This window comes from Delphinus delphis, chromosome 19 (assembly GCF_949987515.2).
Source record: "Delphinus delphis chromosome 19, mDelDel1.2, whole genome shotgun sequence".
Taxonomy (NCBI): Eukaryota; Metazoa; Chordata; class Mammalia; order Artiodactyla; family Delphinidae; genus Delphinus; species Delphinus delphis.
Genome location: NC_082701.1, coordinates 7642458 through 7881427, shown reverse-complemented (window position 1 = coordinate 7881427; position 238970 = coordinate 7642458). Strand labels below are relative to the sequence as shown.

Sequence of the window (238970 nt, the reverse complement as noted above, 5' to 3'; positions counted from 1 at the left end):
GGGTTTAAGGAGGGATAAAAGAGGATGAGAGAGACCATGCATGTTTCCAGGGAGATGGAGATGATCCCACCCACCCCGGACTGTTGGAAGGAGGACCCAGAAATAGCAGGGAAGGGCCCAGACCCACTAGAGCCCCTCCTAGCCCCTCCCTGAGCTCCCTCCTGCAGAAGGGTCCCTCCAGGCGTGGCTCCTCCCTGCTTCGAAGGTGATGCCTGTGTCTTTCTGGCTTTCTGGGATCACGGAGGGGAAATGGACAGCAGGGGCGTTGTGTAAACACTCCTACAGCAGGAATCACTCAGAACAGGCCTTGCAGCTGTGCCAGGGGATATTGAACACCACAGAGCGGGGAGGTCTGGACTGGGAGCCACTGGGTGGGGCTCATCTCCGTAGCAACCAGAAACAGCCCCAGACAAGCCCTGGCTGGGCTTACTGATGGAGGAGCAAGGAACTTGTGTTACTGAAATACCCGTGGCCAAAACGACACGCCCTGAAATAGCTCACTTTCCCATCACCAGCGCCCCATGTGGCATCTCCCACTCTGTCTTCGAAGCCCAAACAAACAACAGCAGATGGCACAAAGTTGAGGGTTACCAAGAGTTTTCTTTCTCTTGCTGGCTTATTGGAAGATGATGACTGGCTGAGTGATAAAAAAAAAAATACGGTGTATCAAGCATGAACTGGGTCCATACACTCAGGTACAAAAATCAAATTTGGTATTTTTCCTAAATCATAAAATTTGATTATGAGCTGCCCTTTGCCAAGAGGGAAAGGAATTCAACCTCAGGCATGTTTTGGGGGGTTGGGGTCTTCTGTCCACTGGGGCAGCTGCTGAGATTGCCCGGTGTCTTGAGCTCAAGTGGTCCTTGTATGGAGAGCTTCCTCTCCCCTGAGCCAAGCAAGGTTTAGAGATTGTGACCAGCTGTTGTCTTTCTGCTCCAGCCCCTTTGTGTTAGTCTGCTAGGGCTCTCGTAACAAAGTATCACAAACTAGGTGGTCTAAACAACAAAAATGCATTGTCTTCCAGCGCTAGGGAGGCCAGAGTCAGAGATCAAGGTGTTGGCAGGGTTGGTCCCTCTGAGGCTTCGAGGCAGGATCTGTTCCAGGCCCCTCCCCTAGCTTCTGGTGATTTGCTGACAATATCTGGCAAAATCCTTCTAGCACTCTGCCGTTGTCTTCACGTGGCGTTCTCCCTGTGTATCTGTATCCGAATTTCCCCTTTTTAAAAGGACACCAATCATATTGGATTAGGGCGCGCACTAATGACCTCATCTTTAATTATATCTGCCACAGCCCTGCTTCCAAATAAGGTCACAATTTGAGGAACTAGGGGTTAGGATTTTGACACATGAATTTAAACGGGGGACAAAATTCAACCCATAATATCCAGCCCTCTAAGCTGGGCTCCGTGATACAGGGGCTGGGACTCTGCATTTCTCCACTACCTGCTTCTCCCTGCCTGTCTCTGCCATCAGGGGGCGCTAGAGGACTTGCAGGGCTGAAGGAGAAGGGGCTGGCGGCTTCCCAGCTGCTGGCGGTTCCATCATCACTGGAAGGCTTCTTCACTGGGGCAGCTGCAGTTCCTTAGCGGCAACTAAATGCACTTTGTAGTTTTTCCGACCCTTGCAGAACCAGCTGCCTGGAGCCCCCTTCAGAGACACCAGCACCAGCAAGAATGTGCCCCCTTCGGAGAGTTGGGTTTTAGTTCCCAGGAGCTTTCCCTTCAAGCGTCTGTGTTTTAATTATTCCGACTTTGCCTTTTGGTCCCCCAGTCCTAGGTTCAGGCACCTCTGCGGCACCTTAGAATTATTTTTTTTCACCTTTTCAGTTACCTAGCGACCTAAGCGACATGGCTAGCTTTATACCTGTGTTAATTCTTTTTTGCCTCTCCCGTTGCGGAGCACAGGCTCCGGACGCGCAGACTCAGCGGTCATGGCTCACGGGCACAGCCGCTCCGCAGCATGTGGGATCTTCCCAGACCGGGGCACGAACCCGTGTCCCCTGCGTCGGCAGGCGGACTCTCAACCACTGCGCCACCAGGGAAGCCCGGCAGGCGATTCTTAACCACTGTGCCACCAGGGAAGTCCCTAGTTAATTTATAATGTTGTGTTAGTTTCAAGTGTACAGCAAAGTGATTCAGTTACACCTACATATATATATATATTTTTTTCTTTTTCAGATTCTTTTCCATTATAGGTTATTACAAAATATTGAGTATAGTTCCCTGTGCTATACAGTAGGTCCTTGTTGTCTACCTATTTTATATATAGTAGTATATATAGTATATGTTAATCCCAAACTCCTAATTTATCTCCCTCCCCCACATTAAGCAATTTTTAGATAAATTTTAATGGCATTAAGATTTATTCTGGGGGACTTCCCTGGTGGTCCAGTGGTAAAGAATCCACCTTGCAATGCAGGGGACGCGGGCTCGATCCCTGGTCAGGGAACTAAGATCCCACATGCCGTGGGGCAACTAAGCCCACATGCCACAACTACTGAGCTTGAGCGCCTCAACTAGAGCCCACATGCAGCAAACTACAGAGCCCACGTGCTCTGGAACCCGCGCGCCACAACTACAGAGTCCACGCGCCCTGGAGCCTGCATGCCACAACTAGAGAAGAGAAAACCCACACGCCACAACTAGAGAGCAGCCCGTGCACCACAATGAAGATCCCACATGCCACAACTAAGACCCAACGCATCCAAAAGTAAAATAAATAAATCTTAAAAAAAAAAAAGAATTTGATCTGGGAACTTAGTTACCTCTCCCACCTACCTGGTTGTCTTCAATCAGAAACCCAGTGACCTCTGGCCAAGCAGTGGCTCTCTGACCATACTCCTATAAATTGTCCCTTCTAAGAGGGAACCTCTGAATTGACCCTCAAGGGAGCTTTTCCTTTGCGTGCAATGTTGCAATAAGATTTTTTCTATGCAGTCATAACTAACTCATAACTAACAGTGTTCTTCAGCAACATGTAGTAGGGTAGATATCGTTTCAGGAAAGTTGTTTCGGTAAAGCCTCCGCAGCCAGCCACCAGGGGGCACAGCCTCCAGGGTTGCCCCAAGATGCCCAGCCACCCATGAGCGGGAAGAGGGAAGCTCTTTAGAAGATAAAACTCAGGTTTGTCTTCTAAAAGATTCTGAGGAGAGTCTATGGGAAGCAGGGACCAGTTCTGGAGTGGGTGCTGTTTCTGAGTCGGGATTAGAAGCACTGGGGATTAACTAGGGACTGGGGGCCATCACGAGGTGAATGGTTTAGTATTGAGGCACCCCCGCCAATAGTTGGGAATTGCAAAGCTTGTCTAGGGGTATCACTGGTAGGAAAGCAGCAGTTGCTGAGAGAGAGGGGTGTCGTTCCCTCTTATGACTGCTGCTGACTCTGGGAGAAATCAGGTTTCCTGCTGGCTCTGCTGCAGGCTTTGTCCGTGTCTCTGTGAGTCTGTTTCTGTTTTGTAGGTAAGTTCATTTGTGTTGTATTTTAGATTCCACATATGAGTGATATCATACAGTATTTGTCTTTGTCTTTCTGACTTACTTCGCTTAGGTATGTCAATCTCTAGGTCCATCCATGTTGCTGCAAATGGCATTATTTCATTCTTTTTTATGGCTGTGTAGTACTCCATTGTATATATATACCACATCTTCTTTATCCATTCAGCTGTCGATGGACATTTAGGTTGTTTCCACGTCTCGGCTATTGTGAATAGTGCTGCTATAAACATATAGGTGCATGTATCCTTTTGAATTACAGTTTTCTCCAGATATATGCCCAGGAGTGGGATTGCTGGATCAGACGGTAACTCTATTTTTACTTTTTTGAGGAACCTCCATACTGATTTCAATAGTGGGTGCACCAACTTACATTCCCACCAACAGTGTAGGAGGATTCCCTATTCTCCACACCCTTTCCAGCATTTGTCATTTGTAGCCTTTTAATCATGGCCATTCTGACTGGTGTGAGGTGGTACCTCATTGTAGTTTTGATTTGCATTTCTCTAATAATTAGTGATGTTGAGCATATTTTCATGTGCCTGTTGGCCATCTGTATGTCTTCTTTGGAGAAATGTCTATTTAGGTCTTCTGCCCATTTTTCAATTGGGTTGTTTGATTTTTTTTTTTTTTTTTTTTTTTGCTGTATGTGGGCCTCTCACTGTTGTGGCCTCTCCCGTTGCGGAGCACAGGCTCTGGACCTGCAGGCTCAGCGGCCATGGCTCACAGGCCCAGCCGCTCCGCGGTATGTGGGATCTTCCCAGACCGGGGCACGAACCCGTGTCCCCTGCATCGGCAGGCAGACTCTCAACCACTGCGCCACCAGGGAAGCCCGGGTTGTTTGATTTTTTGATGTTGTATGAGCTGTTTGTATATTTCCAAAATTAAGCCCTTGTCAGCCACATCATTTGCAAATATTTTCTCCGAGTCTGTAGGTTGTCTTTTCGTTTTGTTTATGGTTTCCTTTGCTGTACAGAAGCTTGTAAGTTGACTAGGTCCCACCATTTGTTTATTTTTGCTTTTATTTCTATTGCCTTGGGAGACTGACCCAAGAAAATATTGGTACGATTTATGTCAGAGAATGTTTTGTATATGTTCTCTACTAGGAGTTTTATGGTGTCATGTCTTATAGTTAAGTCTTTAAGCCATGTTATTTTTGTATATGGTGTGAGGGTGTGTTCTAACTTCATTGATTTACATATATGGCCATACAGCTTTCCCAACACCACTTGCTGAAGAGACTGTCTTTTTTCCATTGTATATTCTTGCCTTCTTTGTCAAAGATTAAGTGACTGTAGGTGTGTGGGTTTATTTCTGGGCTTATTGGGTCTTTTTTTTTTTTTTTTTTTTTGAGTCACCGTGCGGCTTTCAGGATCTTAGTTCCCCAACCAGGGATTGAACCCGTGCCCTCGGCAGTGAAAGCGCAGGGTCCTGCCCACTGGACTGCCAGGGAATTCCCTTATTGGGTCTTGATAGAAAATGTACTTCTTACTGTGGGTCAACATTAAAAAAAAAAAAGGAGAGCCACCATCTGATAAACTGCTCCCTAGTCTTTTCAACATCAGGACACACATAGAAAATTATTATTTGTTTAGCACAAATGATACTTGTCCAACTCACTGGGGCAAATAAATGAAGCTTCTTGGAGCTTAAGAGGTGACCGGAACAGGATCACCCTGGACCCTGCCTGGCTGTTCTGTGGTGATGGGCACAATATCCCAGGCAAGCCCAAAGCACTCAAGGAGCTCCAGTCTGCAGAACAGGAGCAATTACAGCTCAGCAAAAAGCGATCATTTCTGGGAACAGCCAGAGCCTGTGTGCACTAGAAGGCAGGAGTGATCTGAGTTCTGAGACCTGGGCCCAAACAGGGCCTTTTGCCACCGACTTGGTTCAGCAACGAACTGCCCTTGAGCCCCTCAGTGTGGGTCCTGGAAAGCACCTGACCTCTCCACCACCTGGGAGCGGTCCTCACAAGGCATTCACATGATCACATGGTTTTATAAAATTTGCAAAATTTGGACACTTAAGCCAGAATCGGTTAAGACTGCTATCTCGCTCCACTCAGACTTCCTCTTCATCACGTTTCCCCTCCTGCTAGGAGGCCTCAGTGTGGCCACAGCACTGTGTGTTCATAATCGTGTATCTTAGTTCTAAAACAGGGCCTCCAACGTTGGAGAGGCTTCAGGCCCCACAAAACCCGCCTCTGCCTCTGCCACCAACCGGGGTCGCAAAGGGGTCAGGGCAGGACCGCGCTGTTGTCCCACCTTCCCTCTTAGGGTCCTTGTAGCAGCCATTCTTGCACACCCATTACTGGGTGGGTTTTCTTTTTCTTTTTGAAATGTATTATTAATATTTAAAATGCACACAGTAAACAAACAGTACAAAAGAGCATGCAATGCACAGTAAGTCACCTGCCAACCCCAGTTCCCAGAGCTGAGCTTCAAAGGGATAATGCCCAAAACAGTGTCTGGTGGATCGTTCAAGAAAATATCTAGATCTAGATCCTATCCTATTTTTTATACAAACAGAAGTATATTTATACACCAGTTGTACAGACAAACCTTAGCAATCTTTCCACAACAGCACATAGAATATGACTTCATTCTTTTCAACCGCTACATAGACTGTATGTGTGGAATTTACCCTAACCCATTAGGGCCGACTTCATCATGTCCATGACGCACTACTTCACTGCACTTGTCCTGCAACTTCCAGGTGGTTTTGCGCAAGACCTCACAGAAGGCTGTTACCTGTTTCATAATATTTTCTAGTTTTTGATCCTTCACCTAGGAAATCTCACTCAAAAGTCAAGTCAAGCAGGTGGATCCCAAAGTTGGCCACCACGTGTCAGGAAATCAGCTGTTTGCTTAAAAATCAAACTCCGATCCCTTAAGATTAATGTTGCACCTGCGCCGCCCCGTGGGGAGTAAGACCCGTCCCCCTCACCCCCACAATTGCGGGTAAAGCTCCACCTCGGAGGTGCGGGAGTTTACGTAACTACCGCGGCCGAGTGGAGGCCGCCCAAGTGCTGGGTCACAATGAGTCATCCCCATTCTGCAAGCTCCGGGTGTCACAATTGTGCCCAGTTCCATTCAGCTCCTCCGCGTCCGGTTTAAATCTTCCAGCCTGTTAAACGCTGGGAGGGCGGGACTGCAGAGCCAGAGCGTTCTAGAGCGAGCAGCGCCACCGCGAGGCCAGCTGTGGTGGAGGCGGCGGTCACGTGCCGGCGCTGGGCAAAGGTTCTCCTCCCCGCACGGAGATTCTCACCGCCCACTTCGGAGGGTGTGGGTTTGATTTCAAGGGAGGGATGGCAGTTTTTCTTGACTCTTCTCTCCCAGAACAGAGATTGATTCTTGGACTCATCTCTCTAGCTCAGTGACTACCCAAGTGTGTGGCGGGGAAGTAAAGTCATATAGGAAATGCTCCCCATACGTTTGCGGACTGAATGAAGATGCCCCAGGCCCCAGTAAGTGTACAACGCTCTCACAGCAGGTGTAGGTTATAGTCCCCATTCCGTGCGTATGAACTTTTGCGTCCAGGGCCTTTACGACGAACTTCCCTGTGACGCGCCCAACTATTTACGCCGGTCCCTCGGAGGACCGGGTGGAGGAGGGTCAGGATTAGTTACGCAACAAGCGGAGTCAATCCGGGCCTATGGTCTTGGAGACTACAAGTTCCAGAATGCAGCCTTCCGTTAGCGTAGTGAGAGGTCGAGGTTGAGGGAGCATTGCCTTCTGGGAACTACAGTCTTGAGTTTGTTTGTGATGCGAGCGAAACTAGGGGGGAGGGGGAGAGGGAGTAAACTATTAGCACGTGACACCAGGGATCAGGTGGTAGGGCCAGCCTCCGCGCAAGAGCTGATTGGCTGACTCTAATACGAACGACGCCACTAGGGGGTGGGCCGAGGAAGGGCGCAAGCGCACTGCGTTCCGAGTCTCGGGACCCTTTTCCGAGAGACTATGGCGCTCAACAAGAATCACTCGGAGGGCGGCGGAGTGATCGTCAACAATACCGAGAGGTGAAAACACTACGGAAGGATCCTGGAGAACTGAAGGGCGGGCGTCGAGGGTGTGGGTAGTGGGTGGTGGGTGAGTGGGCGGTGGAGAATAAACCCGTGAAGAGGGGAAACTGATGCGGGGGGTGGGGGGTGGGGTAACGGCTGGGGGCGGGGCTGAAGGAAGGTGGGTGAGGCGTGAGGGAAGGGCCGGGATGTTGCAGCTGTGGGATGGGGGTGGGGCGGCTGGCTAGGGTAGGGGTTTGGAGAGACGGGTGGGGGTTTGGAGAGACAGGCGGAACCTGTGGGTAGTTCTTGAGCCCCTGTCCCAGAGTAGGTGACTTTAAGAATTGGGAAGCGCTTTAGACAGAAATAATTGCCGTTTATTGGGCGTTTACTATGTGTCAGGGACTACACCTCTTTTGCTTTTCTCAATATGTAAATCCTGTGCGGCAGATACTATTACTATCCACATTTTACACGTAGGGAAACTGAGGCACAGAGCTTAAGTAACTTGCATGAGATCACAGAGCTGTAATAGGAAAGGAGTCCGGATTCCAAAGTCAGTAGCGTTAATTCCCAGTATGTAGCCTTCCAGTATATTCCGGAACTGCTGTTTCCAGATGAAAAACTGAGGCCCAGAGGTGAAATTACATAGCTAACGTTTGTCACATGTTTGACACGTTTTCTGTAAAGGTCTGTCTTTGCCTCTTTCCCTTGAATTCCTGTTGGCTTGGGTCACTTCCCAGAGCAGAGGTCCCCCAGCTTCAAGGTTCTTCCTACCCACCCCCCCGACAATTCTCTCCTCCACCTCTGGGCTCCTTGGATGACTTGTCTTCTCTTGCTCCTTGGGCGCTGAGAATCAGACCAGCCAGCCCTGGTTGAGCTATGCTGACCTGAAAGCACTTTTTGAAGGAGCATAGGAGGAATCTGAGTCCCCACAGGAGACTTGGTGGGATCAAAGTCTGGTAGCTGATTAAGGCCAGCACCCAGCCCAGGGCTGTCATCCGGGAATGCTTGATGAGTCAGAGGAGAGCACCCAGGGAGCCCAGACCTCAGAATATTGACTCTTCCTCCATCTTACCTGCTCAGCGACTGGCCGTCCCAGCCTGTTCCTGGTAATGACCTCTTTTCTCTGAGCTGTATTTTTCTTTTCTGGTACTGGTTCTCTTTCCCACTTACCCCTCCCCGGTGAAGGAAGTTGTGATATCTGGGAGGCGAAAGGAGACAAATGGAACCATGTGAGCTTGGACCTTGTTGTCTTGTAATCAGAGAAACTTCACATTGCCCTTAGTGTGTAGCTGCTCTGTGTGCAAGCCAGTCCTGGACCCGGACAGACCCTTTTGATGCCATTTGGTAACATCTCCTGGGACTATTTCTTTCTCTCTCAGTGAGACTTTTCTGGGCCAAGAATGTATCTATCCTGCTGGGCCTCCTACCCGGTTTAGGACTCATTGCTGCTAAATAATGATGTGCCTTGTTTCAGAAACTGCTTCAGCCTCATTTCTGAAAAAATTATGTAAACAGTAATTGAAGTCCACATTCAGCACTTAAAACTTGATATGTAAAATAGTGAACCTTACTCTTCAAATCATGAATCCCTTTGAGAGTGATGAAAACTGTGGTCTCTCCCAGGAAAAAGCACGTACGTGATAAAAAAAGCACGTACGTGATCATCTCAAGGGCTAGTGGACTGATACCCCTGCAGACCCAGCTTCAGAACCCCAGGTTTAAAGGAACCCTGAAGTGAGCCCTTTGGTAATGTGTAGAGTCATGTATTAAAATGTTTGTATATCAGACTTAAAAAAGTAAGCCAACAAAAACAGAGCACCTGTCATAAGGACCTAGAAGAGAATCGAAGAGCTAACCCCGATAATCTAACCTCATTTGAGGGATTATGACGTCTCCAGAGCCCTGTGGCTCTTCTATGGCACTGGTCACTTTTTTTTTTTTTTTTTGGCTGTGCCTCTTGGCTTGTGGGATTTTTGTTCCCTGACCAGGGATTGAACTCTGGCCCTCAGCAGTGAGAGCGTGGAGTCCTAACCACTGGACTGCCAGGGAAGTCCCTGCACTGGTCACTTAGGGGCTGTGTGTGTGGGGTTTGGGGGAAATTCTATGGACCCCCAGCTTGCTTATCTCTTCCATGGCTGTGTTAGTAGTTTTCTCACATCAGTGTTGAAGCGGATGACTTGCTGGCAGCTACTAATAAGCAACTGCTACCCAGGAGGGTCCAGTCCCTGGGGGTGACAGATTGTGACTCCAACTGTCTCATCAGGGCATTTCCTCTTTTCTCATCACAGCATCCTGATGTCCTATGACCATGTAGAACTTACGTTCAGTGACATGAGGAATGTGCCAGAGGCCTTCAAAGGGACCAAGAAAGGCACTGTCTACCTTACCCCGTACCGGGTACGTTGTACAGCGAGACGGTTGGTTTGGCGAGTCAGTTGTTTTGGAGACTCATGGCTCCTGGAGGCTGATGGAGTCTTCGGTCAGCCTCAGCCTCGTGAGTCTAGTGGTCGCTGAACCCTGGTGAATGTTAGCGTGTTTCTGTCACATGCTCCTGGTTCTAGAACCACCAGCCTCTCTTCGCACAGCAGAACCGATGGCAGTGAATCCGTGTAAGTTCCAGAGCTGCTGCTGCAAAATCTCTCTGTAGTTGGATGCAGCTGCTGGGATGACCTGGGCCTGGAGGGGATACAGTAGCCTGGCCGCAGCCTCGGGAGTGGGCAGAGAGACCGGCCAAACCCTGCAAAGCGAGAAATGCCAGACTGCAGAATGGGCCTTGCCTGAGAGTTCCCCAAGCAGACTCTGAGAGACTTCCAGAGAAACACAGATGGATATTCTTGGGAGAGGATCGCTGCCTGCAGCTATCCCAGAGTTAGACTTAAGGATCGTTAGAGGAAGAGGAGCACAGGCTTTAGTGGAGACCGGGGTGGGGGGGTGTCTCAAAGCCCTATCTCTGGGGGTTCAAGCTGGCATCTTTAGTCACAGATTGAAGTCATGGGGGTAAAGCAGAATGTTCCCCACGTGCAGGGTGGGAGACGCTGGCTGTTGGGCAGAGTCTGCAGAAAGGTTAGGATCATCCCTTCTCCTGGGATCTGCCACCCGCTGCCATTCCCTCTTCTCAGTTCTGTGAAGCTCAGGCTGAGCTCTCCCTTCAGGAGCCCTTCCCTGCTTCGGCCCTCCCTCTCTGCGCTGGCCTCGCAGGCCCCCCACTTAGGCCCCACGCCCGCCGCCTCCTCACCACCGCGTCTCGGGCAGAGCCGTCTGTCCTGCTCACACGTGCTGTTTGAGCCACGCATTTTCCTTGTGAAGTCACATGTCTGGCCTCTCCAGCCCGGCTGCATCTGAGGCCTTTTACTCTACAAAGCGCTCTCCGGGGCTGGCTGGTGCAGAGAGCGCCCTGGGGCTGCCGGGTGCTGGCTCGGGCCACCCGCCCCGGCCCTGGGAGGTGATGGCCTCCTGCACATAGGAGGCGATGGCCGGGCAGGCCATGGTTCGGGTGGGGATGGCCCTTGTTCTCTCTCCCTGCAGGTCATCTTTCTGTCCAAGGGGAAGGATGCCATGCAGTCCTTCATGATGCCGTTTTATCTGATGAAGGACTGTGAGATCAAGCAGCCTGTGTTTGGAGCAAACTACATCAAGGGAACAGTGAAGGCTGAAGCGGGAGGTAGGTGACAAGGGAGCTTGGGGACACCGACGGGGCTTCCAGAGAGGTGCTCTGGGGCATCTCTGACTGCTGCCCTGGAGGTGTCCTCTTTGGACCCTATCACTCTAGCCGTGTCTTCTTCCTGGCTCTGGATCAGCTTCCAAGACCAGCACTTGGGCTGCCAGCTGTTCAGCAGGGGGAAGTTGCCAAGAGCTGGAAAGTGCTAACGTTAAAGATGACGGCTCAGGTCACCTTTTCAGAGAGGGAAGTCAGTAGGATGACTGTAAACCAAGTGAAAATGCTTACTGTGAGCTGGGGAGTGTGTTCAGATGTTAGGTGTGGGAGGGAGCTGTATCAGGTTCTTGGGAAGGGTCTTTCCCCTAGAGCCAGGCAGAACCCGCTGCCCCTCTGTAACGCCCGGAGAGGCCCTGCTTGGTGTCAGGCTCTTTGCAGACCCCAGAGACCCCTGCGTCGAACTCGCCTTCCCGCTCACGTTCAGCCTGGCCCGAGCCTTGCTGTTGAGCTCACAGTTCCCCGTTGGACAGAAGCCAGGCTGGAGGGGCCCAGGGTTCGTCCTCAGGCCCCCGCGGGATGAGAGACCTGTTCTGAACTTGAACGTCAGTTGTTGCTGGGCGTGCTTGTTGCTGAGAAGCTGCCTTACTGGGGGTGGGAGGCCTGAGTGCAGACGTGCTTACAGGGCTGCGCAGTAAGCGGGCAGGAGGTGGCCGGTCTGCAGCACTGGCGTGCGACGTGGGTGGTGAGCCTCCTGGCCATTGGATGGGGCCTGAAGACGACGAAGAGCCATCTCTTCAGACGTAACCTAAGTTCTTTTCCGGAGCTGTTGATGCCCTGTTCCCTTCTCAGGTGGCTGGGAAGGCTCTGCGTCGTACAAGTTGACCTTTGTGGCAGGGGGCGCCATTGAATTTGGGCAGCGGATGCTACAGGTGGCATCTCAAGGTATCAAGGCTCTAAAAACCAGGGGCCAAGGCCGCATTGAATGTGTGTGCTGTTTGCTCATTTGGGTTTGTTTACTTTTTGTTTTGTTTTTTAAGCAGTCAGGAGATGAGCTTCTGGGCCCCAGGCTGCCCAGGGCTGGGAGTTGGGAAGGAAGCCTGTAATGAAATCACCCTCCTGTACCTCAGAGGCTGGGTTTCCCCTGCCTGGAGCAGCTATAGGACATTTTAGCAAAGCTGTTTGGACTCAAGGACATTTTACTGTGGCCTCATAGAAACAAACAGAAACTCAACCATTAAGCTACCATCAGGCAACCATTTTAAGTCCCCAAGGGCTGTGTTCAGCAGACCTCCTCACCGCGTCCCCAGCCTCACCCAGCTCCATTCTCTACCCCACCTCTAGCCTCCTTCTTCCCTCCATCCATCCCTCCACCCCTGTCCTGGACCTCCTCCACCCCAGCTCTGACCTCTCTCCCCATCCAGACCCCTCGCCTCATTCCTGACCAAGGCGGACTCCAGTGGGGAGGGGTGAGGCGTGTCTGCTGTGCGCATTCCTGGGACCCTGCAGCTCCCCTCGGCAGGCGGTGGGAGCACCCTCTCCCCAGTACCCAAGGCCCGCGACACTCATTTCTCTCTCCCCTTGTGCTATAGCCTCCCGAGGTGAAGCCCCCAACGGAGCCTATGGTTACTCTTACATGCCCAGCGGGGCCTATGTCTTCCCCCCACCAGTCGCCAATGGAATGTACCCCTGCCCTCCTGGCTACCCCTGTCCACTGCCCCCAGCTGGTGAGTGTGTCCTTTGCTACCCACGCCTCCCCCCCCCCACTGACCACCCTCACCCAGGCCAGGGGATTGTAGAGGGGAGACTTGTTCTTTGGCTTCAGGACTGACAGAGCAGCTGGAGGGGCCTGGGAGGGTACCAGCTACAGGAGCCGGGGCTGGGCTGCTCACTGGGTCCCCGTCACTCTCTTGCCGAGCAGAGTTCTATCCGGGACCTCCCATGATGGACGGGGCCATGGGGTACATGCAGCCCCCGCCGCCGCCCTACCCTGGGCCCATGGAGCCTCCGGTCAGCGGCCCCGATGTCCCCTCCACTCCTGCAGGTGAGGGCCCTGGCTGCTCCCCGTGGTTGCATGGAAGCCCCAGATAACGAATGACCACTGGCCTAGGGACGATCCCAGGGGACCGGCAGCGCGGTGGCCTGGTGGCGAAGGGGTAGATTCCAGCCCCCACTCTGTCCTTTAGCTGGCCACGTGCCCTGGGCCCAGGAAGGTCCCCCTCTGCACCGGAGTCTTCTCATCCACAAAACGTGCCAACGGCCCCACCTGTGGGGCTTGTGGTGAAGATGGGGGGTGGGGGGCAGGAGGTGTAGAGGGACCAGATGGGACGGTGTGGCACGCGGTAAGTGCTCAGGAAGGGTTCTCCGCTGCTTTAGTGATGGAACTGCGTCCTCAGCACCTGCTGCCCCGAGCACCAGGGGGCCAGGGCCGTGGGGGCAGCGGAGGAGGCGGGGAGGGCTTGTCCCCGGGGCTCTTCCCCAGTTTGTGTGTTCTCACAGCTGAAGCCAAGGCCGCCGAAGCAGCCGCCAGCGCCTATTACAACCCAGGCAACCCACACAATGTCTACATGCCCACGGTGAGCGGGCTGGTGAGCGGGGGGGGGGGCGGGGGGGGGCACTGGCGGGACCTCCGCAGCCCCAGTTTGCTGGGATTTAGGGGCAGGAGAGACCTCGGCTTATTCCGACCCTTCTAACGTGATCTTTCCTTTCTTCCTCAGAGCCAGCCTCCGCCGCCTCCTTACTACCCCCCAGAAGATAAGAAGACCCAGTAGACCGCTCACACCCACCTCCTCCCGCCTCTCTTTGCTCTCTCCTCCCCTCCCCTTGGGGCTGAGTCTGGGGTGGGGGGCGGGCCTCGTCCTTTCTCCAGGTCTGATTATAAAGCAGTCGCCAGGAACTAGCCTGGCAGGGGGAGGGCCCCTTGACTTGGATGAATATAAAGCAGTCGCCAGGACCTAGCCTTGAGGGGTGCGGGGAGCGGTGCCTCCCAGCTTCCCACGTGAGCCCAGAGCCCACAGCGCTTCCCTCTCAGCATCCCCGGGGGGCGTCTGCCTCGTTCCTGTCCTGCTCTCATAGCTTCTACCCACGGAGGGACTCTCTGGCCACCTCCTCCGCCGCAGTCCAGCTCTCTCGTTTTGTAGCCACTTTATCCTCACGAGCTTTGCCCTCCCCAGGGACCCCTGCCAGGCCCTACTCACATTCCATCCACCTGGCTGTGGAAGGCCAGCTGTCTGCCGGACTGTCAGCCTACGTTCCATTCCCAGCCAGCCTCAGCCCCCGTCACGCTCGCCTTCCCTTCCCTGTCCTTGGTCATCCTGTTGCCACTGCTTTTGACTTTTGGAGCTTTCCCACGAGCCACCAGGGGGTGGGTGGCGTGAGGGCCAGGCTGCTGCAGCTGGGGAGGGAGCCCCTCTGCTTCCCTGCTAGTTTTTCTGAAATTTGTTTCCCTTTGCCTTCTCTCTTTTCCCTCTAGAAGGGGCTTCTTGGACTGGAACTGCAGAATGCATGTCCACTTGGGGGCTGTCGGGAGGGCTGGGAACAGACCCCTGGGGCCTGGCCTGGCCGCTGACCATGACCTCTCGCCAGCCCCTTAGCCTGCCCTCTTCCCTTTAAGCTTCTTGCCTGGTTGGTGATACGCCCCCTGGATGCACTAAAATTTGCTCCCGTTTGCTCCTGGCCTGGCTGTGGAGAGAGGAGATGGTTATTTAAAGAGAATTCCCTATTTATTTGACAAAAAAATTCAGTTAATATATTAATGTGAAATAAACCCTGTTTGCACCTTGATTTGTCTGCTGAAAATGTGAACTTGTAAAAGTGAGTGACTGGACCCTGCCCGGCTCTGCGTGTGGTGACGAGGCTCTTGGGAAGGAGAGCCATCTGGCTGCTTGGGGCCGGGGGAGGCAGTGTTCCCTCCCGTGTGAGAGTCCCTTGTTCTCTTGGCCTATTTGGGCCCAGGATGCTAAGGCCTCTCCTGTGTCCATTCTGTGGCAGTTGCTCAGCAACTGTGCCCACCCGCTGAGTCCCCTGGGGCCTGGCACAGCCCAGCAGCTGCTCTGGGTGGGAGGCGTTGGCAGGAGGGGCCGGGCTGGACCGGAGTTCCTGCGTCCCTGGCTGCTGTGCTCACCACCTTGCCTCGTGGGGGTTAGAGGGCACGTCAGTGAAGGCCAGCCCTTCAAGACTGGCCCCTGCAGCGCGGGCTCTGGTGCCACCCTCCTTGTGAACCCTGGGGCCGGGGCGGGTGGGAAACGGCCACCGTCCATGCCCAGGCCTGCACCCCCTGGACCCTGGCCTGGAGGGCGGCCCTGGGACCCTGTGGTGGAGCTCAGCCCAGCACCGAAGCATCCATTTTCCTGTCCCTTCTGGGCCAAGTCGCCCTGTCAGGAGAGGCTAGGCAGTAGCCTCGCCAGCCTGTTCCTTCTGCAGCCCCGCCCAGCAGCTCCTCGGGTTGGCTGAGGCCCGTACAAGGGCGTTTGAAGGGAGCAGCCGCCCGACCATCCTTATGGGGGCCAGGGCCGTGGGGCTATCCCTGCCCCGCGCAGCCTGGCCCTGTCACCTCGGTGGAATGTCACCTGGGGAGCAGAGCAGGCTGAGCGGTTGGCTGACGGCTGGGGAGGTGCCTCTCCGGAGCCTCCACCCTGTGCCCTGCCCACCCCTACTCCAGGTCTGCGGCCGGTTCAGGGAGACCTGAGGTTGAGAACCCCACCGGCCAGGGGAGCGTCCCCCGTCACCTGGATGCAGCAGGCCCGCTGCCCCCTGCCCTCATGCCCGCTGCCCACGGCGCTGGACCCTCCCCAGGGCCCCTGTGGGAAGGTGGGGTGGGGCGGACCCGCCCACCTGCTCTACCTCTGCCTCCAGCCCAGCTGAGTTCCTCCCAGGAACCCAGCCAGTGGGAGGGAGGAAGGAAGGTGCAGGGGCCTGGGAGCCGTGGCCCCCCAACCCCAAGGTGGTGAAACCCCGACCTGACCCTCCCGTGACCTGCCCTTCCTTCCCTTTCCCCTGGCACCGGGTGGCAGCCCTGGGCTCTTTGCATAACCCTGTGGCTTCCCTATCTTCACCCGAGGCAGCGGCACCACAGGCGGAGGGGAAGGGCAGGGCTGGCCACCATGGCGACGCTCTTCTCGCAGACCCAGCGGCGCCCTCCCCTTTTGCGCCAGGCCATCAAGATAAGACGCCGCCGTAGAGTCAGAGATCTGCAGGAGGCCCTGCCCCACAGGGCTCAGGAGGTAGGAGGGACCTCAGTGGGGAGAAGAGCAGGCCTGGGTGGGGCTCTGCCCCCTCTGGGTGCGGGGTCCCCCCTCTTGTGGGCTGCGGCTGAGGATGTGTGCCCCTCTCCTGCCCACCCCAGCCTCTGGCAGAGCCTTTGGGGTCTGCAGAAGAGGGTCTGCCATGTGTTCTCTGGGCCAGCCTGGGCCTCAGGTCTGGGATCTGAGCCTTTCGGTGGCCCCTCCCTCTCGCGCCCCAACCCCAGCCATCCGCTGCTCCTCCAGTCCCAAAGACACCCGCTCCACTAGGCAGGGAGTGTCCGCTAGGGGCTGGGCCTTCGGGGGCCAGCTGAGCAGCCCCCAGGCCTGCTTGGCATGAGCCCCCAGTCTCCCACCTCTGCTGCTGGGCCTCACTTCCGCCGCCGGGGTGCGGAGCGGAGCCGCCCGATAAGCAGCGCTGTTTCCTCTGGGGAAGGAAGGGAGGTTGGGGGAGGTTGAGGCCACGGATGCCTGCTGGCGCAGCTGAGCTGGCACGGCTGAGCGCCAATGGACCCGAGCCACGGCGGGCCAGGGGATGAGGAAGGTGGCCCGGGTGCCGGACCCCCGGGAGCCCTGCTGTGGGAACAGGTGTGCGGCACTGGTGGGGCTGGAGGCCAGGTGCTGGGGCCCCCTCAGCCCTCGGGCTGGGCCTGCTCTGTGAGGAGCCGTTCCCGCGTCCGAGCCCTGGTCCAGGCCTCTGGGACACCTTGTCTTTCCACCTCGCTCCCCAGATCGAGCCAACATCCCACCACTTGTCCCCTGAGGAGGTAAGAATCGGAGTGTTTCCGGGGCGCAGAGGGGTGCTGGGAAGCAGCCCTGCATCCTCCCAGACACCCCCCTAGGCTGCTGGCCGAGGCTGGGTCTCAACCCCCTCCCCTCCGCTGCGCGTGTGGACACCTGGTCCCCACCTTGGGCATGTGCCGTGAGTGCCAGGGGTGGCTGGTGGGGCTCAGACCTTGTGGTGGGTGGACGGGGGTTCCCAAGGTGACCCTGCTGTGTCTCAGCGGGCCCTGCTCTACGAGGAAGCTCTCTACACGGTCCTGTACCGCCTGGGTCAGCCCGAGCCCACCCATGTCGGGGAGTCCTCTGAGCTGCTGCGATACCTGCAGGAGGTGAGGCCAGCCCCCACTCCACCTGCCTCCCTGCAGCCTGGCCGTGTCCCCCCACTCCCACCCCGTGCCCCAAGCTTCCCACACTCCTACACCACCAGGCCTTCCGTATGGAGCCCCAGGAGCACGAGGAGATGCTGCGGCAGGTCCAGGAGCTCGAGGTAAGCCTGCCAGGGCTGTCCTGAGCAAACACGGGGGCTGGGAAGCCCAGCTCCCTCTGGGACTCAGGCCCCACCACTTGTCGCTCCAGAAACCAATATTCTGTCTGAAGGCCACGGTGAAACAAGCCAAGGGCATTCTGGGCAAGGATGTCAGTGGTGAGTAGGCCATGGGGGGCCCTGAGGGCCTTCTTCCTGGCTCCTTCCTCTCCCCATCACAGCCTGTCCCAGAGCTTGTGATGCAAGTTCCCATCTCCCAAACATCCCCTGGGGCTCACTTTGGTGCTGCTGGCCCCTTGTCCTTGGAGCCTGGGATGGAGAGGGGTAGGGGGGCGTTAAGGACTCTCCCTGGGAGCCTAGCCAACACCCCTCCCCTTCCTCCCCAGGGTTCAGTGACCCCTACTGCCTGCTGGGCATCGAGCAGGGGGTGGGTGTGCCGGGGGACAGCCCTGGACTCCAGTGGCGGCAGAAGGCCGTGGTGAGGCACACCATCCCGGACGAGCAGATCCACCGCACCCAGGTCATCACCCAGACACTCAACCCCGCCTGGGACGAGACCTTCATCCTGTACGTGGCCCTGCCCCCGTTCCTACCCGCTCTGGGCCAGCAGCACTTCCTGGCTCGGGGGAGGAGCTTGGTTTGACTGGAGGAGGAGCCTGCTCCCGAGGCAGCAAGACTGACAGGAGGCCAAGCAGGACACAGCAGTGGCTTAAATGCCACGTGCTGGTGGGCGGCGGAGGGTCAGGCACATCTGGGTTGATCTGGGGCGTAGCCTGAAGCCTTACTTTAAAGGAGAGAGAGATGCCGTTGGGAGGGGAGGAGGGTTTGCAGGGAGGGACTAAGACTTGGCAGTGGGTGATACTGGGTGGCAGTTTTGGGGGGCAGGCTCGGGGCTGAGGGAGCCTGTGGCCTGGCCAGGGGTCTATCCCTCCAAGACCCTCAGCCATGCTCTTTTCTCACTACAGGGAGTTTGAGGACATAAGCAATGCCAGCTTTCGTCTGGACATGTGGTGAGGAGCATGTCCCCCCCCCCCGCCATGTAGGGGTTGGGAAGAGAAGGGGGCCTGGAGGTGAGGGTGGCAGAAAGGGGTTGGGGGCTCCCAGGACACCCTCTCCGCCTCCTGCTCAGACCTCTGCCCCACCAGGGACATGGACACCGTGGAGTCCGTCAGACAGAAGCTCGGGGAGCTCACAGATCTGCACGGGCTGCGAAGGTGAGGGCCGTGGGTTTCCCGGGGAAGGAGTCGGGGCTCCTGCTGCCCTGCCTCCACATGCATACTGGTTGTTGGGTGGCTGCAGGTAGGGAGCAGATTCCAGCCTGACCCGGTCAGGCTCCTGGTCCCTCTCCCTCACGGCACCCTGCCTGGAACAGGATCTTTAAGGAGGTCCGGAAGGACAAAGGCCAGGATGACTTTCTGGGGAACGTGGTTCTGAGACTACAGGTGAGTGGAGTGGGGAAAGGTTCCCGGGAGAGAGGCAGAGAGGGGGTGACGAGGGGATCAAGGGAGGGGTTCCAGGTCTGCGCCAAGCGGAGCCTGGGGTCTGCCTCCCATCACCTCCCCTGACCCCGACCGGGTGAGGCTCCTGCGGCTCACAGGTGTGGGCATCCCCTGCCCGCCCGGCCTGCCAGGATCTGCGCTGCCGGGAGGATCAGTGGTACCCTCTAGAGCCTTGCACGGAGACCTACCCGGACCGTGGTCAGTGTCACCTCCAGTTCCAGTTCATTCACAAGCGGGTAGGTGGCCCGGCTGGGTGGGGAGGAGGGGTGCACTGGGCGTGGGGTCCTCTGCTCACGGCCGCGCCGGCCCCCCTGCAGAGAGCCACCATGGCCAGCCGCTCACAGCCCAGCTACAGAGTGCATCTCCACTTGCTGCAGCAGCTCGTGTCCCACGAGGTCACCCAGCACCAGGTACTGCCCTCCCAGGGGTGGGCAGGGCCAGGGTCTGCGTGTCAGGTCCTGACACCCTCCACCTGTCCCCTCAGGCGGGCAGCACCTCCTGGAATGGGTTGCTGAGCCCCCAGGCTGCCACCGTCCTCTTCCTCCACTCCACGCAGAAGGACCTGTCCGACTTCCACCAGTCCATGGCGTGAGTGCCCTTCCGAGCCCGAGTGCCCGAGGGCCGTCTGCGCCACACCACCCTCTCCCTCCCTGCGTGCCCTCCTGCAGGCTGACAGCCCGAAGTCTAACCCTCAGGAGATTTCTGTTTGGGGCCCAAATTGTATTTTAAGTTTTGAGTCAGTTGCTGACTTTTAAAACTCTGGAGGTTTGCTGTGCAGATTCACATCACCAGTTTCCCGTGAAAGCTTCGTGCTGGAATTGCAGGGCTGTCGCTTTGCTGGGCTGCAGGTGGTCAGAGCAGAGTAGCGTGCCCTCCCCCATCCATCACAGTTGCCATCTGGGCGCTTCGTCCCCTGACACCACCTGAGTCCTTCTGGGCAGTTGAGTTTGCCACCCCGGGCCCAGACCCCAGGGCCATTGAACAGATCTGTGCGCTGATGCTCCTGGATCCGTGTTGAGGGCCTGTCACCTCCCCTGAGCCTTTTTAGATTACGGGAATGCCAGGAAGGACACACAGGAGTTTGTAGATTTTTCCATGCACGAGAGGAGTAGGGGCACAGCCCGGGTGCTGCCAGGAGGAGGACTGAGAGTGGGAGCTGACACTGGCATTCAGTAGGGGGTCAGAAGGAGGCTGGCGGAGAAGGGCAGCTTCTAGGACCAGGGGCAGGTGTGTATTCCTGGATGGCTGTGGGGAATGCAGGTGAGGCTGGAGACTGGAGCAGGCACGGAGGGTGAGGGCCTCACTTGCCTGCAGGGCCTCAGCAGGGAGTGCGGCGCTGTATCCCCGCCTGGCGGAGGCCTGTCCCTGGCTTGCTCTTCTGCCCCAGCCTCCTTCGCCCTCCCTCTTGTCTCAGTTCGGTCACCTCTGTGAAGTCTCCCCTCGACTCTCTGAAGGGATGCTCTAGATGAAGTTTTACATGTACTTGAAGGCTCGAGTCTCCAAATCTGATTTCTCAAAAGAAGCAAGAAGTCCTGAATTTTAAAATCACAAATATTCTAATTTAAGAGATGGACAATTCATTTACATGTTTGAAAAGCACTAATGGGAACAAAAGCAATTCTGTGGGTTACCTTCAGCCACAGGTTTTCAGCCTCTGCGGGTCGATGGGGATCCCCAGGAGGCTTTGGGGTGGGGGTGGGGTGGGGATAACGCCGCGCCACCTGCCCCTACCCCACCCCCACCCCCTCCAGGCCAGGCCAGGTGAGCTGTGGGAAGGAACGTGCCCCACTTGGCCAGGCTGAGGGCTTCCTGTCTGCCGCAGGCAGTGGCTGGCCTACAGCCGTCTCTACCAGAGCCTGGAGTTCCCCAGCAGCTGCCTCCTGTACCCCATCACCAGCATCGAGTACCAGTGGATCCAGGGCCGGCTCAAGGCAGAGCAGGTGGGCTGGGGCAGGGCGAGGGGTGTTGGGCAGGCAGGGCTCAGGGAGCGGCTCCCCGGGCCCCATAAAGCAGCCCCCGCCTCACAGCACCGTCCTGGCCCTGCAGCTGGAGGAGCTGGCCGCCTCATTCAGCTCCCTGCTGGCCTATGGCCTCTCCCTCATCCGGAGGTTCCGCTCTGTCTTCCCCCTCTCCGTCTCCGACTCCCCAGCCCGGCTGCAGTCTCTCCTCAGGTCAGTGGTTACCCCCCCCGCTTCAGTGGAGTCGGGGACGGGGAACAGCTGGGGCACCTCTGGGGTGGGGAAGCCTGCCGGCGGAATGAGTGGGGGCTACGGGGCAACGGGCATCTTGCACACGGCTCTCTCTCCCCACAGGGTCCTGGTACAGATGTGCAAGATGAAAGCCTTTGGAGAACTGTGCCCCGAAAGAGGCCCCCTGCCCCGCCTGGTGACCGAGGCACTGCAGGTATGGTGCCCACCCTGTAGGTGCGGTGCCTGGGCCCAGCAGCCCTCCCTGCTCACTGTCTCTCTGCCCACAGACTGGCACCACTGAATGGTTCCACCTGAAGCAGCAGCACCATCAGCCCATGGTGCAGGTGAGGGGGCTCGGGTGAGGAGGTGGGTGGTGGGACAGGATGCTTGCCCCTCAGAGCCCTGCCTGGCTCACCTCTGCCCCTGCCAGGGCATGCTGGAGGAGGGCAAGGCCTTACTGAACCTGGTACAAGACATCATTGGTGACCTGCACCAGTGCCAGCGCACCTGGAGCAAGATCTTCCATAAGTGAGCAGGCGGCCGGGCCGGGAGGCAGTGCAGCAGGGGCTCAGAATGGGGACCAGAGGGACCCCGCTGTGTGCCGCCAGGTCACACCTGCTGCCTTTCCTCCAGTGTCCTCAAGATCGACCTCTTCTCCATGGCTTTCCTGGAGCTGCAATGGCTGGTGAGCCCCACCCACCCACCCACCCACCGCGTCCCAAGGCCACGCCCTCTGCCCTGGCTCTGGAGCTCCGCCCACCACGCCTTCCCTTCGCAGGTGGCCAAGAGGGTGCAGGACCACATTGCTGTGGTGAGCGGTGCCGTGACCCCGGAGATGGGCGAAAGTCTGTTCCAGCTCTACATCAGCCTGAAGGAGCTCTACCAGCTGGGCCCGGTCCTCTCGGAGAGGTGGGCAGCAGACTGGCTGCAGGGAGAGGAGGGCCCGAAGCCCGCAATGGCCCCGGCTTTCCCCAGGCTGACCCTGGCTCTCCCCAGGGATGGCGTCCTGGCCCTGGAAGGCTTCCACCACTGGTTCCAGCCGGCCATCCCCTCCTGGCTGCAGAAGACGTACAGCGTGGCCCTGGAGCGGGTGCAGCGCGCTGTGCAGATGGACGAGGTGGGGTTGGGGCCTGGACTAGGGGCAGAGTCCCACATTTCGGGGTGTGGCTTGCAGCTCTGCCAACCGTGTGGCACGTGCGGAAGCGGTTAACCAGCTTTGAGCGGTGCTCTCGAGGCCAGCTGAGTGCAAAACCCTGCCTCCTGTTATATTGGGTGGGGGGGACTTGGCCTGGGGGGTCTGGGCAGAGCCCTGCTTGTTCGCCTTGCAGCCCCCGGCCCAGCTCTGGGCTTGCTGTGGCTCTAGGAGCCCTGGATGCTTGCAAGTGCAAGGGGGGAGGGAGAGCATGGATTTGGCCAGCCTTGAGCCCTCCTTTCTACACACTCCCCCGTCTCCTAGCTGGTGCCCCTGGGTGAACTGACCAAGCACAGCACATCGGCTGTGGACCTGTCCACCTGCTTTGCCCAGATCAGCCACACTGCCCAGCAGCTGGACTGGCCTGACCCAGAGGAGGCCTTCATGATCACCGTCAAGTTTGTGGAGGTGCAGCCTCATTCCCACCCCACGATTTCTCCCCAGTTCTCATCCTAGCAGCCTCCAAAAGCCTATGTCCTAAATCCCCCAAGTCACTGAAATTCCTTTGCCTCCCCCCCCCCCGCCCCCCGCATCTGCCTCTCCTCGGCACTCCCCACCCCCATTGATCACGCCCTCCTCACCCCAGGACACCTGTCGGCTGGCCCTGGTGTACTGCAGCCTTATAAAGGCCCGGGCCCGTGAGCTCTCTGCCGGCCAGAAGGACCAGGGCCAGGCAGCCAACATGGTAAGGGCCAGAGCTGCGGGCTGAGGCTGGGCCGGGGTAGGGGTGGAGCCTGCCAGTCCTGGCACCATTCAGGAAGCTCGGCATCCCCGTGCCCACGCTCGCCTGCAGCTGTGCGTGGTGGTGAACGACATGGAGCAGCTGCGGCTGGTGATCGGAAAGCTGCCCACCCAGCTGGCATGGGAGGCGCTGGAGCAGCGGGTAGGGGCCGTGCTGGAGCAGGGGCAGCTGCAGAACACACTGCATGCCCAGCTGCAGGGCGCCCTGGCTGGGCTGGGCCATGAGATCCGCACTGGCGTCCGCACCTTGGCCGAGCAGGTAATTTGTTTGACCCACAGTGACCCCACCCCACCCATCCTCAGCCTGAAGTACCCTCCAGCAGGACTTGGGCCAATGTCCAGCCCCCTTCCCTTCCTGAACCTAAACTCAGGCCCCAAGCAACCTCTCCTGACCCCCGACTCACACCCTGGCCTCCCTCCTACCGTTTTGTGTCTCCAGCTGGAGGTGGGCATTGCCAAGCACATCCAGAAACTCGTGGGCCTCAAGGAATCCGTCCTGCCTGAGGATGTGAGTGGCCCTCCCTGCGTGCTGACCTTTGCCAGCAATGTGGGTCAGGGGTTGCAAAGGGGCTTAGGGTGGGCAAGGGGCTGAAGGCCATGGGGTGTCAGAGATAAGTCCCCCAGACTTGGGCAAGAAATGTTCCCTCCTGGCCTCGGTTTCCCCCTTAGATGCTAAGAGGGTGGGGTTGGGTCATTCCACCGGCTATCCCAGCACTGACAGTCAATGTGGGAGCTGCAGTGGGGGAGGCTTTAGACCTTGCAGCCAAACAGCCCCGGGCATGACTCCTTCTTAGCTGCCTGCTAGCAGAGCTGTTCTATTTATATAGGTCAGCTGACCTCAGGCTCCTCATCTGTCAGCGGGGATAATAATTACACCTGTGCTTGCTTGGGAGCATGCTACTCATTAATTCATCAACTATTTAAGCACCCACTTTGTCCCAGGTATTGATTTAGGCACTGGGGATACATATCAATGAACAGTGTGACAAAAATCCCTGCCTTCCTAGAGTTTTCATTCTAGTAGAGGAGGTGAAAAAAGAGCTAAGTAGATAACTATAGCTACGGCTGTTATTAGAACTATACATATATGCGTGTGTGTGTAAACATATATATATGTATACACACACATATCATATGTTAGTTAATGATAACCCCTCAAGAGAAAAATAAAGCACACAAGGGAATGGAAAGGGTCAGAGGACTGTGTTTTTAGATAGTGGCCAGAGGAGGCCTTACTTGGAGGGTGACAGCTGAGTCAAGACCTAAAGGAAGGAAGAGAAGGAGCCGCGAGGATTTCTATGGGAGAGAACAGCATGGGCAAAGGCCCTGAGGCAGGACCAGGTCTGGCAGGTTCAGGGCTATAGAAAAGGCTATACTGTCTCCAGTGTGGCTGGAGCCGACTGTGGTCAGGGGCTGGCTCTGCACACATTCCACAGATGCGCAGGAAAGCTCCTAGCCCCGTTTCCTCTCCGGGCCAGGGCAAAGGCATGGGGGTGGGACCAGAATGGGCCAGAACCAGATGTGCTGCCTCCCCTCCCCAGGCCGTTCTGCCCCTGATGAAGTTCCTGGAGGTGGAGCTCTGCTACATGAACACCAACTTGGTGCAGGAGAACTTCAACAGGTCTGCAGCAGCCGCCTGCCCTGTGGCGCCCCATCCCCTCCACCTCTCCTCCCACCCGCCCCTCCTTCCCGGCCTCAGCATCCATCCTCAGGGGAGGATGCAACCAGACTCTTAAACGCTTGCTCCAAGGGTCAGGGCGCTCATGGCCGCACAATGCTATCCATTTCACCTTAGGCTGAGCTGAAACCTGTCTGTCCTTTCTCCCTTAGCCCTGGGCTGCGTCTTCGGGAGGCTGCAGCTCTGCCCTCCCTAACATTACAGGCAGCTGGTGTTCCAGGGGAACTTCTCGTTAGGGTCTCTCTCAAAACAGGGCCCAGCACACTGGGCAGCCGTGGGTAGAGGTCAAGGGCATGGGCTCTGGACGACCTGGATTCATACTCCAGTTTCACTGCTGCTTGGTGGGTGGCCTTGAGCAGATTACTCAAGTTTTCTGTGCAGATGGTCATAGTTCTGGCCTCTACTGAGGACTAAATGAGTCATGTGAAGTGCTGAGAGCAGTGCCTGCAGCAAAGGAAGTGGTTGATGACTGAGCTGCTGTGACGACGGTGACGGTGATGATGACAGGTCCTCCACATGGGGCTGCTGGCCCCCAGAGTTCTGCTCCTGGTGGGGCAGCGGGGCTTCAGGAGCCCACCTTCTTTATTTCCTAGGCCCGAGAATGCCATTAGTTCAGCTCTAATCTTCACACAAAATAGAGTTTAATGTCTACTAAGACAGGGGCTTAACGTACCACTCACTGCCTCAGAACATTTAGAACAGTGTCTGTGCATAATGAACACTTAAGTATGGGGACTAAATTAACTACTTTTATTTTTTTTTATTAATTTATTTAATTTATTTTTGGCTGCATTGGATCTTCGTTGCTGTGCGTAGGCTTTCTCTAGTTGCGGCGAGCGGGGGCTACTCTTCATTGCGGTGCGCGGGCTTCTCACTGCGGTGGCTTCTCTTGTTGCGGAGCATGGGCTCTAGGCGCCGGGCTTCAGTCATTGTGGCACGAGGGCTTAGTTGCTCTGTGGCATGTGGGATCTTCCTGGACCAGGGCTCGAACCCATGTCCCGTGCATTGGCAGGCAGATTCTTAAGCACTGCATCACCAGGGGGGAAGTCCCCAAATTAACTACTTCTAGTATGGACCACCCAATTTTTTTCTAAACTTTAAAAAATTTTTAGACCTCCCCCATTCTTTTTTTCTTTTTTTTTTGGCCACACTGCACAGCTTACAGGATCTTGGTTCCCCAACCAGGGATCGAACCCACGCCCCCTTGCAGTGGAAGCGTGGAGTCTTAACCACTGGACCACCAGGGAAATCCCTAGACCTCCTCCATTCTTTCATTTTTTTTAATATTTATTTTTATTTACTTATTTATTTATTTATTTATCTTGGCTGTGCCAGGTCTTCATTGCAGCATGCGGGCTTCTTAGTTGCGGTATGTGAACTTCTTAGTTGTGGCATGCGGACTCTTGGCTGCAGCACACGTGAGGGATCTTAGTTCCCCAACCAGGGATCGAACCTGGGCCCCCTGCACTGGGAGCACGGAGTCCTACCCACTGGACCTGGACCACCAGGGAAGTCCCATCCCCCCATTCATTTTTTTTTTTTTTTAATTTATCTTTGGCTGAGTTGGGTCTCCGTTGCTGCGCACAGGCTTTCTCTAGTTGCGGCAAGCGGGGGCTACTCTTCATTGCAGTGTGCGGGTTTTTCATTGCAGTGGTTTCTTTGTTGCAGAGCACGGGCTCTCGGCATGCGGGCTTCAGTAGTTGCGGCGTGTGGGCCTGGTAGTTGTGATGCACGGGCTTAGTTGCTCCGTGGCATGTGGGATCTTCCCGGACCAGGGATTGAACACGTGTCCCCTGCATTGGCAGGCGGATTCTTAACCACTGCACCACCAGGGAAGTCTCCTGCACCCCCATTCTTTTTTTTTAAAATTTATTTATTTATGGTTGTGTTGGGTATTCGTTGCTGCACGCGGGCTTTCTCTAGTGGCGGCGAGCGGGGGCTACTCTTCGTCGTGGTGCGAGGGCTTCAGTAGTTGCAGCACAAGGGCTCAGTAGTTGTGGCTCGTGGGCTCTAGAGCAGTCAAGGCCTCCTACCGCGCCTCCGAGCAGAGCACAGGCTCTAGGTGCACGGGCTTCAGTAGTTGCAGCACAAGGGCTCAGTAGTTGTGGCTCGTGGGCTCTAGAGCACAGGCTCAGTAGTTATGGCGCACAGGCTTAGTTGCTCCGTGGCATGTGGTATCTTCCCGGACCAGGGCTCGAACCCATGTCCTGCATTGGCAGGCGGATTCTTAACCACTGCGCCACCGTGGAAGCGCCCCACCCCCGTTCTTAATTACACATTTTTTGTGCTTATCTGCCTGACTCTACTTTGACAAGTGAAATTTCAGTTATTTCAGTTGTTATTAGGATGGACTGTGGCTTGGTTGCTATTTTTTTCTCGCCGCAGGTAGTACATGCTTACCCATGCTGTGTGCTGAGATCCTATTCATTTTGGTCACTCCCATCTTGACTCATGATTCTGTCATTGGGGGACCACCCTTCTGCTCCTTTTTTGGTTGGGGTTTGTTAATCCTAGTGAGAAGGATCCTTCACTAGCTTCCGAGACATGTTGGATAGGACTAGGCCTGTCTGCCCCGCCCCCTGCCCTCCTTCCCTCAGCAGACCAGCCCTCCCTCCCTCCCCTGCCTGCAGCCTGGGCCCCAGTCCCACCAGTGAGGCAGGTGGAGGGTGGGGGTGGGAGGCACTGGCGAACGGGGGTGGGCCTGGGTCCCACGAGGCCTCTTCTTTCTCAAGAGCATCTCCGCTTCCTCCTCCTCTGTCCTCCTGTCCTGTGTCCGGCATCCCTCTGCACGGCACCCCAGCCTTCTGACCTTGCTGTGGACCCACACGCTCACGGTGCTGGCGGAGGTGGCCGCTTCCCAGCGGAGCTGCCCTCTGGCTTCTAGCAGGCTGAAGATCGCACTACAGGTAATAATACCAGTGACAACAATAAAATCCCTGGTGGGAGAGTGCCTGGGGGTCACCTCTGATGTCTCGCCCCCTAGAACCTGGAGGTCTGCTTCTACGCAGAGGGCTGTGGCCTGCCGCCCGAGGCGCTGCACACGGCCACCTTCCAGGTAGGGGCCTTTTGGTTAGCTGTTGGTGTGGGGAGCCTGCCTTCCTGTGCTCACCTGTGTCCAGGACCAGCTACGTGATTTACAGGGCCCAGCACAAAATGAAAATGTGGGCCCCTTTAAAAAAGCATAATTGACGGCGCCTCCCTGGCGGTCCAGTGGTTAAGACTCCGCGCTTCCAATGCAGGGGGAGCAGGTTCCATCCCTGGTCCGGGAACTAAGATCCTACATGCTTCGTGGCACAGCAAAAACCAAAACCAAACAAACGCCCCCCCCCCCACCAAACCAACAAAAAACCCCTCCACGTGTGAAGTTCTTCTAAACACGGTTGGGGCGGGGGCGGCTTTGAGACACACCTGTGGAGCCCACCCTGTCGGTGCCTCTGGCTGTTGCCAGGGCAACCCTGCCTGTGGTCCCCCAGCGCCCAGTGCTTTCCACTTCACGTTGTCGTCTCCCGTTGGCTGCAAGCTTCTGAAGGGCAGCACTGGGCTGCGACTGTGTGACAGTTCAAGTGACTCCTCAGCTGTGCCCCATCCCCAGGCTCTGCAGAGGGACCTGGAGCTGCAGGCGGCCTCCAGCCGGGAACTCATCCAGAAGTACTTTTGCAGCCGCATCCAGCAGCAGGTGAGTCTCCCTCCTCCGCCGCGCTCCCTGCGCGCCTGGAGCCCCGCCTCGCCCGCTCAGCCCCTGCTGACGCTGCCCCTGCGCCCCGCCCCCAGGCAGAGACCACCTACGAGGAGCTCGGGGCCGTCACAGTCAAGGCCTCCTACCGCGCCTCCGAGCAGAAACTGCGCGTGGAGCTGCTCAGCGCCTCCAGCCTGCTGCCCCTGGACTCCAATGGTGAGTGGAGGCTGCCCCAGCCACTCTCCGTGTCCCCACTCTGGTCCCCCGAGTTCCCGGGGGCTCTGCTCGTCCAGCCTGAGCACTGGGTGCACTTCTGCTGGATTACCAGGAGGGGGCAGTGCTGCTGAGCGGGGCACAGCTGCTGGCGTGGGCACCGGCGGCGGGGCTGGGATATCCTCGGCCAACGTCCCCTCCCCGGCCACTTGCCAGGCTCCAGCGACCCCTTTGTCCAGCTGACCTTGGAGCCCAGGCACGAGTTCCCTGAGCTGGCCCCCCGAGAGACCCAAAAGCACAAGAAGGAACTTCACCCACTGTTTGATGAGACCTTTGAATTGTGAGTGGTCCCACTAGCCCTGGACCCGCCTCAGGCCTGCTCCTCCCAGCTGAGGCGGGCCGAGGGGCTCCCCTCAGAGGACTGGGTTTGAGTCCCAGGGAGGGAGCACTTGGGACAAGTGTTTGCTGGCGCAGGCCTCAAACCTGCTCCCCTACAGGTGGAGTGAGGCTGCTGGGGAGACTCTCCCAGTCTGAGTCCAGTGTTAGAGGCTTGCTTTCAGGGAAGGGTGCTGCCCCTGAGGTCCTCTGTTCCACCAGTCAGGTGGGCCTGGGTACACAGGGGCCCCTGGTTTAAAACATCGGCCCACAGTCAGAGCAGGCACCATGGCGTGTGGCCCAAGGTACACCAGGCTCAGAGCTCTCAACCCTAATCCCACGCGTCTGGGCGAGCCCGCGTCGGGGGCTGTGTGGCCACGGCAGCACGTGGGGCAGGCAGCTGAGCCCGGCTCTGCCCCCCGCCCAGCCTGGTGCCTGCTGAGCCGTGCCAGAAGGATGGGGCGTGCCTTCTGCTCACGGTGCTGGATCACGACACGCTGGGGGCTGATGACCTTGAAGGGGAGGCCTTCCTGCCGCTGTGCTCGGTGCCGGGCCTGACGGGGACTGTGGAGCCCGGCGACGTGCCTCAGACCCGCCTGCCCCTCACCTACCCTGCACCCAACGGTAGGCCTGAGCCCTGTGAGTGTGGGCCCTGGCCCAGCACTGGGGATACAGGGGAGGGGCAGCCGTGAAAGGCTCAGGGGCCCCCAGAGGCCGAGTTGGGGTCAGAGGAAAGCCTCCTTGGAGGTGGAAGCCTGTGGAGCCAGCCTGGGGGCTTGTGTTGCTGAGATCTCGCGCCTGGTCAAGGACCAGTGAAGGTTAAGTTAGGCCGAGTGTGTGCGACTCTCTCTGGTGGGATAAGGTCACCAACAAGTTTGCCTGGGGAGAGGGGCCATTTCTGTGCCCAGGGGGCACGTTCTTGCAGGGCAGTCCCCAAGCTGGATAAGAGGGCTAGGTCTTGTGTTTGAGCGCTCACCATGGGTCAGTTCTAAGCACTGGACATATGTTAACCCTCAGTCCTTACAACCACTCAGTGAGTCAGGTGTTATCGCTACTCTCCGAATGAGTAAACTGAGGCACGAATTGGTGGACTGGCCCAAGGTTCTTGTATGGAAAGGAAGAGTCGCCACCTGAGGCACGTCAGCCTCTCGCGCCGCAGGTGCGCCCCGCTGCCCAGGCGTGGCAAACGCGTTTCCTGCCTCATCTGTCAGGCTGTCTTGCGAGCTTGGCTGGTGTGGGCCCATGGCTAATTTCTGGAGAATGGGGCAGTGCTGCAGCCCCTGCCACTCCCCGAGTCTGACCCCCAAATGCCTCTCTTTGCAGGGGATCCAATCCTGCAGCTGTTAGAGAGCCGGAAGGGGGACCGCGAGGCCCAGGTGTTTGTGCGGCTGCGGCGGCAGCGAGCCAAGCAGGCCTCCCAGCACGCCCCGTGGCCAGGGCGGCAGTAGCGGGGCTTGGGTCCCTGGGAGGCCTGTGTTCCCCCCACCACAGCGCAGCCCTCCCACCTGGCCTAACACTCCAGGAGGGCCCTGCAGGTCGGGGGAGCCCCAGTGTGCGGGGTCCCGCTGCCAGAGCCGGGGCCCACAGTGATGGGGGCCCCATTCGCAGTATTTATACCCCCTCCTTCCTCCCCTCAGCCCCAGCCTCAGCATTCTCTGCCAAGTCCAGCCCCTGGGGGAGCGGAGACAGCTGTCTGCACCCCTTACCCCTGCTCCCCTCGTAGGGAAAAGCCGCTCTGGCAGAGGAGGGGCTCAGCCCTTCCTCTCCTGGCAGGCCTGTTCCAGCCACTGAAGTGGGGGGCCAGGTGCCTTGGGCCCTATTCTTCAGCAGCCATAATGAAGGGAGCCTGGGTCCTCTCCTGCGGGAGCTGCCAGCACCCAGGCTAAGGAGCCTAGAGCCAGGGACCTTCTGGCTCTGAAGGGGTGAGAACTGGTGGGCAGTGGGGCTGGCACAGTTTGGCTATCTGTGTCTGCTGAGGACCGCTCCTCCTTGGGACAGTACCTAGAAATTTTCTTAGCAAAAATAAAAAAATTAACAATACATCGTCCTCTTACTAAACATACTGTTGGCCTGCAGCGGGGCCTAGGTTACAGCCAAGCCATCACAAACCCCTCCTCAGCCCTCAGGAGAGCCTGGGCTGCCCCTGACTCTGGGCCCCAGCCCACCGCTCACTCCCCGTTACAGAGCAGCGGGGTAGGTGTGGAGGTAACTGACGCAGCAGCAAAAGCTTCGAACCAAACACCACCAGACGTATCAGGTTCTGTCGCCACTGCCCAACACAGGAGCCTGGCACTCATGGGGGAACCCCATGAGTGGGGGGGGGGCCTCCCAGGGGTGCAGGCTGAGGCCGAGGGGCTGCTCTGAACAGCAGGGCTTAGAGGAATGGGGCCCCAGACCTGCCTGGGGGAGTGGCCCATATGCTGGGAGTCAGAGCCTGAGGCTCACTTCTCATTCCAGTGTGACTGTGGTTGAGTCACCTAACCTCTCTGAGCCTGCACAGGTATGATGAGTGGGGGGAGGTCAGATAAGACCATGTCCAAGGCTTCTTTCAGCGCTGCTCCTCTGAGACCCATACAGAAAGCCCACAAGGTGTGTGTTTTCCCACCCACCTAACAGGCCAGCTAAGAGCAGGGGAGGGGAGGTGGCTGAAAGTCTCCCTCAGGGGGCAGGCCCTCGATGCTTTTATGAGCAGGCACTGTCTGTTCCTCTGAGAAGCTAGTAGGGGCCTTGTTGTCTTTTGGAAAACATTAAGTATACCAGTTGCATCTGACGATAGAGCTCTGAAGAGCCCTAGGGCCTGGGAGGTCTCTGGGTCCAGGGCTAATGGTCCCCATCCCATCAACCCCAGCAGGCCTGCGTCAGAACACTCAAGCTCTGTCTAGGAGCCTGGAGCAGCCTTTGGGCCTGGATGGGCCCAGAGTGCCTCAAGGCCTCTTCAGCTATCTAGCCACACCTCAGGGGTCAGGCACGAGCCTTTCCCATGGCTGAAACCTGGGCTGGGCTGGCTGAGGCCCTCCTTTAGGGCCCAACTCCCTCCTGGGTTGGGTTGGCAGAGGCCCTCCTTTAGGGCCCAACTGTCCCTCACCCCGACATAAACAAGCTACCACCGCAAGTTCATATTTTATTTCCAATACGTTTGGAGCTTTGATTTTTGCGTTTTTGTAAAAAAGTTTTCACTTAATTCGTTGAAAGCCCTTTCGTGCTGAGCCCAAGGGGGCGCCTGGGCCGGGCCAGACCCTTTGCAGCCCTCTTGCTCCCACCCCAGAGCCCCAGTGCTGGGAGTGGGGTGGCTTCCCTCTGCCCACTCTGCCCTCCCACCCCTGCTGCATCTCTCTGTACAGAACAATTTTAAAAATGGAAGCTAAGACACAATATACATCGGACAGGCACGCACACACATGCACACAGGCGTCTGCTCCAAACGGGCAGGACGTCAGCTGCACTCAGAGAGCACCAAGGAATGCATACGGAGCCCCTCCTGGGGAGGAGGGCGGGGCCTGAGCCCCACCTTGGTCCTCACAGTCCGCAGCTCCTCCCCACCTATTGCCCTGCTAGCTGCCAGAGGGAGGGGTGGACAGCACGGAGGGCTGTGCAGAGGGGAGACAGCTGAGGGCAGCTGGGGGGTGATGGAGAGGGCAGTGCCAGCCTGGTAGGTCGCCCTGGGGCCAGGGAGGCTGCTCTAGGAGCCCGGGGGTGGGGGGAGGACTGGGGTACACCCCCGGCCTCAGGTACCTGAGGGGTAAAAGGCCTGGGCTTTGCCCCTCGAGGAGCTGCAAGGGCCCAGGGTTGGGAGTGGGGCTGGCCCCACGGCTTTGGCCCGCCAGCCTGGACTAAACACGCGCTTGGTAACCCTAGAGCTCGGCGGGCTTGGATCCCCCGCGCTCAAGCCTCACAGCTGGGAACCAGGTCTGGGCCCAGGTCCTCCACACCCCTGGCTCTCGCCCTGGCCTGGGGAAGTGGGGTGAACAGGGCCTGCCCTGAAGGCTTGTCCCCTCCCCTTGGCCCCTTCTAGCTTTCCACCCTTCCCTGCTCAGGCCCCAGGAAGAAGTTAAAAATAGTTAGTTCCTACATAAAAAAAGAGGCTGAAACAGATTCCCTGCCAAAAGGCTGGTGGGAGAAGAGGGGCCTCTGTCTCTGCAGTGGGAAAGGTAGGGAGCGGGCAGAGGGAGGACTGCAAAATAGTTTTTTCTCTTAAAAAGTGCTTGGTGAGTCTGTTTAAAGTGTGTGTCTATATCCACGTATAGATATACACACAGACACTGTTCACACACTGGCCGCCCACGCACACCTACACACATACAGAAATGTATACATAATCATATACATACATACATACATACATACATACATACATACATATATATACTTTAAAAAGTCCTAGGGGAGAAGATCTGAGCCAGGCCGGGGCCAGGCCTGCAGGGTCACGACTGGAGGGCGTGGGCCCGGCCTGGCTGGCAGACGGGGCACTCACTGCCCTCGGCACAGAGCTCACACAGCACGGCGTGTTGGCACGGCAGCACCGCTCGGTTCTGCTCCTGACACTTAAGGCATTTCACCGACTGCATGTGGAACACGGCCTGTGGGGAAAGGGACATCACGGTCACCGGCCCAGCCCCATGTCGGACAAAGAGCTCCCCCAACTCTCACTGTAGCCCCTTGGGATGAAGAAACTCGACAGTGTGCTTACAGGCCCCAGCTGATAAGGAGGAGGGCAGGGTCAAGGGGCTGGCTGATCACCTCAAGGCGCCTCATCTCTGCTTTCAACTGCAAGGCCGAGTGGGGCTGAGTCGGAGCTGTGCGTGGGGGAGTGGGGAGGGCCAGGGCCGCTCTACAGCTCCAGCCGGACAGGCTTTCCCTCGCACAAAGGCTTCTGCCTCTTGTCTCGTTTGACCTTATAATGACCCTAGGTCCCCAGTGAGAACTGTGGGGTCTGGAGAGGGTAGTGACGGGCCCGAGGTGACACGGCTGCCCAACGAAGGGAAGTATACTCTTCCCACTGTGCCGCACTCCCCTGGGGACCCAGAAGGGCACCGAGGAATGCAGACAGGAGCCCTGGGGACTAACCATTCTGGAATGTCTGCTGGCGTGTGCAGAGCTCACAGGAAGAGAAACTTAGGGCCCAGGCGTACTAATGCAGCTCAGCTCAGTGCCTGCCCTCGAAAGTGCCAGGGGTGGGCCCTGGTGCCCATCTACCTCCAGGTTTCCCACCTCCCCAGTGAGTGACTTTCTATTCCGAGCTCCTCTCCAGCAGGCTGGCATTTTGTGTGAGCTCAGCGGGGACAGAGGCTCTTAGGAGGGTGGCCATCCCTGGAGCAGCAGGGACCCATCCAAGTCCAAGCACTGGCTGAGCCCACTGTACCTCCCCACCCTGTGCTCCCCAACCTCCTAAGCTGACCTTGTCCACTTGCTCCAAGTGAGCCCGCAGCTGCTTCTGGAGAGAGTAGAGGGTGGAGAGTGAGAGGGCTTCCAGGTCGGGGAAGGTGGGCAGGGCCTGCGGGTCGGGGGCCGAGTGCAGCCGCTCCAGCTCCTCCTGTAGTTTCTTCACCTGCACCTCCAGTGCATCTCGCTGCTCCCGGGCCAGCTCGCACTCAGCGCCTGCCGCGCTGGCCCGCTCCCCGGCCTCCTCTGCCTCCTTCTTCCAGGCATCACAAGCCTATGGGCCCAACACGCAGCACCTTGTCATGATGGCCCCCCTGCCCTTGCCCCCCACCCCGAGAGTGCATCTCTGGGAGCCCGTGTGGGCCACTGTGGCTGTGGGGCCTGCGGGGGAGCTGGGTCAGGTGTCTGGGAAGTGGGGCAGGGAGGAGGGCTGATGCTGCCTGCAGAGAGGAGAGGTTTCAGGACCTGCAAGAGACCCTCTGTGGGCAGGGAAAGGGGCTGAGCCCAGCACAGCAGGGGAGCACCAGGCAGAGCTGGCCAGCACCTCCAGGGGCAGCCATGCTGTGGCTGGACATAAGGCCCATCTCAGAACCTAGAACCCTGGACCTAGAGCCCTGGAGAGTCAGGGCTTCTGGGCAGAAGCAAGCAGTGCTATGGGCCCAGACCAAATAAGCAGCTCACAGAGGGAATTCCAGGCCTGGGATACCAGCCACCCCAGGGTCCTGACCGGCAAGGCAAGTTTTTCCACAGGGGGAGAGAATAAGCCAAACGGAGTTTCTGCTCTGTTCCCCAGGACCCCTGGCCTCCCCCAGCCCCTGTGCCCACTCTGTGTAAGACGGGCTTGGGCTAGATGCCACAGGCCCCGGGAAAGGCGGGTGGGCGGGGCCAGTACCTGTCTTGCCTGCTTCCAGGACTCCTCCCACTGCTTGATGGTGCCGTTGGCTTCATCTAGCTCTTGCCGAAGCCGGGCCAGCTCGGCAGCCCCAGGCCCTGACAGGAAGGCAGGGGAAGTGCCCGGGGAGAAGCTTCCAGAGGCAAAATGCTCCCAGATGCTGCTATTCATCCCATTCAGACCTGCCCCAGGAAGGGGAGGAACATCAGAGCTCCGAAGAGCTTTGGGCTTGGGCCTGGCCCGCCCCCCCCCCCCCCCCCCCCCGCCCTGTCCAGCCCTGCCTGGGGGCCTCCAGGGGCTGGCTGTGCAAGGCTCCAGCAATGTCAGGCTGGGGAATTTCACAGGGATGCGCAGGCGCCACCTGTTACTCATCAGCTGCTATTTAACTTCCGAGTCTCAGCATCCCCGTCTGTAAAGTGGGGCTCCCATCACTTGCCTCACGAGGTGATTCAGGGGACTTGGGAAGTGCTGTAGGGAGAGCAGTCTGGAGTGTGGCAATTTGCGAGCCCAACTTCACTTTCAGCCTAGAGAAAGGGGAGCCTTCTTGCACCCTGATGTGAGGCCCAGGAGGAGATTCAGGGAAAAAGACTTGGGTCAAGAGCCTCAGATGAAGGCAGAGCTGGAGCCGGAAGAGCACAGGGAGCCCTTGGTCCATCCCCCTTGTTTACAGTGAGGAAACGGACATGAAACATGGTGCCAGGAATCACAAAAACAGTTACATGGTAGAGCCAGGACACAGCCAGGGCGTCTGGCTCCAAAGGCCTACTCTTTGCAAACAGCTAAGCTGTGTGCTCATCCACCGCCCCCTTCACCCACTCATTCAGCAGATGTTTAACTAACACCACGTGCCCCTGCTCTGTGGCCCCCAGGACGGCCCCTGTCTTCTGAGGGAGACTCATATCCACCTCTGGCCTCATTCTGCCCACACATATCATTCTAATGACTTCTTTCTTGCTCCCTTTCCCACTAATCCAGCCAGGATGTTCTGGAACCAAACGGATTTAAGAGAGTCTGTCCTCCAAGCAACACAAGTGCACCTACATGACCAACGTCATCCTGTATGGAGATGTGAGGCTCTCAGCCCTGTCCTGGAGGCGAGAACTTGGGATCCCTGCTGAGGCAGCCCTGGCCAGGAGCAAGCTCCACCTGTGCTTCTCCTCCCGCCCGGGTGGCATTTCTGCTCGTGGAGAGGCGCCACTTCCTCGGGGAGCCCCACCCAGGTTAGGTCCCTCTATTATTCTGAATCGCAGCACCCAGCCTGTTGCCTCCACACAATAGTGCTGGTCTCTAAGTATGATGTAATGCCTGGGCGCCTCTGCCTCTCCCGAGAGACCGTGGCTCCACGCCAGCAGAGACTGCTGAGCTCACCTTGTATCCGTAACTATGTACAGAAGGAAGGAATGCGTGGCCAGTAATAGGGCTGCAGTCAAGATACCTCCAGAATACGGGCAAGCCGACAAACGTAACAGCAAGCACCTGAGCCGGCAGCATCAACACCAGCGGTGAAGGTGCTGCACTCATCTTCAGAGACATGAGGGAAGGACCCAAAGCTGCTCAGAATGTCAAAGGGCAGCTCAGAGGCTCAGGCTCAGTGTGACCAGGATGGCCAGCACCCTCAGGGAGGGTGTTTCTGGTCTCCTTGAACAGCTGCTGGGGGAGGGGGAAGTAAGAGTAGCAGCTGCTGCTGAATGAGAGGCAGCAGGTTGGGCGTCTGCTGCTTTACGTCTGTTACTTCAGCAGACGTTCGCACTGGCCCCACGCACACACGCAGGTCTCCACCCACGCTTCTGGACCCTCTGCTCTGACGTGCCCTCCAGAGCCCCTGGTCCACACAGTTCTAACGCTGGGTTCAGCCAACAGCCTTTGGAGCTACAGCTGGGTCCGCTTGGTGTTTCTGCTGGACAGGGAGGCCGCCCCGCGCCACGGCCGAGCCTGTTCAGACCTCTCCCTTGGCCCCGAGGAGCTCTGGGTGACTAGGCAGAGCCGCCACACTGGCACGGAGAGCAGACCTAGACCCTGGCAACTCCGAGGCCACACTTCTCACTGTGCACTGGCCCGGGGCCTAGCACTTCACTCATGTTATTTCCTTTAAGCCTCACAACCGCCACACGAGGTGGGTGCTGCCACTATACCCATTTCACAGAGGAAACTAAGACAGGAGGCGAAGTCACTTGTCCAGGTTCACACACCTCAGAGAATCATGGAACCGGGGCCTGACTTGCCTCCGTGCCCAGAGCCCCTACTCTAACCTCCACTCTGCACTGCCTCTAGCCGTGGACAAAACGGCCAAAGGCACTTTCCAAAAGCCCAGATTCCTGCCCCAGGCCTTAGAGAGCCATACCCCCTCTTACCCAAAGATCCATGTGATGCTGACGTCCCCAAAAATGTGTTTTCTGACTGGCTCAGGTGGCCCTGGGGCTGCTGCAGGAAATGCGAGGAGAGGCTGACAGGAGGGGACGGGGATGCTGAGTGGAAGGAAGCAGAGCTGCTCAAGGAGCCAGGGATGTTCACGGGTGCGGAGCTCTGCAGCAAACTGCCGCCTGCAAGAGAGGCCCAGGAGCGTGGCCGAGTGAGGGGCGTGGCCGAGTGAGGGCCGGGCAAGCCACGCGGGGCCACACTGAGCAGGGCGTGGCTCGTCTGCCCACCCCCGGGCCAGGCTGGACCCCAGGGGCCCTCCCAAGCCATCCTGCCCACCCATGCCCAGTACCGATTGTGATGCTGCCTGGGTGGGGCACCGTGCTGTTATCGAAAGTCTTCTCTAGGGCAGCTACCCCAAACTCGTTCAGGTCCAGGTCATCCAGGGCAGACTCTAGAGACAGAGTGACTGGAGTGTGAGCCTCCCAGCCTCCCGAGGGCCCACACAGTCCCGAGGTTCCAGGCCTCACCTCCTGGACCCACCTGCCCTTTACTGCCTCTACTCCTGTCCCTGCCTCATCTTCGAGCTCAGTCCCACTGGAGCTGCGCTCGCTCAAGCCTCCGCTTGTGCCTGGGCTGCCCCTCTGCCAACACCGATCCCCTAGCCAAGTCCCGCTCAGATGGCTCTCCTTTCAGAAGCCTTCTTCGATACACCCGGGGGAAATGAGTTCTAATCCAGCTGACAGAGGTCTTGTCCCCTGACGTTACAGCTTGTATGTCTCACCCCTGAGCTCACTGAGGGCAGGCAGGTCTCTGGACCCTCAGTGGCTAGTGTACAGTAGTTGCCCAACAAATGTCCACTGCGCTCCGAGGAACTGGACTGGGAGGGCAGGAACAGCATGTCTTCATCTCTGTCACCCCAGTGCCTGCAGTAGGACCTAGCACAAAGTGGCACCCATAAATGACTGCTGAAAGAGAAGGGCAGTGGCTTCTGATGACCAGGAACTCTAAGGACAGCTGTGCAGGTTTTTCACAAGGATACCTAGCTGGGGTTGAATGACGTATGTCATGGAATGAGACTGCACAGACCCATGGGAAGAGGCATCTCTTTCTAATCTGCACAGAAGAGCAAACTGGAGGGCTAATTGGCTATAAAGGCTAGTCTTGGCCCTACACCTTGGGCTCATGTTCCATTTAGGTCAAAGGGCTCAGAATGCCCACCCTCTGACTCTCCCAAGACAGATGTCTAAAGTGACCAGTATGCTGGTTTGAGTCTCACTCCAGAATCCTAGTATCTCCGACTCCAGACCTGCTCCTAGACTTAGCAACAGAAATGGCCCAATTACCTATGACCGACTCTACCGTGTCGCTGGTGGGGTAGAAGGGCAGAGCATTTGCATTCATGCCAGGAACACTGCTGGTGCCGGCGGGGCTAGGGGGAGTAGCTGCTAGGCTGGAGGTGATACTAGAAGAGATGCTTGAGGTCAGGGGGCTGCCCACAGGGAGGATGCCCAGCATATCCTGCAACGAGAGAGTGAAGAAGAGACATAGTGGGATGGCTGCCCACGGATGGGGGCTGGAGGCGGGGGCTGGCTAGGGCAGAAGGGAAGGGTGCATCCCAGCTCTCGCCTGGTTGCCCTCAACACCTTGTTGGGAGGCTGGAGTTGGACAGGTGTGGCTTGGAGGCTGCAGGGCCTACTCATCCCTAAAGTTCTGCAGTAGGGGAAGGGAGAAGCAAGTTCAGTGCAAGGACAGATGTTTAATATTTTTTTTAACTGGCTAATGAGTGAGTCCGGAGATGAGGGGCTCAAGGGCCTGACTCCCACCCTCTCTGAATTTGGGGCTGAGGCCCCGCCTTAATCCTGCCCTCAGTTTGTAGAGAAAGCAGTGCCCCGTGCTCCCCGAAGAAGCCTCCTGGGGTTCTGGGCCTGTCCTGTCCACAGCAGGTTCCAGAAGGGGAGAAAGGGGGCTGAGGGCTCTTTACCTGTTTGGGCTGAAGCAGAGGCTGCTCTTGACTCCTGGGCTCTAGTGAGTGGGGTTTTAACTTGGCCTGAGAGAAAAGTCAGGGAGCAGGAGATGAATGTGGTGCTTGGGAGGGACCCTGAGCCCATGAGTCCTCCTAAGCATCAACTTGCCATGGCTCACTGAGGGGGAAGGAGGCACCAGACACCTGTTGTACAGTCCCCCTTCACACACACGCACCCTCCTTCCCTACCCTGGGAACCCGGGGAGCTGCTCCTCTCCTCCCTGTGACTCCAAGTCACAGATAAGCCAGTTCCACACCCCTTGTCCTGCTCCCCAAGGCCCTGCTGCCCCATCAAGGCAGCACAGGGCAGGGCAAAGTCCGGACGTGGGGTCAGAAGACGGAATAGTAACCCTTTCCCCTCTATTAACTGGCTCTGACACTGGGTGAGGTGCTCAGCCGCTAACCTGCCTGTCTTCATCTGTAAAATGGGATGGCCTCACCCGCTCTGCTCAGTCTTGAAGAGGCTGGGAACAGGGTCTTCCTATCTCCCAGCCACATTCCCCATAGCTGGGCCAGGACAACCCTCCAGGTCTTCTCTTGCCGCATGCAGAAGGTTAGCCCATGCTAACCTCACTGGGCTGCCCCCTCATCTCTTACCTGGCATTTCAAAGTTTTCAGGTACTCAGCTCCCACCTGGTCTTCCCTCTCGAAGCCAGGAGCCTTCTTATAACTGCCAGGGGCGAGGCCGGACTCCCCAGGGAAGACAATGCCTTCCAGATTCGGGGGCTTCCTGATGGAGCCCGGTGGGGAGCCACAGAGGTTAGATGGGCTGCCGAGGCTGCTGTTTCTACAGAGGAGCTGCAGAGAAGGCAGAGAGTAGGCTGGTGGGCAAAATGCAGGCTGCGGCACGGCCCATTCTCCGTCCCTGCGTGGGAGGGAGACCCTTCATCAAGGGGCTCAGTTCCTTTTTAACTGGCCAGGGGGCAGCAACCACCACCCAGGACCCAGAACCCCATGTGGAAGCTGTGTGTTGGGGGGCAGACAGGCTTTGTCCCTTCTACTACCTGTGATCAGCTCTACCCAGGCTGATCGGAGGTCTCTGGGGACACCACTCCAGCCACTATCAGCTTTTGACAGAGAGAAGAACCCTGGGGCAGAAAGGGCAGCACCCTTGGGCAGAGGCCTCCTCCCCAAGCACAGGGCACGAGAGGCAGGCGTTGGCTCTGGGCAGGCATGGTACCCACCCCACCCCCTGGACAGGCACGTACAGCGCTGAGGTCAGGGGCATGCGGGCTGGAAGGGCTCACGGGCACCGAGTCTCCGGCAGCAGACGGCATGTACAAGACGGGACCTGGCTGGGTGGGGCTGGACACAGCTGAGGAAGGCTGCAGGTCATCACTGAGGGGTGGCTCTGCAAGAGACAGGGGCAGGGTGTCAGCAGGCTCCTGAGCCAGCTCTGTCCCTCCAAAAATGCATCTGGGTCTCTTTTAAAGGAGCGCATGCATCGCCCTATGTATAAAGGGAAGGCTTCTGTTTCTATTAATATCACGTGCTGTGCACTTACTATGTGCCAGGCAATTTGTATTAATCGTAAATCTTCAAAATGACTGGAAGACAAAAGTGATACCATGGTCTCCATTTTACAGATAAGGAAACTGAGGATCAGAGAGGTAAGGTATATCTCCCAAGGGGGCTGAGCTAGGAAACAGAAGAGCTGGGATTTGAACCCCAATCCACACGCCTCCAAAGCTTGGGCCATTCATTGCTTCTCTGTGCTGCCTTGGCTGGGCCCACCTCTGAGCCACATGTGTGCTTCCCCCACCCTGGGGCCTCAGTTTATTTTTCACTCTAATCCCAGAGATAAGGCCTAAGGCTAGAAAGAGGTTAAGGACAAACAGAGTGGCCTGGGGTAGACACAGGTTGTAACTCAAACCCGTCTCTGAGACTGGCGGTGGTGGTCTGGAGCGGCACCGAGCGGCACCGCAGCCCAGGACCACATGCAGCTGCTGAGCACCCGGAATGTGCCTAGTCTGGACTGGAATGTGCTGCAGCTATTCAAGTACACGCCAGCTTTCAAAGACTTGGTTTGAAAACAAAAAGGGAAAATATCTTGATTTTATGTTGACTGTATTTTAAATGATATTATTTTATGTTGGGTTAAATAAAAATATATTATTAAAAATTGACCTATTTCTTTTTCTTCTTTTTAGATGTGGTTACTAAAATATCTAAAATGACATAAGGGGGGTTGCATTAAATTTTGATTGGACAGCTCTGCTCTCAGCAGGGCAGAGTGCTGTGTTCAGTTAGTGATGTCTGCCATGGGTGGGGCACGGGGTGGCTGCTGGGATTTGCCTAGTTGGCTCGGGGAGGGTGCCTCACCCTGCCTGGGCCTGTGAGTGTGCAACCAGGGGCACAGTCCCTGCTGTCTCACGGCCTTGGAAGCTCCAGGGTTTTGAGACCAGTTCCAGAGAGGTGGGGCGGGGGGGTGGGGGAATGGAACTTCCAGGGGGGACAGGGGCCCACTGCTGGCTAACACTGAACTTAGGGGGAGGGGGGACGGAAGGGGAGGGTGGAGAGGGCACTGCCCCAGGGCAATGGGAACAGCATACGGTCTACGTGGGCGAAGGCGCAGAAGGGTCCTCGGGGACAGCTGCCCGACTGCTGCATGTCGTTGCACTTGGTAGATTTATAGATCTGGAGGGCAGAGCAGAACAGAGGTGGGTCAGGCTTGGGCAGAGAGAGAAAGGCAGCCAGGGGTGCCTTCAGCATGGCTGGGTTAGCTTAGAAATCTCTCCTTTCTCCTCCCCACCCGATGCCGCTTCCTTAAGTCTCTCCCTGCCAACTGCTTACTCAAGCCAGAGTGAGCAGACACTGCCGCCCGCATGCCAGGGACCACCCCCCTCCTGTGGTCACAGGCCCAACCAGCCCTGACCCAGCTCTCACAAAGGGATCTTCTCCATGCTACTCTCAACTCATGATCTTGGCCAGGGCTGTGACCTTCCAATGTAACTGTGGGCATTAAGGGAGCCAAGTTCACAGGCAACACCCATCCACCCTGGAGCACTCTGGGTTGGGATCTACGCTGGGCCTAACTTTCTACCCTGCTGTCTGTAGCCCACATCACGTAGTTTCCGTCCGTGTGTCTATCTCAGGGTGTCCTGACCTCCATGGAACCAAGGGAAGGGACAGCACATGCCTCTACATACCGTATGTGAGACTGTGGCACTGACAGAGCCCAGGCCACACCGTGGGGCTAGGGGCTGCACCAGCGAAGCTGCTGGTACCCTAGGCCCTCATATGGTACAGGACAACGGTAAGGGGATTTCTTATTTTTTAAATCTTGATGCTACGTTAAGTACCACAAGTGGTGCAAAGCCCAGAACGGCCAAGTCACCATGCCCAGTGCGTGCTCTCCCTATCAGGGGGGCTCAGGGAAACAAAACCGGGGGCCAAGGGCTGCTCGGTGAGTGTGGAAAGCTGCCGAATCAGGGTGTGGGGCTCCTTTACGTACTGCCCGGGGGGGAGCCTGCGGCTACAGATCCCTCCCAGGATGGTGTCAGGATGGATTCTGCCAGCATCGGCCCGGACCCTCCTTTCCTTCCTCCTTGCTTTCCAAAGAGGATATGTTAAGCTACCCCCAACCCTCGAAGGGCCGCAGCTCGGGCGCCAGCTCCAAGGCCCACCTCTGGGTGGAACTGCTGCTCCGTGCGGGTGTGGCAGTACTGGCAGGAGTCTCCGTTCTCACACTTGCCAGGGTCACCCCACTCATCCCCGTGTTTTACGTTCGGACATGGAGATGACCTGGTTAAATAAGAGGATGGGGTCAGATGGACGCAGAGCGGATCTGGGGGAGCCAATGAGATCGCTGCTGTTCAGGGCCCCTCTCTGGTCTCCCGGCTTTGCACAGCCAGGCTCAGAAGTAGGAAACATCAGCGGCAGAGTGAGGGCCTTACTGGGGCCAGAAGCCTGGCTTTGCTTCTCTGGCCCAACCTGGCTGCATCACCAAGAAGGACACTGTTTTGCTCGCTTTAGCCAAGTCCTCCCCCCGAGCACTGTGCAGCCCAAGGAGAGCCAGGCTACAACCACACCACAGCTGGGCCCTGGCAAACGCCCCTCAGGATCCGAACTAGAGGGGCTTCTAACCCAAAATCCTCATTTCATGCCAAAGGAGGATCCAGGAAGGCCCCCTATCGTTCAGCTATCCTGACCATTCTCTCCCCTCGTACCTGGGTGCTGTGATTCTGTGATCCCCAGGGCTGGCCTCCCTGAGAGCACAGTGCAAGCAGCCCCTGCAGTGATCCCTTCCCTGCCACCCTCCCTCCCACGGCTGGCCTGCTTGGGCCAAAGGACCTGTATTTGTGTTTCCGGGGACTCCGCCGCCGGTCCTTGCTGTTGTGGTAGTAGGGACAGGCATAACCCTGGCGGCACAGCCGTGGGGGCTTCTTGCACGGCTCCGTCTTATAGTTCCCCAGCACATAAGCGGTCTCTGCACAGGGGGCCAGAGGCAGGGGTCAGGTGGATGAGGCAGGGGCGGGGCGCGGGGAGGGGAAGGAGAAGCCACTAGGAAGGAGTCTAGGAGCCGAGGCTTTTGTGAGAGGTATGAGCAGGGCCACCTCCTCGTGGGCCAATGCCAAGACTGAGACCCGGGAGAGAGGTAAGGAGGATGCCGCCGTCCCTCACTGGAGATACTCACAGCTCACAGAGTTAAAAGGGCGTCCGCAGGAGAGTTGAGAATACACCTATGTGTACTCATATACGTGTATGACTGTGTATGTGTGAAAGCCTCCTGACGGAATTTAGGGAGCACCTGGGGTGACAGGAGCAGGGCAAGGTGTATCTGGGGAGACTCCCCCAGAAGTGCCACCGGATGCCAGGGCTGCAGTTGGCGGGATGTGAGGTGGGATGAGGGGGCAAGTGCCTCCCAGCAGAGGCGGTGGCTTGGGCTGGAGAAGGCAACAGGTGGTGGTGAGCCATGTCCTCAGAGCAGCCATAGGGAGGAGAGGGGGGAGGACAGACAGCTGGTGGGAGGGGGCATGGCCATTTGTGTGGCCACCTTTACCTTGCCACCGAGGCTCCTCACTGAGGATTTTTTCTATCATGGCGTGGCTTGCGGCCCCAGCCGACTGGCCCTCTATGCTGCCCTCTACTGTGGTCTGGCCGTTCTGCAAGGCCTCCATTGCCTGGAGCTCCCTGGGAAGAGAGGAGAGGACAGAGAGAGCGGGGAGAGGGCATGAGGAGGAAGGAACCAGAGTGCCAGCCCTGCACTCCGTCGGTGGTACTCACCGCGTCTGCAGCCAGGCCCCCACCCCGGCCCTCAGCCATCAGCCCACCTGATGTCGTAGACAGGGGAGCGGAGGTCATGGGGCCCATGAGCAAAAGCGCAGTGCAGGCCGTTTTTGGTGCAGTTGCCTTTTGAGTCTGTCTCGTGGATGCAGATTCCAGTCTTATAGTAGCGCAGGTGGTACCTGCGCTCAGTGTCCCCTGTGGTCCTGTGCAGGAATGGGCACCTGAAACACAGCAGCAGGGGTGGGGGTCACTCACCTTCGCCCCCTGCAGCCTGGGCCACCAGCCGTGCCCTTCCCTGCCCGTTGAAGGCTTTCTCATGACCCAGCGGGTGTACTGATGGTGGGTCAAAGAGGCAAGCAAGTGACGAGTCCTGCTGAGGTAACAGAGCCACCCTCCCACTGCCGGTGGGTGCTGTAGCCCAAAGTGGGCCCTGAAAGGCCTGGCATTCCCACTTCAGCTTCTCAAAGACTACTCAGCCAGTGCCCTGGGCTGTCCTGAAGAGAAGCTCCAGAGGGGGGCACTCTTGGGAGAACAAACACTGCCTAGGTCAGGGGTCTTCAGAGAAGCAAACGCCCTCGGGCCCTGGGTGCTTCATGAAGCTGGGGGGAGGGGTGAGCAAGCCTTTGACCCCTGGGAGAAATGGAAGAGCTGGGTCGGGTGGTTCAGTGAGGTGCACCCACAGAACACCCCGCAGTGCCTCCGTCACCACCTCCGCACGGCTGAGACACTCGTTAGGCAGGGTCAGTAAGTGCTCCCTCAGTGACGTTCCCAGGTTTGCCACCTCATGTTTGTCATGTGTTATGCCCTGTCTCTTCACAGAGCTTTGTGGCAAAATATTTAGGGTCAGCAAAAAGGGAACTAGAGAGGCTGTATGTCACTAAACAGCCAGCCTTGGTGGGAACTGCATGGGATGGAGTGGGCAGTACGGGCTGGGGAGAGGGTCCTTGTGACCTGCAAGGGACCAGGCAAGAAGGCCCAGGAAGCCACTTTGGTTCAGATGTGGCCCTTAGGCTTAGCAGAAGAAAGGCCTGTATAGGGCTTCCCAAAAGTAGGGAAAGGAGAAAGGGTCTCCCCCAGATGATGGCGGGGTCTGAACCCAGGTCCAAACCATAGGACGGTGGGCCAGGCTGCAGCAGGTCCCCAAAGGCAGGCTCTGGCTGGCTTCTTGGACTCTGACTGGACTATTGTGAGGGCATCTGATCCAGGAGGCAGGGGGCTCCTCTGAGGGCAGGCTGGGCAGCACTCACTCGTCGCCCTCCGGGCAGAGGCCTGTGGCCTCGTCGTACTTGGTGCAGTAGACGTCGGGGCTGTAGTTGAAGGTGCCGTCCCGACGGCGGATGGACCGGCGGCGTCGCTGGTTCACGAAATGCCAGTGGAAGCAGGTGTAGGGCCGATGCTGAGTACATTTGTGTTGCACAAAGAGCGGGCACTGCTCAGTGCGGAATTCCTTCAGGTACCTGCAGGGAGAGCCCCGAGTAGGGTGGACCAGGAGCGGAGAGGTAAGTCCCTTGTTTCCCAGCAAGAAGTTGGCCACCAAGTCCCCCAAGGGCCCTACTCTGGGGGGGCTAGTTCAACTGAGACACCAGAAAAGACCCAGAGCTAAGGCAGGCCCTCAGTATCAGGATCCTTCCTAATACGCAGGTCCCCAGCCAGCCTGAAGGGCAGGAACCACAGACCACAAGGGCCCTCAGTGGTCAGCTGCCTCTGCCACGGTGACCAGAGGAGCGCTTCGTCAGTGGCTTGCTCTCTGAGCGCTCCCCGAGGTTTCCCAGGCCAAACCACTGATCACAGGGAAAAGGCTGCACACCAGAGCTCGAGGAGCCTCTCCTAAACTTCCTGCAAGGGTCTCTGCTGCCCAATCTGCCTGCCAATTCCTGGAGGCCTCACTTGTCTCAGGAGCAGGGCTGGGGCACAAGGCCAAGGGCCAGGACGGCTGCTGCTCTAGAGCTGAGAGCCCAGGTCACAAGGTGTCCTTCCGGACCACGGACACAGGTCATCACTGTCCTGTCCGCTGACCTCCTTCCAGAGACACTTCCTAGCATTACCCAAGTCTGTTTGTGAAGCTCATGTTGGAAGCATCTGAAGAGACTCCCTCTCAGCCTTGCCTCCCACAGCAGTCTTGCAAATGAGTACCTGCAGCAGCTGAGGTATTCTATTTCTGTCCTAACCTGGGGCTGGGGGCTCTGTCTGTCTCCCAGCCTCCTCCCAACCTACATCTCTCTCCTTTACTCTGCATCTAAAAACCAAGACAGGGCTTCCCTTGGTGGCGCAGTGGTTGGGAGTCCCCCTGCCAATGCAGGGGACGCGGGTTCGTGCCCCGGTCTGGGAAGATCCCACATGCCGCGGAGCGGCTGGGCCCGTGAGCCATGGCTGCTGAGCCTGCGCGTCCAGAGCCTGTGCTCCGCAACGGAAGAGGCCACAACAGTGAGAGGCCCGCGTATCGCAAAAAAAAAAACAAACAAGACGACCCGAAGCTCCTCCCCCCACACCACCCAGTGGAGGGCCTGACCCACTTACCCCCTTACAGAACCAAACCACCCATCCGTGTTTTCATTCACTTTGTGTCCAGGTGGAGGGATTCTTAGATTTACCGCCACTGCCCCCCCACCCCCCGACACACACACACAGACACACGGTGGGCACAAGCAGGCAGCCCAGTTCTCTATATTCATTCCTTCAAGCCCTAGCAATGAAGGCAACAAATGGCTTGATAGAAGGCATTTGATGCCAGTGAGGAGGATGGTTCTAGAAGGCACAGAAGGTTGTGTGCAGAAGGGAGGGTGGAGAGAGCAGCCACCTGGCGCTGGAATGCCTGGGAAACAGGCGAGAGGGTCCAGCCCATGTCTTTGGCTCATGCCAGGATATGCAGGGCCTTATCAGTCTGGGCATGTGGAAGGTGTGGGCACAGGTAGGTCCAGGGCTGAGACTTTCCAGACAGGTTTTCTTTAACGCTAACGAGAGTGCTGTAAAATCCTCCCAGACAAGGGGAATTGCCTGGCAGTCCAGTGGTTAGGACTCTGTGCTTTCATTGCCAAGGGCCCGGGTTCAATCCCTGGTCGGGGAAACTAAGATCCCACAAGCCATGTGGCGTGGCCAAAAAACCCCAAATCCTCCCAGCCCTGAAGTGCGGAGAAGTGTCCAGGCATGTGTACTGGGCAGGGGGAAGCTGGAGCTGGGTGCTCCCTAAAGAATACAGATGGGGGTTTAAGGGGCAGTGAACCTCCCAAACAGCATCCTATTCGTTCAGCACCTATTTACTGAGCACCTACTAGGTGCAGGCATGGTGGTGAGCGCTGAGGACACTGACGCAGCAGGTCCTTATCCTTAGGAAGCCCATATTTTCATGGGAGACACACCAGTAACAGGTGGAATCAATCAACTGTGGAAAAGGTTATGAGGAAGGTTTGCAGAGGGCTCTTTGGGAACCCAGAGGAAGGATCCTTGACCCAGGCTGGCACAGAGGAAGGGGAAAGGGAAGGAGAGGTACTTGTGGGTGAAGAATGTGGGAAGGGTGTTTTAGGCAAAGGGAACGGTACGAGCTTAGCAACAGTATGCCTAAGTCAAAGAGCTCCAAGCGCCTTTGTGGAATGTGAGTGGGGTAGAACTGAAAAGGGAAATGAGGATGAGGTGAGGTGTGGGAGGAGCCACATTTCAGGGATATCATCTCCAGGCTGCAGATATATTCTGAGACACTGGGTTGAAACCTGGAAGGCTCCGTAGAGCCTCTCACAGCCCCTCTGACGTTGGAACGTAAGGTCTTCCTGTCTCCCTCTCCGTCTGGTTATAGACAGAAATCTGCCCTGCGTGCTGTACACAGGCACAGCATGTGGCAGTATCAAACCCTGGCGCTGAGTTGGGACACCAACCCCCCAAACTGCTAGACTGATCTCTCCTGCGCAGCACATACGCTACCTGACTCCTGACCCACAGGAGACTAATTCAGGAGGTAACAGGTAGGAAATGGGAGCGGATGAAGCTGATCCCAGGGCCAGGGAAGAATGAGAAGTATTGATAGTTAGGACTGACAGACTAAATACAGGACATCCAGTTAAACTGGAATATCAGATAAATCAAATATTTCGTGGGACATGCTTATACTAAAAAATTATCCATTATCTGAAATTTCAATCTAACTGGCATCCTCTTTTTTTTTTAAAAGCACAGCTTGGGTTTCTTCTTTTATTTATTTGGCTGCGCTGGGTCCTAGTTGCAGCACACGGGATCTTCATTGCCACGTGCAGGATCTTTAGTTGAGGCATGCGTGTGGGATCTAGTTCCCTGACCAGGAACTGAACCCAGGCCCCCTGCATTGGGAGCACGGAGTCTTAACCACTGGACCACCAGGGAAGTCCCTGGCATCCTCTATTTTTGTTTGCTAAATCTAGCAACCCTAAGAGTGGCATCTGCCTGCTTAGTAATCAATGCCTCAGTAAAAACCCAGGGAGGCAGTCCAGAGAAGTGACTGTGGACACAGTCTGTCCTCTCGGAGAGAGTTCCTGGCAAGCCTGCTTCTCTGAGGCAGCCATGTCCACAGTGTTACCTACAGATGCTACGGCTCCAAAGGGCTCCAGCTGGCAGAGGTGTCACAGAGGAAAGACATGGAGGCAACAAATTACCTCATTCTAAGCCTCTTCATCTCCATTCCCACCACCATGGGTCAGGCACTTGGTACCTCTTAATAAACCGGTCTCCTTGTATCCGGCCTCTCCCCTGTCCAGTTTATGTTGCACAGTACTCATCATTCTTCCCAGAACCCAAATGTAATTTTCACTTTCTTAAAAGCCTTTAGCTTCCACGAGTAGCCACTGATAAAGACCAACTATTCGGCCTGGCATTTCAAGCCCTACACATCTGGTCCAATGAACTCTTCCAGCCTCATTTCTCTTGAATCCAGTAACACTGGAGTCCTTGGTGTCTTGCAAAGAGATCTTTAACTTCCCTGCCTTTCCTCATGTCCCCTTCCTCACCTGTAGAAATCTTTCAAGGCTGAATTCAATGGTAATTAATCTTCTGATGCCATCACTTCCATGAAGTTTTCCTTGACCTCTACCTATCCTCCCCCTCCTGCCCTTGTCTCCAGCTAAGTTATCATCTCTAAGCTTTTACAGCACTTTCTCTGGACATTTCTTATAGTCCTTATCCTGCACTGCATATTAATAATGTGTATGTTTTCCTCTATTACTAGATTTAAAGTCCTTGGCAGCAAGCATGTAATAACCCAGTACAGTGACAGTTTGCTGAATGAATGTAACAAGAAGTCACACAAGAGGCAAAGTCTACAAAGGTATCAACAATTTTATGATGCCGCGCACAGGCAGACATTGAGAGCTGGAAGCTTAATCCTATTCCCTGGTGAAAAACACTACAGTGCAGGAAATTTGTAACTCTGCAGACAGGGCGGACTGTCCTGCAGAAAAGCCTCTCACGAGAGAAGGGGCCAAATGACTGAGTCTAGGCCAGCAGAATACCCACTTTCAACCAACAATAATCAATGAGAGAAATGTCTAACCTTCTGCTTAAGCCATTAACAGAACTGCGCCATCCTCCACCTGGGAACCAAAATGTTTAGTCAGAACTTCCCACTCTCCCTGTCCCCCTCTAACCCTGTGCTCACCAGCAACGCACTGCCCAGACAGCAAGGAGAAACGCACTTAGCAATCACTCTTTTCTACTTTCATGGATTGAAATGAAACAAATTTTCAGTGGAAATGAACTGTCTCCATTAAGCTCCAACCGATCTTTCCATTTTAAAGGTTTGAAAGCATAAGATCGAAGAAAATAGGCTGAAACTTACTCGTTCCAATTCAACCAGCTCTCAGGAAAACCAAGAAGTCCTGGAATCCCTGGTTACGAGAGAAGACTCGCCAACCACCCCTGCCCCACTCCAAGATCTGGGGGGCGCACAGGGCCACAGAGCTCAATTCTTCACACTTCCATCTCCCAGGAATACCCGCACTCAAGGATAAAAGACAATAAATGTGGACTAGCTTCAAATTGCAAGGCCTCAGTGACCTACTGTGGCCAGGATGAGTCAAGAAACCACTCAGGCCCTGAATCAGTAAGAGTTGATGGAAAAAGCCACATCTTCGTCCTTCCCAGGAGAAGGATCAACGAAGGTTGGAGGAACACTGAGGTTGCTCAGAGTCTCACCTTGACTAAGGAGCAGCACCTGCATTTGTCCCAACAGGGGCTGACTTTCAAAGTTATCTTTCACTCCTTTTTAGGACATCATATTAATTATCCTATTAATGGTTTATCTGTAAATGTAAAGGATCATTGTGCAAGTAACATGCCCACTTACAAAAAGTTTTTAAATGTAGAAAAGGGGGGACTTCCCTGGTGGCGCAATGGTTGAGAATCTGCCTGCCAACGCAGGGGACACGGGTTCAAGTCCTGGTCCGGGAAGATCCCACATGCCGCAAAGCAACTAAGCCTGTGAGCCACAACTACTGGGCCTGTGCTCTAGAGCCCACGAGCCACAACTACTGAGCCCGCGCACCTAGAGCCGGTGCTCCAAAACAAAAGAAGCCACCGCAATGAGAAGCCCGCGCACCGGGACGAAGAGTAGCCCCCGCTCACTGCAACTAGAGAAAGCCCGCGTGCAGAAATAAAGACCCAATGCAGCCAAACAAAAATAAATTTAAAAAAATATATATATTTTTTAAAAAAGGACGAAATCACCCTTAATCCCACCACGAATAATGCTAGACTTTTGGTTAATTTTCTCCCAGTACTTTCACACAAATATAATCATAATGTATCATATTACTGAACTGCTTTATAAAACTAATACCTTTCCCTAAAAACTTTTAAAATCAAATACATGCAAACATTTAAAAAAAAATCAAATGATACTTTCAATATTTACTGGATTATCTTTACTTTCCAAAATTCTAAAACAGCAAAATTCAGGCTACTTGAAATCAAAATTCAATCACTTGCCCCATTAAACCAACAGTGATAACATAAGCAATTAACAATATATGCAGTAAATTACATCACTTTTTCTAAGACTTTTTTGATGTGGACCATATTTAAAGTCTTTATTGAATTTGTTACAATGTTGCTTCTGTTCTGTTTTAGTTTTTTAGCCGCAAGAGGCATGTGGGATCTTAGCTCCCTAACCAGGGATTGACCAGGGATCGAACCCGCACCCCCTGCATTGAAAGGTGAAGTCTTAACCACTGGACCGCCAGGGAAGTCCCTACATCACTCTTAAGGTGTTAAATCAAGTGCTAACTGCTACCAGCTCAATTTCCAGCTAAACTTTATTTTTGGGGCTGTACGCTCAGCTTGCGGGATCTTAGTCCTCTGAGGACCAGGAATGGAACCCACGCCCTTGGCAGCGAAAACACAGAGTCCTATTAACCGCAGGGAATTCCCTCCAGCTGAACTTTAAATCCTATTCTAAATTGTCTCACTTAATAGCTTTATCTGTTTGGGTGTTTCACTCTCCTCTGGGTAGGAGGGTGAGCAGAATTTGAATAAACTGAATAAACAGAAAAGTATTAGAGACGACTGTTAGAAACACTACATAAATTTATTTTTTTAATTATTTATTTTTATTTATTTTTGGCTGCATTGAGTCTTCGTTGCTGCGCGCGGGCTTTCTCTAGTTGCGGGGAGCCGGGGCTACTCTTCATCGCGGAGCACAGGCGCTAGATGCACGGGCTTCAGTAGTTGTGGAGCACAGGCTCCGTAGTTGCGGCTCGCGGGCTCTAGAGTGCAGGCTCGGTAGTTGTGGCTTGCGGGCTTAGTTGCTCCTCAGCATGTGGGATCTTCCCAGACCAGGGATTCAACCTGTGTCCCCCGCACTGGCAGGTGGATTCTTAACCACTGCGCCACCAGGGAAGTCCTTTTTCAGTTTTTTTCCAAGATTTTTTTTTTTTTTTTTGACATGGACCAATTTAAGTCTTTATTGAATTTGTTACAGTATTGCTTCTGTTTTCTGTTTCGGTTCTTTGGCCGCAATGCATGTGGGATCTTAGCTCCCTGGCCAGGGACTGACCCCGCACCCCCTGTGTTGGAAGGCGAAGTCTTAACCGCTGGACCGCCAGGTAAGTCCCAAAACCACGTAAATTTAGAGGCAATGGGGAGGACGTAGCTGACGTTTTAATCCATATCTATCTAGTTCCCCCCTGCTTCTAGAATCGTGCTTAGCATGGCCTCACTCTGACTCTACCTCCCCTGCTGCCACTGACCTGCTCCTCTCACCAACAGCAAGCTAAACTCTACAGCAGGGTCAGCAAACCTTTTTCTGTAAAGGACCACAGAGTAAGTATTTCAGACTTTGAGGGCTAAAAGGCCAAACTGAGGATATTACGTACGTACTTACGTAACAAGAGAAAAAACAAATTTCCACAGATTTTTTATTGGTGAAAATAATAATTGGCTATAATTTTTGGTAACACAGGTCTACTAGTAAGAATGGACTTAGGGTGGCAGGAATAACATTTGCAAAGTTGGGGGTCCCTTTCACCAAAATTGGTTATGAATGTTCATCTGTTAATGTTGATTCTGTAATAGGATTTTACTTATTTCGCCTTTGAAGATGTCTTTTCACATCGACAGGTACTGACAAATGCTGTTATCATTCTACAAGCATGATTTTAATTGAGTATATTGCTCTTAGAATACATTTATAGAATTCTACTGGTGTCTTGATACTTTTTAAAATATCTTTATTGGAGTATAATTGCTTTACAATGTTGTGTTAGCTTCTGTTGTATAACAGTGAATCAGCTGTAAGTATACATATATCCCCCCATATGATGCTTTTCTTTTAACTACTTCCAATTGAAGGTTTGGCATGAACTCATTTGCAAAGGTACATGGATTTTGAAATATGGAAATTTCCTTTGTATTCCTATCAAGATGCAAAATCACTGCTCAAACTATAATTTGTGTTCAGAAATCATATCCAGGGTAGGGACTTCCCTGGTGGTCCAGTGGTTAAGAATCTGCCTTCCAGTGCAGGTACGCAGGTTCGATCCCTGGTCGGGGAACTAAGATCCCACACGCTGTGTGGCACTGAGCCTGCGCGCCACAACTAAGACCCGATGCATCAATCAATGAATGAATGAAATCACATCCATGGTAAATTTGTGTAGGGATAGAGATCTCACCTTTGTTTTAACTTCTGGCAGCAGAGGAAGTGTGTAAGGTAGTTTGACATGACATGTTTCAAACGTTAGTTGTCAAAATGACTTTACTGCAACATAAGGTCTGCGTATAAGTGATGTTTTGTCTTGTAATTTTAGGGTGAATTCATTAAGAAACATTATCAAGCCTGCAGTAAAAGCTAACTTCCAAAGCCATTCAGCATTCGGTAATAGTGGTTGAGAATGATTCTTCTTTCAGAAAAATTTCAATCTCAGCCCTGAACTCAAAAAATTACAAGAAAACTTCACCACTGCTAAGCTATCTAGTTGTGTAGTAGGGCATGCCAGAATATTCAGCTTTTATTTTTGATAAAAATTCATGGAATTGAGGATTGTTAAGTCCACAAGAGGGAGTGAAGCTCATCACTGATCCTAGCAGTTCAAGAACTCATGACAGATTCGAATACTTTCCAGAGTCCCTGCTGATGAATACAATGAATAACCACAGGCTTTAAACACCTTATGTTTTCATAAGCTTTGTAAATTTGTCCAATTAAATCTTTTTCTGCTCCACACATATTCCTACCATCATCAGTTGTAACAGATATCAGCAGATTATACTTCAGGCCGTAGTGAATTAAGTGTTTTCTTAATGTTTTTGAAAAGAAAATATCCTCAGCTGTAGTTGTTTTAAGTAGACTATTCATAGAAGCTACTTCTTCAGTCACTTCATACGCGGCACTGACTTCATGAATAAAACAGTAGCTTCTGTTGACACATCAAGAGCCAAGAAAAACCACACAAAATCATTTGCCTTGTTTTCTAATTGACCACTGATGTTTTTCCCATTGACCTCAACATTTTGAGAAATTGTTCTTGCTGAAAGGCTAATGCTCTTAAACAAGTTTGTTTTCTCTGGACATGTTTCTTCAGCTTCTTCCCTCAAACATAATTTAATTAATTCTCTATCCGTAAATGGCTTTCCTTGCTTAGCTAACACATGAGCCACTCAGAAACTTACTTCAGTTATAGCCTCGTTTTCATTTTTGTGAAGAAATTCTGCTGTAATGAAACAGTCTCTTTAGAATTTTCTGATTTTTCTGACCGTTGCCTTCCTATGAGTTGGGAATATTGTGACAACTACATAGTCTGGTAATGTTAATGGATTCTTTCAGCACAGCTTTTTAATTACAGATAGCTTTGCCAACTAATTCAGTGACAAGAAAATCCACACTCCCGTGCCCTAAAAACACGACATTCCAAGTCCATTCTTCTCTTCTCGTTTTGACGTGATACTTAGGCACTGGTAATAAAGAATAAATAAAACGTTGTGGTATGCTAACACACATGGCGCCGGAAACACTGTCAAGTTGTAACTGTGTCACCATGATTTGTAGCGCACTGAAGAGCAATGCAGAGCAACAGTCTGGTCTCCATCAGAACTACTGAACTCTGTGGTTAAACTGCAAAAGCAGCCGTAGACAATATCTAAACCAATGAGCGTGGCTTCCAATAAAGCTGTATTTATGGATGCTGAAAATTAAATTTCTTTTTTTTTTTGGGGGCCACACGGCATGTGGGATCTTAATTCCCCAACCAGGGATCGAACCCACACTTCCTGCATTTGAAGCACAGAGCCTTAACCACCAGACTGCCAGGGAAGTCCCGAAAATTAAATTTCATATAATTTTCATGTGCCATGAAATATTCTTTTTCAACCATTAAAAATGCAAAAACTATTCTTAGTCCACGGGCCATACAAAAGCAGGTAGCAGGCTAGATGTGTCGTATGAGCCATAGTTTATTGACCTCTGCTCCACACACCATAGCCTCCCCTCATTTTTGACCTCCATACTTTCAATCATGTTGCTCCTGTGTCTGGATCGCCCTTCTGGCTTCTCTCTGCATAAGAGTTTCCTGCCCTGCCAGTGGTATTAATTGCCCTCTCTTCCATGTTTCCACCATACTGTGTGAATACAGCAGGTATGGCCCCACCACAGTTGATTTCAACTGCTTTGTATACAGCCAGGTCTATTCATCTTTGTACCCCTGCACAAAGCCAGCTTGTAGCAGGTGTTCAGGACATGTTTGTCCAAGAAAAAGCAAAAGTGTTAAAGCAACCCAAGTGGTACAAGCCTGGTCCACAGCAGCTATGCACTAACCCAGCAAAACAGACAAGCAACTTAGATGCTTCTCCTGGCAATTAAGAAATCAGTAACTTCTCTAGCTACTTTGCCCACAAAGTCTGCACAGCCTTGTTCCTCACCCTCAACACTAAATTTAAGATCTTCAGCTTCACATGCAGACTAGAAAAGCAACCAGTGGGATGGCTCACTCTGTAACTGCTGCTGAGAATGTGCACAGATAAACAGAGATGTATTAAATTCCTTTTTCTGTTTACTCAAACAACTAAAAGGTATTATTTGGCAAAAGCTGGGTACAAACTAGAGATATATTAAGTGAAAGAAAAAAATATATATATATAACTGGACAATTAGGTAAACTATATGCAGAAAGAAAAACTGGAAAGAAAACTACACCCAGTATTATTGATTTTAGTGGTTATCGTGGCTTTTCCAAAATTAAATGAAAGATATATGATGCTAATAAGTCAGAAGAGTTCTTTTAAGTTAAAAGTGAACTGTGGTAAATCTTTTTGTAAAACAAATGACTATTAGAATGTCATCCTGCTTATGATTTGTAAAGTCTGATTGGATATGTATGTAAAATGGTCAGATTTGAATAAAAAGGCACATAGGCAAGACAATGAGGGCCTCTGGAGAAGCAACAGGAAGAGATGGTGTGTGCTCGGGACTTGATCCCAATGTGCACAGTGAACAGCAATCTGTGAGCCCAACAAAAAGGGGGCAACAGACAGAGCTGACAGTAGAAACCCACCCCTGACACATCGCAGACTGAAGGTCATGGCTCTGCTCCTGGGGAGCCAGCTGCTCTCCTGGCTAGTCAGTGGTCACTGCTCATGAGACTCACACAGGGGTAGCAGAGATCTGGCAACGTGACAGATGTACCCATATCCCTAATAAGCCACCGCTGTTCATCTTTATTACAGCTAGTCTTATTAAATCCGAATTTCATCTATTTCAAGCAATAATCAAGCTTTATCACGGAAACAGAATCTTAAAATGCAAGAAATGGTCCTGTTCTTAAATGTTGCTTAATGAAATCTAGCCACAATGTGATAGGATTCTGAAACTAGCAAAGGAAAGAAAAAACAAAACAAACAAAAAACCCAAAAAAATTCCAGTCACTGTCGAAGACAACACTGTGGTGTCCAAAGGCTCAAATGACACTTATCTATGATCTGTTTTCCATATTTATATTAACCCTACTGGCTACTTTATTTTCCCCATACATAACTCCTATAAAGAAATTAGTCACAGAGCTCATAGTTCATGACTTACCAAAGATTCTTCATTTTTAAGTTTGAGAATAAAATCTTTTTTAACTTCAAGGAGAATATTGTAAGAGCAGATAAGCAGTAGATTAAGAATCCTAAATTACTTATCCAAGTGTGTGTGTGTGTGTGTGTGTGTGTGTGTGTGTGTGTGTGTGTGTGTGTGTGTAAAAGTAACTATTTCTTACAATTTGCTGAAAAACCTTTCCTCATTTTTGAAGAGCTTTAGGTAAACTATTAGTTCTGGATTCAATGTTTGTAAGGATATACATACACATTCTGTTTTGACACCAAACATAACCCAGAAACCATACAACTTTATGACAATAACCACACCAGTAAGAGTTACAAAAAAAAAAAGGCTTTTTAAAAAAATAACGCCAAATAAAGCTAAAATTAGTTATTGGTAAATATTTGGACAATTATTTGTCCAAATCTTTATTTAAGATAAGATAACATGGGCTTCCCTGGAGGGGCAGTGGTTGAGAGTCCGCCTGCCGATGCAGGGGACGCGGGTTCGTGCCCCGGTCCGGGAAGATCCCACATGCTGCGGAGCGGCTGGGCCCGTGAGCCATGGCCGCTGAGCCTGCTTGTCTGGAGCCTGTGCTCCACAACGGAGAGGCCACATGGGTGAGAGGCCTGCTTACCAAAAAAAAAAAAAAAAAAAAAAAAAGATAAACAAGATAACGTGCTATCTTCTGAAGTGATCCTGGGTTTAGAACACTCTCTCAGGCAGAAAAGCAAGCCCAGATAGTATTATTCAGGCAAACAAAATAAGCATCTGGTGAATTTCTGCATGTGTCTAAATCTTTAAGACAGGCTTTAATCCTATAACCGGGTTTCAGCCAAAGACCTTGGGGCCAGTACCAACCTCCTAGATACAATGAAACTATCTTAACACAGTTACATACACAGGAACCCACAGTACAAGCACCACAGGCACTTAAGCAAGCAAACACTTTAAGGTGGGGTGGAGTCACTCACCAGCAAATGATTTCAGCCCATTCTCACTGGGAAAAAGCTGATATCTGTGACATGTCCCGGCCCCAAGACTAACAAGAACCATGAACGGTGCAACGTTGGTGTTCCTGGTTCCTCCTGTCTATGATTTTCACTTGCCCTAAGGATCCTGGAAGTGGTAAAACTGAGGAAAGTTCATGTGATCAGTGACTCAACGTCACTGATTCTGGAGAATCTGTGAGCGGTACTGAAAACCCTGGTTCGTTCCCTAAATTAGATAACACCTTGCTTTGGTTCAAAGTTTTCCTGTAAATAGCTGGCCTCAAAAGCTTCCAATTTGACAAACATTTTAGTATAAAGGTTTTAACTGATGTGTTATTTTGAACACTTCTGTACAACAGTCTTGATCCCTGAAAGAGTAGTTCCGTTGAGAACACAAATTCATTGTCTGAGATATAACCAGGCTGATGGAGGCTATAAGAACTGCGACTGAAGTGAAATTCGAATGGACAGGGAAGAGAGGAGAGTGCTCTGAAGACAACACGGACCCACAGGCTGTTGAAGGAGGTAGCAATGCAACTGAAAGCAGTAACCTGAGCACTGTTCTGACATTGATAAGAATAGTACTTACACTGTGCTAAGTGCCAGGCACGGTTTTAAGCACTTTATATACATTAACTCACTGAATCCTCATAACTACCCCTTGGCACAGGCATTATTGGTATCATCAGGAAACTGACACACAAAGAGGGAAGTCACTTGCCCAAGGTCCCGCAGCTAGTAAGCGGCAGAGTTGGGCTTCAAACCCAGACAGTCTGGTCCTAGAGTCACTAGTCTTAAACACCATGCTGTTAACAATGCTTTTCTTAACTGAGCTACAGGAAAAACAAGAGTAGTAACAAATAAGCATAAGTGGCTCTCTAGAAGCTGTTGAAAGTATGTCTGGGAGTTTTTGACAGGCCATAATTTCAATACCATAAAATAAGTTACTAAAAACAAAAACAGAAATGTTAACTTCAATGTACTCTATTGGATATTTAATATTCATTTTATGTGTTCATTATAAAAGTTCAATAGTAAAATCTGTTCTGTTTGGTTTTAAATAAGAAAATATAAGTACAAGTTTCTAATTCATGTTGTTTGATTTACACAAATCCTAAACTGGCAGGCTACCAGATGCTTGGCACCTCTTAGCACTAAAAGTGAAATAAAAACGATATAGTAATGTTCTTACCAAAATTAATAAAAGCTTAGATATAAAAACTACTACTTAAAATTTTTAAGTCATAGAACACCATGCCAAATGTTTTTATCAACCTCTTCCTTCCTAAGCATAACTATCTCTCTTCAATGGGGTAGTTTTGTGAATAGGCCAAAATTTCATAGGAAGGTGGGAACATGGGTCTTCCCCTCCTCATTAGAAGTCATTTTGTTAGGACTTATGGTGACCATATGGTGTTTCAAATACTAATAGGAAACAAATGAGTCAACTTATGAACACAAAAAGCAAACTGTGATGTAAAGAATAAGGGAGGAAAATAAGCTCAGATATGACATGACGGTACTATCACAGGCCTTAGTATCTTCTTTGTCTCCTAAATAAATTGAGCCACCAACAGGAAAAAGGTCACCTCACAGAACGCTATGAGATTTTTAAGTTGCTAGACTCCTTTCCATCTTCTCCTCCTCATCAGCTCTTGATACTGCTGTCAAATTCTACACACTGGCAAAGAAAAAAGGGGTGAAAGTTGAGGGATTTTATAGAGAAAATATTAAAAGTTTGTTGAGATTATTTGAACGAAAATATTATAGCCATTGATATCACTTTAAATGCCTAAAACACATGGCCTATTCTTACAGAAATGCCCATGTGAACATTAGAACAATCATCACAATACCAGATGAACAGAATCAATTCATTTTAGCAGAACAGCAACCTCTTCTACATCCCACCCACCCTAGGAAGTAAACACAATTCATTTTATGAAGGTATTGGGAAAAGTGTGCTTGTTCTTTATAACGGTTACCAATTCAGAGACAATTTAAAGTACAACTACCAACAACTAGGAGTCTCAAACTTGCTGAGTATTCACTTCTTAGAAGAATCTCCTCAGACTTACAACATGGAGGCATTCGCCTAGAATGGATACACGGAGACGAAGCCATTGAGAAGGCTGGGAAAAGGGTGCCAAGAGCTCTTCACAAACTGCAGGCTTTCCCATGCTGACTGATGCTGCCAAGCCCTGATAGGCCATGTGTCTAAGGCCTCTCTAGTAGGAGGGACTCATATACACTGATTATAACAATGCTTTTGTCCAAAAAAATTGAGATGTAACTTATACAACATAAAAATTCACCATTTTAAAGTGTACATTTCATTAGTTTTTAGGATATTCATCATGTTGTGTAACCATCATCATGGTCTGATTCCAGAACATTTCCATCCCCCCAAAATAAACCCCATACCTATTTTCATATGCAATGATTTTACCCAAACTTTCTCCGTAGATCTCTCTGTTGCCCATGCAGGTATTTTAAGATGGCTGGCTGGGGTGAATCTATAGAGTATCTATATGGTAAGAAAACAAGAAAACTACATTGTCCAGAAAGATACTGAACGCAAATCCTTGGCATTTTTAGCAATTAGGCTAATGTAATTTTTATATATTGGCTAAGAATGGCAGAGAAACTTACATTCAACATCCATCTTCACATAACACATTAATGTGCCCCAAAATTCATCCAAGGTGTTAAAAGAAGGGAAGACAATCTACTATGATTAGCCATAACTGTCCATAGTTGTAATTTCAAAATACAGAAGATGCATATGTGGGAAAACCTCCTTTAGTATCAAGCACAGCTGGATCAAAAAAACAAAAAACAAAATGAAAAACTTTATGATTAAGCAAATATTGTCCCCACTTGAGAAAATAATCCCTAGATCAGTTCTCTATTTAAAGTAATGTAGCTTTAAATGCAACCTTACTTTTATCAGTCTTCTAACCTAGAGTCTCTCCTAATGAGAAAAATAACCTTTAGGCAAAGGTCTGGTAGGAAAGCCTGCAGATGTGCGGTGCTCAGGCTGTCGCAGGCCTCTCATTACCTAAGTGAGCTCACAGCTTCTAAGACACACAGGAAGGAGACCTCACCTTCAGGCATCAGGGTGTTGAAAGCGGGAGGAAGTAGGTCCACGAGGGTGTCTTGCTTTTGTGCACTTATCTGGGGTGCTATTTGCAGAGAAGGAGCTCCTTTATAGAGTGTGCCCAAGATGGATTTCTCTAAGTTGCTCTCAGAGTTGTCCAGCTGCCCTCACCAATAAGCCACAGTCTTTGTAGGTTGATAGAAACCACCAGTCAAAGCAGATGCATATGGATTGTGGGGAAGCCTTCTTTAGTATCTAACATAGCTGGATTAAAACAAAAAAACTTAACCATTAAGCAAATCTTCACTTTAATCATTAATTTAGATTATAGCAAATACCAACTAGGTGCTAAAATTGAGTCTACCCTTAGCATGGGCACTTAACACTTATTAATGGGGATTTTGTGGACTTGCCTGAAGGCCACAGTGAGCTCTCAATTTTTGTCCTGCAAGAAATTAGTTCTCCTTGATAAACAAGTAAACAAGATCCAGAAATGTTTATTGGTAATTTAACTCATTCTTGCCAAGGCTGCTAAGCAATGCTTCCAATGACTTCCATTGTGCAACAAGTTGTGCTCTAGCAATGTATTTACAAAGTTATTGCAATCTGCAATAATGATTTAAATACTGTTCATTGCCTGGATTTTCCAAAACACAATCAGATGCAATCAAGTGAAGCTCATGACATTTACATAATGTATAAACTAACAGATTTCCCTCAAAGTAGTTTATCTATGGAAGTACTGCTACATTATTCTTCTTTAAAGATGCCCAGGAAACAGTCCTAAATTAAAACGACACCTGGCTAGATGAGTATAAAGCACTTATCCTCTGTCTACCTATAAGAAATCACCCAGTGGCCAGAAACCTCCAAGTAACCGTCAATAAACTAGAATTTCATTTTCCTTTAATACAAGAGAATTAAGAAGTCTGAGAATCAATTGCAGGTAAAAGAATCCAAAAATGATTTAATGTCTTTGAGGTTTATATCCTCTTATAGGGTCAAAATAATGAGGTCAAAAACTTAATTTTTTTTTTTGCCATGCTGCGCGGCTTGCGCAATCTCAGTTCCCAGACCAGGGATTGAACCTGGGCCACGGCAGTGAAAGCACCAAGTCTTAACCAATGGACTGACAGAGAATTCCCAAAACTGGGGTTTTTTTGACCATACCACGCAGCATGCGGGATCTTAGTTCCCACTGGGGGTTGGACCTGTGTCCCCTGCAGTGGAAGCGCAGAATCTTAACCACTGGACGGCCAGGGAAGTGCCAAAACTGGGATGTTTTATTAAAGATGGCAGGTTTTTTGGTGACCTTTCAGCTATACACTTTTAACAATATAATTGTTATGTAGTAAAGCCCAAAGTTAGCTAAATTTGTAGATACATTTCAGAATGTAAATTGCTCCAAAATTTCCCATTCTTCAGTCTGTTTTTATAAAACTCTTCTAAAATATGATGGACTTGTTCTAAATAAAGCTGCATTAAATTTAGTCTTTGTCAAAAAAAATAGACAAATTACCTAGCAAGAGGTCACATGGTTCTTGTGTTGAAAAGTACTAATACATGCATATTATCATTTTACTTAGTGCTAATCCAATACTTGGAAGTGTACAACAGAGGAAATTCTGATATAACCGTTATCTAAAAGGGATGGATTCCTCAAGTCTAGCACAAGTGCCCGCTACACCAATTTTCTGAAAGGATTAATTCCAAGTTTCCCTTAAAGTAAGAATATTCAACAGCTTACAAAAAAGAAAAGCCAACAAAATAATTATCCTTCAAACTATGTTACGAATAATCCTCTTGGTTTGGGAAAAGGAGGGCTCAAACTCTAGGACTTTAGTTGTGGTATAAGAATAAAGGGCAAGAAGCAAGCCAACAGGAACACAATTTTTGCTTTTGATGGATTCAACTGTGTTTGCCAAGACTGACATTATGATGAGTGGGATTCAATTTTAATGCAAATCTCTTCTAGATTACTGCAAAATTAATGCATGTCACATAATCTCAAATAACATCAGGTACAAAAAAATACACAAAATTAACATATCAGAAAGCTTTAAAATGTAAAAAAAATTTGACAGGTAAAAAAATACAAACATTCAAAAAACAACAAGGAGTCTATATCTGTATTCAACAATGGGATCAATGCACTAGGTAAGGTCATATTCAGGTTGGAACAAATTCTGGAAATTCATGCTACAAAAGAGAATGAAAAAAATGCTCGGCAGCTCAAAATTTTATAGCAAATACTGAAATCAAAATTAAAATGTTCGTGTCTCCTAACCCCCAAGGAAAACAAATGGGTTCACCTTTAATAAATAAATTCAGAGCCAACAAGTGTACTCGTGCCATCATGTGTCCTCATGCTCCCTGCTCCTCAGACCTGAATGAAGCTTTCCACATCATCTCACACACACACACACACACACACACACACACACACACACACACACACACACACACGAACAGATAACAGAAAATAAAGAGATGGGAACACCTCCAACCACCAACCACCCAATCAGGCCTGGGCATTTCATCTGCTGCTAAGCCACTTTAAGAGCCAAGACTGATTACTCTGTGCTTACCCCACGAGGAACGGAAAGACAGTTTTTAAACAAATGAGCATCAAGAGGACAAAGACTCATATTAACATTTACACAGCTGTTGACTTGTTTCATCTCTCAATTCCAACATGATTAGAAAGCCTTTCTAATATAGACTCCATAATATACTCAATGACAATGACAACACAACACAGAAACAGAGGTTGCTGAAACCAAGATTCACATTACTCAAAATGTTATCGGTATTTTTCTAAAAAAACGTGATCTGAGCAACCAGTGATTATAAATAAGTTCCAATAAGGTGAAGTTTGCAGATTTCCAAATCAAGACCCTACTGTTGCCTGACCACACCATTCATCTGACCACTGAATTCTCTGAGCTAAGACCATCTCACCAAAGCCAGCGGCAGGACTGCAGAAAGAACTCCAGTAAGAAAGCAATGCAAATGGCCATATTAAAAAAGTTATAGTTAACATGAGTCAGACTTAAGTCCACAAAAAGTTTCAAATGATTTCAACCAGTAACAGAGAATCTCACAGAGAAACCAATACACTTCCTAAAATCGATGTTCCCTTATCCCAGAAGAGTCTCCCAATGGGTCTCACTTCCATCAGTGACAAACAAGCGCTCCTCTTGTCTACTTCCTTCTACTCCAACACATGCTTCTTGCTCTTGGTTCACCAGGCAGCATTACCGTGTTCCCCTTAAGGGCTGTTCAACCCCCAACTTCCAAAATCTCCAGCAAGACTGAGGTACACTTGGGGATCCTTCTAAACTTGCTCACAACTTGGGAGACGAAGGGGATGTGGGGCACTCAAAGAGCATCACGGAAAAATGGAAACCAACATTGTGCTTAACAGGAGGGCCTGCCTCTTTTTCTCTTTCTTTCTCCCAAAGCATCTAGCACTAGGCAGTTGCTTGAAGTGCCTTGAGAGGCAATATTATAAAAAGACGACAGGGACCTACATTTAGACACAAGCAGATTCCCAGGAAGAGGCTTCCCATCTTAACTGGACTCTCGTAGCATCAGCATTTGGGGCTCCCTCGGATGCCACATTTGGCTTGGGCCTGGGGACACATTCGGACCCCATCACCCTTGGGATCCCTGACTAGGGCTGGGTCAACTGTTTAAGTGAATTCAAGCAAGAGTGACCTCTGTGGACGACACACGGACCTCACGGACACAAAAGGCCCCCTGTGCACACTACATGGGTCGCCTGACAAGACTTCACGCTAACGGTCATTTATAAGCGGGTCTAGGGCTGGCCCCTTAGGAACTCATTCTGGTCGCGTCTTAGACTTCTTATCGCCCCTCAAGTGGCTGGGATTGTGGTTTTATGGTCTGAGGAACAGTTAGGCCTCAAAGGCCCGGCCTAAGATGTGTGCACTCCGCATCCCAAGCTCCCGCCTTCCCCACTCGGCGGCGGGGACCGGGTTTCCCGCCCCTCGGCCGACCAAAGGTTGGTGGCAGTTGGAGGCAGTTGGGACCGGCCCCAGCAGGTTGGAACCGGTCTGGGCCGGGCCGGAGGAAGAAGGGGGGAGGGAGAGGCCGCCTCGCGCTCTCCCTGCGCGCGTGACTCACGCTGGCCGCTGACGTCAGGCGTGCGCGCGCGGCGGGGGGGGCTCTACGTACGTGTAGTGCTGCGGTTTCTCGGGCTGTGCCTGCAGCACCTGAGCGGTGGCGGCCGGGGGCGCCGAGGAAGCTGCGGAGCCGCCGGGCCCTGGGCCCTTCGACATGGTCCTGTCTTCCTGCCTCTTCGCCGCTCCCCTTTTATTATTCAGTCTGCGCGGTCCGCGCCGAGGCCCCAGTGCGCCTGCGCCGCGCCACGAGAACGTGAAGACCCCCCGCACGGCAGCAAGGGTTGCTGGGAGTTGTGGTCCCAGGTTCGGCTGGAATTTTACCGTCAGCCGAGGGTTGCTGCCGAAGGAACGGACCACAATACCCAGGGATCCTTGCGGACGGTGTCCCGGATGCTGAGGGCCCGCGACGGTTTCTGGGGATTGCAGTCCGGCTGCGTTTCTTCTTAACTGCGTCTTTCCAGGTTTGTAGTCGGGAGCCTTTCCCTGAAATTGGAGCCCCTGGAGTAGAAGAGGCCCAGAGCCAGGGAGGGCCTAACGACTGCTGGGAAACGGTTCCAAGTGTAATTGCACTGCCAACAGTGTAACAATTACCTCGCCTCCATACTTAGCACACCCTGGGCTCGGTTCTGATGCCGGCCCTGAGCAGTGGGCCTTTGAGCTTCAGGCACCTGGAGTCCGCCAACATCCTCATTCCTGTAGTGGGACCAAGCTGAGAGGCGTGAAGGAAAGTCTGCCCGTTGGAAGTCAGCTTAAGAAACCTTTGCTAACGAAGAGCTACACTACATACTCTGTTCCTGCGCCTTTGCTGAGGCGCTCCGTAAACCTTTACCAGCCCTGAAACCTGGAACTCCACGACTTGGGTCCCTTCTCAACTCGACACCTGGCTTGACCAACTTGTTTCCAGTACATTAAGGGCCAAGGACGAATTTAATCTCCGTCTAGCATAGTCTCAGGTACACTGGCAAGTTGCAGGGGCGTCGAGAAGCATCACAGTGTCCAGAGGAAGGGCCTGGGTTTGAGTAGGGAGTGCGATTTATAATCCACTCCAGTTTCCTGCTGCGGATGCCAGCGCTTCTACTGGTGAAAATGTCTCCTCCCTGCTTCCCGCTAGTTGGGCGAAGTTCTTCATAGATATTTTAACACTTGTTATTTAACTTTGTTTTCCATATTGAATCTATTTAAAACCATTGTTTTACAGACTAATTTACATTTTATGAGATAACGTTAACTAATGTTAATCTCATTAAAGAAACACATTCCGAATAACGAATAACCTTACCGGTGAAGCAGGGTGGGGTGAATGGAAAATTGTTAATGTTTAAGACTGATACATATCTATTTTATTTTGTTACGAGTAACTTCACATCAGAATCCAAATTGTCAGCCTACAAAGTTGAGAAACTGGTATTTCTTAAACATGTCAAATCAGTTGTTTAACCACTAGGGGCATTTGAAGATGAAAAATTCCAAAAGCATAAAAAAGTTGTGTATTGCTTTACTCCTATTATTAAATCCAAATAATTGGCATATATGCTATCCCCAAAATACCCAAGTGTGATTTGAATGAAGAAATATAGTTAAGAGTGCTAGATTTTAAATAAGGGTATGAGCTTCAGAATAAGTGTGTACTAGTAGAATTGGGAGATGATACCATCCAAACTGCTTAATTTACAGAAGAGGAAACCAAAACTCAGAGAGGTTAAGTAACTTGTGCGAAGTTACTCAGCAAGTCTGACAGAACAGGAACTAGGACAGTAGCCTACATGCTGCATCATGTTTTGCGTTGTTTTGACTGTATTAACATTTTCAGTTGTTCCCTATTTCCTGTGTTGCTTTTCCTCCCCTGCGTCCACTTAGGAAAAAGAAGAACATAGCGAAAAGACGGCCAAGTAAGAGGGACAAACTGTTTCCACTAATCATCCTTAAATGGATGCATGTAAATTCATACCTAGTTTCTCCTGGAGCAGTTTTAGTTCCTCTGTAGTAATTAGCAAAACTGGGGACGGGGATGGGGGGCGCGGCAGATAACTAGACTATTTCTCCCGTAGAAAGCATGGGACAGACAGGGTTCTGGATCTCCTAGAAAAGCCTTGGAACACAAAAATGGGTGTTAATTCAGGAATCCATTCTTTCTCCAGGCCATCTGAGCAGTCAAAAAAAGATGACAGGGTATTTTTCTTGTTACATCCCAGGACATTTGACAGCCTCTTATGTGAGAGGTAACCAGCGCCCTGTTTCTCGGCTTTACCCAGGTTCTGAGAACAGGGCATCTTGGTTTGTCTTCTCAGTCTGGCATGAATGAAACAGCTTAATTTTTCCCCTACCCTAAACTTTGAGCAGAAGGCAGAAAACTAAAGTTGATTGAATTATCACATAAAAGTTTAGATATATAATAATTAAATACATACTGTGCGTGTTATGATTGAGAGGGCTGAAATAACGAGAGGAATTTGGAAATAGAGGTTGGGTCAAAGGCGTTTTTTGCCATAGCTGCTTTTTCAAACTGCATTTTTTTTCTCACTATTGATGGTGAGAGGGGGAACTCTGGTGTCAGGAGTAAATTTTTGAGGTATTTGTATTTATGTATAATAATTCTCTGAGTTGAAATCTATATGTACCTGGTTTTGCTGCTTTTTTATTTTAATAATTTAAAATATTCGGTGAGGGACTTCCCTGGCTCTCCAGTGGTTAGGGCTCCGCACTTCCACCGCAGGGGGCGCGGGTTCCATCCCTGACCGGGAGCCTGAGATCCCACATGCCGCACGGCACGGCCAACGAATAAATAAATCAGTTCGGTGAACCCAGAGTAAGAACTGCGGAGTAGAATGCCCAAGGCTCTGTTTCAATTTTCTGGGCTTTGTTTGGCGGGTCTTAACCTTAAGCCTGCTTTGATATTTTATATAACTGAGTCACCTGAAAAACTAAATATTAAAATCCACTCAAGACATTTAGGCAAAGGTAGGGATTACCATTTTTATACATTTGTCTTGTTTCTTCACAAGTAACACATTCCAGGATATACCATTAAATACAAGTGAACGTATTTAATTTAGTTGTCTTTTGTTTGCTCTTTATGGACATGCAAATACAGTTTTAGAACTGACTATTCCCATTCTGGCTGTAGTCATTTAGTTCAGTTGAATTACATAATTTTAAAAATATGTTGATTAGTGGGTTACTTCTTGTTTAAGCATTTTGAAATCACAAAGTATTTTGTGATGGTCTAATAACATACAAAACAGTACTTCTAAAATAATTTATTGACATTTGTTTTTTGTATCTATTATTTACCCCTCCCCACCAAACAAAAGAACTCCCATTTGATTGAAAAGTAATCACAGGGAATACATTTTTTTTATATATTGTTTCCAATATATAAAATTTACAAAATTTTCGTTAAAGAAACCTCTCCTCCTCCTGCATTGTATTAGCTTGATGCAAATAAGGTTAGGCTCCTTCCCGTCCCGACTCTTTAAGTCCTGATAGGGACCAGTGCAATTCATTTGCATTGACTTTCTATTGTAGAGCTTTGAAACCAAGGGAAGGATCCAAACATAGCTCCATTTTATCCAATCAGAAGAGCCGCTTAGTGCTAAACTCTGATTCGTCCATTCCGCTTTCCATTTATCCAATCATTAGGCCACTTTAACAGCCAATCAGTGGTCTAGATGTCCGCCAATCAGCGAACGGGGCCGAAGCACGGCCTTTGTGTCGGGGGATGTCAGCGCGTCGGCGAAAGCGTCAGCCAATAGAAAAAGTCGTTGGTGTATGCAAATTAAGGTCCTATTACGCAGAGACGCAGCGTGAAGCGTGAGTATAAAAACGGAGGCATAGGGGGGGCCTGGAACGCAGAGCGGTTTGGTCGTTAGTCGGAGGAGCTTCTTCCGTTAGTTCGGCGACTGCGGCTCTTCATTGGGCAGCAGGAGCGGCGCGGCTGTCGGAGAAGCGGCGTAGAACTTAGGCATTGGGTAAGTGTTCTTGGGTTTACGCGTGACATGAGGCCCTGTCAGCCGTTGATGTCGCGGGCCGCGGCCGTTGAGAGCCGAGTGCCGGCTGCTGCGGGCTGCCCAGGCTGCTTGCTGGCGCCGGCGTGGGGACGGGTGGTTTTCCCTTGGGGCTTCGTTCCGGAACCATGTCTCCGCCTCTTTCCCGCTGGTGATTCAGAGGTCCCGACGCCGGGTTCCGGGCAGCCGGGCCTCCGCCCGTCGAGGAGGGGAAGTGACTCCTCCCCGCGCTCCCCCTCCCGGGGGAGGCTGCTGCTACTTGCAGCCTGAGTCATTAGGGGAGGGGGAGGAGGCGGCAGCCCTCGGCCATCTGCCGCCCGCCTTGGGGTGGGAGGAGGCGGGAGGGTAGGGGCGCCGGGCGTCCCGCTCCCCGCAGCCTGGGAGACGAGCGCCGCGGCCTCGGAGTCAGGGATTTGTTCCGCAGGTGAAAGAAAATGGCCCGAACCAAGCAGACTGCTCGTAAGTCCACGGGTGGCAAAGCGCCCCGCAAACAGCTGGCCACTAAAGCCGCCAGGAAAAGCGCCCCCTCTACCGGCGGGGTGAAAAAACCTCATCGCTACAGGTAGGCAGCGCGGCAGGAAAACAATGACTCGGCGGCGCGCCGCGAGCGGGACGCTTCCTGCTGCTTGATCAGCGCTCTCGGTTAACCGGTGTCCCTTTACGCCCTCCTCTTCGCTTCAGGCCCGGGACCGTTGCGCTTCGAGAAATCCGTCGTTACCAGAAATCCACCGAGCTTCTGATCCGGAAGCTGCCTTTCCAGAGGTTGGTGAGGGAGATCGCCCAGGATTTCAAAACCGACTTGAGGTTCCAGAGTGCCGCCATTGGTGCGCTTCAGGTGAGGTGGCCGAGGCTGCGTGTAGCAGGGGCGGAGGGCTTGCGCGCGGTTCTCCTCGGAGAGAGTTAATAGTGTGGCTCTTGTCCTCAACAGGAGGCTAGTGAAGCGTACCTGGTGGGTTTGTTTGAAGATACTAATCTGTGTGCCATCCACGCTAAGAGAGTCACCATCATGCCCAAAGACATCCAGTTGGCTCGCCGGATACGGGGAGAGAGAGCTTAAGTGAAGGCAGTTTTTATGGTGTTTTGTAGTAAATTCTGTAAAATACTTTGGTTTAATTTGTGATTTTTTTGTAAGAAATTGTTTATAATATGTTGCATTTGTACTTAAGTCATTCCATCTTTCACTCAGGATGAATGCGAAAAGTGACTGACTGTTCACAGACCTCAGTGATGTGAGCACTGTTGCTCAGGAGTGACAAGTTGCTAATATGCAGAAGGGATGGGTGATATTTCTTGCTTCTCATGATGCATGTTTCTGTATGTTAATGACTTGTTGGGTAGCTATTAAGGTACTAGAATTGATAAATGTGTACAGGGTCCTTTTGCAATAAAACTGGTTATGACTTGATCCAAGTGTTTAACAATTGGGGCTGTTAAGTCTGACCATACATCACTGTGATAGAATGTGGGCTTTTTCAAGGGTGAAGATACAAGTCTTAACCACAGTGTAACTTACAGTTTCCTTATTAAAAAAAAAAAAAAAGTAAACCTGGCAGCTATAGAATACACTATGTGCATTTATAATAGCTATTTTATATATTGTAGTGTCAACATTTTTAAATTAAATGTTTTACATTCACATGTGGTGGGGAGTCTTGTCATTAAGGTGTGTGTAACATAGAGTCCGGTTGGTTTTCTCCTAACTAGACTGCACTTGTTTTTCATACGTAGTAAGATGCTTTGTGCATTATACCTTGCGTAAGTCCTCATTCTACCACATGTTAACTAATCCTCTAGCTGATAATGCAGACACTAACGGGGGGATTTATTTATAAGGGCTCTAGAATATAATACAAGTTATTCACACCAGCATCATCTGTTACTAATATAGTAGTTAGTGCAGCTTTTCTTTGTGTTGTGGTTGGTCTCATAACTAGGTTGAGTTTTTCTCTACCAGGAGGGAACAATACCGAACTTCTTTTCCTTGTGGAGTTTGTATTATAATAACCCTTAGGGTAAACTTGCTGTGGGGGAGGGACACACAGCTTCAGCTCATGGAACCTCTGCCGGTTAAAATGGTGTCATCTGGTATAAGGTCCTGGGAAAAATCACTTCATAGAGATGCTTTCCAAGTGGTTTTCAAACTTATTCTTCTATTGAAGTTTTTAGGTCAATTATGTATGTTGACTAAATTTACAAATAAACTTGTTTATCCAACTAAGTGTCAAAAACCTAAATTGAATGTTGAAAGCTTAATACATCTTTTATCTAGGTCCTTTAAGTTTATTTCAGGTTTTGCTTGGTAGACAAAGGAAGCATTTATTTGCAGAAATACTTCTACAAAGCATGTAAAGAGCTCTCTGCTCTATAAAAATGCCATGACAGCTGTACATGCAGTGTGGGCTTCAGATTGTATTAATATGATTCTCCCCCCTGCCCCTCTGTTGTGAAGGAAAGTAAATTTCTTTGAAATTCCAGGACTCAAATTTGGCGTCTGTTCCTGAACCTGTTTGTGAAGCACGTTTATAGATCTCTTCATAAAGTGAGTTATTTTAAGACAAGCCCACAGGTATAGAATCTTTAGTTTAAGCTGCCTTTTCACTATGAAACTAGTGTTCTTGACCAATGATGGCCGCCAGTGAAGCATAGTATGTCAGCGGGACATGGGCACAAGAACCACACCTATCAGACAAAAGAATTCTGTATAATTTGAAGTCAGTAGTTGTAGGAAGTCTCTATGCCACGATAAAACAGTTTGGTGGGTGTTTTTTTAAGTTTGGACTAGTTTCAAATTTAGGGTGTAAGGGGTTTAGGATTGGAAAGAGGCAAGGCAGATTAGGATTGGGAATCTTGGTAATTTAGTGAGCTTTTTATGAGGTGTCAAAATTTGATACAGTATAATGAACTGGTTTCCTAGAAGGTCCATCATAACGAGTTCTGGAACCAATTACTTGCACTGTTCTTGTGAAGGACATTGAAATCCTAGCCAGTGGAATGTGGTGTGGAGTGGGAGTTACAAACACAAGTAGAGAAACGGCTATGGTGATGCGTCTCCTTGAGTTACCACTCGAGCTAGAGTAGGTGACAGACTTTCTCACGAAGTCTGCATCCCAAGGTAGGATTTTACTGGGCAGCTTGGAATCTGCTAAAATAGTGCAACTTACACTTCCATACTTCTAATTTTTAAGCCGACAGGCAGAAATATTTTCTGGTTCTAGGGAACTGCCCACATGTTATAATATCCATGGGTTAAGATGGTAGAACAGAGTCTGAGGAGAAAAGCAAGCAAAAATTGGAGCTGATGAAGACATCTTGTGCTGTTGATGGGTGAGACAAAAATAAAGTTTTTAAAGTTGAGACTTTCTCATCTTGTTAATGGTCTTCATTTGGATGATAATGTTTTTCTTTCACAAAGTTTCGTGGGGGAATGTCCAGGAAGCCTTGCCTTCTGACTCAGCTGGTAGTTGGGTGGGGGGGAGTGCATTCCTCAGCTCTCCCTGATTGTTGTGTCCGGGGGCTCCCCTCCCTGGTTCCTTGCAAGCACTGTTCCTTGCTTGGTGTCAGGTGTTGGGGCTGGGGTCTGCCTCAGTAGCAAAGCAGGCCCCTTCTGGAACACTTTCAGGTTGGGCAGCAGAGGGTGGACACAGTCTAGCCAGCTGTCTGCCATTGGATCAGCAGGAAACTCCAGGGCTTGCCCTTAAGTTTCTGCAGGCAAGGGCCAGCCTGCCTATGGGAGCAACAGCAGAAGGTCAGGGATCAGTTCCTCAGGCCTGTGGCCAACCTACCCTGCCACAGAGAAGGGGGAGGTGTAGTTCGCAGCACACCTTCTGTAGCGGTCGTCTCACTGGGTAGGCTAGGCCCAAGAGCCTTGAGCCTCCACCCTGGGCATCCAGTCCTCACCCCTACCTCCCCATCCCTTCACAGTCACCTCACCACGGCAGTCACAGCGTATTTCCCTGGGCCCCACCTTGGGCGCTGATACAAGAACACAGCTGAGCTCAATGTGGTCTGAGCTCCACAGTCTCTTCCTTCCCTAAACCCGTTGGCGGTCACACCTGCTTCTGTAGGCGTTCCTCAGGGGTGTCACCAGCCCAGACCATTCCATTGAGCTGGGCCTGGCTTCTGGCCAGCAACTCCAGCACAAGCAGCCAGCCTTCCACCTACCTTCCTGAAGGCAAGCCTGGAGGAAGGAAGGAAGGAAGAACTGATCCTTGCCCAGGTTGCTAACCCAAATCCCTGCAGCCTGCTCAGAGAGAAGGCTGATGTCCTTGGCCAGGTGGCCGGCCTTTTGGCCCCTGAACCCTTTGGGTCGGCAGGTCTGGGGGATGAGCAAGGCTGTGGGCCGAGGTGGGTGGGTGCAGCTGGGACAGCTTTGCGCATGTTCACAGAGGGTGTGCTGTGAGCAGGGATCAGAGGCTGCTGTCCTCCCTCCTGGGGTGGGTGGAGAGGTGCCTGCTCCCTGTTCTGCCTGCTGCCCAGCTGCCCCTGGCAGTGAGGGAATCCCACCCCGACAATCAGCATTGTTCCAAGCAGAGTCATGGGACTTGTGTGTGATGTGTCCCCAGCCTGTCCTGGTGTCCTCACCTGAGCACTATGTCCAGTGTCCAGCCAGGGACCCTCCGCCCCCATTCCACCTACCCCATTGCCCTTCCTGAGAAAGAAGCTAAGAGGTTCTGCAGACACCCCCCTACACCCCAGCTAGGAAAGCAAGGCAGGGGGTGGTGGGGCAGCTCTTCAGTGAGACCGTGACTCTTGGAGGAGCTAAAAGGCCACATGGGGTCTGGAAAGGGGCACAGAGGGGCGTGGTTGGGCAGTCAGTGTCTGGGGTCTTCTCTCTGGCAGCTACCAGCCCCCCTTCAGGGAGCTGCAGTTCTGGGAATATACACAGTGGAAGGGAGAGTGGGCTGAAAGGAAGAAGGCCATCTCCAATGCACCAGTACTGGTGGCAAGAAGGGCTCTGGGGAAGGGAGGCTGGTGGGCTGCAGGCTTCGGGCTGGCCGCCTCTGGCTGAGGGGTATGTGAGGGACTGCACACGTCCGCAGGGAGATGGTGCCCAGGCTCCGTTAACCGCTACTCCGTTCCCACCCTCTCTGTCGGACACACTAGGCTCCAGGACCTTTCCCATAAGCGCCTCACTGCCTGGCATTGAGCTAAGAGCATCAGCAGAGGGGACGGGATGGGGTTGGGTCCAAGGCCCAGCCTTCATGAACCTGAGGGTCCTGTGACAGTCCAAGGGCCTCTCCCTCCTCAGTGCCCTGCCTTTGACCAGCCTCAGTCCTCCTGCCCACCCACGGTGGCCTGGAGACCTGCCAGCTGCTGGGCCTAGGGCGAGGTGCAGGGAGAGACAGCCGCAGCTGCATCTTGTGAGTCTGGATTTGCTCCCTGCCTAGCCATCAGCAGGGTGGTCGTCAGCCTAGAGGGCAGGAGCTTCAGGGACACGGTGGGGGTACCAAATAAAGACGAGGCCTGCAGCTGGTGCCTCTTAGCGGGGCATCTGAGGCCAGGGATGGACAAGAAGCTCCCGGTGCTCCAAAGGCAAGACCTGAGTCTGGTCTGCCTCTGGAGTCGTGCCTGGCACACAGCACAGACTCTGGGCGTGTTTGCTGGCCAACCCAAAGCCCTGGCAGCCCCACAGCGCATCTGGCTGGATCTGCTTCTGGCATGGGTGGCCAAGAATCAGTCAGGTTCCCAAGAGCTTTGGTTACTGGCCTGGCTTCCAAATTGGGAGGGTTCCATGTAGGAACTGGGGCTCCAGGGGTCCAGGAGAGCAGCTGCCCCTCCTGTTCCTTGCTATGAGGCTGAGCTTTGGATTTTAATTCTTCAGTAAGCAGAGGCTGGCAGAGCAGAGGCTGCGGCAGGTCAAAGTGCTCCTGGGGACAGGGTGGTTACAGTACAACCAATCTCAGTATCAGACAGACCCAGGTTCAAGACCCAGCTGTCCTACTTGGATGAGTTCCTTAACCCATTTGTGCTTCTTTTCCTCATCTGTAAAATGGGAATAAAACCAGTGTCTACCCAATAGGCTTGTAAGGATTTAATGAAACAATGTGTGCAAAGTCTGGTGCCTTTAAAACAGAAGTCCAGAGCACTGACCAATCAGAACAGGCACTGGTAGTGAACAACCTGTGCTGCCCTGCAGGCTGCATCTCAGCCCTGATACCAGGGTTTACCACAAGCTTGATATTAGTGTTATCAATATTACAGAAGCTGTTATCATTAATGTAGCAGAAGGGCAAAGGGGGCCCAAATCAGGAGATAGGTTAACCCCCTGGGAACAACAAAAAGAACCTCCCAGAATGAGTGAAAGCGTGAGCCATCTGCTGAGAGCAAACATTTTCAGAGACTGTAGATATTAGCTTGGGAGATGTGGATCCCAGTCCCATCAGGAAACCAGTCTTTAACTGCAGTGGAGAGGCCAGAGCTGCATGAAGTACACAGACGTTCACTGCATGAAGAAAGACTGGGTCCAGCAGGGAGGGCCCAAGGGCTAAAAATTGAGCGTGGGGACAAACACGGACTCTGGGAGAGAAGAGCTGCCTCTGGGACACTTGTCCTCAGTGGTGGGCCCGGTCTCGCCATGACCTGGACAAACAGCTTGCCTAGGCCACTGGGCACTCAGCTGGCACGGGTGGTATTCCCACCACTGGATAATTTGTCCCCGTGGGGGCTATTACTGAGAATTCTATCATGACACCTCAGTCCTGTGTGACAGTTGGCTCTGGTTCCTCTGATACAAGTAAGTTTTTTTGGCCAGCAGAGCAGAGGACAGACTTTGGGTGACAGTGTCCCCTTTAAGGTGCCACCTTCCCCCCAGTCTTGTGACATCTGGCCAGGACATGGGAGGGAGGGTCAAAGGTCAGAGGCAGACTTTCTTCTGAACAAATTTTATGTAACATGCTAGATGGGATTCAAACACTGAGAGTAAACAGGTCTCCCAAATGAAATCAGTGTTTCAGAGTCCAGAGTGAGCCATCAGGAGCACCTGCCCTTGGGTCAAATCAGGTTTTCCAACAACTGAAACATACAAATGATGACTATGGATCAAAGGGGGTGTTTTCAATCAAAATGAAACAATGGAAATAAACAGGGGTGTGGGCCGCCTAGTGATCAGAATTCCCAGAAAGCTCTTTATTCCTTTTTCAGAGCATTTATCTCAGTCAGGGTGGGCCGAGAGTCAGATTGAGACTGCCTCCCTATCAGAGCCCAAGGCTTTTATCTGGCCCACTGCCTGCTGGAGAGTCCAACAATGTCTGTTGTATTAATGGACGATTGATCATAATAGTAAACATTTATTCTGTGCTTACCAAGTGCCAGAGGCAGGGCTGGGCACTCTATGAAGATGACCTCATTCACTTCCTTTTGAAACAGTCTGTTAGGAAGGAAACACACTAGCCCCACTTTACAGATGAGAAAGGGAGGCTCAGAGGGGTTAAGTCATCTGACCAAGATCACACAATAGTAAGGGCAAAGATTTGGGCTCAGAGCTGTTGGACATCAAAGCTGAGGTGGGAAAATGATGCGCAGAGTCGGGGAGGCTTCTCCAGTCATTGCCTCGTGGGGAGACATGGTTTGTGAGTTTAATTCCATTTCAACCAGCCCCAAGGGCCACTCACCGTTTTGTCTTGTTTTATTTTGCCTATGCCAAAAAATGCTTTACTGAGGAGTGCTCAAAAGGCCCATTTAAATTGTGTAATTCAGTGGTTTCAGTATATTCACAGATACGGATAATCATCACCACCGTCAATTTTAGAACATTTTCATCACCACAAAGGGAGCTTGGTACTCTTTCCTAACACCCTCTTATTCTCCCATTCCGCTCAGCCCCAAGCAGCCACTAATGTACTTTCTGTCTTTATAGATTTGCCTCTTCTGGACATTTCGTCTGGACAGGATCATACAATTTGTAGTCTTTTGTGACTGGCTTCCTTCATTTACTGTTTTCAAGGCTTATCCATGTTGTAGCAGGTATCAGAACCTCATTCTTTTTACGGCTGAATAATATTCCCTTGTATAAGCCACATTTTGTTTATTCATTTTTCCCTTTTGGATTGCTTCCACCTTTGGGCTAATGTGAATAGTGCTGCTATGAACATTAATGTACAAGTTTTTGTGTGGATATATTTTTTCTCTTGAGTGTACATTTAGGAGTGGAATTGCTGAGTCATACGATAACTCTATGGTTAACATTTTGTGGAACTGCTGAATTGTTTTACATTCCCAGCAGCAGTGAATGAGGGTTTTGATTTCACCACATCCTCACCAACACTTGCTATTTTCTGTCTTTTTTTTTTTTTAACTTAAGCCATCTTAATGGATGTGAAGTACTACCTCATTGTGGGTTTTTTTTTTAAATTAATTTGTTTATTTCTTGGCTGTGTTGGGTCTTCGTTGGCTGGCTTTCTCTAGTTGCAGCGAGCGGGGGCTACCCTTTGTTGCAGTGTGCGGGCTTCTCATTGTGGTGGCTTCTCTTGTTGCGGAGCACAGGCTCTAAGCACACGGGCTTCAGTAGTTGTGGCACATGGGCTCAGTAGTTGTGGCGCATGGGCTTAGTTGCTCCATGACCTGTGGGATCTTCCTGGACCAGGGCTCGAACCCATGTCCCCTGCATTGGCAGGTGGATTCTTAACCACTGTACCACCAGGAAAGCCCCTCATTGTGGTTTTGATTTGCATTCTCCTAATGACTAATGATGTTGAGCATCTTTTCATATCTTCTCTGGAAAACTGTTCAAATCTTTTGCCCATTTTTTCAAGCTTTTAAACCTTTTCTTTATTGATCTCCAAGCCTTATATTTAGTCTTTCTGCCCATTTTTAAGTTGTCCTTTTTACCATTGAGTTGTAAGAGCTGTTTATACATTCTTCTTTCTTTTTTAAAAAATTTATTTAGGGCTTAGCTGCTCCGCAGCGTGTGGGATCTTCCCAGACCAGGACTCGAACCCGTGTCCCCTGCATTGGCGGACGGATTCTTAGCCACTGCACCACCAGGGAAGTCCCTCTTTATACATTCTTTTTTTTTTTATAATTTATTTATTGTTTCTGGCTGCGTTGGGTCTTTGTTGCTGCTTCATTGCTTTTCTCTCGTTGCAGCGAGCGGGGGCTACTCTTCATCGCAGTGCGCGGGCTTCTCACTGCGGTGGCTTCTCTTGTTGCGGAGCACGGGCTCTAGGCACGCGGGCTTCAGTCGTTGTGGCACGTAGGCTCAGTAGTTGTGGCTCGAGGGCGCTAGAGCACAGGCTCAGTAGTTGTGGCACACGGGCTTAGTTGCTCTGCGGCATGTGGGATCTTCCAGGACCAGGGCTCGAATCCGTCTCCCCTGCATTGGCAGGCGGATTATTTTTTTTTTTTTTTTTTTTGGTGGTACGCGGGCCTCTTACCGTTGTGGCCTCTCCCGTTGCAGAGCACAGGCTCCGGACGCGCAGGCTCAGCGGCCATGGCTCACGGGCCCAGCCGCTCCTCGGCATGTGGGATCTTCCCAGACCGGGGCCCCTGCATCGGCAGGCGGACTCTCAACCACTGCGCCACCAGGGAAGCCCCCAGGCGGATTCTTAACCACTGCGTCACCAGGGAAGCCCTCTTTATACATTCTTGATACAAGTCCCTTAAATATGATTTGCAAATATTTTCTTCCATTCTGTGGGTTGTCTTTTCACTTTCTTGATGGGGTGGTCCTTAGATGCACAAAAGTATTTTATTTTGATGAAGTACAATTTACATATTTTTCTTTTGTTGCTTGTGCTTTTGGTGTCCTATCTAAAAAACCATTGACTAAGCCAAGGTCCCAAAGGTTTAACCTTGTGTTTACTTCTAGGAGTTTTCAGAGCTGACTTTTGAATGTTCTTGGGGCAACCCCCTGAGCAGACCCCAAGCTACCCTGGTTGCAACCCTCCACAAAACCCCCACTCTAATCCCGAAGAGTCTGCTTACATTTCAGCCTTTCCCCTCCAAGGTTTCATATGGGGTGGCCAACTGTGGACAGGCATCCAGTGAGGAGATGGGGACAGCTTGAAGGTTTAGGATGCAGGCTGGTGAGAGAGGAGGTGGCTAGTGTCAGACTCTGGGCACCAGGCCCTGGGACCAAGGTTCCAGGCTGAGAAAGCACCTGCTGGGGCCAACCGACCAACCTACCTTGGCAGCTGGGTGGGTCCTTCCAGGAGGGGCTGGGCCCACTGCTGTCCATCTCCACCTTCCCTACTCCTCCATTGCTAGGAGCTGGGCCAGCAGGTCCACTCTAGAAAAGAAGCGTGTAGAAAGTGACTCCATCACACTTGGCTTTCCTTATTTCTATTTACACTGATTGTCTGGCGGCCCTCTTACAGATTTATCATCAGAGGCTGGTGACCTCTCACGGTTGCAGGACTTTAGGACCTAGGAGAGCCTTTTGGGAAACCCAGGTGTGGGAGGCCAGCTCTATTGCTCCGGCTGGGGTAGATGGCTGGGTGGATGGGTGTGGACACAGAGAGGGGCACCAGGGCCAGGAAAGAGCAGCTCAGATGTCCCGGGCCGGCCAATACCCGCCCCGCTGAGCGCCCAGCACTTCTTTGGAAAGCCCGCCGCCAGCCCGCTCCGCGCGCCCAGCTGGTGGATTGGGCCGGAACCGCGGGCGGGGCGGGGCCAGCGCGGCCCGATTTGGGGCGGTGCGTGCAGCTGTGTGAGCCGACGCAGCGCGGCTCCGCCCCGAGCATCCCGGGCCGACCCGACTGCGCCCGGCAGAGCCGCAGGGTGAGTGTCATGGCCGCTTCCGAGCAGCGCCAGCCCGGGGAGCTGCTGGCCAAGGCCCGGAGAGCCTTCCTGGAGGAGTTCGGGGCCGAGCCCGAGCTGGCCGTGTCGGCCCCGGGCCGCGTCAACCTCATCGGGGAGCACACGGACTACAACCAGGGCCTGGTGCTGCCCATGGTGAGGGGCTGCGGGGGAGGCGCCATCTCCCCGCTTGCACTGTTGGGCGGGCCGCTCCGAACTTTTTCTCCAGCCGAGTGTGGGGGACGAGCACGTGGGAGAGACCCTGGGACGGGGCATTTCACACGTTGGAAGGGAGGAAACGGGGAATCCGCGAGGAAGTAGGCTATGGACCGCTGATCCTCGCCATCTCCTTGGGAGCCACCTCAGATTGTGGGGGGATGCGGAACGGGGCCCAACTGTAAACCGAGGCGAAGTAGCCCTAAGCCTCCTGGTCCGGCCCGTTCAGTTCGCAGAGGAGGGAGTGGAGGCACAGAGAGGGCTAGTGATCTGCTCAAGGTCACACAGCTGAGATGGAGCTGCCTTAGCCTGGGGCCATGTCCATCCCACTGTGCATCTTCCAAAATGGGAAGGCGTCAGAAAGAGCTCGTCTGATTCTGTTTTCCTACTGACCCACAGCCAGGAGCCCACGCTTAGGGCAGAGTCCAGGTCTGCACTCCCGCTGCACTGGCCCTGCCCCTGAAGACCTATGGGGTGGGACCCAAGCCCCCCAAGGCCAGATGGACATGCAGGCTCTTCCCTGAGACACTCCCCATTCCCTTCATGTTGAGCCTGGAGGTCACCTCCTTGTCTGTCCCTGGCCCCTTGGTAGTGGAAGTTTTGCACACTATTTGTTTCTTCTGCCAGGCGCTGGAGCTTGGGACTGTGCTGGTGGGCAGCCCCCGGGCAGATGGGCTTATCTCCCTCCTTACCACCTCTGAGGATGCCGACGAGCCCCGCCGGCTGCAGTTTCCCCTGCCCACAACCCAGCGGCCACTGGAGCCTGGGGCCCCCCACTGGGCCAACTACGTCAAGGGAGTGATTCAGCACTACCCAGGTATGGGGCCCAGGCCTGGGTCAAATTCCTGTCTCTCAGCCGCGAAGCTCATTAGCTCATCTAATCCACTGTGGGGTAGGCATGCAGCGTGGAGCATCCCCATGGTACAGGTGAGGAGACTGATGCCCTCAGAGGTTCTAGAACTTGCCCATGACATGATTGGAGGAGCCAGGGTTCAAACCCCAGCCCGTTGGTCTCCAGAGCCCTAAACCAGGAGAACTAGGAGTCTGTGTCCCAGGAACCTCAGGGTAGGAGGATGGAGGGCGGTGGACCCCTTGGCCCAACAGGTTGGTGGCCTCTGACAATTGAGACACAGTTCCGCAGAAGCAGCTGCCAGGCAGTTGCCTCCTTTATACCAGGATACATGCCCTTCTTGTGCTCATCCTCCCAGATGGCCCGTCTTACCGTCATCTATTCTTTCTCCTGCAGCTGCCCCCCTCCCTGGCTTCAGTGCAGTGGTGGTCAGCTCAGTGCCCCTGGGGGGTGGGCTGTCCAGCTCAGCATCCCTGGAAGTGGCCACGTATACCTTCCTGCAGCAGCTCTGCCCAGGTACCTCCTAGACCCCAGCTCCCAACGCAGCCCTCCTTCCCTGAGGTCCTGTGATCAGAGCTTCCTACCCCAATTGTGGCTTTGGGGGAGTGGGTGGGGAATCTCCCTGGAGTATCACTGGACACACTGGGGGCTGCTCCCATCCTCCCACCCCGAGTGCCCCCTCCTGGGCCCCAGCCTTCCCACCTTGCCCTGTGCTGCAGACTCGGGGACAATAGCCGCCCGGGCCCGGGTGTGTCAGCGGGCTGAGCACAGCTTCGCAGGGGTGCCCTGTGGCATCATGGACCAGCTCATCGCACTGCTGGGGCAGAAAGGCCACGCGTTGCTCATTGACTGCAGGTCAGGGGCTCCCCTTGTCCCCTCCCACCTCGTAGGAGAGCTCCTGGATGAAACATGTGCGGCAAACAGACGCTTGCCCTTGTCATCTTCCTGGCTCCATCTCCATCCCAGGTCCCTGGAGACAAGCCTGGTGCCGTTGTTGGATCCCAAGCTGGCTGTGCTCATCACCAACTCCAACGTCCGCCACTCATTGGGCTCCAGCGAGTATCCCCTGCGGCGGCGCCAGTGTGAAGAAGTGGCCCGGGCGCTGGGCAAGGAGAGCCTTCGTGAGGTGCAGCTGGAGGAGCTGGAGGGTGAGAGCTGGCTGGGCGCACTGTGTCCTGGAGATGGCTGGGCACCCTGGGGTGAGGGGGGCTTCCGGGCTCTCGTTGTGGCTTTGACCCGGATGTACGTCCCCTCACCTCCAGGGACCTCTGCCAAGCTCTGCCCACTCCCCCAACGCTGCTGACTTAGGACTGCTTGAAATCTCCATATTGTTTTTTCTAATGTGAGGATTAAGCGTCCACCATGGAAAATACAGAAAAGTACAAAGAAGAGGACTTCCCTGGTGGCGCAGTGGTTAAGAATCTGCCTGCCAGTGCAGGGGACACGGGTTCGAGCCCTGGTCCGGGAAGATCCCACGTGCCGCAGAGCAGCTAAGCCCGTGAGCCACAACTACTGAGCCTGCGCTCCAGAGCCCATGTGCCACAACTACTGAAGCCTGAGTGCCCAGAGCCCGTGCTCCGCAACAAGAGAAGGCACCATGAGGAGCCCGCACACCACAACGAAGAGTAGCCCCTGCTCGCCACAACTAGAGAAAGCCCGTGTGCAGCAATGAAGACCCAACGCAGCCAAAAAAAAAAAAGTACAAAGAAGAAAATAACAAGCTATAAGATCACTACCCAGAGATAGCCACTATTAGCATTTTAGTATATTTCCTTCCAGTGTTTTTCTACATCTGTATCTTTTTTAAAATTAATTAATTAACAATTTTTTTTCTTTTTGGCTGCATTTTTTTTTTTTTTTTTTTTTTTTTGCTGTATGCGGGCCTCTCACTGTTGTGGCCTCTCCCGTTGCGGAGCAACAGGCTCCGGGTGCGCAGGCTCAGCGGCCATGGCTCACGGGCACAGCCGCTCTGCCGCATGTGGGATCTTCCCGGACCGGGGCACGAACCTGTGTCCCCTGCATCGGCAGGCAGACTCTCAGCCACTGTGCCACCAGGGAACTCCTGCATTGGGTCTTCGTTGCTGTGCATGGGCTTCAGTAGTTGTGGCGAGCGGGAGCTACTCTTTGTTGTGGTGTGCGTACTTCTCATTGCAGTGGCTTATCTTGTGGAGCACGGGCTCTAGGTGTGCAGGCTTCAGTAGCTGTGGCACGTGGACTTCAGTAGTTGTGGCTCGCAGGCCCTAGAGCGCAGGCTCAGTAGTTGTGGCGCACGGACTTAGTTGCTCCGCGGCATGTGGGATCTTCCCGGACCAGGGCTCGAACCCGTGTTCCTTGCATTGGCAGGCGGATTCTTAACCACTGTACCACCAGGGAAGTACCAGTTTTAAAATTTTTAATTGAAATATCCCTGACTTACAATGTTATGTTAGTTTCAACATCTGTATTCTCAAGGTTGAGTATACGCAGTGTTGCCACCTGCCCTTTTTTTTTTTTTTAACTTAACATTATCTCAGAGCCCTTCTCTATGTCATGAAAGGCCTGTCATCAACATGGCTTTTTAAAGCTACATAGCATTTCAGCATCTAGGTGCACTGTAATTTACTTAACCATTTTCTGGTAATCATACCTAACACCGTGATGGATTTTTTTATTATATAAATTTATTTATTTTTGGCTGCGTTGGGTCTTCGTTGCTGCACACAGGCTTTCTCTAGTTGTGACGAGCGGGGGCTACTCTTTGTTGCGGTGTGCGTACTTCTCATTGCGGTGGCTTCTCGTTGTGGAGCACGGGCTCTAGGTGCGTGGGCTTCAGTAGCTGTGGCGTGCAGGCTCAGTAATTGTGGCTTGCGGGCTCTAGAGCACAGGCTCAGTAGTTGTGACGCATGGGCTTAGTTGCTCCGCGGCATGTGAGATCTTCCTGGAACAGGGCTCGAACCCTTGTCCCCTGCATTGGCAGGTGGATTCTCAACCACTGCGCCGCCAGGGAAGTCCCTGTGATGGGTTGTTTTTTTTGTTTGTTTGTTTGTTTTTATTTTTGGCTGCATTGGGTCTTCGTTGCTGCACGCAGGTTTTCTCCAGTTGTGGTGAGCGGGGGCTACTCTTCATTGTGGTGCTCGGGCTTCTCACTGCGGTGGCGTCTCTTGTTGTGGAGCACAGGATCTAGGTACACGGGCTTCAGTAGTTGTGGCTCACGGTCTCTAGGAGTGCAGGCTCAGTAGTTGTGGCTCGCGGGCTCTAGAGCGCAGGCTCAGTAATTGTGGTGCGTGGGCTTAGTTGCTCCGCGGCATGTGGGATCTTCCAGGACCAGGGCTCGAACCTGTGTCCCCTGCATTGGCAGGCGGACTCTCAACCACTGCGCCACCAGGGAAGCCCCTGGACGCCTCTCCTTTTGACTTCCCCTTTTCTGTTATTTCCTCACCCTTGTCACTGCTGTCTGAAACTTCAGGACACTGAGTCATCCCTGCCCGCCTTTCCTTCCTCCCCACACCCGGCCTCTCTTGGTCTCTGACTGTTTTAACAGCTGCCATCTCCCGGCGCTGGCTTCTCCCAGCAGGGCCCTCTGCGCAAGGCAGTCACTTTCGTCAACTAGAGCTCAGCTCCATGCCTCCCCTGCTCCCAAAACCTCTCTGGCGCCCAGAGTCAAGTTGTAAAGTCCTAAGCGCTCGGGGCTGCCGTTAGCGACTCAGCTTGCTCTGCCAGCTTCAGCGTTAGCCAGTGGGACAGCTTGCTGGTTCCCTGGGGTGCCCCGGGCAGACCTGGTCTGTATCCCAACTCCGGAGCCCTGGCCCTCGGAGGCTTCGCTGTTAACTCCAGCAAAAACACCAGCAGGACTTTTCCTTCCTGTTCTGTCTTGGCCTCTCGAAGGCAGCACTGTGTCCCACGCACCATGGAAGCACTGAGTCTGGGGCTCAAACTGCTGTTTATCGAGCCCCCACTGTGTGCCAGGCGCCCTGCTGGGGGCACTCCATGTGTCTGCTCAGCCTCCCCTGCACGCCAAATGAGGCGGTTCTCCCCTTTTCTAGTCGAGGAGGGGAGGCTCTGAAACCTTGGTCACCAACCCGAGGTTCTACCCACAGCTTGGTCAGAACCAGGTCTCAGACTGGAGATGCCCCCGCCCCCCCCAGCCAGCGCCCTGGAGCCATCGTGCCCCTCCTCCACGTCCACAGGGGCCCAGAGGCGGTGGATGGTGGGTCTGCTGACTCCTTTTCCGCCCCAGCTGGCAGGGAGCTGATGAGCGGGGAGGCCTTCCGGCGGGCGCGGCACGTGGTGGGCGAGATCCAGCGCACAGCCCAGGCAGCAGCCGCCCTGAGCCGCGGCGACTACAGAGCCTTCGGCCGCCTCATGGTGGAGAGTCACAACTCGCTCAGGTGAGATCCCCGGGTGCCCATCACCTCCTGGTCACAGGCTGTCCCCTGTGCCGGATGGGGCTGGTGCAAGGCCTCCCGCCTCCCCCCGTGTCCTCTCTGCAGGGATGACTACGAGGTGAGCTGCCCCGAGCTGGATCAGCTGGTGGAGGCTGCGCTCTCTGCGCCCGGGGTTTATGGCAGCCGCATGACAGGCGGTGGCTTTGGTGGCTGCACGGTGACCCTGCTGGAGGCCTCTGCCGCTTCCCTAGTGATGCAGCACATCCAGGTGGGTAGGTGCCAGAGACTGGGGGGAGCGGGAGAGAGGGGTTCCTAGGGCCGTGCTGTGCTCAGACCCCACCCCACCCGTCCCTCCTACAGGGGCAGTACAGCGGGACCGCCACCTTCTACCTTTCCCAGGCGGCCGACGGCGCCCAGGTGCTGTGCCTGTGAGGCCCTCCCAGGCCGGCCCACGGCAGGCCTGCCCTCCAACCTGGGTGCTCAATAAACTTGTATTACCTCTGGCTCTGATACCTGCCTGTCTCCAGAGGTGGATGTGTGCTTGGGCATCAGAGAAAGGTGTGTATAAGAACTGCTCCCCTGCTCTGGGCAGGCGCCAGAAACATGGACAGGGCAGAGCTCAGCGGTAGCAAAATCTTTTATTAAGTGCAGAACAAAGCTGGGACCTTGTCATGCTGGTCCTAGCTCTTTGCTTACAAATGGGCCTGGGCCCAGGGTAGGAGGGCAGCCGAAGGGCCTTCCGGGACCACTTCGTGCCTCCCAGAGGACACCTACCCCCTGCTCTGTGGCCAGAGGCACCGGCCCTGCGATCAGCATGCGAGTGGGCTGGTCGCCAGGGGTCCAGGGATGGAGTAGCTGAGGCAGCGCCAGGGAGAGGAGGTGGGGGTCGGGGGCTCAGGTCTGAAAGAACTGTTGGTCCACGTGGGTGCCGAGGGTTCCACTGGTGGTCAGTGTCCGGCTCACAAACTCCTGTGTCACGTGCCGGGTGAGGGAGCCATGGGCTTCCAAGTGCTGGGACCCCAGGGTCAATCCGTCTGTAGGGGAAGAGGTGTTGAAGGGTCCACCTGGGTCCCCAACCCCCTTTCCTCTGTTGGCGCTGTGCTCCCCCGGGAGAGCCAGGAGCCCCCGCCGGGCAACTCACCCAGTAGGACGGGCTCAGTGGTGCTGGAGTGGGTGGTGGTGATGCTGTACTCTCCTGGCATTGGGTACTGGAAGAGCCCCGAGTGGCTGCCCAGCTGTGGGAAGGGGCCTGGAGTGGGCAGAGGGGCCAGTCAGAGGGTGGTGCCAGGAGAAGGTGTGGCCAGAGAAGGGGTGAAGCGGCCTCTACCTCCAGCCTGGGACTCGATGGTGATGATGCCCTCACGCTCCGGCCCGAAACCTTGGGTGGTCTTGGCCTGCACCTTGAACTTGTAGGGCACGTTCTCGCTGAGGCCTGGCACCGTCAGCCGGCTCTCGGGGCTGTCGCCATCCACCAGGAACGTGGTGGCTGGCTCTGGGCAGGGAAGATGCCTTTAGCCTCGGTGGCTCCCCCTCCACCCTCCCCCTGGTCCCCCGACCCTGGGGCGGGCAGCACCTCCTCCGTGGGCCATCTCACAAGTCACCAGGTAGCCGAGGATGTCGCCATCAGGCCTGCGCGGCCGCTCCCAGCTCAACTGCAGAGAGTCTGGGCTCAGGGCGGTGAACACCAGTGGGCCCGGGGCGCTGGGCGTGCTCAAAGTGAAGGCAGAGCCTGGGGACAGCAGAGGAAGGGTGTCGGTGGGTTTGTGGGTACAAGATGGGGGGACCACTGTCAGGGTGGGGGGGGTAACTCACCCGGTAGGGGGCAGAGAGGGCTCTGTGGGTGCACCTGTGACTCGATAGTGATGACACCCTCGCGCTCTGGGCCCCAGCCTTCCTGGCTCTGGGCCCGCACGCGGAACACGTAGGAGTGGTTGGGCAGGAGGTCTTCCAGCACCACCGAAGTCTGGCTGGGGTTGGGGATGTTAAGCTGATGCAGGTCACCTGGGTGGGGACGGAGGCAGGTAGCAGAGCAGCAGCATTCCTCATTCCTATCCCCGGCCTGATCCCACCCCTTCCCTAGGCTACTGTCAAGACCTAGCCACCACCCGCCCAGCATTAGCTGTGGCTTGGGTACCGGTGGGGTCAGCCTTGTATAGTATGGTTGGCTGTTCAGGTTGTACGCTATACAAGGGATGAGTGGAACCTGAAATCCCATCTGTGTATGTTGGCCGTTTATGGGCCCAGGGCATGCTGCCGCGAGTGTGTCTGCCCACGGAAGTACCACTTCCCGACTCCTGAAAAGACATCTCAGAGGCCAGCAGAGGCCCTGGGTCCCTAGGCCGGTGAGGCCTTGTTAGGTAAAACCTAGCAGTGGGAATGATTTGGAGAGAGGCCTAGGGAGGTGGATGAGGACTCATCAGAGGAGGCAGTGGGAGTCTTAGAAGAGCGAGACTCTCTCAGAAAGGTGGGTGGTGGGGGGAGCATTAGTGTTCAAGGGACTTGGGTGGATTCCTGACAGTCGGGTGTCCCCGCGTGTCAGCCCGACAGCAGCCGTGCCTCACCGCCATTCAGCAGCTGGTACTCCACGCTGTAGCCCTGCAGCGCCCGCTCACACTGCGGCTCCTGCCAGCTTACTTTCAGAGACGTGGGTCCCAGGGCTGAGAACACCAGGCGGGTGGGTGTGTTGGGCACACCTGCAGCCAAGCGGGAGCCTGGAGACAGGAGGCCACAGTCAGCCGGTGTCGGGGGTGTCTGGGCAGGAGTCCTAGTTCTAGCCCTGACCGCCCTCGCCTCTGGCGCCTGCATGGACCGCCGGCCAGGCGGCCCACTCACCCTGCAACACCCTGTCCAGGCCACTCAGCACCTCCTGAATGTCCTGTGCAGGACGTGGGTGCGGGCCCTGCCTGTGCCGAGAAGGGGTGAGCTCGTGAGTCAGCCGGCCCCCACCCTCCTCAGCTGGCCTGGCCCCTCTCCTGCCCCAGCCCAGCACCCCCAGAGGACAGAAGCTGCGTTAGGCACCAGCGCTGATGTGGATGGAATGGATGGTAAGGCGGCACGGGCAGCGGCGGCGGTGGGTGGATGGGTGACAGATGGTGCAGGACAGCTGTGGAGGCACCGGATGGCCACCCCTGTACTACCTGGGCCCCAAGAGGGTGCTGCTGGCTGCCCAGCCAGGATTATAGAGTCCCTTGAGTCCCCAGAGTGGGGGACCCCCTTCATCTGAGCCCGACTCCAGGACCCCAAGGCCCAGGACAGCGGAAGCCTGCTCCTCCCGTGTTCCCAGATGGGAGGGAGGCCTAGGGCAGGACAAAACAAGAGTGAGAGGGCAGGAAGTGTGCACGTCAGAGGATGGGCAGGAGGGGGACGGCAGGCCAGCAGCCCGAGCCTCCAGGAGCTGGAAGAGAGGAAGGATTAGGGGAGAGCAGGGGAGGTGGCGGGCACTCACTCTGGGAGGAGAGGGAGGTGAGGGTTGAGTAGTCCCTGGGCAGCGTGGACGAGTGCGAGTGTTCCGGGCGGGTCAGCGAGTGGTAGTCCCGCGAGAGGGTGGAGGACGTGCTCAGCACGCGGTGGGGCAGGTGTGGGCTCAGGTGGGTGCTGTAGGCGGCGTTGCTCACAGCCATCCTGTGCAGGGAGTTGGAACTGCCCGGGAAGGCAAAGTCCATCCGCCCGTTCACCAGGTGCTCTGTGGGGTAGAGCAGGGTCACCGGACCGGCCCGCACCAGACCTGGAGCCCCTCGGGGCAGGCTGCGGCCCTGGGAATTCCCTGGATTACCTACCCTCTGGGGGCCCTTGGCATAAAAACAACCTGCTTCCCTTGGCCCGCCAGGGACAGAGGTCCTTGGAGGAGTACAAGGGCCCCCTAGGCGTCTGCAACTCAGGTCCTGTGGCCCGGCAGGACGCCCCTATGGACGGCCGCTGACCTCAGCCGGGGACTCACTGCCCCTGTAGTTGGCCCTGCCCTGGGGAGAGCCCAAACGCCTGCCCTTGGGTCCCCTGAGGCCTCTGAGGGGTCTCCTTGGGCACCAGGGCCTGCCCTGGACACAACAGACTTGGAAGGTTGGGGGCAGTCTAGCTTTGGGGAGAGCCCCAGCGCCTGCCCTGGGGTCCCTTGGCTCTGGGGTGGCAGCCGGGCAGCCTGGCCGCGGTGGGCTCTGGCTGGAGCCCAGAGGCAGCAAACCAGCGAGCCTAGGTGGGTGCGGGTGAGGGCAGGCCGGTCACCTCCCTCCCCGCCGGCACCCCGCGCGCCCCCATCGGCGGCGCCGTCGTCCAGGGGCCCGCGGGGCGGCTCGGCGGTGTCGGAGGAGCGCCGGCTGCTGGCCGACAGGCGCGGAATGAGCTCCGGGGGCAGCTGCCACGTGACGCGCCGCAGGTCCAGCTCCTCCCCCAGGAGGGGCTCGAACTTCCAGCCGCTGCCGCCTTGGGAACAACGAAGGGCCGCATTGGCACCGCCGGGGGGCGCGGGCGGCTGCGCAGAGGGGCTGGGGGAGGAGGCGGGCGGCGCTGTGACGTGAGCCCGTCCTCTGGCTCTCTGGGATCCGGGTGTGTGCCAGGGAGCCCGGTGGCCGGTGAGGCCCTCGCCCAAGAGGTGGAAGAGGGCGGCCCGGGCTGCAGCTGGCGAGGGGAGACCCCTGGACTAGAGCCTGGGCTCTGCCACCAGCTGTGAGGACTCCCTGCTCTGAGCCTCAGTTTCCCATCTGGATAACGGAGGGAGTGAGCTCTCCCCTGCCGGCCTCCCAGGGGCAGTTCCAGCAGCCGGAGTGCGTCACAGGCAGCCAAGTGTAGTGCAGCTGCGCTGGGGCACCTGCTGCGTACCAGCTGCTCTTTACTTCAGACCCTCAACACTCTCAAGACCCTTGGGCTTGGGCTCCTTAAACCCAGGCTTGACACCATGGAGGCCTGGTATAGGCAAGGATGGAAGAAAATACAAATCCTGAAGGATTTTCACTAATGGTGGTGTGTGATTGGCATCCCATTTCAGATCAGAAAACAGGCACAGAGAGGGTGATTCATCTGAATTCCTGCAGCGGATCCAGAGCTAAAACTGAGTCCCCAAGAGTCCCGGTCGAGGGCTCTTTGCGTCACACTGTACAGGGCCAGTGTGGGGAGACACTGCTCTGTGGGCCCCAGAGCCCGGCCTGCCTCCTCCCACATAGCCCTGTTCCTGGGAGGTGGCCCGATTCCATGGCACTGCTGGTGAGCCCTCCAGTCTCCAAACTGTGATTCCAGTCCCATGTGCACGAGCCTGTGTGCATGTGCCCCAAGCACGTGTCTTTCTGCCTGTCCTCACAGACGTGCACACTGTTCACTGGGGCCACGTCGGCTCTGTCCCCCCTGTACCCAGAGCCAGTGTGGGCCTGCCAAACCGTCGGCTTTGTAGATGCTCGCCTGGGGCTGAGAGGGGACTTCTGGTGTGACCGTCGTGCCCAGTGCTCACTGGCCCCTTGGCTCTCTCTGGACACCAGTGACGGCCCCACCCTCTACCCAGGACCCCCACCTTCCTTGCAGGCGTCCCAGGCCCACTCACCAGTGTCCTCAGAGACGCTCGGCCTCTGGCTGCCCGTCGGGGAGCGGAGCACGTCATCGCTGTACATGAGGAAGCTTTCGTAGTCTTCCCCACTCTGGGCGTCCACGATGGGGATGTCCGGGATGATGGGGACTGCAGGGCGGGAGCGGGTGAGCCAGGGCCCCAGCCTCGGCCTCCTGCCCGCCCCTGTCTGCCCTGTGCCTCCCACCCGCCACTCACTGGACATGGGCCGCTTGGGCTGGGTGGCCAGGTTGATGATGGCCTCCCGCTCAGGCCCCCAGCCTGCACCATTGCGAGCCTTGACCGTGTAGCGGTACGGCTGGGACTCCCGCAGGTTCTCGATGAGCAGCGTCCGCTTCTTGGGGCTGTCCACCAGCACCTTCTTCATGGGCCCGATGGGTCCTGGGACAGGGAGAGTGCTTCAGAGGGGTCACCAGCTTCTGGCCTGCTGCATCCCTGCCTCTGGTGCACCAGGACTGTTGCACAGCCCCTGAACTGCACCCAGGAGTTTGGGGAACGAGTCAGGGAGCGAGCAACTGTTGAAACCCAGCTGCGTGCCAAGCCCTGAGAACCTGGGTGTGACTGGCTTAGAGAAGCCTCCACGCGGCTCATCGCCAAGTTAAGTGGCAGAGACAGACTAGACTCAAGTCGGCCCCACTGTCACCTCTACCAATTGGTAAAGGGTCCTGCGTCCATGTGCGTCTGCGTGACGCTGGCTCCAGAGGCTTGGGCGCCCTCAGCACCTGTGCCTCCCTGTCCACAGCCAAACCCCAAATGCACGGCTGCCCTGGTCACCTGGGCAGGGACGGGAGGAGAGAGGCAGGCCTGAACCTGCACCTGAGGACAGGCTGAGGCCTGTGAGAGCTAAGGGCGAGAGCAGAGGGGAAGCAGCTCTCCTCCACCACACCTGGAAGGGTGGACGCAAGCCCTGGGAGAGAGAAGGAAGAGACCCCAGGCTGCTCTAAGCAAGGTACGGTGCCTAGGCCCCCATGTGACAAGATGGGGCCCTCTATGTTGGAAGACGTCTGGGAGACCAGAAAATGTCCCAGTTCCCAAGGGGTCCAACGGAGGGCTCTGGAAAAACAACACCTGCTAAGCTTCATGCTGTTTCTTTGCCCCACCGTGTGGCCTGCGGGATCTTAATTCCCGAACCAGGGATCGAACTTGTGCCCCCTGCAGTGGAAGCATGGATTCTTAACCACTGGACCACCAGGGAAGTCCCTTGATGCTGTTTGGTAAGTAAACAGCTGTGCTCCAAGAATTGGCTGACGTTGGGCTGTCAGCCGGGGGAGGTCTCTAACCGCCCTCTCTCGTCTCTGTCCACCGGGGGGAGAAGGGAAGGGGGCCACCCCGAAGTCGCTGATGCCCTCGGGCCTGCCTCGCACGTTCGTGACACAGCGGAGGCCTCAGCAGGCTAAGGCCGTGGGCTGAAACCGTCAGTCATTCCCGGGATTAAAGGCTGGGTCGGAAAACACTTCCTGACAGTGGTCCATGGGTGGACCAGGTGTTGTAAACTCAGAATGAGCCAAGGATGTGATGCAGCTGCTGACAAGGCTGTGTTTGGTCAGCCAGGCTAGTAAAGGGCAAGGAGCCTGAGACCCAGAGCAATCCCGCTGCCCTCGGCCCTGTTGGGCCACCCTGGGGGTGGTAAGCCTGACTCAGCTCTCCATCCCTGCGATGGGCCAAACGGAGGTGAGAGCGCAAGGAGAAGGGCCCCGCACCAGGCGAGAGGTGGGACCAAGTTCCCTCAAATAGTTTCTCATCCTGACAACTGGCAGGGGTGGTCCCTCCCCTTTCCAGGACTGGGAGAAAAATAACAATTCTGCCAGGTGCTTTGGCCTAGGGCTGCCAGATACAATATTGCATGAAATGTACTAGAAAAATTGTCTGTTTGAAGTTCAGGGCGTCCTCTGCTTTTATTTGCTAAATCTGTCGACTCTACTCTGGCCCTAAGAGAACCGCGTAGAATTGAGCCATTCTAGTTACCTGCGTGGGCAGGCAGCCCTGGACCTGTGACCCCACTGCACATATATAATCTCAGGCCCTCCATCCCTACCCGCCCTGGGAGCTTCTGGGCCTGGCTTTGGAATGCAACTCAGCCCAAACCTGACCACAGACCTAACGATGCCCCAGGCAGTCAGACATATGGGCTCATCCACTGCCCGGGACGCCGTGACCTCCTCCCACTCTTTGCCCCCTCCCTGGGGGCAGAAGGAGAGGTCCAGATCCTTACGGCTGTCCTCGTTGACCAGGCCATAGCAGACCTCATAGGCTGTGATCTCGCCATTGGTCTCAGCCGGCTCAGCCCAGCTCAGCTGGGTCACGGTGGAGGAGACGACATTGAAGGCCAGACGCCCCGGCTCGCTGGGAGCTGGAGGGGGAGGGGATGCAGGAAGAGAGCTGTCAGCCGCAGAGAGGGGGCAGAGTTCTAGGGGGTCGGGGGACAGGGCTGGGCACGCTGGCATCAGGGTAGCTGGGGGGCAGACAGGTGGATGGACAGAAAGGCGAGGCCTCACCTTCCGGGTGAGTGCGACAGGACACCAGGGAGCTGTAGGGGCCCTCGCCCTGCGCCCCGTAGGCGCACACCTTCATCTCGTAGTCGCAGTACGGGTACAGGTTGGTGAGCTCCACCGAGGGCATCTTGCTGTCGAGGAGGTGGGCTTCGGACTCAGAGTCACCCTGGATCCAATACTTCACCTGCTCCCGGGGCGGGGCTGGTCAGTGGGGAGCAGCTGGCAGAGCTGATCGTCCCTCCACTGAGCCCTGCCCTTGTGTTACCCCCTTTGCGCACAGACAGGACCGAGTGACCTGCCAGGTTCACACAGCAGGGCTGGGGCAGGGCAGAGGTGTTTCTGGGGTGGTGGGGCCACAGTCCAGGAACTTGCCTCTCCCCCGGGGCACAGATGCGGGTTCCCCCGTCCACTGAGGCCAAGCATGCCCTCTCCTCTCCCTCAAGGGCCCTCTGCCCCCCGGTGGCCCACCTCCCCGCTATGTGCCCAGCCTCCCCCATCCACCACCCTCGTTGCCCCCCACCTTACCCGGTACCCTGTTGGCTTGCCAGGAGGGGGCAGCCAGTTGAAGTGGATTTTCCGGGACCCGGTGGCCTTGGCATTGGGGTTCTGTGGGGCACCCAGGTCACCCCGGGGGAGTAGGGGTGATGATAGGGTCTGGCCCATTAAGGTCCCGTCCAGTTCATCTGTAGTGGGTCAAACCAGGGCAGGGCAGCCAGCTGAGACACCCCGCTTTTGAGGGGGGCAGGAACCCACCGTCGCCACCAGGGGGCGCCAGAAGCCCAGTTAAAACATCAATGCTCCTTCCCTGCACCCCCCTCAACTGAGACCTGCCAAAGGGGGTCTCTAGAGGGCTGGTGCCCCCATTAGTAAAGCACAGGGCATCCTGCCAAACTTGGGGGTGCCCAGGAGGGTCTCTGGAGGGATGAGAAGGAGGAACGAGTTTGCTGTCTCCCTTTGGCAGCCAAGGGTATGTCCCACGTGAGAACATCTGGCTCCTCCCAACGCCCTCCATCATTCCTGGACCCCAAGACTCCGCCTCCTGCCCCATCTTCTCGGCAAGCCTCCTCTCCGGATGGGCTCACAGACCCCACTATACAGTTCTCAGGACCCATAAGAACTGTTTCACCCCTTCTGGAAACACCTGCATTTTAGCTGGAATTAAGGCCGAAGTCCAAGGGCTAAGGCCCTTAGTGGTGGGATTCACAGCCAGCAGCAGGCCGGTGGCCACATGACCCCAGCCTCTCTGATTGAGAGTACGGTTGCCAAATAAAGGCAGGATACCTAGTTAAATTGGAATTTTAGATAAACAACAAACACTTTTTTCGGATAAGTACATCCCAAATAGTGCATGGGACATACTTATACTACAAATGTGGTTGTTACTTACCTGAGATTCAAATTTAACTGAGCGTCCTGTATTTTTACTTGCTAAGACTGTCAAGAAGCCCCCAGCCCTGCTTAAGCTGACTCCAGACTCTGCCTACCTTGGTCCCCAATGATAACAGTGGCAGACTGGGGCTGGCCCAGGCGAGCCCCAAACTTGGGGTTGCTGAGTTGGATGTAGAAGCGGCGGGTCTGGCAGCCCCGCAGGAGGGAGTCCATCTCCTGCAGCTCCAGGAGCTTCACCTGCAGCTCCTTCCAGGTCTCCCCAGGTTGGAATAGCAGTTCGCCTTCTGTGGGGATGTAGTCCTGGGAGTGGGAAGGGGTCAGGGTCAGACCAGGCCTGGGAGAATGAGTAACGGCCACACACCCCACCCCAACCTCACAGATAACGCAGAGACCCTCACACACAGACTGTCCCACGTGGACACGGAATGGCTTATGTTTCTACAACACCTCTTGCACGTCAAGCGCATTACAAATATTAGCTTGTTTACTCCTCAGGGCAGTGTGAGGTAGAGATATTATTGTCCCCATTTTACAGATGAGGAAACTGAGGCACACAGAGGTGAAGAAACTTGCCCAGGTTCACACAGGCAGTTGTGGTTGCTTGGTTCACCAGCATTTGAACCAAGGCACAGAGACAGGGATGCAGATGTGGAGGGTCCCGTACAGGCAGGCACTCAGCCGGGGGAGCTGAGATTTGCAGGCCCCAGACCGGGAGGGAGGAACTGTTCCCCGCACTGGGGGTCCAAAGTCTGGATCCCACAGCCCCCAGCCATGCCTCCAGGGTGGGGTGCTTCTAACATCTCCAGCTTTTTTTTTTTTTTCCCCAATGCCCCAGAGCTTTCCTGAGCTCCCGTCACATGACGCCACTAGGTGGCACTGCAAACTAACATTCAATTCCAGGCACTGCTAGCCAGCCGCGCTGTGCAGAGAGGGACAAACTCAAACGCTACAAAAACCCAGAAAGAAAAGCAGGAGTTGCCTGCAAGACAGCTGACCTCGGGGGGATGCTTCAAAAATGTCCAGGTGACAAAAGACAAAGCCGGGGAATTATTCTAGATTAAAGGAGACTAAAGACACATGACAACAAAATGCAATGTCCTACCCTTGATTGGTTCCTGGATTGGGGGGAAAAAGCTACAGGGGACATTACTGGGACATGTGAACATGGGGGGATCCGAATATGGACTAATTATTAGTTATGAGGACAGTGTGACATTTCTTAAGTTAGGTAATTCTGTCGTAGTCATGTAGAGTGCCCTTGTTCTTAGCAGGCGCCTGCAGAAGGGTTTAGGGTCTATGTGATGTCTACAACTTACCTTGAATAGTTTAGCCAACACAAGTAAACCAAACACACCTTCTCTCCCTTTCTCTCTACAGTTATGGAGCTATAAATACGTATACATATATATATATACATACACACACACACACACACACACACGCACGTATACATCTATATAGAAAGAAAGAAAGCAAGGTCAATCTACGTAAAGAGTAAATGGGTGCTAATTTTGTTGGTCTTTCCATCTTCCTGTAGGCTGAAGCTTTCTTTTCAAAACAAAAAGTTGAAAAAAAAATGTTTTTAAAAATAGTTCAGGGGCTTCCCTGGTGGCGCAGTGGTTGAGAGTCCGCCTGCCGATGCAGGGGACACGGGTTCGTGCCCCGGTCCGGGAGGATCCCACATGCCGCGGAGCGGCTGGGCCCAGGAGCCATGGCCGCTGAGCCTGTGCGTCCGGAGCCTGTGCTCCGCAACGGGAGAGGCCACAGCGGTGAGAGGCCCGCGTACCGCAAAAAAAAAAAAAAAGTTCAATCCCAAAGGATCTTTGTAAAAGCATAACAGGATAGCCAGAATCTCTATAATATTCAGTGAAAAGTTCTGGGCATCCAAATTCCTCTTTGGAGATTTTATGGGGAGCACTGGAGCAGTAATGAGAGCTGTTCCCACCGATAAAAAGAATAGGGTGTGTGTCGGGATCCTCTGAGCGCACACCTGCTCCCATGATTGCCAAGTGGGCTGGGCCTGTGGGCCAGTGAGACTAGACTTCATTACGTTTTGAGTGAAGTTTTGATGTGAATATTTTTAGTTTTAAAATGTTGGTAATAAGTATCAACTGGATAACTAATAAGAACCTACGGTATAGCACAGGGAACTCTACTCAATACTCTGTAATGACCTATATGGGAAAAGAATCTAAAACAGAGTGGATGTATGTACAGGTATAACTGATTCACTTTGCTGGACAGCAGAAACTAACACAGCATTGTAAATCAACTAGACCCTAATAAAAATTAGTTTAAAAAAACGTTGGTAATAGGGAATTTTCTGACGGTCCAGTGGTTAGGACTCTGAACTTTCACTGCCATGGGCCCGGGTTCGGGTTCGATCCCTGGGTTGGGGAACTAAGATTCCACAAGCCATGCGGCATGGCCAAAAAACAAAACAAAACATAAAATGTTGGTAATAAATTTAGAAAAACAAACAGACCTGTACGCCAATCCAAGCACACCCACCACCTGGACTGGGCAGTTCCCGGAGACTGGGGCCCAGTGACAAAGGGGACACTGCCCTACCACACGGCCCTCCCTGCCCTGAAGGGCTGCTCCTGTGGCACGGCCCAGAGACGGCCTGCCCGGCAATGACAGCCCAGGGACATGGGGTCTGTGATTCTACGTCAAGAAGCCCAGAGTCCCTGGACAGGGGCAGACGGAGGTGTCTATTTCTCTGTGGAGAGTTTGGCTGTCCTGGTGGATCCTGGGATGTTGGGAGGGGGACATGGATGGTCTAGACATGATGAGACCCCACTCAGGGCGTCACTGGCACTTTAGGTGCCAGTGCAGGGTGGCCGGGCAGATGGACATGTCCTTGGGAGGCCAGCCAGCGGCACCACCAGCATCCAGACTCAGGCAGCCCCCATGTCCTGCTTGCTTGCACCGGGCCCTTGGGATGTGCCCTTGACCCCGTGGTGCAGACTCACCCGGTTGCCCTGCGCTGTGTTGTCCTCCGTGCAGTAGGAGACCTGAGACTTGCCATTGTCCAGGATACGCCGGATGACGGGGATGCGGGCCACGTGCTCCCCGCGGCTGACCAAGTACTCGGGCTGCTCAAAGGACACGATCCCGCTGGCTGCAAGGAGCCAGGCACCGATCAGGGGTCTTGGCCACAGTCCCTTCTCAGCCCCCGCCCTCCCTCTGGCCCAGCCCAGACTCCAGGAGTTTGCTTGTCACCCCTCTCTGGGGAAGGGCAGAGGAAGGGGCTGGAAAAGTCTTCCAGGAAAAGTTGACAAGGCTGGAACAGTGTCCAACTAACATCTTGGAAGGGTCAGGGCAGAGAAAGGAGGCCGGGCAGGGGCAAGACCAGACATGAGAGCTGAGACTGAGAGCTGAGGCAGAGTAGGCCTAAGTCCTGGACGCCCCCTCCTGGGGTCCTGGAGCAGGTGGGGAGGAGGGGTCAGGGACCAGAACAGACCCTCCGGGCGCCGGAAAGATGGTTATCAACAAGTCCAGGTTCCCCGAGGAACCAGCAGGGAAGGCACCGTGGGTGACAGTGGTGTGACGCCTTGCTCACCCCTCTAGATAGGCTTGGGCAGAGGGAGGCCCCAGTCCCCTTCCTGCTCTGATGCCCTGCCATCCTAGGGGGGCCCCATTCAGTCTCCCAAGTTCAAAGGCCATAGGGGAAGAACAAGGAGAGGGATGTGCAATGGCTCCAGGAGGACGTAGCACCCTCTGGTGATTATAAGAGAAGCTCCCACACTGAGTGCTTACTACCAGGCACTGTGCAGAGACGTACAGCCACACACTCCTCACAAGAGCCTGATACCCATTTTACAGATGGAGAAACCAAGGCTCAGAGGTTAAGTCACTTGCCTAGGCCACATGGCCAGGCCCCACTTCCACTTGGATTGAGGAGGAACAAGGGACCCCAGAGCCTCCCTTTTGGCCCCCCTGTTCCCCCCACCCTGACCGACCTTGCTCCTTGATGATGGTGATGTTGACCAGGCGGCGGCCGAGGGTGGCAGTGCCCGCGGGCACGTCGATGGCCTCCACCAGCAGCTGCTTCTCGTCATCGTCCTCAGGCCGGATGAAGAGAGGTACCCGCACGTCCACCAGCTCCACACCCTCCTGGAACTCCACCATGCCCCGGGCGTCTGGGCAGGCGGTGGGGAGACGTCAGATGGGGGTCAGGGGGCCGCACAGGGGCGGGAGGTGAGAGGGAGGGGCACAGGGAGCCTGGCCACCTACCCTGGTCTGCAGTGAGGGTGTAGTAGCCAGGGGCCACCTTGAGCTCGTGGAAGGCCCCCTGCTCCACATGCTTCTCCGTCAGCTTCAGCAGGGCCTGCTTGGCCGAGCGGGGCGCCATCAGCACCATGTCCACAATGGTGTGGTCCTGCCTGGGGGCGGGGTTGGGTGGGGAGGTGTCAGGCTGGCCAGGAGGCTGGCACTCATCCCGCCCCGCCTACCTGTCCTCTCTCCATCAGGGGACAAGATTCCAGGCAGCAAAAGGCAGTCATCAGAACCAGACAGTCCTAGAGGCCCAGGCTGGTCCCAGCATGGTGGGCCCCCTCACCCTGCAGTCAGCATCCTCATCTGTGAAATGAGGCTACTGCTCCCACCCACCTCACCAAGAAGGGCTGCTGAAGCAAACGTAGAGTCAGGACAGCAAAGATGCGAAGGGTGTAGGCCCTGAAGCCAGACTGCCTGGGTTCAAATCCTGGCTCTATATCTTAACAGCTAGGTAACCTTGGGCAAGCTACTTAAGCTCTCTGATTCTCGGTTTCCTCAACTATAAAACGGGAATAGCAATGGTACCTACCTGGATAAGAGAACCACACACATGAAGCCCTTAGAACAAGGCCTGGCCCGTTGTAAGCACTCAAAATGCTGGTCTAAATGGTTCTCACGGAAGGTGATGTGCTCAGTGAGAGCTGCATTCTGTTACTGCGCACGCAGTTCTGTCCTCTCTACATGCTGTTCCCACCCCCACTTTTCCCCTGGCGGGGCTGGGACTCAGGGTAGGAACTGGGAAGGAGGTGTGTCACCCACTGGACCATCTTCTTGGCACCCAGCGGTGCCTCCAGGATCAAGGCGTTTGGCGTCGGAGGAGGGCTGCAGCTGGGCACCGGGCTATCCCGGGTACTGGGTAGGGGGCTCTCGCCGGCACGAGGGCAAGGACTGGGTCTGCTTGGTTCCCTGTGGTTTTCCTGTTCTAGTACGGGGGCTGGCTTTTGGTGAGGGCTTCATACTGGTATTTGCTCAATGAAGGTCCTACCCAAAGACAGACAGACAGCCCTCCTTTCCAGTGGGATGAAGATGGAGATGGAGATTGGGGTGGGGGAGGGGGCAGAGGGGGCAGGTACTTGGGACTGGTACTACCCCACCTGTGTGTCTTCGACTCACTTTTTCCCGGCATTGGGCTGCTGCCTGTGGAGGACAAAGTGGGGAACGTGAGCCAGGTGGTCCCTGGGGTGGAGGCACGATCTGCTTGGGGGAGATCCCCTGGCATTGGCTATATGGGCAGCACCCTCACCCAACCCCGGGCACCCAGGACCCACCGGAACTTGGTCTGCTGGAGCTTCTGCGCGCCTGTGATGTGCCTGTACACCTCGTGCAGCTGCCAGACAAGGAAGGGCTGTGAGGCTCGGGCCCTGGGGGAGCCTCTCCACCCAGAGCCATCTAGGCCCAGAGGACCTCTCGGGGTGGGCTGGGGGCGTGGCCATGGGCACGCACATTGCCTCCACCCTTCTGGAAGCATTTATAGGGAACAGATCCCAGGATGATCCCAGGCCAGGCACATGTCCAAGGAAGCCCTTCTTTCCTGCCTGGAAGAATCCAGGTTCCCCAGCTGCTTCCCTCTGCCCTCCCGCCACCTGGCTCACACCCAGCCCAGAGACGCCAGCTGCCTGCGATCGGCTTCTTTGGCCCTTACGTTCTCCTCCACCTCCTGGCGCAGCTGGTCACATTCTCGGGTGCCAGGCTTCAGTAGGTTCTCGGTGCAAAGGCGGGCAAGGCGCAGGGACAGCCCGTAGGGCGCTAGGGGCAGGCAGGGAGGGGTGTCGTCAGCCCCCTGCACAGTGGGCACCGCAGAAGCCCCGTCCAGGAGCCATGCTTGGATAGGGGAGCACCTGAGGCTTATAGCACCATCAGGAAGGATAGAAGGCAGCCAGGCCTGTGTCTGCACCCAATACCCAGAGAAAATAGGAATGGTGTGATCCCGGACCTGGGAGCAGCGGTGAACGTGCCCTGGGCCCTAAGGGCAGCGCCAAGACCTGTGGTGCCCAGCCCTGGCCCTCACCCAGCTCCGTGGGGTTGATGCCGGCAGCATGCGAGGCAAAGCCAGGCCGCTGCACGTTGTTGGTGGTCTTCCAGCGGACCGTGTCGCGCCCCTTGAGGTTCCCGCTGCGCAGCAGGGGCATGTCCAGGTGATCTGAGGCCATCAGGTTCGCCCGCAGCATGTAGTGGTCTTCCTTGAAGCCCACCATGTGACCTGCGGGACAGGGTCCTCACACTGGGCCGCTCCCTAGACCTTCCCCACCACACCCCTGCAGGTGGGACCCCGGGGCCTCCCACCTCTGTTCCAGACTCGGCCCCCACTTCCCCTCCACCCCAGCTGGAAGAAAGAGCGGGCAGAAGCCCGCCACCCCTGCTGATGCTGGCCCGTACCTCGGTTGCAGCACGGGAGAAGGGCCAGGCAGGCCTAGGAGACAAGGTGGGTGAGGATGAGAGCTGAGACAGCCACCCCAGCCTAGGTAAGCCCCTTCCACCACCACCTGCCACCCACGCCAACGGTCCAGAGGGGGCAAAGGTGCCTTCCCAGACACCAGGATATCCAGGCAGCTGCAGGGGTCTAGGTGTGTGGCACACAAGGTGGTACACAGAGGGTGATGGGGCAGAGGGTTCCCCAAATGTGTGCCAGGGGACCCTGGCCCTGCTGTATACTCTGGAAAGTAAAGGTTCTGTGATCAAACCCATTTGGGAAGCACGGAATTCCTTCCCCTTACAGTTTCACTATTCATACAACTAGATCAAAGGCTCTGAGAAGTCCTGCAGAGAAGAAACCGCTTTCTCAAATGTATTTGATCACAGAACTCTTTTTCTCTGTAACACACACTAATATCCCACAACGCTGGGGGTTACTGCAGAGAGTTGTCTCTGCTCCCTACAATTCAGTATCCCATGGCATGCCGTCCTCCATGTTTTCCTGTCTCCTGTCTTTCCTCCCCAGTAGACTGTCAGCTCCTGGCGGGCAGAGCCCTTCCTTCCCTGTTAGCTCTCGTGACCCTTTGCATGTGGCTGACCCCCGGGCAGGGGCTCCCAGGTATCCAGCCACTGATGGTTGGCAGAGGTGAGAGGCTGGCGTGGGGAGGGCACCAGGGCTGGGCAGAACATGTGGGTTCGCTTGGCCTCTGCCACCTACAGGGACCCTGGTGGCGGGGGGAGACCCTGGGGGAGCCCCCACCTTGCAGCAGGCACAGTACTTCCAGCAGAGCAGGAGCAGCAGTGCCGGGAGCAACAGGAGGAACACGAGCAGGGGAACGAGCCACCAGAAGGTGCCGGGGGGGCAGTCTAGGGAGGAAGGAGAGGAAGTCGGTGCCATTTCCCCCACCGGGGCCCGACAGGCCACCCACACGCCCCCGGCCGGCCCTCCAGCTCACCCTTCCTCCTCTGCACCAGGACGGTGCTGTTGGGCCCCGGGCCGCCATCACCCTCCACGGTGTAACTGTACGTGCAGTCGTCATCCTCGTCCCGGAAGGAGCAGTACTCCACCACCTCCTCCGCTGCACCCACAGACGGTCGGCAGGGCACCCAACCCCACCCCGGAGCACCTTAGGGCCTGGTGGGGTGGCCGCTCCTCACCACGGCCCTACTCTGGGGCCCAGCCCGCCCATCACAGGGTGGGAGGCACCTCCCTGGGGAAGAACGCAAGTTCCCGGCAAACTGTGCATACAGATGGGGCAAGGCGGGGGCTGCCCTCCAGGAGCGTCAAAGGCTGCAAATCTGTGCCCGTCCTGGGCATCGCTCAGGAGCTGGGCTTCTACAACGTTTTTCTTTTTTCTTTTCTTTTTTTTTTGGCCACATGTGGGATCATAGTTCCCCGACCAGGGATCGAACCCACGCCCCCTGCAGCGGGAGTGCGGAGTCTTAACCACTGGCCCGCCAGGGAAGTCCCTTCTAGAACACTTCTCTGACCTAGAGGAAAGGAGGCTGTGAGCCCCCACGGCCCAATTATGGGCCTTTGCCGTGTTCATGGCCCTACCCAGCTCTTTGCCCCCTGCCCAAGCCAGAAGCCATCTCCCCAGGTCTGGGTGCCCTGGCCAGACTGTGTGGCCCCTACCTGGGTCTGTGTGACCTGTCTGGGTTCTGTGACCACTCCCAGGTCTGGAACCCCTCTTTCTGGACTGCATGTCCTCAGTTTGGATTATGAGCCTCCTACCCAGCTCCACAGCCCTGCCCAGATGAGAGACACCACCTACCCCATCGGAAGCCCCCCTGCCTAGTCCTCTCTCCCTGCCCCATACCTTTCTTAAGCTCATCCACCATCTTGACCTTGAAGCTGCACTCCTTACACACGTGCCCCTTCTTTTCACCGGTGCCCCATGCCTGGCACTGCACACAGGAGCGCAGGTCCTCACAGAGGCCCAGGCGGATCTGGGTGGGCGAAGAGGGTCAGACAGGCACTGTGTTGGGCAGCGGCCCTTGCCAGGCCCGCTCCCACCACGTCACACCCTCGGGCAGCTCCTCTGGCACCAGGCTCAGCCCCTCTTGTCCGTCTTGCCCCGTGCCTAGGGTCCCCATGCCCATACCCAGTGAATCTGGCCTCACCGCTGAGTAGTTGATTTCGCAGATGGTGTCTGTGTAGAGCGACTGTTGGTTGCAGTGGCAGCGGCCACACTCGCAGTAGCCACGCCCATTACAGATACCCTGAGTCAAGAGGAGGCACCAGTGAGCCAGCTGTGCCCCCACCCCTGCCTGAGAGGAAGGGTGGTCTTGATTGGGGCCCCCTCTACCGCCCCCCACTGTCTGCCTCATGCCCAGGCCTACCCCGTTGCTGTCGATGCAGGTGGCATTGCTGAGAGGACAGTCACAGCTCAAGCCTGTCCAGCCAGGCTCACATACACACTGGCCCATGGAGCAGCGTCCTCGGTCTGCAGAGAAGGGGAGGGGAGAGGAGAGGCACACTTGCACCTGCAGTCCAGGCTGCCCACTGGCTGGAGCTGCCTTGGGAGCTAGGATGTCTCCAGCCAGGGGCAGAGCCATCTCTTCGTCGCTTTCTTGGAACTCCCTTCTCTCCATTTCTCCTGCTCTATTGTGCCCTTCTACCTTCCACTCTGCAGCTGGGGAGATCACCCCAAAACACAAACACAATCATGTGTCTCCCCTGTTTAAGAACTTCTAATGAGTCCTGGCCAATGCGACAAGGTAAGAAAAAGAAATAAAACATAAGTTTTGGAAAGTTAAGAGATGAAAAACTGTCATCATTTGCAAGTATCAGAAACATGCCACAAAATAGCAAGAAGAATCTATAAATAAGTTATTAGATTTCGTAAGTGAGTTTAGCAAGGTGGCTGGTTACAAGGTTAACATATAAAGAGTTAGAAAATGAAACTAAAAGCACGAGTGAGGACTTCCCAGGTGGCGCAGTGGTTAAGAATCCACCTGCCAATGCAGGGGACACGGGTTCGAGCCCTGGTCCTGGAAGATCCCACATGCTGCAGAGCAACTAAGCCTGTGTGCCACAACTACTGAGCCTGCATGCCACAACTACTGAACCCCACATGCCTAGAGCCCATGCTCCACAACAAGAGAAGCCACTGCAATAAGAAGCCCACGCACCACAATGAAGAGTAGCCCCTGCTCACCGCAACTAGAGAAAGCTCGCGCGCAGCAATGAAGTCCCAATGCAGCCAAAAATAAATAAAAAATAAATAAATGTATTAAAAACACACACACACACACAAAAAGAAACACACCAGTGACTCCCTTTTGTCCAAAGGATGAAGTCCAATATCCTTACTAGAATAGGGGTTGATTAACTACAGCCTGTGGGCCAAATCCAGCTTACCACCTGCTTTTGCAAAAGTGTTATTGGAACAGAGCCACACTCATTTGCCTGTGTATTGCCTAAAGCTGCTTTCTGCTACAACGGCAGAGCTGGGTAGTTGTGACAGAGACCATATAGCTTACAAAGCTGAAAATATTTAATGTATAGCCTTTTAAGAAAAAGTTTGGACTACACTAAAACTGGACCCATCCTGGACTGGAACCCAAGCCCCTCGCAGTCTGGCCCTGCCTCCTTCCTGGCTGCATCTCCCTCCCCTCCTGTCTCAGCTTGGCCTGTGCCAAATGTCTGCCTTTCTCCAGACGTCCTGGGTTCTCCCTTCATTTCTCTGAGCACACCCTGGGGTGGGCAGGTGAAGAGAAGAAATGGCAGACAAAAGCAAGAACGGAGGAAAGGATAGAAAAGCAGGGTCTTGACCCCCCCCCCCGCCGTGGCAAGTATACAGTTGGGGCTTAATAAGTATTTGGTGAGTGGATTTTCATTCATTCTCCTCCATTTGCCCATTCAATACTTCCATATGGCCCCTGTGGGTTCTGTAACCCCTGCCCAGCTCCGGAAGCCCTGGCCAGGCTATGTACCCATGGCCTGGGCGCACACTGTGTTAGGCCCTGTGGGGCTACAGAGGATGCATTACTCCAGGCCCTGTCTGCTAGAGATGTAGCAGCTTCCGAGAGAGGAAAGATCGCCATGCCACATACCACCGATCACTGAGGTTGAGCTGGGTGGTACCCACTCTAGTGGGATGGGAGAGTGGAGAAGGGGGTGGGCACGGGCTGGAGGACCTCAGGGGGACATTCCACAATGGGGATTTCATGCTGGCAGGGGCCTTGGGCATCAAGTTTGCGGAGGAGGAGAGAGGTCCAGGTTGGGGCTGGACTTAGGAGAGGCACTCAGGGAATCTGGAGGAGGGCTGGGCCTGAACATGGGGGTCCCGACTCCCAGCGAGGCTCTCCCAACATGGGTTCTGATGGCAGAGCCAGAGGCGGTGGGCAGGGGCTGGACACCCAGGCCACCCTCCCGGCTTCATCCCACCTGGGCCAGTAGCTCACCGTTGCAGAGGAACCCGGAGGCACGGGGGCACTGGAAGTTGTCGTATTCACAGAATTGACCCTCATAGCGGCCGTCACCATAGCACACGCAGTGGCCGCACTGGCACTCGCCCTGCCCCGAGCACAGCTTGTCCTCACCTTCCCGCTGGCAGGGCGCCAGGTCGCTCAGGGAGCCAGTGGAGCAGTTACAGGTCTTGCCGCTCCTGCGGGAGAAGCCAGTCACTTCTGCACGGCACAGCAGGAAAGATTTCACCATCCCATTTTACAGATGAGGAAGCTGAGGCTCTAAGTGGGCCCCTGTGGGTCTGAGTTACGTAGGCAGCAGGGGCTGCGCTGAGACTCAAACCTCAGTCCCCTGAGACCCTCCTCCTGTCCCTTCCTCAAGTCACGACAAACTTATTCAATGTCTTAAAGCTTGAAAAGCCCTTGCTCTTGATAACATTCTCTTATGACTCCCGTCTGCTCAGGTAACAGGTGCCCATGGCTCAGATACTAAAGGCCCAAAAGGGATGGAGGGTAAAGTACGTCTCCCTCCTGCGTCCGACCCACAACACCCTAACGGCCACCACTGCCCTGATTCTTACGCGTATTTCCAGCGGTAATCCTATATAGCCATAGATTTCTTTTCATTTTTTGGCCACGCCAGGCAGCTTGCGGGATCTTAGTTCCCTGACCAGGGATCGAACCCGGAACCCCGGCAGTGAGACTGCTGAGTCCTAACCACTGGACTACCAGGGAGTTCCCATATCCATGAATTTCAAAGTGCTTTGAACCGAATCCACCTGCCAACTAGACATACGCCTTTCCTAGCCCTTTCTATGCCCAGCTGCCAACCCACACTCAGCAGCCTACTTGGTGTGCCCAGCCCCTTCTCTGGGAGCGGCTGGCATCCTGGGTGCTGGCTTCACCCTCCCACACTCACCAGCCCTCACTGCACACACAGTGTCCACACATGAAGTCCCCGTTGAAGCTGCAGCGAGGTGACCGCTCCTCTTTTTGCTGGAATGAAATCATGGTGGGGTGGCTGGGGGCGGCAAGGGACGCTGGACGCTGCCCCTCAGGGAACCCCGAAAGGGAGTTGTGGCCACAGGATGCTCTGCTGTGTTACTCAGGGCCCTGGGGTGGTCGGCTTAGCCTCTCCCTCCCTCCGCAACCTGACGGGGCCGCATCATACCAGCTCACAGGAGCACACGTCACAGACGATGTCCACGTCCATCTTGAGGCCATTGGAGAAGGAGGGCTTCAGATGGATGTTGCCCTTCCGGTCCGCTTCTGGCAACTGGCACACGTGAGTCCCGTCCAAGTCCTCGATAGCCCGCAGCTGCACTTGGTATGTGCCCTGCAGGGACCCCACTGTCAGGCAAGGCAGGCCTGGACAGACCACCAGGGGGCAGTCGTGCCTGAAGTCTCTAGGCCCTCAAGCTCCAGGGATGTGTCTGGCCCCCGACACCCAGCTCCCTGCCCTTCCTCAGGGCTGCGAACTTGCTCCCTCCAGGCACAGCCACGGTGACAATAGCACCAACAGTAACCAGGGTTGCTTTTGGCCCATTCACTCATCTTAGCAACCCTGAGCTCCAAGCTGATTGGTCTCCACTATACAGATGAGGACACGCCAAGGGGCTGATCCAGAGGGCTTCAAACCCAGATCTGACTCCGGAGGCCATGCTCTGGACCTCTGTTCGGGTAGACCCCGCCCCGCAGGCCGCTGTGCCCGTCCTCCCCTGCCCCGGGACCCCCATGGAGGCGTACCACTTCCCCCCGCCGGATGAGAAAGGACCCAGTGTTCGTCTTCTGGAACATCCTGGAGGTGACCTCCGTCCGCAGGCCTCGGGGGCTTTCCAGGGCCCGGATGTCCAGGTTGGAGCGGATGCGCTAAAAGAGAGCAGGTGATCAATGGCCTGGGGGTACCCCGGGCTCACCCACCCTGGCCTGGCCTATCTGTGCTGCACTCCCACCTACACGGAGGCCTGGGGTGCTGGCGGGGGTCGGGGGCGGGTGGGGGTCAAGGGAGAAGAGCCTGCAGGAACCTGGGGCCAGGCCCAGGGGGCACTCCTCAAGGACTGCAGAAGACCCTTCCTCCCTCCTGTCCTATTTCCCAGTCCTCTGCCATTCAGCCTTCTCTCCAGCCCCTCCCCAGAAAGGCTCAGACTCCAGAGCCCTCACGTTGAAGGCATCCTGCAGCAGATCCACGATGTTGGAAGAGTCCTCCTGCAGCACCCCCAGCGAAGAGACGGGAAAATACGAGGACAGCTTCTGCGGGAGAAAACGCCAGGCCGGGGCTCAGCCTCCCACAAGGGTCATCTCTCTGAATCCAGACAACACCTCCGGGGTTCGCTCACCTGGCAGATGGGGAAGCTAAGGCCTGGCGCCTGCTGTGCGTTCCAGAGCCTGTGCTCTCAGCCCCCACCTGCTTGGGAGGGGGGCTGGGGAATGGGCATGTGGACTCCTCTTCCCACCGGGGCCCATCCCAAGTTTCGGGAAGGAAGGGAGGAAGGCAGATGGGGGTGTCTGAGAAGTTCCACGGACCCTCCCGCTCGCCCCCATCCTGCCCCGTGAGGCCCCGGCCCCCGCACCTCGTAGTAACTATAGGAGTAGTTGGTGACTGCGAAGATGGGGATGATGTTGTGCCGGTCGAGCAGGCGCACCAAGGTGGGCACGGACGGGTAGTCTTGTGTCCCGTACTGGGTGTAGGTGCCCGTGGTGTCCAGGTGGCACTCCTCGTCGTTGCGCCTCATGATGCCAGCCAGCACGTTGGCGCCATCCGCCTCGTAGTGGAAGGCCGACTCGGTAGAGAATACCAGCAAGTGGGTGCTGTCGGGGCGCCAGCCGATGTGCCTCTGGGGAGAGCGAGGAGGGGTGCCCGTGGAGCAGGGGACACTCGTCACAGCGTCGTGCACAGTGACAGCGAAAGCACGTCCCAACACGGGGCTCAGCGAGGACACAGGATTAACAGCCTGACGCCCCCACGAATGACACACGTGACAGACAGCACGTGAGTGATGACGGGCATAAACAGAAACCAGCGATGGGAAGTGGGAAACAGAAGCAGGGGCTGTGCCCACAGTGGGCGCCACGCAAGATGTGAACCAGGTTCATGCAGCTGTCCCCACAAGGTCTTAACCACTCTGCGAGAATATCTCAATTGCACAGAAAAATGTACACCATGCAGCATTCAGCGGAAGAGTTAAAATAGGTACAGCAAGCAGCATGTGACAATTTGTTTGAGAAATACATGGGATCGAGGCTTCCCTGGTGGCGCAGTGGTTGGGAGTCTGCCTGCCGATGCAGGGGACGCGGGTTCGTGCCCCGGTCCGGGAGGATCCCACATGCCGCGGAGCGGCTGGACCCGTGAGCCATGGCCGCTGAGCCTGCGCGTCCGGAGCCTGTGCTCCGCAACGGGAGAGGCCACAGCAGTGAGAGGCCCGCATACGCAAAAAAAAAAAAAAAAAAAAGAGAAATACATGGGATGATTTTGAAAACCATGTATTACAAGAGAAAATGTTTATGATAGCATTAGGTGAAAAAAAAAAAACCAAGTTTCAGAACTATACGTACACTGATTCCAACTATATAAAATAAGGAAAAGGGAACAAAATATGCTGGTGGGGTATCAGTGGCTGTCTGTCTGATGGTGGTGAAATTATGGGCAATTTCTGTTCTTTGTTTTCCAAATTGTCTGTAATATGGATACATTATTTTCATTTTTATTTCTTATTTTTTAATTTTGTTTTATTTTTTGGCCACGCCATGTGGCTTGAGAGACCTTAGTTCCCCGAACAGGGATGGAACCTGGGCCCCCGGCAGTGAAAGTGCTGAATCCCTAACCGCTGGACTGCCAGGGAATTTTCTTTTCTGTCTGTGGATACATTATTCTTTAAATGAAAAAACTGATGTGCACATAAAAAGAGGCGCCCTCTTCCAGCACAGCTGGAGACGGGTATTAACAGGGAGGTTGGGTGGGAGGCTGGCCTCAGGGCACTGAAGATTCCAGAATCCCAAGACTCATGTCCGCCTCACTGGCCAACACAAAACCAGGCTGTGACTGCTCAGGCCCTGATACCTCTAAACTTGGATTGGAATTGAGGGTCCCCCAGTGGGTCTGAGCTTGTCTTAGGGGATGAGGGCCCCAGCCTGGTACCAGAGCAGGCCAGTGGGCAGCTCATGCCCTTGTTGAAAAGCACAGCCGGGTCTAGGCCGGCAGGACCTGCCCCGGCACTCACGGTGCACACGGCCGTCTGCAGGATGGCATCGAAACCTCCTTCGGGGGCGTCCAGGTTGCCTGAGATCCGCTCTCCCTTTAGCTTGTTCCGGAACTCCTCCACGTCTTCCGTCAGGCTGATGACGTTTTTGAAGGAGAAGGGGGCGTCACTGTTGGGCCAGGGCTCCTTCAGCCTGGGCGGAGGTGGGAAGGAGAGAGTCAGGGAGGGAGAAAGTCAGGGGAGAAGATGCCCCCAACCCCCTGCCCACCCTCTCTAGGGACCGCCCCCGTGGCTCATTTCAACCTGAAGACTTCGAAGTGCTTGGGTGGAGAGGGCGTGGACCACCTGGCCAGGACCCCTGCCCCCTCGGTCACTCACTTCTCGGGCCTCATGTCTGTCTGAGGGACGCTAACTTTGTCCACGAACTTGCCAAATCCAATCATGTAGTCGCTGGTGAGCTGCCTCAGGACCTGGGCTAGGCATCAACAACAAAAAAAGAGGGGGCAGCTGAGCCCCAAGAACCCCACATCAACACAGGGGCCGGGGGCTGGCTTGGGAAGGAGGAAGAGGAAGAACAACTTATTGTCAGCACTTTGCATGTTGGGTGTCAGCTCACGCACATGACAGCCCTTGTCCTTATTTACGGATGAGGGAAATGGGACTCAGGGGACCCAGAGTTGTGCATGCAGCTAGTTGGAGGGTGCGGCCGGGGAGCTGGACCAGCCGTCTGCAGAGCTGGGAATTAACCTCAGCCTCATGGCAGCTGGTGCCCTCCGTGTCAGCACCAGAGGAGGGACTTCCTTGGCAGTCCAGTAGTTAGGACTCAGCTTCCACTGCAGGGGGCGCGGGTTCAATCCCTGGTCGGGGAACTAAGATCCCGCAAGCCATGAAGCGCAGCACATCCAAAAACACAAAAAGGACCCGAGGGCTCTGGTTCCCACCCGGCTGGGGCCTTCTCTGCACTCCCGAGTGGTTATTGGGGTCTGCACAGGACCCGCCTCTGAGAATGGGGGGAAGGAGTTCTTGGGGTGCTCAGATGTCCTGTCCTTCCTTGAGGAATGGGTGCAGCTAGCCTGAGCCCTGGCCTCCTGAGCAGGTGTCCAGCCAGCTTGGGGAGGCCACTCTCTCCATGCCCTGCCCTGCTGTCTTCCGCGCCGTACCCAGATCCTGCCCCATCTTCTTGAGGTTGTCCAGATCGTCAGACATGGAGTTGGAGAAGTCCATGAGGATATACAGGTCCATGGGGCTCTCCAGGGGCTCAAACACCTGCATCTCAAAGTGCCGTTCCTCTCCCGGCCGCAGCCGCACCCGCAGCCCCTGGGGGGACACCTGGCTACGGTGCAGGGTGGTGTCGATCTGCGTTTCCTGTGTCCAGGGAAGGGGGACACCTGGCTGGAGGGTCTCTCCAGATCTGAGGGAGATACCTCTCAGCTCAGCCAGGGGACACGATAGCCTCCCACAAACAGCCAGCCTTGAGCTTGGAGGGCCCAGCCCCCCCGGCCCCCACTCTGGGCACCTCTGTGATCTCGAAGCTGCTCTCCATGACCACCATGCTCTGCTGCCGGCAGCCCGCAGCCAGCAGCTCTGCCTGGGTGTTGCAGCGCCGTTCCTTGAACATCTGGCCGGAAGGAGATGGAGTCAGGAGGGCAGTGCCCTTCTCCTGGCTGTCCTAACCCTGGATCTATCCTGTACCCCACCACCCCGATCTTCCTGACCCTTGCCTGTTCTCCCACGACCGCCTGGCCTGAGGCTGGGCTGAGGGCGGGACAAGTGTGGGCCAGAGCCCAGGCGTGGGGTGTAGCAGGGTGGGGCACGCAGGTTGGGAAGGTGGCCCAGGCTAGGCCCCAGCGGCATCACACCTCGTCCGTGCAGTAGGCGCAGTCCCTGTCCACGCGGATGCACTCCGTGCAGCTCTTCACCTGGGCCTTCTTGCAGCGGTTCGCTGGGGAGCAGAGATGGGCGTGCCCACTGAGATGCGCCTCACCCACTGCCTAGCCCTTCCCTTGTGCAACCTCATTTGAAAGAGGTGGGGATTCTCTCCCGATTTACAGACGGGGAAATGGAGGCCAGCAGGTACGTGGTCAGTCCCAGGTCGCACAGTTAGAAACCCGCAGAGCCAGGTCTCACACCTGGACTCTCCACTCAAGTCTGGAGGCGAGGATGGTGGGGGCCGAGACCGAGGCGCTGGTGGGGACACCCTAGCCACCCCCCTCACCTGCTCCTCCAGGGTAAAAGGGATTCTGTCTTGTTTATCACTGTGTCCCCAGTGCCTAGCCCAAGCCCTGCACACAGTGAGTTGTTAGTAAATAAATGAGGTAAAACTCCAGTTTCTCCAAAGGTTGGGATTCCCTTTGGTTTTGTTCAGTTAAAATCACAGTAAGGACCTATTATGTGCACTAGTGGGTGGTCTCCTGGGCTCCAGGCAACGGTGCACTGTCAATGTTTAGCAAGGGCTCCGGTGAGGGTGGGGAAGCCCTGACTTGCAGCCTTTGCCAATTTCCAGGGTGTAAATGTTCCCACCATGGTCTGTTTCAAGCTCTCAGCATGACCTCCACTGACAGGCAAAATTTCATCAGTAGGAGCGGGCTCCAGCCCTTTGCCAACTGCAGACACTCCCAGAGCAGGTGGTGATCACCTTTCTCTCCTCCAAATTCCTCTAAAACTTTTCGACTCAGCTTTCCAAGCCTCCGTACATCCTGCGAGCGCCTCCATTCTCCGAGTGGACGTCTTCTCCCTCCTCTAGACCAAGTCTCCTTCCTCTCCTGGGTGTTCTTGGGCCCTACGGCTCAGGCTCACGGCTCCCCAGCCTTCAAGGTGGGTGGTGGTTGTTTGTTCAATGGCTGAGTGAGCGTCTGGGTAAGACACTCCATGAGAGCCCCCGCCCTCACTTAAGGGCAGTGCCTTGGAAGTTGAGCCCCCACCACAGAGAGGGGTGTTGCAGGGGTGTGTCCGACTCACCCATGTCCCCGGGGAAGCTGGCGCTCAGCAGGGCTGCCAGCAACAGCCTGGTCCACCAGCTGGGATGCGGCCCTGCCATCCTCTTCCTCCTGTATAACAGCAACAATCGACATACCATGCCTGACAGCTCTGGTCCATGTGTCAGCTCACTGGGTCCCTGTCTAAGCGCCATCATTCCCATTGCACAGATGTAGAAACTGAGGCTCTACAGAACTTTAGTGATGTTCCAAGGCCACCTGGCATGCAAGTGGCAGGGCCCAGGGCCCCTGACTCCTCTTTTCCACTGCCCCCTTCCTTGTCGTCTCTGGAGTGGCCAGATGTCCTGCAGGCCTATGCCCTGCCCAGGGAGGCCCCCACCCTCTCACCACTGAGGACTCTGGGCTCTGAGCCTGTCCCGATGCCAGGTCTCTTGTGCTGATCTCCCCGAGGGCAGAACAGGGCTTATTCCGCCTTTGCCTTTCAGAACCCAGTGACCTGGGTCAGGCTTGGCAGGGACAGGGCCACCCTAGAGGATCCTGGCTCCGCCTTCCTGTCCCCTCTCTGTCCTGGCCCACTTGCCTCTTGGTGAGAGGGTGCAGCCGGGAAGAAGGGGGCCCCTCCCAATATCTGGGGCCTGAGAAAGGAAGGAGGAGACTTGTTGCACTCAGCTAAGTTCTGCAATGGCTGCCTGTCCCATCAGAGGAGGGGTCCCCCCCCTACTCCCCACCTCTGTCTGCCTCAGAGTTGAGTTTTGGGGGCCCCTGAGCAGATCACCCTTTCAAAAATTAACCTTGAGCTAGATTACAAGCCCCTCCTGCCCACTCACACACACACGCATTGCCAGCCACCCCAGGAGACACATCTGCCTTTGGTTCACCATTAAACCATCTCAACTCATTAGTGACCTTCGGGGCAGGCACCGGCGTCCCTGAGGCCTTTTAAAAGATGGGTATGGGGACTTCCCTGGTGGCACAGTGGATAAGACTCTGCGCTCCCAAGGCAGGGGGCCCGGGTTCGATCTCTGGTCAGGGAACTAGATTCCACATGCATGCCTCAACTAAGGAGCCCACGTGTGGCAACTAAGACCAGGTACAACTAAATAAATATTTAAAAAAAGAAAAAAAAAGATGGGTATGTACAGCAAGAAACTAATACAACATTATAAAGCAACTATACCGCAGTAAAAATTTAGGGGCTTCCCTGGTGGCGCAGTGGTTGAGAGTCCGCCTGCCGATGCAGGGGACACGGGTTCGTGCCCCGGCCCGGGAAGATCCCACATGCCGCAGAGCAGCTGGGCCCGTGAGCCATGGCCACTGAGCCTGCGTGTCTGGAGCCTGAGCTCCGCAACGGGAGAGGCCACAACAGTGAGAGGCCCGCGTACCGCAAAAAAAAAAAAAAGCAAGCAAATAAATAAAAGATGGGTAGCCTGCTGAAGAGAAGGGGCTGGCCATAGCCACCAGGCCGGCAGAGTTGACGTTAGGACCCCCTCCTCTTTCTCTAGAGTCACCCAGCAGCCCAAGACTATGCCATGCCTACTGGCCCTCCCTCCTTGGATCTTTGCTCAGTCCTTGGCTTGTGGGGCAGGGGCAGCCCCAGGCTCTGGGAGACTGAGGCCCCCAAATGGCTGGGGAGAGCCGGGGGCGGGGGGGCATTGCAGGAAGGCATTGCCTCCGTCGCTCCAAGGCAGGTGGCTCCCAGGAGGCACTAGCAGCTCCAACACATCGCAGGCAGAGCCTGCTGGGAAGGAGCCACCCTCTAAGAGGGGCCTGGGGTAAGGGAGCTCTGAGCCAGCCAAGGGGGTGCTTCTTGGAGGAAATGACTTTCCTGCAGCCTTGGGGCATAGGCACCACACCCACACACTACACAATATAGGCTGCCTTACCCAGGCTTCCCAGGGGCACCATTACATACACAGGTACAGACACTGGAGGGCCCAGCCCAGCTTTTACTCACCCTCCTGTGCCCCCAGGCTGGGCACACAGTGGGCAAGTGCCCAGCACTTCACGTACATAATTGCCACTTAATCTGTACAGGAACCAGTGGGGATGGTTGCATTGTCCCCATATCCCGGGTGAGACCCGGGCAGCGCACACCCCCCACTTAGCCTTCACTTTATACTCGGAGGCTCTAAAGTGGCAGCTGGGGACTAGTTCTGCACTCAGGAGTGTTGTGTTTGACTCAACTTGTGTTTAAAAAGTTTGTTGTGTTTTTTTTTTGGCCTCCCTGCACAGCTTGTGGGATCTTAGTTCCCCGACCAGCGACTGAACCCGGGCCCCGGCAGTGAAAGCGTGGATTCCTAACCACTGGACCACCAAGGAAAATCCCTAAAAAGTTTTAAAAGTAGTTGTTGGTGTTAAAAATAATAAGGTTTCACATAAAAGTTAGGATCGTGGGCTTATTGGAAGAGGTGGCTGGCCGCGGCGGGCTGGGCAGAGCCCTCGGGAAACGTTCTCTCCAGGCTACTCTGGGTCCCCAGGCTGCGAGGGTCTTTTTAGGTACCACCCGGGGCCCGGAAGTATGTGATTGCCACCCGGTGTTATCACATCGCGGCACACTCAGGCCTTGCAGGCACAGGGACGTGCATATTCTTGGACACACACTGTGACCCACGTGAACGTAGGCTCAGCGCTCTCCCCATACCCGCCCTCCCTCCCACCCACGGGACCCCTGTTGCATGTCTGCACCTGCCCTCCGTGGTTCTCTCCCTTCCTGCTTTCCTGGCCCTTCTGCTGCTCTATTGCCCACAGAAATCAAGGCCAAGGAGATAGGCACTCCTTCCCTGCTGTCCTTCCGGCTCTCCTCTCCCCACTCAGCCCCCAGGATGGAGCCCCTCAGTCTTCACTTCCAGCTCCTTCCGAGGCAGCAACAACCATGCCCACACTTGGGCTCAGGGTGTGGCAAGACCATGCGGGAGAAGCAGGAGCCCTGCCGCTGCCCTCTGGGAGCCATCTAGAGGCCCCCCGCCTACAACCAGAGGCCCACCCGGGGCTAAAGGGGTGGGAAAGGGGGCTGGCTCTGGAGGAGTTTACAGTGGTGGGCACAGCCTCCAGGGGTGTTGGATGAGGTCAGGAGAGCTTCCTGGAGGAAGGGTGTCCTGAGCTGACTTTGGGAGGAGGGCCAAGAGAAGAGGAGAGTCAGGGATTCCCCAGACCCCAGACGGACTGTGGCACCGCACAGCCAAGCCGGGAGGGCCTCTGCCTCTAGGTGGGCTTCTTTTTGAACCCCAGAGGGGCCCAGCCCGGTAAGGCTGCCAGCCACTGCCTGGCCCCTGCCCACTTCTCCCACATATCCACCCAAGGGACGGGCGGCCAGCCTTCAGGAAGGAAAGAGCCGGGGAAACAAAAGCCACCCGGCCCACCAATCAGCTCCCCGCGGGTCTGCCCAGTTGGGGTGCGCGCTCACTTCCTTCTTCTCCCCTCGGAGGTCCCTGAATGAGCGCCCAGTCCCGGCGGCCCGAGGCACTGGAGGGGAGTGCGGTGTGCGGAGGGACTGCCTTCCCGCCCCGCGCCAGTGCCCCGGCCGCCTGCCGCGGTCCGAGGATGGACCTACCTTGGGGCTGACTCGCGCCCTCCCCGCGCTGGGCTCCGCTCGGCGGCTCCGGAGGCGGCGCGCGGGCGAGCCGGGACTGTCCAGAGGACGGACTGCAGGGAGGGCGGGCGGCGGCGGGAAGGGGACCGCTTTATGGGCTGGGCGGCAGGTAGGAAGGAGGAGCTGATGAGTCAGGCAGACCGCATTCCTGCGCGCGGCGCGCACCTGTCGGGGCAGGAGCCGTGCGCTAGCGCCTCCGGACCGCCCCCCGGAAAAGGCTGCGGCTCCCGCGCAGCCCGGCCCCGCGCCCCGACCCACCGCGGCGGGGGCGGGGAGGAGCCACCCCCTTCTCTCCGGCCCCGGGAGCGGCACCTCCCCTCCCCACCCCAGGCTGCAGACTCGGGTGCTGGGCTGCCCCGGGCTGGGGGTGGCCTCTTAGCCTCCTTCTCGGACTGCCGCCCTCTCTCCTCCAGACTGTGAACCATCCCCACTGCCCTTGGGAGCCATCTAGTTAAAGCCGCAGACACACAGCCCGGCGGCGATCGAGCGCGCGCACCGCTTCGCTCCTCCCTGCGCCAGCGCGAAGGATGGGCCCCGGGGCTGCCCCAAGCCAGGTCAGCCATTCACCGGGTCTTCTCGGCCTCTCCCCACTCTCCAACGCACGCACGTGTGCCCAGAGGGAGATCTGAGCAAGGACTGGTTCCCTGAGTGTCTTCAGGCAAGCTAATTGAACCTTCTTAAAGTGTCAGTAATACCCATCAAGAGGCAGCACCCACCTGACGTGGAGTAGGCACTCGAATCGTTACAGCTGTTCTTGACAAGCTGGTTCACAAATCTGACCCCTCCAATCCTCTTTCAAGTGCTGCTGGTTAAGTGTGTTCGAGCTGGACCCTCTCAAGTTGCTCCCTGACCTCAACTGGGTGTATTTCTCTGGCCTCACCTGCCAACAATGCTGGACAAAACCCGATTGCTGGCAGCCCCCCACCAGCCACCAAGCAGCTTCAAGCCAGCATGCTTTTTGCAACCTGGGGCTGTTTTGCACCAGGCTGGTCCCTTTGCTTGGGATCCTCCCACCCCCAGCCCAGCCTGGTTTATCCTCCTTATCCTTGAAGGCATTGTGCTGATGTCGCAGCTCCAGGGAGCCTCCTTGACCTCCTAGCGCTGGATTACGTTATGCGTACCCCCGGGGCATGTTTTTTTTCATGTAGTTTGCCACATTGATTTGAAATGATCTGTTTAGGGGTCTCTTCCCCGTTGGACTGTGAACCCCAAGGACAGACATAGTCTAGCACATCTTTTGATCCCCAGCACCTACCTCAGTGCCTAGCACGTAGCAGGTGCTCAATAAACATGTGGTTGACCCAAATGGGATTGCCACATCGCCTCCCTGAGCCTCAGCATTCTCATCTGTAAACAGACGCATACACCACCAACTCTGAGTGACCATGGGAGCAGCTGGGACTGGATGTGGACGGACTGTGGACACCAAGTGCTCACTGCCACTGGGCGAGCCACAGACACCACTCGGCCACCTTGCCCAGTCATCTGAGATCTGCTCTGCACGGGTCAGGAGCTCAGAGAGGCTGCCTCCTGGATTCGAGAGCTCTGTGGCAGGAGACCCAGTTTGGTTGGGGTACCCAGGTTGTGCCCTGTGGACCTGAGTTACTCCAGCAGGCTGGAAAACACGGGCTCAGAGAGCAGCCTGTGACACCACCCATTAGAAGGTTGGGGTAGGGGATATGCACCCCACTGTGGGGGGTGGCTGACACAGCCTCCTAGAGAAGGAGACCCTGGCCCAGAGGCAACAATGCCACAGACCCCACTGGGCTCAGCAGCCCCTTCCTCTCCTCATTCCAGACCCTTTTAAAAATGACTAGGGAGACTTCCCTGGCGGTCCAGTAATTAAGACTCCAAGCTTCAAATGCTGGGGGTTCGATCCCTGGTCGGGGAACTAAGATCCCACGTGCCCATGTGGTGTGGCCAAAAAATGAAAAGTTAAAAAAATTTTTTTTTAATTAAAAAAAAAATGACTAGGGCGGCTGAAGTCTGGTATCTGCTGAGATGAGACATGCACCCCTGGGAGGCCCATAGAAGAGAAGCCGTGAGTTTCTTTCTTTCTTTAAAAAAATTAATCAATTTATTTATTTTTGGCTGCGTTGGGCTTTTGTTGCTACATGTGGGCTTTCTCTAGTTGCGGCGAGCAGGGGCTACTCTTTGCTGCGGTGCGTGGGCTTCCCATTGCAGTGGCTTCTCTTGTTGGAGAGCACGGGCTTTAGGCACGCGGTCTTCCGTAGTTGTGGCACACAGACTTCCGTAGTTGTGGCTCACGGGCTCTAGAGCACAGGCTCAGTAGTTGTGGCGCATGGGCTTACTTGCTCCGCGGCATGTGGGATCTTCCCGGACCAGGGATCAAACCTGTGTCCCCTGCATTGGCAGGCGGATTCTTTTTTTTTTTAAGATGTTGGGGGTAGGAGTTTATTAATTTATTCATTTTTGCTGTGTTGGGTCTTTGTTTCTGTGCGTGGGCTTTCTCTAGTTGTGGCAAGCGGGGGCCACTCTTCATCGCGGTGCGCGGGCCTCTCACTATCGCGGCCTCTCTTATTGCGGAGCACAGGCTCCAGACGCACAGGCTCAGTAGTTGTGGCTCACGGGTCTAGTTGCTCTGCAGCATGTGGGATCTTCCCAGACCAGGGCTCAGAACCCGTGTCCCCTGCATGAGCAGGCAGACTCCCAACCACTGCACCACCAGGGAAGCCCCGGCAGGTGGATTCTTAACCACTGCACAACCGGGGAAGTCCAAGCTGTGAGTTTCTTCAGGTTTCTTTGAGTCTGGAGTTTCATTACCTGGAACCTGTGTGTGGACCTTGGGGGTCCATGAACCATTTGAGATCACGTGCAAAACTCAAGGTATCTGACACTGGAATGTGGATTTGCTGGCAAGAGGATCCTTCCCTTACACTGAATTCCCAAACGGGTACTGGCCCCCAAAGGGTTAAGGAGCATTGTACTACATATTAATTTTATAAAAAAATAAAACAAAAAACCCCATTGTCTCATTCTGCAGCCTTAGGGCCAGAGTGAGCCCGGTATGTAGTGGAGTTTCCTTCTGCAGGCTTTGCCAAATAGCTGAGGTTCCTGGAACAGGATGGAGAAGCCCAAGAACCTCAGACTGCACCTCCTACCTGCCTGTCTCATCCTGTGGCCTCTGGCAGGCCAGACTTGCTCCCTCATTAGTTCAATCGTTTATTCATTTAACAAGCATTTAATGGGCTCTTATGCCAGGTGCTGGGGATCCCCAGAGGAATGATACACACCACCTGCTTGCTTCACGGAGCTCAGTTTAAACCATGGACCTCCAAAGCAGGCTGCATATTCTCCAGGGATATGCCACGTGATCCACTATATTTGCTTGACAATGTACATCACTTATTGGCAGAGTGGTACCCATTTCTATAAATAAACAACTTAAATGATAAATAGACAGTGGATGTGTGACCAGAACAGTTTGGTGAGCTGTCTAGAGACCTTGTATCAACCCCCACTACATCTGATTGTTTTATCTTTCTTACTCCTAAAACAGTCTTTCCCCGACCCACCCACCCCCCAAAAAATTGACCTTTTATTTTTATTTTTTAAAAATTAATTAATTTATTTTTTTGGCTGCGTTGAGTCTTCATTGCTGCACGCGGGCTTTCTCTAGTTGCGGCGAGCGGGCGCTACTCTTCATTGCAGTGCGTGGGCTTCTCATTGTGGTGGCTTCTTTTGTTGTGGAGCACGGGCTCTAGGTACGCAGGCTTCACTAGTTGTGGCTCGCAGGCTCTAGAGCACAGGCTCAGTAGCTGTGGTGCACGGGCTTAATTGCTCTGCAGCATGTGGGATCTTCGCGGACCAGGGCACGAACCCGTGTCCCCTGCATCGGCAGGCGGACTCTCAACCACTGTGCCACCAGGGAAGTCCTGGACTTGATTTTTTAGCCTCCTGTAAACTGGAAGTTAAGTCTAAAAGCCTGATTAGATTCAGTTTAAACTTTTTTGTCAAGGATGGTCAGAGGTGGTGCTGTGTTTCATTGGGTGGCGTGTGATGTCAGCTGCCCCCTATTAGTGATGATTGAGGAAGTGACCACCATCTCTCTCCACTGTAAAAATACATTTTCACTTTATGATTAAGAAGTAATTAAGAGGGCTTCCCTGGTGGTGCAGTGCTTGAGAGTCTGCCTGCCGATGCAGGGGACGCGGGTTCGTGCCCCGGTCCGGGAAGATGCCACATGCCACGGAGCGGCTGGGCCCGTGAGCCATGGCCGCTGAGCCTGTGTGTCCGGAGCCTGTGCTCCGCAACGGGAGAGGCCAAAACAGTGAGAGACCCGCGTACCGAAAAAAAAAAAAAAAAAGTAATTAAGAGGGGGTAATGATGTTTTGTCACCCCGCCCGTTTCCCAACAAACTTTCAACTGAATGGGTTTTAGCATCCATTGTTGATCCTTGCTTGAATCAATTATTCTTTGGGGGTTGAAGAGTAGTGATATTCCATTTCTACGTTAATAGAAGGTATCCTTCTAATTTTAAAAAAAAATAGGGCTTCCCTAGTGGTGCAGTGGTTGAGAGTCCGCCTGCCGATGCAGGGGACACGAGTTCGTGCCCCGGTCCGGGAAGATCCCACATGCCGCGGAGCGGCTGGGCCCGTGAGCCATGGCCACTGAGCCTGCGCGTCCGGAGCCTGTGCTCCACAGCGGGAGAGGCCACAGCAGTGAGAGGGCCGCGTACCGCAAAAAAAAAAAAAGAGGTTTCCTTCATCAACTGGGAGTGAATTATGTGTCTCCAAATACACATACACAAAGGGTAAATGCTTCTTTCCTTTTTGAGTTACACAACTTTAAAAAATTACAATGATTGCTACAAAGCAACCCCAAGGGACTTCTTCCCTGGTGGCGCAGTGGTTAAGAATCCGCCTGCCAGTGCAGGGGACACAGATTTGAGCCCTGGTCCTGGAAGATCCCACATGCCGCGGAGCTACCAAGCCCGTGCTCCACAACTACTGAGCTTGTGCTCTAGAGCCCGCGAGCCACAACTATTGAGCCCGTGTGCCACAACTACTGAAGCCCACACACCTAGAGCCCATGCTCCGCAACAAGAGAAGCCACCGCAATGAGAAGCCCACGCACCGCAACGAAGAGTAGCCCCCATTCACTGCAATTAGAGAAAGCCTGCGTGCAGCAATGAAGACCCAACACAGCCAAAAATAAATAAATAAACTTAAAAAAAAAAAAGCAACCCCCAGAAATGTTTTTACCTTGTGCGAAAAACATAACATATGGACTTCCCTGGCAGTCCAGTGGTTAAGACTCTGTGCTTCCACCACAGGGTACACGGGTTCAGCCTCTGGTCGGGGAACTAAGATCCCGCATACCGAGCGGCACGGCCAAAAACCCCAAAACAAAACAAAAAACCCCACCATTACATAAATGTTACCATCTTAATTAGTTTTCTTTCTTTCTTTCTTTCTTTTTTTTTAATGTTTTGGCTTGCGGGATCTTTGTTCCCTGACCAGGGATGGAATTCAGGCCACCACAGTGAAAGCATGGAGTCCTAACCACTGGACCACCAGGGAATTCCCTTAATCTGTTTTAAGTGTATAGTTCAATAGTGTTAAATATGTACACATTGTTGGGCAACAGATTTCCAGAACTTTTTCATCTTGCACTCTGAAACTCTATACCCATTAAATAGCTCCCCATTTCCCCCTCCCCCCAGCCCCTGATTAATTATCATTCTATTTTCTGTCTCAGTGATTTTGGCTACTCTAAGTGTCTCATGTGAGTGGAATCATATACTATGTCTTTTTGTGTTTGGCTTATATCACTTAGCATAATGCCCACAAGGTTCGTCTGTGTTGTAGCATGTGGCAGGATTTCCTTCCTTTTTAAGGCTGAATAATATTTCATTGTATGTATAGACCACATTTTGTTTATCCACTCATCTGTTGGTGGACATTGGGTAGCTTCCGTCTCTTGGTTATTGTAAATAATGCTGCTATGAACATGGGTGTGCACCATACCTTCCAGACCCTGCTTTCAGTTTTATCGGACATAAACCCAGAAGTGGTGGATCACACGGTAGTCCTATTTTTAATTTTTTGAGGACCACCATGCTGTTTTCCATAGCAATTGCATAATTTTATAATCCCATCAACAGTGTGCAAGGCTTAATTCTTTTAACTATGAATTTCAGAGTAGAGTTGATATATTCAACTCAAATGGTGGCAAATACATTTTTTCCTTTCTTTTTTCAAATACGATGCATGCATGGATTTTCATTTATTCAATAGTTTACAATTGTGATGTTGCGATATAATAAGTAATACCTATTTGGTCTTCGTCCATGGTTTTTTCGAACAGCTCCGGAGCAATAAAGGTGAAAGGAGAGTCTTTGTTATTCATAACAAGCCCCTTTCAACCACACCAGAGTTCATGTTAATGAGGTGACTTTTGGAAAGCCACTAAGGTTGGGGGGCACTGGTTGTCAGGGGAACCAACCACGTGATTAGAGAGTTGAAACTTTCAGCCTCAACACTGCCCCACTCTCACCCCAACCTCCACCCACCTCCAGAGAAGGGGGATGGGCTAGAGATGGCGTTTCATCGCCAATGGCCAACGATTTAATGAATCATGCCTAGTAATGAAGCCTCCATAAAAATCCTAATCAAAGTGGGTTCAGATTGCTTCCAGATTGCTAACACATGGAGTGCTGGGAGGGTAGTGTGCCCAGAGAGAGCACGGGAGCTCCACACCCCTTACCCCATACTGTTCCCTATGCATCTCTTCCTTCTGGCTGACCCTGAGTTGTATCCTGCTGTAATGAACCAGTAATCTAGTAAGTAAACGGTTTTCCTGAGTTCTGGGAGCCATTCTAGCAAATTATTGAGCCCAAGCAGGAGTCATGGGAACCTCCAATTTATAACCAGTTGGTCAGGAGTAGGGGAGGCCCAGACAGGCAGTTGGCCTCTGAGTAGGGAGCAGTCTTGTGGGACAGACCTGTGGGGTCTGGGCTAACTCCAGGCAGCTGGTGTCAGAACTGCTTGGTTGTGGAAAACCCATACATTTGGTGTCAGAAGCGTTTTATGATGTTGTGAGTAGCAGTGTATAGGAAGCAAGGGAGTTTTTCCTTTTTCACAATAATTGGCCAGTGGGAGATCTCTTCAAACCTGCTCCTTTGACCTTTGAAACACTCCTTGCAGTCCTCCCTGCTTTCTGGGACAAACTGGCCCAGTCCCACTTAGATTTCTAGATCAGCTATTTCTCTCCAAGGAGCCCTGGCTCCTTTTAGTGGGGAATGGTATTAGGTATCAAGATTTGGGTGCTACATGTGCTCATTCCTACTGGCGGCCATTGCTTCTGGGTCCTTTCAAAGGACATAGCTGGGACTTTTTTCTTATTTTTGAATCGTGAGTTCATCATCTTTTTTTTAAATATATATATTTATTTTTGGCTGCATTGGGTCTCCGTTGCTGCGCATGGGTTTTTCTCTAGTTGCGGTGAGCGGGGGCTACTCTTCGTTGCGGTGCACGGGCTTTTCATTGCGGTGGCTTCTCTTGTTACAGAGCACAGGCTCTAGGCACGCGGGCTTCAGTAGTTGTGGCATGTGGGCTCAGTAGTTGTGGCTCGCAGGCTCTAGAGCATAGGCTCAGCAGTTGTGGTGCACGGGCTTAGTTGCTCCGCAGCATGTGGGATCTTCCCGGACTAGGGCTCGAACATGTGTCCCCTGCATTGGCAGGCGGATTCTTAGCTCCTGCCAAGATACTTAGTCCCTGAATCATGAGTTCATACTGATGTTTCCAATTCAAATTTAAAATGAAAGATTTTACTTGTGTCTCTTTCCTCTATTTTTTGTTTTGTATTTCTTCCCTTTCTTACACAGAAGCATATTCTATGTACTGTTCGGCACCTTGCCCTTTTCATTTTCTCTCTCCTGAATATCACGCCAAATTTGGCCACAGAGATCTTCCTCATTCTTTTTTTTTTTTTCCTAATTTATTTATTTATTTATTTTTGCTGTGTTGGGTCTTCGTTTCTGTGCAAGGGCTTTCTCTAGTTGCGGCGAGTGGGGGCCACTCTTCATCGCGGTGCGCGGGCCTCACACTGTCGCGGCCTCTCCCGTTGCGAAGCACAGGCTCCAGACGCGCAGGCTCAGAGGTTGTGGCTCAGGGGCCCAGTTGCTCCGCGGCATGTGGGATCTGCCCGGACCAGGGCTCGAAGCCGTGTCCCCTGCATTAGCAGGCAGATTCTCAACCACTGAGCCACCAGGGAAGCCCCTTCCTCATTCTTTATGGTTCAAAGGGCCTTACTTTTTAAAATTTTTTATTATAGAGATTTTAAACATACATAAAGGCGCTCCTCCTCATTAGGGAGGACGCCCACACCCTTTCTCTCTGGGTGTGTATCTCTGCCTTGCTTCTGTCTTAAAAAAAGTTTCTCTATGTGCTCTCCAAAACAAAAAAACCCACAAAATTAGAGAGTACCCATCACTGAGCCTTATCAACTGCCAACATGTGGCCAATGTGCAGCGGGATGCTGTGAGGTTGGCACATGGATTTGGAATTTTCAGTCCAGTGGCCATGGGGGCAGGGACCACTGCTCCCTCCATCCCTCCAAACACCTGGGCACTTATCTCACACCAAGCACTTGGGACACAGCTTTGTTGGATTGTGTTGTTTCCGCTCATAAGAGAACCGTGCCTCAGCCCAATGTGTGGACAGAAGAGTTAAGGCAGTAGTGTTATCAGAGATGTGGGAGCCCTGAGAAAGGAGCAACTAACGCCCAGGAGAGTCAGGAAGGGGTTAAGAAAATCTGAGCTGCATCTTGAAGGTATCTGTGCACAGGTAGGGAGTGATACAAGGGCAATGGTGAGAAAGTTGGGAGAAGCCAAGGATGGGGGCGTGGGCAGGGTCAGCGGTGGGAGGGGTGTGGAGGGGGGAGACTGGCGAGGTGATGAGAATGCTGGTGGCCTTGCCTGCCAGGCTGAAGTGGAATCTCCTGAGGACAGCGGGAGGGCACATGACGTGGCCAGAGCTGGGGTGCAGGAAGATGCTCCCCAGAGCCGGACTGGAGCTTGGACGGGAGTGGGAGAGTGAGAAAGACAGCAGATGAGGCCGAAGCAATCAGTGAACTGAGGCAGCAATAACAATGGTGGGGGAGGGGTTTCTGAAGTGACCCATTGGTTGTGGGGTAGAGCACAGGGGTCCAGGATGCAGCTGTGAGCCCTGGATGATCATGATGACATCACCCAAGATGAGGACTATAGGAGGAGGGTAGGGGATGTATCGGTGGGTGGGAGTAGGGTTCAGCTTGGACAGGCGGTTTGCAAGCAGGGACAGAGGACTTTGGACCTGCGTGCTGGGGACACAGTCCCCAGGGAAAGCTGATAGCCCGCCCCTGTGGCACCCTCAGGGGAACTAAGGTGGGCAGGCACCAATCCCGTTTAAAGACCTTCACCCCACTCACAAGGCTTGTAAGTGCAACAGCTGCCGACTCTGGGCTGCCCAACCCCAGACTGCGTTCACTCCCCAGGGCCCCAGCGGCTGGGCCCCAGCGGCTGGGCCCCGCGGGGGAAACAGTCATTACTGATCCCACAGGACAGCTTGACGGCCAGGATGGGGGTGCCCAGAGCACAGTCAAAGGCCAGGACCCTGGCCAGTTTTATCATCTCTCGAGTTTGCTTCCCTCCTTGGTCTAAATCAAGAAGGAACTGGATTGGCCAACAACAGACATGTGTAGAGTACTTTATAGTTAATACAACTTTTGCATAAATCATGTCATTGATTCTCCACAACCACCTTAAGAAGCTTTATTACCGTGATCTGACAAAGAAGGCTTACAGAAGTAAGGGCCCAAGACACGACTCAAACTCGTTTTAAACTGGGACCCAGAGCAGAGGTGCTGACCCCGCTCCTGCTGTCTCCACGGTCCCACGCTGCCACCCACACAAGCTCCACGGGGCCCTTGTGGAATGAGGGGCCCCTGTCGGAGGAGGCTGCAGGGCAGGAAGTCCCTTCTGACCCGGGGGACAGCAGCCCCTCTCTTCAGGGTTGCAAAGTCTTCACAAAGGAGGAGAGGAGGAGAACCAACCTCTTCTGGTGCCGAGTGTGTGTTTGTGGGGAGGGGGCGAGTGTGACTCGATCTCTATTTTGGGGACCACAGGGCAGGGTTGTCACACCCCTCTGGTCATGCAACAGTATCGGGCACAACTTCGGGACCACCTTTCTAACCCCCCGCCCGCCCCAGGGAAGCAACCCTGCGCTTCACGGCCCCCGCTTCCTTCTCTGAACGCGAAGCCCTCCCGCCGGAGGAGGGAGCTGCCAAAGCGCAGGAAAGGCAGACCCGTTCTCTCCGGCCTCAGCCTTGGCCTCCAGGCCTGGCAGCGGCTGGGAAATCTGTTTTGGCCCCAGAAGGAGCCCGGCGGCCACTGGCGCTGCCCGGGTGCTGCTGTGGGGCAGAGATAACCGGCACAGGAAGGGTGGGGTGGCGGGAGCCTCCCAGGAGCCGGGTTTCACGTAAACAATGAGCGGCTGCTCAGCCGTGCCAGGAGGTGACTCATCTCCCCACACTGGGCCTGCTCACACCTCGCTCCCTCCCTGCATGGGCTGGAGGTCAACCCCAGCCCTCCTGGTCACTGGCTTGACTTCAAAAGCTGGGGTGTGTCCAAGAAGCGATCTGAGGAGGGCTCAACTGCACCCAAGGGAGTAGAGGCCTGGGCTCCTGCCTGAGGACTGGCTGAGTTGCAGGGTCAGGGTAGCAGACAGTGGGAACTGGGGCCTCCCCTGCTCTCGGGACCCTGCCCGCCCACGCCAAGAGGCGTTCACTGGGAATGACCTCAGTGACTTCCTGGGCCACCTTCTCTGAGCAGCACCGCAGGCGTTGGTCATCCCCGTCAACCCTGCCAATCCCAGCCAAGAAGATGGGGAGGACGCTTGAGCTTCCACGTTTGCCTGAAAACAGACTGCAGAAGAGGCCAGTGCATCCGAGATGCTGAGATGTAAGGATACGGTGCTTTTAACAGGCGGCAGACCCCACAGCATGGAGGACACTGTCCACAGTGCCCCACTCTGCTGCAGCAACGTCTCTTCCAGCTGGAAGGCTGCATGGAGTCTCCTCTCGGGGTGGCACCCGGGGAGCAGGTCCCAGTCCTGAAATATACAAAGTGGCGCCTCCCAGTGGGCATAGGTCACCGGGCTGCACAGTCTCGTCAAGCCCCAGAGTGGCTCCTCCCCTTGAGGGAAAGGAGAATGTCCGAGCCACCCCGAGCTGGTCCCTCAGGTCACTGCTTGGCCTTCTTCACGATGGTGCCCACGGCAGAGATAACGGTGGTCTTGGAGCCACTGGCACTGGTGGTCACTGTGACGACAGCGGGCAGGGTGGCCGTAGTGGTGAGGATGGTGGGCTGGGCTATCGTCGTCACCGGGATGGCCGAGTCCCACTTGCTCTTTCTCTTCTGGGCGTCTGGGGTAAGGCAAGAGAGAAGCCAGATCAACTCCAACCACAAAGCAGTGGCCCTTCCCAGTAGGCCGGCAGTCAGAGCCCAGGGGGCAGACACTGCAGGGCCCCTAGTCTCAGAAAGCCAAGGGGCAGCCAGTGAACGGGGACCCCGCCCCAGGCTCCAAAGCAGGCTCAGCACAAACCACAGCGAGGCCAGGCCCTGTTCCCCAAAACAAGGGAGGGAAGCCCTCGCTCCGTCTGCGGAGCAGCCGGGAAGCGGAGCCGCCGTCTACCTGCAACAGCTGTGCTGGCCGTGGCGGTGGTGGCGGCCGCGGCGTTGGTCGTGGTCCCTTTCTTGGTGCCCGTCACAAACTCTATCTAGAGGGCGAAAGAGAGACAAGCGTTAAAACCCGTGTAAAGCTGTGTGTCCACGTCATTCTGCCACCTGTCTGCTCCCAGGGGACAGGAGATTGGCACCACACAGGAGGCACTGAGAATCAGCTCGCTCTGACTGTCCAGGGGTAGGAGAGGTGTGGGGGAGGCACTCGAACGGGGTTTAATCCCCTGAAGAGAGCTTCCCCAACAGACATCGGGCCCCTCCCAGCACCACTGTGTCTCTGCGCTTGGGCACCCCTGCCCGCCGCCCCACCTCAGGCCCAGGCCCCCGCCCTCACACTCCGTGGGAGATGGTGCTGCTTGGGAAGCAGCGTACTCAGGATCCTAAAAGGAGGGGTCGCCGGGCCATGAGACCTACAGGGAAGCACTAAGGCAGGCTGCAGAGGTCAGCTCTGGAAGGCACAGCAGAGCGCTCTGGGAAGGAAATCTCTGCCTCCGTTCAGGCCAAGAACACCTAACCTATGACGACAAAGGGAGAAAGCCCCCGGGGGGGGGGTGGTGTGTGTGTGTGTGTGTGTGTGTGTGTGTGTGTGTGTGTGTGTGTGTGTGTGTGTGTGTGTGTGTGTGTGTGTGTGTGTGTGTGTGTGTGTGTGTGTGTGTGTGTGTGTGTGTGTGTGTGTGTGCGCGCGTGCGTGCGTGTGTGTGTGTGTAGCCTTCAAATCCAGCACAGGGAACACCTAAGGCTGCTCAGCGCATCGTCAGGCGATGAACCAGTGGTTGTGGGGAGAGCAGCCTGGACGTCCCAGGGCTTAGCCAGCAGGACCCGTGCGCTCCAAACAGCTGCTCTCTTCATCAGGACTGCCGGCCACCACTTACTTTGGTTCGCTCCTTTTTGGCCTTTTCCAATTTGTCCATTTCAATCTTCTGGGCTTTGGCTATGAAGACAAGACGGGCAGTTACACAAGCAGCCGAAACAACTCCCACACGAGGAGGTACTTCAGGCCGAAGGACTAGCACCTGCTGCTTCCCTGGGGCTCTTGTCTGAAGCATCCCTTTGTGATGGGCACAGTCAAGCGCCAGCGCTCGGCCAGCAGGAAGCAGGGGCCTCAGCCTTAAAGGCCCCGAGGCTGGGGCTGTGCACGGCCGTCCGGAGGGGTCAGCTGTTCCCAGCTTCGGCTGGCTGGGAGTGCTGGCCTAGCGTGACTACCTTCTCAGCGACCAAGAGCAGCCAGAACCTTGGATTTTTATTTTTTAATGTATGCATTTTTTTATGCATGTATTTTTAAAAATAAATTTATTTATTTTTAATGTATTTTTGGCTGCGTTGGTTCTTTGTTGCTGCGCATGGGCTTTCTCTAGTTGCGGCGAGCAGGGGCTACTCTGTTGTGGTGCGCGGGCTTCTCATTGCGGTGGCTTCTCTTGTTGCGGAGCACGGGCTCTAGGCGTGTGGGCTTCAGTAGTTGTGGCTCGCGGGCTCTAGAGTGCAGGCTCGGTAGTTGTGGCGCACGGGCTTAGTTGCTCCGCGGCATGTGGGATCTTCCCGGACCAGGGCTCGAACCCATGTCCCCTGCATTGGCAGGTGGATGCTTAACCACCGCGCCACCAGGGAAGTCCCTTAATGTTTTTTTTAATGTACGTATGTATGTATGTATTTGCTGCACCACGCAGCCCATGGGACCTTAGTTTCCTGACCAGGGATTGAATCCACGCCCCCTGCATTGGAAGCTCGGAGTCTTAACCACTGGACCACCAGGGAAGTCCCTAGATTTTTAGATAAAACGTTGTCAACTAATTCAAATTAAAGCAAGACAAAACTCATATGGGCCAAACAAAACACACCTACAGGCCAGATCTGGCTCACAGGCTGCTGGTTTGGGACCAGGCATCCGAGGAAATGGGCCCTTTGAAATTCCTCCCAGTTCTCCCAGATGCGCCCCTTCCGAGATTGCTGCACTCCCACTGGCCCCTGCCTGCGACACCGTCTACACCTGCTCGGCCAGTCTCTGCACCTTCAAACCTCACCTCAGACCTGGTTTCCTCAGTGAGGCCGCCCCACCCCTGGCCCAATTAGGTGGCCCTGCCTGCACGCCCACCATCCCCACACCTGTCATCACTGGATCACTCCTTTAATCCTGTCTTCTGCGCTGTACTGTAAGCCTCATAAGTCAGGGATGGGGTCTGGACCTTTCAAGGCTGTATACCCAGCTCCTCAGACATGGCCGGACATGGAGGAGACCCTGAAATCTGTGCTGCCTGATGACTGGATGGATATACAGACGGATGGGTGAGCAGGCAGACGGACAGCTACGCACCTAATGCCTCATAGTAGGAGTCTTCGGACCAGCCATGGGGGTCAAACATATCCTGAAAAAGAAAAGGTTAAAGCTGCAGCAAAGGTTAAAGTGCCTTCCCTGGTCTTTCCATGGATCTTCCTGGCCTGGAGTCTCCTGCCTTCAAGGGCACAGGGGCTCAGCTGTTATCCCTGGTCTCTAGCCAGTCCTCCTTAGGATTATGAGGGCAAAGATGCATTTGTGCACAGGCTGTTCTACAGGGCACAGCGAGTCCATGCTCAGGCCCTAGCCAATCAGAGGCCCCGGGACTCAAACAAGAGAGACGGGGACTGCGCTCCTCAGCTGGCAGTGCTGCAGTGTGGACCTTTCCGTGGTGCCAGGCTGGATCCAGCGGGATGAGCACAGGGCCCTGGGTACCCTCTCTCACCCTCAGCCTCTGCGGGTGGGACATACCTTCGGGTAGTTGGTGCCGAGCTCATCAATCGCACAGAACTGGATGAGTTTCTCATAGATGCTGAAAGAGGAAAACCACAAGGCGCTGAGCAGGCCTGAGACCCGGGGCCCTGTGTGGCACCAGATTTCAAGAGATCAGAACCATTTGGTGCCTGGGCTCAGGTGAAGCCTTTAAATCCGGCCGAACTGTTCTAAGCAAGCTTCTGGATGGAAGGGGAAATGTCCACTGGCTTGACATTAAAAGTCACTTCTGGCCCTCCCGCCTCCCAGAGAGAAGGACTGGGGCCAGTGGCCAGGAAGAATATGGTGTCGAGGTGAGGGCTGCAGTTTCTGTTCTTAACCAGACAGCTGACCTTCAGTGTGTGTGGTTTGGTCGGGGCCACCCCACTTAGGCCCACAGGGGCCAGGGCAGGTCTCGGCTATCCGCACACGAGGCTCTTTCCTGGGTGTGTCACTTGCTTGAGCACTGGACGGAGTAAGACCCAGACACAGTTCTGTTTCTCAAACCTCTCGCCTGCGCACAGAATCAACCACTTTCTAGAGGTGGGAGGACCTGGGGTGATCATCTGGTCCAATCCCCTCATCGAACAGCAGCGGACACTGAGGCCTCGAGAGGCCACATGCTCTAGGAGCAGCGTGGGAGCGAGAACCCAGCCAGGCGCCCCCGCCCAGCCCAGGCCTCTCGGCTTCCACTCTGCTTTGCGTGTTCGATCTGGCTCTTCCACGGTAAGCGGTAAGCCTCGGCGAGGGTAATGCCGAGTGGGTGATGGCGCTTTTGGGCTCAGGTGTGATCTGAGCTGGGCCTCTCCCTGCCACCTCCATGGTGGCACCCCCGTCCCCCATCCAATATCAACCACCCAACTGACCCTGCAGGCTCGTGGGAAACTCACCTGGGATTCCGAAATTCCTTCTTCCTTTGGATAATGTAGTTCATATCCATTCCCTCCTTTATCTTCCGCTCATAAAGCTTCTGGATCTTGTCCTGTGGAAGAGAAACAGAAGGATGACTATGACAGAACCCCACCGCCTAATGATCCCAGTCTGTGGTCACACGTGCTGTGTGGACATGAGGACCCAGGAGAGCCACAGAGCCACGTGAAGCCCTGCTCTGGCCATACGGTCTTTCACCACCCAGCCTGTGACCAGCACCGAGCACAGATAAGATAGATGGAGACCAGTCTGCTTTTGCTTTGCTCTCTTCTGACCCCCTTTGGGTGGTTAGTAGAGGGAAGAATAAGAAGCTCAAGGCAGAGAAGCCACAGCGAAGACAGTGAGCAAATCCCCACTTGGTTAATCAGTTCCTGAATCACCTGAAGAGGTTTCAGGCTTCAGTGCTGATGGGCAGGGCTGAAGGCTGGTATTTAATTTTACCATGGGGATGAGTCCTCAGCAGGAGATCCAGGAAGGCGGGAGTAGAGGTGTCACAAGCCTCCCCAGTGTCCTTTGAGGGGCAGCTCACAGATGGCCGGTCCCCACCACTCTATCAAGAGGCACCGTCAGGGGTCAAGAGGTCGTTTTTCATCCAAACTCCCCTCCAGGCCCCTACCCTGGCTCAATGGGAAACAGAAGAACCACCTGGCAGTGATCTGGGCCAGTGCCACAAGTGTCCCCAGGCCCACAGAGATGAAGTCCACAACAGATGGCATCAGGGCTGTCTGGCGCGTGAAGAGGCCCCAGGAACCCGGGTCTCAGGGCAGAGCCACCTCTGAGGAGCAGTCTTACCCAGGAAGGCTGGCGCTGGCCCAGGTAAGGGTCACTCGGCCGCCTCCCCCACTAGCAGCAGCTAAACACAGACCGTCCAGGAGGAAAACATTTGGGGCACTCTTCACCTGCAAGAGGAGGCGGGCAGGCTGGGAGGGCCTGAGCGAGGCCCTTTGGGCACATCAGGAGAGGTGACCCACTCCCTCTGTCGGAAGCCAAGAATGGCTGGAGGAAGCACTGAATTGCAGAGAGAAGTTCGTGACACATTTACCAGGGCAGGGAGAAGCCGGGTGCGCCACGCCTCCACATTATGTCTTTAAGGGTGACGGAGGGCAGCCTATCCAGAAGGCTTGGCAGATGGAGGAAGATCTGTATTTTACACAAGACTTTTCTGTGTCTCCCGGGCCGTCAGACGGGTCCTCCTGTTTCAGATGAACTAAAACGTTTGCTCAGTGTCATGGTTTCTACCACTAGGAGGATCGAAAAAGGAGAAATACTCTGGTCTTGAAGGCTGGGCCGCCTGTCTCCGCCTGGTGGACTGCTGGAGAGCTCTTACAGGCTGTGGACTGTTGCCTGGCGCAGGGGTGACTCGATGCTGGGCGGGTGGTAGGTGGCGGTGGTGGGGGACGACCTCAGCAAAGGCAGGAGACTTCCGGGAGGAGAAGACACAGTGAGCCGCATCTCCAGCCCCAGGTCCCTTTAGTCACCCGTCCATCAGCGTGCTGCGGGGGCTTGGGGTGTGGCCAGAGGCACCAGTAGAACCTACAGGATCAAAGGTAGAGCAGGTGGACCGGGCACCACTCTGGGGGCAGCCGTGCATGTCTGCCCTACTGTCACAAAGTCTCCTTCACAGCGGAACGTGCAGAGGGACAGGGAGAAACAACCACCGAGGCTGACCAGGAGGTGTAATCCCGCTGTCCCCTGAGGTCCTGCTCCCAAGGGAGTGACCGCACTCAACGTTCCATCTCCTCAGGTCAGGTCTGCACCAGGTTTCGTCAAACAAGAAGCCAGTGAACTGGCATTTTAGGAAAACGAGGACTGAAGTTTATGCATATCCGTGCTTGTGCTTTTGCACTTCTATTTGTTTATTTTACATTCTGACAATCCCTCAGTTTCTTAGCAAAGTTCCTTCCGAGACGGTCCCATTGGCTCAGGGTTGCCCAGAAGAGGCATGTTGTTTTCTCTGGTAAGGACATCACTTAGGGCAGCTAGGGGCCCCGGCTGAAGCAGCAGAGGGTGGCGCTGTGTACAGTGCAAACTCCTGAGAGCAGCCTAAGGGAGGTCACCAGGACTGCAGGCTCCTTCCCACTCGGGCCATCCAGAAGCTTCTTAAAGTCAGACCGAGCCAGACACCTGTCCCAGGCCTCCTGGGCTACATGGGCCTCAGCAGTCGAGCACTGTGCTTACCTGTAAGTGATTTGAGCATCTGCCGGGGGGCTCGGGCGGGATCTTGATTTCATCAGGTGACATGTTCCGGACTCTTTCAGAAAAGGAGGCTGTGGAAAGAACAGAGAAGAATTCTGTGGGTGGGTGGGAGGGTTAGGGTGGGGGACAGACATGGACAATACCCCCCCACCGCAAAAAAAAGGCCGATAAAACATTTTCAAGGAGGGATACACACTATGAAACAGTAGAACAGGGTGTTTGGAGTAGCACTCCGAGGGGGTGCATGTGAGTTGAGATCAATTGACCAGAAGGAGCCGGCACGTGCCAACCCAGGGGAAGAGAAGGTCAGGCAGAGGGCACGAGCATAAAGATGGCGTGTGGCCAAAGGCTATGTCCTGGGGTGCGCTGGTGGATGTTTAACACCCAGCTGGGAGGTGGGGAGGGGCACAGCCACGACCTGCAGCATCTGCCCATTTCTGTGGTGTAAATTCTCCCCACGGCTAATGTCAAGCTACCAATGTGAAGTCGCTGAACTTGAGGCTGGGAAGAGATGTGCACACCGCTGGCTCATAACGTGACCAGATCCAGCCCCCCAGGGGCTCTGCCCCTGAAACACCCTCCCAGAATTCCGGAAACTCAGAGTTGCTTGGCGCCATCCTTCTCACCTCAGGCTCTCCTACCGAGGCTACAGGAGCAGTTCAGGGTTCCCTAGGCTTCGGGACTCAAAGCACTCAATACTGCCTTGTGCATAAATGACATTTACAAAAGGACCTGTTGGTTATTAGCTTAGGGCCCTTTAATGTTTTCTTAAATTAATTAATTTTTGGCTGCAATGGGTCTTCGTTGCTGCACAGGCTTTCTCTAGTTGTGGCGAGCAGGGGCTACTCTTCGTCCCGGTGCGCGGGCTTCTCATTGTGGTGGCTTCTCTTGTTGCGGAGCTCGGGCTCTAGGCACACGGGCTCAGTAGTTGTGGCACGTGGGCTCTAGAGCGCAGGCTTAGTAGTTGTGGCGCACGGGCTTAGCTGCTCTGCGGCATGTGGGATCTTCCTGGACCAGGGCTCCAACCCATGTCCGCTGCACTGGCCGGCGGATTCTTAACCACTGCGCCACCTGGGCAGTCCATGGCCCTTTAATGGTAAAACCAATCAACCCGCTCTCGGTCCACTTCGGTCCACTTCGTTCTTGGGAACAAAAGGTCTGATTCTGAAGTGAAGAACCACAACTCCCAGGGGGCAATTCCCTTGGAGATCCGCCCCTGCCCACCCAAGCTTCTCTCTCTCTCCACTCCCCTCCGTGCTGCCCCTGCCCACCCAAGCGTCTTTCTCTCTCCACTCCCCGCCGTGCTGCCTCTGGCCACCCTTGCGACTGCAGAGCTGTGCTCTGGATCACTCAGACAATGTGCTGTTTGTTGTAAGATTCTGTATGTGCTTTTAAAACGTTCTCTCATGAAAAGGACTATACAGTGAGCAAACAGCAGGCGGAGTAGGGTGGGGCAGGATGAAAGCAAAGAATGCAGAATCCAGCACCAGTGACACCCGCAAGTACTGACTGGGTACCCCGTGTGCCTGGCCCCAGGCGAGACTTCTAAGCCCCAAGTGGCTGCCTGGACTGCCTGGGGATGGCCTAGCGAGCCTTCCCATTCTCTCCCAAAGCTGGGTTAATATTTTCTTAGCAGATAAGGTGCTTTGATTTCTGCTTCGAGCTTCACTAGCCTCAGCTGCTGCCCAAGGAGCCTGCACACACTGTAAACACTGAGGCTGGGGCCCAAGCCCAGGGACAGTCTCCTAACCTGGATACACGTGCCGATTCTCACTGTTGGTGGATTCTCACTGGACGTGCCCCAGGAACAGAGTACTAGATCTGCCATTTTGAGTGAAGGGAAGAGGACAGAGACTGGGTGACAGATCCTGCTGCGGACTGAGACACCAGTGCAGCCCGGGAGCAGTTTTCACCACAGAACCATGCGCTTCTCTTTGCCCAGCACCCTCCTCCTGTCTCCTGTCTCCTGAAGCAAGGGACACCCAGATCTGGCAGGAGTTCAATCTCAGCCTCACTTCCTCCTTCCTCCCAGCTCTGGGAGAGGCAGGAGGTCAAAGCCTGAGGCTCAAGCAGGCTGCAGAGGCCGGCGGAGAGCGGAACCAGCTGGGGTGTGCGCTGGTTCTCGCATTTCTTAAGCATCAGCAACAGAAGCAAGGGGGGCTGGGGCAGGCTTTGGGCCGCAGCAAAGAGGGTTAAGGCTTCCCTGGGGCGGAGAGTGTGTGTGCATGTGACAGAGAAGACAAAGAGTGCCCTCTGGCATTTGCCAGGAAAGCCTTTTGGAAAAACAGGGTGTGGCACTGTTGCCATTAGCAACCCAGCCACACTTGGGCTCAAATGGTATACAGTGTGACAGGGAGAGGGAGAGCCCCTCCTGAGCTTGTGGGCTTGGAACTGGGCTAGGAATGAGAAAATTCCTCGGGAGTAGCCGGCAAATGAAGAGATACTTTCAGGAAACTCGGTACAAGTTTACCTCACAGATTTCAGGAGCAATCTTTCTGTGATTCTGCCTCTCCTAAGTCTCAAAATGAGTCGAAAGCAGAAGACATCAGACCCACATATATGGCGACTGAGCAGCCAGCCTCAAACCACCTTCCCTGGAAACACACCGAGACGTGTATCCAGGCACGTGGGGGCAGCTCGCGTCTGCGGCTCTCCAGGTCTGCCTGGGGTGTTCTCGGCAGGCAGCCACATTCAGGATCCGAGAAGCCTGCCGTCAGCACGCTTCACCCCAGGTGCGTGCGTGCCCAAGTCCCAGAACAGTGCTGGTATCCAGAGTTGCCAGGTATAAATCTGCGAAGGAGTAGCTAGTCAGCTGGGCTTCTGGAATGGCAGGAGTGAAGGGATGCCTGGAGGTATTGTGGGGCTGGAAGCAGGAGGCAGCAGAGTGTCTCTGGCTCACTAGAGACCCAACTGGCTTACCACCCACGGCCACTGTTCCAGGCCCACCCACGGGGCACCAGTGGGGCAACTGGAGGGGATGGCAGGACGCCCAGGCTCAGCTCTGTCAGGCAGCTACAGCGCTGGGGAGCCCTGGGCCAGCTTCTCTGCTTTCCTTTGCTCCATTAAACCTGGGGCTGTCTATACATATGAAAACGCTGCCCACACCAGCAGAGCAACCCAAGTCTCACATCCAGAGGCATGAATAAAAGGAGCTGGGAAAAAAAAAAAAAAAAGGAATAGCTGAGGGGCCTCCCTGGTGGTGCAGTGGTTGGGAGTCTGCCTGCCAACGCAGGGGACACGGGTTCGAGCCCTGGTCCGGGAAGATCCCACATGCTACAGAGCAACTAAGCCCGTGAGCCACAACTACTGAGCCTGTGTGCCACAACTACTGAAGCCCGCGCACCTAGAACCCGTGCTCCGCAACAAGAGAAACCACTGTGATGAGGAGCCCGCAAGCAGCAACGAAGACCCAACGTAGCCATAAATAAATAAATAAATAAAATTTAAAGGAAGAAAAAAAAAGGAGCTGAGTTCAGGCAGAGGGGCTGACAATGACGGTCCCATGAGCAGAAGCCACTCTGCACAGGTCAACTACTACCTCCTCAGTGAGAAATGGGAAGAGGAATCCAAACTCTGAGGCTTAGAGCTCCACCTGTGTCCTCTGTGGGTGACTGGATTCAAGAAACTGCGGTGGAACTCTACAACGAGATAATATTAGCAAAAAAAAAAAAAAAACTATGGATATTCTCAAGGATGTGGATGGGTCTCAAAAACACTATGGGAGGGACTTCCCTGGTGGCGCAGTGGTTGATAATCTGCCTGCCAATGCAGGGGACGTGGGTTCAAGCCCTGATCTGGGAGGATCCCACATGCCGCGGAGCAACTGGGCCTGTGAGCCACAACTACTGAGCCTGCGTGTCTGGAGCCTGTGTTCCGCAACAGGGGGCCGCGACTGTGAGAGGCCCGCGCACCGCGATGAAGAGTGGCCCCCGCTCGCCGCAACTGGAGAGAGCCCTCGCACAGAAATGAAGACCCAAAACACAGTCAAAAATAAATAAACAAAAAGGTAATGTGAAGTTCTTTAAAAAAAAAAAAAAAAGGTCTAAGAAGTTTATAAAAAAAACACAGAACACTATGGGAAGTGTAAGAAACTAGAAAAAACAAGCAAACAAACAAAAAAGCAACAGAAACCCCCCCAACAAACTGTGATTCCATTTGTATCAATGGTTCTCAACCAGGGGCAATTCTGCCCCCCAAGGCAATATCTGGCAGTGTCTGGAAACATTTTTCGTTGTCATATCTGGCAGGACGAGGGGGTTGCGATTGGCACCTAGTGGGCAGAGACCAGGGATGCTGCTAAAACACAGTACAGTGCACAGGCCAGGCCCCCACTGCAAAGAATTATCCAGCCCGAAATGTCAATCGTGCCAAGGCCAACAAATCCTGATTTATAAGAAATCCTAAAAAAGACAAAACTACAGTGAAGAAAGTAGATCACTGCTTGCCTGAGGCTGAGGGAGGAAATGTCTGCAAGGGGAGGGGTACGGGGGAACACTTTGGAGTCATGGAAATGCTCTACGTCACGACTGTGGTGGGAGTTAACACTAAAAGCTGACGAATCTTACTCTATGCAAGTTACACCTCAACAAAGCTATTTTCAAAAAGTGACAAGGAGAGGAAAAGTGAAAGCTTGTTGTGGAAGAAGTCGGGGCTGAGATGGCTGGTGCCCACACACATTCCACCGCTCGCCAAGCGCCGCCTGCAAGAGTGGAGGGCGCTGCCTTGTTGGGCTCCTGGGCCGGCGCCCCTGACCCCACGCTCCACCCCCAGCGTCCTGGTGGTGAACAGCAGGGACTGGAGGCGAGAGGAGGCCGAGGCTCCAGTCCATCACCCACTTGGAGAAGGCCACGGGCTGCCTGGTGAGGCTGTGCTCTGTTCTCTCTGCCCGTGAAGCCAACTGGGCCACCCCTACAGCGCCATTTTCCAAGAGCAAACTCTAAGGTTTTAGGAAAATTTGGGTTTTTATAGGGTAGGAAAGACTCATACCCCACTCATCAGAAAACTCGGAGATAAAGGCAGGATCCCACAGAGCACTTGGGCTGCTCAGTGTGGTCACGCTGCTACCCAATCCTTCCTCAGAAGACAAATATAATGAACAATTTTCAGGTCTTTCAGTCCGGAAAACCAGAATGGGTCCCTATCTCCCATCACCGGTGAAGGGATCCTATCCGGAGAAAGGTCAGGTTGGAGGGGCTGCAGGAAGCAGCATTTCCAGGCGGAGTCCAGGGCTTCCCAGGGCAGAGTAAGCACGTCTCAAAGGCTCCGTCTGGAAGCAGAGGAGCGGGCTCTGCAGGCCGCCTGAGAAGCAGGAACCTGCTTTGTGAAGACAAGTGGAGCAGGTGGAGAGAGGCGGGTACAGTCGCCACAGAGAGGGAGGGCCAATGCCCTCGCCGTGAGGCCGGGCCAGGCCCTGGGAGAGCCCCTCACAAAGTCTGCCGCCAAACTGAAGGGGCTGAGAGGCTTCCTAAAAGGATTAAGAGGCTGAGGTTAACACGGAACCTGGGATGACACGTGTGTCATTTTCCAGAAATGTAACTGCCCTGGCCAGTCCCACAAAGGGCCCCAGACCCCAGGGCTGTGAGGCATGTTCCCTCCTGGGGACAGAGCAGGGTGCCAGCAGAGGCCACATGTTTGCTCCTTGAGCCCGTGAATATGCCAGCAGAGGGGGATGTGGGGGGGCAAGGCCGGAGGACGGACGCAGGGCACAAGCGGAACGAGCTCCCAGCTGAAGGGGGCCCTGAATCCCTCTTGACAACGCTGGCAACTGACCAAAGCCCAGTGAAACGCACCGTGAATCTGACTGTCAAAGAAGAATTGTTCCCTGGGTGTCTCATCCAGACGTCTTCGAAAATGCCAAAGGCCCTGTGAGAGCAGCAGAGCAGCTGCCTTGGCCGAAGCAGAGAGAAGCCACCTGCGTGGCTGGAAGCCGGTTGGCTCTGCGTGAGGCTCCCCGCCCCCCGCACCAGGATACTCACCAACTAATTCCTGGGGATCTCGCTTTTCTACTTCTGGGTTATCCTGCAAAAGAAAAACAGAAACACAAGGAGTAAGCCCGGGCCTCCTGACCCACAGTCACTCTCCTCACTGACACCACTCAGGACTTTTAAGGAAGGAGAAAAGGTGAAAGCACCGTGAAGAGCCCCAAGAGTGAGCGGACACTTCGGGGAATCCTGGGACCCCTGAACCTCCGAATACCCCTTCTTCCTTTATCAGAGCAGCTGGGATGCTCCACACACCTGCTTCAGTCTCTCCTCCACGGCCTCCAGCAGTGACCGGTACCCCTAACGCTGAGGAGGGCAAACACCAGCCATGCGACAGCTGCCCGTCTGGATGGACCCTGCTCGCTGCTCTCCCCGGGCCCGGCCAGCCGCCCCAGAACACCAGCGCCTCCAGCTGGTGCCCAGGAAGCAAGAGGCGGCTACTTTACAACACGAGAATCGCAAGACCAAAACGCAAAAGACTGTCTGCTCCCAAGAGATTTTTCTTACTCTCAGTTTCAGCAAAAAAAGAGAGGCTTTATCATAAGGGGGTAGCTCGTGGAACCCGGGGGCAGGCAGGCAGCGAGACTTCAACAAGTCACGGCACTGGCCCCAGGAAGGCCCGGCTTGGAGGCAGCCTCGCTCTGGCTCTCGCTGGCCCACCTGTCAGCCCTCCTTACGCTGGCTCACGGTCCTACCAAAGAAAAGCTTTCACTGACCCTTCCTGCAAACCCCGGTCCCCAGCACCCACTCCCACACGTCCTTCAGTTCTGGCGGCGTGCAGAGCCCTAGGAGCAGATGTTTCTCATCGGACTGCTCTGGACTTGCTCTGGATTTCACCGCTCAGAGCAAATGCTTCATCTAAACCAAATCAGCCCGGAGAAGGCACCGTCCCAGCCGTGGTCACACACCCGGGCACCGTGGGCAGGAAGGCCTTTCCTTGCTTCTGCTGCCCCAAATGCAATGGCAGGAACGTACCTGTTTTCCCCATTTCTGGGGAAACTGAGCCCCTCAAACACAGTTAGGTCAGGGGTCTCAACTGCCATAACACGGTAATGATCACAGTGGCAGAAGCTGTGCTCATGAGATTGTTGGATCTCACGCCCCCCCCCACCCCCGCCTCTGGCTGGTGAGGGAGGAGATAAGACAGTAAAAACTCTGGACCCGATGGGCACGTGGAAACGGCCGTGGAGCTCTGTGCACTCCGCTGACACGAAGCAATGTTACACTGAGGTGACGTCTCAGAAGGGAAGGGGCAGGAAGACCACCCTCCCACCCCGGGCTCCACGCCAAGACCAGAGCAGCAGTTCTTAGCCCCCTTCTCCAAAAAGTCCCTTCTGGTTCTGGGACAGGCCAAAACCCCCTCATTCTTCGGCACACTGCAGTTATTCATTCGACCTGGATGGGCATAATGCCCAGGCCAGGTTGCTTAGCAAACGTCTCCTCCAGCCACCCGCCCCCGCCGATCAGGTGGGCAAAGCGGAGGTGCACCCGAGGGCTGCCGTGCCGAATTCAGGCTGGTTATCCATCAGCTGCTCTCCAGAGAGAGCCGCTCTCCACGGGTCCCACGACAGTCCCTCCGTAGCTGTGACTCTGGAGGAGCCAATGTTAACGAGCATGGAAGTAACAAAACGCTGGACGGTAAAAGTTCCTTAAATTTTCCCTCTAGGGGACAGCTTTCTGGGTGCTAATTGTGGGAAAGCATCAGTTGGGTACATCCTTCCTCCCCTCCTGGGCCATTTGGCTGGTCGTACAGGACTGACCCATTAATTCTTCAAAGGCCCCCTAGAGCTCTTTCCCAAAGCACTGCCCCAGCCCCTTTCGTGGCCAAAATGCAAAGCAGCGAGGAAAGAGGCAAGATATCCACGTGGGAATTCAGCACATCTGCTCCAGAGGCACAGGAAGTTAGTCGCCAAACAGCCAGCTTCTCTTCAAAGGGGAAAGTACTTGTTCACACCAGGGGCTCCTCAGTGAGATTAAAGGGTGTGAGGCTCCCTGGGGCTCTCCTGTGCCCCAGCGAAGGGAGGGGGAGGGGTAGGGAGAGGTGGGGATTCCTGCGTCTCTCAAGGCCCTGGCCTGGCTTAGCTGAGGTCTGTTTAGTCACGTCTCTGGGAGAAAAAGAAATGATGGGGCAGAGTCACAAACAGGAAGTTCTCTCCACTGCTTTCAGTCTTTTCTTTTCTGGCTCAGCTCCTCATTTCCCCCCAGGTTTATCTTTCTACGCACGCCACAAAACAAAAAAAAATTAACTGGGTAGTTGGTTTCAATCTGCCAACTAGTCTAGTCTCTGGTTTTCTGCCCTCACAGGGTGCACACACACACACAGACACACGGACAGAAGGCGGCGGGTAGTGCCCAGAGTGCACCCCAAGTCCCCTGGGGCTATGGCCTCTTATTCAATCCCAAACCCAGCACCCACAGAAAGAAGTCCCACCCCACCTTCCCAGCAGCGGAATCCAGCTCCACACTATCCCCAAGCAAAGTATCGACCAATGGACCATGGACCCAACCGCGAGAAGATTCTCCTGCCTTGAGAGACTCCCGAAAGCTAAACGTATAAATTAGCCTCCACAGACTGGACGCCATACAATTCTGCACAAAGGTCTCCTGGAAAGACTTTGGAATCTGTCGCTGTCCAGATCCCCCATTCGTGTCACGTGTACACGTGTGACTCCTAAGGCCCTGGAGAAACAAACAATGGGACTCTGTGACTCCTGGTGGCCACACCTCGTTACACTTTAGAATGGAATTCCTCCGCCCTCTGACGTGAACAAGCTGGCCGTGGGCCTGCTGAGCTCCTGGGCATGTGGTGTGGTACGGTACTTCCGGATCCTAAAGCAGCCTAACCCCCCACCCCCTGCCCTGACCCCGAGAAGAAGGGCTTGGCTCTGCCCCACACCAAAGGGCCTGAGCCACAGCATCACACGCTCTTGGAATGGAGTTGGGTGCAGGACTTGAAGTGATGCTGACGAAAGCCCAGCAACGAAGGAGCGTCGGGGTGTCCAGTGAGACCACTGAAGACAGGGGTCCAATACCCCAAAGATGCCTTTTAGAACCATTTATGCTCAACTGTCCATTGAAACAAGTTTCATCCAATGAAAGCAGCCTTGCGGGGAGGAGAGGGGGGTCCACATTCAAGACAAAGACCCAGAGAGACAGTCATGCCTCGGATACCAGGAATTCGGCACAAAAATGAACAATGCACCCCATGATAGTTATCTCGGAAGCCAGCCATGGTGTCAGAAAAAACAATGGATGAAGTATTTAAAAGGACAGAGCTAAGGAGATGGAAGGTTCACACCATTAAACTGCCAGTAGTTCAAGAAACTGGTTTTACAAAACCTGCTATAGAGAGAGTCTCAGTATATCCTTAAAGAGGCAGAAAGGGAGCAGCAAAGCGGATACAAGTAAAAAGGAACAAGAACCCACTCTTCCTATTCTTCCCCCAAAGCGGTGTTTCCGAAGGCACACAGGACACCTGTCCTGACTTGCGTGAATCCACCCTCCCTGGCCTCCAGGTGGATATTCAGTTCTTCAAAGAAATGAACTCAGCCTGGAGATCTATTTACCAGACGGCTGGATGTCTGCGTCAGCCGGGAGGCATGAAGCCCACAGCCCAGAGACCTGGCCAGACCTGGACGTGACAGCACACGCCCCTCAGACACAGCAGGCTGAGCGCTTTTCTTGCCTAGGAGAGCATCTCACGTAGCAGTTCCTAGGAGAAAATACCAGGTAAATCGTTTCTGCTCTCTAGTTCAAGTCCAATTAAGACACAAGGAAAAACAAAGCAAAACAAAATCCACATCTTCCTAAGAAGCCTAGTGAGAAGACGGGAAAGGGAGGGGAGGAAAGAGAGCTCTGAGGCTTCTTCAGACTGTCTGCACCCCTCCAACCTCCCTGGGCTTCATTTCAGTCCCACCGACCGGGGCACGAGTGGCTGCTGCGGGCTGGGGGTCGTCCCTGGAAGACTGTGGTCTGAACCCAACACCGTTGACTTCTTAATCAACTGTGCCTGAGATGTGGAAGAATCTAACGGCCATGGCAGGGGCCTTGTCCTCAGGAATTACAGAATCTGAAATGTGGTTCCCCCTGCAGAGAATATAAAAGTCCGGCCACCGGCAAAACTATGACTGGAGCAGAGGAAGGAAGGAAAAACAACATGGCTCCATGAAGCAGGACAAGCTGCCATGTGAGCTGGGAGGATTTACTCAGCAGAGGAGTAGCAGCTTCTAGTGGGGAGAATGGACGTTTATTTACAGCCAACAATGCTTCATCAACCCTTCCTGGAACCAGCCCCACCAAGTGCACTCAAAGGTCCGGGTCCAACTTGAGACAAAGCAACATAGCTTCTGGCAGCTGGATTCTGCCAAACCTCAATGTCGCCTTTCCTCCCCAGTTCTGGGAGCATTAGGCCCAGAGAAAGCACTCTGAACAGAGGGCAAAGGGTAGCCTCTCCCCGCTCCAGGGGAAAGAATGCTACAGGCTTATGTTTTCTGTTGGATGATGTAATCCTGCATCTTAAAACTAGGGGACAGCTGGGGAGGCAGATTAGCAAAACAAAGCCTCCCAAATCTTCTGTCCTCTCAGACCTGGGGCTGCCCCAGGAGTTATAACACCCTAATGACATCTCACTTCATGAGCAGGGTACCCACTTAAAAATGAACCCTCACTGTGGCCTGAGGCGCCGGGGGCTCCCTGCCGGCCATTTCAGCACTCTGCCCCCACCCGGATCCTGGCAAAGCTGCTCCCTGGATCACCCCCTCCCCACTCCTGCCTAGTAAGCCCCATTCAGACTTCAGACCTTGGTTCAAGGAAGCTTTCCTCCACCACACCCGCATCTGGCCAACGAGACATCTGCCCTATTCTGTGCTCTCACTGTCTTGTTTCCCACTGTGTTCCCAGCACCTGCAATAGTCAGTGCCCTGCCCACAACAGGTGTTCAAACACTGATGACAGACAGACACACAAACTTTCTCCCTCTCTCTCTCCTTTCTAATCGGTTAACTGCCCAGTGGTCAGTTTTTCTCCAGTCCAGTTTAGGGTTTCAAAGCCACCATCATCTGTAGTGCATTAACCCCCAGACTCCAAATCTTTTCAAGTCCACAGTTAATTTCAATGTGTGGAGTCGATATAAGAAAGGGAGGCCATTGTCGGGCTTCCCTGGTGGCGCAGTGGTTGAGAGTCCGCCTGCCGATGCAGGGGACACGGGTTCGTGCCCCGGTCCAGGAAGATCCCACATGCCATGGAGCGGCTGGGCCCGTGAGCCATGGCCACTGAGCCTGCGTGTCCGGAGCCTGTGCTCCGCAACAGGAGAGACCACAACAGTGAGAGGCCCACGTACCGCAAAAAAAAAAAAAGAAAAAGAAAAGGGGCTTCCCTGGTGGCGCAGTGGTTGGGAGTCCGCCTGCTGATGCAGGGGACACGGGTTCGTGTCCCGGTCCGGGAAGATCCCACATGCCACGGAGCGGCTGGGCCCGCGCATCCAGAGCCCGTGCTCCACAGCGGGAGAGGCCACAACAGTGAGAGGCCCGCATACCGCAAAAAAAAAAAAAAAAAAGAAAAGAAAAGAAAGGGAGGCCAGCGGAGGAGCTAAATAAAGGGGCTAGAGCTGCAATAAAGGTTGATATGGGACAAGCAGGAAGGTGTGCATGTAGAGGCACCAATGCTGAATTAAAAAAAAAACCCTTAAATCTACCTTGTTGCTCCTAATCTTAAGACAAAAAAAGAATTACCGTATAGTTCTTAAATAACTTATCAAGCATTTATTATGTACCAGGCAATCAATGGGCCAAATACTGGGCATGTGGAATGAACAAAATTCAGTCTAGGGGGATAATTTTAGGTATCACGCTAAGCACTTCAGTGAAAGGTCTCATCTAATTCTCACAACAGGCTCATGAAATCGTGGGCAGACAATCCTGCTGCTCCAGAAGCCACTGGTGCGCCTAGGAAGCCCTCCTGAAAGCTTCAAGCTGATGGTCAAACGAGGTTTTCGGAGGCACATGTGAGTCACTTCAGGTTGCCAAGAAAGCAGCAACTCTGGAACTTTTGTTGAGATACCTCCAAGCTCCAGAATAAAATTACTGTCGTTTGACAGACACGGTTGGGGGCGTGGATCGAGAGTGGCAGTAACCCAAGACTTAGTGGAAGTCACTGAACCCAGTGCCGCGTGGGGGACAGCCCACCCGTGGCACAAATGCCTGGTGTGGGTTCTTCTACCCACACACCCAGGAGAGCCCTGGAGAAAGCCCATCACCCGCACATTTCCTTCGGCTGTATCCTGTTGGTCAGGATTGGGCCACTGCCACGGCAGGCTGCCTGCCTGGGGATGGAAACACTCGACTTATCACAAAAATGGGCGGAAGTCGGTGGGGCCACTTTGGATGCAGTGGACTCGCCTTCACTCCCAGCTCACTGCCGGGAAGGCTCAGCTCCCCAAGCAGAAAGGTTTCTACAGGAAAAGCGTTAAACAGGCAGCTGCCAAGACAAGCTAAGCCAGCTCAGACTGAAGCAAAGGAGGGCAAGGGGAGAGGAACAGTCTCTCTCTGAAAATCCTGCCTCCAGCGATGCCCACAGGGCTCAGCATGGCGCTGATGCTCTGTCACGTGGAACCAACCAGAATTCACGTGAAGGCAAAGCTCTGGCTGGAGCCACTTCTGAAGGGGATACTTTATTATCTGACTACAGCAAGCGTAACCACAGAGTTGATTCAAGACCCCTGAAGACCCTGAGTTTCTTGAAAGCTGTAGCAGATGCTCAGAGAGGGCCATTCCATTTCTCTCTCTCCCGCCCAGGGTGTCAGGTGGGTCGTGCCTGGGCAGAGAGGTTACCTCACGTCAAGGATTTGAGTCAAGTCCTCAGTGGTGAGGCCAGGTTGCACTTTCTTCTTAAGGGTTTTCCACAAAAACAGTGTCTCTATGCTTTGAGTTGGAGAGCTTGGAGCCAGACAAGGACAAAGAAGACAGCTTTGTGAGGCTGAGGACAGCAAAGCCAAGTTTTTTTGACAGCGCCACCCAATTACGAAAGCATTATCTTGCCTGGGGGGTCAACTGCCAAGCTGCAATGTTAGATTAACATCGCGGCAAAAAGCAGTGAGATGCCAGAAAGCCAGGAGTGTGGACATGCACACTGGTCCTCACGTACATACTGGTAGGAAGAGGATTAACTATCTGCAGGGCCAGAGGGAACGCCAGAATCTTTAAGGCACTGCTTAGGGAAAATTTAGTTTTCAATTGTATCCCAATGTTAAGAATACAAACGAGTAAATTCCTGTCAAATCCAGAAATCACACAGTAACATCTCAAGGGACATGGATTGAAACACAGAACGAAGGTGAGAAGTGCTGGATCCCTAAAGACAGGCAGCTTGCCTTCTGCATCATAAATTTCAAAAAGATAAATCATCACTGGGGAAGGCCCCAGCCACGCCTTGGTTAGTAATCCGTGGCATGTAGTCCCGTAGGGAAGGAAGTCTGTCAGGGCTTGCACGGCTGATGCGCAGGCGGACCGGGCACGTAGCGGCTCCTTCTCGGAAGGAGAACCGCACAGAGGCGGGGGGGGGCTTCTGGGGCTTCAGTTAACTGGGAGCGAGTGCAGGTCAAGAAGGCCCTGATGGCAGCTGCGGTGCAGCCAAGAGTAGGGGTGAGAGGGAGAATAATGGTCCTTCTCGCTCTTTGCAGGAGACCACAACTTCCAGCAATCACAACATTTCTCCCAGCGGTGTTCAGCTACAGATATAGCCAGGCCTTCTTAGGGAGGTGTCAAGACAAAGGACCTACCTTGGGTTTCTTTCAATCTGGACAAGACAGCTACTTCCACAGCCCGCCCTGTCTCTGTCTTTCTGTCTGCTGCTCAGTTCAGATCACCACCCAGACAGACTTGTAGACCCCAGCCTGGGGTGGGTGGGTTCTCCCCAGCATGGAAATTCTATGTCACTCACTCTGCAAGGGCAACCCCCGCCTTGCTAAAGACCAGGCCTAAAGAAGGCCACGTGGCTATTCACTGCGGTGAGAGCAAGGAAATGCCAATGTTAAATAAGCCTGGGCATTTTCAACAGTTCAAAGGCCTAATTACAATAGCCAGAAGTTAAGAGTGGATGTGGCTCATCTGTTGCATATTGGCTGAGTGCAGCTTTTTCCATAAATTTCGCACACGCATATGCACTAAATTGAGTGGCTGTCTAGCAGTCACAGGCGAGATGTTCCACTGAATGTTCAGTTGTTCCCAGGGGCTTTCTGGGCTGTTGCCAGGATTCTGTAGCCTGTAATCTGGTTGGCTATCTCTTTGTAAATGTACATATAACTCAATCACAATAAATATATAGTACTTTCAAAATTCGAAAAAAAAAAAAATGAGTGGATGGCTCACAAGCCAGCAATGGTCAAGGGCCATTTCCTTCTCTGGTCCTAGGTGAGTCATGCTGTCATTTTTTTTTTCTTCGAATAAGTACTCAAAGGATCATGGGGTACGGAGGGTGCGGAACATGGGGGGCAGATAGGAAAATAAAACCAAGATGGAGGGACCAAGCATATATTCACACTCTAAACAGAACTCAGTAAAAGCTAACATACGTTATTCAAGTCTCATAATAACCCCATGAAGCAGATTTTATTATTTCCCTTTTACAGACGAGCAAACTGAAGCAAAATACAATGAAGCAGTTTCTTGCCCAATAAATAGCAACGTTGGAATTCAAGCTCCAGCCTGACTCCAAAGCCTAGAGATACCACTTCCCAACTTCTCACCTCCTCCCTTGAGACCAGGAGGCTGTGAATAGTCACAGTTTCTTCGAAGCCCTTGGTTCAACCACTGGGGAAGCCAACATTGAAGACCAAGGAGGTAAAAATTCCTCTCCAGGAATGACTCCATAGCAGATCACAGGCAAAGCAGGTGTTAAACCCTTGACTTAAGGGGAAGACGGCCAGATCTATTACCTTTTAACTGTACCGATCAGGGGAAAGAGCTCAAGAATCCATGGTGCCCCAGCGAGTAATGTCTGAGTTGACTTGAACGGAAGACAAGGTCCTGAGGACTTAATCATATACACAGTGGGTGCTGCCACCCCTGTCCTTAGCCTAGAGATTTCCTGGGGGCTTACAGAAAATATGCTACCAAAACCGAATCCTACGAAGCCAGCCTCCCTTACTGGGCGAACAATCCTGCAGACTTCCAATGAGAACTCAAATTTTAAAGAATGAGTTCTTTCTTTTGACTTGTGTAAAGAGCACGGCACACTTCCTGTCCATCAGGGAATCTCACTGGAAAGAAACTGCCTACATAACACTTTATTCAATAACAGTTACAAAAACATACATTTTGCTACTATAATGTGCCATTTTTGGATTTTATTTTAGCTAGCTGAATATATGAGAAGAACTAAGGGAAGTGATGTGAAGAAGTGTGTTGCTACTGACTGGTATTACTGCTAGAACAAAAGCTGGTGAATCTCAATCTTTTCTTCATCATTCCCCATTTGGAGGTATTTAGAAAATCAAACAAAAAATTTCCCTACAGCAGTTTTATTGAGATATAACCCACCACTTAATTTTCAAGTGTTATTTTTTTCATTTGTGTCATGCTATTATATAATTACCCAAACTATAGCAACAGTGAAGATGTTGATAATACAAATGAGAACAAAACTGGATACAAAATATATATGCTATTATACAGGTAAACCTAAAAAGACGGAAGAATGAAAATGGCTGCACTGTTAGGATCATGGAATTAGGTGATTTTTTTTCTTTTCTTAAATATTCAATCTTGCTTCTCTAACAGGCTGACAATAAAATAGGCACAATACAAAAACAACAAAACCCTGACAAGATAACCACTAGAAAAAGTGCTATATGACCCTTTCCATGTCAAAGACCTCTAAGAAAAAGTCCAAGTTTAAGCTCTAACAAGATAACCTTTGCTGTCCCATCCTGAAAAATAATTCTCCGTAGAACATTCCTCAAGTGAGGGTTCCCCAGAAGCTCACCAAGCAAAGGCACACAACGACCCATCTCCACTCGCTGGAAAGGGCCTTGGTTCCTCTGCTGCACCCCCCAACCTGCCCTCTGAAGTAGAACCCACGCTGCTTGTCTGTGAAAAGCTTAGCTTCTCCTCTTTTCCGATTCCAGAGTCCTGGAGGTATAGCAAACACACCCAAAGCCCAAAGAGGAAAACATTTTGCTCTGCATGGATCCTGCGGAAACTGGCAGCCTCTCCCCTTTCGCGGTGAATAAGAGAATGGCTGGCAGGCTCCCGAAAGTTCTTCCTAGAATCAGTTGTCAACAACAGACTCCTGTTGTTGAAACAAGCTCCTCGGGCTGTTTTCGGTCTCCAGATCTTTGATTCTGACATTTTAAAAGATCAATAATAGTGCTGGGTCGGGGCAGGGGGGTGGGGAAGGGCTGGAGAGGAGAGGAAGTTTGGGAATTACCGAGTCAGTTCTTCCCGAGGCAAATCCTTCATCTAAACTCTGAGTCAACTAACAACACATGCCGATGAAGACGCTCGACCTTCTTCAGGGAATTCAGGTGTGTACGTGCAGCCACCGAAGGCAGAGGCCCATTCACCGCGCTGAGCGAGGCCTTCACCAAGCCCCACCGCTCTGGGACTCTAAGACTATCTACCAGAGCAGTTCCCAAGCTGTCCATCAAGGCCCCCCAGGCCCCCCCACCCGACAAAATTAAAAATTTCAAGGGAAACAGCATTACTTGACATCTGTCAGATACCACACTAATTTATGTATTATTTTTTTCAAGTGGCTACTAAATTGTGAGGACACGGATGCTGACTACAGGCAGCAAATTACTTAATAAACAGAATTGTTAGGTCATTTCTTTGGGCCTGGGAGTTCTGTGAAAACTTCCTGTGATACCAAGGGTGCCGTGAACTGACAAACTGTAGCAACTTCTGACCTCCAGGATGAGGGCGTAGAATCAGACTGTGTTTGGGTGAGAAGGCTGAGTACTGCTCACAGCTGCATCTTAGGCTGAGAAAAACTTGTTCCTACACGTTCTCTCCTATCAATGCCACAATCACCTGGAACAGTGGGTATCATGGCCCGGACTTCAGCCGAGCTGAGCACAGTTTAAGTTATGTGCCTGTTGGCCACAGCTGGAGGGCAGCTGAGCCAGCGCTCAACCCAGGTCTTCTGACTCCAAACCCACTAGACCGGCTCTGAGTTGTGAACGCCACATTTCTGCACTACTTTTGGGCTCGAAGGATTTTTTTTAAATCTTTTCTTTGAGCTGGGGTTGTACACGCCTTTTAAAAAATGCTGGCACAATTTTTTCCCCACCCGATGTCACCTCTTTGACCCAGAGACACTTTTATTTTGACAGATGTTTGCTCCTTGGGCTGAGAGGATTCTTTCCCTGGGTCAAAGCCTGGACCACAGCGCCTCAGGGGGCCGGCCATCCCACCTCGCACCGGGAAGCCGGGCCTCCCAGTCAGCTTGGCAATGGGCTGCTCCAGCTTGCCCGTGCCAGTTCATCAGTGCCCATGTTTATTTGCAAAGGAAGAGTGTGTCAGGGACAGTGAGTGAGTGTAAATACCTTTATCCACGGAAACTGTGGGAGTGGGGAAAAAAATAAACAAGGGGAAAAGTTCCAGGGCAACTGAGGTAAAACAAGGACAAAGGAGAGTGGTGAAAAGGGAAGCTCACAGGCCAAGGGCAAACACATGGAGGAAACACTTGAGCCTTCGGTCCCCTGGCCCTGTGCTAAGGAGCTGGACAGACGACTGCCACTCCTAGTCCGACTTTTTCTAGGACAGCAGTGCCACCTTCTGCTGAGTAACTGAAACATCTGAGTCGGGCTGCTTACTGAAGAGATGAGACCAGAAAGTTGAAGTCAGAGAACAAGATATGGTGGAACAGAAATGCTGAAGCACTGTTTCCTGTGGGACACTCTGCCACGTCCTCCAGCTCCTTTTCCCTAGTTTAGGGCAAACTCAGCAACCTGAGGGCCCCATCCCTGCCACCCCGGGCTGATGGATCAGGACCAAAGGCTCCCTACAGAGGGGGTCTGGAGTTCTCATCTCTTCCTCCAATTCCCAAATATGGGACTTGGCACTCATAGGTAACCCCAAACATCAGAGTGATAAAAATAAGGGCAATTTCCAGTCTTTGTACTCTACATTTGTACTTCCTAAAGTCAACAGATGATACAGTTGGAGAATACTCAACTTTGCTTATCCACAATGCCAAGTCCTTTCCCAGAAACACCCTGGGGGTCTTAGTCCAACCCCACCCTCACATTTCTTTTAGGACATTCGTTCCTGAAAAGGCCAGAAACAGAGCGTTCACTACCTCCTGTGGCACCTCGACTCACTCCTGGCCAGAGACGAAGGGCAGCTCTTCATTATGCGAAGGCAAACATCTCCTCGTTGCTTTGAGTTCTGTGTGGGGCTGCCACCGCCCTTCCCTCACCAGACCTTCAAACAGCAGACAGAACTTCCCACTCCCAGCTCCTTAACTTTCCCCCACGTGACGTGGCTTTAAGTCTCCTCACCTCTGCTCTCCTTGGAGCACAGTCCGGTTTAAAATGCAGAATCCAATACCCCACAACAGACCCACTGACATGTACGACCAGCCTGGGAAGCGTGCTGAGGGGGCACTGGTCGTCGCAACTAACGCTACTGAATGCAGACGGGCCAGACACCAGTAAGCTAAGTATTCGTTACACATGCTCAGTGAATCGTCACAAAACAAACGAGGCAGATTTGATTATGCGGTCTCGGTATCCTCCAGACGCTCTACTGCCTCCAATACGGCTCAAGACCCCATAAGGCTAACAGCTCAATGGACAAGTACAGGGCAATGAAAGCAGCTATCAAATAGTTAATTAATATTACCAACCCAAGAGTTTTGTTTTTGAAGAACAGTAGTTCTTGAAGTTGATCTGTGGACCCCTGGTGGGTCTGCAAGGTCAAAACTATTTGTGTAATACTAAGACATTATTTGCCCTTTCGCTGTGTTACATTTACAGGGGCAACAATGGGTAAACTTCTTGGCCCTTTAGAATAAATCAAAGCAGCGGCACCAAATTTAGCAGTAGTCATACTCTCGGTTTAAAAAAAGCAAATTTCACTTAAGAATATCCTTGAAGCAGTAAAAATGATTCACCTTGATCACTGAGTACATTTTAACATTTTGTGTGACTGAGCTGCAGGCTGAACTAGCTGCTTTCTTCACGGAATATCACTTTTACTTGAAAGAATAACTGACAAACTATGGTTATTCAGACTTACGTAGCTGGCAGGCATTTTCTTAACAACAAAGCCCGCAACTTCAGGGAAAACTCTCATGGTATTACTTACTGGCAACGATAAAATTCAAGTCCTCAAGCAAAAATTAGACTCTGGGAAAATACATACTTCCCACTGTGAGCATGACAACTTTCTGATACTTCATGGCTTGTTTGATGAGATCAGAAATGTCACTAACAAATAAGATTTTTTTTGGATACTACAGAACAAAATGTGTCAACATTTAGGAGACCTGCATAACTCGGTGAACCAACATTGTCCAAATCTCTAGTGTCTGATGATGTAATATCATGTATGGGCAAAAGAGCCATTTAAAGTGCGAGAGACCCGTGGATTTAAGTGAAGCAGAGTCCAAAAAGTTCATTGATTCACATTTTCGTTGCAACTAACCTTTAGGAAACTACCACCTGTTGAGTTATGATGAAGCATCAAACATCCACAAGTACTTGAAGGGCTATCAAAATACTCTCCTCTTGGGCTTCCCTAGTGGCGCAGTGGTTGAGAACCCGCCAGGGGACGCGGGTTCGTGCCCCAGTCCGGGAAGATCCCACATGCCGCGGAGCGGCTGGGCCCGTGAGCCATGGCCACTGAGCCTGTGCATCTGGAGCCTGTGCTCCGCAACGGGAGAGGCCACAACAGTGAGAGGCCCGCGTACTGCAAAAAAAAAAAAAAAAAAAAAGTTATGTGTAACTTTAAGATGAAAGGCATCAGCAGCTGCTTAGAAGAGGATAATCCAATCTTCTGGAGACTTAATGAGATGTAAGTCACTGGAGCTTCTGACTTGGTCTGCTGTTAATTGAATCAAAGTCAATGACAATCTGGCTGCACTTTGGTGTGAATTTCCTGAAGGAAACCCTGGCCATTTCAAACATGAGCCTCGCGGCTATTGTCTCATTGCTGTCGTGGTATTTATCAGACATGAAAATAACTTCTTTTATCCCGGCCTGGATGATGAGCTTAGCACATTCATTACACGGGAACAAGGCGACATACATGGTACAGCCTTTCACGTTGGCTGAGTTTTTGTTCATAATGGCATTCAGCTCGGCGTGGCACACCTAAGGGTATTTGGTATCCGGTATACTCTCCGCTGTCCTCCTCCAAGGCAAGAGGTCATCACTGCATCCATTTGGCATTCCATTGGACCCCATGCCCACAATCTTGTTTTCTGCATTCACGATGCAGGCTCCCACCTGGGAATTTGGATCTTTGCTCCTCTGTGCTGATAAGAAGGCCACTGCCATGAAATACTCAGGCCATTCCAAATAGTCATCACGTTTTTTACAGGGAAATTCGCTCATGCTGGGTCCACGCGGCCCTGCCGCCCACGTGGCAGCTCCTCTCGGACGCCCCGGAGGCCACCGCGTGCCCCGCGAGGTTGACCAAGTGCCGCCGGCCCCACGCCGCTTCCCCAGCAGCACGTTGGACCGGGAGGGGGCGTCCCCGCGGCCGCCCGCTGCCCCGGCCGCCCCTCCACTCCCGGCCCGCGACCTGCAGGCCGGCGCCCGTCCCCGCTGCCGCCGCCGTCCCTCCCAGGAAGGAAAGAGGGCTGGATTTTGTGTTCTCATTTCTGAGGGCTCCCTAACAGGAACAGAAATTGTTCCTTGAGGACTTTTCATTTCACAGATTGGAAATTCACACGACTGAATGAAATACAGTAACGCACATCAGTCAACCTCCACATGGGACCAAGAAGGGGGAGGCTGAACACAAAACGACACTAACCAACTTCCCCATCCTACCCCCTCTCTTTCTTGGCCATTCTTCCTCTCTCATACAGGAATGTCATTCCCAGGGGATTTGCTGTATTCCAGAAGGGGTGACAGTTAAGGGCATGCACCCTGCTCTCCAGCCAACTTCCCCAGGAGGCTTCAGCTTCAGGCAAAGGCTGGCAGCTGTACACATAAAGGCTCCAGGTCCCACAAATCCTCCTTTCTGTCTACACCTGAAGCCCTGACACTTGGCGACCCCCAAGGCTTATTTTATGCACAGGCTCCAAGGCCCAAATACCCCAAACACTAAGACAGAAGATGGACACTAACACTACTGACCATTTTCTTTCTGTGAGCCCAAGCAGAGCTGGACGGTCCTTGATGCAGGCCACGGGTCTACCCTCCTGCTAGTAATGCTTGGCCAGGTTCCGAAGCCTGCATTCCTCACTAGGCACAGAAAGGAGCTGGCATTTGTGGTTTGTAGGACAACATTTCTTTTTTCTCCTGCATGCTGGTGCCTAAACGTTCTTTCTCGGTAAAATTTCTTATCTGCATCATCCGCAGCTCTTCGTGGGTTTATTTCAATGGTTGGCACAGTTCTAGCCAATCACAAAATCAGCTCAAATTTGGAACAGCTCATGCTATATTTTTGGATATACCCCTGCTTTACCTTATAATTGGGGATAGTTCTCCTAAATTCCACTAGGACACCCTAAAGGCCTCAGCTGGTTTTAAAGCAGTTTTTAGACACAAAACTTGGTCCCTATTCCCCAGGCCCAGAGTAATGGAATTACTCTTTTGCTTTGAAAAAAAAAAAAAAGTTTGTCCCCCAAAGAATGCTTCCTCAACAGGCACATTTGTATTAATGCCCAGCACACAGTACCCAACACTGGGGGGACAGGGTGGTGGTGGTGGTGGTGTGTGTGTGTGTATGTGTGTGTGTGTGTGTATGTATGTATACGTGTGTGCCTTAACCTTCATCACGATGGGGTCAAGGATATGTAAATTACTCTCAGCTGCTACTGGGATGGAAACAAAAGAAGAAATGACTATGTTGTTTCAAAACAAGCCATTGTGTGTGGTTTACCCGAGAGTGGAAGGGCACAAGCCTGGAAAAACAAGGCTGAGGCTCAGCATCCCCCGTAGCTGGGAGAGGGCTCATTTCGTCTGGCTCTCTATGCCCTTCTTCACATCTAGACGACTAAAGAGAGCCCATGGTACATGAGGCAGCCCTTACGGCTTCCTGATTCTAAACACATTCCCACACCTGACCCCCTGCAGGGGCAGTGACCCCCAGAGCCCACCTGGGTTTGGAGCAGAGGTGGGCTGCTGCACTCAGCCCAGCCTTTCACCTTGGCAGCAAGGCTGGAAAGTGAGCTGCCTCAGGACAGTCCAGGGTAGCCTCCAGGCTTCTCTCCCTCGACTTACACATGGTTACACAGTATGTTAGTGAGACAGATCTTGACTAGACACACGAACTGAGCCATATTGTTAAAAATGCCTTGTTCGTATCCAGCCACCCCACCACAGCCAACACCAAATACCTTTGGGTCATCAGCCTCAGGTTTTTCAGTCTCTGAATCGTCATCTTCCTACAAGACAAAGAATTTAGAGGATTAAGCTTAAAGGACTGGGCCTGAGGTTCTCACATGCATAACAGGGTTTGGAGCAAATCTACCCAGCCTGGGTTGTCCCACCAAGAACCCCTCCCCTACCATATGACCCAGGCTCTAGAGAAAGAGAAGGGGAAAAAGAGATGTTGCGGGGGGGGGGGGGGAACGACAACGGCAGCTCAAAGTTGTTATGCCAGCAGTGCCATAGCCTATATTAATGAAAATGCCTGAGATTAAAAACCACAAACACAAAAATGGAGAAAGGTGGCAATATGCTTGAGAAAAGGATAAGATCGGGCGCCACAGGATAAAACAGAAATGGCGTTTCCAGTGAAGTATCGGTGATTTCAAACCCGGTATGAGTCTTTTTTTCCTTCTTTGTCTTTCATATACACAAATACATCAGACTCAGAGCTCCAATAACATTGTTCGCCCCCGGAGTGCCATGACCCCCACACGCTATACCCCAGCGCTTCAACCGGCAACACCTGCACCAACATGAACAGTAGGAAGGTAGGCATCAAACGACCAGGGCGAGTGAGCGGGGAAAGGCAGGACTGAAGGGCAACGCCCAGCCTGTCCTGGGTCCCAGCTGAGTGGGCCCTGCCTCCATGCAAGCGCTCACAGAACTGCCGGTGACCCGTTCCATCCAGCCTCGCTCCCTAGCCAAAGGGCCTGCCTGACACAAAGCACCACGTGGGCAAGGCATTTTCCAAAGTGTGCCCTGACCCCACCCAAGCCAGCCCACCATTCCACTACATGCTAACGAAGGTCAGAGATCAGCTACCCTGTTAGGTAGCTATAATCCATATCCGTTCCACTACCCAGCACACCCCAATACGCGGGAGCCATGACTTAACATCCAACAGAAAACGGTTTCATTTGAAACTGCTTTTTTCAATCACTTTAACCCCCAAATTAAAAAGCCTGCCAGATGTTAATATAAACACCACCTGAGAGACCTGAACTACACTGATGGCTTTGAGATTTAATTGTCCTGCAAGGCAGCAGTGAGCCAGAGGTTTTAAACGCAATCTCCAAAATCTCCTCCAAATGAAACCCATCAGGCCAAATACTCAGAGATGTAGCTCAGCCAAGTACAATCACGTTTTAGAATGTCTACATTGGGATTGGATGCGAGGATTTTACTAGAATTTGAAATAAAGCTTAAATCTGGTAAAAATTCTATGCAAAGCAAATACAGAATAACACTTCAAAAACACACATCGTGCAAATTTGCTGAAGAAAATAGTTATGGATGTTAAGCCACTATGTACGCACTTAAGAAAAGCAAAAAAATGAAATAACTTACAAAGCTTTTCTAAACAATTTTAGTCAATTCTGAATTATCAGCAATCATGGGGGAGGGGAGGCCTAAGGGGATAAAAAGGTCTTCCAAAACAACAGAAAATACAAAACGCGTTTTTGTTTAATTTGTAAAGCATTTTATCCCCGCCCTCCCCCCACCCCCCGCTTTTTTTGGCCGCACCTCACGGCTTGTGGGATCTTAGTTCCCCAACCAGGGACTGAAACTGGGCCCTCGCAGTGAAAGCACAGAGTCCTAACCACTGGACCGCCAGGCAATTCCCTGTGAAGCATTTTAATGTTAACATTTAAGTATCAACGAGTAACAAAATTTTCAAACAAATAATATAGAACACTGAGCGTTTTAATTAGAGCTGTTGCTAAATAACCAGATTTTATATTGAGATTCAACTTTGTATGTCTCTGTGTTAAGCACCAGCCTGAATCCTTGTTTTTCTCCAAACTTTAAAATTCTGGCCCATGATGCTCAGGTGACAGTGTACCTAAAGTCTTTCTGATTAATTAAGATGCAAGTTCTCTTTCCTTTGATAGTCAGCACATACTAAACACCAGGCAAGATTTGTGATCAAGAACACTTTGATAAAAAGTGCCAAGTAAAAAGTCAAGAAAGGAGTTAATAAGGATCAAAGCACAAATAACTGTCCTTCCTTGTCTTTCTAATAAACCGAAAAATTTGAATGAACCCCAACCAAGATTACAAATAACACAGAATTGAGTGCAGATATAAATGATACACCAATTAGGATGAATGCACTGTTACAAATGGAATAAATTATCTAAACAGGGAAAACCAACATAAAACACCCATGGATATCTGTGTTAAATAAAATTGTCCACTATCTTTTCCCCCAAGTTTCAATTCAAAGGTTAATACAAAATGGTTCAGGTGAAAACGAACTTGATTTTCAAATAGAACTACTGATAGCCAACCCAGTTTCCTCAACTGATACTTAAGAAAATAAAAGTGGGGGAGGGGATGAAATTAGGCATGAAATGGAACACTGTTGGTACAGGTCAGAAAGTTTCTGATAAATGGTCCTCTGAGCAGCTCTGGATTTGGGAACAGACTTACTTACCGACTGTTTGCTATTCTCATCCTCCTCTTCTTCATAGCCATCTTCATCACCCCCGAGGCGAGAAAAATCATCCTCTCCATAGGCTTCAGATACCAATCCGCCCTTCTCCTCTTAAACAGAAGAGAAAAATAAAATGAATGAATGGGGAAAAGAATGCAAAAAAACCCCACCTGAGTTGCCAGGACTATCTCTGAAGAGAAAAGGAAACCTAAATCTCATGTAAGTGACCTTAGGCCCAGATTCTGCTTTTCGGAAGATCACAGAATTTAGTGCATGAATTCATTAAAAGAACAGGGAAGAAAACCAAGTAATATTAAATTCCGTTTCTAATGCTTCCAATCCGCCTATTATGCCAACTGAAGCCTTCCCTTCTCTGAACAATTATACCATGTTGTTTAAACATCTCTTTTGAACAAACGTATGGACACCAAGGGGGGAAAGTGGTGGGGGTGGGGTGGGGGTGGGTGGAGGGGGTGGGATGACTTGGGAGATTGGGGTTGACATATATACACTAATATGTATAAAACAGATAACTAATAAGAACCTGCTGTATAAAAAATAAAATAAAATTCCAGAAAAAACCCCATCTATTTTTATCTGCATATGTCTACCTTGTATCATAGGCACCAATGAACTTGTCTTCTCATCAAGACAAGGACTCTGTCATTCTCGATTTTGTGTGTCCTCCCCTAGGAACAGGACCTTAAATGGGGGCACCTGGAGAGGTTCCCAATCATACCTACTTGAGAAACAAAATCTTTTCCTACGTTTAAAACAAAAACAACAACAAAGCCCCCCAAAAAAACAAATTACTGGGAAACCACCAGAGAACTTCCTGACAGGCAGAGACCACAGAAAACTGAGAGGAGTTAACCCAGTCCAAGGCCCCCCGACCCCCATCACTTTCCAAATGAGGAAACCAAGGCCCAGGCACGTTGGGTAACTTGCTGCCTCTCTACGTCCCCATATAGATCTGTTCCCATTTCTTAACACTGTGATTCTTAACCAGGGTGGAGCAACAAAATCACCGATGGGCTTTAACAACTCACAAAGTAATGGAATCACCAAGAAGCCTTGGAAAGCTCACAAATGCCCAGGTTCTTCTCCAGATCTACTGAATTAGACTCCCTCGCAGTGGAGACAGGATGGATGTATTTTTAAAAGCTCCAAGATATGGCTAAAGCATATTGTTAATTAAAAGTTTCGCTCTCCCCCACCAAACAACAAGGCCGGAGAAAATAGGTGGTGGTTCAGTAGCCTTGGACCCTCTCCATCTTTCGTCCATCCTTCTGCCCAGCACGATACCCAGCAGGGAGAAGACTTTCAGTAAGTTTCGGAAGAATAATCCAATCAAAAGAAGGAGACGGTCCATTCTTGCTACAGAGCATCTAACGCTCCGACTATCCCAGGACCCTGAACGCCCTTCGGGGCTCCAGAGCCCGATACTTGGGGCACAATGACCATCTCTTTCCCTCCCGCCTGCTAGGGGAGCAGCATTCCGAGCAGACATCCGATTCTCCCCTTCCAGCTCCCTACTCGGGCCTCACCAGCTGTGCCGCCCGCCGTTTCAACTCCTGCCTCGCCGTCAGACTCGGGCTCTGAATCTTCCGCGTAAACTGCCAGAGACGACAGAACACTCTTCTTCCCCGCCATCTTATTCCCACAGCCCCGGCGTGGCTCACTCCTATGACTCCGAAGAGCCGACTTCCGGGCGGAAAGACAACTACTTCCGGATCCCAGGAGACTCCGCGCCCGTTTCAGACCTAGAACCAATCAAAACGGCCGTTTCCGCGTCTGGCTCCGCCCCTCGCGCCAAAGCTTGCGCAACGTCATCACTGCGCGACGGATACAAGCTTGTGTGGGTTTACCTGACGTTGCATTCCCAGCAATTTGGCTTTTGAGAGTTACCTGTGGCTTATGGGGGTCTTCGAGTAGTTCCCGAGCCAGCGGGCAGCAACTGCCCGACAAGAGCCCCTCGCTCCTTGGGGCCCACGGCCGGCTCTGATATCTTGGGGTGAAGAGAGGGAGGCTTCGGCTGGGGAAGGGAGGAAAGAACAGATCTAGGGTTCAGAGGAGGAAAAGGGAAGAGCTCTCCTCTGGGCGCGGGGGTCGTGCGGGGGGAGAAGGGGTCGGGGTCCTGGGGGGAAGAATGGTCGTCATGGCTGTGCTTATAGAGCAGAGGGTGGATCTTAGAAGAAAATTCCATCTTCTCCAAACTGTTCTGAAGACATTTGTGTTTTTTCTCGTGATCTGATTTCTAGCTCTGCGCTTTACCGTGGCCTGGGATAGTTGGGTGTTTTTATTTTCACCGAGCATAAAATTGGAGATAATTACCCAGGAATGTATTGCTTGAGGCTGTTCACCTGGAGCTATATTATTAGAAAATAATATAGTTTTGAGTGTAATAAAGCAAACTTATAGAAAAAATAAGTAGGCTTTGAAAAGCAGAACAGAGGGTTCTCCTTGCAACCATATATGATCATCACCTTTGCCTTAACCTTTGGCCACTGTCGTCAAGATGAGTACCAACTCTTCCTCTCCTTTTGACCCTGAGCGTCGAGTCCGGAGCACGTTGAAGAAGGTCTTTGGGTTTGACTCTTTTAAGACGCCTTTGCAGGAGAGGGCAACCATGGCTGTAGTGAAAGGTAATGTTGCCAAACTACCTGCATTTATGTTTGTGCTGGCTATACCATAGCGCTGCCACTACAGAAGGAAGAACACCTTCCTTCTGACCCTTCCTTCCTCCCCACCCTTGGGCCATATTTGGTTTTGGAGCTCTTGTAGATCTGTCACCCAAAACTTGCAGTTTTATTGGCAGAACCACCCAGCTGTTCTGGTTCTGATATTTCGTAGACAAAGCTAAGGTTGTCTTTGAAAACAGCTCATAAATTTCCTTTCTCCTTTTTGTGTAGGCAGTGAGGTGGAGGTGGGGTGGGGGCATGGCAGGAATAGCCGAAACCAGTCACCTTCTAGGTAATTCCTGTGTTGAAGATTGAGTGGTCTGGGTCCCAAATAGGCAAGGAAGGAGTAATAATATTATAAAACAGAGATATGTTGACAAATGGTTGTTGTCAAAGGGGAGCAGCAGTGTCATGTTAATTACATTATAACACTTATAAACAAAAGCCCTCTAAGTGACGTTGTTTCCATGTCTATACAGATATGCCCACTCATCCAGGAGTATTCAGCTTTCATGGATGTTCAGTTCAATCATCCGTAGCCCAGCAGACTCAGACTTCTTACCCTTGTAGTTGTTATTGCCACTACTGGAAATGGTTTGTGTGCATTGCCAGATCTCCCTGGACCGCTTCCCTTTTCGTAGAAAGGATGGGAAGAGAATTGAGGTTATACTGAGACCCTTGTACGTGCCAGACACTCTGCGAGGAGTTTTTCCTACATTTTTGTTTAATTTTCAACAGCCTTGATGAAGGGGAGAGATTAAAAGGCAGGAAGCATTGAGATGTTGCCTTCTTGTATTTTTGCAGGCGACAAGGATGTCTTTGTGTGCATGCCCACAGGGGCAGGAAAATCCCTCTGCTATCAGCTCCCTGCTCTGTTGGCCAAAGGCATCACCATCGTGATCTCTCCTCTCATTGCTTTGATTCAGGTGAGGCTCAGGGGAATGAAGGTGGCAGCCCAGAAAGTTTAGAGGAAGGTGTTTTTTTTGAGGGGGGGTGGTTAATAGCTGGAAATTTTACTTCTCCTTTCTTTGGTCTTTTTTAAAAAATTAATTTATTAATTAATTTATTTTATTTTGCGCTGTGTTGCATCTTTGTTGCTGCACGTGGGCTTTCTCTAGTTGCAGCAAGTGGGGGCTACTCTTTGTTGTGGTGCTTGGACTCTAGGCGCGCGGGCTTCAGTAGTTGTGGCACGCGGGCTCAGTAGTTGTGGCTTGCGGCCTCTAGCGCATGGGCTCACTAGTTGTGGCACACGGGCTTAGTTGCTCCGCAGCATGTGGGATCTTCCCCGACCAGGGATCGAACTTGTGTCCCCTGCATTGGCAGGCGGATTTTTAACCACTGCACCACCAGGGAAGTCCACCCTTCTCTGGTCTTTTGCCTCTTATTTTTCTTTGATTTGCCTATATCCCTCTCTGTATTGGGTTTCTGAATCACCCAAATGTGGGGTTCTCCACTAGTGCATATCACTCTGGTGGGTTATGAATGAGTCTTCTGTGTTTTGATGGCCTGAGGTCTCTCACCCTCCTTTGTAACTTTTTGCCTGGAGGAATATGGAACTGTATGTGTATGCACATACACACTCTCGTATGTACACATGCGCACTCTTTTTTTTTTTTTTCAGTCTTCATAAACTTTTTTTTTCCCCCTTTTTGCGATACGTGGGTCTCTCACTGTTGTGGCCTCTCCCGTTGCGGAGCACAGGCTCCGGACGCGCAGGCTCAGCAGCCACGGCTCACAGGCCCAGCCGCTCCGCGGCATGTGGGATCTTCCCCGACTGGGGCACGAACCTGTGTCCCCTGCATCGGCAGGCGGACTCTCAACCACTGCGCCACCAGGGAAGCCCACATGTGCACTCTTGATGTTATAGAAGATGCAGGTGGATAGAGAGGTATAAATCAATATGGGGGAATCCCTGGTATATTCTGCTTTATTCTGGCGAGAGCACAGCCATGAGACAGAAAAAAAGATGAGAAACTTATTGGGATGTTGTTAACATCTGTTCTGTGCTTCTGACTATATTTAAGGCCTGCAGATGGACTGATAGAATCAGAAATGAGGAAGTGTGGCCGTTGGTTAAGAGCCATCCACCATGAAGAAAAGGAGAGAGAGAGAGAGGATAGAGAACAACAGTAACAATGCTTAGTGCGTGTGTCCTAGTCTCAGGCTCTGTGATAAGTGTTTAGGGGCATTAACGTACCTTCCAAGTATAAATTTTCATTTAATTCTTAAAACAATCCTATTAGGTAGTTTTACTCTTTTTATAGCAAAGTGAAAGAATGAGAGTGAGAAAATTGAAAGGTTAAGGTTAAGAACCAGCTGAAGAGCATGTGGTAATTGAGCCGGGATTAAATCCACATCTATCTGGCTCCACACATCAACCACTTCACCTTCTGTACTTCTTTTTATGCAAAGAGAAGACACGTTAGAGGGTAGGAGAAGGATGTTTTATGGCTGTGAAACACCCCAGGGAGTCACAGTGACGTTTACCACTGAGGCCTGAGGGCCACTTATAGTCCCCTCTCCCGCTTCTGCCCTCAGGACCAAGTGGACCACTTGCTGGCCCTGAAGGTCCAAGTGAGTACCCTGAACTCAAAGCTCTCGGCACAGCAGAAGAAGGAGCTGCTCTGTGACCTGGAGCAGGAAAAGCCCTGGACCAAGCTTCTGTACATCACGCCAGAGATGGCGGCTTCTGCCTCCTTCCAGCCCGCCCTAAACTCCTTGGCGTCTCGCCACCTGCTCTCCTACCTCGTGGTAGATGAAGCTCATTGTGTTTCCCAGTGGGGGCACGACTTCCGTCCTGACTACTTGCGTCTGGGAGCCCTGCGCCCCCGCCTGGCCCACGCCCCCTGTGTGGCTCTCACTGCCACAGCCACCCCGCAGGTCCGAGAGGATGTGTTTGCCGCCCTGCAGCTGAAGCAGCCAGTTGCCACCTTCAAGACTCCCTGCTTCCGGGCCAACCTCTTCTATGATGTACAGTTCAAGGAACTGCTTCCTGATCCCTATGGGAACCTGAGGGACTTCTGCCTTAAGGCTCTCGGACAGAAGGCTGATAAAGGGGTGAGGGCATTGAGGTTGGGGGGCCGAGGTACATCAGGGGCGGCGGGCTGCTGTGTGCGGCCTAGAGAAGGATTCTCATTTCCAGGCTCTTTGCTTTTCTAGCTTCCTCAGCCAGGACTAGCCATAGCTTCTTAAAACTCGTGCACAGAGTTGTCCCTTTGGTTTCCTGGCCTTGTCCCCCTTACTGGGGTTCCCGTGTCCCGGAGTTCTCCTGTTGGGGGGCCTTTGCAGACCTATCCAAGGCTCGTGGGGAGGAGGCAAGGGTTAGAAAAGTTGGGTTTTGAGCTGCTTTGGTCCTGCCTTGTTAGAAAGTAGCAGGGCTGTGCTAGGTGGTCTGCCTCAGAGGAGACTGTGAGCCTGACGAGAGAGAGTTAGAGCTGCTTTTAAAGCAGGGACTTCCCCGGCGGACCAGTGGTTGGGACCTGGCTCTTTCACTGCTGGGGCGTGAGTTCAGTCCCTGGTCAGAGAACTAAGGTCCTACAAGCCGCGTGATGCGGCCAGTAAATAAATAAATAAATAAGAAGAGCAGGCTGCAGTGCGATGGGTTGTTTTGTTCTTCTCAATGCTTACTTTCTTCCCGTGTCTCCCCTTTCAGTTGTTGTCCGGCTGCGGCATTGTCTACTGCAGGACGAGGGAGGCCTGTGAACAGCTGGCTATAGAGCTCAGTTACAGGGGCGTGAATGCCAAGGCGTACCACGCAGGTAAGGGGCACCTGGGCCACGTGGCCCTCCTTACTCTCAAAAGCCTCTTTTTTTTTTTTTTTTTTTTTTTTTTTTGCGGTACGCGGGCCTCTCACTGTTGTGGCCTCTCCCGTTGCGGAGCACAGGCTCCGGACGCGCAGGCTCAGCGGCCATGGCTCACGGGCCCAGCCGCTCAGCGGCATGTGGGATCTCCCCGGACCGGGGCACGAACCCGCGTCCCCTGCATCGGCAGGCGGACTCCTAACCACTGCGCCACCAGGGAAGCCCTCTCAGGAGCCTCTTAGCTGGTCTTTTGTTCCTTAAGAATCCTGGATAATCAGGTGGTTCATCATCTTTTTCCAGATACCCAGGCAGAGCTAAAGTGATTCACTTAAATTCACAAAAAGGAGTTTAGACCCAAATGAGATCTAAAAGGAGAATTGTGACTCCTGAATTCTTATTGTCACCCTGTGCCCACCCAGCAGCAGATGATGAGTTTTTTTAGCCCAGGTATTGGTATCATGGAAAGAGCACAGGCTCTGGAGGCCAATGGACTTGGGTTTGAATCCTGGCTGTCACATTTATGGAGTGCTCTGTGCCACACACAGGCCTGGGTCTCTATGTTTACTGGCTCAGGCTTGGTGGGTTAAGTACCTGGCCTGAGGTCATACAGCTGGTAAGTGATGGATTCAGTGTGTGTACTGTGCCCAGCACAGTGTCAGACTCAAGGTAGACCTCAGGGGAAACCCAAGGGAAATGCAAGTTCCCTTCTTCACCTTCCCCTCTTTTCTAGGACTGAAGGCTCCTGAAAGAATGCTGGTGCAGAACGAGTGGATGGAGGAGAAGGTCCCTGTAATTGTTGCAACTATTAGTTTTGGAATGGGAGTGGACAAAGCCAATGTCAGGTGAGCCCTTGTTCTTGTCTGACTTTGCCAGTTGGGGCCTGGCTCCGGGGCGGGGGGGGACTCCTGGTGCTCTGTCTGGGGAGCCAGGTCTGTGTGTCCTTCTAGGGCCAGAGGGGAAGGAGGCCCCAGGATAGGGTCCCTGGTACATAGTCCAAACGCTGACAGGTTCTGTGCACAGTTCCTCTGCTCCCTGGTGATGGCACAGCACAGTTCTTCCATCCCCCAGAAGAGGGGGCAGCATGCAGACCATCAGGCTCACCCTTTAACACAGCCCCGCTCACTCCCACCTTAGCATCTGGAGCCTGTGAGGGGGTGGAATGAACTATCTTAAAACTGCTCCCTGTGCAAAACTGAAGGCAAAGATCTCGTTCCCGTCACTCCTTGTTACTGTTTACTGGACAGTCCAGAAGAGATGGGTACATCCCAGCCTCCTAGCCCCACACTGGCCACTGTTGGGAAGTCTTTTACCTCCAGGCATGCTTGACCTTCTGGAGACATTTTGGGCTGCAGCCTGAAGCCCTTTGCTCTGATTAACACCAACAGTAATGCCTTGTGTGATTTACAGAGCACTTTTGCATACGTGGTCTTGTTAAGCCTCATAGTGACCCTGAGTTGGTCAGGGTAGGAATTAGACTATGAACTATACTTGAGATAACGTGGACTTTGGAATCAGGGTTTGAATCCTGGGTCAGCTGTGTCTTATAATGGATCAACTTTGGAGTCAGACACTCCTAGGCTCAAATCCTAGCTCTGCTGTCCCCTTGTACAAATTTACCTCTCTGAATCCCACATTCATTGTCTATAAAATGAGACTACCTCACATGATGGTGACTGTAATGATTTTTTTTTTTTTTTTTTTTTTTTGCGGTACGCGGGCCTCTCACTGTTGTGGCCTCTCCAGTTGCGGAGCACAGGCTCCGGACGCACAGGCTCAGCGGCCATGGCTCACGGGCCTAGCGGCATGTGGGATCTTCCCAGACCGGGGCACAAACCCGTGTCCCCTGCATCAGCAGGCGGACTCTCAACCACTGCGCCACCAGGGAAGCCCCACTGTAATGATTTAACAAGACAAATATATACACTGGCTCATAGTAGGTACTTCATAAGTATTATCCTTTTTCCTCTTCAAAGATGTTATAAAGGACTTACCCAGCTCATAAGTGTCCTAATCTTGTTTCGTTAAGTCCGCTAGTTTTTCCATGGGCTGCTCCATGGCGAGAAGGCCTGCTGAAGGACTGCAGGGTCCTAGCCATGCTTACTCTGGGGCCTATCTCTGCCTCTCTGCCTGCCAACCTCCTGCTCCTGATCCCTGTGGAGACCCCTGCTCCGCTGACTGGGAGTCACTTCTCCCCTCAGCTTTTCTGCCACATCTCATGCTGCTTGACCCTTGGATCTTACAGGTTTGTCGCCCACTGGAATATTGCCAAGTCTATGGCTGGGTACTACCAGGAGTCTGGCCGGGCGGGCAGAGACGGAAAGCCTTCCTGGTGCCGTCTGTATTACTCTAGGAATGACCGGGACCAAGTCAGCTTCCTGATCAGGAAGGAAGTAGCAAAACTCCAGGTAAGTCCTGGGCAGTAGGAGCCCTTCTTGTCCGAACCCACCGCTCTGCAATTTCTGAACCCAGATGGAGCTTCTGTAATCTGGAGGGCTGCTCCTGAGGCTAGAAGGTACAGCAAGGTGGGGAATGGGGTGTTGGTGGATAGCTTATAACTAGGTTAGACTTTTTTCTTTATACTTAATTGATCTTCGTACAGTCTGTTGTGTGTGTGTTATTTTACATAGTCAAGATCAATCCTGCCTTGTTTTAAATTAGCATTGTTACATAAGCATTTTCCCATATTGTTGTAAGTTCTTTGATTTTAGCCTTTTTTAAAAACTGGTTGCATATTCTTTGTAGAGAACCTAGACACAGACTCAGGAATATAACAGAACTTGGTGTATGATAGGTGGCATTAGAAATCAACAGGAAAATGACGAACTGTTGAATAATTTATTCTAGAAAAAGATAAAATAGAACACTACTTCCCATGCATATACATATGAATTACAGGTGGATTAAAGACCTCAAAAAACTGTAAAACTGGGCTTCCCTGGTGGCGCAGTGGCTGAGAGTCTGCCTGCTGATGCGGGGGATGCGGGTTCGTGCCCGGTCCGGGAAGATCCCACATGCCGCGGAGCGGCTGAGCCTGTGAGCCATGGCCGCTGAGCCTGCGCGTCCGGAGCCTGTGCTCCGCAACGGGAGAGGCCGCAACAGTGAGAGGCCCGCGTACCGCAAAAAAAAAAAAAAAAAAACTGTAAAACTGGGGAGAAAATATTTCATGGCCTTGAGGAAGGGAAGAGTATGTCAAGATATTTTTTTTTAAATTAATTTATTTATTTTGGCTGCACCGGTCTTGGTTGCAGCATGTGGAATCTTCATTGCGGCATGTGAGCTCTTAGTTGTGGCATGTGTGCAGGATCTAGTTCCCTGACCAGGGATCAAACCTGGGCCCCCTGCATTGGAAGCACAGAGTCTTACCCACTGGACCACCAGGGAAGTCCCTATGTCAAGATTTTTAAAAGCAGAAATCATCAAAGAAGACTTGATCTGTTTGACTAAATTCGAGCTAAAATTTTCTTTATAGTGACAGACACCATAAACAAAGTGAAAAAATGAGGCATTTGGGGATTTCATCATGATAGACATCATTGGCTGGTTGTATAGAACTCCTGCAGGTTAAACAGTAAAAGGCAAACAGCTACATAGCAAAAAGGATGGATTTCACAGAAGAGGAAGCCAGAATATCTAATAAACATACAAAGAGAAAAAAAAAACATACAGAGAGATGCTCAGCCTCACTTAGGAATCAGAGAAATGCAAATCAGGTGACAAGCTATCATTTTATACCCATCAGACTGGCCAAAGTGTAAAACATCTTCATAGTCACTGTTGGCAAGGATGTGGGGAGAGGGCAGCTCATGACATGGTCAGAATTATAAGCTAGAACGGCTTCTTTGAAGAGACGAGGTGACACGTGTACGTGGAGGGGCCTGGTGCACTGCGACTCAGCAGTTCCACATCTAGGTAGACAGGGTGTCAGTGCACATGATGGACTGTATGAGGGTATACAGGGATGTTGGCTGCAGCAACACAGTGGGGAAATAAAACTCTTCCTCTGTGGGGTGTGGGGTAAGTAAACAGTGGGCTAGTCACACAGTGGAATGGTCCAGAGCAGTTAAAAATGAAGCAGTAACTCTCCATGAATCAACATGGATTAAACCCCCCCAAAACATAATGTGTGACGTTGCAAAAGGATGCACATCGACTTTTCCTTATAAGAAAGGTTGAACACAAGGGCTTATTCCTGATCCCCACCAAAAGGACGATAAAAGGATGAAAAGTATATAAACTCACAGGGACAAGGAGAAAAGACACCAGCAGATAGAAATTTTAACAAATGTCTGCCTAGGAAACCCCAAAGACTCTACTAGAAATCTACTAGGATTCATAAGAAAACTTGGCAAGATGGCTGAACATAAGAGAAACATTACTGTAAATACCTAGGAATAGAAATGAAAACATGTTTAATTTGCAAGAGTAAAACTTATAAAATACCTAGAAGTAAATGTTACAGGTTCTTATCAAGAGAATTTTTTTAAAACCTCCCCAGTTGATGTTAATATGCAGCCAGGGATGAGAGCCACTGATTTAGATGAGAAAACTAAAACCTCATTGAAAGAAAACAAACTCTGTACAGATACAAAAGTGATTGGGAAGACTTAAAACTGTCTTTTCTCCTCAAAGTTAATATAAATATTTCATGAAGTCCCAATTGAAATCCCAAAAGACTTCTATTGGGAAGTAGAATCTTAGAATTTATGTGCAAGAATAAGTGCTCAAGAACAGCCAGGAAAAGTATGAAAAAGGAGAATGATGAAAGGGGTGTGCTTAACCCAGCATCAGAATATGCTGTGCTGCTACCCCGATCAAATCCATGTACTACAGTAACAGTCATTGGAACAGATGAGAGAATTAATAAGAGAGAATTAATAAGTCCTAGAGAAAACAACAAATAACATACAAGGGAACTCCCATAAGGTTAACAGCTGATTTCTCAGCAGAAACTCTACAAGCCAGAAGGGAGTGGCACGATATATTTAAAGTAATGAAAGGGAAGAACCTACAACCAAGATTACTCTACCCAGCAAGGATCTCACTCAGATTCGATGGAGAAATCAAAAGCTTTACCAACAAGCAAAAGCTAAGAGAATTCAGCACCACCAAACCAGCTCTACAACAAATGCTAAAGGAACTTCTCTAAGTGGGAAACTCAAGAGAAGAAAAGGACCTACAAAAACAAACCCCAAACAATTAAGAAAATGGTAATAGGAACATACATATCGATAATTACCTTAAATGTCAACGGGTTAAATGCTCCAACAAAAGACACAGGCTTGCTGAATGGATACAGAAACAAAACCCATATATATGCTGTCTACAAGAGACCCACTTCAGACCTAGGGACACATACAGACTGAAAGTGAGGGGATGGAAAAAGATACTCCATGCAAATGGAAATCAAAAGAAAGCTGGAGTACCAATACTCATATTAGATAAAGTAGACTTTAAAGAATGTTACAAGAGACAAGGAAGGACGCTGCATAATGATCAAGGTATATGTACCCAACATAGGAGCACCTCAATTCATAAGGCAAATGCTAACAGCTGTAAAAGAGGAAATTGACAGTAACACAATAATAGTGGGGGACTTTAACACCTCACTTACACCAGTGGACAGATCATCCAGACAGAAAATTAATGAGGAAACACAACCTTTAAGTGACACAATAGACCAGATAGATTTAATTGATATTTATAGGACATTCCATCTGAAAGCAGCAGATTACACTTTCTTCTCAAGTGCACACAGAACATTCTCCAAGATAGATCACATCTTGGGTCACAAATCAAGCCTCGGTAAATTTAAGAAAATTGAAATCATATCAAGCATCTTTTCTGACCACAACACTATGAGATTAGAAATCAGTTACAGGGAAAAAAAAAACGTAAAAAACACAAACACATGGAGGCTAAATAATATGTCACTAAATAACCAAGAGATCACTGAAGAAGTCAAAGAGGAAATCAGAAAATACCTAGAAACAAATGACAACGAAAACACGATGATCAAAAACCTATGGGGGAGCTTCCCTGGTGGCGCAGTGGTTGGGAGTCTGCCTGCCGATGCAGGGGACACGGGTTCACGCCCCAGTCCGGGAGGATCCCATATGCCGCGGAGCGGCTGGGCCCGTGAGCCACGGCCACCGAGCCTGCGCATTCGAAGCCTGTGCTCCGCAACGGGAGAGGCCACAACAGTGAGACGCCTGCGTACCGCAAAAAAAAAAAAAACAAAAAACTATGGGATGCAGCAAAAGCAGTTCTAAGAGGGAAGTTTATAGCAATACAGTCCTCCCTCAAGAAACAAGAAAAATCTCAAATAAACAGTCTAACCTTACACCTAAAGTAAATAGAGAAAGAGGAACAAACAAAACCCAAAGTTAGTAGGAGAAAAGAAATCAAAAGATCAGAGCAGAAATAAATGAAATAGAAACAAAGAAAACAGTAGCAAAGATCAATAAAACTAAAAGCTGGGGCTTCCCTGGTGGCGCAATGGTTAGGAATCTGCCTGCCAATGCAGGGGACACGGGTTCGAGCCCTGGTCCAGGAAGATCCCACGTGCTGCGGAGCAACTAAGCCCGTGCGCCACAACTACTGAGCCTGTGTGCTGCAACTACTGAAGCCCGCATGCCAAGAGCCATGCTCCACAACGAGAGGAGCCACCACAATGAGAAGCCCGTGCATTGCAGCGAAGGGTAGCCCGCGCTCACCGCAACTAGAGAAAGCCCGCTTGCAGTAATGAAAGACCCAACACAGCCAATAAATAAATAAATTAAAAAATAAAAATAAAAGCTGGTTTTTTGAGAAGATAAACAAAATTGATAAACCTTTAGCCACACTCTTCAAGAAAAAGAGGGAGAGGACTCAAATTGATAAAATTAGAATAAGAAAGGAGAATTTACAATGGACACTGCAGAAATACAAAGCATCATAAAAGACTACTACAACTCTATGCCAATAAAATGGACAACCTGGAAGAAATGGACAAATTCTTGGAAAGGTATAACCTTCCAAGACTGAACCAGGAAGAAATAGAAAATATGAACAGACCAAGCACAAGTAATAAAATTGAAACTGTGATTAAAAATCTTCCAACAACAGCAACACAAATCTTCCCACAAACAAAAGTCCAGGACTGGATGGCTTCACAGGTGAATTCTATCAAACATTTAGAGAAGAGCTAACACCCATCCTTCTCAAACTCTTCCCAAAAATTACAGAGGAACACTCCCAAACTCATTCTACAAGGCCACCATCACCCTGATACCAAAACCAGACAAAGATGTCACAAAAAAAGAAAATTACAGACCAGCATCACTGATGAACATAGATGCAAAAATTCTCAACAAAATACTAGCAAACAGAATCCAGCAACACATTAAAAGAATCATACACCATGATCAAGTGGGATTTATCTCAGGGATGCAAGGATTCTTCAATATACGCAAAGCAATCAATGTGATACACCTTATTAACAAACTGAAGAATAACCATATGATCATTTCAATAGATGCAGAAAAAGCTTTTGACAAAACTCAACACCGATTTATTATAAAAATGGTACAGATGAACTGGTGTGCAAGGCAGAAATAGAGACACAGATGTAGAGAACAAACATATGGACACCAAGGGGGGAAGGTGGCAGGGGGGATGGTGGTGGGATGAATTGGGAGATTGGGATTGACATGTATACACTAATATGTATAAAATAGATAAGAACCTGCTGTATAAAAAGTAAATTCAAAGAACAAACAAACCAAAAAAAAAAAAGGTCCTAGAATACATCGTTTAATATTGATGAAGCTGATAATTCAGTTTAATGGGAAAAGAATGAATTGTCTAATAGCTGGTGCTGACACAGCAGGAATAAAATAAAAGTGCCCCATTTGACACCTTATATAAAAGACAGATTAAGGACCTCATGTAAAAACTAAACAAAATTTAGTCCAGTGTGCCACCTAGGGCTGGAAATATGGTGAAGATATTTTTGTAATGAAAATTAAAAATCCAGAATGCTGTCTTTTAAAAAACCAAATATTTGAATATATAAAAAATCTTAAGTTTCTATAAATCCTGAACCTATGGAAAAAATATACGTGGTGAAAGATACCGTAAACAAATAGACTGTAGATCTGGAAAAATATTTAATATAAAACGCAAACAAAAGGTTGAAGTTGAGAATAAATAGAGAGTTTTCACCAACTGACAAGAAAAACAAAGGATATGAAAGGAAAGTTCCCAGAAAAGCTCATCCAAATGGCTCGTCTAAAGATGTTCAAATTAGGTAGTAATCAGGTAAATGCAAATTAAAGTAAAATGATTTGACACGTGTGTAAAAGAGCTCAAACTCCTGTTGCTAGTGGGCACGTGAAGGAAAGAGTGCCTACACTTCGCCAAGAGAAAAATGCAGTGTTACAGTCTTTTGTGGGGAAGCAATCTAGCAATATCTATTTAAATTTTAAAATGCAGATACCCTTTGACCTAGATATCCTATTTCTGGAACCAAATCACCTGAAATAAGAGTGGCAGTGGGGACTTGCCTGGGGGTGCAGTGGTTAAGAATCAGCCTGCCAATGCAGGGGACGTGGGTTCAGTCCCTGGTCCGGGTAGATCCCACATGCCACGGAGTAACTAAGCCCGTGTGCCACAGCTACTGAGCCCACGCACCCTAGAGCCTGTGCTCCGCAACAAGAGAAGCCACCGCAATGAGAAGCCCCCGCACTGCAATGAAGAGTAGCCCCCGCACTGCAATGAAGAGTAGCCCCCGCTCGCTGCAACTCGAGAAAGCCTGCATACAGCAAAGAAGACCAAAAAATGCAGCCAAAAATAAATAAGTAAATAAAAGTGGCAGTGTGCCCTTATGTGCTCAAGGGCTTGAATGGTAGAATTGATCATGAGGACAGAAAATCGGAAACAAACTAAATATCTAGCAATAGGGAGTGAAGAAGAAATGATAGTAAATACTCCCCGTAGGGTAATAGGCATAGCTGGGGGCCCAGGAAGTCTCGTATCTTCCTTTTTATAAAAATCATATTTATTACTGTTTCACTTTATAGGTTTGCTATATTGAAATGTAAGTTCCATGACAGCAGGAACCTTTCCTGTGCAGCTGTAATTAATGCCTAGCTCAGTGCTGGGAATGTAGTTTAGTGCTTAATAAGTGTTTATTGAATAAATGAATAAATTTGAATGACGGGAGAGAAGGTGGATGCAAGTAGCGATTGGGAATGAAGAGGTCTTGCGAGGACCAAGGATGATAGTTTGCCATGACCTAAGGGAGTGTGATTAACTTGTCTGAAGTTCAAATTAGACAAGGAAAAGATTTCAGTAAGGTGATTAGGTATAAGGTATTTATTTAAAACTTACTAACACAGTGAATTACAAGAACTCACACTGGGCTCATCATTGAGACATTTGAGATCATTTGAGATAAAGAGATGATCCAGGGGCTTCCCTGGTGGCACAGTGGTTAAGAATCCACCTGCCAATGCAGGGGACACGGGTTCAAGCTCTGGTCTGGGAAGATCCCACATGCCGCAGAGTGACTAAGCCCGTGTGCCACAACTACTGAGCCCGCGTGCCACAGCTACTGAAGCCCATGTGCCTGGAGCCTGTGCTCTGCAACAAGAGAAGCCACCGCAATGAAAAGCCCGTGCACTGCAATGAAGAGTAGCCCCCACTCACTGCAACTTGAGAAAGCCTGTGCATGGCAATGAAGACCCAATGCAGTGGAAAAAAAATTTTTAATAAAAAATAAATAAAAAAGAGATGATCCAGAAAGCTTCCAGAGAGGTGTTACATGGAGGACGGGGAGTCCAAAGAGCACCAGTTTTCACCATTGTAATATTCGAAACGAGAAACAGTGCTTCCAAATGCTAAATAAACCATCCCATCTAGAATTTCCTACCCAGTCAATCAGTTAGTGTGAAAGTAGGATAAAGACATTTTCAGACAGACGATTTTAAGAAACTTTCTCCTTTGGAGAAGCTACTAAAGGATGTTCTCCACTGCAGAGGCTGTCAACTAGGAAAGGAAGATGGAGACCTGACCCAGGAGCGAGGCAAAGGGAGTGTCCTAGGACGAGAGTGAAGGGTAGTCTCGGCTGTGCACCAGGCCTGGAGAGCAGAGGCCCAGGTGGAACATGGGGATGGAAGGCACCAGGAAGGACGTTTCCAAAGATAAAAGTGGACCTTGCCATCATTGGCCCCTGCTTCCCGAAGTGAATTTTTCATTACATCAGAACATTTGGGGGGGTATTCGTGTTGCACTGAAATCTAAGGAAATGAAAAAACAGGTCAGCTGTTAATTTCAGGAGAAACAACGTTGTCGAAGGATATGTGATCATGGGAAATAGTAAAAATATAATCAAGCGGTTAGCTCTGAAGAATCACCTTAAGGGAAATTGTGATGTAATAAGAAATCGTGATATAAATATATTGGGAGAATGGAAGTAGAGGAAGTATGTGGATTTGTGTGTTTGGGAGATGGGAACCATTCAACTTCCGGAAGCAGAAAGAATAGAGAATGTCTTGGGTATTAGTGTCTGCTATATTTTCTTGGCTCTTCTGTATTTTAAACTTTTTCACAATTTTTTTTTAAGATTTTTTTTTTTTGATGTGGACCATTTTTAAAGTCTTTATTGAATTTGTTACAGTATCGCTTCTGTTTTACGTTTTGCTGTTTTGGTTGCGAGGCATGTGGGATCTTAGCTCCCCGACCAGGGATCGAACCCACAACCCCTGCATTGGAAGGCGAAGTCTTAACCACTGGACCGCCAGGGAAGTCCCTTCACAGTTTTTTAAAAGGAAAATTTAACAAATAGCCATGTACCAAAAGGCAAATAACGTATAATCCCAACACTCAGAAGTAATGACTGTCAACGTTTAGTGTATGTCCTTCCACACATACAGAGGTTAGTATGTTCCTTCACACACTCGTGTATGTATTTAACCCCTATTAAATTAGGTCATATTATACAGTGATTCCCAAATGCCATTCCCCGGGCCCTTTGCATGAGAATCACCTGAGCAGCTTTTTGAAAATATAAACTCCCTGGAGCTCCAGATTCAGAAAGTTCAATTCAGTAGTCTTGCTGAATTGGGCCTCAGGTCTTTTAAAGTTACCCAGGTGATTCCGATGCATGGTCAGGTGTGGGGACTCTGTTTTGTGAATGGCTTTATTAGTGTCATTTGATATTTTTCTCTCTCACCATTTGTTGGGCTACTACATTTGTAGTCCAACTATGTAAGACTTTTACTGAATGGTCGTTTCTTGTCTCCAGGAAAAGAGAGGGAACAAAGCATCCGATAAAGCTGCTGTCTTGGCCTTTGATGCCCTGGTGGCCTTCTGTGAAGAATCGGGGTGAGTGACTTATCTTGTGTGTGGAAACAAGTGTTAGTGAGATCTTTTCCTCTCCCAGCACTGCTAGTTAACAAGCTAACATAGGACAGTTCTTGGGCCACCAAGGGACCCCTGCCTGCTGAAAGCCATCGTGTGGGAATATTTCCTGTCGGAGCATGGAAGTTGGTACCCTCCCACCTTTCTGTGGAAGGCCCCAGAAACTTTGGCACTGTGAGGATTCGTTGAGTATTTTGGGTGGTCATCCACCCATCCCACTCCACCCACTTCTGGAGTGGCTGGCACCCTGGGTGACTCAGTTCCGAGAGATGTGACCAGTTCCGAGCCATTGGCATTGTGGTGATAATGTGCCACTGCGCTGTACCACTGCTTCACTTGTGGAGTAGTCACTCTCATCCCAGACCCAAGCAGAGACGTGTGGCCCAGTTTATGTCTTGGGAGGGCAGGGGCGGTAATGTGCTTGGAGAGAAATCAACTTTTCTAACATAACACCAGCCTGCCTACTTGGAACCCACTTATCTATTTGATCTGAATCTGCTGGTGGTGGGGGCCATGAAAGAGCCTGATAGCTGCTCAGCAACAGGCAGACTGTGGCCGGGAGAGCCCTGGGCACGAGCAGCTGTGGGCGCACTGTATGAGGGGCATCCAGAGCATTCTGGACAAGCTGGGAGCACTTGCATTTGTGTAGCCCTTTGCTCGAAAAACCTGTTTGATTCCTCTGCTCTCACTGGTCAGATCTCGTTGGACAACCCTGTAAGGTAGATGAGGCAGAATTGATTGCTTCAGACTTAAGAGATGAACAGACCACTGTCCAGAGAGGTCGTGGTTGGGAGTTCCCTGGCGGTCCAGTGGTTAGGACTCGGTGCTTTCACTGCCGAGGGCCGGGGTTCAATCCCTAGTCGGGGAACTAAGATCCTTCATGGATGCCACTAATCCCCCATTTCCCAGTTTGCAGTGATATGCACATTTTCATACACACATGCCATCTTGGTTTTTGTAAGACTGGATTCTTGAAGCATGGAGTTGATTAGGTGCATGGTACTGGTGGTGCCCACCAGATGTTTGGGGCTTTCTTCTGGAAACCAGAGAGGCACTTATTTGGGCCATGTGTTCTGATTCCCACCCCCTCCTATTCACCAAGTCTGTGGCTCCTAGGCTGAAGCTACTTGCTTCTCTAAGCTGCCATGTCTCATTTGGCCTCTGTGGCAAGACCACGCCCAGCAGAGGTGGTTGGCACCCTTGCCCACAGCCATTGCAACCAGAGCCCTTTTCAGGCACTAACATAGTGAGTTGCTAAATTAGGCCTTCTTTGGTTCCTTGAGTAAAGCGCTTGTCATGAAAGGGCTCAGTGTCCTTGCTAGTTGTCAGAGTCCCCTCTGCTTGGAGTCACCCTGGCTGGACTCTTGTTTGGGGTGAGTATGAGGCTCTGTGGAGCTGTCTGGAAGCTTAGCTCTGCCGTATCCCTCTGGGCTGCAGCAACTCACCAGGCAAGAGGACAGGTCCTCCCAGGGCCCTCTGCTTTCTGTCTCATACCAGAGACCTGGGACCTGTTAGAGTGTCAAGGGTCTGGGCATCAGTGGGCCTCCTGTTGCCCCGTGTGCAGCCTCATCTCTTCTATCTCATTTGCTACACATGAGGGCGTCAGATTCCAGGACTTCCAGACCCTGGGACGGAGTGAACACAGCTGGTATGGCTGGATTTGAAATTGCTCTTTGAGTAGAAAGGAATGTTTCTTCATTGCATAAATGGTATATAACACGAAGCAAAGCCCCTTCCTCACCAGATACTTGCCCTTTTTCTGAGAATAGCCTGGTTTGAGGTTGACGTTGAAGCAGCTATTTGCAAAGGGAGGGCACTTGGCAGCGAGGGACAGGCCTGCTTGATGGCTTCGGCAGAGGCGGGGACATTTCTACAAGGGCTGTGTTGTAGGGTCTGGGGTGCATGGGGGCTGGGGGACCCTGTGAGGGATACCTGGGCATCTCTGGGACCAAGAGAAAAGACACTTGGGTCACATGAATGAGGCCAGCGTGGGGCGTCCAGATGGCTTCCTCTCTTCTTTGCGTGCAGCTACTTTCTCTGAGTGTGGCCGTGAAATGCATTTGATTATTTATGACAGGGCCAAATTTACCTTTGCGTGTAAAAGGAACAGTAATTAGGTTCAAAGCAACCTTCCTCCAGCCTAGAGGCCTCTGGACCCTGAGATGGGAAAAACAGCTTTGGTTTAGGCCTAGATTGTACTGGGCTCTGTCAACTCCTGGGGTCTCCAGGCTGGGGGAGCCAATGGCCCAGCATCCCTCTGTTTATCCATTCATTTGCTCATTCGTTCATTCATTCATTTATTCAACCAGCAAATATTGATTGATACTGACTCTGTGCGAGGGCACATCAGAAAAGGGGGTACAATTGGGAACAGAAAGAGACCCAGCCCCTGCTTTTTGTTGCTTGGACCAGTGGGGAAGACAGGCACTTATCAGATAATCACATGAAAAATGTATAATTCCAGACTGTTAGAAGGGCTTTGGAGAAAAGGTACATGGCGTTTTGAGAGTGTATAACAGTGGCCCCCTTCTTGGCCCACAGAAAGTCAGGTCACGACTCTTCACACTCGTTGACCCTATCGAGTGCGGGGAGTGAACCAAACACAATAGCAAACAAGATGAGAAACAGGACCGTAATGATGAACAAGCAGATCACTACCAGGCCCCCCTGGTCGAAGGGGTTCTGCCAGAACTCATCGTTCCAGGTGCGTTTTGTTAGTAGTCTGTCCATGTGAACCTGGAAAAGTGGGGACAGAGGCCCTGAGTGCAGGGGCTTCTCCAAGGCCCTGTCCCAGGTGCTACTCCCTGCCCCCAACTTCACCCTCTGGTGCGATCTCAGAGAACGGCGGCCACCTCTGTAGCTAGCAGGCATTGAAGGGATGGTGGGTCATTGGGCTCAATGCCTCCAGCAAGCAACAAATGGGCTTTCTTCCTCCACAGAAGCAAAAGCAGGGACTGGCACCAAGAGAGGGGGGGTCCCTTGAGTTCTTCCTGGAGGCTGCCTCTGTCTTCTCCAGTCCTTTCCTGAACAGCCCTGCTGTGAGCAGGACTTTCTCTCCCATCCCTGAGAACTGCTCAGCCAGGATCTAAAAAGCAGCGCTCTAGACCCTTCCTGGGTTTCCTGCCTCGGTTGCCAAACATTTGGGAAGCATTTTGAGAGATCAGCACAGGAGCCCAGGAGTGGATGGTCTCAAGCTGAGGCCTCTGTAGGCTTCCTTAGAGGCAGGTGAAAACAGAAGGACTAACTAATCTTGAAACACAGCTGAGATGGGCAGGCTGTGAGTCTGTAGCCAGTTGAAGGGAGTAAAGGCGGAGAAGGAAGGAGCCATTACCGGGGTCTGCTGTTTGTACTCCTGTGTCCTAAGCGAGGGCAGGCAGGTCAGGGTAATCCTTCAGGCCCCACGCCTTGGGGGCCTGAGCTAAAGAAGCCACCAGGTGACCAGAGCTGCACTGTGACTCAGAGAAGCAACTCGTGGGAGGAAAAGGTGGCCGCATTGCTGACTGCCCCTGACCAGACCTGCTTGCTGTCACCAGAGCAAACAAAGGTGGGCTAGGGCCCATTGCCTAGCAACCGCGTTCTCTTTCAGCCTTTCACACTTACCCCCTCCGCCGCGTTCTGCCCTTTTGTGATGCTGTTTTGGGGGGCTGCTCAGGGGCGTGGGTTGAGGTGTCCTGGCTGAGAGAGGTCAGACTTGGGGTGGGTGGGGGAAGAGACTGGATCCGGGGCCCTTGCCCCAGGCCTCCCGTCCACCTCACCTGTGGCTGGGTCCTGCCCCTCCTCTCAGTCCGGATGACCCGTCTACTGAAAGGACCTGCCCAGAGCTCGGGAGGCCCCAGGGCTGGGGCTGCCATGCATGGCCGCTCACTTCCTGTGGCGCCGGGTTGATGATTAACCACAGCTCCAGCTGGCACCTCCTGGAACCAGCATGTGGGTGTTTATCACCATTGAGGCCCCAGGCTCCTGTGGAGGCCCAGCTTCCCCCTTGGTGTCTTTGTGTGCCGCTTAGGCCCGGCCGCAGCTGCTTCGTGTGGCTTCCCACCCCCTGGTGTGATGGGGCAGCCGGGAAGCAGGAGTGGGGCCTGTGTCCCTTCTCGTGGAACCTGGTGGCTGCCATTCCATCCTTGAAAGACGGGAGTCGAGTGCCCACGGTGGCCAAGAACTGCGCCAGGTGCTGCGTGTCCAGTCGTGAGCGAGAGAGGCAGGCCCTGCCCTCCCAGGGGTTACATTATAGGGTACTGGTCCTCAACCCTGCCTGTTCCAATCATCCGGGAGCTTTTCTGAACGCCGGTGCCCAGGCCCCACCTGGTAGCACAGAGATCAGCCTCTGGGCGTGTCAGAGCCCTGTGCTTGGTAAACCTTGTTGGGTGATTCTCCTTTTTTTTTTTCAATTTAGTGGGTTTTTTTAAAAATTTATTTAATTTATTATTTTAATTTTTGGCTGCGTTGGGTCTTTGTTGCTGCACGCGGGCTTTCTCTAGTGGCGAGTGGGAGCTACACTTCGTTGCGGTGCGCGGCTTTCTCATTGCGGTGGCTTCTCTTGTTGTGGAGTGCGGGCTTTAGGCACGCAGGCTTCGGCAGTTGTGATAGGCAGGCTCAGTAGCTGTGGCTCGCAGGCTCTAGAGCTCAGGCTCAGTAGTTGTGGTGCACGGCTTAGTTGCTCCGTGGCATGTGGGATCTTCCTGGACCAGGGCTCAAACATGTGTTTGAGAATCCACCTGCATTGGCAGGTGGATTCTTAACCACTGCAGCACCGGGGAAGCCATCATCGTGTGATTCTGACATGCAGCCGGGGCTGGAGGAGATGATGGGCAAGTTCCTTGAAGTCCTTCTTAACTATCCTGGCTTAATTGACCTTGGCTTACCTGCCGCTTCGCATTTCCTTCTGTAAAACACTCTGACTAATGCCCTTGGCCTGCTGAATGCTCAGAGCCAGCAGGCTGGTCTCAGCACACCCTCGGACTTCTGCTCCATTAGCTTAGTTGGATGCTTATTAAGCGTCAGCTGCTTGTTCCCAAACCTGTTTTGTGGCAGTTGTACTTGTAATTACGTAATTGCACTTAACATTACATAAAAATGAAGTGATGATAATAGCTGAAACCCCAGTTTTACAACTGGGGAACAGGCACAGAGAGGTTAAATAACTACCCAGGGTCACATAGCTAAGAAGTTACTGCTTTGGGGTTTGGACCCAGCTGTTCCTGTCAAAAATAGATGTGGACAGGACAACTGTAAACATTTCCTAAAAATGCAGAAGTATTTCACACTCAGGTTTCCTTGCAGATGTCTTCAAGTTCTTATTCCGCCTTAAAGAAATCGAAATTAGCAAATAGACAATTCAGGAACTCTGGTCGGCAAACCCACACTTGGAGAAAAGACCTCGGCCCTGCATCAAAAAGATTGACCAAGGAATGTGCGTCTGTATGTTTCCATTTCAAATGAGAGGTGTAGAGAACGTACATCTCGGGTACACAAACGTTGCTTTAATTGACTTTTTCAATTAACTTCTGGCCCTGATCGGAAAATCCTTCTGAAATGATCACCACGAAGGGAATGATGTGATGGGAAGAGGTAGAGAATGCTGTTGGTGCCCATGGCATAGTCTGGCCTGGGGCCTGAGGAGACTCCCCTGGGAGGAGCGATGTTGAAGTTGAGATGGGAAGCCGATGTAGGAGTTAGAATGAGGAGACAGTGTTCCAGGGTATGCAGCCGGTTCCCAAGGAGAGCGAGGAGACTTTTCCTAAGGGCAAAATTAATTTGTCTTCAGTTTTTTTTTTTTTAACTTTTATTTTTTTAATTATTATCTTGTTATTGCCGTGCGGCTTGAGGGATCTCAGTTCTCTGACCAGGTATTGAACCCAGGGCATGGCAGTGGAAGCCCAGAATCCTAACCACTAGGCCACCAGGGAACACCCTGTCCTCAGTTTTTTATGGTCTGTAATTTGTTATTACCCACAAGCAAATATGTCGTATTGAAGATTGTTATCTGTAGATTGCTTTCAAATGTTAATGTTTGGGAAAACAGGAGAAAACTGTTTTGTCTGCTCTGCCAAGTTTTGCTAATAAGATTCTTGCACCGGTGGCTTTACTGTAGTTTCCAATAAGGCGTAACATATGTACAGTAAACTGCACAGATCTGAGGTGTAGAGTGAAACCCTCGTGAGGGACCGTGAGACCACAGTCGAGAGACCGGCTGGGACGCTGGGGCAGTGACCGCAGGCAGGCGCTGCTGGTAGCTTGTTCCAGGGTGGCATGGCGGTGGGAACAGAGAGCTGTGGCGGCCAGAGTCAGCCAGATGTTCTCTGGGGCTCAGACGGCCTGATGGCCGCCCCTTCCATGGTCACCACCTGCCTTGCTGTACCTGTTTATTCTTTGCCGTGATGGGGGAATTGCTGCCTCCTCTCCATGCCCATCTTCCCCAGAGGACCAGCCAGAGTATGTCAGGCTGCTCTTGTGCTGGGGCAGATCTGGTTGGTTGATCCGAGTGGGATTGGAGCCTGCCTGGGACCTGGCGTGACAGCTTCAGGAGGGGAGCCATTGGTGGTGGGGCTCAGCGTGCCCCCGTAAGCCCTCCAAGGGGAGGGACAGAATCTTATTTGGGGTCAGCAGTTAAGTACTGACTGGCCTGGAGGAGGAGAACGCGAATGAACCTCCTGTCAACCTGTCGGTGCCCAGGTCTGCCGACTTCCTGGCAGCTGGACCAGGGAGCCTGAATTTTTTCTAGAAAAGATGCTCAGCCTCAGCCTCACTGAGGAAGGATGTTCTTGATGCCGACGTACCTCACGTAAGGAAAAATCACACGGGGATCAGGCTGCTGCACCGTTGGAGCTTCTCCTGAACTGAGGGCTTCCTGGGGACCCGCCAGCTGTTGGTGCTGGGACTGGCAAGGGCGGGGCTTCACATCCTCCCACCCTCCCTCTGTTTTTCTTCTGGGTGGGAGACATAGCTGGGCCCCACCCCAGCTCTTAACTCTGAGGGCACACCCGCTTATAGGGAGGTTACTTTGAGAAGAGCTTGGGGTGCAGCTGTTTGGGATCTAGGGTTGATATTGTAGGTGGTGGATAATGGAGTGAGAGCCTTATCAGTACTACAGCTGGAGGCCTGGGGCCCCGGGTGTGGTGAGCAGGGGCTCTGGAGCCAGGTGGGGGGTGCCCAGAGGCTGGCTCTGCCACTTTTCAGCTGGTCAAATTTAGGGAAGTTACCTATGTCCTCATCTTTAAAATGGTGATAATAATGGTACATTTGGCATTGAGGTTGTCATCATGACTAAATGAATTTATCTGCATCAAAATGCTTAAGACACTGCCTGAGCGGGGATGAGTCCTCAGTGAATTTTACTTATATCTTTATCCTCACCATTGTTGCAAGTATTATTATGGTTATCATTATTTTTCCGAGTCCCATTCTTTTGTGGTGTGGTGGGGGTGGTAGAGAGTACAGACAGATTCTTGAATTTCTTTTATTTTCTATGGAAGCACTCTTCTCTGGGTCTTCAACCCAAACCAAACCCGTCAGAGAAGTCCCTGGGCACCAGGAAGTGAAACCAACCAGAGAGAGAGCTTCTCCTGCCTGCCTGTCAGCTGGAGATGGTGGGGCCGCAGGGGAGTGGCAGGGCTGGCATCCCCTCTCCACTCCCTGTTTTCTGAGTAGATGGAGCTCTGCCTCAAGGCAGGCAGGGCATGGGCTGCACAGACCAAGATGACAGAGGCGTATAAAAAACGCAGACTTCTTTATGGCCCCGGCGGACCAGGGTTGTATGTGTGTGTCGGGGCGGGTACCGCGTGAGCCTCTGCCTCCCCTGCCCTCGTTCCTGGCTTTGTAGCTCTACCTGGAAAGTTCTGTGGGAGAGAAAGTAAACTGAAGGGAAAGAGGCCAAGCAGTGTTGCATGTCAGCAGGCCCAGTTTTTAAAATGAGTCCACATTGCTCTGGCTTGGCGCCCTATTTAGAGGGGCAGATAATGATGCTTCATATCAGTGGAGGTCTTAGGATATGCCCAGAACTGTGCCAGGGTCATCTCGGTTTATCCTCACAGGCTTAGCCCAGGAGGTGGGGACCAGGATTAGCCCCATTTCACAGGGGAGGAAACATGGCTTGAAGAGGTTGAGTCACTGACCTCCGGTTTCGTAGCTGGCGGGGGTGGGAGCATGAGGATTTGAATGCAGACAGTCCGGCACACGGTGGGGAAAGGACGGAGCGGTCAGGATGCAGGTTATGGACAATAGTAGGGGCCTCACCTCTCTTATTGCAGAAGTTTGGGAAGACCCAGTGGCCTGAGCCTGGTAGGACGGGGTGTGCTGGCTGCGGTTAATGGCAGTGGTGACCGTGGCGTGGCTTTCCTGAGCCCGGCACCTGCCTGGGGCAGACGCAGCCTCCGCCACTGCCGAGCAGGCGTCTGGGGAGGGCGGAGCTTGTTAGCAGCTGGTGCTCGGCAGGAACGGCGCCGCAGCCCTCCCCTGGTTCCGCAGCCTTCCCTCTCGCGTGGCATTCCTGCCTGCTTGTTTTTCCAGCTTCCGAGAGCACAGGGAGAGCAGAGGCCTGGCAGGGACGGTCACTGGCCATGTCCCTGGAATTCTGGCACGCTGCCCACCTGATGCACGTAACCCAGCCCAGGGAGTCTGGCACCACAGACACACATAACCAGAAAGCTTTTACTGGGAAAGAAACAGGCAAATACTGGAATGGAACACAGACGTGTGCGTGCTCGGGGGGAGCTTGGGACACAGGAGCTGCCGCGCAAAGCCCCTCTCCGATTGGCCTGCTCCTCTTTGGCGTGGGAGCCTTGAGCCAGCTCCCCACACGTGTGGGCTGTTCTCCAGGTGTGGGGACCCCACTTCTTTGTTTTGTTAGAAAGCGCAGGTAGGCACAGAATCCCCGGTGGTTTTCTGTCTTAGAAACAGTTGAGTCCTCCTCGGCACCCTGTGTTCACTGTCAGGTGAGAGTTTTGTGGTCGGCACAGCCCTTATTTCCTTGACGAGCCTCCAGCTCTCAGTCAGTGTCTGGGTTCCTGGGCTAGGCCAGGGCTGGGCCCGTGGATCTTTGTCTTGAGGGTTGAGGGCTGCAGGGCCAGGCTGATGCCCTGGGTCATGGCTTTGGCGGTCTCCTCTCCGGCTCCTCCTCGGCCGCCGCCCTGGCCCTCACGGTGGGGTCATGGGTCCCACCAGGGCCCTCCTGCCTCCCCGCTTAGGGCGGCAGCACCGGCAGCAGCAGTAGCTGACGGCCATCAGCAGCAGCAGCAGCACGGTGGCTGGGGGGTTGGGGGAGAGAGCAGAGAGCGCCGGAAACTCAGAGGCGAGGAGGAAAAGAACGCCCGCCATACTTCCAAAGAGGCCCCTCTGGGGGCCTGGAGGACCTTCACCAAAGCCCTGGCTTAGTGGTCAGAAATACCCGAGAGTCTGGGAAGAGGTGTGACTGTCCCCATGCCGGCCCCCAGAGCTTCGCTCCCTCCATCTGTGGGTTGGGGTGCTGGAGGCACCTCTGGGCCCTGGTGCCCAGCACACCTGTTTCCTAGAGCAGCATGTCAGGATTAGGGGGGATCCCCTGGCTCCCCCCAGGGGACATCTGCTTCTCCTCCTCTGTCTGGGGGACCACCCAGCCACCTCTGCCAGCCCCGTGGCTGGTACCATGGTCTCGTCTCTCCTGGATGCCAGGAAGAGCCATGGGCGCTGAGGAGACTCTGGGAGCCCCAGCTTACCTGTGAAAATGACAAGGACCGAGAAGGCCACGATCTCCACGGGCTCGGCCTGGGGCAGCATCTGCAGCTTGTGCAGCAGCCTCTCCCCTATGGAGCGCATCTCCAGCGCAAGGTTGGAGGCTGCCATGTTGTGCCGGGTCCCTGCCGGGGTTCCTCCTGAGCTGCAGAGCAGGGAGAGGACCTGGAGTCCCCACGGAGCTGCCTCCAGAGAATCTGCCCTCTCACCTACCCCAGCCTGCAGAACGAGTTTGTCAGGTCTCACCCCTCACAGCCCTGGTGGCTCACAGCTCACGAGGGAGGCAGGGAGCCGGCAGGGCCCCTTGCTTACCGCTCTGCTGTGGCCCTCAGCCCCCACCTAGCTGGCACTGCTCGGGCGAGGGAAGCTGGGGATGACAGTGAGCCGGAGACCCTGCCGCAGGAGGGGTCTGCCAGCCGGCCGAGGTCAGCCACGGTTGCTGACCGTGAAGGAGACTGTATGCTCCTTTGTCTTAGACACCACTCCTAGGTGTTGCCAGGGTGCCTCGGATGGGCATGGCTCCCCTGGCGGCCCCTGAGTGCCTCCCTGGTGGGGACATGGGGCTCCAGGATGCCAGCCTGGCACCCTTGCTTTTCATCATATGTGGGGACAGAAGGGTCGGCTTCTTCCGAGAGCAGGCTCATGGGGGCTTCTGGCCGGGGTCGGCCGTAGTTGAGAGCTGACTGGGGGCAGTGGTCTGAGCCCCCCTGGGGCCCCCCACCTCTCCCACCAGCCTCATTTCTTTACTCATACCGTGTCTTCCTGTGAGAAGGTGGAGGTGACACCGTGTCCTTCTAGTTTTCCCCAAGGGGTCCTCTCTCAGGATGGGACCAGGCGTCCCAGGGGGCGTTTAGCCTCCCTCTCTTGCTGGCTTGGACCTGCCTCTCTGGCTGACCAAGAGAGTCCCCTCCGCTCCCCCCTCCCCCAACACCCCCTGCCCCCGGCCCCAGGTGAGGGGCAACTGAGCCTACAGGCCCCAGGACCGAGAGCCTCCTCCTGTCTGTCATGCCCAAGGGGCCGAAGGTGAAGGTCCAGGCCGGGTCAGTGAGTCAGAACACATTATGCCACAGACCTTCTTTCCCCTTCCGCCTCCCTGGTGGGCACGAGGGAGCCAGCGCCTCTTCAGAGAGGGATCAGGGACAGCCTGTGCCAACCCAGAATCAGCCTGTTCCCCGAGGCAGCTCTTAGCCAGGGCAGGGCTGCAGGCGGCCAGGGGCCTGAGCCAGACTGTAAGCTCTCATACCTCCGCCTCGTCCCTCAGCCAGGCACATTCGCCCCCAGGTGGCTGCGGTCTGTGAGGCTGGTCACTCCTGGCACCGCCATCACAGCGTAGCGTCCTTAGAGCCGCCTTGAAGGTCATCCGCTCCAGTCCTCTGCGCCGCACTTGGCTCCCTGCCCTCCCTCTGGCATGCGGCCTTTGCTCGAGTGGGGAGCCCCCCTGCGGCCCAGCCCGGCCCATTCCTTCTTGGGCAGCTCTGATCGTTAGAAGATGGGATCTCCTGGTGACCTCGTCAGTCCCACCTGTGGTCACTCAGGCCAATTCCGCCCCCTTCCGCCTCACGGTCCTCCAGGGCCTGGACGGCCAGCGTGGATTCCTCCTGCATCTCCTTCCCCACAGGATAACTGCCCTCGTCGGGTCAGGTGGCCCCCCCCCCCCCATAGAATAGCATTCAAATCATCCTGGGTTTGAATACTGCCAGCCTTCTTCCTGCTTTTGTGACACGGGAGTGGCTCCGTTTCTCTGAGTCTGTTCCTTTTCTCGTTTTCCATGAAGATGAGGTGCCCGTCTCTCGAGGCTGTCGGGAGGGTTGAGCACAGGGCCGGGCTCCGGGAGTACCCAGCCCATGTGATTCCCCTCTGGGCGGGGTCCGGCCAGCGCAGCAGAGGCCAGGCGGCCTTTGGGGGTTGTCACACCCCCACACATTCGCTGTCAGTGACCTTCCTCCAACACCTTTGGGGAGTTCCGTCTGTGTCCTTCATGCCCGGGATGTTTGTGGTGTATGAGGTGAAGGAGAGTGGTGGGGGGCCGGCTGGAGATGGGAGGGCTATGTTTTAAGTGATGATGGGGGGTAGCAGGCAGGTGATGGCTCCGTGGAGGATTAGATGGTCTCCTGTCAAAGGGCGAGCTCCTGAAATTAGAGCCTCCCAGCTTCTCCCATGCCCCACCCCAGGGTCTGCACATTGCTACAAAGGAGATCAGGATCCCAGTTTTCCAGTGTACTAGGAGGCATAGAATTCTAGAATGCCATGGGTCATCCACTCCTGCCTCCTTTCTTTTGCATATGGGGACACTGAGACCAGAGAGAGGAAGGGACTTCACGGTCACACTGCAGGAGTGGGGCCTGGCAGCGCTGCCTCCGCCATCCCTCCGTGGGCGCCTGTCTCAGGCAGCCTGCTCTTCGACGGGCAAGATAAGTCGGCCCAGGAGCAGCCCACAGAGGGCCTGGCCCATGCGATGGGCTCAGCACAGGGACCAGGGCTCTGCGTGATCAGCCCCACCCCACACGGGAGTCTGGAACACAGCTCTCATCACTCACCAGGCCACACTTGCTCTTTGAGAACCTCCTGTGACTTGTCACCAAAGGCAGATCTTGCGAGTCTTTCCGTCTCAGTCTCGTGAACTCCTTCCCAAGCATAAGACCCCTCTCCTCAGGTCACACCGAACAGACCTCCACCCACTGACCAGTGGAGCAGGTGTGCACAGGAAGGTGGTCCCCTCCCTTGTTCTGGGGCCTCCGGGCATCTCGCTCCCCGGGTTTCCAGGAGGACGGGAGCCCGCCCGCTGGTCCCATTCCTGGAGGAGGGACCGAGGGACCGGTGGGCCAACCGAAGCCGAGGGGGAGCTTGCCCCGGGCTCAGGAGCTGGGCTGCTTTCCCCTCCCCTCTTCGGCTACTTGGCCTGGCTTTTTCAGCCTGATTGGCCCAGGGCCTGCACTGCCTAATGTAGCCATCAGAGACACTCCTTCACAGAGAAGGCGGAGGCGAGCGGGTCGGCGGGGGGCTTTTTCACCTGTGCCCCCCACGCCCAAAGACCCAGGAGGGATTGCAGAGGGGCGCGCCTCCGCTTGTGAGTGAGAGGTTGCGTGGAGACCCTGGTCAGTTGGGGCGTGATCTCCAGAGCAGGGAGGGGGAAGGTGGGGCCGGGCTGAACTGCTGTGCCAGAAAGGCGGGGCCTGTTGATCCGAAGCTTCGCCTTTAAAGTCAGCCGTCCTCCAGGGGTTAGGAAGTCTGAAAGCTGCAGACTCACGCCCAGGGGACCCGGGCCCCACTCTGGGGAGAGTGTCGGTCCACACCAGCGGGCCATGGACGTGGACAGCCAGGACCTCTAGGGACTTGGATTGGCCCCAGGGCTGCTCACTGCATCCTGTCTGCAGGAGTGGGGCTGCTGGACACGGCTGTTCTGCCCCAAAGGCTGAAGCCCCCTTTGCTTTTCAGTTGCTGTTTTATCATTTCCAGCTTGGCCTTGAGCAGAGGAGCCTTAGTGGGGACTGTGGGGGGCTGGGAGGGGCCTGTTCTCCTAAGAGGGCGGAGGCACATTCCAGCAGGTCCCAGGCGGGCTTTCCAGCACGCTATTTAAAGCGAGGCCAAGGGGTGCCTGACGCCTGGTGCCCGATATAACCAGCCATCGTCAGGTGACCGTGAGGCCTGTGCCCCAGCTGTTGCGTTGTAGGGAGCCCTGAGTGTTCCCAGCTGTGGCCCAGGGAGGGTGGGCATCCTAGGGCTGGCTGCCTCTTGTTTTCTTAACCTTCCCAGGTTTGGAGAGCGGAGGGCAGGGAAGCCCAGTGGGGCTACTGGTAATTCTCTATATATTTTTCCAGTCTTTCTATCTCAGCTCCACCACACTCCTTCCCAAACTGTACTTTCTGCCTGTGAATGAGGATCTCCCCCAACCCCGTGCTCAGTAGCACCTCGGTTAGAAGCAGCCAGAGCAAGTGGTGGCTTCCCCTGGCCTGGCTGCCTGCATGGCCCTTCTCGACACCTTCGGAGGGTGCTCCCCGGCTGGAGTGGCAGCCAGTGGAGGGGGAAGGTGAGCTGGGCTGAAGGGAAGGCTGGCAGAGCTGGAGGGACTAGAAAACATGCCTTTGTGTGGCACCTCCTGGCACAGAGAACCTTGCAACAGAGCAGGCAGGCCGCCTGCCGGCCCGACAACTGCCACTTGGTACTGAAGCGTCCCTGTTTCCTCTTTGCAGAACTGACACTCCAACTCCAGATGCAGCTGCGTGGGGAGATCCCAGGCAGCGGATGTGTGCTGTCTGATAAGGGTGTGTTGATGGCTCAGGGCCCAAGGGCTTCTTGCCTTGCCCTGTTATTTTGTCAAGGTGGGTTTCAGCCACCCCTGCCCCCTGGGCAATGTCTTGTTGGAGAAAGAACTAGAATGAGGCATAACTGAAGGTTGGGGGAGTCTTGCGGGGTCCGGTGGCCTAACCAGCAAGGCAGAGATGCCCACTGTGCGCCGCGCTTTCTGCCTTGGCCCCGCCTTCCAGTGGGGTCCAGTGACACTTGGACCCTCGGCAGCCCCTGCTTCCCCAGCCCCTTAGCTTTTCCCAGGCAGGAGGAAGCACTTCCTGTTGCCGCTGATTGCTCCTGCAGCCCCAGAAGCTGGGCATCACCCTTCTGTCCCCGCACAGGGATTGTGTTTGGGGGTCCCCATCCACCTGTGTCCTCTGGATCTAGGGACTCTGATCCCTGCCTGCCTGCCTGGGCCATCTTACAGATAAGAGCCGGCAGGGGTAGCCATGGGCTCATCACTGCGTCCCTCCCTCACCCGGCGTCTGTCCCCTCTGTGCCATCACTGCTCATCGCTGCTGGGCTTTTAGTCTCCCCAGCCACCAACCCAGACCAGATCCCACAGCCTCTGCCGAGCCAAGAACACGTCGACTGATCCCTGGTTTCCACTTTAACCTGGGTGGTTGTTTTTCTAAGTAGACACTAGCTTGTTCGCTTTGGGGAGAACATCTGGGGGGTTGGGGAAGGGGACTGTAACGCTGGCGTGAGGACAGGGAGGCAGGAGGGGTAAGCAGCCAGCCTCGGCTCGAGACTCTCGGGGCCCTGCCCACGGGAGCTGATCTCAGTGCGCCGAGAACTATCAGCATTCTGATGGCGGCGGAGGGCCAAGTACGGGGCGGGGCAGTCCCTCCCCAAGCCTCACTTCCCCCCCCCACCCTGGGTTTAGGGCCCTCATGCTTCTGGCGTGGCATTCAGGGAGATCTGGGGGATCCTGGGGACCTCTGTGGGCCCAGGGAGGAGCACCTGGGCCTAGCTCCGAGCTGAGAACTCCGAGACCCCCATGAGAGGCGGCAGCTGCTGCTTTTGTCCAGGACACGATGGGCAGAGCTGCCACAGGTTCGCATCCTGGGAGGTGCGAGGTGGCCGGGCAGACCCTGCCCTGAGCCTCCTTGCCTGGGAGAAAGCAGGGACTTGATCCCCGGAAAAAGGGAGGCTCAGTGGGCAGGCGATGGTTCTCCCCTAGGCCAGGCCAGCCAAATCCCTCGTTTAAGCCCCCTGAATAGGAAAAGCTTAAACTAACTTGCCGAGTAAGCAGGCACTCCAGGCCCCTCTGCCTGCTCAGCAAGCCAGCAGAGGGCTGCAGCCTCGGCCTGTGCCCCGTGCTGGGTCCCAGCAAGAGAAGGGGGAGCCTGAGTTCGAAAGGGAGGCTCTCCAGAGACTACAACCAAGCGTGTCCCCCAGGACCCTCCTCTCCGTGCTTGTGGTAGATTGTGGCCCCTCCACCCTTGAGACAGGGGACCCTGGCGGCTCCCTTCCCTTCGTCCCCGCCTCATCTGTGAGCGGAGCCACTCACCTGGGAGCTCAGGTGCTGGGGTTGGGGGGCAACCGCAGGTGCTGGGGAGCCCAGCAGCCTCCGCGTGCCTCTCCTCCGGCCTCCCCTCCAGCGGGGCTCACACCTCTTCCTTCCTTTGCGGACGCCTCTTTCCTGACCCGCGGCTGCTCCCCGGGTGCCTCTGCTCAGCGCAGCGGAGCTCCTGGCTGCTGACAGCCAGCTGCTGTCTCGGCCTTAGCTTTTTTGTTGTTGGTCGTCCTGGAGATTCAAGTGTCACATTACATGGGGCGGCTGCCGAAGTAGGGAGCCAGTGCCACCGCTGCCCCCGCAGGCGAGGGAATCCCTGCTGGGAACTGGTCCTGCGGCTGCAGGTTCCTGCCTGCTCCCTGCCCCGAAGGTCTGCACGGCCCTCCTCTGTTCCTCCTCCTCTTCTCTCCTCCCTCCTGGCGGGTGTGGGCTGGGCCTGGGCTGTGAGCTGATGAAAGAGGAGGTCGGCTCTCACGTTCCCTTGTAAAGATGACCCCTGGGAGGTTCCACCTGAGCGGTGGAGTCAGGAGGGAGGGAGCGAGGGAGGGGGCCTGCACCCCTCCCAGTTCTTTGCCTCCCGCCCCGCCCTCAGGAGCACCTTTGGGCCCATGTCCCTCAACCCCCAACCTGTCCCTCAGGCAACTCCCTGGCAGGTTCCTCTCTGTTTTCTCCTGGGAAGGAAAGTAAATAGTGGGGGAGCTGCTGGACCACCCAAGCAGTCAGCCCTCTGGGGAGGCATCTTGGGGAAGAACTTGGGAGTCTTGGGAGTGGCCTGGCCTTAGCCTGTTCCTGGGGGCGGCCCCTGGAGGAGGAGAGAGGACACTGCTGATCTCGTTCTTGCCAAAGAGTGTCGGCTGGGGCTGTCTCCACACTCCGGGCCCGGCTGTCCGGGCCGGGCTCCAGAGCCCAGGGGCTGGCTGCTTTGACATTTGGCTGGTCGTGCCACCCCAGCAGACCAGGCTGTGCCCGGAGCAGGACAGGAGCCGACCCCAGCCCGCATCTGCGAGCTGTCAATGGAGCCCTTTGAGTGTGAGCACAAAACGCCAGTGAGTTGGGGCTTGGGGGAGGCGCGGGGGGAAGGAAGCCAGCCTTGTGGCCGCACCACTTGGATGCCAGAGCCTCCCAGAGGCCGGACAGGCAGCCACTGTGCGGTCGCACAGGCTTGAGCCATGGAATGAGTTACACATCGGTTTTGGGTGTGGCGGGAATAGCGCCCTCTGGTGGCCTCCATGCCCTCCTTGCCGGCTCCAGCCGTTCTCTCCTCAGCTAAACAAGGCAGCCAGCCCGGGCTTCCTGGGGGCTGTGTCGCAACCTGTTGTCATTCCTGGAGGCTGGCCCTCGGGGTCCTGGCTCCTCAAAGTGTTTCTTGCAGCCCCAGGCAGTGCTCACGTTGAGAGGTGTTCTGGTTAGAGCAGTGACGCCCACTCCTCTGGTCTTTGGGATGTGGTGACTAGACAGCCCTACCTCTGCTCTGGCATCTCCCCTCGGGTTCCCCCACCCCGTGCCACATTCCTGCTGCAGGAATGGCTGTTTGTAACAGCCCTGATAGAACTGTGGCCCCCCGGGCCTCTGCATCTGCCCCGGTGACCGACTGTGCCCCCAGCCTGGGGGGGTTCATTCTTCCAGCCTGGAAGGTACGATGAGGAAGACTCCAGCCACGGCTGCATCTCCTCGCTGCCCTCACCAGTGCCGGCTCTACGGTGCTGGCCCTGAGCTGCCCAGTTCCTGCTCTCAGGCAGTCCCCCTGGTCCCGGGCTGTGTACACTGGGCTGGGTACACACAGGCTTGTTGGGGACAACAAGGAAGAGGTCACCAGGAGACAGAAGTAGAGCAGAGTGCTGAGGTGGGGTAGGGCCACTTCCTGCTGTTCTCTCTCTCCCTCCCCGTCAGAAAAAAGTGAAGAGTGATAATAAGAGCCGTGTCCTGGGCACTGTGCAGCTCACTTCAGAGCGTCATCCTGGCCCTTATGCAGCCCAAGGGGCCAGTGCTCCTCTTGCACCGGCTTGTAGGCAGGAGTACGTAGGCTTCAGGAGGTCAGATGCTGTCCCCAAGGACACAGCCTCAGCAGCAGAGTCAGCGTCTGCACCCAGAGTCCGTGCTCCTTCCAGGGTGCCCCACTGCCAAAGGATGGAGAGGGGGCTGGGGCCCGGAGGAGTACTCCATAGAGAAGCAGGACAGAATGGGGTCTGTGCCCTGGCTCCTCTGGATACGTGTGTTCCATGACTTTGAGAAAGCTCTCAGCTCACTGCCCTCATCTGTAAAATGGGCACCCCAGCGATGCCTTGTGAGGCTCGCATGAGATGCCTACCACAGTGCCAGACATGTAGCTGTGCTCAACCAGAGTTTTGGGATCGGGTGAACGAACGCTGGCCAGCGTGCGTCCCTCACCCCTTGCCTGTGTTATGCTGCCTGCTCCAGGTGCCGCCACGCTGCCATTGCTAAGTACTTCGGGGATGCGCCCCCCGCCTGCACCAAAGGCTGTGACCACTGCCAGAACCCTGCAGCTGTGCGGAAGCAGCTGGACGCTTTGGAGCAAAGCTGCAGCTGGAGCAAGACCTCCATTGCGCTCTCCCAGGGGAACGGCTTTGACCCTGAGCTGTATGAGGGAGGCCGCAGGGGTTATGGGGGCTTTAGCAGGTGAGAGGCCATGAGGCCAGGGGCCCCCAACCCACTGGAAATAGTCTGGCATTCTCTCCCTGATGCTAAGGCCAGACCAGAGGCGACACAGTGCCGTAGTCCACCCCCCAGCCCTGAGGGCCACACTGGGGCCAGGACTTCGGTGTTGCCCATGAGCTGCCAGGGCCTCAGAGACATCACTGTCCCAGCAGACACGTGACAGGAGGGCAGAGCCCAGACCCAGGACTGCTCATGCCCAGCCTGTCTTCTAGGTACAACGAAGGCTCTGAAGGCAGTGGGGATGAGGGCAGAGACGAGGCCCACAAGCGGGAATGGAATCTCTTCTACCAGAAGCAGATGCGCCTGCGCAAGGTGAAGGGGATGGGGGCTCAGTGGGGTCCAGGTGGCCCCCTGCTCACACCCTCTCAGCCCCTTCCCTGGGGCTGGACTGGGAGCTGTCTTGCTGCAGGGCAGGATGCCTTACGGGCCCTCATGTCATCTTCCAGGGCAAAGACCCCAAGATAGAAGAATTCGTACCCCCAGGTCAGTACAGAGATGCCCCCTGGGCTGGTCTCAGGGTATGGTGGAGGATGCCTCGCTGGGGGGTTGGGGATGCCAGAGAGCAGAAAGTAGAGTGGCAGGACTTGCCTCTGCTCCCCCCAGATGCAGACTGTCCCCTGAGAGAGGCTTCTAGTAGGAAGATCCCCAGACTCACTGTGAAGGTAAGAGGTGGGCAGCTCGTCACACCTGCCCCTCCAGGATCCCCCCACAACCTGAGACTGTTTGACCAACTTCCCTCCCCTGTGCAGGCCCGTGAGCACTGCCTGGGGCTCCTGGAGGAGGCTCTGAGCAGCAACCGCCAGGCCGCAGGTTCCACTGATGGGTGAGTGTCGTCAGGGCCGAGGAGCGGTCCCCGGGCTCCTGTTCCTTTGGAGGCCACAGGAACCCCAGCCCCCGTGGCTTATTTGGGCACCCCTCCCCAAATTGGGACTCATCTTACTCCCAGGGGGTGTGAGTCTCCACAGCCTCACCAGGGGGCAGGCTTGGCCACAAGCGAGGGGCTGCCAGGAGCTGCTGAGGGACAGTAAACCACAGGGGGCGCAGACAGTCCAGGTCGGAATCCCTGTGCCGAAGGCCGTTCCTGCCAGGCCGTTCCTGAAGCCATCTCCAGGGTCCCCAGGGGGGATCTAACAGGGAGGGGGCCTCAGATCTACCTGACACCTTAACCTCATTCCTACCCTCAGATCTGACCTCCAGGCCAAGGCAGTGGACCTGGAACACGAGACATTCCGAAATGCCAAGGTGGCCAACCTGTACAAAGCCAGCGTGCTGAAGAAGGTGGGCACCGGGCGGGGTGGGTGGGGCGTGCTCCGGGCTCTGGGTGGGAGAGGCAGCCTGCCACACAGGGCGCGCTTATTCCCGGGGGAGCCCGACTTCCCTCCTTTCCCGGCTGGAAGTATTTCTAGCCAACCCCGTGTGGACTAGAACTTGTCTAGTGCCCAGGTGCCGCGGAACCCACTCGTGGGAAGCCTGGGCTGGGGGCTCTTGGGAGCTAGGGGTGCCGACCATGGCGTTCCCCCCTGTCCCTGCCCCAGGTGGCTGAGATCCACAAAGCCTCCAAGGATGGGCAGCTCTACGATGTGGGAGGTGGTGCCAGGAGCTGCAGCGCCCAGGCCGAGCCCCCAGAGCCCACCGAGTATGACATCCGGCCGGCCTCCCAGGTGTACTCGGTGAGCGGCGTCCTGGTGTCCCCCCCCCAAACCTGGGTCCAGGAAAGGCGCCACGGCCCCTTGCCCTCAGCGAGGGCATAGTCCTTGCTCTCCTGGCATCACAGCCCTGGCCCTAGGGCGCCCCAGGGCAGGCCTTCGCGCTTCCGTACTCTGCCAGCTACGCCTCTGCAGCCCCCCACAGCGCCTGTCTCGCCAGCCCGACCCCCAAGCCTTGTCCCGCCCAGCTTTTCCCGCCCCCACTCCCAGGAGCCCCACCCACGCAGCCATCCCTGGGCCCTCTAGAGAGTGCCCTGGAGGCACCTGGGGTCAGAAGCCTCTCTCCTCCTCACAGCTCAAACCCAAGCGGGTGGGAGCTGGTTTCCCGAAAGGCTCCTGCACATTCCAGACGGCCCCTCAGCTGATGGAGAAGACGCGGCTCAAAGAGCAAGACCCCCGGCCGGTGCAAGGAGGCGAGCAGGAGCCGCCCGGCCAGCCCCGTGGCCGCCAGGATGAGGACCGCGCTGAGCCCCTCCCTGGGCCCAGAGCAGAGGCCCCCGGGAGCGGTGCTCATTGTGGGGCGCCCTCCCCCGAGAAGAAGGCAAAAGGCCCTTCTCCGGGCAGTCCTACTGCCAAGGCCCGGGTCGGCAAGAAGCAGCAACTCCTGGCCGCAGCGGCCCTCAAGGACTCCCAGAACATTGCCCGCTTCTTCTACCAAAGGACCGAGAGCTCTCCTCCGCTCACTTCAGCCCCAGGGGCAGAAGGTGCCAGCCCTTCCCGTGACGGGGCGCGGGGACCCCTGACGGCCCCAGAGAAGTGCACAGGGGAGGAGGATGGAGCCATGGGACATTTGGCTGCCCACCCCCAGACCGAGGAGTGCTCCGAGGAGGGGCCAAGGTGAGGTCACGGGCAGTCCTGGAATCCTCTAGAATCCCCTCTGCTAACTGGGCCTCTGAAGCTCGGGGCCTGTTCCCACGATGGGCTTCACTGGGCCACCTGGGCTGAGGGCGCGGCTGGCATCTGGAGCTCTGACGCCTGCTCTCCCTTCCGGCCAGTGCCTGCCTGCTGCTCAGAGACCAGAGGCCCCCAGAAGGCCAGCCCACCCCCACAAAGGAGGCACAGAGAGGCAAGCGGCCCAGACCCCAGCAGGTACTGAGAGGGGGGAAGATACCTGTCTACCAGGCTGGTGTCTGCTCTGGGTAGGGGTTTGGGAAAATCATGTCTTCTTTCCACATCCCAGGGCAGATGGGCTGGGCTAGAGGGAGCCAGGAGGTACTGAGGCCCAGTCTTCCAGGAGGGGAGGGGCCAGTAACAGGGAGCCCAGGAGTGACCCTCCACTGTGGCCCTGCCCAGGAGAACCCAGAGAGCCAGGCTCAGAAGAGGCCATGCCCCTCAGCCAAGGTCCCCATCTTAGCTGAGACCAAGGGCAGCGTCTCAGCCAGCGATCGGGGCAGCGTGAAGCCTCAAGGCTCCTGCCAGCTCTTGGCTCCTGGCATCTCGCTGAAGGAGGCTGCGAACATCGTGGTCAAGTGTCTGACCCCCTTCTACAAGGAGGGCAAGTTTGCGTCCAAGGTAGGGTAGGTGCATGGGCTCTGTTCTCCCCTGAGCCTGGGGCACTTGGGTGCAGTGCGTGGGTGGGTAGGGAGCGTGAGCCCCAGTGAAAAGCAGGGCGGAAGCAGGCCAGTCCAGAGGCCCGCTCCCGCTCCCTGGGTCTGCCTCGCTCTTGGGTCGCAGCTGTGGGTCGCTCAGAGCAGGGTGAGGTTCTGCGCACTCTGCTCCTCTCCACTCTCTGTCCCCAGGAGCTGTTTAAAGCCTTCGCCCGCCACCTCTCACACTCGCTGACCCAGAATCCGTCTCCGGGAAGGAGCGGTGAGTGCCTGCGTCACCGGCCGGGAGGTGCTTGTGGGGGCCCTGTAGTGGGGAGACTGGCTCTCACGCTCCCCCATCCCGAATCCAGTGAAGGAAGAGGCCCAGAACGTCATCAAGCAGTTTTTCCACGGCCGAGCCCGGTGCGAGAGTGAAGCTGACTGGCACGGCCTGTGTGGCCTGCAGAGATGACCGAGAGCTGCCCAATGGGGCCGGTGTCCTCCCCGGACTCCACCGCGGCCCAGCCCGGGCCTCGCTCAGTAACGGGGAAGGTGGGCGGCCTGCTGCTGCTGGGACATCGTCTGCTCTCAGGCTCTTCACCCTTCCAGCCATGCCTTGCTTTGGAAATGGGCCTGGACACCTCCCAAATCAAGGTCAGAGGTCAGCCCACTTTCCTCTTTGCTCGCGAAGCCTGAGGTCCTCTTTCTCCTAGCCTCCCTGCCTTCCTGGCCCTCGTGGCTGGGTTTTCTGGGCCAGATCCACAGATCAGAAAGTGACAGGTGGTGTGGCTGCTGCCAGAGGAACAGAAGGAAGGAAGGTCCCTCCACCTCGTGTACTTAGCATGTTTTCAGCCGGGGGCGAGGCCCACCAGTCCGAGGCCTTGGGGCCTACTCAGAAAGAGCCCGGGCTGGCCCCAGGTCCGCCCCCACCACCGTCTTCCCTTGCGATGCCAGCCTCCAGCCCGACCCAGGTGCAGAGCTCATGGGAAGACGGGCAGCAGCCAGGCCCTGCTCCCTCTCAGCCCCTGGCCGGGAAGGCCAGGCGGGGCTTCGACAGTTACCAGGGGAATAAAGTCCTGTTGGTTCTCGTGCACACGCACACAGCCCTGTTCTCTCAGGAGTTTTATTTCCTCAGCAGCTGCTGCTCCCGGGGCTGGGCTCATACTCGTGTCGGGCCAGGGCCCAGGTGGGCATCTCCCCCAGACTGGGCAACATCGGACGCCCAAGCCAAGTTCCTGCAGCGCCCACCCCAGGCTCAGGCCCAGGCCCACCCCAGAGGGAGTCTCATGACTCTTTCCCAGTTGAAGTCACTATAGCAGCCCCTCCCCGTGGGCCAGCTGGGCTGTGCTGCAGCAGGTTCCAGAACCAAGCGGTGAAGTCCAGGCCAGACTGGCCTGACAGCACCCAAAGGAGACTGTCCGGGTGAGACTTGGCCAGAGAGGCTTCCTGTCCTCGTCTCTGCCCCTCCCCCACTCCTCTTGGGTGAAGCCCGGCCACTAAGTGGAAGGAGAGTTGCGGTCCAGCAGGAAGGTGATGGTGTGCTTCAGCTCCTGGGCCTGCGCGGGCACAGGCATGTGAGGCCAGGGCTCCCCAGCCAGCCCCCTGCCTCTGCCCCCTGCCCCACCACGCCGGAGCAGTGGGCAGAGGCCTGGGCCCAGGCTCCCGGGCACACCAGGCCTGGGTGAGGCGCTTGCCACCTTCTCAGGGCGCAGAGGCCACCCACCTGCGGCAGCTCAAACCAGATGGTCTGGGGGTTGTCAGCCGAGCCATAGTTGAGTTCCAGGCCAGGGGAGTCCTCAGGCCCCAGTGGGCTCAGCACGCGGAGCTGCTGCAGGTCCCTCAGGGCGATGGAGCAGCACAGGTCCTGGGGGCGGGGAGGGGGGACGGGGAGAGAGATGGAGCTCCTCTGGGGGAGGGGTCGGTGGAGGTGGTGGGAGACAAGTGGCCCAGGAGCCTGGCCCACCTGAGAGCTGGGGTCCATGAGGATGAGGTGCTGGCGGTTCAGCCCCAGCAGGCCAGGGCTGGGCAGGGCCGGCTTGCTCACTCTCAGCACCATGTAGACAGTGTAGCCAAAGAGGGGCAGCTCACTCACGGCCTCTGCGGATGGAGGGGTAGAGCAGGAGTTCTGACCGCTGGGGCCCTGGGACCTGCCGGACTTTGCCCCCAGGACAGAGGAGAGGGCAGGGCAGGTGGAGAGCTTCCTCAGCCCCTCCACCCTCTCCCCTTCCTTGCTGGGGCTCCCGCCTCTGCCCCAGCTGCCTCCTAGCCCCAGACCCACCTATGAAGCTGATCTGCGCTTCCTGAGAGCTGCATCCTTGCAACTGCCGCAGCTCCTGGCCCATCAGGCTCTTCACAGCGGCCACGTTCATCTGGCATTGCAGCTGCTTTGGCAAGTAAGCCAGTAGGTCTTGCCTAGGACACAGCCTGGTCAGTCAAAGCTGGGCATACAGCAGGTGCTAAGTAGATGAACCAGTGGCTACCGTGGGTGAGACCGGGGATCCAGACACATGAATGAGGCGTGGGTTCTGCCCTTGAGGAGCGTGGGGGGGTGGGCAGGTATACCCAGCCCCCATTTGGTTAGGGCCACAAAGGGTACAAGTGGCCTTGACCTTGGAGGAGGGGGTAGGGGTGGTGGGGTGACAGGAGGTGTGAGGGCTGTGTTCACACTCACTCTGAGGGGGGCTCCTCGTGGTTCCTGCTGAGGTGCTGCAAGGCAGCCAGCCTGGCAAGTCGGGCATCTTCCTGGGCGCTGACTAGCAGCTTCCCCTGCAGGTAGTCCCGCAGCACCTGAGGGGGGAGCAGTGAGGGGGCAGCTGTGCCCCAAAGCCCCACCTAGTGGGTGGCTCCTGGGCCTCAAGCCCTCCCCCCACCCAGGGAGGGACTCTCCCTCAAGCTGCAGCCGAGGTTCCAACTACCAGCGGCGCGGCAGCGCGGGGCCGAGTGGGGCTGACCTGGCCGTAGTGGGTGCTGACGTAGGTGGGATTATCAAAGTGCAGCGGGGTCTCCCAGCCGAGCCGCCAGCTGTGCAGGCTCACGTCCAGACCCACCACCTCGCTGTTGAGGTACTCCCGGGGCCACAGGGGCCGCACCAGCTGGCCTGCGCGGGGAGCCTGGGTCCACAGCCTGCCCTGCCGCCCGGGGCCAGCCCCGCCCACAACCCTGCCAGCCCCAGTGTGGGAGCTGCCTCCCCCGTGGCCAGAAGAGCAGACTTGGCAGGCAAGGCCACGTCCCTGAGTCCAGCCGGGCCACGCTTCCTCCCCAGGCCAGGTGGCCTACCTTCCCCTTTGATGAGGAAGAGGGCAAATTCCTGCACTTCATGGGGGTCCGTGATGCCCATCTGCCCACACATCTCCTCCAGTACTTCTGCTGCCACCTGGACATGCGGACAGGGCCGTGACGGGGGTGCTGGGGAGGGAAGGAGGCTGCAGCAGGGGAGGGATGTCCCCAGAACTGATGCCCATGGCTTCCCTGGGTCTCCCCAGCCCCTCCTCTGTGTCCCTGTGCTCACCGTGAAAGTGTGGGTGTTGGTCTTGTACTCCACACCCCCGGGCAGGTGAATTAGGAGCAGGTGGACTACTTGTCCTTTCTGCCAAAGTAGGTACGGGGTCAGCCCCCCAGTGGGCAGAGGCCCCGGCCCCCCCACCCAGAGGGAGCCCCAGAACACCCAGCCGCCTGCACCCCCCGTACCAGGAAAGCCTGCATTTCGCCTGGGGAGGGCAGCTGCCGGCGCCCCCCGTACTTGACTGTGTGCTGGAGGTGCCCCTGGCAGCGCCGGGCCAGCTCTGCAGAGAGGAGCCAGGCTGGGGTCATGAGCATCCCCAAACCCCTCCCCAAGCAGCCGAGACCCCAGCCTGGAAGCCCCTCCCCCCGGCACCTTGGCTCAGGGCTGAATGCTGCAGAAACTTGGTCACGTAGGGCATCAGCGAGGTTGATGGGGGAAAGTAGCCTGTGAGGAGGCTGAGGAAAGTCCACCCTCGAGCGCAGAGTCTCCTGCAGGGCAGAGAGCCTGGGCTTTGGGCCGGCCGGGCAGCAGCACTTTGGGCTGCCCCTGAGAGGCCCGCCACCGACCCCCGCCCGTCCCCCACTCTCACGGCCGGGGGTGTCCTGTGATCTGCTTGATGGCCTGGCAGTAAATCTCATCCCTGAGGTTCTCCTCCTGGCACAGCTGTGGGGAGAGGAAGGGCAGGGGGCAGCGGGTCGGGGGCAGAGCTGCAGTGCAGTGCAGTGGAGTGAGGGATGGCGTGGGATCTGAAGTCGGAGAAGTCCTGCCAGTGGCGTGGGCTGGGGGCCAAGTCAGGGTGACAGAGGTGACAGAGGTGACAGGCCACCGTCATCTCTCGGCCTCGGTTTCACTCGGCTTAATAGCATCTGCACAACTGGCCACTCAACTAAGTCGCCGTCTTTACCTGCTTCCAGGCCGTGCTCGGCCCTGTCCTCTTTCTCTGGTCCCTCTGTCTTAGTCATCTCTGCTGACCCTCTCATCTCCTTGACTCCTAAGGGCTGCAGTGCCCTTGGGCCTCTGTCTGCTGATGACTCCCAGTGCCTGCCTCCAGCCCAGACTTCTCCCATGAAGCCCAGACCTTCCACTTGGAAGACTGGGACTTCAGACTTCATGCATCCCCAACAGATTCCTCCACCAGGCTGGCCCCATCCTCACTCAGGCTTCCTGTGGCGACCAGCATTGCTCTGGCCTAGGCCCCCGTGTCCCCCTCGGCCCCTCGCTCTCACACCCCACGTGCACTTCACAGCAAACCCTGCTGCTTGGGGTCCTTCTTCTCCCCTCTGCTGCTGCCTCTGGGCCTGGGCCAGCCACGTCTCACCTGGGATTGTGGCAGGAACCCTCCCCTTGCCCTTAAACTCCCAGAATCGCAGACAGCCGCCAGAGCGACCCCACGAGATGTAAGCCACGTCTCTCCTCAAAACCCTCCAGTGTTTTCCCAGATCTCGAAAAATCCAAGTCCTGACAGTGGACCACAAGGCCTCCCGTGACCCGGACCCTCTGTCCCTCCTGGTCCTCGCCTCCACTCTCCCCCTTGCTCACTGGGCTCCAGCCACACTGGACTTGCTGGGGCCGAGGCTCACCCCCGCCTCTGCCTGTGTGCGTGCCCCCATGCCCTGCCCCCATGCATACGTGCCTCACTTGCTGGCCGCCTTCAGGTCTGCTCCAGGGTCACCTTGTCACCAAGCCTTCTGCACTGAAGCAGCCCCTCCCCTGCTTTATCACTCTGCACAGCACTCTTTGCCCTGGACACGTTGCCTCAGGGTTTACTGAGTGTCTCCTCTAACCAGGCTGTAAGCTCTGCAGGGACTTGGCCTGCTTGGTGCACTGCCCTGCCCCCAGCACGTAGGTGCTCGATAACTAATTTTGGATTCTTTGAATGTATAGTGACCAGGGGACACGGGGTCCCATGGAGGCCCAGGCAGGAGGACAGGAAGGGGCCCTCAGGGCTCATTGACTCCCCACAGCTTCCGGCTCACTTTCCTACCTTCAGCAGCCCGTAGAGGAGATCCAGGTCGTTCTTGCCCCGGGGCTTGGACTGGTCCCCCATAAACTGCATCAGAGCTGCGGGCAGGATGAAAAGCACGGTGAGCTGGGCTGGGGGCCTGGCCCTGGCTCGTGCTGTCGCTGTGCAGGGCCATCTCATGCCTTGCTCTCAGAATGCGTGTGAGCCAGGCGGAGCAGCAGTCTCAGCTGTACCGACGAGGAGACAGAGTTCAGAGAGACCCTGTGGCCACCCAGGGCTACACCAAGCGCACAGCAAGCCAGACCTACCGCTGCCTTCCAGCCCAGACTCCACACAACCCACACCCCCTGGGCATGAGTAGAAGTGGGTGAGGGCCACGTGGTATAGGAGACACCGGTGAGCTTCCCCGAGTCGGTGAACTCAAGGACAGAAGGCGACCAGGTGCCTGGGTCCCGGGCACTGCAGACATGGCGACCCAGGACACCGTGGCTACTTACCCTGGAAGCTTCCCACGGCCCGCCTGTTCACGTCCTCGTCACTGATGCTGATGAGTGATGCCTGGATGGGAGCCTGCGGCCAAAGAGGCTGCCTGTGGGTCTGGGGCCATGGGGGCCAGGGGCCAGGTCTGCTGTCCCGGCTCCTCCCCACCGTCCCCCTTACCTTGCTGTACTGCACCAGGCTGGCCATGGCCTTCCTCTTGGCATCTTCACTTGTCTGGCCCAGCCTGAGGGGGCGGAGGGGAGGACAGCCCCGCTTGCTCAGCCCTCCCACCCCCATCCCAGGCTGGGTAGGGAGGGTGCTAAGAGCCCTGGCCCGGTGACTCTGAGCAAGGAGTGTCCCACTTCAGGGACACTGAGGATGGGCAGGCATGGGGCGGGCCCAGGGCACTCACAGAGTCTGGGGCTTCCGGAAGTAGCGCAGGGCAAATTCCTGCATGGTGTAGTCGGAGTCCGTGGGCAGGGTGACGCAGGCCACAGACGGGGACGGGCTGGTGGCCAAGTTGTCACTGTGTGCCTGGCTCCAGGGGTGGGTGGGGAACTTAGGAGCACAGGAGACCTAGCGCCACCTGAGTGTCCCCTGGCCTGTCCAGCGGCCCTGCCCAAGCCCCCGCCCCAGCCCAGCCCAAGAGAAGCAGGCAGAGTAGCTGCAGTGAGCACACCACCAGAAGCCGGGACAGTCAAGAGCTGTTTATTGAGCACCTTCCAGGTGGCGCTGAACTAGCTACCACGAGGGCCACACGAGAGGCAGACCGCCCAGCCCTGCTGGGGAGACAGGACAAGACATCGGGAGCGGGCAGAGAGGCGGCATCAGACCAAGCGCTGCCCACCAGGCGTGGGGTGGCCCTCCGCCGCTCTGGGGCAGTCGAGCCCTTTCTTTCCTCGACTCCTAGTTAGGCCTCGCCTCGGCGTCTCCCGCCTTCCTCACCTCCGACGCCTTATCCCACTCTCCGTGCCGCAGCTGACTCTTGTGCCGGCCATTCCTCTGCTCCATCGAGAAGGAAAAGTCCGGAGCAGCAGCCGGCTGCACTATGTCAGCAGGAAAGAGTCCGGATCGGCCCCCGGTGGAGCCAAACTGCCAGCCTGCGGGAAGCATCCAAGGACGGTGCCTCACCTCCTGGGCCCTCTGCCCGCCCGCCGGGTGCCAGCCGCCCTGCTTGCCCCGGGGATACCTGGCTCCAGAGCGGCCACCGGCAACAGCTTGATGAGGTCCCCCCGTTGGAAGCTGAGGAGGCTGTGGTCGTCAGTGAGGTAGCTTCGCAGGGCAATGACGTAGCCGGAGTCCTGCAGGCGGGCGGGAGAGCGGCCAGCCTGCTTATGACTCCGTCCTGCCCGTCCCACCTGCTCCCCCGTTGGCGTCACTCTCCACCAAGCGCCCCCAAGTTCCAGCCCCACCCCAGGCAGCTTGAAGGAGCTTGGCTGACGGCACGGGGTACGACGCAGCGGTGCTGGAGGCCCCCCGCCCGGCGCCCTGCCAGCCCGCACTTGCCTTCCTGAGCTCGCTCAGGAGCAGCTCAACCATGGCCTTGACGGCTCCCGCCCGGACTGTGTGCAGCAGCAGCCGTTCACTCTTCAGCGACAGCTCCAGGGTGGAGCCAGCCAGGCACTCCACGCCCAGTACCTCAGCAAAGCTGTGCAGAGGGTGGGGCGTGAGCTGGGGGCCGTCTCGCCGGCCCACGCCACACCCCAGCCCAGGCTCACCTGTACGAGCGGAGAGTCTTCAGCTGGTCGGGGTGGAAGCTGGGGCCTTGGGTCACCTTGAGCAGTCTCAGCCCCCGGTGGGATACGGCCAGCAGCTGCACGTCGCTGCCACCCTCGCCCTGCCCGGAAGGTGGTTGGCTCACGGACAGGCTCCGGGCTCCCCGCCACCGGCCAAGACACCCTGGGGCTGCTCAGGCCAGTGCTATTCTGCGTTGGTTCCACTGGGGCCCAGCCCACCCCCAGCTCTAATCCTGCTGCGGAAGGCCAAGCTGGCCTCCAGCCCTGGGCGCTACCATCCCCAGCCTCACTGACCGAGACGGGGAAGATGCGGGAGAAGTAATTGGCCCAGTTGTCCCTGGCGGCCACCACGATGCGCTTCTTGACACTGTCCTCAGCTGTGTCCAGGGAGTCCAGGCCCACCTCCAAGTCTCCTGTTGGGCAGAAGTGGCCCCAGGCCGTCCTCAGGCTCCCTCACAGCGGGGACCCCGGAGTCTACTCCCTCCCTCTGGGCAGGCCCAACCCTCAGCACTCTGGCTCCCTGACTCCAGGGTCCCTGGACCCTACGCAGCAGGTCTTTCATCCTGTGCCTCTCGTCCTGGGAGATCCGGATGCAGGACTCCGCAAAGGTGTCCCTCAGGATCTGGGGGCAAAGCCAGGCGGTCACCACCAGGTCCCGAGGCCACAGCCCACCCCAGAAGCAGCCACGCATGGAGGAAAAGCTAGAGAGCCCCATAGGCACGTGGGTGGAGCAGGGAGGGATGCCTGGCCTTCCAAGCCCAGGGCCACGTCCACCCGGAGCTCCCACCTGCCTCCCCCAAGCTGCCGGCACTAGTTGGGCTGCTGCTCCTCTGTCAGCTGAGATAAGCTTCCCTGAAGGAACACGGGACTTGGGGGAGGGGGAGGGGGGCAGCTACTGTAGAACTGGGGAGAACAGACACAAGCATTGGGAGCATCTAGAGGTGGCAAAGGGACAAGCACGAGCGAGCACCTGCTGTGTGCCAGGCCTGTGTTGGGTGCTGTATACGCTTTATTTTTAATCCTCGTCATAAGTCAAAAATGGCCCTTATTCTGAGGGATGTTGGGAGGATTAAATAAACGAAGGCAGGGCTTGAAACACACCAGCGTCCCGCAAGCGGGGCTGCTCTCCTGCCTGGCGTGGGGGCGGTCTGCCGGTACAGGTCCCAGGTGGGCTGGGCTCTCACCTGCTCACAGAGGAGCCTGAGGCAGTAGGGGTGGCTGAAGTTCTCCCGGGGGTAGAACACCTGGGCGAGGGCAGGGGCGAGTGAGAGTGCGCCCGGATGGTGCCCCCGCCAGCCCTCCTCCCGCCCCACCTCTGCCTCCCGGGCCGGAGGAGGTGGGGCTGGGGAAGCAGCCCCCAGTGTCTGTGTGTGGAGAGGAGATCCTGGGGACCCAGGCTGGCGCCCCTACAGCCAGCGCCCCGTCCCCCACCCAGGGAGGCCAGGCTGCGGCCCGCCCTCGCGCCCACCTCCTTGCGCAGGAACAACCTCCAGGGGGCGCTGGCGTAGGAGAAGCACACGCTGCCCGAGGGCACGAGCAGCTGGGTGGAGATCCCCTGGTCCCCCATGGTCTCCACAAAGCCTGGCGGATAGAGGGGCCGAAGGGCATCAGGCGAGGAGCTGCCCAAGCCGGAATGATGCAGGCACGGAGAGAGAAGACCCTCGGCCCATTAGGGCCCCACGTGGCCCAGCTCAGTCCACCTCTGCTGCCTCCCTCCCCCCGCTCCGTCCCATCGCCGGCCTCCATCTCCAGCTTCCCACGTTCCCCACTGTCCCTGACGTGCGTGGGCCCCCCCGACCACGTCAGCGGGGTCACTAAACTCCTGACGAGGCCCACGCCCCGTGACGGTCCCTCCGTGCCAGACAGGCCCCAGGGGTGCCCGCGCCCTGCCCCCCGCAGGAACGCGGAAGCTGGGGCTCCTCACCCACGGCTCCAAAGTCCGGAAGCGCGAGCAGCTGACCTCGGCCGTGAGCGCTGAGAGGCCCTTAGGAATCCTGCCCCCGCCCCCCACAAAGCCCACCGCCCGGGGATATGGGGTTTCTCACTGTGCGGCTCAGCTGGAGGGGTCGCTGGGTCCAAGGGTGGAGGCAGTGGAGGTGCTGGCGGAGGCGGGGGACTCTGGGCAGTGGGTGGGTTCTGGCCAAACAGCTCTTGAAGGGGCCCCTGCTTCTCCTTGATGGAGTTGGAGGGCACACGCCGTGGCTGGCCCTCGGGTCGAGGGGCCACAGCTGGTGGGGGGCCCTTCCCTGGGCTGGGGGACAGCGTCTGGGGAGGCACGGAGAATACACCCAGGCTGTGACTAGCGGCCAGGTCTCCCCCGGGGAGCCTCAGGAGGGCTCTGGCGCGGAGCAGCGCGCTCTGGTCGGGACGGGGCCTCACCGAGGGCAGCGAGGAGGCACCACTGATCCCCAGCTTAGCCAGAGCCTCATCCTTAGGGTTGTTTTTCTTCAGGAAGATCTGGGGGGGCTTCCTGAGAGAAGGAAGAGGTCGGGAGTCCACACGGTGACTCTGGGCAGTGGGCAGTCCTGGCCGTCCTCCCCCTCCCCACCACCGCCGGGGTGCACCTGGGCGGCTGCACGGGCACGGGCACGGGGCCTGGGCGGCTCTGGTATATGCGGATGATGTTGCGGATCTCCCTGCTGGGCTCTGCCCGCCGGGGCTTAGGGTCCGAGCTACGCACCACGGCTCTGCCCTCTGCCGGCCGGCGACCACCGCCAGGCCCCGCCTCTGTGGCTGGCTCCGCCTCAGCCTCCTGTGCAGCTTTGGCCCCATCTCGTGCCAGTGGCTTTTTCACTACTGGGGGAGGAGGAGGTGACGGCACTGACCAGAAAGAGAGGAAAGACGTGAGACCCTCTGTAGAACCACAAAGCCTGCCCCCCCACCCTGCTCCCCACCACCTGCTCTCGGTTCCTCTTCTTCCGGCTCCTCCTCCTGCTCCTCCCCCTGGGGGATCTTCACCTTGGCCGGAGGCCTCATCATCTCCACCTTGATCTGCTGCTGCCCTGTAAACGCCCCAAATGGCCCTCGCTATTACTCTCCACCTGGCCCGCCCGTCTGGGCTCCTGGACAGGCCACACTGACCTAGAGGAAGAGAGTGCACCCCGCCGTCCCCTGGCCAGGCTGGGGCGGTGGCTGAGTTTTTGTGTGGGATTGCCACCCCAAGGGCCCTCACCCAACTTCTGGAAATAGTCCCGTTTCTGCTGGAAGCTCTTGGGCCGCCGGGGCCTGTGTTCAGCCTCCTCTGAGGTCTCCTGTGGCAGGAGGGGAAAGAGAAGGAGCTGCCCTGCCAGACAAGTTGCCACTCACAGAGCAAACCCGCTCGGATCCGTGGGGCTGGAGCCTGGCAGCATCTTTTCTGCATCTCCCCACACCCCCATGCCATGTCTCCCACTTCTGGGGCCTTGGAGCCTTCTGCCCCACCCCCGCCCTGCCACCTGCCTGGCCTCGGCTCTTCACCCTCAGGCAGGCACCTACCAGTTCCAGGTCACGCTCTGGCTCCTTCTGGGGGGTGGGTGTCTTCTTGGGCTTGGGGGAGACGGCTGGGGGTGGAGTCAGGGAGGCAGCTCCAGGGGCCTGGGCCTGGGCATGATGCTCCAGGGGCTGGCTCTGGCGCTGCTTTGCCTGCTGCTCAAGGGACAAGGTCATGGCCTGGGTGGTCATCTGCTGGGCCTGACGGGGGAAGGGTGGTGTGCCAGGTAAGAGCTGGCCTAGCCTCGCCCCACAGGTCTGTACCCACTAGGCAATCCATGGGCCCTGCCCATCCTCACCAGGATCAGCGCCTGCTGGTTGATGAAGTTCTGCTGCTGGACTGCCAGCTGCCTCGCGTCCACGCTGGGAAGCAGGGGCTGTGGCTGCGGCTGCGGCTGCGGCTGCGGCGGCACCACAACGGCTGCGAGTATGGCAGGCAGTCAGGGTGGCCGAGCGCCATGGCTGAGCTCCCAGCCCTCTGCCCACTGTGCCCTCTAGGCCCCAGGCAACACCCTCCCTCCTCCAGTCCCTACCTGAGAAGGGACACAGTGGCTATAGTCCAGCCTTACCTGGCATGGCGGGGACCGCCCCCATTGCTGGCATCATGGGCACGGGTGCAGGCATCATGGCTGGCTGGTATCCGGGCATCTGCATCATCCCTGAGTACACTGAGGGAACAGGGCCCCCCCCCCAGGTCGGTCCCTGCCTGGGCCCACAGACAGCCTCCCTTCAGCCCCAGGCAAAGAGAAGAGTACGGGCCACCAGGGTGCTGGCCAGAGCTCTGACTGCAGCTGCGTGGGGATCCCAGGCCATGCTTGCCTGTGTTGCTGGGCAGGGAGGCCCCGGATGGGTGCTCAGCCCCGCACTCACCCACGGGATAGCTGCCTTGCTGCATGGGCCCCATGGCGCCCCCTCCCTTCATGCGGCCGCTCAGAGCCCTGCCTTGCTCCAGATCCTAAAGGGACAAAAGTCACAGGTCCCAAGGTCAGATCTAGAGCCCTAGGAGGGATGGGAGGGGCAGCAGAGGCCCCAGGGGCGTAGGGGCAGCAGTGGGGTGGGGTCTGCATGCAGGACACTCACGCTGAGGCACGGGGAGAAGAGGTGGTCCAGGAAGCCATCCAGACTCCCTGAGGTCCGGGACTCACCTGTGGAGGGTTACTGTCACCTGCCTGGGGCGTGGGGCTCTGGCACCCCCATTCCCAGCGCTCTGCCAACCTCAGTGTGCCCACTCCCAGCCTTACCTGTGTGACCCCTGCTGGGCAGAGCTGGGGCTGGGCCTGGAGGGGGACCTGGGGGCAGTGAGGGGGCCTGGATGCCAGGGGCCGGGGGGATGTCCTCGGCTCTGCAGGAGATAGTGGGCCCAGCTGAGGAGATGCCCTGGCCGGGGGCTTCCCGGGTTGAGGCAAAGTGTAGAAGCTGCTGTAGGGGTCATCCCCCTGCGGTGGGCGGAGGCTTGGGGGCGGGCGGGCTGGGCCTGTGGCAGCACCTGTGAACCCCCGCGGATGACAGGGTGGCTGAGGGGGTCACCTACGACAGGATAGGGACAGGAGCAGGCCAGGGGTGCTGTGGGTGGCACCTACAAGCCACGGGGGGCGATTGGGTAGCTGTGGGGACCGGCCGGGTCCCCCAGATCCTCGGTCTGGCCGATCAGGTCCAACACGAAGTCGCAGCCAGCCAAGTCCTGCCAGGAGTCCTTAGAGTGCAGTGACACAGACCAGCCACGCGGGGGCGGATCCAGGCCTCTGGGTGAGACAAGGGCATGGAGCAGAGGGTGGTCAGCCAGGCGGACGACCATCCGGAAGGGACAAGGACCTGAGGGTGGGCTGGGGGGAGGGGGTTGTGGAAGGGGACAGGAACCTGGCTGAGGACCCAGTGCAACTCACAGCCCTTTACTTCTACAGTGGCTCTGATGCATTTATTCATTCAATTTGATGAGAACCTGGACCAGATCTAGCAGGTATACTCTCTACTTGCTCTCCGTCTTGAATCTACTGGCTGGACCCTGCCCACCTACCCCGCCCCCTCGCCCCCATCCCGCCCCCCGGGGAGCAGGTTTTGGCTTTGGAGCAGCCGCAGGAGGTGCTCGGCGGGAGAGCGGGCTGGGAGCATGAGGAAAACCAGGAGGCGGACGGGACAATGGCCAGTGTGGGCTGCGCTCGCCCATCCCAGGCCCTGCACACCTGCTCTGCAGAATCCGCCCGGCGAGTTGCTCCCCTGTGGTCCAGGACTCCACCTCGGCCGAGAAGCACTCCTCTGCAGGGACCAGGGGTAGGGGCAAGAGTGAGGGACAGCAGGGTCCACCCGGACGGGAAGGGAATACTGTCCCGTGGCGGTTCCGAAAGCAGGAGAGCAGGGAGGTCAGGGTCACGTGGGGAGGGCTGAGGAGGGAAGGGGGCCGAGGGAGGGCGAGAGTGCCGGGCAGGCTGCAGCGTGGGCCTGGGGAGGCCCGAGAGGAGGCAGGCGTCACCGGTGAAGGTGAAGACATCCAGCACCATGCGGCCCTGCCTCCATCCGGCCGTCCACTCGAGCTGGGTGGGTGGGTGGGCCCGCTCGGACCCAGGGGCCCGCTGCGTCTGCTGCAGGGCTCCCAGCAGCCTGTGCTGGCACAGCGCTGCCATGCCCCCGGGGGCCTGGTCGGACACGAATCTGCGGGCACAGCACAGGGCTGCCGTGGGTATGGGGTGGCCCGCTGAGCACACCCACGGGGCCCCCACCTGCCGGGGCCCTTACTTGAGCAGCGGCTTCTGCAGGGTGGACACTGGGGGGAAGGCGCCGAGCAGAACAGCCAGGAGGGCCCAGCCGCGCTGCCTCTGCTGCTCGTCCGGCTGGTGCCAGAGCTGGGCTGCGAGCTGACTGAAGATCTCGTTGCGCAGCCCCGGCCGGCGCTGCCCCTGCCGCACCAGGTACTGGCCCATGGTCTGCTCCTGCCAGGGCTCCAAGGACGCGTCCCCCAGGAACCACAGCATCTGCAGACACAGAGCGAGGGGAGGCAGGACGTGCGGGGCTCCCGGTGCCCGGCCAGCACCCCTTGCACGGGCCCACCCTGCCCCTCCCCAGTGTGTCACTCACCACCTTGTTGATATCCAGGGCATGCTGAGGGTTCTCACTGTCCAGCCGGGTCAGGGGTTTGGTCAGCAGCTGCCCAGGTCTGGGCAGGGATGGCTCCTGCAAGGAAGGAGGGCGACACGGTGCCTGAGCAGGGGCTGTTGTGTGCTGACCTGCCAGACACAGCCGCGGGGGAGCCCCAAGGGAGCACGCGCCCTGCGAGAGGGAGAGGGGCTAGTGGGGAAAATCATCTTAAAAATACATCTCGGGGGGCTTCCCTGGTGGCGCAGCGGTTAAGAACCCGCCTGCCAGTGTAGGAGACACGGGTTCGAGCCCTAGTCAGGGAAGATCCCACATGCCGCGGAGCAGCTAAGTCTGTGCACCACAACTGCTGAGCCTGCGCTCTCTAGAGCCCGCGAGCCACAACTACTGAAGCCCGCGCGCCTAGAGCCCGTGCTCCGCAACAAGAGAAGCCACCGCAATGAGAAGCCCGCGCACCGCAACGAAGAGTAGCCCCCGCTCACCGCAAATAGAGAAAGCCGCGTGCAGCAACAAAGACCCAATGCGGCCAAAAATAAATAAATTTATTAAAAGAAAAATACATCTTGGGACTTCCCTGGTGGTCCAGCGGTTAAAAGTCCACGCTCCCAATGCAGGGGGCCGGGGTTTGATCCCTGGTCAGGGAACTAGATCCTGCATGCCACAACTAAAAAGGGTCCCGCATGCCCCAACTAAAGATCCTGCACAGGCAACGAAGATCCCGTGTGCCGCAGCTAAGACCCGGCGCAGCCAAATAAATAAATAAATATTTTAAAAAAACTCTCAATCACTCCTTCTGATTAGAAAACTAAAGCTCGTGCATGCGGAAAACTCAGAAAACACGGAAAAGGATGAAGAATAAAAACCACCATTAACATTCCACTGCCAGACAAAACCACAGTTAACATTTTCGCCTCTTTGTTTCTAATCTTACTTTCTACGTGTAGGTACACACGTCATCTCCCCACCCTCCCTGTTAACAAAATTGGGATCGTACTCTACGTGCAGTTTTGAATCCCGCTTTTGCCGCCAACACTGTAGCCTGGACACTTTGCCTTGTCATTCAACATGCTTTAACGACATGGCTTCAATGGCAGGGCAGTGCCACAGGTGTAATGAAGGTGTGGCACTGCAGATAAGTAACCAGCAGCGCGTTGAGGTTCAACCGTTTCCGGTTTCCGAGCAACGCAGTTGCATCCACAGCCCCGCAACAGGAGAGGGAGGAGGGGACTGGAGACAGAAGGACAGACACAGCTTCTGCCTGACGGGGGCTAACGTCTGGGGAGATGTGGGCGTCAGCCGTGTAGAGCTAAGGCCTGGGGGCCCACCTGAAAGCCGATGGAGATGAAGCTGGAGAAGGGGAATTGGTCGATGTCGGGTGGGAGGGTCAGGCTGGGCCGTGCGGGAACTTCCGGGGGCATGGCCTCGGTGATGCTCTCGGCCAGGGTGTGCCGATGGCCTGGGATGACGTAGGCGGCAGCCCAGAAACGCCCAGGTAAGGCGCCTGGCTCTGGCGCCGCCTCCACCTCTCAGCATCAGCCCCCAGCTCCAGTGCAGAGGGAGCCGGGCAGTGAGCTGGGGGGACCCAGAGCATCAGAGGGAGGGACCACAGGGACAGAGCCTCCGCCCAGGAGGGGGTCATGGCAAGAGCAACGCCCATCAGGACTCACCTTCCGCTGTCTTCAGCATGACAGCCAGCTCAGCCGGGATCTCCAAGTGCCCCAGCTCCTAGCAGGGAGGAGCAATTGACCAGGAACGAAGGGAAGGGGCATGGGAACTCGGGGGCCCTCCTCACCCCCAGGGCTGTAAGCTTCCCCTCCAAAGCCCAAGGATTCTAGTCCTGGACACTCAAACACATAAAGCCCCCAGAGGGAACCCAAGAGCACCCCAGGCCTCTTCTTGGGGGACAATGGATGGGCCTGAGGAACAGGACCCATCTCGGCACCCCTGGAACCCCACGCTCCCCCTCAAGCCAGGCCAGGTTCAGCGGGCTCACAACCCAGCTTCCAGGCCACCTACCATGCTTGGCCCCTTCTTGGAGGCCCCGACGCCGTGCCAGCTGCACCGATGCCCAAGCTGTTGGGGGAGATGCAGGAGGAGACGATGCCCCCGTGAGGTGCCACCGGGAGCTCCCTAGAGGCCCCTCCCCCGCACAGCAGTGCAGCTGCCCCTCCTCCTCCCAGGAGGACCCCACACCAGTGGAGGAAGGGGTGCAGACCCAGGGGGCCAGCTGTCTGCCCCCAGCCCTCCAGAGCCCTCACTAGCCTTAGCGCTGTGGCTGTCTCTGCCCGTCTGCCAGGGCACCGGGAAGAGGAGGGAAGAAGGGAAGGAATGGTCCCAAGGGACAAAGTCCAGCCAGGGAGGGGCCAGAGAGTGGGGCATTACGTGGGCATTGACCTTTGAGCTGTTTTATGGCCCTCAGATTGGAGTCACAGGGCAAGAGGGGAACAGTCCAAGGGAGGCCTGGAGGGGATGGGAGGCACCCCCAGCCAGCAGGGGAGAGCCAGGCCCTGGCAGTGGGCAGGCATGAAGGAAGGCGACAGCCTCCTGGAGGCCCCAGGCTACCCTGGCCAGGCAGAGGGGGACGGAAGGAGCTCCACCAGCAATGGTCTCCGAGGCCTCGGTCCTCGTGCGGCTGCACTTGGAGGGTGGACACTGTCGGGATTTGGCCAACGTGGCCGGCAAGGCTGCCTGGCTTCTCCCCTGAGCTGCCCTGGGCAGGACCCATCCATGTGCTTCACCTGCCCTCTCCGCTGTCTCCAGAGCAGGCGCCGGCCCGCCAGCAGGACGGTGTTCAGCTGCCCCAGAGCTGCCCGCCGCCGGAGGTACCACTTCCTGGAGGCCGGGAAGGGCGTTGGTGAGGAGTCCAAACTCACACCCGATACCTGAATCCTCCAAGCCAAGACATGAATGTAAAATCGGACCCCAGTGAAGCCCCCGGCTGCCGAAGGGAAGCAACAGGGAAAGGACACGACACTTCGAAAGACCAGCAGGTAAACTGAGAGGCTGCTGTGCCCGAGGATCGAGATCTGGGACTCTGGCGCCGACCACGCGGGCTCGTTCCCCTGCCGTTTAGTCACTGCGGTCTTGGATAAGTTACTTTACCTCTCTGGGATTTATCTGCTTTTGTTTTTTGGCCACGCGTATGGCATGTGGAATCTGAGTTCCCCGACCAGGGATCAAACCCGGCCCTGGCAGTGAAAGTGCTGAGTCCTGGACTTCCCTAGTGGCGCAGTGGTCAAGAATCCGCCTGCCAATGCGGGGGACACAGGTTCGAGCCCTGGTCCGGGATGATCCCACATGCCGCGGAGCAACTAAGCCCGTGCGCCACAACTACTGAGCCTGTGCTCTAAAGCCCACGAGCCACAGCTACTGAAGCCCACGTGCCTAGAGCCCGTGTTCCGTGACAAGAGAAGCCACCGCAATGAGAAGCCTGCGCACCACAAGGAAGAGTAGCCCCCGCTCGCCGCAGCTAGAGAAAGCCTGCGCGCAGCAATGAAGACCCAATGCAGCCAAAAATAAATAAATAAATAAATGTATTTAAAAAAAGAAAGAAAGAAAGAAAGCGCTGAGTCCTAACCACTGGACCGCCAGGGAATTTCCTACTTTACCTCTGTGTTTTATTTTCATCATCTCTAAATTGAGAAGTATTGTAATGCCTGCCCCACAATAAGATGAAATGAATTAAAAGGTGTGTTTGGAACAGAGTCTGGCATATTATTATTTAAGAAGCAGAACTTCTAAAAAATGAAAAAATAACATTCACTGGATGTCTAACAGGAGATCCCGGAAGAGACAATATCTTTGAGAATTTTCCAGATATAAGAAAGACCAGACTCCTTAATGAAGGAGCCCTGAGCATGATAAATATTTAAAAATAAATCTATATATACTACTAGACATAACAGATAAACAACAAGGATCTACTGTATAGCACAGGGAACTATATTTAATATCTTGTAATTACCTATAATGGAAAAGAATCTGAAAAAGCGTATATATATGTATTATGTATGTATGTATATATTTGTAACTGAATCATTTTGCTGTACACCTGAAACATCGTAAATCACTATACTTCAATAAAAAAATAAATAAATCTACAGCTTTTGTACATAAAAGGACACTTTCAAGAGAATGAAAAGAGGGCTTCCCTGGTGGCGCAGTGGTTGGGAATCCACCTGCCAATGCAAGGGACACGGGTTCGAGCCCTGGTCCGGGAAGATCCCACATGCTGTGGAGCAACTAAGCCTGTGCACCACAATTACTGGGCCTACGCTCTAGAGCCCGCGAGCCACAACCACTGAAGCCTGCGCGCCTAGAGCCCATGCTCCACAACACGACAAGCCACCGCAATGAGAAGCCAGCACACCACAACAAAGAGTAGCCCCCGCTTGCCGCAACTAGAGAAAGCCTGCGTGCAGCAACGAAGACCCAATGCAGCCAAAAATGAATAATAAATAAATTAAAAAATTTTAATTTAAAAAAGAGAATGAAATGACAACCCACGTAATGGGCGACTACTTGCAAATCACACATTTGATAAAGGTTTAATATCCAGAACATATAAAGAACTCCTACAACTCAATGAAAAAAAAAAACAACCCAATTAAAAAGCAGGTAGAGGGGGACTTCCCTGGTGGCACAGTGGTTAAGAAATCGCCTGCCAACGCAGGGGACACGGGTTCGAGCCCTGGTCCGGGAAGATCCCACATGCCGCGGAGCAACTAAGCCTGTGCACCACAACTACTGAGCCCGCGCTCTAGAGCCCACAAGCCACAACTACTGAGCCTGCAAGCCACAACTACTGAGCCCGTGTGCCACAACTACTGAAGCCCGCGCACCTAGAGCCTGTGCTCCGCAACAAGAGAAGCCACCGCAATGAGAAGCCCGCGCACCGCAACGAAGAGCAGCCCCTGCTCACCGCAACTAGAGAAAGCCCACGCACAGCAACGAAGACTCGACACAGCCAAAAATAAATAAATAAATTCCCAAAGGAAAAAAAAAAGCAGGCAGAGGACTTGAATAGATATTTCTCCAAAGAGATACACAAATGGCCAAGAAGTACATGAAAAGATGCTCAACATCATTAGTCATTAAAGAAATGCAAAGCAAAACCACAATGAGATACCACCTCACACCCACTAGGATGGCTATCATTTAAAAAGCAGAAAGTAACAAGTATTGGCAAGGATGCAGAGAAATTGGAACCTTCACACATTGCTGGTAGGAATATAAAATGGTGCAGCCACTGTGGAAAACAGTTTGGCAATTCCTCAAAAAGGTAAAGACAGAATTACCATATAACTCAGGATTTCCACTCCCAGATAGAGACCCAAAAGAACCAAAAGCAGAAACTTGAACAGTTACTTGTACACTTGTGTTCATAGCAGCCTTATTCACAATAAGCCAAAAGGTAGAAACAACCCACTGACAGGTAAGTGGATAAACAAAATGCGGTCCGTCCACACAATGGAACAATTTTCAGCCATAAAAAAGACATGAAGTTCTGACACATGTTACGACAGGGACGAACCCTGAAAACGCTATGCTTAGTGCAGTAAGCCAGGTATAAAAGGAATTTGTATGAGTCAACTTAGACGGCATATCTAGAATAGGCAAATTCACAGCAATGGAAAGCATACTGGAGGTTACCAGGGGCGGGAGGGAAGGGAGAGTGAGGCATCATTACTGAATGGGTATAGAGTTCCCGCTGGTGATGAAAACGTTTTGGAAACATATAGTGGTGACGGGTGCCCCCTTCTCCGAGGCTTCCCTGGTGTCCATGGCACTGCCCTCATTTTGTTCTCAGTCCTTAAACAATCCCCTTTGGGGCGACTGGAAGCTGGTTTACTGTCTGCATCTGACTCCCCAGCTAGCCTGGAAGGCACCATCTCTGTGCCTGTGTGAAGATGCTTGCACTTTCCTCCCTGTGTTGCCAGCACCTGGCCCAGGGTAGATGGAGAAGATGGTCAACCAACAGCTGTTGGATGAGTGAAGACGGGCAGTGAAGGGTGAGTGGGGCTGGAGCTAATGAGGTGAGAAGGGTGAGGGGAGCATCGTAGGACCACGAAGCCCAAAGAGCCTGGAGTGTAAAAGTCCGGCCTACGTCGAGGCTGGAGAGGTAGGCGGGGCCTCACACAACCTGATTCACGCTTTTAAAAGGGTATTCTTGCTGCAGAGTGGAGAACAGACTAGAGAAAAGAACAGTCAAGGAGTCAAGACCGCAGGTTTGACTGGCCTAGCAGGTAATGAGCTTCTCATGGCTGGGGGTATTCAAGCAGAGACGGCATGGTGGGGATGCCAGCAAGGAGAGTCCGGTGCTGATGGGAAGCAGGCAGACTAGCCTTGAGGCCCTACGCCCCCCCGACCCTGCCCCGCCACCGTGAGGAGGCCTACAGTCTCGCCCCACTCTGCACACCTGGCCTGGAGCCCACGCACGCGAATCCGTGGTAGGAGGCGAAGGCGTTGACAGGAGAGGCTGGCGCAGAGGCCTCGGTGCAGGGTGAGCAGGGCCTGGGCGCGCTGCTGGGCCCAGTGCCGCTCCAGCTGCTGCCAGCCCAGCTCCTGCAGTAGCACCTGGGGGCAGAGGTTTGGGCTGGGGGCAGGCCAGGTGTCTGGAGACCACCCTGCCCTTCTCCCGAGGCCTCAGCCTCCTCCTTTCTGCCAAACTATTGATTCTACTGGGGTGACCGGGACACCCGGCCCACCCCATCTCCCCACCACCCAGAAGGACCACCAAATCATGAGTTGGTCCCAAAATGTTCCTCCCACTTTCCAGCCATACCTGCTGCTTCCCTGCTCATACACACCACCCACCTGGGTGGCTCCCAGGTGACAGAGGGGCGACTCAGCCCCAAACACCTGGTTCAGGATGGTGCCACATCTTTCCCGGTCAGAGAGCTCTTCCTGTCCCTCTGTCCCCAGGGCCCGGAACCTGCCCCAAGGACAGAGAATCTTGCGGAGGTCGGAACAAGCACAGCGGGGACCTCCCTCCACACTCATTTGACCCCTGAGCCCCTCGGGGTCTATTCAGTCTATAAGTCATTCAACAATGATTTGGAAAGCACCTACTATGTGCCAAGCACTCAGGAGAGTTTTGCTGAGAGGACGAGGGGCGGGTGAATGCACAGAGGCGTGGAGAGGTGTGCGGGTGACGAACAGTGAAAGGAGACGCAGATGGAGGGAGAGAAGGAGAGACAGAGAGAAAGGAAGGAGGGAGGGTTGGACGTCAGGCCCAGGGTCCCTGGGAAAGTGTGTCCATCCCCCGCTCCCGAAAAAGCCCCAGGTCCGCCAGCCACTCCAGGGGCCTTCCTAGTGAGCCCTGGCCCTGAGGTGCCTGCGCCCCGGGGCTGCCCACATCCTGGGCCCCTACCTGGCCAGGAAGGCCTGGAAAGGCATGCGAACGGGGAAGTTGGCGCTGCGGGTACACACGGCCTCCAGGATGCCCGCCTGGCGCAGTTGCTCTGCCACGTGACCCACATCAAAGAGGCCCGGAAGCTGTGGCCACGGGGCAGAGCCAAGGAGAGCTGAATTGAGGGGCTCAGAGCTGTGGGGAAGGTGGGGCAGGGCCGAGGAGGGCTGAGGGGGGCGGCCAGGGGTGGGAGGGCTCTGGCGCCAGGTGCTGGGAGAGCTCACCTTTCCCGGGTTGGGGTTGAGGCACTGGATGAAATAGACATGGCTCCTGGTGGGTGGAAGGGGCGGTCACTTGAGCACAGACTGGTCCGTCCATTCAAACTCCCTGGGGTTGAGTGCGGGGGGCCCTATTCTCACCTGCCCAGCCGGGCTAGGAGGTCCCCCAGGGAATGCTGGAAGCGAGAGGTCAGTGTGGGTTTGCCTGGTCCGTCCCCAGACTCGGGCTCTGCTTCCTGGAACAGGCTACCCACCAGCTGTGGGGTGAGAGGGGGCCAAGCCAGCTCACCTGGGCCTGTCCAGCCTGCCCCTCACCCCGACCCCCGGGGAGCCAGGGTGGGCCAGCCAAAGGTTCAGGTTGCCAGGGGCTTGAAGACCAGCTCCTTGGGCAAGGCTGTCAGGGTGGAGAGGGCAGAATGGGGGGACAGGGCGGCTGGCAGGGGCACCTGGAGCTGGCTCTGGGCAAGCATTTCCACCACAGCAGGGTCAAGATGATCCTGGTTTCTGTTTAAAAACTTGTGAACCTGCAAGAGATAATGTGGGCGTGGGTGGGGGGGGGAGCCAAGGAGAGAAGGCTGGGTGTGGAAGCCAGTCCCTTTGCAAAATAATCCAGCCTCTCCCCTCTGAGTTATAAGGCCACCTTTGACACTGTAAATCAACTATACTTCATTAAAAAAAATGTTTTACAAAGGCCCCCTTTGAAGTTGGACTCATCTCACACCACGTACCAAAATTAACTCAAAATGAATGGATCAAAGACCCAGATGTAAGACCTGAAACTATAAAACTCTTAGAAGAAAACAAAGGGAGAAAGCTTCATGACATTGGACTTGGCAATGATTTCCTGAATATGACACTAAAAGCACAGGCAACAAAGGAAAAATAGATAAACTGGATTTCATTAAAACGAAAAACTTTTGTGTATCAAAATACAGTACTAAGAGGGTAAAAAGCCTACAAAATGGGAGAAAATATCACATATAACGGTTTAACATGCAGATTATGTAAAGAACTCCTACAACTTAACAACAACAAAAAAATAAAACAACTCAATTCAGGACTTCCCTGGTGGCACAGTGGTTAAGGATCCGCCTGCCAATGCAGGGGGCACTGGTTCGATCCCTGGTCCAGGAAGATCCCACATGCCGCGGAGCAACTAAGCCCATGCACCACAACTACTGAGCCCACATGCCACAACTACTGAAGCCCACACACCTAGAGCCCGTGCTCCGCAACAAGAGAAGCCACCACAGTGAGAAAGCCGTGTGCCACAATGAAGAGTAGCCCCCTGCTCGCTGCAACTGGAGAAAGCCTGCGTGTCGCAACGAAGACCCAAGGCAGCCAAAAGTAAATAAACAAACCCCAAACCAAATCAATTCAAAAATGGGCAAAGGACTTGAATAGATATTTCTCCAAAGAAGAGACACAAATGGCCAAGAAGCACATGAAAAGATGCTTGACATCGTTAGTCATTAGAGAAATGCAAATCAAAACCACAATGAAAAAGAAAACAAAAAAAAAAACCCCAATGAGATACCACTTCACACCCACTAGGATGCCTATAATTTTCAAAAACGGAAGATAACAAGTATTTGCAAGGATGTAGAAAAACTGGAACCCCCAATACATTGCTGGTGGGACTATAAAATGGTGCAATCACTGAGGAAGAGTTTGGTGGCTCCTCAGAAAGGTAAACATAGCATTACCATGTGACCCAGCAAACCTACTCCTAGGCAGACACCCAAAAGAATTGAAAGCAGCGACTCAAACAGCTACTTGTACACCCATGTTCACAGCAGCGTTATTCACAATAGCCAAAAAGGTGGAAACAATTCACGTCCATCAGCAGATGAATGGATAAACAAAATGTGGTCTATACATACAACGGAATATTATTCAGCCATGAAAAGGAAGGAAATTCTGACACATGCTACAACATGGATGGACCTTGGAAGTATTACGCTTAATGCAATAAGTCAGACACATAAGGATTTTGTGTGTGTGTGTGTGTGTGTGTGTGTGTTATGATTCCACTTACATAAGAATAGGCAAATTTATAGACACAGAAAGTAGATTAGATATTGCCAGAGTCTGAGGAAGGGGGAATTGGAGCTTAATGTTTAATGGGTAAGTTGTTTCTGTTTGGGATAATGAAAAAGTACTGGAAATGGATAGCAGTGATGGTTACACAACATTGTGAATGTACTTAAAGACACTGAAATGTACACTTAAAAATGGTTAGAATGGGAACTTTTATGTTGTGTATACTTTACCACATTTTTTTAAAGGCCGCCTTTGTCACATACCCAGTTCTTTGTTACACTTTTGGGTCTGTTTGTTGGGTTTTCAATTCTGTCTCACTGATGGGTCTGCTCCTTATCAATACCATAATCTTTTAATTACTAGAGCTTTAAAATATGTTTTAATATCTGATAGAGCAAATTCCTCCATAATCATTTGCTTTTTATATCTTATTAGCTATTCTTATGCATTTATTTTCCATATAATACTTCAGAATAATTTTGTTAAAATCCACCTCTCCTTCTCTCATAAAAGCCCCGTTGGAGTATTGTCTGGAATTACATGACTTTTCTAGATTAACTGGGAAAGAGTGAACATTATAGGGCCCCCCAACAGGAATGTGGCTTTTCCCTCCATTTTTAAGTCTTCTTTTGTGACCTTCAATACAACTTTATAGTTTTCTTTAGTCAATCTCCTTCTGTTTCTTCCTTTTTTCTTTTAGATGTGATTTTTTTTTGAGGTATAATTGACATATACTCCTTGTGTTTCACGTGTGGATAACTCCTGTGTAGTTTGTATGCTTTCTTCTACAACCAGAGCATGTCACCTCCTCCAGGAAGCCTTACCTGACTTGCCCCACCTCAAACCAGTCACCTGGTCCTAGCCTTTAAACCAGGCCCCCTCCCCTCAGCAGCTCTCCTCCTGGGTAGGTGTGCAGTAGTCATGAAACTCATAAAGGGGAGAGGAGAATCCCTTCAGTGAGCACCTAGTATCTGCCAGGCACCTAACCCGCCATTTCCATGTAATTGCATTAATCCTCAGGACAATGCTATAGGCTGGACTCCCATTCCCATTTTACAGATGAGGAAATGGAGGCTCAGAAGAAGTAGACTGCCTGAGGTTATCAGAGCCAGGTCCCATGCATACACTCTGCCCCTCTTGGACTGGAAGGTCCCAAGGCCTTGACCCCCCCCACCCCATAATGCCCACCCAGAACTCAGTAAGTCATGCACTAGGTGAGGCCAAGGGCCCAGGTGGGGACAGATGGCCAAGCCTTGGAAGGGGCCTCCCCACACCTACCCCTCTCACCCGTCAGGTGACTCCCCAGGGTCACACTGCCCTCACTGATTCACCCTGATACCTGGTAGGTGACGGTCCCAGCGTAATGCCGCACGGTGAAGATGGGAAGGGGCAGCTGGGGCTTGGTGTAGCACGGGTGGTCGCCGTGGTGGTAGTGGCACTTCTGCAGGAAGGTGTGGTCCGTGGCCTGAGAAGAGGAAGAGCTTCTCAGGCCTTTGCAGGTGCCATTCCCCTGCTGGGACTGTGCTTCCCTCCCCTGCTCCCCAAAACCACACGCACTGAACAGAAGGTGAGCTTTGGTTTTGGTCCCCAAACTTCTCTTTCAGGAAGAGTCACTCCACATCTGAGTCCTTAGAAAGGGCACGGCTTCTATCCCAGGGACTATTTTGGACAATTGGCTCCCATTTGAGAAAAAACACAGCAGCCTTGTACACCTCAGTCAATAAGATTTGGCGGCTTAGAGGACCCTTGACGAAATCATTTAAAAGAAATGGGGCTAGGGGAACTTTAAGGCAGATTTAGCCATCACTCCTGGGAGTCTGGTCTCACAGTTACACGTGTTTCTGAACAAGTCTTTCAAAGATACTTTTAAAAAGCCATCCGGTAAGAGATTATTTTATAGTGCTAAGGAACTTATAACAACAAATACTTGGGGAAAGGCTCACAGCCCCTCATGGGGCCTGCACAGTCCCCACCACCCTGCCCCTCAGGCACAACTGTCCCCCTCTGCAGCGAGGACTCTTGGAGAAGTCGGGAATCTCACTCAGGATCACCCAGAGACAGGATTTGAAGCCAGTGTGGCCGCTGCTTTCCCAAGCTGTGCTGAGGGCCTGTGGGCAGGGTCCCAGGACCTCAGCACTTTATTGCTCCCCTGGGAGTTCCTGCTGGCTCTGGCCTGGCCACCAGGGCCCCCACTCCTTGTCCCCGACACTGGGGGCTCACCTGGGACAGCCATGTCTGGGCATCCAGGATACTCAGGAGGCTGTGGGGCTGGTCCACCAGGAGATCCAGGCAGGACTCCTGCGGAGGCTGGGGGATGGGCACCCAGGGCAACAACTCCCTCCGACACTCCTCCTGGGAACAGCCAGCATTTGGTTTACAGAGACCACCCATGTTCGTGGGGGGACCTCATCTGAGCCAGAGCAAGGATGGCCCTCCCACTTTACAGATGAGTAAACTGAGCCTCAGAAGGACTGAGACGGCCCATAGCAAGGGGGCTTTGGGGCGGAGCTCTCGGTGTAGTGCCTTCTCTTTACCAGGGATGGCCTCTGTTCTGGGATACAGCTGGGTGTCCCCCTGCCGCCTCCATGCCCAGCTCCCCATACCTCCTCCTGGGCCAGAAGCATCTGGCTGGAGAAGAGCTGCAGGCGCTCGCTGGCGAGGTTGTTGCACAGCTGCTCCAGGCCGTTGACCCGCAGTGCCTGGGGGGACACGTGGGCAGTGAGGTGGGCACCCACACGAGGTGGGGGCACAGGGCAGCTGGTCGGGGGGCTAGCACACAGGCCTGGTTCCCTTCAACCCCCTCCCACAGCTGCCCCCGTTCTCCCCAGCACTAGGCGGGAGTGGTGCCCTAGGGCTGATGCTTCCTCCTCCAGCGACAAGTCCAAAGATCCTGGCACAGCATGCAGGCCGCCTCAGCCCAGTCCCAGCCTCGATCATGCTTCCTCCCTCCAACGACCCACACCCCTGCCTTCTGCCTTAGCACCACTGTGAGCCTTCGGGCCTCTGATCATAGCCATCCTGTGGTCTAGAAGACACCTCTTGCTACAGCCTAACTCGCTGGCTATCAGAATGCCACATCCTCGTAAGCAGAGCTCCAGGCTGCCGCCTCCAAGAAGCCTTCCAGCATCCCTCCTGTTGGAATTACAGGCTCCTTCCTCTGTGCCCCTCAGCACTTTCCTAGTAAGCCCAGCAGAGCCCCCGCTTCGTGTAGCTTTGCACAGTTTTGACATGTTCTAAAATACACACAAGAGCACGCATGTGCGTACATGCACGCACGCGCGCACACACACACACGGGCAACGGTCATCCCCTCCTCAGAGAGCAGATAGTCACCAAGGACACACTGGAGAGGAGGAGAGAGCAGGGGACTGGGCACAGCGCCCATCCAAGGACTGAGGTGGGGGCCACCTCCTCTTGCTCTCGCCCCTCCTCCCTGCCTTGAGGAAACAGGATGTTCTGGAAAGGGGTGAAGAGCTTATGAAAAACTCAGTGTGATTTGGGGGATTCCCTCTCTTCCCTCTCCTCTGGGTACACAGCAGGCGAGGCTGACCCATCCGAGGGTCTTTCATCGTCTTAAGGGCTCCTGTGAGACTCTGCAAGGCCAAGCAGGCAGAACTCTCCAGAGCCGACGGCAGGGCTGGACAGGGCAGGTGGCTGTACCTATGGAGCACGCAGCTGTCTCGTGGACCATCTTACGGTCAGAAAGGCAGGCAGCGCACGAGCGCCCCCACAAAGGGAAGCTGCTGGGGTCCCCAGAAATAATCATCCCCAGGATGAGGTGGGCACCCCGTCCTGGGCCCCGCCCCCAGGGGTGACCTCAAAGCCGTAGACGTCGACGACAGTGACAGTGACCACGCTGCCTCCCTCCCCGGGGGGTGCCAGCCGCACATTGGTTCTCTTCAGAAGCCAGGTGAAGAGCCGCGAGTACAGGGCCTTGGCCAGGGCGTCCCTGTGGGCATGGGGAGTGAGCCTCGTGCCGCAGGGGCCGGGCCTGCTCACAGCTCTCTCCTGTCCCCAGGGCCACCTGGCGCTGATGGCACTTTCCACGGGCAGGGATCTCGAGACCCGGCCATAGGGCGTCTCCTGAGGGCAGAGGATGTGCGTGTGGTACGTCAGGCCCAAGGCCCACACTCGTGCTCCCCAAGCTTTCGGGTGGACTGGTCAGGCCCCCGCCTCCCCAGGACCCCCGAGCTCACCATGACCCTCCTGGTGACAGCCCCCTCCAGGCGCTCGGGCGGCACCCGCAGCAACCGGGCTGCTGTGTGGATCTCAGCCCAGCTGGACACGGCAGCCACCTCCTGTGACTCCCTCTGGACAGGCGGGAGGGGGCAGGGAGAGCTCTGCTTGTGGACTGGCTGCTTCCCATGGGGCAGGGGCAGGGCCTTGCTTTGCCTGGCAAGGTGCCCTGTTGCCCAAAGGTAGATCTGGGCAGGTAGGAGCTGGCTCCGGAGTCTGAGGGCCTGAGTGTGAATCCTGACTTTACCTCTCCACTAACTGGCGGCCCTGACAAGCCTCTTTCCTTCTCCGAGTCTCCACTGTCTTATTGTTAAAGGCGGAACAACAATTTTTATGTGATGGTGTTCTCAGGAGCAATGAATTAGAAAATATATGCAGGGAATTCCTCAGCGGTCCAGCGGTTATAGGACTCGGCACGTTCACTGCCGGGGGCCCGGGTTCAATCCCTGGTCAGGGAACTAAGATCCCGCAAGCTGCGCGGTGTGGCCAAAAAAAAAGAAAATATATGTAGAGTGATCTACACAGTGCCAGGTACATAATAGCTGCTCAATTAATGCCAAGCATCCTCCTTAGGGTGGCACTTTAGTGGGACAGGATCGGTATAGATGCAGAAGACCCCGGTTTCAGTTTTCTCATCTGTACGGTGGGAGTTCATCTGCTTTCGGGGGCAGTGGTGAGGCCCTGATGGTGGCCCGGGGCCTTACTGTCTCCTACACACAAGTGTTCGGCATTGTTATTTCTGCCCTCGTGATGACGCAAACAAGCCGCCACCAACCTAGTGTCTCAGAGGGAGCTCACCTCTGAGGAGGAGAAGCAGATGTTGCCCAGCTGCAGGACAGAAGCCAGCACAGCCCAGACGGCAGTCAGCTCCTCAGTGCCCAAGCCCAGCACCTGCAGGGCCTTCACCAGTCCTGTGAAGTCCTGGGCGTCCTCCTTGCCCCGGAGCCTGCAGGCCCGGCCCTGCAGAGCACAGCAGGGGTGAGGGGTGAGGAGTCTGGCCGCCCGCAGCTTCCCTCTCCTCAGACCCTCCCCTGGGCAGTCCCCGTGGTCCAGCACCGAGGGGGCCTTCCCCCACCTGGTTGAGGTAGTGGTAGGTCTCCGGCCCCTGTAGGGAGAGCCGTTCCCGTGCCATGGGGTCCAGCCCCGCCAGCAGCTCATAGAAAACATGGAAGCTCCGCTCAGCCTGGGCCTCAGGGGAGAAGGACTGGCTTAGGGGGAGCAACGGCCTGGTCCTGTGCCCCAGGGGAGCAAGGACAAGTCCTGGGGAAGGCAGGCTTGGGGGCTGAGGGACCACAGCCGCTCGCAGCGGCCCCTCCCTCTTTCCCACTCTGGGAGCAGCGGGCCAGGTCATACCTGAAACACCACCCTCGAGGTCTCAAGCAGGTAATGTGACACAGAGGCTCCCAGGATGACCCCTCTGTGGACACAGGACACTGAGTGAGGGACCCACCGTGGGCTGGACCCAAGGGCAGCAGCCTCAGCTTCCCAGTAAGGGAAACTGATCCTGGGTGACCCCGCCCACCTGGACCCCCGTCACTCACTGCTGCAGGCAGAGGCCTAAGACCTGGCCAAAGCGGCTGGCGTTGGAGTTGAGGACTGTCTTGGCGTGGCCAAAGCTGCTGAGCATGGGCAGCACGTCGTCCAGCTGGATGGGGGAGGGGCATTCAAGTACCCCTGGGAGCAGCAGTGGTGCCCACTGATCAGGTATCCCGGCCGAGGACACTATGTACCTGGCAGCTCTGTTGGTCCATGGAGGGGTCAGTCACCCCAGCCCTCCCTGTCCCCGCAGTAGGCAATGCCTCAGGCTGACCCTGAGGGGAAGCCAGAGGCCTGAAGACTACCCTTCTGGCCCAAAGGAGTAGCATGGTCCCTCTTGGATCCCTGGGAAATGGCGAGCTGCCCCTCACCCGACATCCTCTGTCCCTTGTCTGCCCCTGCTCCAGGCTGCTTAGGAACTGCACAATCTTTCTGGAAGCTTCTGTCTTCCCAGAGCCGCTGTGCCCACTGCAGGAGGGAGAGGCTGGCAGGGTCTCCAGGAAGGGGCACATAGGACAATCCCATCGAGCCCGAAAGTGGGGATATGCCCACCTGGAAGTGATACCTGCCCTAAAGGAGACTCCCAGAAATGCAGAAACATAGACCTGGGGCATAGAGACCAAACAGAAAAAAGTCCCCAAGATGCCTCGTTCAAGGGGCACAGTCTCAGGAAGTCCAGAGCTGTTGCCCAGCAGTGGACCAGACAGGCAGTTTCAAATGCAGACCTCACATCCCCTTCCTCCTGGCCTTCAGCGCGGCCTGAAGGTTCAGCCAAGCAGGGCAGCCACCACTCACCCCAGGAGGATGCAGGTGCCCTGCCCGGTGCTCTGAGACAGGCTATAGGCTGCTGCCACGATGGCAAAGATGTGTCTGGGGGAGGAGGGTGGAAGCAGATGAGAAGGTTACCAGAGATGGGCATCTGGGGCCTCCTGGGCGTAGGCAGGTCGTGCCTGCCATGCCCTGGACCTCAGTCAATGGGACATGCTGGGGGTGAGCAGAGGGCTGGTGGGGCAAATTCACGTACGGGGTGGTGTTAGGGGTCTTCCTAGGGTGGTAGCTGGCCACGACCTCAGGTGAGAAGAGAGGCAGGGGCCGGCGGGGGTTCAGAGCGAGCAGGAGGGGCCCCCCAAAGGTCTGGGAGGAAAGTGGAAGCTCTCATCAGAACATGGAGGGAGCAGGTGATGCAAATAGAGTGGAGCTCTGATGCCCCCGGCCCCTCCCCGCTCTGCAGGACCCCAGAGAGGGTTCAGCACCCAGCCCAGGGAGGAGAAAGATGGAGGGGAAAGCTCTCCAGGGGTGCCCGGAGGGCCCTCTGATCCCTGAGGAAAGGGAATCCCGGCCCACCATCCCCTCTTGGGTCCCCCGTACATAGATTCGGCTCAGGTAAAACCTCTTCTTGAGACACAGCAGCACGGAGCTGTCGCACACCGGCCTGTAGGGAAGCAGGGTGGAGAAGCAGGGAGTTGGGGGCAGAAGATCCTGGGTTAGCGCTGCCACTGGCTGCAGAGACACTTCCACCAAGTCATGCACCCTCTCCGAGCTGGTCCATAGTACAGGGGTCCGGCTGCTAAGCAAATTACCAGCGCCGTGGGCGCTACAAGCAGGACCAGGCTGCTGACCCAGAGGGAAGCTTTGTGCCAATTAGAGAAGGAAGGAGCACCTGATTCTCACCCCTCACCTGCCCCTTCCAACCAGACGACCTTGCGTGGCAAAATCCCATGTAAGAATACAATCCATAAAAGAACGGGGGTAGGATGGGATACGAGCAAGTGTGACCCAGGCATGGCAGGTTTGGGACCGCGCCCGCTCACCGCAGCCGGGCCAGGTCCTCGGTGTCTTCCAGGCCTTCCCCGAGGCTCCTGTCCTCGGCGCCGGGAAAGGGCGGCGCCTCCAGGCCCGGCCCGAGGCTCAGCTCCAGGTCCTTCTCCAGCGCCTCCTCGGTCTCATCCTCCGGCTCCCATCGATCCCTCAGGAACCTGCAGGGGCTCGGGCTCCTCTCCCGCCGCAGGCGGGTCTCCAAGATGAGTCGGGGCAGCAGTGCTTCGGTGCCAAACCCAGGGTCCTCGCGGGGGTCCTCGCCCTGCGCCCAGTGCACCGGAGCCTCGGCTCCCAAGGTCTCCGGCTCTGCTTCGCTGCTGGAGCCTCTCTCGAGTGGGGGCTCGTCGGAGGGAGTCGGGCCGAGAGAGCCGTGGCGGCGCCCGGCCACCCCTTCTCCACTCGCCCTGCGCCCCTCACTGTCCCCTGAAGCCCCCGCACAAGACGAAAAGTGCCCCTCCCCAGCGGGGGCGTCCGCGGACGCTTCCTCTGAGCTCTGGCTGCTCGAGGTCCTCCCTGCCCTGTGGATCCTGGGGAACATGACCGCAAACTTGGGATCAGGAGTCGGGTCCGCGTCCTCAGAAGGGTCGTCGGGGGCTGGCCTTTCCGCAACCTGCGGGAAACTCGAGCCGCCAGCAGGGGGAGCCCTCGGTCGCCCGCCCAGCCCCTCTACGCCCGCCAGGCTCAGCACTAGACCGCGGCTCAGCCCCGACCCGCGGCCCCGCGCCTCGCCCGCCGCCCGCGCCTCGCCCGCCCGCGGCCGGAGCCGCAGCCACCGCAGGAGGCCCAGGCCCCGTGCCACCCGCAGGAGCCGGTCCTTGAGGCCCGAGCGGCAGGGACCCGCGGCCTGGGGAGCGGCCCCTGGCGGGGGCCTCGCGCGAAGCCTGCCGAGCGCCACCAGGGCGACCAGCGGCGCTGGGTCCCTGGACCCTTCTCCTCCAGCCCCCGCTTCGCTCACGCCCTCCTCCTCTTGCACCTTCCCCACCCCCTCTCCGACCTGTGTACGCTGACCCCGGGCGGTCGAGGTCTCGGCTCTAACGGCCTCGGGGCCCCTCGGCTCAGCCTCGGGCTGCACCCCACTGTTTCTCGCGTCCCGGGCCGGCCTGGGGTCTCGAGAAGCCCGCGAGCTCCGGGGAACGCACGCGCGGCTGCCCTCGAGGGGACTGGAGGCCGCGGCTTTACTGGCCGGGTCAGCCTCTTCGGCCTCAGTGGACCCGCTTGTCGTTCCTGGGGCTGCCCGTAGGCTCCGTCCAGGCCCGGCTCCCTCAAGGCTCAAGTCTGTGTCCGTCTCGGAATCCTCGGTCTCTCCCTGGGGCCTCGCCCCCGACGATCCTTCCGGGCTCCGGGGCCCGGCGGGGGGCTTGTCACCGCCTCTGCCGTCGCTGCCCAGGCCGTCGCTGCTCGGGCGTTCTCTCGGCGCCTCCAGCGCTGACTCCGGACCGGTTTGTGTGCTTCCCGAGCCCATGTCCGTTTGCTCCGAGTTGGGCCGCCGCTCTGGGGCCCCACCGCTCTGGCTGCCGCTCTCCAGGGCCTCGCGGGCTTCGCTGTCCGGGCAGAAGCTGGCCGCGTCTCCATCCGACGTGTCCCCATTGAGGCTGCGGGTCTCTTGGCGGCCCCGCTGAACCGAGCGTCCCCGCCCTTTTCCTCTTCTCCTGCGGCGGTCGCGCCCGCGTGTCCTTCCTCCTCCGAGGAGACTCTTCTCCTCCAGGCGTCTCCCACGGCCGTCCCCAGGCTTGTGGTTCTCCTTAGGCCCGCATCCCCGACGCCAAGCGCTGCCTCGTCTCCCCGCAGCCTCCGGTGGCGGCCCAGCCTCTGGCCGTCTGCAGTCGCCGTTCTCCTCTACGGTGGGCTTCCTGCGGCCACCGGGGGTCTCCTGGCCCCCCGCGGTGCAGGGCTCCAAGAGTGGTCTCGCCCCGTGGGCTTTACCGCGGCCCTGTCGGGGCTCCCGGCTGGGCGCGCTGTCGGCGCTGGCCGACCCGGATTCCTGCTCCCGGGAGGTCGGCCTCCCGGGTCCCTCCGGCCGCTGGGGCGTTTTGCCCTTGCTCCTGACCATGGTCTGTTTCCCGGCGTCTCCCTCCTGTCCTCTTCCCTAGGAGCTGGCTGCCCGCAGGTGCCCTCGGCAGCACATCACAGGTTGCGGCTACAGGCTCAATCTACCCGCCCCCGCATCTCCCGCTTTATGCGTGAGCATCAATAATGCAGGTGGCTGCGGGTCCTGACCTCCTCGGCCAACAATAGAGTGGAGGCCGCCCAGGAAAGAGGAGCTGCAACTGCGGACAAAGGCCGTGGACAGGGCAACCGTGCCACCTGGAGTTGCTGCCGGCCAGGTCAGCCTGGCACCACGCCAAATCGAGGGGGCCCATGCTCTGCTCCCGCCTCACTGCTTCTTCAGCAGGGCGTGAGGGGGTGCCAAAAGAACCGTCCTCCTCGTCCTGAGGTCTCTAGGGGAATCCACCCTCCTCCCCTGCATTGGCAGGCGGATTCTTAACCACTGCGCCACCAGGGAAGTCCAGGTTACCCGTTTCTTGTATTGCCTTCAAGAGCTATCCACGCACAGAAAAGCAAGTATTCTTTTCCCTTTGAGCACAGGTGGAAGCTTTTCTAGCTCATGGTTCTCCACTCTGCTTTTTCCAATCTAACAGATTAACTTGGAGATTTCATAATAGTACATAACGATCTTCTTTTTCTTTTCTTTTTACAACTGCATAATAATCCAGCAAATGAACGTGCCATAGTTTAACCAATTCTTTATTGATAGTGTGAAAATTAATCAAGGGAAACCTTACTAAAATGGAGTCCAGAGGCCAGAAGGGGGAGCTCTTACACGCTTACCCCTCCACCTCAATGCAGGTCCCAAGGGAAAGAAATGTACTTTGTACTACGGCCAGCTGGAGGAAAAAAGATTTTCTCCTTGCCTGGCACAGCTCAGCCAATGAGAAACTGTCAAACTAAGACAATGAAAAGCCACTGTGCTTCAAATTCCGAATTTCCTCCAATGGTCTTTTTGTTTATAACAGCCTTTCCCAACTTCCCCTTCTCCTCTATAAAAAAGTTTCCTCTCCTTTGCTTTAGCAGGGTTGCGTGTTGCTGGCCATAGTTGCTATCCTGTGTTGTAATTCTTTGCTGCTCTTGAATAAACCTGTTTTCCTGGTAAAATAACTGACTTTTAAAAATTGCTTTAGGCTAACAGACTTTTATATCTGAAACGGAGGACGCCTTCAGCTCAGCTTTTGCTTCAGTTACAAACAACATTGACTCCACCTGTGTCCAAGCAGAATCAATTCCTAGAAGTAGAACTGCTGGGCCACAGGGTATGTGTATTTGTAATTTGGAGTGCTCCAAATTTTCCTCCACGGAGGCTGTATCAATTTACACTCCCACAAACAAGATAGGAGACCACCCATTTTAACATGGCACTGAGGCATGGTGTTACCTAACATTTTTGCCACTCTGAAACGTGACAAATCTCAGTGTCTTTTAAATTCATTTCTCTGTGAAAATAAGCAGCTTTCCTCCACCTTACAGCCTTTTTTTTTTCCCTGAGACCTGTCTTTTCTCATTCTTTACCCATCTTTGTACTGATGCGGATCTGTTTCTTGATGGTTATACTGTAGTTAAACCCAGGCAGGATTCATGAGCCCTTTTTGGATGGCCCCAGGGCAAGGCAGCTGCTGCAGGGTAGGCTCCGGGGCACCCAAGATGGAGTCAGATGAGATCTCCAGCCAGAGCCTGTGGCCTGCCCCGCAGGCCTCCGTGCCCCTGCTGACCACTCACTCTGGCCTCTCCTCACCAGCAGCCCTGCCCGGAATCAGAGTGGGGGAGGTAACATTCCAGATTGTGGCCCTTTCCTTGGTATGCTCTCCAGCTGGCTTGTACCTGCCTTGTACCCACCTCTCTGCACATCTCCTGGAGCCAGCCTCAGACCCGTGTGGAGCTGCTGCAAGCACTCACGTTACCCAGGAGGGCCACTCACAGCCCAGAGGCCTGGTTTGAGCAAGGAGTTGAAAGTGACTTGGCCTTTGCCAAGGAAGCAGCCTTCTAGTAAAGGAAGCGGCTGTCCCAAAGGAACACAAGCTCATGGGTAACATCAGTTACCATGGAGCTCATAAAACTGGTGCCTTTGTGAAAGTCTGTAAGCTGTGCTTCCCCACCACCAATACTGACCAAGGCAAAGGGCGATGAGACTCATAGGGCTTGTTTCACATGCAGAAAGCAGGAAGTGGGGTGATGTATTCACACAGTGGATAATTACACAGCGCTGTCGGCAACATACATGGGTTATTTCACAAACGTAATGGTGAGTGAAGAAGCCAGAAAGAGTTATAGAGTCACTGTATGAGTCTATTTACATCAAGTACGAAAAGAGGAAACTGAGCTAGTTATAGAGTCGTGCCTGGGGTGGGGGGTGGGAGGTTGGTAGTGACTAGAAGGGTCACAAGGGAGCCTCCACGGGTGATACTGTTTGTTCAGTTGGTGGAGGTGTATCGGGTTGTACTCCTACGACTTGTGCTATTCTGTATGCGTTTTACAATTTAAAAGATAACAGAGAAAGAGCTCACTGTTTTGCCCTGGACTAATAATAATGATGATGATGATGTGCTAGGTACTGTTCTAAGCACTACACTTAGTTTTTTTTTTTCTTTTTGGCCACGCCCTGTGGCCTGTGGGATCTTAGTTCCCCAGCCAGGGATTGAACCCAGGCCCTCAGCAGTGAAGGCACGGAGTCCTAACCGCTGGACCGCCAGGGAATTCCCTGAATTCACTTAATTCTTGAAAGCACTCTAAGAGGTTGGTGCTGTAAGGATTCCCATTTTATGGACGATAAGACTGAGGCACACAGCTGAGTGTCAGAACTGGAATGCCAGGAATTCCCTGGCGGTCCAGCGGTTAGGACTCTGTGCTTTCACTGCTGAGGGCCTGGGTTCAATCCCTGGTTGGGGAACTAAGATCCCACAAGCTGCACAGCGCGGCCAAAAATAAATATATTATTATATATATAAAAAAAAAAAAGAAGTGGGATGCCCACTCAGGCAGTCTGGCTCCCAAGACCTGGCAAAAGAACATGTGTGAGGAGCTACCATCAGCTACACACAGAACTTCCATTTGTCCAGCCCATTACAATGTGTCCTGTGAGCTCTGGGGGCAGAGGGAGAGCTCCACACCTGTCTCTAATCTCCTACCTTCTCCCCTGCCCTCCTCTCCCTCTGGTTGATCCAGGACAGAGCTCGGATCTCACTCAGCTCCGTGGGCGTGGCCACTTCTGATCCTCTGAGTCTCAGTTAGTTCTCTTCCCAAGCTTCATCTCATTCAAACCCCCCAAAACCCTAGGAGGGAGATATGGTCTCATTTCACAGATGGGGAAACGGCTCTGAGAGGGTAAGTGGCTTAAGGACACACAGCCAGTAAGTGAGAAATTGGGGACCCAATTCAAGGGTCCCGCTATTCTTTTTCTTTAATTAATTAATTAATTAATTGGCTGCACTGGGTCTTCGTTGCTGCACGCGGGCTTTCTCTATGGCGAGCGGGGGCTACTCTTCGTTGCGGTGCGCGGGCTTCTCATTGTCGTGGCTTCTCTTGGCGCAGAGCATGGGCTATCGGCACGCAGGCTTCAGTAGTTGTGGCATGTGGGCTCACTAGTTTTGGCTTGCGGGCTCTAGAGCACAGGCTCACTAGTTGTGGTGCACGGGCTTAGTTGCTCCACGGCATGTGGGATCTTCCCGGACCAGGGCTCAAACCCATGTCTCCTGCATTGGCAGGTGGATTCTTAACCACTGCGCCACCAGGGAAGCCCGGGTCCCGCTATTCTGCTCCATGACACTTCTGCTGAGAATTGGCTTCAGAACCAGACAGGCTTGGTCCCTCCCCGTCCCACTTCCTGGCTGTGTGATTTCCAACAATCTCTGGGGAACTCCCCTGGACAAACCTGATAGCAGGGCAGAGGGGCCCCAGCCCCAAGCCCAGTTCTCCCCCTTGCCTCCTCCTTCCCGTTCATTCCTTCACCTGCTTTGCTCACGAGGACTGTGAGCTCCTCCTCTGGTCTGTGCAAGCCCTCTTCTCACTCCACTCCACACTCCTTCCCTCCCTCCTGATCCATCTCCTCCTCTCCTGGCCTCACCCACCTCACAGTAACTTTCACCTCCTTTGGTTGGGTGTTTACTGGGAGCCAGCTGCTGTGGGATGTTACAGATTCTCATTTAATCCTTTCAGTCCTCTGAGGTCGGCCCTATTATCACAGCCCATTTTGGAGATAAGTAAACAAAGGCGCAGGAGTGAGGTCATCTATCCAAGGTCACACAGCCGGTCACAGGCAAAGCCAGTGATGGAGGGTTGGATCCGCCCGACTTTCAGATGTAGGTGAACACTGTCTTCCACCTCTGGATGCCGAAGGCCCTCAGATCTAAGTCTCCAGACTGGCTGCCTGTGGTACGTCTCCAGGGCCTTTGTTTTTTTTTTTTTTTTTTTTTTTTTTTTTGCGGTACGCGGGCCTCTCACTGTTCTGGCCTCTCCCGTTGCGGAGCACAGGCTCCGAATGCGCAGGCTCGGAGGCCATGGCTCACGGGCCCAGCCGCTCCGTGGCACGTGGGATCTTCCCAGACCGGGGCACGAACCCGTGTCCCCTGCATCGGCAGGCGGACTCTCAACCACTGCGCCACCAGGGAAGCCCCCTCCAGGGCCTTTGGAATTGGCAGTGACCCCTCCCACTCACTCACCGGTCTATCTAGCAGCCATCCTGGTCAACTCAACCTCTCAATACGTCCGTTTCACCACTCCCATCACCTCTCCCTGGACACCCCACTTCTCCCTCGGGGCCAGCCCAGCTTCCGTCAATCTCTTTCTAGAGCACGCCTATCCATAAAAATGGCTGGTCTCACACTCCTAATATGAGAACTTTTCTTCTGAACTATTTGAACCACCAACGTAAGCTAACGCTTCAGAGCACAGTGTACTTAAGGCAAATCTCGTCCTTAATGTGCGCGGGGTAAATCCACTTTCAAAGAGCCCTCTTGGTATTTTCAGGTGCGTGTGTGCGCTTGTTGACTTCTTGTTCGAGCCGATTAGCTGGATCATTGCGGCAGCCACGAAGCCATGGAGGTATTGGCTCTGCCGTTTTCTTCTCATTTGTTGGCGTTTGCATCGTTACCGTGATCTTCAAGTCTTGGTTTCTTGGCAGGAAGCTTCGTGTCGCTTGTCCATTAGTGTGAGGTAATTTAGGCCAACTGGATAAAAGACATGGAAGCCCCCCTAAACTGGCAGTCACAAAACCATACCTGTCTCCCTAGGTGGGGAGCCCAGCTCTCTGGGTGTGATGTTCCCACTCCTTCCTTGGTACCCACTTTTGGCGCAGGATCCTCTGACCCACAGACTGAGGACCCCAGTGCCAACCCGAGTTAGAGAAGACATCCGATGCATCAAACTCTAAGATGTTCTCCCTGACCCTGACAGAGGGCCTCCCCCATCATTAGCCCATTGACCTCGAGGTCTCATAGGAACCTGGCAACAGATCACGAGGGAATACTGTTATCCCATTTCCCAGGAGAAGCTGATGCAGAGCAGGTAAGTAATTTGCCTGAGTGGCACTCAGTTGCTGTAGCTGCAGTTGAAGCTACAGTAATCTTTAGAAGAATAAATCTCATGGAACTTCCCTGCTTAAAGCCCTCCAGATGGGACTTCCCTGGCGGTCCAGCACTTCCATTGCAGGGGGCGTGGGTTCGATCCCTGGTCTGGGAACTAAGATCCCACGTGCCACGCAGCGCGGCAGAAGAAAAACGTCCTTCAAAGGCTTCCGCTGTCTCAGGATGGAGTCCAGACTGTCTTGCAGAGGGTGCAGTTCTCCCCACCTCCCCCACGCCCGTGGCTTTGTCTTTATCTGCCCAGCATCCTTTCTCCACTTCTTCCCGGGACAGCATTTTCTTCCTTTGGGGAGCTGTCCCTCCCGCTCCTCGCGGCTCTTGGGGCTCCATCTCAGTAAGCCCCCACTATTCCTCTAAGGAGAAACAAGGGATGCTCGAGTGGTCCAAGTTCCAAAACGCAGCGACTCTTGAGCTGGACGTGCTGGGCCGGAGGGCGGGTGCGGAGGATGCTCCCACGGTGTGTCCGTCCTGGGACCTGGGCCTCAGCTCCTCCTCTGCTCCCCGAGTAATCCGTGTCCTTCCAACAGGCCCTTTCCGCACTCAGGCCAGGGTGGGTTCCTGCAGCCCGTGGCGGTGCCCTCGCCCTCACGAGGCTCCTGGACTGGCCCTGGCATTTTCAGCTCATTTCCTGCTAGCCACCCTCAGCTCTTCACTCGTTCTACGGAGAGCAGAACACTCCCTCTCGT

At 54.6% G+C, this 238970-nt stretch overlaps 11 protein-coding genes, 1 long non-coding RNA gene and 1 pseudogene across 28 annotated transcripts; 5 read left to right on the top strand and 8 right to left on the bottom strand.

Moving 5' to 3' along the window:
- Nucleotides 1–7376: 7376 nt before the first annotated feature.
- WBP2 (WW domain binding protein 2) lies at nucleotides 7377–14047 on the top strand. Of its 2 annotated transcripts, XM_059998630.2 has the most exons (8): nucleotides 7377–7507; nucleotides 9784–9892; nucleotides 11021–11156; nucleotides 12000–12092; nucleotides 12740–12874; nucleotides 13069–13191; nucleotides 13647–13723; nucleotides 13865–14041. In XM_059998630.2, the coding sequence occupies exons 1-8, from the start codon at nucleotides 7449–7451 to the stop codon at nucleotides 13916–13918; spliced, it is 786 nt and encodes a 261-aa protein (XP_059854613.1). In that variant the 5' UTR covers nucleotides 7377–7448; the 3' UTR covers nucleotides 13919–14041. The 2 variants fall into 2 exon arrangements, with proteins under 2 accessions (XP_059854613.1, XP_059854614.1); XM_059998631.2 differs by lacking the exon at nucleotides 12740–12874 and having other exon boundaries at nucleotides 13865–14047.
- A 1794-nt stretch (nucleotides 14048–15841) lies between these two features.
- UNC13D (unc-13 homolog D) lies at nucleotides 15842–31249 on the top strand. 2 transcript variants are annotated; one of them, XM_059997888.1, is made up of 33 exons: nucleotides 15842–16089; nucleotides 16207–16369; nucleotides 17119–17154; nucleotides 17392–17499; nucleotides 17598–17657; nucleotides 17747–17813; nucleotides 18041–18221; nucleotides 18620–18664; nucleotides 18800–18868; nucleotides 19027–19096; nucleotides 19285–19389; nucleotides 19471–19563; nucleotides 19638–19741; nucleotides 20976–21093; nucleotides 21200–21324; nucleotides 21466–21556; nucleotides 21630–21686; nucleotides 21773–21870; nucleotides 21976–22027; nucleotides 22121–22251; nucleotides 22339–22459; nucleotides 22799–22942; nucleotides 23121–23219; nucleotides 23328–23534; nucleotides 23715–23783; nucleotides 24817–24896; nucleotides 27754–27859; nucleotides 27937–28008; nucleotides 28546–28629; nucleotides 28725–28845; nucleotides 29059–29182; nucleotides 29645–29841; nucleotides 30541–31249. In XM_059997888.1, the coding sequence occupies exons 1-33, from the start codon at nucleotides 15908–15910 to the stop codon at nucleotides 30663–30665; spliced, it is 3504 nt and encodes a 1167-aa protein (XP_059853871.1). In that variant the 5' UTR covers nucleotides 15842–15907; the 3' UTR covers nucleotides 30666–31249. The 2 variants fall into 2 exon arrangements, with proteins under 2 accessions (XP_059853871.1, XP_059853872.1); XM_059997889.1 differs by lacking the exons at nucleotides 15842–16089; nucleotides 16207–16369 and adding an exon at nucleotides 16801–16975.
- A 1080-nt stretch (nucleotides 31250–32329) lies between these two features.
- Nucleotides 32330–66122, bottom strand: UNK (unk zinc finger). The gene is made up of 16 exons (XM_059996931.2): nucleotides 65917–66122; nucleotides 46346–46555; nucleotides 45143–45319; nucleotides 44872–45002; nucleotides 44163–44298; nucleotides 43496–43613; nucleotides 42422–42506; nucleotides 41078–41220; nucleotides 40467–40667; nucleotides 39828–39893; nucleotides 39190–39364; nucleotides 38196–38297; nucleotides 37840–38028; nucleotides 35489–35670; nucleotides 34613–34870; nucleotides 32330–33794 (listed from the first exon to the last, which is right to left on the bottom strand). The coding sequence occupies exons 1-16, from the start codon at nucleotides 66018–66020 to the stop codon at nucleotides 33639–33641; spliced, it is 2433 nt and encodes an 810-aa protein (XP_059852914.1). The 5' UTR covers nucleotides 66021–66122; the 3' UTR covers nucleotides 32330–33638.
- On the bottom strand, nucleotides 58316–61554 carry LOC132414417 (uncharacterized). Its single transcript, XR_009516948.1, has 3 exons — nucleotides 61269–61554; nucleotides 61041–61143; nucleotides 58316–60297 (listed from the first exon to the last, which is right to left on the bottom strand). It is a non-coding gene; the product is annotated as an uncharacterized lncRNA (long non-coding RNA).
- A 3556-nt stretch (nucleotides 66123–69678) lies between the features above and the next one.
- Nucleotides 69679–73222, top strand: H3-3B (H3.3 histone B). Its single transcript, XM_059996932.1, has 4 exons — nucleotides 69679–69832; nucleotides 70293–70430; nucleotides 70550–70703; nucleotides 70797–73222. Exons 2-4 carry the CDS (start codon nucleotides 70303–70305, stop codon nucleotides 70923–70925), a joined length of 411 nt encoding a protein of 136 aa, XP_059852915.1. The 5' UTR covers nucleotides 69679–69832; nucleotides 70293–70302; the 3' UTR covers nucleotides 70926–73222.
- A 7071-nt stretch (nucleotides 73223–80293) lies between these two features.
- On the top strand, nucleotides 80294–86661 carry GALK1 (galactokinase 1). 2 transcript variants are annotated; one of them, XM_059998006.1, is made up of 8 exons: nucleotides 80294–80584; nucleotides 81446–81635; nucleotides 82065–82184; nucleotides 82388–82523; nucleotides 82635–82816; nucleotides 85885–86035; nucleotides 86138–86304; nucleotides 86393–86661. In XM_059998006.1, exons 1-8 carry the CDS (start codon nucleotides 80294–80296, stop codon nucleotides 86659–86661), a joined length of 1506 nt encoding a protein of 501 aa, XP_059853989.1. The 2 variants fall into 2 exon arrangements, with proteins under 2 accessions (XP_059853989.1, XP_059853990.1); XM_059998007.1 differs by having other exon boundaries at nucleotides 80542–80758; nucleotides 86138–86300; nucleotides 86393–86537.
- On the bottom strand, nucleotides 86659–117790 carry ITGB4 (integrin subunit beta 4). 5 transcript variants are annotated; one of them, XM_059998002.1, is made up of 41 exons: nucleotides 117247–117790; nucleotides 113719–113807; nucleotides 112620–112702; nucleotides 112277–112378; nucleotides 111921–112125; nucleotides 111139–111235; nucleotides 110782–110953; nucleotides 109135–109398; nucleotides 108725–108814; nucleotides 108311–108433; nucleotides 107736–107900; nucleotides 107484–107560; nucleotides 106562–106764; nucleotides 104495–104598; nucleotides 104276–104374; nucleotides 103972–104101; nucleotides 103108–103230; nucleotides 102912–103018; nucleotides 102116–102149; nucleotides 101748–101939; nucleotides 101382–101485; nucleotides 101008–101066; nucleotides 100853–100876; nucleotides 99698–99846; nucleotides 99424–99603; nucleotides 98434–98582; nucleotides 95554–95758; nucleotides 94595–94752; nucleotides 94073–94253; nucleotides 93790–93927; nucleotides 91776–91958; nucleotides 91557–91688; nucleotides 90251–90448; nucleotides 89478–89714; nucleotides 89170–89328; nucleotides 88594–88743; nucleotides 87845–88033; nucleotides 87606–87761; nucleotides 87360–87524; nucleotides 87174–87281; nucleotides 86659–87066 (listed from the first exon to the last, which is right to left on the bottom strand). In XM_059998002.1, exons 2-41 carry the CDS (start codon nucleotides 113795–113797, stop codon nucleotides 86927–86929), a joined length of 5613 nt encoding a protein of 1870 aa, XP_059853985.1. In that variant the 5' UTR covers nucleotides 113798–113807; nucleotides 117247–117790; the 3' UTR covers nucleotides 86659–86926. The 5 variants fall into 5 exon arrangements, 4 of the variants coding, with proteins under 4 accessions (XP_059853985.1, XP_059853986.1, XP_059853987.1 ...); XM_059998003.1 differs by lacking the exon at nucleotides 89170–89328; XM_059998004.1 differs by lacking the exon at nucleotides 90251–90448.
- Nucleotides 117791–127516: 9726 nt separating this feature from the next.
- SAP30BP (SAP30 binding protein) lies at nucleotides 127517–161539 on the bottom strand. Of its 2 annotated transcripts, XM_059996371.1 has the most exons (11): nucleotides 161406–161539; nucleotides 159859–159968; nucleotides 157388–157435; nucleotides 140870–140912; nucleotides 134877–134965; nucleotides 132659–132750; nucleotides 131769–131829; nucleotides 131337–131388; nucleotides 129901–129959; nucleotides 128982–129066; nucleotides 127517–128712 (listed from the first exon to the last, which is right to left on the bottom strand). In XM_059996371.1, exons 1-11 carry the CDS (start codon nucleotides 161509–161511, stop codon nucleotides 128531–128533), a joined length of 927 nt encoding a protein of 308 aa, XP_059852354.1. In that variant the 5' UTR covers nucleotides 161512–161539; the 3' UTR covers nucleotides 127517–128530. The 2 variants fall into 2 exon arrangements, with proteins under 2 accessions (XP_059852354.1, XP_059852355.1); XM_059996372.1 differs by lacking the exon at nucleotides 157388–157435.
- On the bottom strand, nucleotides 154796–155619 carry LOC132414364 (deoxycytidylate deaminase pseudogene; annotated as a pseudogene).
- Nucleotides 161540–162048: 509 nt separating the features above from the next.
- On the top strand, nucleotides 162049–200242 carry RECQL5 (RecQ like helicase 5). Of its 5 annotated transcripts, none has more exons than XM_059997710.1 (19): nucleotides 162049–162503; nucleotides 163344–163465; nucleotides 165078–165596; nucleotides 166192–166297; nucleotides 167070–167181; nucleotides 168582–168744; nucleotides 177624–177703; nucleotides 195669–195887; nucleotides 196139–196238; nucleotides 196373–196409; nucleotides 196530–196588; nucleotides 196676–196749; nucleotides 197111–197204; nucleotides 197462–197596; nucleotides 197982–198469; nucleotides 198628–198721; nucleotides 198926–199144; nucleotides 199372–199441; nucleotides 199530–200242. In XM_059997710.1, the coding sequence occupies exons 1-19, from the start codon at nucleotides 162377–162379 to the stop codon at nucleotides 199628–199630; spliced, it is 2919 nt and encodes a 972-aa protein (XP_059853693.1). In that variant the 5' UTR covers nucleotides 162049–162376; the 3' UTR covers nucleotides 199631–200242. The 5 variants fall into 5 exon arrangements, with proteins under 5 accessions (XP_059853693.1, XP_059853691.1, XP_059853694.1 ...); XM_059997708.1 differs by having other exon boundaries at nucleotides 197928–198469; XM_059997711.1 differs by lacking the exon at nucleotides 195669–195887 and having other exon boundaries at nucleotides 197928–198469.
- ERLN (endoregulin) lies at nucleotides 179957–180469 on the bottom strand. The gene has a single exon (XM_059998038.1). It carries the CDS (start codon nucleotides 180467–180469, stop codon nucleotides 180290–180292), a length of 180 nt encoding a protein of 59 aa, XP_059854021.1. The 3' UTR covers nucleotides 179957–180289.
- On the bottom strand, nucleotides 186374–193622 carry SMIM5 (small integral membrane protein 5). Of its 5 annotated transcripts, none has more exons than XM_059997716.1 (3): nucleotides 193245–193622; nucleotides 187429–187589; nucleotides 186374–186981 (listed from the first exon to the last, which is right to left on the bottom strand). In XM_059997716.1, the coding sequence occupies exons 2-3, from the start codon at nucleotides 187553–187555 to the stop codon at nucleotides 186872–186874; spliced, it is 237 nt and encodes a 78-aa protein (XP_059853699.1). In that variant the 5' UTR covers nucleotides 187556–187589; nucleotides 193245–193622; the 3' UTR covers nucleotides 186374–186871. The 5 variants fall into 5 exon arrangements, with proteins under 5 accessions (XP_059853699.1, XP_059853700.1, XP_059853701.1 ...); XM_059997717.1 differs by having other exon boundaries at nucleotides 187429–187584; XM_059997718.1 differs by having other exon boundaries at nucleotides 187429–187663; nucleotides 193245–193429.
- A 25-nt stretch (nucleotides 200243–200267) lies between the features above and the next one.
- MYO15B (myosin XVB) lies at nucleotides 200268–232706 on the bottom strand. Its single transcript, XM_059997894.1, is given in 65 exon segments — nucleotides 200268–200714; nucleotides 200882–201022; nucleotides 201122–201255; nucleotides 201437–201570; nucleotides 201830–201945; nucleotides 202110–202255; nucleotides 202435–202531; nucleotides 202667–202744; nucleotides 202846–202940; nucleotides 203033–203148; nucleotides 203250–203323; nucleotides 204645–204721; nucleotides 205121–205193; nucleotides 205284–205347; nucleotides 205516–205661; nucleotides 206049–206203; nucleotides 206293–206404; nucleotides 206610–206751; nucleotides 206822–206940; nucleotides 207134–207252; nucleotides 207386–207461; nucleotides 208024–208083; nucleotides 208308–208420; nucleotides 208885–209104; nucleotides 209219–209309; nucleotides 209404–209659; nucleotides 209737–209841; nucleotides 210012–210090; nucleotides 210296–210508; nucleotides 210607–210728; nucleotides 210877–210975; nucleotides 211178–211262; nucleotides 211382–211452; nucleotides 211549–211649; nucleotides 211888–212049; nucleotides 212488–212560; nucleotides 212775–212953; nucleotides 213038–213273; nucleotides 213377–213472; nucleotides 214720–214850; nucleotides 215062–215119; nucleotides 215411–215524; nucleotides 215957–216046; nucleotides 216133–216226; nucleotides 219813–219970; nucleotides 220211–220328; nucleotides 220767–220891; nucleotides 221030–221075; nucleotides 221165–221280; nucleotides 221470–221547; nucleotides 224406–224531; nucleotides 225287–225418; nucleotides 225670–225765; nucleotides 226883–227015; nucleotides 227091–227149; nucleotides 227263–227376; nucleotides 228101–228262; nucleotides 228378–228491; nucleotides 228656–228719; nucleotides 228844–228947; nucleotides 229210–229332; nucleotides 229630–229708; nucleotides 229863–229972; nucleotides 230207–230270; nucleotides 230650–232706. Coding segments are annotated over 65 exon segments (9300 nt in total). The 3' UTR covers nucleotides 200268–200654.
- Nucleotides 232707–238970: the final 6264 nt, after the last annotated feature.

Bases quoted from the DNA above. Each gene is read 5' to 3' on its own strand.
- WBP2 (XM_059998630.2), top strand. From the start codon at position 7,449: ATGGCGCTCAACAAGAATCACTCGGAGGGCGGCGGAGTGATCGTCAAC. The intron at 12,875-13,068 runs GTGAGTGTGTCC...CTTGCCGAGCAG, and splicing joins CTGTCCACTGCCCCCAGCTG to AGTTCTATCCGGGACCTCCC. The intron at 13,724-13,864 runs GTGAGCGGGCTG...TTTCTTCCTCAG, and splicing joins ACAATGTCTACATGCCCACG to AGCCAGCCTCCGCCGCCTCC.
- UNC13D (XM_059997888.1), top strand. From the start codon at position 15,908: ATGCCCGCTGCCCACGGCGCTGGACCCTCCCCAGGGCCCCTGTGGGAA. The intron at 19,742-20,975 runs GTGAGTGCCCTT...TGTCTGCCGCAG, and splicing joins GACTTCCACCAGTCCATGGC to GCAGTGGCTGGCCTACAGCC. The intron at 27,860-27,936 runs GTAATAATACCA...CTCGCCCCCTAG, and splicing joins GGCTGAAGATCGCACTACAG to AACCTGGAGGTCTGCTTCTA.
- UNK (XM_059996931.2), bottom strand. From the start codon at position 66,020: ATGTCGAAGGGCCCAGGGCCCGGCGGCTCCGCAGCTTCCTCGGCGCCC. The intron at 45,320-46,345 runs GTGAGTGCTGCC...GCTGTGTTTCAG, and splicing joins CTCTGCCCGGAGGGCGACGA to GTGCCCATTCCTGCACAGGA. The intron at 39,365-39,827 runs GTAAAGAGCCCT...CTCTCGTTGCAG, and splicing joins CTCTGCTTCAGCCCAAACAG to GATATGCTGGGCATCCTCCC.
- H3-3B (XM_059996932.1), top strand. From the start codon at position 70,303: ATGGCCCGAACCAAGCAGACTGCTCGTAAGTCCACGGGTGGCAAAGCG. The intron at 70,431-70,549 runs GTAGGCAGCGCG...TCTTCGCTTCAG, and splicing joins AAAAAACCTCATCGCTACAG to GCCCGGGACCGTTGCGCTTC. The intron at 70,704-70,796 runs GTGAGGTGGCCG...TGTCCTCAACAG, and splicing joins CCGCCATTGGTGCGCTTCAG to GAGGCTAGTGAAGCGTACCT.
- GALK1 (XM_059998006.1), top strand. From the start codon at position 80,294: ATGGCTGGGTGGATGGGTGTGGACACAGAGAGGGGCACCAGGGCCAGG. The intron at 82,185-82,387 runs GTACCTCCTAGA...CCTGTGCTGCAG, and splicing joins CCTGCAGCAGCTCTGCCCAG to ACTCGGGGACAATAGCCGCC. The intron at 86,036-86,137 runs GTGAGATCCCCG...TCCTCTCTGCAG, and splicing joins GAGAGTCACAACTCGCTCAG to GGATGACTACGAGGTGAGCT.
- ITGB4 (XM_059998002.1), bottom strand. From the start codon at position 113,797: ATGGCAGGGCCGCATCCCAGCTGGTGGACCAGGCTGTTGCTGGCAGCC. The intron at 103,019-103,107 runs GTGAGCTGGAGG...CTTCCTCCCTAG, and splicing joins CCTGGTGCAGAGGAGGAAGG to ACTGCCCCCCCGGCACCTTC. The intron at 100,877-101,007 runs GTGGGTCCTGGG...TGTCCTCCACAG, and splicing joins CTCCAGCAGACCAAGTTCCG to GCAGCAGCCCAATGCCGGGA.
- SAP30BP (XM_059996371.1), bottom strand. From the start codon at position 161,511: ATGGCGGGGAAGAAGAGTGTTCTGTCGTCTCTGGCAGTTTACGCGGAA. The intron at 134,966-140,869 runs GTGAGTATCCTG...TTCTTTCCACAG, and splicing joins AGATCCCCAGGAATTAGTTG to CCTCCTTTTCTGAAAGAGTC. The intron at 128,713-128,981 runs GTAGACGGCGGC...GCCTTACCCCAG, and splicing joins GGCCAGCACAGCTGTTGCAG to ACGCCCAGAAGAGAAAGAGC.
- RECQL5 (XM_059997708.1), top strand. From the start codon at position 162,377: ATGAGTACCAACTCTTCCTCTCCTTTTGACCCTGAGCGTCGAGTCCGG. The intron at 168,745-177,623 runs GTAAGTCCTGGG...TCTTGTCTCCAG, and splicing joins AGGAAGTAGCAAAACTCCAG to GAAAAGAGAGGGAACAAAGC. The intron at 177,704-195,668 runs GTGAGTGACTTA...TGCCTGCTCCAG, and splicing joins GCCTTCTGTGAAGAATCGGG to GTGCCGCCACGCTGCCATTG.
- ERLN (XM_059998038.1), bottom strand. From the start codon at position 180,469: ATGGACAGACTACTAACAAAACGCACCTGGAACGATGAGTTCTGGCAG.
- SMIM5 (XM_059997714.1), bottom strand. From the start codon at position 188,715: ATGTGCCTGGCTGAGGGACGAGGCGGAG. The intron at 187,585-188,687 runs GTATGAGAGCTT...TCTGCAGCTCAG, and splicing joins GGCTGAGGGACGAGGCGGAG to GAGGAACCCCGGCAGGGACC. The intron at 186,982-187,428 runs GTAAGCTGGGGC...CCAACCCCCCAG, and splicing joins GGTCCTTGTCATTTTCACAG to CCACCGTGCTGCTGCTGCTG.